Below are 258,623 nucleotides of genomic sequence, written 5' to 3'. Positions count from 1 at the left end.
AACACTCGTGGAAACGATTAACGAATATATACGTTGGAAAAACTTGAAAATGTGCGCATGATATACAAAATATTTAGCGCAAGTATACGTTTCGATACGCGTCGACATTTAACACAACTAACTTTAACGCTTGGTACATGTTTGACATTCTTGCTGCGCGCTACTTTTTTACCAAACGTTTTGAAATCTCAAAATATCTCACGTAACAGCTACGATATACAAAACTTTTCTGTGCCAAGCGTTCGAATACTTTCGTCGGCCACTGTACCACGGTTGCGCGACGAATTACATTCGAACATCCTTCGCATCTTATTTTTGAGTTTCTCAAACTTGTCGTTGCAGTTGTTAAACCTTCGCGTTTGCATGACGAGGATATCCGAACTTTTATTCCTAACACGTTCTCGTCCCCATCGAAATCTCAGTTTCTTTCGTCCCCAGTGGGACAAACACCTGAGACTGTCGATACTCGAGTCTCGAATACTTTAGCCCGCCACCCCCTTAAATCGCTGTCCGCAAACGCATCTGCGACTCAGGGGTCCTAGCTTTGGCCTAACATCGTTAACGGGTGCAATGTCGTTTTCCACGTTGGAGAGGGTGCGGGAGATTCGTTTTCCTGGACATCTGGTGAATTCGATTTTGATGTGTTTCTGCCCTCCGGGGGTTGTACGGCTCCTCGGGGCTGCAACTCCGCCGTTCCCGTATCCCTGACAGTCCCATTGGGGACAGAAACGTTGCCGTGCTACGTCTCGTCCGTGTGTTTCGAGCGTTACAAGCGTGTGTACACACGTGCTATCGACCCCCGCGCGACCGCTCCTACAAGTGTGTCTCCCTTAAGTACTTACGTAGTGTCTGTGGTCCGCTGTCACAGTTTACCATCGTGTCCCCAGGTAGCTATGTATTTTTCAGTGGCGCGAAAACGTGGCGCCGCAAACGCGACCGAGCACCTCTTTAATATTGCAGCGAACGTTTGTCTTCCTGACGAGTTTCTGGGACATGCTCGTTGACTGCTAACTATTTCTTCTTTTTCTTCTTACATTCTGCCAGCGCGTTTATGTCTTCTTTCATATCTCCTCTTCCTCTACACGTTATTCCTATTCGTTATATACGTGATTCGTCTTATAGACGTTACGGATGGATTTTCGGTAAACTTTGAAGCACTCGGAACGATTCTTGAATGTTTCGCGAGAAAGGAAAAGACGATCATCGAGGTTCAGTTGCACGGATTTCCAGTAACATAACAGCGAGATTTTAGTTAATTACAAATTATTAATACCGATAGATTGCCTTACGCGAACGATAATCAACGACCGTGGTAATAAAATTGGAGCATCGTTGTCGATTAATTAGCAATAAATTGTATAAAAATAACGATATTATCGAATAGCGACGTTCGAATAAATCGTAGAAATGACAAATAACCGTATCGATTCGATTCAAAATTAAATACGAAAGACGAATTCACAAGCTACGACTCGTCGTTCGTCGATTCATCAACGTTGTTAACAAATTGATACACTCGGGTGCGAGAGTTAGCGTAGCGGCCAGTTGCTTTAAAGTTAACGACAGCAACGATCCGAGGGTGAGATCGTTTTTCTGCAAAGCGTCCTCTAAATCTTTTCATCCCTTGTCGAGCTACGTAGCCGCGTCCTCGCGGGAGTTTATCATGGAATTTAACCGGATAGAGTACCGACCAACGTACAGCGTGTGTACATTGTAACAGCGATTCGCAGGGCGAAGGGCGTCAGCGTAGCGTGTAATACGTGTCCTGACGGATCTCTTGCAGAAGATCCATCGGGAGATTCGACAGATGCGTGCCCGCCTCCGCGCCCCAGGAACTACCACGGGGGTCTCGCGGGAGTCTTGCAGAGACAAACCGTCCCAGCGGGTCGGTATACACCCTACCGTATCATTTTCGTTACCCTCTCGTTCGCGTAAGGAGCATTTCGGCCACGGAGGAATTCTCGCGCAACGATTCCCCGAATTAAATCTCCATCTCGTTCTAATATGTTTGATACAAACGTCTCTAACAAGCAAACTATCCGCGTGACAATATTTTTTCCATCTACCGTAGCAACAGATGCGGAGGATTTTCTATCTTTAAAGAAGCAGAACGTTTCAATTTGCATCAAACGTGCGAAGAAGCAATGCACGTTGTCTCAAGAATTTGTATATCTGATCGTTCCGACATACTTGTCAGAACGACGGTCCATTGGAGCACCGTATTCGCTCGCCTAAACCGTGGCCTTGTACGTTGAACGAATGTCGAACTTGTAGTTAACACTTACGTAGGCGACCAGAAGTTAGCCGACAAATGCGTAAGAAGCTTTAGCGTTTAAAACTTTTGCGTAAATTACGATGCAAAAGTTTGCGAGAGGTTGCGAGTGTTTTCATTAGAAAATGAAAGATCGTTGAAGGAGATATAGAAACGATTACCAGGGTTGGCCAGGCTGGAATTAAAGGAGAACGCGAGATGCGTTTGGAAGACCAAGATGCGGAGAAGGGGATCGTGTCACAGTCGAAAGCGTTCCGAACGCTCACGTGCCGGAGCACGTGTCGGACAACAAGCCCCTGTCGTGCAAACCCTCGCGTCCTTCTTCTATCATTACGCAAGGAGGCCTTACAAATCATGGCGGGCTTACCGCGCACGTTCCAACCCCAGCGCTCGTCACCGGCACGAATTAACGTGGCAAAGCTACCAATTAACCCTTGCTGTTGCCGTTTGATCGGCGCGATTTCCTCGGCAAACCAGCATCGATTATACCGTACGTTGCTTCGTAACGTTTTCCAGTCATCGGCCGTCCGGCTCGTATCGTCCCGTAAGAAACGACAATACGTCGATACGAGTCAATTACGTGTCATTGAGCGTCGTATAATTTCGGATTATTTGTCTGCCTTTGAGAAACCTTTTGAATCCCGTCTATTGTCGTATACGCTTCTGATTCGATTCTTCCGCGAACCAACTGTTCTTGGAAGCGTATAATATTCGTGGAGGAATATCGGGACGACGAGCGGATGTACAATGGAAACGTCTAGCGGCCGTTGTCACCGATCGGAGACGAGACGCGGATGAAACGTGTCTTTTTCGTGGCGCGTAGACCGACTTATTTTCGTCTCGCTTCAACCGGACAGACGGTAGAAGTGTCCAGAACGACCTCCTGGTGTTCAGGCTGGGCTTAGGCTAATCCGAAATCCGGATTACTCGTGCCTCAGCTGGTCCAGTCTTACGGACACGTCGTGTAACAGCGATAGCTGTTCTCTTCTTTTTCTTTTCTTTTTTCTCAAGTATTAAAGGTCTCGATCTTGGCCGTATACGAATTTCGTTTCGGTAGGAAAAAACTGGCCGTTCCATCCGTTTCCGAACTCCACGTTTCTCGTCAAGAAGAAACGATCTGCATAAATATACTTATGCTAATTGCTCCGGATTGTCCGCCCGTTGATCCGTAGATCTGCTGAATCACGTGCACACACGCACGCGGTAAGAGTGGCCCTGTACGGGTGGCTGGCCCCGGAACGGAAGTTCTTATGGCATTCCTATTACCGAGACACCCGGCGACGTATGTAAATAACGTCGCTATGTGAATCGCTTTATTTTCGCCTGTAAAGTACCTCCCTGGTTTATTCGTCGTATACGCGTCTCGGGTTCGATGGTACGGCGCGTGTACGCGAATTTTAAACACGCGAGGAATTTTCAAACTTCGTCCAGTGTAAATAGGCGTCGAAATCTTCCGTTACGCGCGTATCGTATTAATACCATAAATTATAAATACGATCGCTGGCTTCTTTCTTTTTCTCCGTGCATTTTAATTTGACACGAAGAACGGCGAGAAACGTCACGTCACGCGTCTTTCCTCTTACATTTCTCGGTCGTAGTCGCGTGCTCGTATCTACCCTCTCGGCCCGCTTATCGGTACTTCCACCCTGCCTCGGTAGCGAGATAAGTATTTGCTATTTAAAATACCAGTCCTCGTGGCGTGGGCCCCAAGATAAACTGTTCGTACATCTAGGAGAGGGTAAACGGCGTGAAAGAGAACGAGAGCGAGAGAAAAAGAGGGGTTGATTATAAACCGAAGGCAGCAGGCGGGGAGAAGGATGACGGTGAAGGGCGGTGGAGTGTGCAGCAACAGCAACAGCAACAGCAGCCACGGCGGTCCAGCGCGAGGGTGGTTTATGGGGGGTTGTACCGGGTATTGTTGTATAAATAGGTTTGGCGAGTTAGGGGTTGCTACCCCCGAGGGAACTGCACATGTCCGCATCGATTATACCACCCCTTCCTGACCCCCCTCTGTTCTTCCATCTCGCTTCTACGGTTCGTTTCTCTCTCTCCTTACGGGCCTCTTCTCGATTCTCTGCCACCGGTGGGTGGTTTCAAACCCCCTCTGTCGTACAACGTGTCTCCATCCCTCTCTCGATTTTCCCTGTCTTTTTCCCTCGGCCACCCTCGTACGTCCATCGAAAGCTTTCTCCCCGCGGAGCCCACGGGGCACACCGCTCGGTTATTTTCAAGCCATTTGCTTTGTAAACGCACGCAATCTCGACCAGCCACCCTCTCCCTAGACTTCTTCTCCGCCAAAATCTCACCCTCCTCGCACCGTATTACCTCTTGCGAAAAAAAACTTTGAATACTTTTTCAGCGACCGTTGATCGCCGATTCCGGAATAAAAAAAGGGAAAAAGATAGATGTAACGCGAACAGGTGGCAAAACTTTCTGAAAATCGCTCCCTTTTCTATCTACGTGTCCATTGTTCTTCGTGCGACAACCCGATGATAGAACGTCAAGTAGTTTAGGACCGAGTTCCGAGGTCAGCCCCGACTATTATCGAAACTTCCAAGTAGTTTCTGTTCTGGTTGGCCGACGATCGACCTTCGCCAACTCCGTTGTCGGGAATTATTTATTCCAGGCACTGTTCGTACGCGGCTGTGTTTACATATCGTTCCCTTTAATAATGTACTCGCGCGTTCTTACTAAACCGTGGAGCAGAGACGCGTGTAGGGTTGTTCCGGGTTCTTATCGTACGGACACATTCATAAAATATCTCCGTTCATATTTCTTCTTAAGTCCTCGCAGCGCCAGGCTCCGTTTCGATTCGGGGCGCCCGTACGGGCCACCAGTCGATCGCCTACACGGGGGTCGAATTCACAGACGAAAGGGTCGAAACGTGTAAACGGGGTGAGGCTGCTGCGAAGCGAGCTCTAACGCCGCTTGGGGTGAACAGACCTCGAAAATAACCGGCTTGTACACCTCCGATACCTAGCTACAAGTGGTGGTGGCCCTGACGAAAGCCCCACTTGACTTCTCGCGAACCACCGTGAACCTCGGTAACACCCGTTAGAAGTTCCTAGCGTTGCAATCAGCACCGCCCTCGCCTCTTCCACCCCATGGACACGAGGATCCTCCGGCACCTGGCGCATGACAGAGTACACTCCAGTGAAATCACACTTCGCTCGGAAACCCGATTCCCCCCTCCTCGTTCCTTCCCTAGCTGATGATGTTACGGCACGTTTGACCTCGTGTTTTTATTAACAACAGGTACTATTACGGTCCATCGGCGATGACGACGCGATTCCTCGAGCGACGAGACGCCCTTAGGGCTGTCGATAGGTAGACGAAAATCACCGACGATCTAGTCCTCGGAATAACGATTTCGTCTGGACAATGTAAATAATTTTCTCTCGAACGAACCAACTGACGAATTTATCGTTCTGTTCGCCGCTTTATTTTTTCCCATTTGCTTCTTTCTGCAGTGTGTGTGTGTGTGTGTGTGTGTAAGTGTTTTTTTTTGTCCCTTTTTCCAGCCTCTTTTTTTTTTTAATTTGTTTGCTCTCGTTTAATATTCCTTTTCGTTTTTAATTTCGCGCGCACAATGGATATTTCAAACCGTTCGTTTAACTTTGATGTCAAATAATTTGATTTCGCGTCGAGCAATTTCAATGTCGAGCGCCCATTTATTTGCACGTTTCTAGGTAAATATTATACGCGCGTTGATGTTTGAGTTTGCCGGTGGAATCATTGCTTGCCGGGCTACACGCAGATATTTCGATCAACCTTCCGTGTGCCAGCCTGCAATTAACGAACTTTTCATACGACCGGGCGATATTGTCTTAGATTGCCGACTGAAATGCATTTTCCTTTCGCTCTGGCTCGTTCTCCTGTTTTCTCTTTCGCCTCGTGTTCCGTCGATTCGTAATTCCAGGATGCCGCGCCACGGGCTGATTCTCCGACCAGGATAATTACGTTTCCCGTTGTCCTAATTGTGTTAGCAGGTCTTATAGGGGGATTAACATAGTTTGCCAGAGTTTGGTATACAGTTTTACGGTTGCTACTGGAAAAATATTCCATCAGCGGGGGACCAGCGGATGTTGGAATTTGCCAGGAAATGAAAGTCCCATTCGAATATCATCTTCCTTGTTGAGACTATTGTCGAACTTTTCATCTGATTCAGCGCCATGGGCATGTGCATTTTCTGTCAAATCGACGCGTTACAGGTCGCTATTCGTTATCAATCTTTTCGAACGTTGGATCCAAAAATTGATCCCGTTCTAAATTATCCAATGTCTATATCGATCGAACATCATCGTTCTTTGTACGTTTGTCTTAATCGTTTCGTTCGAACGATCATACATGCCAATAATACTGGGGTATCCGCCGTGTTCTTTTATCACTCGTCCTCCGAAACGTTTACCGAGCCGTAGAACTCGCTTTAGATCTTCGTCGTTCCCATCCCACTGTCGTTATTTGAGATTTTCGAATGTCACGCCGATCATCTCCATCGATCGAAATGCAGAGAAAAATAACAATTCCGAATATCATTTTCTAAAATGTACCTTGGAATCTGCGATTACTTATGCCGTCGCTTAATGGCAAGTGCATTCACGAAAAACAGTCCTTTGTTTTTTTAAACACGAAGAACCCTAATTACGTACCATGAAACGAGAATTTTATAAAGAGTGGATAGTGTCGATCGGTTTAACTTTCGAGATGCTTCGTCTGTTTTCAATGATCTTACTGCCGTGAATGAATAAATAACGAAAAAATGGTTAAAAAATTCTCCGAGTATCGAAGAAGCAAATATGTACTGTATCCTGTACAAAGCAATTTTTACGACCGCAACTCGTCGCGTTGCGATAATGGCCAATACATTACGAACCCATCGCACGAACGTAACACACCGATTCCGCGACAATTACCCCGCGCGACACGATCACCCGTTATTGCTATAATTTTTCTCTTTAGCAGCTCCCCTACGAATGGCTGGTATTCACGGGGCACAAAACGAATCGGGGCAAGCAAGGAAGACACCGCGGTCATACAGGCACTTACGGTGCGTGCACGGGGGTGGAAAAGCGTCGCACAGATATGCAGAGGCGTCGGTAGAGATACGCCCCCCATCTGTCCGCCCTTCTTGATCCCGTTGCTACATCCCTTCACCGAATACGACACTTCCCTCCCATTCGATAGGCGATGGCACGCGTTCAAACAGGGTGAACGGGTCACCGTCAGGGGGTGTGATCGCCGAGGGTGATTTCTTTGAACATTCTAACCCGTTTAACGCGTAATATGCAGCAGCTCCGTGCATTCGGTACGCGTCGTTTCGCGATGAAAGAAATACGATGGAACAGGTGTCCGCGGAGGTTTCGGCAAAGGACGAAGGTCGCATCGTCGCTTCACGCCGTGTTATGGTAGCGTTACGTCGCCACAAGGGGTGGATCGTGGCGTACGCGTGAGATTCGTCACGGCGCCGAGGCGTAATCTCATTTCTGCGTGGTAATTAATGGAAGGAGGCCGACTGACGACGGCGGAACGAAACCGACGCAGATTCTGCCGTGGTTGGAAACCGTCGCTGGAGAACGTTAAACCTCCGGTACGTACCTAGCGAACCAATTTACGTTTCGATGCCTCTTGCCGTCGTATCGCGTGCAAAGATCGAACGATAAGAAGCCTCCATGTTATCGGCGGTTGCTCGTTGTCTCTCCTTCGAAAGTTGTTCGACACGGTAAAATGGTTATTGATACGTTTCTTTCAAACGGGATTTCAACGCGAGAGACTTTCTTAACGTGCCTCGCGCGTCTACTAACCGTTGCGGGATAAAATTTCGCATCTACGCGAGCGAAAGAAGGAGCGTAGGACGAAGAAGAGCGAGTATCGAAAGGGGTACGCGAAGGGAAGGAAAACAAAAGGACGAAACGAAGAAAGGGACGGAGTCTCTGAAGGGAGTATGTTATGCGATATCCCGCGTTGCAGTCGGAAAGGTGGGGTCGCGAAAGGTGTACGGAGTAAGATGAAGAAAAAGTTGGCAAGTAAGGGTGCGGGGGGTGGGGCTGGGAAACGGGGGTCCCGGATGACCCCATGGCCCGGCACGTATGAGGCCCCCAGACTGCTGGGCCCGACTCCTGACTCCCAGCTTCTACCAGAAGGCTAACCCTGAAGAAGCGAAGTCTCGGGGTCCCTCTTTCTTCTCGTTTCTCCTTCGTCCACCTCAACCCACTTGCCTTCTCACAGCCTATACTTATCCTCCTACTAATACCACCACCACCATCACCACCACCACCACCACCACCGCCAGGTTTACCTCCCCTCCGCTCCCCTTTCTTCGTCTTCAGGTTACCTTATACTTATTGCCTGTGGTGGGCTCCGGGGCCTGCCCCTACAGGGTGTGTTATTATTATCTGACATTATCTATAATTCCGAAGCGGGCAGGAAGCCCACTTAGGGATTGTGATAGCCCCCGTGATTAAACCACCCTCCCCCGATCTTTACCCCCACCTCTTTCTATCCGAGTGTACACCTACACGGCTAACCGACGGTGGACGCGGTTAGAAGCCGGTACAGGGCCTTTCAATGCGATCGCCGATCATTTTTCGCCACGTGAGAAACATTGTCGTCTCGTGCGTTGCCGAGGCGCTGCTCGAGAATAGAAGCGGCAGTAGACAACAACGTCGACGAAGAAGATAGGAAAATAGACGTTTGGTGAAATTCAGTGGCAGTGAGATTCGGGAAAATGCTCGAAGTTGTATCAACGATCGCGATTGATTCAATCTTTGATGATTCAAAGATGCCTGTGGAAAAGCGTAGCCAGCTTTGAGTAAAAAAGATACGAGGCAAGCGCGGAGATATCTGTGCTCTGGCAGATCGATGCACTCTCGAAGAATAATAGCGAATTTCAGGACACACCTCCGTAATATTTCTCCTTGATCGAGCTCGATTTGTCAGGGATAACCTGTCGGAAGTGTCACCGTTTCAGAATAAAGATAAAAAATCAGGTGGGTGTCCAGGCAAGGCTGGTATCTGATCATCGCTGAAGAGGCCTGTATAGGAAAGCTACGCCTCTAATCGTACACCCCCGTCGGGCCCGAGTCGGAGGGGAAAGGAGGGACAAGTCCAACAGTAGGCACCCAGGGACCGGCCCCAGGACGCTACTTCGGTAATCGCTGGCCGATTATAAACCGAAAAAGCCGGAAACCACTTACGTCCGAAACCGTGTGGCGTTTATATGGCAGTTATGTCGGTGAAACCACACCTTGCCAACATCGGACGGATTGTCTTGTTCATGGAACGCCAACGAAGAAAGAATATAAATGTCAATACCTTTTCTCCGAGTCGAATAAAATACGTTCAAGCGTTACCAACTGAATAATTCTACGCGTGTGTTTCAGAAATGTTAAGTATGGCGCTAATCTTTCTATATCGTCTCGTTTCCTTGAAAATTTTAGTTCCATTTAATTTAAACGCGAGATAAAACGAGTAAAGCGTGTTCGCTCTTTTTCAACGTTCGACGCGATAGCATTTCCCATACGAATCTTCTGGACGTACTTCCTGGATAGAGAGCGTATCCTCTATCTTTTCGCCGTCTGTCCTTGACTCGTAAGAGGTGCTAATTTAGCAGACGATGTCTGATCCGTAAAGATCATCATCGGAGGGGTCTATATAGAGGAAAGAGCAACGGGTAATAATCGAACATCCCCTCGGGCCGAAAGGCTCAACAGTAGGCGGCCAGGTCCAGCCCCAGAACGCTACCTCGGGTAATCGTCCGCCGATTATAAATCGAAAAAAGCCGGAAACCACTTAGGTGGAGCGGCGTGGCGGCCGTTTATACGGGCAGGTTACGTCCCTGGAACCACACCTTGTCGCCACCACGGAGGACAAGTTCTTGCGCCCGCTAGAAATTCGACTTGGTGTCGAAGGAGTGGGTGTCGATGCATATCTCGTGCCCTGGACCCCCGCAGCGTAGAGGGCCCCTGAATGTCTCGTCGAGGGCCACTTATGGTGATCCTCCGGGGCCCGAGGTGGTGCTACCGTGCACGTGTATATCGGCCAGGAATCTACGCCGGGATATAATCGATCGTCCCGATACATAAACAGGTCTCGGCGCGTCTATGGATTGACACAGTTCTCGCGACGCGATGGATCAATGTTTTGCGAGGGATCGCTTTTTCGATATATTCGCTCTGTGTACTCTCCTTCCGAGAAGACATATGTTTTCCGGCGATGCTCTGCCATCGTGCCGCGTTTGACAAATTACGTGAAATTTATCTTTAACGTTTGCTACGTTGATAGCGTATGAAACGAAGAGGGTACGCGAGCACCGGTCTTACGAACGCAACGCACGTCTGACCAAAGTACTTTTCAAAGAACGAGCGGACAAGAGGCCAACGACGAGAAGAAGAAAGGGTGGCACGAGCACGAAATCGAAATCATCGAGGTAACGTCGAAAACACGCGAGCCTCGCGGGTATCCATGTGGAAACATCATCGGCAGCTGGGATCGCGGGGTGGCCCTTTCAGGGTGTATTTTTGGCGAAGTTAGAAGGGGGATGGAAGGGAGTAACGGCAGTCAGTCGTTCCAGGCGACCGTGTAGGCGCCCCTAAGCCGCCCCAAAGCGCGACCACCAAAACCCTGCGGAGCTTATTTCACGAACGACCGGCCACCCTACTCGACTCTGTGTCTCTGCACACACTTTCTCCGGCTCTTCCCTGCCCTCCCTCCCTCCCGCCCTCCTGCAACCACCCCCAGAAACCCCTCTTAAGCATGCGAGAAAAAGAGACGGAGAAAGTGGCTTATCTGGAAGCCGCCAGGACCGGAGACTCGGTACAGAAGCGAAACTCGATCATCCTATACTGGGTGTGCTATATCCTGTCGAAGCTAACGATACCGCGGCCATTGCCCGAGATCGAATCGAGCGAGATCTTTTTCTCCCATACGTTCGCCAACGATACGATTCGACGATATTCTATATCGTATTCGCGCTGTTCTAAGCTCGTGACGAGTTACTATCGGCGCACGACAGTTTTCACAGCGACTACCTTCTCTGAAAACGAAGCGCGTACAATAGCGTTTACCACGACAATAACCTTCCGTCCCTTCCAAGTCATTGTTTCGACGTTCTTCTCTGACGGCTTTTCATATTTCCTACGCGACTAAAAAATCGCTCATCGAAATCCATCGCTGTTTTCCTCTCTATTTCTTCGTATTTTTCCTTTTACTTCTTCCATTACGTTTTTTTTTTTGCTTTTTATTTCGACGTAGCACGAAAGCACACAGTCAATTCGACGACTTCGACACCCAGTATAGGACAGGGGTGTAGCACGGAACGGGGGAACGTTATCTGTCGGGACCCAGGCTGACGGGGTTCGCCCTTCGGGAATAACGCGGAGATAAGCACCCCCGTAGCCCACTCGCCCACCCCCGTCGTCCGCCTAGCAGAGATGCAAAGAGATCTTGATATGGGCTACATCGAGGCCCTCTTGCTCTTCGTCTCTCTTTTCCTCTCTTGCCATGGCACCCCCGTAGATACGGCCGCCCCTGGCCTACGGGAACTCCCCGGTAACTTATGAGTCAGATTTATCTTACCGACTGGTGACTGATCGTCCCCACGAATTTCCAAACTTGGAGCTTCGACTGGCCCCGTCGCCGACCGTGGCACGATCAGGCTGAAAGAGAATTTTGTGCCAGACGCCTACCATCGCGCGGATGTCCTCGTTCCACGCTGGTTGCTTCTTCTCGAAACAAACGCTGCTGCGTTTCCGCGAACGCGATTACTCTTTCTGCTACGAGCGTACCACTGCACTGGCTGGAACTAATGGCACAGAACGAAGAAATGGGTTCAGCGGTGCGTCGAGCCACTGCCTGCTTACTTGGTCACGTTGAATCACGTGTCGACGACGTTTCCATCGTTTGGAGGCTTTTTTACGGTTAAAGATACGACCGGTAAATGGAAGTTGCTGGAGAATGTGGAACACGTCATTTCGGAGAGGTGCATAGAGATATCGTTAATCTTCTGCGATATCGATGGTACAAATAAGAAATTAAGTTAGAGGAGACGCGCGTTCGTGGTCGACGTCAGAGTCGAGGTAATTTCTCGTTGAGATGCGATGCCGGTCTCGAAGTTAGCGATGCAGCGACGCTGCGTAGAACAGATACTAAGAATCTCTATCGATTCCCTGATACTTTCATAGTGACGTTCATACGATACGAGTGCAGAAATCGGTGCTACGTAGTCGCCAGATACGACGCAATAGAAAATAAGTACAGAATACGCTGCGATTATACTTTGCAATCGGACTATATATACAAATATAACGAGACTTAGGAAGACGTAACACCTTCAAAATTCCCAACATTCCCTTTATACTTGGAGAACGGAAAGTAGCGTCTAAACGCGGCGCAATTGAATCTATACGCTTTATAGTCGAGGATAATCGAACGTACGCGATACAGAAATCTTACGAATTTTATTGCTTCAGGGAACAGAAATCGCACGAAAGGGAACCGCAACCTTTGTTGCTCGATAGGTTGCGACCAAGCGAACGTACCATGTATTTCGACTGTATCTTACGGTGAAACGATAGGATTCGCGTGGCGCAAAAATCTTCAGAATTCCATCATCCCTATTCGGGCTCGTAACAAACCACAGAAGCTAAATAAAAGAAAAAGTTAAAAAGAGCAGGTAAACGAAAGCAAATGGGACGAATTTTTGAAGAGGCTCTCGTTTGGATTTCAACGAGTGGCGGATCGTGTTCGGTGTGGATCCCTTTTGTTTTCGTAACACCCGGTGCGTATCGGTGGTCGGTCACCGGCAAACGAGCGTAAAACTCGTGCGGGACAATAGAGCATGGTGTGTGCCGTATTTTGGCGGCACCGCCTCGTCCCGTAGCCGCGTGTAAGTGTACATCATTTGTGCGCAACAGTGGTTTCGATCGTGCATTATAGGGCGTAGAAGGCACGCCGGGCTACGTCAGCCCCGTTGCACGCATGAATCAGGTTAATCAAGTGGAACTGTCTGCCGGTTATTGCAAAGGGCGCGGAAGACAGACTGGCTGCGTGAGCGACGGACGGCACCTACGCGATAGCGTGCAGGTGCCACGATTTCTTCTGTGTTCCGTTATTTCGTCGGAAACTGGCGATAAGACCGCCCACCATTATACACGTATATCGTATTGATTGTTTAGCCTATGGTTCTTCGGTAGATCGTTGAACATTTTGCCAACAATTTTATCTTTGAGCGTATTCTACGTTTTCACCCTCTCTCGTGTAAGATAAGCGTACGGTCTTCCAACAAATCAGGTCGAAGATCTTGCAAAGTTGGATAATGCCGTCGTTGAGTTAAACGTCCTTCTCGATCGATTAAGTTCTGACTTAGGGTAAGATTCGTTTTATGGTCAAGAAGAGGAATCCGTCGTAAAGTAGTCAGCAAGGAGGATCGACGAGTTCCCAGGACCTCCCTTTTCATCCATCCGACTCTCTCTCTCTCGACAAGTATAGTTTCAATCTTCAATGGGAGAGAACGTCATCTGCTACGTGATTCGCCTCGACGATCCGCAGCATCTCTCTCTTATACCCGTCACGGAGTGTTTTACATCCCAGGAACCAGGGAAATTAGCGCAGGCTGTCGATACTCGCGAATGAAGACAGATGGTGGAACGGCAGGGTGTGTCTCTAAGGGATGTACGGCGTGTGCCGGCACGGACAGAAAGAAACACCACCGAGACGGTTCTTAAAGGTAGAAGAAAGAAGAAGGGGAACGCCGGTCACCAGATGACAGAGCCATGACCTAGGAAATCCCACGAAACGAAGGGGAAAGGGAGAGGTTGAGAGCCGTACGTCGGACGAGGCACTGAAAAATTGATGTTCCCGCGTTGGTCCCACCCCCGAGAGGATCGAGAGGGTGGTGGGTAGAGGCGGATGGAGGAAGAAGAGAGGAACGAAGGTGATGGTGAAACACGATGACTGGCGATCCGTTTTTTCGAGATCAGGGCGGCGAAACTTCAAGGACCTTCACGAAGGCCAGAAACACTCGCTTGGCCCCCTAATTATCACTACGGGGGTTCCCCTTTCGGGCGCAAGGCCTCTTCTGGTACAAAACTGCGCAGCAGGGGTCCCGCGTGGAGCCCCCTTTAACCTCCTCGTGCACCTCCTCGTCCCTTCTTACACTCGTCGATCGACCCACAAAATATCTTCTCCTCTCTGTCTCTCATCATCCTGCCCCGATCTTTGCCCGTTTACTAATATTTTCGTTGCCGAGGAGCGGCAAGTGCAGCTTCGATGGGAACAGGCTGTTGCGATAATTGAGAGCCAACGTTGCTCGCTGATACCAAGGGAATCAAACGGACGAGTCAATTGATCGTTCGGCCGGCTGTGGAACTCGAAGTTCGAAAGGGTGCGCACTCGTTGGTGCAAACTACTTCATTAAGAATCGAGATTCGACGGCGCGGAAACGAATGACCGTATCGGTCCAAGGTTCTCTGCCTTCGAAATAATTCTAATTTCGAAGACACGACGTTTACGACACCATCGGCGATACAACGATGTTACTTTAATGAGATTCGAATCTAGGAAGAAGCTACTTAATCCCGTTCCGACCAAAGACTTTCCTCGTTTCCTTTCCACGTGACCCTAACACCGACCAACATCCTGAAAACGTACTCCGCGTCACGATTACGAAGGGTAGAAGTTAGCGAAGGGTCATCGACAAACACCGTAAGACCATTCCTGCGGCCTCGGAGCAACCCCATACACAGGCCAGGAATGCGTCCTGTCCCGTGCACGCATTCAGCCGCCGATCCACCCCCGATCCGACACTTGGCCAGCTCGCGGCAGTTACACGCTTCTCCTCGTCCTTCGTGCCGAGGGGTGGCCCATGTTCGCTTAGGGTGGTTAGCTTGATCGTTGATGTTTTGCCCCCGTATACTCGTGGAAGGAGGAGACCGCGAGAAACAGAGGAAGAGAATCGTGTGCGGCACGATAGTCGACGAACGAGAAGCAACGTATACCGTATACTACGGAAATACGACGGGGGGGAAAAGGAGAGTCGTAGTGCATGGGGGGTGCGTCGGGTGTTTCGACGAAGAGGAAGAGACCGCAGGGAGAAGAAGGGAAAGGGGACGTGCACATTTCGTGTTTCCCACGTGCTGCTCGGTGCAAACGTCGTGCATCGCGTGCTCACCTATACGTGCAACCGTCACTCTCAAAAGGGAATGGGATTAGTCAGGGGGTTGGCTACAATAGGGAGGAAGAGAAGAGGGCGATAGTGACGGCGGTGGTGGATCCGTGGATGATTGCAGGGACGACCGCGTGACGGTAACTACTGGGGCTTGCCATGACGGACAGCCCCCGACGGCACACGGCCTGCACACACCATGGTCACGCGCCTGTCTCTTTGGAAAACTCTCCTTCCCGCTCCGTCTTCCTCTGTCCAACCGGGATAACCACCTACTGTCGTGCGATCGTTTTGTGACGTGACACCTTACACGCTCGATGCTATTTGTTTGCATGTCGTTAGGGCGGATCTGCTCGCAGCCAGTTTAGATTTATAGCCGACCAAGATTAGCGCGTTTATTCATAACCAGTCACGGTAACGCAAAACGGTATCCGCAGACTTGTTGGCGGCCGCGTAGTTCGTCGCGATTCTCAAAATTTATAGCATCACGGCTGACGTTCCATCGAGCACCGTCTTTAAGTTAGGAACTCGAGGAAGCCTCGTTGGCGATCGTGCTTTCTCAAAGTGACGTACGGCCAGGTGGAAGCCGCGAATAGAGCGGCCGCGCGATCGCCCGGTACGCACGTACCGTCAGGATCAATGAATAAACTGTCAATTATTATCAATTATCGCGTCTGCAACGACGTTGTGCCTTGGGCTGACCGATACTATCGTTTCATTTTACGGAACAGATATTTCACGGAACAATAATGATAGCCGTGGCACGTGATGCATGATTCTCGCGCGATTTTGAACCAACGATAGATAATAGATTTACCCCCTGCGAAGAATTCATCATCACGATCATCATCGTCATCATCATCATCATCGGTCCACTGATCGCGCACTTCTAACACTTTCCTGGGCTACCGGCTCACAATGCGATAAATTGAATTTCCCGCAACACGATAATGTTATCACTGACCGCGCATAAGGATGACGAATGACACGATTAATCACGTTAATTGAAAACTGTTCTTTTCGGGACCCACTAACATAATTTCATTCGGATATTAACATAAGCGTGTTGATCTCTTTCGTTCTTTTCTTTTCTTTTTTTTTTCTTTTCTTTTCTTTTTTTCTTTCAGGTATACTCACGCTTCTAGCCATTCCTTGTATGATTTATAGGGGATAACGAGAAGAGCAGTTGGCAGAATCTTTATCTCGTCGCCCGTTTCTCGAGGTGAGCATAAACACGATCGACGTACCACCGTCTATATCGTACCTTCTGCTTTCTTTCTCTTTTTTCTCAATTTTTCCCATTCGCCAGACCGTAATATCGCATAATATCGGAAATTAACGTCGACACAGTTTCTAACCCATTCGCGGTCATCGATCGATGAATTCGGGAGTAATGTACGCGAATTACGGGCGACCTTGACTGCATCGGAAAGGCAATTCCAACGGAATTAGCCGCGATGAAGTGGCAAATGCTTTCTTCTTGTTTCACGCAGCATTCGACACAGGAGGAAGGCCGATATTTACTCCTAGCCGTATTATACCGTAATATGCTGTACACCGTTGTAAATTATTTCTTGGCCATATTTTCATCGTGACTCTCCTCTTTTTTTTTCTTTTTTTTTTTTTTTGTTTTATAAAATTAACGTTCTTCCGATAGACGGTCTCCGACATGGACTTAATCGATCCAACTTGAAAGATAACCGTAAAAATTGATTTCAACTAGGAAGGATTAATATTTCGATGAAAAAATTATAACAAGACTCGTACAAACTTTTGAAAAAAAAAAAAGAAAAAAAAGACGAAGGATCAGAAATTTTACGCGGTTATATGTCAATATGATGCATGAGCTCAACACCGATCCTGTTTTTCAACGGCGGTCGAACGAGTCGATGTTAATTTACTCGAATTATGTCCGACCTTGGATGGTTCGAAGGATCAATTCGGGTGTAATCGGTTTTGAAGAAGCACCTAGACCTTCCTCACGCATGTATATGTACAACCAGTGCGTATACATAAGGAGACGAAGTCTAAGTTCCGTCGATCCCAGTGGAATTTTAATGGGGAAGCAACGAACGAACCTGCAGGCAGCAACGTACAAGAACGCTCATCCTTAACCACCTTTAACAAATTACATCGGACAATCGTTGACCGACAACAGGATGTGTCTAAAGTTTTGTACGGTTTTTGCCCGGCCCGTCGTATTTGCGAACATCGCAGTAGTCGCGATGCGGTATCGGCTATTTGTCATATTTGTAGCGCGTAAACAATCCACCGGTGGATAAATAAATTTTACGTTCGCTCGTGTACGTAAAACGAATTTCGTTGTCGCTTTAATAACGTTCGTCGTTTTATTAGTCGATACTATCGCCGTTTTACTAGTGTGAATTATTAGAAGCTTATGGAACGATACAGAAATATAAGAGGAACATCGATCCTCGAGATCGATCGGAGGGGCTGCTGCTCAGGTAAACAGGAACTTTCTACTGCTTTGATTAAACAACAGAACAAGAAAATCAATTCCAGATCGGTAAAAATCAAGTCAATCGTTGAAACACGCTATAAATTCACAATTATCCGATGTTCGTAGTAATAAACGTTTACGTTCTTTAATACGAAACCTACAACTTTTCTTTCTCTTCCAACAAATATAATTTAAATATCGGAACAGCCTCCGCGATACCCTAACCGCTTCTCGATCGACGGGCCAAAAGTCGCGATATACAGAGATCGTAATACGGTGGAGATTTTGAGAACTTTGATCTAGTCGCGTATTTGCATAATAACAAACGTAGAACAGACTGTTTTACGAGAAATAGCGGTTGGCTAAATAACGCCACTGGGATCATCGGCTTTTCGATTCTCAAGCGAATTTAGGCGCCATTTCGATTCGCACCTTGTGAATCAGGTATAACCAATGGCCTTCTAAAAAATTTACCAATGATGCGCACGTGTGAGCGTCTGTGCACACGCGTGGAAAACACACGTGCTGGGCGTGATGCACGCACGCACATTTCCAGTAAGTAATCAGACGTGCCGTAGGGGTGCGTTAACCTTTCGATCGCAGATTGCCGGATTGCAAACACGCAGAAATAAATCTGGCTGAACAATTTTTACGTCATCGCGTAGCAGGGATCACGTTGTTCACGCGAACCGAAGGAAATGTATCGGAATAGAAAAATAAAAAAGTTGTCTTGTAATCCTTAGGATGAACAACGAAATTAGATATTCGCTGTGGACGTTGGCGGAGATCGTAATTGCGCCGACGATTTACCACGTAGCGCGGAACATCTTTTCCGATGCCGGCGTGTCGAACAGGGCATCGAACGTCGCTCCGTGCGATTCTCAAACCATCGAAACCATGTACGTAGGAAGAAAGAAGCGTGAACGAAAATTCGGACTGTACAACGGAGAAAGTTTCGATACAGTCGCAATGTGCATAAAAAATATTGGCATACTATTTTATCTACTACGTCACGTTACTACTACTTACGCAAATGATATAGTAGATATGTATAGCGTATAATATACTAATTACCTAGACCTACTAATTAACTAGATTCCAGTATACGAAATTTTGTATAGCAAATTCGTTGTAAAATCGTACGGTAAATCGTACTGTAAAAATTCGACGTTGCAAAAACGACACGTTAAATCCGATGAAAAAAAAAAGAGATTCGTTAGAGACGATCCATTTTTCGTTGTCATCGTATACGGAGTTGTAAAAGAGAAATCATCCCCTGAAAAATTGCATCTATTCGATGCGATGTGCATGCGTGGTTGAAAAAGTTTGAAAATTTAGAGTAACTGGGAAAAGAGAAGTTCTCGTAGTAATTGCATCGACGATTTAGCACGTACGGTGGAACATCTCGTCCGGTGTCGGCGTGATAAGTAGGATGCCGCACTTCGGTGGTTGCAGTCGGTGGATGCAGACAGAGCTGCGCCCAGTACGCAAAGAGAAGCGTGTGTTGTGGGTTTCCATAGGGTCGTCCGGTGGCGAGTTGGAGGCTGGCCGTCACGAGGGAACGAGAGGGGTTTCCGAGGAGGGGGTTAGTCGGCCAGAAGAGGGGGTGAGAGGGGTGGACCGTGGGGCTTTAATGAACCAATTTAAATGCATGCGATGATCAGTTGGCCTCTGAGCCCTCTTCTTCTTCTTCTGCGGGCTCTTTCGACGACGACCGGCTACCTTTACACACGATAGGCCACGCCACACGACACACGCTGCCTTCTAGGACTCCCACCCTCCCATTCGTTTCTCTATTGCTCTCCGGCCCACCTTTTTCTCTTTCTTTCTTTCTTTCTTTCTTTCTTTGTTTCCGTCCGTTTCTCCACCTGGAAGCTGCTTGCTGCCGCCGTTGCTGCTGTTGCTCCATCTCCATTTTTTAATGAAATCGGAATTGCGGATCTCTCGAAAACGCCGCACCGAGAGAGCATTGCGCGTCTCTCTTTTCTCCCCTTGACACTGTGCACGCGGCGTTTGCACGGAGACGGAGGGAAAAGAGAGACGAGCGTTTGAAACCGTGGCCCGCAGCGACAACCTGAAATCGTATTAACCGGTAAGTGAGATCGTACGACGAGAAATTTCTGGGAATCGGGTCTTCGGATTTTCTCAGTGGGCTTTCTCGCGACCAAGCGGCTTCCTTTACACTTCGATGATCAACAGACATCCGCGTTTCGACACTACGGCCCGAACGTTCGCCGCAGCAACGCGAATATGCCCGATCGTCCTTTTGCTTCGTTTCTCTGTTCAATTAAATACGCTCGCGTTTGTCCCGGATATAAATACGAGACTGGTCGCTACCTTAAAATACTTGATAAAGGAGCACGAATGTCACCGTGGTGCGTGTACGCGCGATATTTAAGAATGAAAGAGAACGAGAGAAACAAAACGAAGGAACGAAACGAGCGTAGGCTGTGGGGGAGCCGGAGCACCTGCCCGTGAGTCCCATGCGAGGGAATGATCGCAACGACAAGACGTCTTGACACCCCATAAAAAGAACGATACGCGTCACTGTATGGCGACCCCCTACGACGCATCGGCACCCACGTTCGCGTTTGTCATCGTCACTGCTTTAGGATTGACGAGTTTTATTGGTGATTAATGTCGAGCCGACCGTGTAATAATAATTTTATGAGAGACGTCCCCGTGCTTTCTCGTATCGACGGTAGAGGAACTAACAACGGCCATTCTAACTTCCTGCATCGAATCTTCCACAAATTATTCCACAGTCCATTCGCATTTTTTATCTCGCATTTTTTATCTCGCATTTTTATAAGAGACATTTATTTCTTCCGTTGATTTATAGGAACGAATGTAAGTGGATTTTTCGACGAGTAGGTCATAAATGTAATCAAGGAGGAAGAAGAAGGAGGAGAGCTACCTTCGATGACCTATTTATCCAACGCGAGAACGTCTAGCGGATTTTCTTCGCGTAATATTTCACCGGGAATGAAAATAGCGATTCACGGAGACACGACTTCATTTATCGCGAAGCCGCGCCACGCATCGGCACCCACGTAAAATACGTAAACACACGTACAGGGCCGCTCGTCATCGTCAGGGGGCTGTCGAACCAACGTGTTTTGTCGATAATCAACGTCTATCGAACGCGTAATCGAGTGCAAGCGCGCCCACATTCCTCCTCCACCTCCTCCTCCTCCTCCTCCTCCTCTTCCTCATCCTCCTCCTCTCCACTTGCTCCGGCTTCCTCGCCACTTTCATTTCGACCAAGCGAAAACGCTTCCATGAAAATTCGTTCCTTCGACATCGCCGAGTCGTCGTTTCCGTGCTTGCGACGCTGTCCTTTCACTCTCCGCCGTTGATTACTTCGCTCCTTTTCCCCTCTGACAATTTCCTCTCTTTTTTTTTTTTTCTTTTAGCCCTTCTCCTACTTACTCCGCCCCCCGATCATCGGAACCGTGACGAGAAAATGCCGGGAAGAAATGTCGCCGACACGTCGACGAGACGATATTTTTATCCTCGGTATTTCCAACTTCCGCGTGTACCAAACATGTTTTACGTAAGATATCTCCATCCTTGGGAACTGCGTTCGGTAGCAACACCGGAGATGAGTGGAAACGATTCAAGATACACTCGCGCATACGTAGGTTTTGTTACACGCGCCACAACTTTGATCGTTCGAATCAACCAGAAGACACGCTGCTCGAATAATTGGAGTTTAACTTTGTTTCGTACGAGAGAAGATTATCGAGGTATTTCGAACAACGAATATCGAGATTAAACTCTTAAAATCTTTCGAATAAGTTGAATAAAAGCTTTTATATTTTAAATACGAATCCCTTTCGGTTTCTGTTCTTGTCCCCCGGCCTTCTTTCTAAAGAACGATCACGAACAGAAGTCTCTGTTAATCAACGGATTTCGGATAGCCGAGTTTAAACGATACTCGTATAATCGTTCTTTAAAGATGTATCTTCAAACGATGCTCCATGCGATAAGATCGTTCGCGTTAAAGCAACGAGAATCGAATGGAAGATGCGCAATTAATTTGCCATCGCATCGGATCGATACGACTCAGGTCGAACGTGCAGGGTTTAAACGGGAGAAAAAATCATTAGCAAGTTACTAATTAACCTGGATACGGTTAGAGTAGCTCGCGACAAGTAGAAAAAAACTCGCTTTCTAATAACCTGCACGCCCGCGAGAAGCTTTCAAGAAGTTGAATGGATATCCGTGGATGTGAGAGTTCGAATGCGCGCAGGTTACAGGAACTTCCAGTTCTCGCGGATCCGCGACGATAAGGAAAAGGCTGGCGCAAAACTACAAAAATCTTATAAACTGGCAATGATTTATGTCATCGGGTTGCCTTTCATTTACCAGGCCGTGGACCGTAAAGTATGTAATTGGTCAAAAAATGTGCAAGTCTGGTATAGATGGTTTCTTTGGTGGCCGCGGACGGCCGGCCGGCCGGCCGAGCTAGTGAGCGCCACGAGGCCGCCACGGGGGTGGGAGGGGGATTTTTCGCCCGGTGGCTCACGGCCTGCAGCCGAGCATCGCCTCCTGCAAAGTCACGGCAGTGAAATTTAGTGCCCCGCCACTAAATTTCTCAGGTATTCCAATATATTCCGCGGTGCGTATCTACCTGTTCCGCGCCTCCTCTCTCTCCCTCGCTCGCTCCCTTCCTCCCTCTTTCTCCTCCGTTTTCTTCGTCTTTTCTTTTACCTTACGTCTCTCGCGGAGTCCCTTCGTTCCGTTCGTTCGTTCGTTCGTTCGTTCGTTCGATCCCACTCTATCTTTCGCTTGCACGCACTCAGACACACACCCCTCTGTATGCTCCCAGTTTCCCTTTCTCTTTCTGTCTCTTTTTTCCCACCGTTTCTCCGTTTCTGTCTGGTTAACGTACCAGTAAGCGCGAGAGCGAGCGCGTTCACGTGAGACGAGCGTTTGTTGCACACGCTCGACTTTAAAAGAAAAGGCACGAGATGAGGATGGGCGTTCCCACCGGAGTTATTAATGGCTTTGACTTCGTTGCTATGGATATCCATAAGTCTTTGGCCTGCAAGAAAAAGAGAGAGAGACAACGAGCGAAAGGGAGGGTGCGAGCGAGAGAGACCAGCGGAGAAAGAGGAGACCGCCGCGCCGCCACGGTCTTCTTCTCTTGGACCTCGGACCGCTGCCGGACTCGAAGGACGTGAAACACGAGAAAAAGGCAGAAAGACGAGAAAGGGCAGACCGGGGGAGGTGGTACCATGGATTTGTCAATCTTTTCTTCAAAGCCGTGTACGATACTTCCGATCGATATCGAAATTACGATAGTAATGTTGTAGCGGCGCCGGCCGACCTTCGTATCGATCGCTAATCGACCGACCACGATCGATAATTTACCACGATTAGATGCGTTGCCACTGTCGCTTCACCGCGATACGATAACCACGTAATGAGAATATTCCGACATTAATCCATTTCAGCTACTAATTACGTGCGATCGGTACCGATAATAAAACCGGTGCCCAATAGGGAATCCATTTTCCCAGTTACGCAAATAGAAAAGCGGTGCCGGGACGCTGGCAGCTTGAAATCGAAGAAATCGATAAGAGGCGTCCGCGGTGCGTAGTGTTAAATATATGGGAAGAGAAAGATCTTTACGAACCGAGGAGAATCGAGAACCCGTTTTCGAAGACGATCGAGAGAGACGAGTTTCCTGGTCAAGCGGCGAAGCGCGGTGTGTATTCGAGAAAACGGGATTGCTCGTAACGCCTTCTTCGCGGTGTAAGCACGTGAACAGAGACCTGAACGCCGACGAACAAGTGTGTGTAAACATAATAGCAGAAATAACGTCCGCGAGAGCCGATACCTCTCCGAGGAACTCGCGTTCCTTTTTTTTATTGGCTTCGCAGAAGGCAAGGAGTAGTATCGGTGGACGATTGTGCGAGCGATTTCACGTGTGAGTAGTTGCGTTGATCGCGTGAAAAAAGAAAGCGAAACGTGAGCAAACGTAATAGCAGAAACACGTCGGCTGCGAAGCCCAACAGCCGAACGTTCGCTCGCCTTCGACATCGCCTTCGAGATAAACGCGATCGAGAGCTATGTAATAAGTATAAACAGTACGTAATTTATCGCGAACCAGTGCGATTTTTAAGCAACGAACAGAGAATACTTGGTCGCTCGAGACATCGGAAACGTTCTCCTTAACCGTACGCGAACGCGAAATATCGTCCAACGTCGATCAAATTCCCAGATATTCCAGATAAAAGTAGCTTCGATTTAAACAGTTTATTATCCGCCACGCGCATCGTCCGAAGATTTATCGTCGGCGTTGCCTTCGCAACTTCTCAAGGACAAAGAGACTCGGACCAACCATCGTGAGCGACGTGGAAAAGTTTCCGTCGTATCGATGCTTTTCTCGCATTGTTCAAGAGGAAAGTGACGTTTTTCGTCTTGGAATTCCGCGAGATTTCCATTCTCCTTATCCTGGGGGAGGGCGGGGAGAGAAAAAAAGAAGAGAAAGAAAAGAGAGTTCCGGCGACAAGAGGACGCTGCCGGGGTGTTATCGGCGAGACGAGACGCCATTAGGGAATCCTTTGAAAAGGTGGCGATAATAAAAAGAGCCGTTCCTTCCGTCGTACCGCAATAATGAGGACGAAGTTCGGCCGTGCCGTTTCACGCGGAAGAAAAGAAATTCAAGAAGAGGAGCAGGAACTAGAGACGGAGGTGGGCGAACAGAAGAAGTAGAAGAAACTGCAGGAAAACGTTTTCCCGTGTCCGGATTAAGGACATTATGGTCCACGGACTTTTTAAAGGCAGGAGAAATTTCATAGCTTATCGGACCGTTACGATCTCGTTCCATGCGTCGCTACGATTCTTTCTCATTCGCGGAACAAGAACAACAGATTGTCGCGATTTTCTTTGACGCGGCAATTTCAACAAGCGACCGGAGCACGCTCCGGTATTTCGTCAACCAACTTCCATCCATTTTATTTCCATTCGAAAGACGGTATTCTCGCGGCCGGAACTTCTGCCGCGGGAAACTCGAGAAACTAGCGATCAGAAGCGTTCGATTCGCAAGGAAACTCAATTATCGACCGTGGAATCTGGAACACCTAGGGGAGTGGCAACAACGAAAGCTCCTGTTAGAGGAATCTATTTTTTAGTAGCTCGAATGGAGCCATTGCGTTATTGTTACTCGGCAACGATCGTACGGTGTATCCGAGTGACGGGCCGTAGGATTTTCATTTGGGAAAAATTCAGCGAAAATCGAAAGACAACGGGGGCGAGGAACATAGAGAGAAGAAACGCAATAAGACGATGAACGTCAAGCAGAAAGAGACGAGGAGCCACGGATCGACGGTGGTGAAAGAAAGACGAAGGTAGGGAAAGAAAGAGAGATTCCCGCGGTCGAGAGTTTGGCGTAATGAAAGAAAAAGAGGGAGAAAAAAAGGAGCAGCAAATTGACCGCTGCCAGCGGGAAGCCCAACGCGACGGGGAGTCCTCTTTGCCCAAAAAATCTTCCGTCCTTCTCCGTTCCGATTCTTCGCTTCGAGCACCTTCTATCTTCATCCCTTTCGCACCTACCACGAAGCACACCTTTTCTCTCGTTCTTCTCGTCGTTCATCTCGAAGCGAGACAAATGAGCGGCATCCGTCTGCGTCACCTGTCCGTCAGTCCGTTCGTAACTTTTGACTCGAGGCAAATCGACGAGAGGGAGAAAGGAACGAAAACCGACTTTTTATCGTGGCTACGTCGTCGGTGACCCGCGAACGTAACAACGTACCGTGCGCCTACCATTATGGCCGTTCGTTCATTTTGCTTCTTTTCCTTCGCAACGTTACCCTTTCGCGATCCGCGTCTACGTTTTCGAGTTTTGATAACGTAATAAGCGTACCAGCCGAGTAATACAATATCATCAAGGGGTTTCGATGGTATGTGCCTGTTCCACCAACGATACTGGCAAGTATCGAATTGCCCGGCCAGCTACTCGCAACGTACTAGGAATTTCTTCCCGTAGGAGCGATCATAAAGTGAAATGGTTCCGGCGTATCGCGGATAAAATTGGCAATTAACAGGGATAAGAACTAAAATTTAAGTTCATGGAGAAAGCCAATGAGCTGTTTTAGTCTTTCTCCATCTACGATTTTGTATTAGATACGTAAGAAATTTAAGACGGCGGTGGAGTACGTTCTTTTGCCCGGCTGTAAGGATATACCATCGATGGTACAGATTTTGTAGCAATTAATTTCTATCGATACGTGTAACCAAACAAATGAACCGCGGAACGTAAACAAATAATCACAAAATGCACATGAACCACGAAAAAGTAAACGAACGAATGAGAATATAAACAAGTGTAATTATTATTTATTAAAATGATAGGAATATACGAATAGGCTAGAGTAATGAACGATCGAGTTCTTTGATATATCGAATACAGGGCGACTCTCTAACAATTTTCTTATATAATTCGAAGATAAAAGCAGTAATATTCATTTTTCATAGCCGTTAGCGAGAGAAGCTTTATTAGGCAATTCTGCTGTCGGATTAGATCGGTAAGCGTTCTATAAATACGATCTGCGTTATCAGATAGACTCTCGATTCCCGCAGCAACATGTTGCGTAGATAGACGTATGAAAGCAACGCGAGAGCAAGCGGCGTCGGCAAACGCGACGGAGTTGCATACGCGCGGGAATTCGTCCAAGCCCGCCACTTCTCCGTAAGTCGATTTGGTCTCGCGGGATCGCGATCTAGCGAATTTTTGCGCAACAGTTCGCGGCGAAAAAGCTAGCGCGGAACTGTTCGCTCTTTATCTACCGGTGTATCTTTCGATATACGCGTGAACGGTGTTGTAATATATTTTACAAGTGTTACTTCCTCTTAACCGTCGATAAGCAACCGAGTAGTGTTGCGCGTACCTCGCGGTTATCTTTACGGAGGCAACTAAAAACGTAATGAGAAATTATTTACAGCGGTGGCGACTTCGATAATCCTTTTCAAACAGTCGCGTTTAGCGTAAAAAAGAAATCGTCCACGGACCAAAAGCACGTTCTTATCTGGCCGGTTGTCGTTCCTTAATGTCGAATTAATTAAATCGAGTCGACCGATGGCGCCAATAAAGAAACGTAATCTTATCGGCGATGTCACGCTCGCGAGCTCCGAGTTCCTAAGACCGCTTCTCGATGCTACCGTGGCCGTGTCGTGCTACTCGTGGTCTCGTTCACATGGATTCATTAAGATAACAAAATCCGTATTTTCGTTCGTTTTAACGGAGAGGGAACGGGTACCCGTGGCGCGTATCCACGATATCGCCAGGACGATGCTCGTGTATCCGGTGAATGGAATGCAAAGTGACGATTCGTCGTCCGAAAATTATACTGGGTGGCCGGGAGGACAAGCTGGCTGTTTGAAAGGATATAATTTCGTAGCCATTACCGGTAGAAAAAAGAAATCACGCCGACTAAAATGAACGGCAGGCTGGCGATTGGTTCAGGAAACGCGAGCCACTGTTCGAGGATCGAAGTAAACTTACGGACCGACCGTTTCCTATTCTAATAATCGGCGTTAATTGCCGCGACGAAAATCACCAAACTCGTACTTTCCAATCTCCTACTTTCGTGCGTATCGGCGATATACGGCAGCGAAAGTTACGACGTGTCCTTAATTGTTCCGAAAGAGGTATTTACTAGCTTAACGACACATCGTAATTTACGAACGATCCCTGCGACGAAACCGATCGGCATTTCCATGCAACGTGTCCACGGGAGAAACTTACGCCTAAGGTAACACGCATAAATCCTGCCCACGTGATCACCAAACCAGGATACTACGTTTAAAGCACCCGAATAAGACGAGCGGCTCGGATGGTCTCGAGATTAGGATCAAAACGACTGTTAGGTGTGTCGCCCTACTCGTTCTGAAACGCATCCGGAATTCCTGGTAGCTCTTGTCCACGTGTGTCGAACTAAGAAGTCGTCGTACGACGTCGTCCGACATCTTTATGCCGTTGCTTAAAAAAAAAAAAAAAAAATAGCCACATAGACTATAGCGGTAAACGATATCTATATCGATCATTCGCGTCAATCGTTTCTTCAATGCTGTACAGATTTTCAGCGTTTATCATTTTTATAATCACCGACGAGTAGAATATACGATAAAAGCGTGATTGTACGAATTTATTTGTTTGCGGATACGTTAAATATTCAGCTTCTTCGATCGTAATCTAATTGTCAATTACGACCATGGTTCTATTTTGCGATGCAAGCTGAAATAAATTATTCTAACATTTACAACTTTCCTCGTCGTATTCCGCGCAGAATTTACGTCCTTGTTCGATAAAATATCCTTTTTTTATTCTCTTGCCACTCACGTCGTTTACCATCGCAACTCCTCAATTCCTGTGGAAATACTTATTAAAGGATAGAAAGGAGAACTCGAAAAGTCACATTAAAGGAGACTTATGATCGTAGTTCAGTCAGCCATGGGAATTGCATCGGAAATCGGAATACGTGTCAAACGCACTTATCGCAATACCATAAACAGATCATAAATAACCAAGAACGTATTTCAGCGCGAGGCTCGTTTCAAACGGCCTCGCAACGATCACGGCATAGAAACTGAGAGTGATGAACAAACGAGGGCGCTCGAAAGGCTCGAAGAAATGTCGAGATTTATTTTCCAATGCCTGGTGTTATCCATAAGGAGCGCGATTACACACGTGCAAGGTAGAGAACGTTCGCGTCGAACGTTCGCAGAAATTCATAATTCTAATCGTTACGGAAAACTTGGTGGATGGAAAATGACACGGTGGAACGTGTTGGTCGAAAGTTACCAACACGAGGAGTATTTACGGTCGCGTTTTCGACGTGAAAACCTTCTGACCGCGTGACAAGCGCCAAACGTGTATCGGTGTTGGTACACGAGAGGCAATGACATGGGGAGGGGGAGAGGTTACGAAGTAAAAAGAGACGGTGTACGAGAAAATACTGAAATTACAGTGAAAACTGTGCCACAAAGTCAACTATACGGTTGTGGATCAAAAGCGGATTAGAAAACGAATCGCCGATAACATCCGTAAATTACACGTGTTTACGCAAATTCATATCTTGACGAAAGTTGACTGTAAAAAGGTAGAACTCGAACAGAAATTCGTTAAAACATATTGCAAGGAGTATCCGACTTTCGATACTTTGTACGCTTTTACATATTCTATCGTGACGACTCTAAATTTTACTTTCTTTCGTTATTTTATACTACAAACCACGCACGATAACGGAGCAACGAAATAACAGATTAATATTGAAATAATCAGAAGATAAAAGCAGATAAAAGCGTTCGATTTGCACCGAATATCGGCGGTTCTGTTGATACTTACAATCGGGCAGCGCGTTTAGAACGTTCAAATTTTCTACAAATACGAAATCAGCGCACATACTTTTCTGTAAATTTTCATAAACACGTGATTGAGTCGTTTTACGCGACGAATACAAAGACGGTAGATTTATTCGTAACAGTTTCTAGTAGCAAAGAAGGAAACGAACGTCGATCGAAGTATCGCGCGCCATTTCGAAAGCTTTGAACTTTAAATAATCGAATTTTTCAAACGATATTAGCTCGATGTGTCGACAATTCATAATGACGTCGTTTAATGATTAACAATACGTTGGCAAAGCGAAATGTGTTTGCATTTGTGCGAAGTGGAACTCGTACACACGGAGGACACACGCTCGCGTAGAACAATGCGGCGCAACGGGAGGAACAAAAATTCCGTCCGGGGCCGGCAGAGTCGCCGCGGGAAAGCGTTTCATGCAGAAAACAAATTGGTCACGATCATTAACGCCCTCCTCGTTTCGAGAGTCGAGCCTTTGGCAGTTACAGAGCGATATTTTATGTGGCCGTGCCATACGCGCCCCGTTTTGAGATAGATTAAATAACGTTTAATGCACTTGTTGCGATGTCGTTGAAATAATTAAAGCTGGCCTGCCGGTTAGGCACGTTTCCCGGGGAAAATAAATCGCCGACTCGTCGAAACGAATCGAGGATCTAACGTGGCTCGACGTCTCGAAAATCTGTCGGTCTGGCGATCATCGGCCGAAAATCTACGCGTACCAGCTCTCGTTTAATCCATTACGACGCGCACGTCTAACGAAAGCTTATTGCAGGAAAATTCAAATTGCCTCGTACGCCGTTTTCGTCCAAGCCATTGTATCTCTCTTGAATTGAATGTTTACCGGCCGCGTTGCCTGTTTGCGCTAAGCTAAACAGTTTACCCCGCCGATATACAGCGTCTGCGTTCGAGTTTCACCACCCTCGTCCTCCCCGAAACTATTGAAAATTGTAGGCACGAACGTTTCCGAAGCAGCATAAATCGTTCAGGATTATTAATAACCTGCTACACCCTCCCTTCCTTCTCTTTGCTACCGTCCTTCTGTACCTGGCCACCGTTGTTACTCGATATTTGGAAGCGGAGCTTTTGGTAGCTATAAAGCAACATTTTATGCGGTCACACACTCGTGTTCCGAAAATATTAAATAACGTAATATCGTTGAAATAATTAAAACGATATGCCAAAGAACGACATGGTGTCAGGAAAAATATAATAAACCGGTGTCCGGCTTGTTAAAACCGATCCAACCGAGTTTGAACGTTACGTTGCGACGCGGCGCGACGTTTCTGTTTCAAGGAAGAACGTACACGCGCGCATGGTACAATGTAGCCGATCGTAATTATCGAATGAATTAACTATACCGATCGAAAAGCCCGTAGCTTGGTGATCGACTTTGATACCCGTTGCGAGCACGATTCTTTAACGAGAAACAAAAGTTGACACCATTGATCATCGACGTTGACAAGTAAGTACCGCGGTCATACGCGTTTTGATACGTACACAAATATTCACGCACATATATACGCAGGTATATACTGACACGCGCCTCTCTGTCTACACGTATATTATCTTCCTTTTGATTGATCGATTAAATTTTCGACGATGTAGCTTGCGCGTATATAAATATTCCATTTATAGGTGGTAATGAATGTTTCTCGCAGAAGCTCGCAATTAACGCCGCGAAGCTACTGATATTTCAATTAAAAATAACCCTTCCGCGAGTACAAAGTTGCGAGGCGGCAGGGAAAATCGAAAGCTGCGTTAGCGACCTACGTATATTCGCAATGCCTTTGGCGGCTGGTAACTCATGAAAAATCATGCGCCCGTCGCACTTTTTACGACAACGTGATTATCATAATTACGGCAACGTTGTATCTAGAGGCGTACCACGGGCAAAACAAATTGGCCACGATCATTATCGCCCTTCACGATCACCGAGAAAGCCAACCTTGTCAGGCATAGCACGTGTACTTTACGTATACGCGATTCATCGACCGAGTGTGAACTACGCTTAAGTTCCGCCATAGGTACGCACACGTCGACAAACGATCAAGTTTTACGCGCCAACGAAATTACGCGGCGTAACGTTCGAGGCGTGAAGTATTCCGTCTTGCCGGAACCGTGTTTCATTGTTTCGTCAAAAGTCTGCTCGAACGTGATAGAAGACCGCGAGTATCGATATCGGTCCGATCGATCGCTGTGTCTACGTGGAATTACCGACGTCGTTATGTCTAACGTTTTTCGTGTATTGAACTTGTCAGGAATTCAGTTACGCATGGTAGATAGATCGTTACTTTGCGATACGCTAAAACTATCGCCGATTATAGCGTAAAATTTCTGCTAAGAGAATTGAAACGGAAAGTAATAGAAACATGTTGCTACAATGTAAGATTCAATGGGGTATATTTCACAGATAACCGTGAAATCTGTCAAATTTCTCGTTATGCTCGATAGCAAATACGATATAACGAAAATTGTAGGAAAATGTACGTATATGAAAAAGAAATTTTCACTCGTATACATATTTTACAGTGAATCGTTAAAATCCATAAAATCGTTATTTCAACCATTAATCGTTCGATTACTTCTTATTTATCGGTGATCTGTGTCGCGTCACACCGATGATTAAATTCTTTAGTATCGAGTCGCTGATTCATAAGAGTATTTATCAATTAATTGCATGAGAAAAAGACGTATTAAAAAGCAGAAGATACCGATTAGCGATAGCATCTGTATATTGCATAACCGGTGGCTGAGTTAAAACGTATATGGGAAGAAACAGCGAACGCTTGAGATGACGGAGATTGTTGTCGTTACATCGTCCGTCGAGATTTTCTCATGCTTCGCAAGCGAAACGTCCAAACCATCGGATCCTTGCCCCCCCCCCCCCCCATTTTCATTTTCCTGCATTTCGAAGCCGGCGTTTAATTTTCTCCGACGCATACCGCGCGTAATCTCGTCGAGCGAAAATATTTTCCAGCGTTATTAAAAAATCAGCGCGACTGCCGTCGCTGCTTTCGCCGAACAGTAGAAACGGAAACGATTTTCAACGTGCCCCTGAAAAATCAACATTTCTCTAACGAAAGAATTAATCGCGGCACGACTCTTACTATAATTTCGCCAAACGTTAAATTAAACTGCTCGCGTTTCAATCAAAGGGAAAGCCCGTAAATATTCACTAAGCTTTTTGTTGCCAAAGCCAGGAACGGAACACGGCGAGTGTATTGCACATCGACTCGGTGCTCTGACCCAAGGATAATATTTAACATTATTATCGTGCCGCGCCCTTTTGGCTTCGAACAATCGTCTCGGGTTTATGCAATGCCGGAAATCGGCCGTCCACGAGGAGGAAGCGGAGATTACTTTTGCATAAATATCGAGCGTCGTCCATCTTTTTATTCCTCACGGGTGAATCGATTCTTTGAATGAAAGACGACCGGATCGAGTAGGCATTTTAAAACATCCCTTTAAAACTACAAGAATTTCCAGTTAATCGATTTGTAGGTACGAGCAACTGTGTAAACATTTGCGTAGTTGGCATATGGCCGGGACGATCGTTAAGGAAGAAGGAATAATCAGCGTCGCTTGCCGAGTTCTTAATTCTAATGAAATCAGCCGCGGAATCTGACGTCGTATCCCGATATCGGCAGCGTTTGTGACATTTGCGAAATACCGAATACGTAAAGGTGAGCGCAGGCAGAATTGGAGATTCCATTCGATCGTCGGCGAGTCGCAAGGGGCCCGCGATATCTCGTGGCATCCTTGCAACCGCGTCGCTTTTACCTTTCGAACTCGGTGGTCCGACCTGCGGCTAAAGATTATCATTATCGCCTCGCCGCCTTTAACTTTGCGAACGACCGTCTTACGCAATACTTGAAATTGGCGCTGAACGAACACGGCGAGTAAAAGAAAAAATGATTGGGGGTGAGGTTCGAGGGAACAGCAGGAAGACGACGAAGAACCTGAAGAATGTTTTACGACAGTCGACTTTACGATTTTCCTGTGCAAACCTTTGGTATTCTCGCGAACGCTATTCAGAAAACAGCGATTTCTTTATTACTTTTAAATGCGCTAACAAAATTTTCAACTATTCCTTGAAATTTAAAACTTCTGTACGCACACACATACACACGCGCGCACACACGCACATACACAGCCGAGTGCCTTGACGACCAGTTGAGTTGTAAAACATCGAAGGTGATCGATTCGAGAAAGCGTAAACGCGTATTAGCGAGTCGTTGCGTGGCAAAAAAAAAAAAAAAAAAAAAGAAAAACGACGGCACTTCTTCTTCGATCATCGCAAATAGTTTCTGGTTCGCGGACGATGAAATTTTCAGATAAATCATCGGGCAAACGAGATGCACGTTTGCACAGAGTTCGATAAGAGCCGGCGTTATTTGCTTTCTTCGATGGCAACAGCTTCGTCATCGTTGGCAGCCGACGATCTCCGCTGCTCAAAGTACCAAAGGATCGGGACCAGACGTTCGGTCGAAGGATCGAGGGCGTTTTGATCGTTTCGAACACCGTTCTCCTCGGGGCTCGTTTTTATTTCCCCTTCCCAACCCCGTAGATCGCTCCCTTCCTCGCGTTCCTGCGTGTCGTACGTGCGTGCGAATTCGATTTCACGCGATTCCTTTCGATCGGCTGCCACGTATAAACTATTCCAAAGCGATCCACCTTCTCGTTTCTTGTTTCTTGTTTCTCCTGCCGCGGTACGTGTTACGTCGGAAAAAAGAAGACGATTAATCGCGCGGAGAGGCATGCGAGTTCGAAACTCGACGTACGTTGGACCGTTTCAAAACAGCCGTCGCCACCCTTGTCTCTCCTTTTCTTCTCTTTCTTTTCTTTTTTCCTTACAACTGCGGAACGAGTCTGCCGACGAATAGGCACGCGTTTTCGATGGGCGAAAAGCCGATACCTTCGAAGAGGATCGTGCCCCGCGAGAAGATCGATCCCCTAACGTTAACAGGCTGCTTGTATCTAATTCGAAACTTAAATTGTACTGTCCGAACGAGCGAAGACAGAGTCGTTCGCGGAACGGCGAAGATTCGAGGCGTCTCGACGCGGGAACAACGGCAAGAAACTTTGTTCGTGCCTGCGATACGTACAATTAAGGGAAATAAAGGAGGATCCCGAGTGCAGAGAAACGGAGAAAGAGAAGGAAGACGAAAGGAGACGAAAGAAAAGTTTGGAAAAAACTAGCGAATGTTAACGAGGATGGAAAATGGGGATTGTTGGCACGCGTCGTTGAACGGTGCAATTGTTCGGTAAACGAGGACAAAAAAGGGCGGGCGTGAAAAAGGCGCGGAAGATCGCGATCTTAAATTGAAAAAGGATATTAAAGGACAGCGCGGTGTGGCAAAGAGGAAAAAGAAAGCACGCAGAAAACGGATCACCGGGTCTCCAGTGGAAGCGGAACGTCTGACAAAGGGCAAAACTCGGGTGACAGGTGCAAGTAGTATGCGACCGCGGCGGACGGCCAAAAAAGGAGGTCGTAATAAAGTTTGCGCGTTGGATCGTGTACCTGGCGTTGTCCTCGATATCGCAAACGGGCGAGATTAGAGCATCGATAAAAGCGACGGTTGGCACGAGATAGGCATACGAATGAGGAGCTGGGAAAAGAAAGAGGGTGGAAGAAGGGAACGTGGAAAGAAAAATACGCGAATGAAAATCGTTTTGACTCGAAATCTCTCTCGGGGAAACGAGCATCGTTATTTTCGCGGGGAAGACAGGATTTTTTCCCCGGCGTTATTTCCAGCTGAAATCTCCGCGAACAAAGAGCTTGGCGCGGAACGAGATTTCAAAGGGTGCGGTGCGAAGATGCAGCGGAAAAACGCTTCGCTGAAAACGAAGAGAGAGAAAGAGGTAAAATGAAGGGGAAAAGCATAGCGGAGAGGAGAATAGCGGCTAGACGAATTCAATCTTGAAAAAATGGATATATCCCGGTGCTAGGTGGGATGCGAAAGCTTTGAAGCCAGAAACGTGGCAGAGTAAAAAGGAGGGGAAGAAACGAGAGAATAAAAGAGAAACGCGCGAAAGAGATGCGGCGAGGAACGGCGTAGAAACGAACCGGATCGTGGAAGAATCTTCTCGCGGGGAAAATTCAATTTTCGGCGACGGATATTCGAATACCAGTTTCGGAATTTAAAAGTTTCCACTGATGAGGCGGAGGAAAAGAAACGAAAGGCTTACCTATTGGAAAAGAGGAAGAGGGAAAGGAAAGAACATCCGACAAGCGCGAGATAGAGATGCAAAGTGGGGTTGGTCTTTGTCGATGAAACTGGAAGAAAACAGAAGAAGAAGCAGCCCGCGAGAAGCGGTAAAGAGGGAGGACGTAGAAGATGCGAAGCAAAGAAGGAAGAAGCGCGTCAGGAAGGAAGGAAGGAAGGAAGGGATCCTGGAAGGCGGATTCACCGCAGGATCGCAGGTAGTAGCAGGGTACGGTAGGACGATTTCTACGTGGCCCATCCCTCCGTTCGTTTTCTTCTCTTTCTTCCACCACGTACACCTCATCCTCTCCACCCTTCCGAGTTTCGTGCCGAACGAAAGCCGAGGTAAAGCCGGAGCCGAACGAAACGAAACACGGTTCTCTCTTATTCGCTCCACCTCCTACCTCTCTTGCATATACGCACACTCGGCTGCCGCTCTTTCTCGCGGCCTCTCTTCCTCGCGAGAGAAAGAGAAAGAGAAAGAGAGAGAGGAGAGAGAGAGAGAGAGTCTCCTCTTACTCCGACGTTCCTTTCGCGACCTCTTATCTCTCTCGTTCTCCTCTCCGCGATATTCTCGCACTCTTTCGCCGCTTCTCTCACCGCTTCTCTCGCTTCAACCCTCGAACAGCGGCGAGGTAAAGGTTCCTCCGTCTTCCTCTAATTCTATCTCGTTGCTCGTCTGTCCCTCTCTTACTCTCAGCCTCGTTCGTTCGCGCTCTATCTTCCTCTCTGTCTGATCCGTGGCAACCGCGGTCACTGCTCTCTGTCCCACCCTCGCTGTTCACCCTCTCCGTCGCTCCATCTCTCGTTCTTGCTCTCTCGCTCGAACAACCTATCAACTCGGTGGGTAGACGCGAGCTCCGGACGACGATTCTCTCTCTCTCATCCCATCGACCGACCGTTCTTACACCGATATAGTCCGCGGCCTGGCTCGGCTGTGTTCGTGGACGGGAACACGGGTCGTTCTATACCGGGTGTCCGTGCAAGAACCGCGTCACAGCTCACGCACTTTCCTCCGGCCTCTCGAAAACATCCGTACGTTCGATAATCATAGACCGTCCAGTTCTTTTTTTCTTGCCCGGGTTCGATTCGAGTCGACAATAGGGACGATGTTTAAGAGCGAAGCGGGTCCGAGCGTATCGAAAATAGAAGATCGCCGGTTAATTGGTTTCGTCGCCGGTAGCATACCCGGACAGGCGATTATTTGCGCGACCCAAGGAGATTTATAATGCACGCGGTGAATTTTTATTTACAGGATTGAAACGGACAATGGGAGTTTCGTGCGGCAACTTCTGCATCCTGTGTGTTTGCATGGTTTCGGAGGGCCGCAGGTTTTTGGCTCGGTTCCCCGGGAATTTGTTCGCTTCATTGTTGCAAAACCACGGAACGATAATGCTTCGATGGACGAAGAACGAACGCAGCCAGCTTTCGGCCAGGCGTTTTTGCCCCGGGTAGCTCGTTTCGCCTTTCGACGCCGTTGCAATTTAAATTACACGCGGACAGTCGCCGTATGTCCAATACGGATTTAAAGTGCCGCAAGATCCGCCTCTGGTCGCGAATACTATGTTTGATAACAGAAACCCGTGTAATGTCGAATAGTGCGGAACCACCGATAACAGGTGTTTAGCTGGTAGCCGTCACCGGAAACACCAACCGCGTTCCGCGAAATATTAAACTCCACACGCATCGTGCATTACGATAATTAACCGATGTTACCGTGAATTTTAATGTCTCTTACAACCTGTAATTCTTTTTCCAGTTATTTCTCTAACTGGCTAACTCGTTTACTCGGATTGCTAATCTCTCGAACTTGATAATATTTTTATTTAAAAATCCTCTATTCCTTTTCTATTTCTGTTAGAAGCAGACTGCGCGATAGAATCTTGATCGATAGAACGATCGTCGAAACGTGGATTAATAGAAATTTAAGGATGATCCCTCGTATGGCAGATTGAAAAACAGAATAGAAATTTGTTCCTGTTTAATATCGACGTGCTTAAAACAGTTCGAAAGATTCGAATAACGCGTGTGTCACGATTAGACCGCCGGATGCTTGCGCATTTATGGAAAATCTACAAATTTGCAGAACGCGCGTGACTAGAAAAACTATATTAAATGTCACAGCGAAGCGTGTTTCTCTATTTACGTTGTATTTTTTATATCATTTTGACGAAAATATGACTTGGCACGAACATTCGCAGTCCGGTCGTGATTAATTCGGAGAATAAAAGTTCCGCCGTATCGCATTTACGGTCACTAAGACTGAAATTAACCTAACCGGATATTGATCCGTCCCTGTTCATTTTTAATTCTGCGATTATAGAAGCTTCCATTCGAGGAACGATCCGATTAAAAGATCGAGCTAATCTTTGTCCCTTCTCAGGGTAATTGCCGACACGAAATAAAATCGAGAAGAAAAACACAGAACGATCAGGGATCGAATTTATATTGATTTCGCAGATGAGCAACCATAATCGCTAAGAAGGAACAATTATCCGCTCGTTCGATAACTTTTGTAAGTCTGTACGAGTCTGAAATCACGTTGCAAGAACGGGAAGATCGAAGCGTTCGCGGATGAAGCGTCGTGGTTCGCTTCTTTCCTTTGACGGGGCAAGTTTATTATTCGTCGTTAATTGTTTCGGATTCTCGAACGTCAAACGCTGAAGTCAGCGGCGTTGGAATAGCCGGGAATGCGAAATCGAGGTGCACGTGTGAGCACGTGCATAGCGAGTAACGAGTTCCTGCTAATCACCGCGAACCGCGTCCGTTTCTAGTACGAGAGAAAAAAGGACTCTCTAAGCAAAGTTCTGACGATGCTAAGAATCCAAATCGAAGGAACACGAACTATCGTTATACCGCGATACGCGCGCGTCTTGCTCGTAACAAAGAAAAAGAAAAATGTTGCAACGAGTATGCGCAGCTTTAGTAATTAGCAGATAATTAAAAAATCTAATTATTTCGTGCCAACGAATCAGCTACACGTCGGATAATCGCAATTATCGTTTGGACGTTTTACCTTCGTTTAACATTTCGAAAATTTCAACATTTAAACGTAACATTCGTTATAATTTGAATTAAAATTATAACTCTATGAAAACATTTTATTCGCTTCGGTAATTTTACATGTACGCGCGAGTAATGTCCAGTGGATTCAATGACAAGTATTCTACCGTAACGTACAACAGCAGATCGGAGACCAGTAGAGAAGTTAATCAATTCGAATCGCCAGGGCGATTCGGAAGATCGGCCGACCAGATTACATCTTACAGCTTCGACACAACGCTTTCATTCGTCGCACGAGAAAACCCCTCGGTGCGCTCGCGTGTGCGTGTAGAATGGCGACAATGCCGATTGCGAGAGAAATTTTCCGGGGCTTCGTATCGAATGTACGACTTCGCAAATATCAACGCCTACGAGGTACTCGTGCGACTCTCAATAGACATTCAAACTGTTCGCCAAACTTGAAACACACGATATTACACGTACGTATGTACTTGGATGCACGTGTGTACGATTCGGTTGATATTTCGTAATGATTTCACGTAATCGTGGAATAATTTCCGTTCACCCAGTACATGACTTTTTTAAAATGCACTTTCTGCTCCATTTTCCTCGAGTTATCGCGTCATCGTTATCACGCGATGCACCTTTCGGTCTGCTCCTGAATTATCGCCTATTGTACGGCGGGAAAATATGAAATTTCGTGCAACCGTAGCAATTTTTCTCCCCTTCCCCTGCCCCTTTCGCCATCCTCCTCTACTCGTCCCGCCACCCAGGACCACCGTTTCATTCCGATTTGCGAACAAAATACACTCAACAGCCGGCGGCGCGATTGAAAAAGCGCGCCGGTCGAATACAGTTAAAGCAACGATAATAGGTGGCGATATAGAAAATTTTTCATCTCTGACTGCGATGCACACCGAGACTGAACTTTACAACATTTCCTGCGCCCCTCCTTCTCTTTCTCTCTCTCTCTCTCCTTTTTTCTCTCTTTCCCTTTGCCATCGTTGTCTTTCTTTTTTATCCTATGCCTTCGAAAACGTTTCACGCCGACCGATAAACCATCAATTCGAACGGCTTTACGAATCGGCGCAGAAAATATTTCCCGGCTACATATTAAAACATTCGAACGAACAAATTCGAAACGGGTGTATATTATTATTACGAGGAATTAATTTGTACAAGTTGCGGGAAACTCGATTGAAATGATGCGTCGATCTGATAAAATACAGATATTCGAAAAAGAACGTTTTCCATTGTTTTATCCGACTTTTCGCTCGAAGTTTTCGAGAAAATCGTACTCGCGACGAGGCGCGCGCGAAAAATTTGCTCAAGGATATTCGTATCACGTTTCATTCTCGCTAAATTAATTTCCTACGTTGGTTCTCGTCCGACATCGATCGGTCACCGTTTATTTTCTCAATCCATAGATCCGGAAATCAATCGTGCGTCGACGATCGTATCGAACGCTACGAAGAATGAGCGACGATAAAAAGTGCGGTTTTAAAGCCCACCCGGTACGTGTGGTGGCACATACAGCCCCGCGGTAGACGAAGCTTTGGGTCGCCGCTAGCTGCGGGCGTCCGGACCTCGCGTCTACCCTCTCATTTACCATTTGGTACCTATAGATAGGTACCTATATATACGTGCAGGTACCTAATGTACGTGCACGCAGACAGAGGCGCGAGCCGGGCGACGAAGACGAGCGTACGGGCCACTAACATGAAACACGTAGGTACACGCGAACACACGGATGAACCACGGCAGAGGACACACCGAGAGAGAGGTGGTGAACGGGCCGAGAGTGCAGGACTCTGGTCTCTCGTTCTTCTCTCCTTCTTCCATCGGTGCCGCGTCCCTTTTTCTCCGTATCTCCGTCTGTTCTTCACGCTGGGTGCCTAGGTGGCTGCATGTACTTATTTTTCTACATAACAGGCTCGCGAGAGCGAGAGAAGAAAACCACGTTACGCCTATATATATATACGTGTGCAATGCTGCATCCGTATTCGCGTATATTATGCCGCCACGTTCCCTCTGTCCCTGTTAATCCCTCTATATATATATATATATATATATATATATCTTCCTCTCTCTCTCTCTCTCTCTCTCTTCGTTTCTATCTATCGTTCTCTCGCTGTATATGCATGCACGCGGACCGATATTGCGCTGCCAGGTAGAGGACGAAGTAGAAGAGTAGCGCGTGGTTTTGCACACTGGCACACGGAGCACCTAGGCCGCGCGCTCACTTCGCTTGTCTTTAACAGAAAGAGCAAGATCGTAGAGAGAAAAGGTGGAGGTGGTGGCATTGACGTGGGGATCGGGACCGAAGCGGAGGCGGGAATGCGGCGAGTATCTCGGAACGGCGGAAGCTACGAGAGTTCTGCCCGAAGGGGCATTTTTTTGGCGACTCGAAAAGGAGGGACGAAGGAGGAGGGGGTGCACGAAGGCAACGAAAACGGGAGCGAGGGGAAAGAGATCGGAACGAGAAAAAGGGGGATAGGATAGAGGCGATGATGAAAAGGGTGAACGTTGGATAGAGAAGTTTCGGAGGGCGCGTATATATTTTATATATATATATATATGTATATCTTTCTCTCCTCTTTCTAGGCGAAATTGATCAACGTCCTCGGGAAACCGATTAACCGAGCCAGACGTCTGCCATGAATTTTATAAATATATTTTCTTTGAGCTCTGCGCGCGATCACCATCGGCCCCACCTATTGCACCAGAGCTTTCCGACGATTTTAGTTGATAAGATTGCGCGTACCGAGCGTTTCTGCACGTACTAGCTCTGATTGCGTACGAGGTATCTCCTCTGGTACGTAGCTCCGTGTTAAGTTTACGCGTGCCGATGGAGATATTCCCCCTTCGATGTTTTTATATCGAACGAGAAATCGACTTGGAACAAGCTTCATTCCCGTGCAACGAATTGTATTGATTTGACGTAATGAATGTTAAATATAACATTATTAACCCTCTCACTACGAAGGTTGTTGTAAGTCTTCAAGTAGCAAGAAATCCTTTCGTTAAAAAGTACGTAAACGTTGTTTGCGTTGTAGAGAAATTCTTGTTTCCAATTACATATGTTATATCGTAATTAATTCTTCTCGTAATTAACGCTTCAACGTTCGCGCACATACGTTTCTCCTATTGACGAGGAGGCTAGCTCGATCTCTCCATCAAAAATACCAGTTTCGATGAGAATTAGCGAAATATCGCAGACGTTCGCAGCAACGAGACAAATTTTCCATGAACGATACCTCGTTGTAAGCATCGAACAAGCCTCTAAAACTACGCGTCTTTTGTCGTTTGTATGGTCGTATAGAAAATGACGCAACCAGCAGGCAAGTTTTAATCGAACGTCCCTTTCATCCTATCGGATAATTCGGTTAGCGCGGACGACAAGCCTTTATTTGAAAATTGAAAAGAGTCTCGAAATCGCGGGTCACCGTCCTTCATCCTTAATTATAGCTTTCTGTTAAGGAAGATGTTACAAGCGAGGTATCGTTAGATGCGACAATGAATCACTATCGATGCATCGATTAATCATAATCTCTGCAATTAATGTCCCTTATACTCGCAAGGTGTAATTACGATCTCGGCGTGTACGCGGGAAAAATTGAACTTTTGTTTCTGGCCATTAGCGGTGTCTTCTATAAAACAAAAACGGGAAAGCTGTGTCGTCGCGTGGGAGCGCGACCATCGAGAAACTTGAAACGTCGTTAACATCGTCCTCGGACTCGTTGGTTGGAAAATAATCGCGATCCGAGGCTACAAACGCCGCCGATATTTCGAATAATAACGAGCAGAAGAAAGAGGGAAAAAATCGTTTCGTTCGAATTGGAAAAAGACCATCGACCAAATCCGTCCAACCGCGAACTATTTCGCGAAAATCACGTTGCGTGCATTTCCATTCCGTTCCGTCCTCAAAGACACGCTTTAATTACTATGGCACGGACACCGTGAGAAAACCATTTCGCGGCTAATAAATAAAAAGAATCGCTTTCTTCCTCCGTTGCTTTTTTTTCCTGTAGCAATGTCAAAGCATTGGCATCAAAGTGGATTAAAAGGCCGAAATGCTAACTTCTCTGAATCGTTTAAAAGCAACGAAAGAACGTTTGATATCGGAAAATGGTCGGCCGGAAGAACAAAGAACGATCACTTTTACGTTTCACGTTTTACATCGAAATTCGATCGTTGCGAGTTGGCACTCGCCGGCGAATACGTTGTATCAAAATTTCAAGCAAATTTTCGAGAATTTTCTCCGTGTAAACTGCGTGATTCTCGTTCAGGTAGGTTTTAGTTCCAGTTTCGCGGTCAAAAGGGATACGATCAACGTTCAAGGCCGGCGCGAAACTTTACGATAACGAAGGGAATAGATTTTCCGCGGAACTCGACGCGCGTACAAAGTTTCTCCAGGAAGATTTATCATCCAGCGTCGGTCTTGGCAACGGTTCGCCAACTTCCTAACGAAATTGCTTCGTTGTTACGATATCGTAGAAAAAATGTACCTGCGCGTCGCGGATCAAGGAAACTGCGTCGCTGCTGTACGCCACCATCCAGGGTGATACATTGTGCGAATAACGAGAACGAGTAACGCGCGAACGCGTTCAAAGGCACAGCCCGTGTTCGGTTGTCGTTTTCTATCGAATTCGTCGGATTCATTTATCGTATTCAATTATCGGATCGGTAACGCGATTAAAATCGCGCCGAATACTAGGAGCCGCGTAAACACCCATTATAATATATTATTTTATTTAACGGTTATTTAATACCAGGCCAAATAATCGCGATTTATTGTTCGCATTTCGGCCAAGTTTCATAGAGCGTATAATGAACTTTCCGGGCAGAAACATCGAATGGACAAAAATTTACATAATACCAACGGTGTTCACTTCGTTTCGTCGCGAATAATCAAATCAATTTTCCCCCATCGTGCGTACCACCCGCCGGGGAATGAGGGACAACGATCAAAGTGAAAGAGGTAAAGAGAGGAGAAAAGAAAAAATTAACGCATCATCGACTTGCATGCTTGAACAACTTTGTACATACTAACGTTTCGTTACACTCTTCCGCGAGTTCTTCGACTGGCTTGAATAACCCAGGACGCGTGCAAATTGAGTTTAAAGTGGCCAAAATTGCGACCAAAATTTTACTCGGACGCACCGGACGATTATGCCACAATTTACTCTTAATCTCTTCTCTTCTTCCCCCTTCTCCTCTGTCTTTTTTTCTCTCTGTCCGCGAATCGATACTTAATTGCACGCGAACGGTGTTCCCATTCGGTCGGCGTTTCTCGGAAGCATTAAAGTTAGCGGAACTTCTAAAAAGGACAAGGAAACGAGAGAAATTACGATCAGCCGATCGTACGATCGTAAAGGAACGAACGTCGCGGAAGAGACACCAAGGGTGCGAAACGCACACAAACTACAAGTGTTAGAAGTCGAACCGGCTCGCTCTCGCAAGGCTAATCTGTCGACGACAGAAAATTTTCCCCGATGATTAAGCGCTTGTCAGACATATGCTGTCTTCATTGCTTCCCTTTATGGGGAGCCACGTGGTCCGTGTATGCGTTTCCGTGAAACCCAGCAACCCCTCACACTCCGTTATTGGTCGACTAATTTGTCGCTAGCGTAACTTTAGCTGGCCCTTTAAAGCGTGTCTTTTTTTCTCCTTCCATCTACTTGGCACCACTCTTTTTCTGTCCTTCTTCTTATTCTCTTCTTTCTTTTCTTGTCTTTTTTTTTTCTTTATCGTGTATAAGCGACAACCCGTGACGAGCGTAATTTCCGTGTAACCGTGATACCCAATAACCTTATCGCGATTTGAACTAATCGGTCTTAGGACAGGATCTTATCGATGCCCCGTTTTTTCAGCGACCAACGACCTAATGAAATTCATAGGACAATTGAAACTTACCGAGATTATTAGTGTTGCGACGAGCGATCTTTACTAAAATTAACGTCAAAATTGAAGTTTAACGATTTGAAACTAATTGTAAGAAGAAAGATGAAAGTGGTGTCTCAAAGGGAACTATTTCGAGCGCCGTGGCTTTTATTTGGAAGAAGCAAAGAATTGGAAAGCACCGTCGAACAAGCCTACGACGCATTAAAATTGCTTTTGCCCCCGAACGAATTTATTTCTTCTTTTCTTTTACCAAACTTTTGAATTATGAAATTACAAGACAAGAAACGCCATCTTTCCCGTAACCCTCGCAATTTTTTCAGCCTTTCGAAATATCAAAAAACGCAGTCGTTCGGACAGTCGACCGGATTGTTACGACATTCTGGCATCAAGAAGACAAGTGACGGACGAAGACAAAAAACAATAGTGGAAGGAGAACGAGAAAGAAGAAGCAGACGGAGAAAGAAGTGGTGGACGAAAAGATGGTGGAGGTTGAGGAGAAGAGGGGAAGACGAAGAAGAAGGAGAAGAAGAAGAAGAAGAAGAAGAAGAAGCAGAAGACGGGCGTGTGGCGTGCGTTCGTCGTACGGGACGTGTTATTAGCCGGCACCCTCTTTCACGTTGCCCCATCTCCTCGAGCATCGCTCGTCTCATCTCCTTTTTTCTCTGATTTCCTATGCGGGGGCTAGAAACGCGTTTAATTAACATAGCTGGCGTGGCTGCATCCCTCTTCTCTTGGGTGCCGAGCAGACAGTCAGCTTTCACGGGCCATTGCACGCACGATACCACGTATTACGAACTATATTTCTTTCTCTCTCTCTCTCTCTCTCTCTCTCTTGTTCGCCCGCTCTCTCTCTCTCTCTCTCCCGCTTCCTCTATGTCTTTTGCTTTGAGTTTACCATGGTCCCGGATGTACAGTGTGGGTGTGATTTAAATGTTAACACGAAAATTCGAGATCGATGGCCCGCTGAAAAATACAACGCGGATGCATCTTGTACGGTCGTTAAGGATACATGGCTACATGATAAGTAGTTTGTTAGACTTGGACCATTTTGCCCGCGGATCGAACAATGATTTATCCTTTTGAGAGTTACATTATTTTTCGTATTGGTATAAGCGAGTTTTTTTTTTTTTTTAGTGTAATTCAGTAGGATAATATTATGCAGGGTGGAGACAGCAAATATTTGCATATACCTACCCCTATTTTCCAATAGGGCGCTTTTTTATCAGATTCTATATTTTAGTTTCATGGTATCACATTTTTGTTGTTACATGAAAGTATTGCTAAATGATACGAAACTTAATACACTTGGACTTAATTAATCAATACGTAAATGTCATAATGGATATAATGATGTGCGAATCACTTTCTGTAGCTACTCTAATTGAATTCTTTGATCTACACAGTTTACATTTAATTATATTCCGAATACCTAACGCCATTAATTGTTTTATTGTAACTGAAAATGGAAAAAAGACCATCGATGCCCTTATGATACCGTTCTTATATGCGTAAACAGGCGATTTAAAGAAACCTTATTACAAGAAAGAGTACGTTAACCTATTAAATAGAAACTTGCATAATCACAAACTTCAAAGTTATTGAATCAATAAATTATAGTCATTAGATCGACTATAGGTCTTGCAAATGTACTAAATGTGGAGTAATTTATTTAGAAAAATGGATATGAACGATATGTAGAAAAATGGAAGCACATCGAATTTGAGACTAGAGTTATAACAGGTTAAGTTCTTTAACTACTCGTGACTTGTAGTTTGTTATTTCTAATACTTCTAAAGGGAGACTTCCCATCAAATATTTTTCCAAATGAATAAATATAAATATTTCTATGAAATGTCCATTTAAATGATTTAAATTACAAATTTTTCCTCAGTTTCGGAATAATTTAAAAAAGTAGAACCGACGTTAACGTAATAACGCTTAAACAACACTGTATATGCAAACACATTTGCCGTGGAATACTCGGAAGGTGAATGCGCAGGCGTGTCTGCGCGCAAAGTGCCATGTGGCGCTCGGTCCGCGGAGGATATAATGCACGCCTACCACAGAAATGCTCTTTTTGACGGATCGGCCGACTAATTTGGTCGTTGTCACGGGGTATGCCTGACGATTAATGGCGACCACCTAGCTTATGCTACCGCGAATTCCTTGGAAATTCTTTCGTGCCTTCGTTCAGACGAAAAAAATGTTGCCCCTTAATTAACAGATCCGAATGGAAACAATAATAAAGTACTAAGGCCGCTATCCTCGATTTGTTGTCACAACTCGTAACTAAGCACATGTGGTAATGAAAAAAACAGATTCTATTGGAATTCGCGGTACTGTAAACGTTTGTTGATATACATATACGCATATATGTATAGTATTCGCGACGCACGTGCGATACTTTCTCACTTTTCGAAAGCATATTTCCTATTACGAACGATAGCATGATTTGTATATTTTTCAGGTTATACGTCGTTTATCATTAAGGGAATAGAAATTCACGTATTATATGTTTGATATAGTTATATGATAATATGTACTCATCTGGAACATGTAGCACTAAATGTATTATACAATCAAACTTTTTTGTGACGACAAATTGTCATAATAGTAACAAAATCTAGCATATGATACATTTTTTATTACATGTTACAGGCAGAAAATTATGTAATTCTTTATAAAATATGTATAAGCAAAGTTTGTACTTAACTAACTGAAGACTGAAGAATCGCCGAAAGCATGTGAAGTATACAAGGATGAGTGCCTCTGCGTGGACAAACACGTTCTCATTGTGGTTTTGATGATTGATGCACTAATTATCACTTAAACACGTCTTGACAGTATCAATAATTACAAATAAACGCGACTCTATAACGGCGAACACGAGTGCTGCGCGCTATTTTCGTGAGTCGACTGCCAACCTCGCCATGCCATCTTGCGTACCAAACAGAAAATGATTTCAAATTTTATCGGCGTGCAATCTTTCGCGGCGAATTTGAAATTCGCCACATTACATCGTATTAGTGGTGAAGCGACTTTTACAGAAAGAGGCTAGTCGACAAAAGAGACAAATTGATCAGTCCTAAATTTTCAGTATTATAAGGTAATAAAAATAACTTGATAAGGCATAAAAATAAAAATATATATAATATTCTTTTTTCATTGTCATTAGCATAATTTTACTATTTTTTAATATGTAGTATACCTACTTACTTATAAGTACATATTTTAATGTTACATAATTATCACATACAAAATTCGATACAGTAATTAGTATTAGATTGAAATAAGCGAAATAGTTACCAGTTAACTAGGAACTTTGGACATTACTTTCAACTTTTATCATAACAAAAAAGAACACTTTAGAACGAAGAAACAAGATGTAATAAAATAAATATATGTTAATATGTTCGTCGCACTAAATGCTCACAAATGCGATGCCTTTTGTAATGATATTTGAAAATGATTAGCAGACATGACTAATTGGTTTCTTGGGAACCAATTGGCTAGTCGACTAGTTGGCCAAAACCCTAGTCGATACATTTCTACTTTATACATATACATATAGATAGTAAAATTTAGATTTTTCAAATTATAAACATAGAAAAAATGCGCCGTTACTTCCAAGTTCATTTTATTTCCAAGACAATAATGCAATGTACAGTAATGTCATTAGTAAAATATCGTCATAAACATTTGTGAATAATAAATTGGAATTGACGGTAAAGGGTAGTAGATAATAACAATATTGTAATACTGCCAACATAAAAGCGATTAGAGATAATAGAAATGATAAAATTGAAATAAAAATCCAGTAATTAAATATGTAACTGTTACAAGTAATAGTTCTATACCGTCCAATTTTACAATCATTTAAAATATTGAAAAATATACAAAATGATTAGGCATAATTTCAATATATGTAATACTTTTTTTAACGAAACAGGAATTTAATAAGAATATAATCAGTCTTCAATAACGTTTAACAGTTACAAACTGTTAAACATATCTCTTTCCTTTTTATCTTATTTTTTTGTATTTTTATTTTTTTACCTATAGTTTACTATAATTGAATAAGTTCTCTAAATTTTCTTCAAGTATATCCAACAGTATCCGTCACCGTGGGCAGAAAATCATGAACTACGAGTAAATGTAAAATATGATTTATGGTCTAATTTAAGGAACTGGAGACCGATTTCATTTTAGCCGCGTTAACAGCTGCAGCTAGTTTAGGCGCCTCTTGTAAAGCAGAATCGTTCGTTACGATCTGGTACGATTGTGCGATTTTTTCTTTCTCATGAATTGCTAGGCGCTGCCATTCTTTTTCCAATTTGTCCATCAAATTTTCCCTTCGCACCAGAGCCTCCTTGATCACGGATTGTTCATCTTCGTGCACCCATTTCTTCCACATGGCTTTTGCATCTTCACTAAAATAATATATACAAAAACAAAGATTATTAAAGATTACTAGAAAATTACAATAAAATAATTCTAGTACGTTTCATCATCCTTATGATCCAGGATTACTTATAACTCGACTTCCCAATTCTTTTTTATTATGTTTTCACTCATCTATCCTTGTACCATTCGCGTCTTTATCGTTAGAGACTCCATCGTAGACCACCTATTTGCGATCTATCGAGGACCGAACGTAAGGCGTACAGGATGACGAACGCCTTGGCACGTATTTACGAAACACTCGATGCGTGTAAGCGGTTAGTGCACATCAAGAGATAAAGAGTGAGGGAGAGAGACATGAATGAGTCACGGCTTTCGGTTGCAACATCGACGAATCTCGACTAATTCGAGAGGTGCTATTCGTCGTCCTAGACCCTTAACATCGTTCACGGTCACATACCGATATTGTAACAAATCTGGTCATCAGATGAACATTAAAGGAACTTACAATACATTTGCACATAAGTATTTTCAAGTTCTATTCGTACATATATAATTTTATGTATATTATAGTCGAATAATCTCGTTCGTCATCAACGGTCATGAAATAACATTTCCAACAATCAAATGAATCTATTATTGTAATTTGTTAAAATTTACCTGTACATTGTTGAATCCGTACAGACTTTTTCTCGTTGAAGAAGTTCCGCTTCCCTCTTATCGATGTTGTCGAATCCCCATTTTCTCGATTCTTCGTCCAAATCGAGGTTTTCCGTATGATACATCCTCTTTTCGCGAATTAGTTCCAGCCTATTCTTCATATCCCTCAGCCGCAAAGCCTCGTCCCAACACTGCTTGTTGCACGCGTGCGTCTCTCTCTTCTTGATGTCCTCGATCTTGGATTTCAGCTCCTTGTGAGTCAAGTAAAGGAACATCTGCCTCGAGAGATTCTTGTCCTCGGGAATCATTCGCAACCAGGGCATGGTTTTCTCAACTTCGAACTGTCGAGTATCCCTCTTTTCTGTGTTTTGATCTCTGTCGTTATTATATTTGTTTATCGAGCTTTCTACCTCACATGTATCCACACTATCTTGATCGATTTTTTGATTGGAAATATCATCCCGTTCAGCGAGATTCTTGGATTGTTCGTCTTTCGGGCTGACTGGACTACTTCCGCTTATTGTGTCGTTTTTAGAATCGTTGTGTTTGTTATCTAGTTCTGTGGTGGACTCTTTATCATCTACACGAGGAGGAATTTCTCTATTTGGCGAAGCAGAAGCCGGAGACGGACTACTTGGGTGGTCGTCAGGTTCGTTAGTTCTCATGTTAGTGTTTTCTAAACTTCTATGAGCATAACGGGCCGAGTATTTGGAAACAGGTCTGCCAGGTTCATGGTACGAATATCCTGGATACGGAGGATAGCGCAAAGGTTCTGGTTCTGTTTGTACAATTTCTTGCTCGTGTGAGGTCTTATTGCTATCTTCGGTCATTTTCGAGCCTCTACGACGAAAATTTTGATCGATTGGACGGATAACGTTTATCGAATCTCTGTAAGCACGAGAATATTGAAGATTGGTACCTCTGAGAGTGTCCCACCCAGTATTGGTCGATTCTTTGGGACAGACGAAGTAAGATTGATATCTTCGACAAGTTCTAGGTAGATACAGACTCTGTTCTGCGCGTTTCTCTCGTAATTTTTGCCTCAAAGCCTCTAACGACGTTTCCTCCTCGCGGCTTTTTACTCTTTTTCGTTCCTCCAATTCTCTTCTGTACGTCTCATCCTCCTCCTTCAACAAATTTCTCAATTTGTTCCTTCTGACATGTAACCTTTCCGCTTTTTTAGCCTTCTCGAGCTCACCTTTGGGGTCTAAATTCCTATAATTCCAAGAATCGTAGTGCTTGGCGATTCGGCACTCTCGTTCGAAGTATCTCGCGATTTGCTGGTAATAATCGTGCTTGAGCAACGCCTGGTTGTGTTTCTGCGCAGCTAGCTGGTATTGCCTCTCTCGATATCGTCCCACCCTTTAAACACGAGACAAGCTTCTGTTGATGATCTCTTGACAATATTTCGAATCTGATTGGAAAAAAACAAGATTTGATCAATCGTCGAATAGAGCGATGGCAACGATGGTTTATTGATAAAATTGGTGCAGTAATTACGTTTTATCGATGATACAATATTTTATAAAAAATAATTACATATCGTCTTTATTATCCGATTATTATATCATCGACGCGCAAAGTGCCAAAGCGTTAGTAGGTCGAACAGATTCATCGAACGATGTTCATCTCGTGAACGTCCGCGATGATCGATCCGACCTTCGTGTCGATCGGCACACGGTTGCATCGTAAACAGACGTGGGATACGTCGTAGGATCAAGCGAAGAGGCGTTTCAACCGAGAGAGTCACCGAAAACATCCTAGAAGAAGAGGACCGTCTTCTATTTCGAGCTTGCGTCTTTCTGTGACGTCACGTCGACGAAAATATCACGCGGTTAGGGAGGTGCAGTCGTGGCCCTGATGTGTGGTCCAGGTCTCAATCTTTCCCAGACTCCCAAAAATTCTCAACCACTTCGCTCTTCGGTAATTCCTCTTGTCGACGTTGGCGAGGATCAATCGTTCGTAGATCTAAAAGGGATCCTAATTCGGTCGCGAGATCTCTTCGCTTAGGTCCAACGGGACCAGTGAACCGCGAGGACAATCCGGAAGATTTCCCGAGTGTAAAACGTCTCGAGGAAAGTGGGTCGTGGCTCTCCCACGTAAAACCGATCCCCACCTTTTCATTTCGTCGTCCAGGAGTCCGTCAGTGGCGCATCGTACACGTCCTCGAGAGGATCCTCGTCATTACGCACGCCCAGAGCCGATACACAGATCCCCGTGCCTCTTTGTCTAATTCCATCGACAGGTGGAAGTCGATAGGAAAGTCGAAGCTAAGACGAGAAGAGAACCCTGTGACAGAATAAAGAAGAATGCCTGGTGCCGGTGGTCAACCACCACCGCAGAGGACCACCTTCAGGCCACCTTGGGTCAAAGATGGTCCGTCACCTTTACCTATGCCTACTGCACCCTGGACCCTCAATTCCAGAAGAGATTCGAAATCAAAAGTCGAGGAACCACCTCCGTTTACCCAAGTTACGTTAAAAGTGAGTCTTTCTTTTCTCAATTTACTTTGTCATCTTTGTCAACTTTTAACACGCGATAAAATGGATTATACGAACGATACGAAAGAATTATCCGCAAAAGCCAATTTCAATTTACGTCAAACAAATTACACGTCCACCGGTTGAATTTGCTTTTTTTGTCTGGTTTCGGGATCGTCAGGGCGCTAGCTCATTGTCTGATCAAATACGGACTTATGCTACTAGAAACGACGAAGAATCAGGCCCGCCTTGTGCAGTCTTTTTCCATTCAGATATTAGGTTTCAAAGTCACCAGGCTTGACTATTAATAACTTGCGTGGGTGTCGAGTAACAAGTTCTCGCGTATAATCGTTTCGACAAGTAGAAATTTACAAGGGCGTTGCATCTGAATTATACAACGTAGTGCGATTATTATTAGAAATATGAAATTACGCTTGGAAAAACAGCGAGCAGCTAATTTGTGGAAATATTTACGATTCGTTGTATGCGCTTCTGTACGTGTGTAAATCAACTACGCCGCCTATGCCGATCATCCGAGTTATCGTACTTTTGTTTATTTGCATTTTTCGTCGTGCGACGATTCGAAAACGCGTACTTTTGATATTTTGGCAATGGGCCACGCGAAACGACCACGAACACGAATGGATCCTCGATCGTGCGAAAACGCGAGAAACGTGATGTTCGAAGTTCCAAAGACACGTGGAAACGTCATGATCATTCGCGTCACGCTATTGTTTACAACTGTCGCGAGTAGTTAGATCATCGACAAGTTCGATTGCAATTTACGAAATCCGCCATCACTTTCGCTACATCTCGATATTTCAGCGCATAAAGCGCATACGAAATTTTCTATCGAACAGTTAAGTTGAAAATTTTCCAACAAATACGAAATTCAGAAATTCCAAAAATATCGCTCTATTCATTCTCCTATGAATAATCCAATTAACATAATACAAAAATAAACTGTTTTCTATAAATATTCTGTTTGCGCTAGAATTTCTTTAATCGCAAACGTTTCATCGCAAACGATAAGGAAGTTTTTAATCCCATGATTGGTAATACGATCGAGCTTCTCGGATGATAGAAACCTATCGATTCGTTTTAAAGTTTGAATTATGCAAATGGATTATCGGATTTTAATATAATTAAACGGAGATTTATTAGAATCGTGAAGCTGTTCGTACACCTGCCTACATGAGACATCAAAGGGATTGAATTAATTTGATTTTCTCGATACAAGCACGATCAGACAGAGAAGGCTAGCCTTACGGGTCCTCGCATATAAGCCTCTGGGTCACGATTATTTAAAGAACACGCGTTTCTATTTCAACTGTCTTGCCAGCTGCGTCTTCCGCCAGTTTCTTAACGAGTTTATATTACGGTTTTGCGTAAATATACCGATAAGTTGTGCTGGATTTGCAAATTCTACTGTAAAGATCTGGACGTTTCTGTGTTCCGATAATCATCCCAATTTTCGCACCCACGTTTCAATTTTCTTTCATAAAGCGATAGGATCAACAAAGAAGTAGTACGTTCTTTTCAAAAAGAAGAAACAGTACAATATCAGGAAAAATAATGATCGAAGTTTCTAGATTGAAAAGGAGCGCGGAGCAAGTGCGAATTAGATTATTTAAAGACGACCGAACGAACATCGATACTTGCCAAGAGAATTCTCGAGACTTTCTTTCTTTAGGAACGAAGGATGCTAGGTGGGGGAGTACGGTCTTTTTCTTTTTATCTATTTTCCAATACGACAATCTTTCGCGGCACGCACGACGTACTATCATTTTCTTCCTTTTACCACGCGTCATAATCAACGAGTCCTGCGAGTAATCGCCAACAGGCTGATCTGAGATACAAAGCTGCTGCGAACATAAATATTCGTCGATCGTGAACAGTAAAGTGATTGTAACCGAAAAACTGAGTACGCGACGACTGGCGATTGGCATGTAAATATTACTAGTACGATAAACGTAATATTTAGGCTCCTGGCGAAAAACGTCTCAAGTAGATGAAAATAGAATAAACGCGAAAGAAGTGGAAAGCATATTTTTAAAACGTATAAAGACACTACGAAGTACTGTTCGTTAGGGATAAGAAAATACTTTAATAAAATACTTTATAGAAGAGGGAAAAATTCCTAGTGAAAATCTTGATAAAAGGTGATATATCGATAAAATGGTAAGAAATTCAAAGGAGAGAAATAAAACTGTTTATTGGTTTATAGAGTGTATCGAAACCAGAAGCGAAGCCCTCGGCGGAAACACAGCCACGTAAGCAGAGCAAGATCACAATAATCCCGTCACAGCCTAAAAGCGAGAAGAATACGAGCAGTCAACCGGCACCGACGAAGCTTCGCGAGAATGGACGACAAGAGCCAAATTCGAGGCCACAGCTCGAACGACAGGTTCGAATCGAGAGGTCCCGATCTCGAGGTGATACGATACCTCTCTCCAAGAGTGAGAGCACTACAGGTAACGGCATGAACCTCTCCGTAAAAACAAAGCTTAACCATAAACCATAAACATTCGTAATATTATCATAAACGTTACAAAATTATCAGATCTATTCTAATCGATACCTCTTATGTTGCGCCAACGCGACAGTTATATATCATGTTAAACGCAACAAACGTTTTCAACTAATTTAACTTTCTTCGCGGTAATGATCATGTATGAAACGTAAAAGGCACAAAAATTTGCGATACCATTCGGTCAGGATAAAAATAAAATTTTCGTATAAATAGGAGCGCCGACATTATCAAAAAGCTCGTCGAGGGCAGCGATCCCGCCACCACCACCTCCAAGACCTCCGCCACCACCTCCGAGTAGAACGATCTTGAAAGATCTTCCCCCACTAAACGACACGCAACAACAACAACTGGAAATGTTGAAACAGAGACCACGGAAACGTCCTGATTGGGCAAGCATGATGAAAGAAGTGGAAAGCGGAAAACCTTTGAGACACGTGAAGTGCAATGACAGAAGTGCGCCCTTGATCGAAAGGGTGAACAAGGTTACAGCTGATCCAGCAGGTGATCGTCGATCGAACTTCGATTCTACTCAGATTTCCCTTGGGTGATACTTTTCGGAACGAACAACCGATTTCACCGTGTTTGTCGATTAGTCGCTAGTAGAAAACCCTTTTGTTTTGTTACGTACCCCTCGAACCCTCTTTTTATCCTTGTGAATGTCGATCTAAAAGGGGCTCGTACGAGTATAATTAATTAAATTGTTAATAAGCTTTCATTCGATCAGCTTTTGTTTCTGAACTGTGATATGACCTGTTTGTAGTACACACAGTAGCTATTGTTCTGATCCCGTTCTCCTAGAAGAGAACCCCTCTCGTCTGTAGTTTAATAATATTATTATCGTTGAATTAACTGTTGTCTTCGTGTTTAGTGGGTTTTTATCGACATACCCTCTTTTTCCTATTTCCTTTATCCCCTAAATGAACTCTAAGGTTGGAATCATGGAGATTGTCTCTGAATTGTATTTATTATAAACGGTGGATGTGTGTCAGTTGTACTGATAGAGTGTTTCTAACTAGGGAAGGCACACTTTGTGTTCGAATCTGAAAAATCGAACATGCATAACCAATTGCTGAAGCAGATTCAGGAAGGTGTAAAATTAAAGAGAGTACAGACCAACGATCGATCGAGACCAATGCTACAGGGCTTGAGGAAATTCCGAAGGCAGCTGACGATAGAGGAGCAAATGCAAAAGTCTGAAGAACCCACGGATGACACTATTTCGGATGACATGGACGACATTGATGCCGTAAGGGATGACTTACAAAGTACTAAACAAATGCTTGCGCTTGAACTTAGAAATAAGGAGGCATTAGAAAAGGAGAACAAAAAATTACAAGTACGTTTCTTAAAGTATTGTTAAGCCAGAGTATCGTCGGAAAAAACGGCGACAATCTGTTGATTTTCCTTGATGTTTCCTACAGGCAAGGATTTTAAATCTTGAAGCCGAAGTCGACCATGCAAAATCTCAGAAAAGCGTGCAAGAACAAAGGAAGTACGACGAGCAAATTACAGAATCATTGAAAAAGGACGCTCAGCAAGCAAGAGAAGATGCTGAGAAATTTGAGAAAGAATATGCGATTGTCTCGGGCGAAAGAGACAAACTAAAAAATGAATTGGAGGAAATAAGAAGGATGTATGCTGCTTTAGAAAGACGAATGAAAGCTGGTACAAGCCAATGAATATTTACAGCTACTTAACTTACTTAACTTAGACTGGGCTACTTAACTTTCATTTCTACTTAAGATCATTCGCACATATTATATACGTAATACTAAAAAATCATGATCTTAGAAATATTTTAACAACATGCATAACAAAAACTTTTAATGAAAAACTAAATATCTGATCTGACTCGTTATTAGTTTTTCATTAATAGTACTAAACCTGCTTACGCTTATACTAATTTTGCTTCTTTATTAAACGCTTTGCAAATTAGAGCAAGAGTTTGAGCCTGTACCGATAATTGAGCTAGCAGATGATGGCCACGAAGCAGCTTGGTACAATGTTTCAGGAATGGCACTGGCTGGTTGTCCAAGTGCAAAAGATGTAGCAAAAATAGCTTCTCAAAAAAGTATAGATAAAAGAGAACCGAGTGAAAGTGAAGAAGAGGAAGAAGAAAGTTCAGAGGAAGAAGATGACAAAGATCCAAGGGCAGCAGAGAAACGGTTACAAAGAGAGATCAAACTTTTGATAACCAAGATTAAAAATTTCAAGTGAGTAATAATATATTAAAGTTTAATATATAATAAAGAAACTAATGTCAATTTTATCAAATAGGGACAAAGCTGTTAATGCCAGAAAAGAAAGACACGCGTTAAAAGATCAAATTAAACAGCAACAACAATTGTTGAAAGAAGAAAGGAGAAAGTATAAACATCTTCAGGAAGAAGTTGATAAAATGGCAAAGTTAATGTCAGAAAGTGATGACGATAAGGATGAAGATGAAGAAGAAGAGGAAGAAGAAGAAACAGAATCAGAAGAATCAGAATCTGAAGAATCTGAAGACGAAGAAACTGAAACAGAAGATGAAGATCAATCTCTGGAAGGTCAACGAAATACATTACAGGTAATACAAACTGTTATACGATAACATGTTACATAAGAATCTTTTAATTGTATATATATTTTAACAGAAACAAGCCAAGAAACACGAAGGACGTTTAGCTGCATTAAGAAAAGGTAATTATCTGCTCAAAGCACAAGTCGACAGGCTGAAAGATGATTTAGTAAAACAACGGGAAGATAGTTTCACTCTCCAAGAAGATCTTGACTCCGTGTTAGCAGAGTTAGGTTAAGTTAATGTAAAAAAACATTTCTATGAATGATTATGAACAATTGTATACATACACATATAAATATTACATCTGAAAATATAGAAAATATTATGTCTGAAAAACCAGACGCAACTAATACACGCACACTCACCTAGCGCCTAGCGTCTTTTGTAGAAAATTACACAAATAGATTTTTGTTCAATCGACTGCAGAGCATAGAGCTACTATTTTGTGGTACCGGTTATTAAACGCATTAATTTGTTTTCTTTAGTATTTGTGGTAAATATCTTATGTACGCGTAACGATACTTACGCTGTACTTAACGACGTAACGGTCTAGAGATAAAACATTAAACCGTATTTATTGATCGAAACAAAAGACGCAACGTCAAGGATATCATGTAATGTAAGTTTTCTATACAACACATCTATACACATCTATCGTAAAATTTCTCGCGAACGCCGAAAATGTTTATATGAGATTACAAATATTGCTTTTTTTGCTATTTTGTTGTTAAATATTTTTTAATAAAGACGATTATTATTCGATCATCAAGTTTCTATACAGGTTATTTACAAATTGAAAAGTCAATACAACACTTACATGCTTGCACTTGAAATCAATCAACGAGCAGGTTATTTCCAGAATGTACAAGCTATATTTTTTCAACGATGATACTTTATTTAGAGTACACAATAACATAAATCACTACGTTTATTACAGCTTCAACGAAACTGCAACTACGCATTAACGTAGTTTGAAAAGAACGTTTACCTACATCTAACATGACGTATGATAAAATCCCTAGTGATGTTTCTTACACTGGCGTCGCAAACATTTCACTTGCATATAGTTTACATTACGAGCGTATAGTCATCGTCGTTAACAAATGTATAAAATTTTTATTGAACGGTATTTTCTCTTTTATATTTTTCTGTTACATCGACATTTCAGCTGATATAATTAGGAAAGGAATGCGAAATGCAAAAAATAAATGCCGGGTATATGAGCGGAGATGATAGCGGCATTTTTAAAATTCAAAATTATATTTGAAATATCAGAATATCACTATTGTTTTCCAATGGGTTACATATTCCATATAAATATATATATATATATTTACAGTAGTGTTATAGTTTTAGAACATTATTTGTATCTTAAATGGTCTTAAAACCTGTTCCATTTATAAAAATTTTACTTGTCATAAACAATCTGACAATACTGAGTATAGTGAAACTGAATATACCGAAGCTAAATTGAAAAAAATACGCTGAATTTTAATCACGGGTAGATCATGTTCTTTAGGAGAGTTTTTCACAGAGATGATACAAACAATGTGAGATACTTTAATTATACAGCGAGAGTTAATTTGAAAGTATTAAATTATTACAGGTAATTAAATTCTTATTGCTCGGTACTATTATCACTCTTAAATTACGTACATAATATGCACGCTAACAAAATAAAACGGGAAAGTAAATTTATTAAAAAAAAAAAAAAAAAAAAGAAAAAAGAAATCACGTATGTACATTCGTTTACATACAAACATTCGGCATTACGTTTGACTTAACTTAGGTCAAAAATTAATATATTTTATAATTAGGGCATGAGTTTACATGGTCCACAAACTGCTTTACTTTTGCAACTTTTTAATGAATTAGTAATCTTCACGTTGAATACCCATCCAAACACAATAGAAATAAATATACCTCTTCTTTTGTAACAATATATCGACGAATGATGGCGTCCGTGTACTAATCTGCTGAGTCTTTCATAAGACTATAAATGTTAATATTTGTTTTTTTATCCACATCTGTATTTTTTAATCCATATTTTATTTCCATCCATATTACATATTATACATATATTTACATATAGACTTGCAAAATAAATACTAAACGTTCGCATTTTCAGCAATGCGACAATAAAATCTTTCATATCAATGCAAATGTTGCATTTCGACTTCATAGAATACTGAATATTAAGCGAGTAATAATTTTCTTGGTTGGCAAGATCAGTAGAACCTAATATTTCGTTTTTATACAATTTTAGTATTAGGAATGTTAACCACTGATATATTTCGACGTATTTTAGATTCAAGTAGTGTAAGTTTCTATTAGTCACCTATGTTTTTTTTAGAATCTGCATTACTTATTTAATATCCTGTATTCGTGAACATTTTTTCCAAGGCACTAATATAACATTCAGTAATCTCATTAGTAAAATATCGTTATTTACATCTGTGAAAAAATAGTTGGAATTGACTGTAAAGTGTAATAGGTAAAAACAATAACGTGATATCGCCAACACAGTGACTACAATGCTAAAACGGAAATAAAAACCCATTAATTACATTTGTAACTTTTACAGGTAAGTAATGGTTCTATAGCGTCTAATTTTGCAAACAATCATTTAATATATTAAAAAATGCACGAAATTATTAGGAACATTTTCACTATATGTAATACTTTCAACAGTTATAAACTGTTAAACATATCTCTTTCCTTTTTGTCTTATTTTTTTGTATTTTTATTTTTTTATCTATAGTTTATTATAATTAAAATATTCTCTAAATTTTCTTCAAATACATCCAACAGTATCTGACACTGTGGGCAGAAAATCATGAACTACGAGTAAAAACTATTTATGGTCTAACTCAACAAACTGGGAACCGTTTCATTCTAGCCGTTAACGGTTGCAGCTAGTTTAGGCAGCTCTAGCAGAATAGAATCATTCATTACAATGTGGTACGAATGTGCGATCTTTTCTTTCTCATGAATTGCTAGGCGCTGCCATTTTTCTTCCAATCTGTTCATCAAATCTTCCCTTCGCATTAAAGCGTCCTTGATCGTAGATTGTTCATCTTCGTCCACCCATTTCTTCCACATGGCTTTTGCATCGTCACTAAAATAATATATACAAAAACAAAGATTATTAAAGATTAATAGAAAATTACAATAAATATTTTTCATCATTTTTATGATCCAGGATTACTTATAACTCGACTTCCCAATTCTTTTTTATTATGTTTTCATTCATCTACCCTTATACCATTCGCGTCTTTATCGTTAGAGACTCCATCGTAGACCACCTATTTGCGATCTATTGAGGGTCGAATGTACGGCGTATGAGATGACGAACGCCTTGGTACGTATTTACGAAACACTCGACGAATGTAAGCGGTTAGTGTACATCGAGAGATAAAGAGAGAGTGAGAGAAAGAGACGCGAATGAGACACGGCTTTCGGTTGCAACTTTGACGAATTTCGACGAATTCGAGAGATGCTATTTGTCGTCTTAGACCCTTAACATCGTTCACGGTCACATACCGATATTGTACCAGATCTGATCATCGGATGAACATTAAAAGAACTTACATTACATTTGCAGGTAAGTATTTTCGAGTTCTATTCGTACATATATAATTTTATGTATATTATAGTCGAATCATCTCGTTCGTCACCAACGGTCATGAAATAACATTTCCAACAATTAAATGAAACTACTATTGTAATTTGATAAAATTTACCTGTACATTGTTGAATCCGTACAGACTTTTTCTCGTTGAAGAAGTTCCGCTTCCCTCTTATCGATGTTGACGAATCCACACCTTCTCGATTCTTCGTCCAAATCGATGTTCTCCGTATGATACATCCTCTTTTCGCGAATTAGTTCCAGCCTGTTCTTTATGTCCCTCAACCGTAGAGCTTCGTCCCAACAGTGCTTGTTGCACGCCTGCGTCTCTTTCTTCTGGATGTCCTCGATCTTAGATTTCAGTTCCGTGTGGGTCAAGTAAAGGAACATCTGCCTCGAGAGATTCTTGTCCTCGGGAATCATTCGCAACCAGGGCATGGTTTTCTCAACTTCGAACTCCTGAGTATCCTTCTTTTCTGTGTTTTGATCTCTGTCGTTATTATATTTGTTTATCGAGCTTTCTATCTCATATGTATCCACACTATCTTGATCAATGTTTTGATTGGAAATATCATCCTGTTCAGCGAGATTCTTGGGTTGTTCGTCTTTCGGGCTGACTGGACTACTTTCGCTTAATGTGTCGTCTTTAAAATCGTTTTCCATGATATCTAGTTCTGTTGCGGTCTCTTTATCATCTACACGAGGAGGAGCTTCTTTATTTGGCGAAGCAGAATCAGCAGACGAACTATTTGATGGATTGTCGTCAGATTCGTTAGTTCTCATGTTAGTATTTTCTAAACTTTGATGAGCATAACGAGCCGAATACTTCGAAACAGGCCTTCCAGGTTCGTGGTACGAATATCCTGGATACGGAGGATAGCGCAGAGGTTTCGGTTCCTTTTGCGCAATTTCTTCTTCCTGAGGGATCTTATCGCTATTTTCGCTCATTTTTAAGCCTCTACGATGAAAATTTTAGTCACTTGAACGAACATTTATCGAATCTCCGTAAGCACGAAAGTACTGAGGATTAGTACCTCTAAGAGTGTCCCAGCTTGTACTGATTGACTCTCTCGATATCGTCCCAACCTTTAAACACGAGACAAGCTTCTTTTGATGATCTCTTGACAATATTTCGAATCTGATTAGAAAAAAACAAAATTTAATCAATCATCGGATACGAAATATCAAATTAAACAGCAACAAAAATTGTTGAAAGAAGAAAAGAAGAAGTATAAACATCCTCAGAAAGAAGTTGATGAAATAGCAATGTTAATATCAGAAAGTGAAGATGACGATAAGAATGAAGAGGAAGAGGAGGAAGAAAAAGAAACGGAATCAGAAGAATCAGAATCTAAGGAATCTGAAAATGAAGATGAATTTCTAGAAAGTCAACGAAATACTTTACAGGTGATACAAATTGCTATACGACGTGTCAAATAAGAATCTCTTAATTGTACATATATTTTGACACAAACAAGCCCCCCACCCCCACCCCCCACCCCAAAAAACGCGGAGAACGTTTAGCTGCAATTGTGCCCCTTAAAGCACAAGTCGACAGATTGAAAGATGATTTAGTAAGACAACGGGGAAATAGTCTCACTCTCCGGGAAGATCTTGACTACGTGTTAGCAGAGTTAAGTTAATGTAAAAAAAGCATGTCTAAGAATGATTATGAATAATTGTATACATACACATATAATTATTACATCTAGAAATATAGAAAATATTATGTTTGAAAAACCAAAAGCAACTATTATACGCATACTCACTCATCGCCTAACGTTTTTTGTAGAAAATTATACAAATACAATTTTTGTTCAATCAACTGCAAAGTACAGAGCTATTATGTTGTTGTACTGATTATTAAACGCACCGATTATTATAAAACGCGATAATTTATTTTCTTTAGTATCTATGACAAATGTCTTATGTACGCGTGACGATACTTACGCTGTCCTTACTCGTAATGGTGTAACGGACCGGAGATAAAATATCAAACCGTATCTATTGATCGAAACAAAGGACGCAATGCCTGTGGCGCATGTCATGTAATGTGTGTTCTATATAACACATCTATACACATCTATCGTAATGTTTCCCATGAACGCCGGAAATGTTTATATGAGATTACGAATATTGCTCTTTTGCTATTTTGTTGTTAAATATTTTTTAATAAAGACGATTATTACACGATCATCAAGTTTCTATACAGTTTCTAAAAAATGAATACAATACTTACATGCTTGCACTTGAAATCAATCAACGAGCAGGTTATTTCCAGAATGTACAAGCTATATTTTTTCAACGATGATATTTTATTTAGAGTACACAATAACATAAATCACTACGTTTATTACAGCTTCAACGAAACTGCAACTACGCATTAACGTAGTTTGAAAAGAACGTTTACCTACATCTAACATGACGTATGATAAAATCCCTAGTGATGTTTCTTACACTGGCGTCGCAAACATTTCACTTGCATATAGTTTACATTACAGGCGTATAGTCATCGTCGTTAACAAATATATCAAATTTTTGTTTCATAATTATATGTTTATTGAACAATATCTTTTTTTCCTATTTTTCTGTTTCATCGACATTTCTGCTAATACAATTAGAAAAGGAATGTAAAATGCCGAAAATAAATGAGCAGAGATGATAGCGGTATTTTTAAAATTCAAAATTATATTTGAAAAATCAGAATATCACTATTGTTTTCCAATGGGTTACATATTCTATGTATATATACAGTAGTGTTATAGTTTTAGAACATTATTTGTATCTTAAATGGTCCTAAAACCTGTTCCATTTATAAAAATTTTACTCGTCATAAACAATCTGACAATAACGAGTATAGTGAAACTAATTACACCGAAGCTAAATTGAAAAAAATACGCTGAATTTTAATCACGGGTAGATCGTGTTCTTTAGGAGAGCTTTTCACAGAGATGATACAAACAATGTGAGATACTTTAATTATACAGCTAGAGTTAGTTTGAAGGTGCAGGTAATTAAATTCTTATTGCTCGGTATTATTATCACTCTTAAGTTACGTACATAATATGCACGTTAACAAAATAAAACGAGAAAGTAAATTTATTAAAAAAAAAAAAAAAAAAGAAAGAAATCACGTATGTACATTCGTTTACATAAAAACATTCGACATTACATTTAACATAACTTGGGTCGAAAATTAAAACATTTGTGTAATATACATGTTTCTCAGCATAACGTTAATTATATATCTAATATGAAATAGTATAATCAAATACGTTTCATTGCGCGATTTCGGTTTTATAATTAGGGTATGAGTTTATATGGTCAACAAACTGCCTTACTTTTCCGACTTTTGAATGAATTAGTAATCTTCATGTTGGACACCTATCCCAAACACAGCAGAAATAAATATACCTCTTCTTTTGTAGCAATATATCAGAGAATGATAGCGTTGGTGTATTAATCTGCTGAGTTTTTCATAAGACTATGAATGTTAATATGTTTTTTACCCGCATTTGTATTTTTACATCCACATAGAATTACAAAATAAATACTGAACGTTCGCATTTTCAGCAATACGACAGTAAAAATTTCCATATCGATGTAAGTATTATATTTCGATTTTATAGAATACTGAATATTAAGCGAGTAATGATTTTCTTGATTGGCAAGGTTAGTAGAACCTAACATTTCGCTTTTATACAATTTTAATATTAGGAATGCTAACCATTGCTATATTTTGACTATTGTAGATTCAACTAGTGTAGGTTTGTATTAGTCACTTATAAATATTTTTTTTAGAATCTGCATTACTTATTTAATATCCTGTATTCGTGAAAATATTTCTGAAGAATGCACAGAGCTATCCAGGCATAAAGGAAGACAGCATCTACCATAATAAAAAGCAGAACATAAAAAATATTTTGGTCATTTTAAATCATATATAAGCAGTAGTTTCCCTTTTTCTTCTTCGCCCAGATTGCACGGTGACATCGATAAAACTGAACATTATCAAATAGAAATCCTATACTAGTCAGGTCCATTCTCTTATATTATGAAGATGCGATACAGTGTTAATGGGTTTTTGTGATAATAAATAATTATTAATTGAAATCCAGTACTAAGTTCATTGCCATTTCTTATGGTTTTACACGGTAACCAAATTGCACTTGCCGAAAGTCTTTGTAACAGTTTAAAAAAAGGAAAAAAAAATACATGTTTTCATGTAACTTTAACTTCTGCTTTAAATTTCTTTTCTTCTACTAATTTAACATCAGTTACATGCAAATTATGAATACTTTTTGCAGCAAACTTAATTACAGATTGAGTTGAGACTTGAGTAGTGTGTCTAAGATCTAAACGTTTAAGCACTTTACATCTCGCCAAATGATCTAATGTTGCTTCCGTAAGTAATCTACAGTTTGCCAAATTCAATGATGCCAGGTTCGTCACTGCTTGCGCTGGTGGAGTTGCTAATTGAGCTACACCAGCATCAGTAACTCTACCACAAGAAGAAAGATCTAATGTCTCCAGATAGGGTAAATGTTGAACTATATATCTCAAAGCTACATCAGTTATATCACATCCAGCCAAAGATAAATTTTTAAGATGTTTTAGTCTTGAAGTTTTATCGATTAGACCAGGCCTCGAATCTGTAGGTGGACTGAGCACTTCTCTCAAACTCGAATCATTTAGTCCAGATACATGACTTAGATCTAAGGTAACAAGTGGTGGACAAGTGCATGTTCTTAAAGCACAGACTCCAGTCCACGTACAACCTTGTAAAGATAATGTTCTGAGCTGTGGTAATCTACTTAATAGCCAAGCTAATTGTCTTTTAGTAACATTCGTCCAGTCAAGGGACAGATTTTCCGGTTGGCGGCGTATTATACCAGTTAAGTGTAAAGCTGTTAGATGGGAATGAGACATATCCAATTTTCTCCACAAACTAGGATCTATACTATATCTGGCCCATGTACGGCAAACCAAGGCACAATTCGCCAGGTCCTTTATATTTAAAAATCTAAAAATAGCAAGTAATGCTGTCTTGTCATATGCTAAAGATTGTCCATTAAAATCGGGCCCTGGTCTTTGAACAGGCGGAAGTGGAACAGGCCTAACCACCACGTTGGGCCTCTTCAATGACTTACTACTTGAACCAGTTAATTGTACAGCTAATTGTGTACGCAAAGCTGTTCGCTGTTCACCCTCAGCCGGTTCTCTGTCATTCCATGCCTGGAATTTTTTGTATAGAAACCATGAATAATTTCGTATTCTTAGACCGTTTCAGATTCCATTTGGGGACTTACATCGCTGGGATCGGGTCTTGAACGTTTACTTGGTGTGGTAGCCCTTTCAGAATCTGTTGTGGGTGCTGATGAAGCTGCACTAGATACGGAAAGTTTTCGAGCACGAGCCTTAGGTTGTCGTGGTCTACAATCTAGATTTCGACCGCTTTCACAACACTCGGGACATTCCCAACTGTTCGGTAAATCGTCGCTGACGGTTATGGTTTGTGGATCCAATCCTATACATTCAGGATGTACAATGTCGAAGCATATCGAGCATTCTACTAAACTTGACGGAGCTGTAGGTGTTGGCTTTCCTGTATCGAAGATTAAAAATGAAGTATCTCTACTTATTATCTTAACAATAAATTGATAACTCATTGAAAGAAATAAAGAAATAAATAAGTACCCATTAACGGTGCAGGCGGTTGACCCCAACCATCTAATCGACAAACTTTACAAGCTGCAGTAACTGGTAGCATAGGCCTCAAACATTGCCTCATTAAACACGTTTGCTTGGCACGACCACTTCCACCAAATTTTACCATATCTTGACAGTACATGCATTCTCCACAATCAGTTCTTGTACATGCTTCGCACTTCTTACATCTAGTACGTCTACGTCGCGGAAAAGCTCTTTCAGACTTTTCTTGCGAGTGATGTCTCTGAATCTTTGTAAAACTTTTCTTAGTTATCCTCAAGCGTTCCTATTATATCAGTAATGCCATAAGATATGTGTAAATATGATGTAAGAAATAAACATTATTAATAAAATTTAACATTTTATACATACTCTTTCAGCAATTGTCAAAGGAGGTGGAGGTGGTAAAACAGGATTCCCTGTTACAGCTGCTTCTGGATTATCATGTCTATGTTGTTCTACTAGACATCGAACATCATGAATTAAGGCAACCGGATCACGAATTAGCTCAGGCACATTCTTCTTCGTGGAAGGTAATGAATGTAGATACATAACTATTGCTTTTAAACCATGCAATTCAAATGGTGTTAAATGTACATGTTGGTGGTGTTGTGGTACTGAATGTTGACGTTGTGATTCAGAAATATCCAAGTGACTTCTGCCTAGAAGAACATGAACATATCTCTCCAAAACATACCTGTAATAAATAACAAAAAATCGCTGTATAGATAATATAATAGATTTTTTTTGAATCTCTTAAATAGTTCATCATACCATAACATTTCGGTGAAAAATGGATATCTGAATTTTTGTGGCACTTTTGTATGTTCTTCTACTTGTGCAACTTTTAATTGTTTTTCAATACCAAAACTGTGTAAAAAGTTTCCACCAAATACTAAAGAATCTTGAGGGGTATACACAGCATGAATCCAACCAGTTGGAATAAACAAAGTCATGCCAGCTGTTAAAGTTATCCTACCACATCTCTCTACCATGTCTCCAAAGAATACATCAGATTGTTTACCACTTAATACCCATTCTTGGTAAAGAGTCAAATTCTTTTCAGTAGGAGGAATAAGCCAAAATATTTTACCACCTCTTAAAATGTGATACCAAACACTGGTTCCACCAAAATCAACATGAAAGTCTGTATAACAACCCTTTACAGACATGAGACAATACTTTTGCACTTTTGGATACATCATATCTTCCAACAGATTTGTTGATTCCACTTGTGCTTCTTTTAGGTGTCTTGGCCATACAACATCTACCCAATCAACTTGTCGCACTATTTCAGGTGATTGTACATAATTTTCTAACTTGGTATGACTGAACTCTAATGAAATTACATTTAACAGTCGCTCTTTGTTGGGATCTTCATAATACTTCTGCCATTCTTTCATTGTCATATCTTCATTCTTCTGTGTATTAACATCCATTACATCCAATATCCTTTTTGAACCTGACAAACATTAACAATGAATATTTTTTAATAATCTGGATATTAAATAAAATATGTTTAATTAAATTAAACATACCAACACAAGTCCTGACATCATTCACAGTAAAGTTTGTACTGGGGACTCTTAATCCCAATCCAGATTTATCCCTAAAGAGCAATGGTATGCTCAGACCATGCTTTTGCAGGTATGCTAAATTGAATTCAGAACCTGCCATTTCACGGAATAACCCGGTAAAATTGTTAAGGTTATATCTTTCACACTCGATTTTTTCATCGAGTTGGAAAGTCCTACGACCCTCAATTTCCTCATCGCCTATGGTCCAGTCGTCTGTATATAACTTTCGAGTTCTTTCTCGCTACAATAAAATTCATGACAAATATGATTTTTTTACAATTGTAATTAATGTTAAATTAAAAAGTTATGCTAGGTTTGTTTACCAATTGACGCCTTTTTGGCAGAGAAGTAGAGTCATCGGCCATTGCAGACATGCTGTCAGAAACGTATCACCGAAATCTCATCGAATATTCAATGTATATTGTCCTTTGAAGGTCAAACTAGTTCCTTTAATATTATACAAACACTATCTCGTTTATTATTTACATGTCACGCACAATAGTCTAATGTTAACATCGAACTTTTCTTTGATTTTACTTTCCCAGTAAAATGAGGTCTCCATTTTGTTGCCGGCCAATGCTACCAATAAGAGCCATAAAGAATCTCACATCATTTCATATAATGTTATGTTACATCTAGTTATATATAAATTTAAAAAATACTTCCTTATTTTTACATAGTATTATAAGGCATAAAGGTATATATTTTTTAAAGATATTATAATTGTACAATTTTTAATTACATTTTATATAAGAGATATCAGCAATGATCTAGAGATTTTGCATCATTTCAGAGAACTATTGATGTGTTCCATATTACAGTGTTAAGTCCTAGTAGTATTACATTGTATGGGTATTTTTTGACAATTTAGAGTTAAGAATCGAATATTGACATATTTATTTATATTATGGTGTTTTAAATCTTTTATTTTTTTATATAATCACAAAATATTAATCAAAAAGAGTTGTAAAGAAATCTTTTCATCTATAAAACTTAAAATATTTATTAAAGTGAGGAAAGTATTAAAAAATAAAGACCTCAATAAACGAGTTAACCATGATGAGTCTTCGTGATAGGCAAATAAATGCCTTAAAACTGATGTTAAATCTGAATCAACCGGAAAAAAAATTAGAAGAAGCAATACCTGTATGGAAAGTTTTAATTTATGATAGACTTGGACAGGATATTATTTCACCATTAATATCTGTAAAAGAGCTCAGAGAACTTGGTATTACACTCCATATGCAATTACATTCTGACAGAGATTCTATTCCTGAAGTACCAGCTATTTACTTTTGTGCACCTACAGATGAAAATCTTGGTAGAATTGGTCAAGATTTGCAAAATGGATTATATGATATTTATCATTTGAATTTTATATCACCAATAACCAGGCAGAAGATGGAAGATTTAGCAGCTGCTGCATTGCTTGGAGGTGTAGTGTCAAATATTCACAAAGTATTCGATCAATATTTGAATTTTATATCATTGGAGGATGATTTATTTATCCTGAGACATCAAAATAGCGATGTCATATCGTATCATGCAATTAATCGGGGTGAAGTAAAAGACACTGAAATGGAATCTGTAATGGAAATTATAGTTGATTGTCTTTTCTCTGTGTTTGTTACATTGGGTACTGTACCGGTTATAAGATGTCCGAGAGGAAATGCTGCAGAAATGGTTGCTAAAATGATTGATAAAAAACTAAGAGAAAATGTTTGGGATACAAGAAATAATTTATTTGAAAGTGAGACAACTGGTCATTATAGTTTTCAAAGACCACTTTTAATTATATTGGATCGTAACATAGATATGGCAACACCATTACATCATACATGGACCTATCAAGCATTGGCGCATGATGTATTAGAAATGACATTGAATAGACTTGTTGTCGAAGAAAATGTGGGAAGATCTCCCGCAGGAGGAACACGTTCAAAGACTAGGGCTTATGAACTAGATAACAGAGATAGATTTTGGTGTCAACATAAAGGTAGTCCATTCCCTAGAGTAGCTGAAGCTATACAAGAAGAGTTGGAACAATATCGTACTTTTGAAGATGATGTTAAAAAGCTCAAATCATCTATGGGTATTGATAATGATAGTGAAGTAGCATTATCAATGGTTTCCAATAATACAGCACGTTTGACAAATGCTGTTAATAATCTACCGCAACTCTTGGAAATGAAACGATTGATCGATATGCATACATCAATTGCAACAGGTATTCTGAATTTTATAAAGTCCAGGAGACTCGACACATTTTTTGAATTAGAAGAGAAAATAATGAGCAGGCAAACATTAGATAGAAGTGTATTAGAAACAATAAGTGATCCAGACTGTGGTACTCCGGAAGATAAATTACGTCTTGCTATTATATATTATATTTGTACAAATATGTCAGACAGTGAATATAGTAAACTCGAGACAGCATTATTTGCTGCTGGGTGTGACTTAAATCCTCTAATATACATAAAACGATTAAGAAGTTACACCCGAATAGCAGAAATCCAAAATAATTACGAAGGTGGTGGTACTAAAACAGTTAGTATGTTTTCAAAATTAATGAATCAAGGATCATCATTTGTAATGGAGGGAGTAAAAAATTTGGTTGTTAAGAAGCATAATTTACCAGTCACAAAAATAGTTGATGAATTAATGGAATCGAGGCAATCATCTCAAGCAGATGATTATTGTTATTTAGATCCAAAGCTCTTAAAACCTACAGAACAAATGCCAAAGAACAGACCAACATTCCAAGATGTAATTGTTTTTATTGTTGGTGGTGGAAATTACATAGAATATCAAAACCTAGTGGACTATGTAAAACAAAAAAGTGGGGCTGGGGTCAATAAACGAATCACGTATGGTTCTACAACATTTATTAATGCAAAACAGTTACTTAAACAACTTTCACTCTTAGGACAAGAAGTTCACTCGTAAAATTTGCATATTATACAATAAATATCTGAAAATACTTATTTTCCATTCCCTTATAGCGTACAGTGATTTTCCACATTACTGTAATTGACTCTTTGTAAAAATGTAAAATAAATAAAATACGTTTAATTATTTTAAATACAATTTTTCTAATTGTATTTACCTGTCATTGAACTTGTTATATCTAATATATGTCCATGGTCCAGATGTATGTTCAATTAAAATATGCTACATAGAAAATCTAGGGATTTTTGGTTAGTAAAGAAACAAACCTGTATTTCAAATTGTTTGATCAATGGATTATACATACAATTAACATCTTCTCGTGGAATATTAAAAATTTAGTGAACATCGTATTAAAACATTCATTTTTATTCACATCACTTTGTACTAAATTAAAATGGCTACCATACAAGAAGAAGTAAAAAATTTTATTCGACGAGCTGTTATTACAGCAGACCCGCAAAAAGCTGTTACGGAATACTTCCTCTCGAAGCAAAAAGATCGTGATGTTAAGTAATGTAACAAAGAAACTATTTCATATGATCAATTTGCGATACATTACAAGTATATTCTTTGCATTCTTTTATTTTCAGTTCGATAACAATTAGGAAACTGATGTAAAATTTTATGAAAAAGGTTGTCAAAGTATCTTATTTTTATGCTTTTTCTTTATATAATTAAAAAAAAAAAGCTAACATCTCCTAAGATATGTGAGTTTTGTCTTTTATGTATTAGAAAGTATCCTGAATGGGATAAGCCAAGAGTTTACCCGGCATTAGAAGTAGTTAGAGCGCGTTGTGAGTTAGCAAAAACCGAAGAGAGATTACATGCAAAATGGGTCGAACAAGAGAAAAAGCGGAAATTCATGGACGAGCAATGGGACGAGATGAGACGTCAGGAATTGTTCCTCCGAGAATCATTTATAAAATTCAACAGATTCGTGAGAGAAAATCAAGAAAAACGTGATCGCGCGGATAGCAAAATTAAAGAAGAACGTGATCGTCAAGCAAGTAGGATGGAAGAAGTAACATATCACAATAAAATTAATAAAAGAAAATTATTTACGTAGTAGTGGAAATATAATATTTTTTATTTAGTAGAGAACATATGTTTCAGATAAAAGAACTCGAAGAAAAATTAAGTTACATGAATGATGTTCGAGATAGGATGAAGAAATATGTACAAGAATATAAAAAATATCATGATTATTTAGACAGGGTCATTGTCGAAACAGGCGAATTTCATTCAATTTCTGAGATTTTTAATCGTTACGAAACTTTAATCGAAGCACGAACGATTTTGTCCGAGCATCAGGATAAAAATCTCGAGATATTAGAAGAAAGGGGAACAGAGATGGTAATTTTCTTAAGATATATTTTATTAGTTTTCCATTTATAATTGTACAATGGAAAGGATGCGTATCTCTTTTTTTATAGCATCATATGACGGAGTCAAAGTCACAAAAAATTATGGGGTTGAATAGTAAATTAGCGCAACTACAAGCAAGACGCGATTGGGCAGAAGTACAAGCTCGTAAATGGGAAACAATCGTGGCTGAAATAAAAGTAACTGCAGCGGAGAAAAATTTGGAGCACATGCAAGTAAAAACGTGTTGCTGGAATCTATATCAACAGATCTGCAAGAGAAAGGATATTCCCGTGACTGTAAGCAAAGATGACGTCGAGCAACAGTTAGATCATATTAAACGAACCATTCTTGAATTAAAACGAATCATAAGAGTTGCAAAAAAACGCGCAGCGAAATAAGAGAATCGTTTTACTTGAAATTACTTGTCCAGCTACTGTAAATAAATATTCTAAAGAAATTAAATATATATAATACTGATAAGTATCTTACTATTGTTACTAAAAATTGGATTGAAAATTTGTGGCAGAACAGTTTTACGAGTTTCACAATTACGTCGATGATTCAGCCAATTACCTTGTACTTCGTAAATGTTAATGATTGTGTATCCAATTTACAGGCTTTCTGTTACCATTTTATTGATATCGTTTCTGTATGATTTTCCTAGCTGCCGGTAAATGACAACCAGATATATTATGCAGGAGTTCCGAGTAATCTTCTTCGAGTCTTTGTTTTAACTTTTTAGTAGCTTCATCGCGCGTTAATGGATGTTCTAAACCTTCGGATACGATCTGTAACTCTTCTTTTTCGATACATCTATACAATTTAATTTTCTCAATAAATATTCGTTATAAACATTACATGCAAAGAAGCTAAACGAAAACAAACAGATAAGAAAAATTCAAAAATATTGGAAATAGGGAAGGATAAGAAAGAAAGGAGGAATAGATGGAGGTAGATGGGATCGAAGGACTTACAAGGCACAGGGTTGGGTAGGAGCAATATATTCAATAGGAGGCACTTTCAATCTGGGTCTTCTCTCTTCGTCAAGTCGTAATTGTTGCGTTTTGGTAGCTTTATCTAGCCAATATACTTTGTGGAACATCTGAGTAATACGTTTTTCAATGATTTCTAAGTATAGCATGACATTGCACGTTGTTATCTGTTCATTATCACCTAACAGTTGCAAGATCGGAGAATTGTCACAACGAATTGCTTTAAAGAGAGAATCTATTCCTTTTAACAATTTCTCTATTACGTCGTCACACTGAAACAAATAATAAAGTTACTCATTTGAACAGAAATATTTAATTTTTAAGGAAATTCGACGTCGTGGTTTGATTTCGTAGATTTTGATTCTCTGATATTCGATGGAATTAGTAAGATGTCACCTGTATCAGATTTTCTTCAGCCGCATCAGCGAGAGCGGTTTGTTCTTCAAGTTCTCGTTTGAGTTTCTCCAATGTTTCGGCCTGTTCTTGATCGGTAACTTCGTTCGTAATTCGAGCGTCTTGTATAGCTATTGTCAACTGAGCCATCCTCGACTGGAGACCTTCCAGTTCATCGTTTAATTCGTTCACATAACTGAATAAAGCAAAGTTTTCTTCTTCTTGCTTGATAAAATACGCTATCAGCTTATTGACGTCGTGCATGCCTACAAAAACGATTATTCGTTACAAAAATTTACTACTTTTGAATTTTAATATTATTTTAATGTTATTATAATATTAATACTAATATGTATTTTAATATTATGTTTCGTGTTGTTTCGCGATATATGTGGAAGATAAAGAAAACAGAAATACCGGTGAATTCTTTAATCAATTGTAAGATATTTTTATAATTCTCGATCTTATCTTGTTTCTCTTCTATTTTCGCTTTCCTTTCAGCTGCACGTTTTGCATTCAAATCACCCATTTCGCGATATTGTCCTTTTACACCAAGAAATTCTTGCAATTTCATTTCATTGTCCATTGTCCTTTGTAATTCGCACATTTCTGACACGTGGGCCTTTAGATCTCTTAGCCCCCTTTAAAGAAAATAATATTTCAATGTTCATTTCTGTTCGAAAGATTGTACACCGTCACCGGAAGCAACAGAAGTGTAAGTCAATTAATGATCCGACAAATAAAATATTGGATAACCGATGTAGAAGCGAGATCACCGGATGTTATCACGCGTCATTGATTTCCGATCGTTACTCTTGGTTCCGAGTTTCTAATTCAACGATGGATAATTCGTTCTACGTGAAATACGAATAACTTTCAGGTCATTAATGTAATCCTTAGAGTTATGGGGACAACGATCCAATCTTTTCAACTTTCGCAGCTATTCGTTGGTAAAGAGTGTCGTGAAACTTGTGGCAACAATACTAAGTACGTTTCTGTGTAGTTTCATTTTATACTAATATTCAAGATAAAAGATTCTTTAAAAGCGTACCTCTCACGAAGAGCTTGAATCTTGTTCAATTCTTCGTCCCTTTGATTGAACGCGATGGTAGCTTGCTCTATTAAATCATTGATTATTTGTTTTCCGGCGTTTAATTGATTAATTAACTTATTCCAAAGTATTGTGAACTGCGATCTTTCCTTCAACATATTTTCGATTTCTTCTCGAAGCTTTTGGTTTTGAGCAACTACAATATTGAATCTTTTCGTTGCCACTTCAAGTCGATTTTCCAATATATAAACCATTTTATTTTGTTGCAAAGATATTTCTTTTAGTTGCGTGTCTGTCTTAATTTTTGTTTTGAAAATTTCAACCTCTTTTGACAACTGAAAATAAAGCATTTTAATAGTATCGTTTCATCTTGAAACATTCGTGCTTGAAATCAATATCGACGATTGATAAACCTTGTGAATTTCATTATCGAGCTCTGCTATTTCCTCTTTCTCCGTCTTTATCATCTCGTCATATTTTGCTTGCGTTGTTAACATACACTTTAATTTTTCTTCCATTTCCTCATCTTTACGAACAAACGTTTTCGAAGTTGCAGTTTTAATACGAAGAACGAGTTCCGCTTTTTCGTACTCCAACCGATTAATCATGTTCATTTGATTGTGCAGTTGTAATTTTGCATCCTCTGTACAAGCACCTCGATCATTTTCCATTATCCTATACTGCCTTTTCAATCTTGAAAGTTCAGCTATAGCTATCGTCTCAAGTTCTATCTCGTCCGGTATATGTTGCAGTTTATGCGCCATTATGGAGCTTTATTTTTCAATAATTACAACCTTTCAAAACATAGTACGATTTTGTTATATTTTTATCACTATCATTTTTCTTTAAATGTTAATTTCTTATTTCTTTCGACATACAATAAACATACACGTTACAGTTAGTCTACAATTTCTCAAACTTTATTTATTGTGCAAACTTTATTACAAACTATACACTACTTGTTGTTTAAGATTCTTTTCATCGATTGACGTCTAAGTATAAAGGTTAGTGCGAAACTCACTATTTATTAATCATTTATAGAAAGTTACGCTCAATGGATCCGAGATTTTTCCGGAAGTTGGCAACGTTCACATCCGTGTCTTCCTCGCCGTCCACGTAGATGATCTTTAGGATCCACGGAGAGGAAAACACTTTCCCAATGTAACTGTCGATGAGGTTCAGCGGCGACATTTGAGAAACACATCTGCCACCCTATATAGTTCTACTAGCTGTACGTGCGGCACCGTTATTCTTTCTTGTTGATGTTTCCGGTTGCCAAGCACCCTCTCAGGGGTGTATAGTGACGGGACCCTCGTTTTGTGAGTTAGCGAGAAATGTTCAAGTGATCTTTCATCGTTATACGAGAAAGACCGGTTTGCAAAGAATTTAAAAAAGCATATAACGAAGAAATATATCGTTTCTAAAAAAAAAAAGAAGAAAAAAACAGTATAAAAAGATTAAAATGATTCGTTGAATATCAAAGTGACACTTTACTTCTTCTGATAAAACCAGTTACTCGAAAAACCACTAGATGGTGCAAGTCGTTTAATGAAAACTAATGTTATTAAATAATTACATTACTAAGAACGACTGATTGCTAACGAATAGTGTCATGTGATCACCAGCTCTTCAAAAAAATGTAAATTTCATTACATACTTTTCCTTTAATCGATCTATTACTAGGCAGTTTGTAAAGTGCTGTATAATAAAGTAAGTTTCTTTCTTTCGCGAAGATGCATCTCTTTTTTTTTCATTCGTTCGTTCAATTTCACGTTGGAATTACAGTGAAAACTGCTCGAACCATTTTGTATGAAACATATTTTCTAACTCTCGAAAGAGTTTATTTATTTTGTGCTATATTAATTTATAGGTCGATATAAAAGAAAGTAATAGGAATTTCAACATTTATTTTAACATAATACATCGGTAACAGCGGTAAACGTAGGAGGATCGTATGTTAAACACGATCCATAGATTTCGTGAGATCGAGTCAGGTGGCGGTTCGACCAGGTGGGTCAAGCAGTGGGGGTAACGCTGGTGGTGGGTACAGCCAAGGGAGAGGTTAGTATGCTTATAGAGGGAAAGGTCGGCAGGTCGATTGTCTTATGTTTTCGTATAAAATCCTGTCACACTGTATTTTTTCTTATTATCCCGCGTTTTATTTTCTTTCTATAGTCATTACAATGCGAAGAACAAGTGAATACTGAATACTATGCATACACGATGCGAGATAAACGTAAATTACTCGGAAGATAATCTAATGCGATAACGTAGCGTCGGTGGTGATGCGAACGATCACAATCGAGATACATAATTACACAGAGGATCGAATTTAGCAGTGCGAGTGAACGTTTTCGTAGCGGAACGCGCCTGACCAGTCGAACGAATTACTTTCAGCCGAGGTCTCGGAGGTGGGAGGATCTCTACTTGGCTGAGAAGCACGGCGCACGATTCCGTAATATTTATTTTCTACTGGCGGCTAGTGAGTCACTACCTGGCCGACCACGGTGCGGCGAGCTGGTCGCCTCGTGTGTCCGTGTCCTTCTGCGCGTGCTTCTTGCAAACAGTGAGTTCACGGTGACGCTACGAGCCAGTCGAGATTGTCTTGTACAGAAGGATCTGCAAAGGATAACGAGAATAAAGGGGATTATTGGTGAAAAAGATCATTCTCCTTTCACGACGATCGTATCGATTCCACGGTGATCGTATCGTTTCCACATTGTCGAAATCCAAGACGGAACGGAATACAAAAGCGTCATCGTCTCATTGAAATCGGTATCGTTCAAGTGTTAGGCAGAATATTCTGAACCACTGACGTCATATTTATCGAAGGACAACTGAAAACAAGTACAGCACTTGTTATGTCGCGAAGGTTATATCGATATTCGTAAAAATGGGTCGCAGAATACGATCGACAACAGACGCTAGTGTTCCTTGATATATCAGTCTAATGTCCAACATCGAGTTTCAGGATACTACGTTGAATCGTTGTAATTTTATTAGTAGTCGAATACGATTTGTGCATCGATCACTTATTTATGTACGTGTCGTAGTGAGCAGTGCGGCAATTTTTGCGTGTGTATCGTACCTGGAAACGATCGTGAGCAAGACGGTAGAGGGGTTACGTCCGTATGTTATACCCATGTTGGTCGTTTCGAAGCGTGGTTACATTGTTGACTTTCTATCGTAAAGTCAGGAATCGTTGCTGCCTCTACGTTCGCGTGTAATAACGAGGAAACGGAGCAGAACAACGGAATTAGTCCCGTAACAATTCACCTGGTTTTTTCACTCGTCGGAGAATGTCGCATTGACAATCGATTGACAATCGATCGACAAGCGATCAGTCGAATGTCGATCGATGCTAACCTAGGATTTAATCGCGGCGTATCTCGCAAGGACTCTTTATTTTCAAATTATCTCGAAGTGAGTCGATCGTGCGAACGTGCGTGTGTAGTGTGACGAATTGTGTATTGGCTACGATTTATGGAAGTATTCGAGAGCAATATACTCGTCAAAAGATTACGTCCGTGAGTGTGATCACAGCTGATCGTTCCTGATAGTGAGAGACTTTACTGATCGACGAGAGAACCTGTTTGGATTCCAACGTGTCGTGCACGAGTCGAGGCGAGGAAAAAGTGAACTTCTACACGGTCTTTATTTTTGCACACGTCGTTTATTTTATTTACAATATTCGAAGGTGAGCGGTATGACTCACGTTATTCAACTATGTTTTCGAAATTTTGAATCAGCGTGATATTCGCACAACGCGCATTCGAATATTTTTAACTTGAAGATAAGCTCTTAGTTATCAAAGCTTTTAATCGTATAGGAAGAAGCAGTTAAAGATCCCACTTTATATTTTATATATTTTGTTGAGGAGTCGATACAACCGATTTCAATTATCCGCATACCATACGCCAACGATTTTCTTCGATAAAAAATGAAGATTGAGCAAGCTTCAATGACATCGCTTTTCCAGTGAGATTTTAGATATGTATATACTACGTATTAATGTCAATCATCCGCGACACAAGTACCGCGTGGTACGCGACATTCAAACTACGTTACTTCTATTGGATTGCCCGTGTTGATTAGTGTGTATACCCGCATTTTGTGCATTACAAATGACTGTGACGTTGAGACGATCGGCCACTTGGTTTCGCGAGTGTCATCATTACGAACGACAATAAAAGTCACGCGTTGGCCTGACACGTGACATTCGATCGACAATTGGCGAGCGTGTAACGACTCGCTATCACGATGCTACCGAAAAAAGACGGCCATCCGGAGCCGTACGCTCTGGAGGATATGATATCCGACCTTCAAGCGCGACGAAATTCCCTAGACCAGGAGGACCTCGAGGATCCGGTGGAACTTCTAAAAAAACGCGACAAAGACCTTGTATTAGCCGCAGAATTGGGAAAAGCGCTTTTAGAAAGGAACCAGGAATTAACCAGACAGAGTGAAGCACTCACCGAGGAGTACTCTTCAAAATTAGAGGTAAGCTTTTATTTGAAGTTAAACGGTTATGTTTTTGGGTTTCTAGCCCCTCATTCTAGTTACTTTATTACTGTATCATGAAGTTATTATATTATTATAACACTAGATATACGTTAGGAAACGATATTGATTTAAATCTCGTTAATTTACCAACTGTAAAACGAATTGTTATATTGAATACGATATTACCAATAAAAATAAAGAAATTGTTGCGAAAACTACCAGAGATTCCTTTCTTGTATGTATGATACATTTCCATTGCGTTTCATGGAAGGAATTTTGTGTAATAAACAGCATAAGTTTATTAACTACTATATCAATTTGTGTTGCGAGAGATAAAGAAAGTATGTTATAATTGGGTACGATCAAGGTAGTCTGTTTAATCAAGAAAAAAGAAAATATAAAACGATAAAATCGTCGTCTCGCGATAGGTTCGTTTATATCGAAATCAATGTTATAGCTGAAAGTGATATGGCATAACAGTTCGTCGGAAGATTAACGGCACCGATTCGCATTGCGTAAGGGAAGGTTTTATTAGATTAATCGTGGAGGAGTGGTTTGCCTCTAGAGTTCTCATACAGACCGGTTACACACCGTTTCATTACACTGAAAGCTCGCATTAAGGGAGTCGCCGTATCATCTCGTATTAATAGAATAAAAAAAGCCTCTAACTGATCTATGAATAGTGTAGGTAGAGCTATAGGATGACTGTATGCCAGCACGCGCGTGAATCGTTGAAAAAAAAACCTAATCAACTAGCTGTCCTTAGTCTAGGTCATTCTAAAATATGGTTATCTTTTTACAATTGTTCTTATCATAAAAGCTTTAACGCGTTTATTTTGTACGTCTCAGATCAGAAACTGCGCGTATTTTTACGATATGTTCATGATATCGTTAAAGCAAAAATCATGACGTTAAAAAAGAATACGTTAAAAAAGAACTTCCATAATAAATAACAAAGCATATATGTACGTAAAATTTTACAATATGGTGGTAGATCCTGCTTGTTAGCATACAGGATGTTTACGCTATTAATTACTCAGTACTTTTCCCGTAGTTGGTAGATTTATGAGAAACGTGGCGGAAAACAAATTTTCATTATTTTTTATGCGCAATATAATGACTTGGAGGCTGAAGTACATATTTTTAAGATTTTATAACACTGCATATATATATATAAATAATAGTATTTTCTAACTGTACACAATAAATATACACATACATATTTATATTTATTGTTTATAGCTTTAAAGTTTATATTGTTTATAGTTTTGGATCAAGTTTTGTCTTGTCATAAGAAATGGTAAAATTGTTTCTGTCATAAAAGGCGACCTCCAAGCATCATCTATAAAAGAAAACAAAATATTTGGGATTGTGATGATAAAAATTCGATCAGTAACGAACATTTTATATTCATTTGTTTTGAATGGCATTCGAATATTTGCCGAAACAGTCAAGTGGATCGGTTAGGGTTGTTGGAGTAGTAGTTTATGGAGTAGTGGTAGTTTATTAGCGAGCCGATTCGCATTGCGTGTGCGCATTCTCCTGCTGCAAGTTTTCATGACTTCTGCCGACTTTTCACAAGAATGAATCGAAACAAGGAAAGAAAAGAAAGGAGAAAAACGAAAAATGAAAGTCGAGGTGCAGGCTCGCGAGCGGATAAAACGTTTCTCCGCGGATTTCGCCGGAATCGGGCCACGGGGCACGACTCTGAATTTCAAATGCACTTTTAACGAGTGCCGTGCCGCGATGGAGATTCGAGATCGTGGCAGACGATAAATTTATCTGCGAAAACTAATGGCAACGCTGACATTGAGCGCAGCGTCATTCGTTGATAAACTTCTCTCCGTCACGTGTGCCGATTTCATTTTTCACCTTGTCGCGTCGCTTTCGCGTTCGGTGCGACGCATTTGTACCGCGATCAACGTGTTACTTTTCTCTTTCGACTGCCTGATATTGCTGCCACTGACAGCTATATAGGAATAAATAAAAAAAAAATGATTTTACACAGTTTTACATCGCATCTGATAACTATAAAATCATGCAAAAACTTCCAATTTCTATTTAAAGTCTACGAAAGTTCGTTAACTGTACATTTGGTTATTTTAGCTTTTGTATATCTCTACTATTTTGTAGTGAAATATTCCATTTTCACAAAATTTGACATTAAAATGCAAAAATCGAGAATAACGTAGTTGTTAGCGTTTTCTTTCTCGTGTCCTTCGCGTTGTATTACACATTTTTATGTTTTATTTGTATATTATATCTAATCTTATTGAAAAATAATTTGTCATTTTCTTCCTCAAAAATTATATATATTTTTTATAAATATTTTATAAGTTTATAAGTTTAACTGTTGAGTTTTACATGTTACTAATAAGATTAATATCGTGTTCTATTTTACACTTGGTGCTTACAGAATAAGAATCCAAAATTTAAAAACCGTTATATTCGACTAACAGTATATTATACATGAAATCGTCGGGAATACCAGAATAAAATTTCCAGATTTTTCGCCGTTTTCATCGTTAATTTTGCTCGTTGCCGAGTCACTCTTACGTGTCACGTAACTTGCAACTTGTGAAAATATTATTAACAGCCCTCTGTTAAACGATGCTCGAGCAATCGGAATTTAAGGGAAAATCACGGAATCACTTGTTTGAAGCAGCGGAAAACACGCTAATCGCAATAATCACGAACCTTCCTGTACAGTATTTGTAATTCTACCTAACTGTTAGAGCATTCAACGCGATTTTAGATATACATATACGATGGCTTTCCATGTATGTTTTTGTATGGAAGTCTCACGCGAGATCATTACTACAAGTGGAATTTATATGCATTCGTAATATCGTCCTACAGCTTGGAAAGCGTAAAATTGAGATGTTCGAACCACGTAACTATATAAATCTTTTTCATTACAATTATGTATTCCGCGAAAGATTATTGGGAGACTGCGAATATACAATGCATGCATAGAAAAAGAAACTGTTTATAGTTATATAAAATATGCACATATATGCATATATATAGGAAATAAAATGTAGCGGTTATTGTATTAACTTTTTCATGTGTGGTGATAACAACGTGTTGTCAAGTGCAGGCCGAATGTTAGCGTCCGATGAGACACTACCACATTAGTGTCACATTGGTGCAAGTCGATCGATTACATAAAATTTACAAATTTGAACCTTTTTACCAAAAGACACCGGCTACTGGTTAAAGTCGTTAGTAAATTTGTACGGACGTCAAAATGTTGGTATAATGAACACAAATAACGAATAAATTTACATTCAGATTAACTTATTGTGTAATTATTACTGGCAATAAAATTCTGACATTTGGTCTGTCTCAAAGTACAAGAAACGTACCTTTAAATTTCATATTATAGGAAAAAAGAGAAATAAAACTTTGCACAATATAATTATTGGATTTACGAACAAGCATTCGCGTACTTATACGACCGCCACTGCATTTGCTATGATATTTGGAATCAATCTCTACTTAACTTCGATCTCTATTTATTTAATTATGATCGTAAAAACACGAATTTGTATACTATTGTATTAACGTTCAATTGTAGATGTTGGTTTTATTGTAAAAGACACAGAGTAGCTTGTCCGCATGTTGCGATGGCATGTAACTTGCCGACTTGGAGTAGACAGTCGTACGGTGGTGGACAGAAAGCCACGAAAGCGTGGAAACAAGTCACTTAGGTCTTAGGCAACGTAACGTCAAAGACAATGCCCGGCACCACGGTCTGCCTGCCCGCGTACCCGCTTCTTCGTCTATCTTTCCGCGTTTTGCCTGTCACCGTATTTTTGACCTCCGGAGAACACGCTATGAGCACGCTCCTGTGTTTCTCTTTTGTCTTTGGTTACAATGCTAGTTACACACGGTGCCTGGTTCACGCTTATAAACTGGGATTCAGTTCACTGGGTTACTTCAAACTTCGTCTGTTCGAGACTTGAAATTTTCGACCATTTGTTGAATACGAAAAGATTTTTTGGAAGGTTGTGGAATTAATGTACAGAGCGATTCGACACGAGGGAAATTGGTTTCGCCGAAATTCGTATTTCTTGGAGAATTTCTATCGAATGTTATATTTCTTTCTGCTCTGGGTTTCATTCAATTTCGCTGGAAGGAAAAATTCTGCCGAGCGAAAGACAAAACACGCGAACATTACGATTACTTGGGCGTTCGCGATTCTTTTTATATTGCAACGTGATGCATTCCAGAAATGATTGTGCTTTCTTTCGAACGAATCTACGTGTCTTCCGCCTTGCTACCGGATATAATTATGGCTTGCGTCATAGCGTTCGGCGAAGATGCATGGAATCGCGAAAGAAGCGACACATTCGAGAAAACGATATTTCGTCGGTGTTGCATCGTCACTTTGTTCGATAATTATACAAAGCTAGAACAGTATCGCGTCAAAGAGATATGGTCATCGATTGTATCGCGTCGTTAATACCCGCGTTATTGCCCGTCTATTCTCACTTCATTATGTTCACGCGCGATTCACGCGAATGGATTATTTCTGAAATGAACGATACTGGAGTACATTCTTATCCGGTATCGTTAAGAAAATATCCATGAACGCGTAGGTTCTCTCCTTTTTTCTCCGGTTTTTGTTCGATTTACTCCGCGCTGCTTTCAACAATTTCACTTTCACGATGGACTTCTCGTTCATAAACGACGCACGACTATGCGTGAACTTGTCCAGATACACGTTGGTATAAGATGCGTGTGTGAATTGCAAGGAGTACTCGCACGAAGTACTCACGACGAAGTCTTTGATCGAATGGTTACAATGTTTCGTTTCCGGTTACTTTAATTAAATCCGTTCGTGTTACTTTTACAAGTTCGCGTATCCGGCGTTATCGCACATGTGGTGTATGCTTAAAAAGTTACGTAAAGCCTCTAGAAAGCATTTTAACAACGACCGATCGACGGTTTCCCCGACCAATCCACCTCCAACTCGTCCGCCAGCTGTTTCTTTCATTCCATTGTATCGTGGTTTGTTATACCCTCGCATGAATTATGCAGAATCGAGTGGCAACTAAACGGTTGTTCGATTGTGTGTTATCCTTTTGGGACGATCGGTCGATGGCATCGACGCGTTGCGAAATATCCGATTATTTAATAATAATGCTTTCGGAACGTTCAATGGTAACCCTTCCGCGGTCGAACAACGAAAAATAGTATGGTAATCGAGGGAAAAGTATTTTAATAGAGAAAACGGACAATGGATTTACGCGTACAGGCGTTGAAACGGAGCTACTCACAATTAGACATGGAAGAGTTTTGAAATTATGAAATTCAAATGTCGTTAATTTATCGACGATTAGACTTTAAAAAACGTCGATTAGGAATTAATGTTTCTATCATTAGGAATTTGACCTGTGTTTTTACAGGAGTTAACGAGACAAAGGACCGTGAGTTCCGTTTAAAGATTCTAATTAATATTCGCGTGGCATAATCTTGTAATGCACGCTTGCTTCATTTACAACTACGAATGATGTGTAATGATGTAGTGTTAATGTTCAATGTTACGGAAATAATTATTCTTTATATGCAATAACGAGACGCTATTTCGGTTTTGTGTTTTACACAATTTTTTAATTTAATTCTATAGTTCCATATCTATGCTGGAGTAACTGTGAAAATGAGTTAAATTAGAGTTCAGTTCGTTGAATGGTATAATTTTATTAATGCAAATCTTTTGAAAGATATTCAAATTAAATATTGATTAGTTCTAGGCTTTTTGTAACATGAAATTATCAGAAAATTATAAAGAAGTACTATGTTTTAAAAATAAGTAAGATAAAATCGAGCGAAGAATACAATACCGCAGTATAGTATTTCAGAGTTTTAAAACACTTTAAAAACTGTACTTATATTATTAATATTATACTTCGTTAGAGACTAATGAGAGTATGAATTGAACGCAATTGGATGATTATCGGAAGAAGTAGAACCGTTCGTAGGAATACTTTACACACGTAAAGCTATCAAAAATGTTATACAATAACAGAAAGCTATTCGTAGTTTCAAATTTCGAAACATTCGACAAAACTGGAAAGTGTATTTTAAAAAGAAACTACAGACCTAAGAGTTTTAAAAAATTTCGTTGAATTATCTTATTAAATATATTACAAGAAAGCTGCAATACTGCGAAACATTCGTCACATGTCTAATAACAGAGAGCTATTTCAAATTGTCTATTTAAAGAAAATTCAGAGTAGCTGAAACGCTTATTTAAAAAAGAGGGCGATGAACCCAAGAGGTTCCAAGGACTTCGGTATCACTGATCCAAATTTACCGAGCTTTTGATGCACTGTTAACAGATGCCGAAAGAAGAAGTGGGTTAAAGTAGCAATGAGATCGAGCCGCTACGTTTGCCTCTCGTTATTGTATAATTGGTAGTCTGAAAGCGGCGGTAGAATAATCGCGGCACCGTGTCGGCAATAAAAAGCGGCACTTACACGGTTGGCACAGCCGAGATCTAGAAAGCCGAGATTCCACGGGCTCCTCGCAGCCGGTGACCTGGGAATTTCGAGCGCGTGAATTACGCGATCTGCCCATTTGCTCGTGGCGCGATTCTGTCTATTAAAAATTCATTAACCTCGCGATAATTAGCCGCGGGATACGCACCATCGTTCTGCTAACCATTGGCGTATCCCCATTATCGTTCGTGTCAGAAATTTGTTATCCCAGTGTTCTTCTTTTCACGTTAATGATACGTAGAGAACAAACAGTTGGATAAAGTGTTGGTATAGCATTGGCAGATGTCGTGAGAACGAAACGTGTATTTCGTAACAATGTTGTTCAACTGTTACTCAATTTGTCTAGGTTCTCGATCGTTGGCAGAAATTATTAACTTGGGAGCAACGTAATCCTGCACTGGTAAACGTTACAAATAATTCAATCGTGCATCGTAACGCAATTAGCTTTATTGTCTTACGATTCGATGAGAGATTTCGATGGTTCATTATACAATTTCTTAGGAATCCTTGTGAGAAAGTGCGAATGCAATTGAGGTTGGCCCGCGCCTATGATGCGAAATTTCTGTCGGACCACTATTATGCCGCTAATATTTGTATGAAAGTGCATCGTGAGATCGCGGTTAGGCGATTATAAGGGGATCCAGCGTTGCTACGCCTTTCCCTCTAAATATTTATCGTATTTACTTCCAGAGCTTGACGTGCTTTCCTTTGTCGAGCGGGTCAGATACGAAACAATATTCGCCGCTTTTTAGAATCGCTTTCTCAGCTACGTTAATACGGTTACCTGTGTTATCTCAATACGGTATTTGGATCCCCGCTGCGGTTCTTAGTCAAAATGACCCGTGGAAAATTCTTTTTTCCACAAAGGGATACCTTTTCTGAGTTCTACGAATTTGGTGAGCAGATCGTGGTCTACCTGCTTTTTCGTTTCCAGACATTCGACGCAGCAGAGATAACTAAAGAAATCATTGAGAATATTAGCAACAGAATTCCAAGATTCAGCCGAGCATACAATCGACGCAAAAGTGTGATTTCAAAAGGCGGATACAGTTTTCACGAAGAAGAAGAAGAATATCTGTGCGTGTTACAATGACGTGTTCCCAGCACAGGCAGGACTAATTGCCATAGAACGAGCAGTCGCTTTTGCGACGGTGTGATTCGAAGACTAGGAGAATGCGAAGCAGACCGGAAGTCCGCTAAAAAGCAAACCGTTATTTCAAAGGAACGTTCTACCCTCTTTCCTCGGCTTGTTTACCTACCAACGCATTAAAGGGAACACGAACCATACGACAACCTAGCAAACGAACCTAGCAAATTTCGCGAATTCGTTGCAAGCATCGAAAAATGCATACTCCTGGTCCCACGCGCGGAATTCGCGTTTTGCAACGAAGCAAACGTTCTTTAGCTCGAGTTTCCGGCCGTAGGTAAGAGCGTAACTGTATAGGGAAAGTTTTTAACAACACCACACGGAAACTCGAGTCAGAAGGGTACTCGTGTTTTCAACTGCTCGTTCTGAACGAGCGCCGGCGTGTGCCACAGGGCCGTCCCGAGGAAACGAGCAACTAGTCGAAACGATCAACTAGTAAAACAACAAGTATTTTCTCTTAAGAAACGATCACGAGCACCGTTCCAATCGGGTTAATCGTTACGACATTAAATCTTTGTTACGAACTCCAAGAGATTTCGTCGAAATACCATTAAAATGGATGTCACGCGATCGCTAGATAAACGTTAGATGCCGTAAGCCTCGTACTAAGTCGTAGATTCTTCCACTTTTTTGGTTCCTTTATTGTACAGAGTTGGTACTCTATCGCGAACGGATACGACTTATACCAGATGGATCATAAAGCCACGATATTATACTTCGTTGAGTACGAACGAGGATACAAATTGAACGGAATTGGTGTGCAAGAAAGGAAACGGTTCGTTGAGACACCCTACGGGTAGGTGGAATTAAAAGAGCGGAAAGAAGAGACGTTGGAAGAAGTTCAGCGCGGTTTGTCACGAAACAGGCTAGTTAAGAGCTTCTGTACCGTTAGTCGGAAACTCCGATTGTTTGTTTTCAATTTTATTACACCTCGTTCGTTATCTTTCCCCATTGTTCTGCCAGTTTCTCGGCGGCTGGTGCTCGTAGAGGCCGGAGAACGAGCATCCTCGTACGAGCGAACATGCGTGGCTGCGAGTCTGTTCCACGAACGATTTACTTGCAAACGAGTCGAGATGCAGTGAAATTGATTTGACGGTGAACCTGTACCGAGCCACTTCCAAATGTACCGTGACGCTTTAACAAGGTAACTGCACGGTTCTGGAGATAGCTCGCGAAGATGACTATACCTGCTCGATGGGTCGATGCTTTCTTCCCTGGGATTCAGGCGACTGGATTTTATGGATTTCCTGTTATTTCAGGTCTTGAGTTTTATCGATGTTCAGGATCATAGTCGTGGTTAACTAGGTCGACGCGTAGGCTTCAGGTATATGAAACTGAAGTTTAGGGAAAGTAAATTCCACCTCGTGCCAATTTGAGAAATTCCAGTGTTTCATTTCAGTTGTTCTAGTTCTATGTATGTCTAGTTCTATGTCTTCACGGGAATTAGCCATTGATGCGGTACAACACAGTCGTAGTTTGTTACAATAACGGGGTTGTTACAGTCTTGACAATTAATCACGGCGATTAGGCACTCGCGAAGCTAGTGACAATGGCCTCAGGTTCGATAACGAATCCGCGGTCAACGGGATGATAGATGTACGTTCTCACAAAATCTAAGTCTGACTCTTTGTTAGCAAAACGTGAAATAATCACTGATCGTAAAGACGTTACTCTTTTAGTCGATGAGGTTGCAAGAGAGAATGACTTCCCGTCACGATGATGTTCCAGAGGAAAACTACGATGGGGTGTGTCTAAGGACACGAGATCATCGGATTCGTCGGGGATAGCCTTCGTTCAGAAAGTGAGGGAAATTGACGTTGCTGTTAATTGGTCAATTTCCACGTTGTTGATTAGAAAAGGATGCTAGCCGTCCTTGAGGGAAAGTTGCTAGCGGAAGCGTTGTTCGCGAGAAAAATAGATTTCTCCGATCTTCCCATAGTTGGGACAACGACTGCTTGTCCGTTTGAAGAACAATTAATTAACAAAATCCTAAGGTTTATAGCGGATCCTCAGGCTAGCTGAACTTGTGCTGTGTAGGTGTCTTTCTCTTTCTTGCTCTTTTCCCTTCCTGACCATTCCCCCACTCTCTCTCTCTCTCTCTCTCTCTTTCCTTTATGCACTCCTTTACTAATTCATTTTTTGATTCTAGGGCTTTCTCTTCGTACCTCGCTGCTCTTTTTAATGCTTTTTCTTTCATTTCTATTAATTTGCATTCCTCTATCAGTATATAGTTTGGGTTGTCGCATTTATATATGCAAAAATTAAAAGCTACCTAACCGAGATTCGTGTTTTTACTAACTTCTAACTTCGTAATTGCAAGAGTCTCTGATTAAGGCACGATCCGGTTAACACAATCGCAAAACTCGATGGATGCACTGCATTATTTTTAAACTTCAAAAGGCGAAGATAGAAATTCTTTTAAATGGGACTGCGAAGTGGCACTTAATTATCGCACCGTGTCTCTGGCGAATCACCTTTTTTCCTTCCGTGATTATTCTACGCCAATTCAATTGTGCACGGTCTACGCGAATTTTACGCGACAGGGAAAATTTCGTGGCTACGTGCTTGGATCGTCGGTTTTTCCTTCGTTCTCATAATACTCGTACGGCCACCGTGCGTGCGTGAAGTGCGTGCATGAAGTGCGTGCACTCTCACCTGTCGGTGTCGGATAACGATTTGAAACGGGAGATCGGATACGCTCGTTTCTCGAGACGCGGTTTACCGCTTAAGGGACCATTGTAAAATAAAATATTCATTTTTCTTGGTGGCAATATCGATCCGGCTCGTGACTGTTTCCTTATTTCCCACGATTTCAGTCGATGGCGTCGATAGATGAACAGATCGCGTGCGAAAGAATTTTAGATCATTCACAGTTTCCACAGAGGAACACATTTTTTTCTCTCTTTGCTATTATTATCACATTGATTATTTCGTTTTATTTCAGCGGCTGATCGATTTACTTATGATCAAGTACTAATGCTACGTTAGAATCTAAGAAGCATAAGATGTCGTCTAGCATCTTCTTCTAGACGATATTTCACGCCATCGTCATCGTTCAATATCTCAAATTCAACGCGATCGTGGATCCCACTCACTTTAATAAGCCGCATTATTTAATTAAACTAGCGTTTAATCGTTATCGCTATCGAAGTTGCCGTAAGATTTTAAGCTTCGATTGGTCGAGACACACGTCATGCGACGAATCGACCGAGTCGATAAGATAAAACGTTTGGCAAACACTCGAACTTAGTCGCATCGTGGCAGCCTTGATACATTTCGAAAGGTGCACGAACCGCAAACTTCTTGTTACTCAACATCGCTTTAATTGCTGGTGAGTCACATAAGTTTTGTAAACAATAATAGTAGCCATGAAACGACGGTAACTGTCGCTGACACGATTGCGACACCGGCCTCCTTTTGGTTTGTCGTAATCGGCCGCTAATCTCATTAATCGTGTACTTGGCTAGCTACTTTCGCAGATTCTACAGATAATCGGCAGCCTTGTTTTCTACTTAGTTACGCGATTTCCCCCTACAGAACGTGTGATTCCGCGTTCTCAAACGAGTTTCGATCATCGATCTGAATTACGCTAACGGAGCAGACATACGCGTCCTTTACCAGCGTTTCGCGCAACTTCCACGGGAACGTTCATTTAGTACAATAATTACTTAATATCAGCCTCGATTTGCAGCGCAGATTGTTGCTATGAATTCACTACCGTTCAAGATAACCATTAATAACGCATTGTGTTCGCGTTCCCGCACTGATCTCCTGATCTACTTTCTTTCGGTACAAAACGCAGTTTTCCTTAAAACCGAACCGATACAGAGATAGTCTTATCGCCTATAATTTCAACCAGTTTCTAGATATACCAGTTTCTAGTTTCTAGGTACGTTCTTAGCTTTCAGATACCTGCTCGCTGATAGTTAGAGCGAGATATATCGATACGAGACGAACGTAATCTCCCGAAACCATTCTGGTGATACAGTTTTCTAGCTGGTTCCAACTTCCAGTGAAATCGCGAAATGTCTCGTTAGGACACGTAGCAGATTTTATTACGGTTCGTCACAGTAGATTGAATATTCGATCGTGTAAACGGCTCCGAATCGTTCCACCTTGGAGCTGGCAACGACAACCAATCGCGGAATCGAGCTAAAGCTGTCGCTTACGTAAAACGATAACGCGATGTCGAAGTTGGTGAACCCGTTATTCGGTACATTGTGCGCGAAATTAAATAACACAACGGATCGAGCGTGTTAGATTATCGAATGTCGATGGAGTAATCGTGACGCTCGACGCATCGCACCTGGTTAGGTGTTCACGTGGCTCTAATTACACAACGCGTTTACGTTCGAGAATATATCGGTTCGTTTCTTACCGCTGCGAAAAATATCATATAGTGTTATCAAATAATGTTCCTTGTCCGCTCGAATTCTGCTAGAAGCTTAAGCAAGAACCTGATGGAAGAGCATCGAGCAAGAACTTTGGAAATCAGAGGCAAATGCAATCGAACAAGAGTCACGCTTCGATCCAATTAGTTCTTTTCATGATGAAGCGATATTCTGACCGTAATAGGCCCGGAGAAATTACACAACGCTTTTACACCGATCGCCACGGGTTTCCTTTGCTCTCGTCCACGTTAATGCTTATGGACGTATCCGGCTTTGCTGTTACCTGATCGCCATTGGTACGTGAAAACCGCAAGGATCTCAAAGTCAAACTTTTTCATTGATTAAAGTTCCTTGTTAGAGGCGAAAATTATTCGTTATAGTATTCAATGAATAGAGTCCAAAAATAACAACTTTGAAATTAGAAAACTTTCCAAATTCAACTAAGCTCGCTTGATTAAAAGCTGAACAGTCAGTGATGTAACATCTTGCGAATGTAAAGTTGTGTGCAGAGTTCAGTGTAACTCTTGAACGCTTTTGAATTCGAAGTTTTTTAAATTCAAAATTGACATTCATTGGCTATACTAGAAAACATTTCTAGCAGCGTAAAACGAACTTTAGCCTTTTACGCTAAGGCTCATATGCATCTGTAAGAAACATATATCTAATTGGTTATTCGATTGACAAACTCTGTAAAAATTTCCGTAGAATAAACTGGTTACACCAGTACGCAAATTACATATATAAAATTGCATATAAATTGACAAATCATACGTCGAATATATAAGTAATTTTAATATACATATACATATATTTAATATATATATTTACATTCTGCACATTCCGTTTCGACATAACAGGTCAAAACAGGTGATCATAGAGGTGAAAGGAATACAATAAATTCTTAAAACAATATATATGTACACACCATGATCTAATACTCTTTTTATATTGCATATTTATAATTTTTAAAACGAATAAATAGTACATTTAGTATCATTATATACGTGGTATATTTAAAACTTATTTAAAACTTTCAAAATGGTACATTTACCTACCTATACCATAATCTAGTTCTTTTTGTTACATTAATCCACCGTCTGGAGCAGGTCGCGCAATACGCGGATGGACTTTGGTTGTTGCAATAGTATACGATCATTGCCTGGCTCGTCACGGGCCATTGCCTCTCTATTACGAGCCTCCCTACTTCTCCTCCTTTTCCTTCTCTGAGAAGGTTCACCTCGCATAATCGTTTTCTTCTGAGGGAAAGTGAACGAGGAACGGTGCGGCGCAACGCCAAAAGCCGAGCCGAGGCGAGCGCAATGCGTCACCGCGAAGTGCAATGCCAATTAAAACGGCCATTATCGCGATCTTTTCGTTTCTTTTTTATTCCCGAACATTCGCTACACCCGCCAATCATGAAACACGTGCACCATTTCTTTTGATAAACTGTGACTTATACCTGTGGCATGCGCCAGGAAACCCGTTAGATAATACTTATTCGATTAGCTGCGCACGAGTCAAGACTTGTTTATCGGCAATCGTTTATTTATAAAAGCGGTTTATGGAAAAGTGTAATAAATGTATCGAGTGAAAAAGTGGTGCAAGTGACAAGATATTTTTTGTAGAAAAATTGTGGGTCAAGTCGAACTCTGCTAGAGAAATATGTATGCTTTGGAATATTTAAATATATTAATACGTGTCGCGACCTCCTTTTATAATAGCTAAGCAACCAATGATCCTGCCTCTTCCTTATGTAACAGAAAAAAAATTGTAACAAGGTAAAGAGAAGATCCGAAAAATAAGTATTTCTTCGGAACATGATTGTATCTTAATATTTAATTACGGCGTTAAAAATGTTCAATTTGAGATTCCTTCGGGATCGCTATTTGACTGAATCCAGGCTATAGATACGCATAAATAGACTGCGGATTTTTATGCATTTATGTAAAATAGATACGAAAATGCACAGGATGCATGTAATGTTAAAAAAGAATATATGTAAAGTAGAATAGAGTTAATCCTCGAACAATGCTATGGACACAGACACTCAGAGTAGACGAAAATCCGCGTATAATTTTTGAGTCTCAAAAAAACAACTCTGTATGTACGTACATGTACAATATAATAATCTGTTGTTGACTGAAAGCTTTATTCTGCATATTACATACATGCGTTATTACTGTATTCTTATAAGATAAGTTAGAGAGAAGAAAATGTTATTAAAAAAATTACGTAAATATAAGAGAGAGAAAATACGTACACATATTATTTATTATATTAGTTATAGATATATCGTATTTATACTGCGATGATGCGACTATTGGCATACGACTGATCTCACGACCGCGGCAATAATATGGGAACAGTCTGTTCGATCCTCTGTTAACAACAGCGATTCGCTTTTTTCTTCAACACCTCTTCGTTAGCCGTCTAATTCGTTACAAAGTCACGTTTTACTACGCGGATTACATACATAGTATGTGTGTCATCCCGGAAACTTTTACAATATTGATCGAGAAAACAATCCGCGTATAAGCAAACTTTTCGCGTTGCTCGAGGACCAACTGTACTCTGCTTATATTAGATGAAACAATTTTTTATTGGATCTCTACTTTTTTAGATGCCTTCGTAACTTTGCATGAAAATCTGCAGTCTACTATTAAAGATTTCAAAATTCGCGAGATAATCGTCCCCCGTATTTATCTCGTTTTTGGAAAACACGTAGTTATGCCGCTCTTTCACCGAGCAAATTATAGTATTCTCGAATAATAGTCGTGAAAATAATCGTCTTGAAAAGTGAACGAAGAGTAGTTGGCAGTTGAAGCTATTAAGACGTTTCTTTCCTTCTGTAATTAAGACGCGATTATGACACTATGATTCGTTTCGTTTAACGATTGCGTCGTAATTATGTCGCACAGTCTCTGTGATTACATTAGGTAATTCTTGTCTTTTATTTAACGGTACAGCGGATCCATGAAAGGCGGAATGATCCTTCGTCGCAGGAAATAAATTTGCGCGAAGGTTCTTAGTCGTGTGATTAAATTAGACGCGGCACGAAGATCGACTCGGCAACGAGGAAGGAAATACGCGGATTGCCATATATTGTAAAACACTCGTCATTTCGTTTTCGCAATTGGCGGATCGTTAGAGCTCGTTAATGAGAACGAATAGGCGTATACTTCAACTTATAAAACTTTTTGCTGTAGAAATTAGTCGAAGTGGAAATTGTAAGAAAGTCGCAACGAAAAAAGTCGGATTTTATGGTATATGACTGTGTATACGAAGGAAAATGATGTTCGTTCCATATCAAAGAAACAGGTATGCAATGTTCGTAGTCAGAGCGGTATCACGCGGTTGGACAGAGAAATGATAAATCGAAGATCCGCGTCCATACGTACCAGTCACTGTTCACTCCGCTTCCTTGTTTCGGTTACTTCCCTTTCTATCGGGCGGATGTCTGTTTCTTCGAGCAGAAAGTGACAGGAGCTCAGCCATTAAATTAGAAGTCCGATAAAGTGTGCCGGAAGATGTATTGCTGGTCACGGCTGTATAATTAGAATAATCTGCTTGTCGTGGATGGTTTTCCCTTTAACGGGAGGAAACGTTATTATGCATGTTCCGAGAAACAGAATTCATCGAGCGAGCTATATCGGTTGATGTAGTCATGAGAAATTGAAATTCAGATTTTTCGTTTGCCAAATCACATTGCTTTAATCGATCGAACTGTCTAGTAGGATGAAAGATTCTCTTTAAGCTTGTGATATACGAGTATAGTATACGTAGAAAAGTTTTACATCCGCTTTACGTTTCGATCAATAGCATTTCTCAGATATTGAAAATATTTCGTAACAGATCTAACGTCTGTAATAGACAGAAACTTTTTTCAAATCCGTTGCGAATTAATTCTGTGTCTTGATGAAAGTATTTCGCTACGTACATGTCATGATGTAGCAACGACCATTAACGACGACATTAGCTTCGATGTTGAAAGAGCACAGGAATAAACGAGAATGGAACATCGAACGTGATTCGTGACTCAATCGATATTTGGACCTTTTCACGTTTTTACAATCGAATACCGTCTGCAATTATGCACGCCGATTTGCTCATGAATACGTATGTGTAGTTTGTAACCGAACTGGGATCGGATATAATTGTAATCGAACTGGGATCGAATATAATTGTAATCGAATTGGGGTCGAACTTAATTATAATCGAGCTTGATTTTAACTAGAATTAACAAATGCTTCGATCCATAAGAAGGATCATTAACGTTTACTTATCGATGATTCATCCTATCCTAGATAGCGAAACAGGTTGAGTCCGGTATGAATAGCAATGTTATCGTTATCTACGTTGCGAAGGATTGCATACGAATAAATTTCTGTTGAAAAGTGTAATTTGAATCGAATAGTTACATTCAAACACAAATCTTCAAATTGAAATCTCGATTTTCAAATTTACCTCCTAAAATCCCCGACATGATCAAATTTCATTTTATATTAATTTTGTTTTATTATTATTGTCCCGTAATAATTTCTTTACTTAATTGATTTCAAAGACGTAGACAAGCAAGATGTATCGAAGCGAATGTTTACCCATCGTACCACGTGCTCTTTCTTTAGATTACATACAGATTTTCCTAATTCAGAAATTTACATTTAAATCCAATCAATGTATGCTGAACTTTGATATAGGACTAATTGTGAGTATTACAAAAACTCGAGAAGCTTAGATACAGTCCTGGGAGATCAAACGCGAGAAATCGCACATTCTATGTGGACGCAAAGGTCGATGAGGTGTCAGAAATGATGTTTTCTGAAATATACCGATGTGGGAGCTAGCTGGTAGCGTCATGGATAGCGAAACCACCGCAATCGGAGTAACAGTCGTGTTGGAGAACGGGTTGGAGATTCGTGACTCATGGATCTCCGCTAGTCGCCTTCGGCCATGTTATGTACCTTATGGAAAAAGCGTACACGCGCGTTTCTTGTCCTTCCTGTATGCATCACACGCGTGTTTGCCTTTCTGGTTTTTGTCCGTAGCCCCGCGTGTCTCGTCCCTTGTGCTGTATCCTCCACGTACACCTTCCTCGTTTTTTTCACCTGTCGTTTTTTCCCTCTCTTTGTGCACCCACCTTAAGGAGTTTAACCACCTTGAGGTGGATATAATCGGTAGGGCTTCAAATTAGCCGACGTTTAAGTTAAAATCGGCGAAGACAAAGGCTGTTTCGTAGCCTTTTTGATAAACGTATCGGCACAATAAAATGTCAGGCATTGTTAGTCTTTAATAGGCATTGTTGGAGAGGCATTGAAAGTGACGTGACTGCATTATGCTTTCTATAGAAATGTTTGAAATACTCGCGAAATTTCCAGATACCTCGGTCGTGTGAAATTGCGTTACTCGTTGAATTAATTTGTTGCTCAATTGCAAACAAATATCGAGGAAATGTTTCATAACCGTCGAAGCCACGTAACTTTAATTTTTCATTTTTCATTTTTCATAATATATCAGCGCTTCGTTTTTACAGATTCAACTCGCACACACGCGAGATATACGATTATTATTTCGCGTCTTTTATTGATGCATAATTCTTACCTTTTCGCGTACTTGGTCTTGCCACTTGTAGACTTATATGTATATACTATATAATATATCGAGTTAAGAAAATCGCAATTTTCTCGTTCTCCTCGTGCTCTGTCTTTGTCTTTCTTCATTCAACTTAAACGTCGTTACGTATTTCGTAACAGTCTGTACGATACAACTTTACCTGAAAGCTAAAAGATACACACATATAAAAAAAACAGTACAAAGATAACAATCACGTATCCATTGATAATTCTTCATCCAGTGATTAATTTAATTTCAAATTCTTTCTGCTTTTCCCCTCTTTCTCTCGCCTTTTACGAGACACGTAATTACGATCCTAATAAAGAAAATTAGCGTTAATTCGAGGATCGAATCGTTAGTGGTCGACGATTTTCGAGCGATCGAGCGACCACGAGCCTTTGGCTGCGTCGACGATCGGTCGATGAGTAACCACGGGAAACCAAGGCCGTACTTACCTTCTAGCTCGATAAACTCCACCAACATCGAACCGTGTGATCGTTGTGTGCGAGCCTGTATTACAGCTGCTTTTTCATTCGGTACCTCGCAAATACATCGCAATTCGTACCGCAAAACTCTGTATTAGCGTTGCGAATGCGAAACGCATTCAAATTAAAATTCTGGCATTTCCCCGTGAATCGAACGTTCCAGGCATTTGCCATTCGTTGGCTTTATTCTTGGACGAGCTTCACGATAACAGATGCGGGATCCAGCACGATCAATTATTTTCTAGCTTCGCGATTTCGTGATTTATAACTGCAGGGATCAGTCGTAATGTGCCGCGTCCAATTATACCTAATCGTTATCGAGTGGAATGTATTCATTCAAAAGCGATCGATAAATTAGACCACGCTTCATCATAATGAAAATACGTCGAATGATTTTGATTATAACGAGACTACGAAAATTAAGCGCTTAAGCATTGAATTAAAAGAGGTAGATATAATTAGCTCATTAACTGATTCGTAATTGTCGAAGAGAGAGTCCAAAGCGAAGCTCAGACGTTTATAATTTACAAGGGAATTTTTTACGGATATGTACACTGATTATAAATAAATTATGATGAAAATTATCGATATGTTAGAATTATTCGTGCCGAAGCGTTCGCGTGATGGTCGATTAGCGGAATGAATAAATTTTTCTGTCGTTTCCCGGAAACCGATTCAACGAATTAAAAAGAAAGAGCGTGTAATTAACTATAAACTAGATGATCTTGTCTGTAGTCTTCCTACACGCATTAATGAGAAACCATTGTCTCTCATTAATTCTTTAAGTACGTGTACATTTTCATAAATTGCCTCCTTCAAACGCAGAAAGGTAGCAAAGATAAATGCAATATCAGACGAAGTCGTTAATAAATGATATCCGTACTTCAAATTCGATTCCAATTTTTGATATCGCTTTTGGCAATATCGACGACGATCGTATCGAAAGGATTAATCGCGGATAATAATGAATTGAAGGAGCCAGCGTGCATGTTTTCAATTTCAACGGATGATGAAACTCGCGTAGGAGCTTTGGCGTTCTTACGAAACACCCAAACATTATCCTTTCACCGGATCTTGTTAGGTCTTGAGGATCAGCGTCATCATTGAACCTGAGAGAAGTAGGCGAGCGTCGCGTCGACTCCGGGTGAGTCACCGCGTGCCTTTTTAAAATTCGTCCAACGATGCCAAGTCGGTGAAACGAGGTGACAATTTCGAGAAAGGAGACTCGACGACAGAATCCTGTTTTTCGATATTCTAGTCAGGGACGTTTGCGGTAGCCTTCGTTCGTAGGTCGATCACGACGCTTCGAGGTCGAAGGTAACCAAGCGATTCAAGTTGCTGATTTTACAAACATCGTTGAGGTAGACCGCCGCTCTTTTCTCTGCAGTTCGTTCTTGACTCTTCTGTTTTTATTATTCAATAGCGCTGAGGCTTTCTTGCCATGATCGTTTGTTAGGCATATTTCTCACCGTTATTACATCGATCAGACTGCGTGAATAAACATCCACTTTCATGGATACCGAGAAAGTATAGTATTCTCCGTTCGGATATACTTTCGAAACTAAATATTCCGTTCGAGATCATACGATACGCATACCGAAGATTTGGTGAAACATCACGATAAAATCTCTGACCTATGAAAAGTATAGGATAAAGTCGAACTCGACTCGATACTGTATTTCATTTTATTCTTTCCGAGTTTATAGATTTAATATCCTATAAAATATATTCTTTTGCGTTGTAACTTAATTTAATAGAAATGTGGCAATGCATACACGAAATTAATTACAAAAATATAGTTAAAGAGTTAATATTTTTGAAAGTAATTTACCGAGTATGAATTACACTGCAAAAAGTTAGTCGAAAAACTTCTGATGTTTCCAAATATTGAAACATTAGATATCGTCACTACCTTATGTTGACTAAAGATTATCACTATCGTGGTGAAATATTTGTACAGTTTTTCTATTAGATAAGAACAGATCTTACGTACCATTTGCTATATTTATCTCATTTTCGGAAAAGGATGCCTTTTATTTACCTATTTTTTCTCTCTACAAATTCTTCACATATGTATATTTGAGATCATTTGGATATACAGACAAACACAGTCGAGTGTTTCGACACGTGCCGGGAAGAAAAGTTTCGACATCGAAACACGCGACAGCCTGTTAATTGGCTTTCATCGATCTCGTATAATAGTCTTAACGTTCCCGCTGTTTGTTGTCATAGAGTCTGGAACAAGAGAGGCACCTGCTTCGTCGACGGTTAGAGGAAGCCAGGAGCGAGAACGAAGCGAGAACCTTGGAGCTCCAGGCGGACGTGGAAACATTGAGGAGTCAGCTAGAAGAACAAAATGAACGAGCTAGAAGAGCGGAACGGGACCAGGCGACGCTTGTCGCGGAGCTCACCGCACAAAATACGAGGCTGGCCGATCAGCTGAGAGAAGCCGCGAAGCAGGAAGAGCAATTGCTCATCGAGGTCAAGGTGCTCAGGGAAAAGTGTGCCCTCAGAAGTACCACGCTCCAGGATCACGTCAGTAGCCTTGAGGTTCTCAGGGACGAGGTAAATTAGTAGTTTCCGAGAGCAGCGCATTGAGCCACGTTCAGGTTAGCCGAGTTACTTTCAATTTAATCGATGATCTGAAGCTTCGGTTCAAATAATTTGCTAGTGTGAATTTCTTGTTTACGTAACTTGAAATATTCTCGTCTAAACTTTGAGTCTTTATCGGCAAAGTTACTTTGACTTCAAATCGTTTGAAGTCATGGAAATATGTTATTCTTCATCTATTCAAGTTTCTATACACATTCTCATCAGTACAGTCATTCACCTTCGAATCATTTGTGTTCAGCGTAGTTTGAAATTCCTTGACTAACGCGATCCCGTTACTTGTTTCGAAATATCCTGTCAAGTTTCGAGTAAGATCGTCCAAGTTCCCTTAAATGTTTTTTAACTCGAAAGGAAGACAAGTTGCTAAACAACGTAATATGTTGTGCCGCTTTGAAACGCAACGTTAGGTACGCAACGTACGCAATTATTTTATTTGTTCATATTGCCTTCGACATTTATCTAAAATCAGAATCTAAATCTAAAGTCAAGCGATGCAACATGTATGAACGTGAAATTAAACTCAATCGATTCAGACGACGTGAATTCCACTAATTTGGCTAACGTGAACGAGGCTTCAGGGGGAGCCCGTTTCTCGAAACAGATCCGCGCTTCCGCAATCAAGTATTTTATTTCTCTTCTGTTTCACGCCATTATGGAATTGTCCTCGTAACTTCGGCAGATATTTGTGTCGAACGATTGTCTCGAGCGCAGTACCCGTTTGTTTTCGCTTACGATTGTTGGATAATCGTAGCTAGATCGTTCTGGGAATCCAGCTGGATGTTTACCGTTGCGACCGTGGTTAATGGATATTGTTCGGCGTTAGCAGCATTGAATATGTATGACCCCGGAGATATCAATGGGCTGTGTACGAGCGTCTAATAATTCGAGGCAGATCGCGGGAGGAAGTACACGTAGCCGTGAGAAGTTCGCGCGGTACGCCAGTTCGAAGCAAGCAGGTCGTGAGTCGTGACCCTCGACGATCGACTTAACTTGCCTCGTCCTTCGTACTGGCGCCCTTTGTTCTCTTCTTACGTGGAAGAAACTCAAATTTCAGGAAATACCCTTCACGCGCGAATTCCCTCCGAGTAATATACTCGTTACATTGTCTACACGTTACGCCCACGTTATTGATTATGTCATGCTATCGGTTTATCGGCGAGAGATTGGAAAATGACTTCGTGAAAAGAAACTCGAAGCAATTTACGTGGAAATGGGCGAGAACAAAGGTGACTTTGGAATAACTTAATCGTTTCAGGAATACTAGTACGTACTACTTTCGTCTAATTCCCTTTTTGTTCAAGTATAATTTCAGAAGATACGCTGAACATTTTTGTATATAAATATCTCTGAGTAGATGAAATTGTTTTACAGATAGTTCGATTTAATCCGTTCAATGGGCCTAATTCTTTAATTAGAATCTCTTTAAAAGCCGATAAGGACAAATCGATTCTAGCGAGGTTGATTTTACTTCTTTGCAAATATAGAGGTAGTAAAGAGAAGAGAATATGAGTAAGAGAAGTAAAATATGATCTGTAAATAAAGAAAAATTAGTATATAATAATAAGAAATTAGTAGTTCATACGGTAAGATAATTAACCTGATTAATAGATCTCTCACGGATAATTAAAAAGTAATTACTTTCCTCTTTATAAATTTCTTTCTAAAGATGTTAACCTGCCCTTGCTACAACTTTAAAAGCGTTCCTTGTATTAGGCAAACAGAACAACCGGTATTCCCTTTCACGTATCTATTACAAGGTCGAATAGAAAGAAAGGAGTAATGCGTAGTACCCAATATTATTGTTATTACGATACCAGCACCAAGCGTATCCAAAACCTATTTCGCTAATTAACATACTATTGAATCTCATTCTGGCAACGATTGTACGCACGTCTATATTCTACGTGCTAGTTTCTCCTTACGAAAGTACCGGAAGCACGCGCTCTCAGGCTGCATCACGTGTACGAAACATCAACGTGTACGGATACGCAAACGTAGGTAGTAGATCGTAGGGAGATCAGTAAGCTGATTGACACAGGCCGATATAGCGAAATCGAATAGAACATAAGCCAGTTATGTCGGACGTGTTCCAGGTACAGTTGGTGTCCGCACAAAGAACAGAATTAGAGAGGAGGTCCTTGGAGCTGAGGGAAGAGAGGGCGAGAGCGATGGCGGCTCTCGAAGAAGCCGAGGATAGAGCCGCGGCCTTGGAACGGCTCGGTCACGAGGCGGAACACCGAGCAAAACTAGCTGAACGTGAGAGGTGAGATACGACATTTTAACTGGGTCCTTAACCGAAAGACATTCAATAAAGATTAATAGAGATAAATTAAAGGATAATGGTCAGAAAGCGCCTCTGTACCCCTTCAGACGTCTAACGCTGTAATAAGACACTACACGTCGTCGTTAACTTATTATTCTCTTACAACCAACATCGTTTCGGTCCACAATGATAGTACAATATCTCCATATAATGGTCAGTTATCTGTCACCGTCTGTTAGAATCGCAGGAGATTGTTCTTCTTAATCGTCGCAGCCCACGTATGTACAACGGAGAGTTTTTTCATGGCGCACATTGAAAGAGCAGAAACTAATACTCGTTGTTCGTTTCAAATGCCTACGCGTGTTCGCTCCGCGAGGCGAGAACCGGAAAATAGAGGAAGGTTTTCCAGTCGCTTTAAGCGGTGATCGATTTTTCTCGAGCACGGTAATCGTGTTTGTTTATCTCTTTCGTTTGCCTGTAGAAACTTATCGAAACGCGAACGACGGTAACCACGTATCCGTAAACGTGGCAGCGAATGTCAGTTTGTTGGAACGAGTTGAGTTCGTTGGATCGAGTTTAGAGGAACGATTTATCGTACGATCGACGTTGATCGTTTGATCGTTTGATCGAATCCATAGGGACGAGCTGGCGGCGACATTGGCGGCCATCGAGGCGGAAAGGAGAGGCAGATCCGGCTCGATACAGAAACCACCGAGGTCCCTGCAGGCGGAGATGGAGTGCGAGGAGAGCGGAAGCTCGCTGGGTGATCAGGAGGATTTGCGTGCAGAGGTGGCGAGGGCGGTGAAGCGATTGAAGGAGCTGTGCGTCCATTTGAGACGAGGGGAGGACGACTCCGGTTTGCAGAGTGACTGCGACGAGTCTATGCTCGTGATCGTGAACAACACCACGGAAGCGGAGGAGGCGGACACGAATGGACAGGAGACTCTTGCTAGTTCGGTAAGGGGTTCGCGTAACTCGCTGCTTTTGTTCCACCATTTCCGGTTTCCGGCTACGCAATATAGGGAACCCGTGTCGGGCGCCCACGAAAACTCGATGAACGTGCTCAGTTCACCGATTGGAACACTTGGTTCGATCGTAGATAACGAATCGGTTGTGACTGGTACTTTTAAGAGAGCTACGGCTGTAAGTACGCTATAGTTATAACGCTTCGACGTGGCTCGTGTTTGCAGAGTTTGTTTGCACGGTTGCTTTCATCTAGCCTGCACCGATAAGATTCTTCGTAATTTGCCGCGCGATAGAGATATCTTTCCACGATCGATCCGAGTCTCAATGGCATTGTACTCGCAAGTAGTTCGCCATATGTTCTCTATACAAGCGTTCCCTCCGGTTTTTTACAGGCCAATTGTCCCGGTGCTTTGTTGGACTTGGTGGAGGAGGTATACAACTTGGCTCTTTCCGGAAGAGGGGCACCGGGAGAGCTCGGTTTAGCCGTGGAACTTCACAGGGTGCGCGAAGAGCTGGAGAACGTGAAGGACCAACACAAGCAGACGCAAGAGGAATTAAAGAGGCGCGGAGAGGCTTTGCTTGATACGACGAGCAAACTGAGTGTGAGCGAGGCCGAACTGCGCGGGGTTAAAGAGGAACGTGATAGAGCTCGAGACGATATGGAACATTCGCAGTTAACGAAGGATGAGATTTTGGCTCAAGCTTACAAAGTTCGAGACCAAGCTGTGGCTAGGAAAAACAGGGCGGAAGTGGAACTGGCCAAAACGAGGATAGACGTTCTTCAGGCTAACAGCCAGCTGATGGAGGCTATTCAACAGAAGATCGAACTTAGTCAACAGCTAGAACAATGGCAAATGGATGTGCAGTTACTTCTGGATGAACATGTTCGAAGCAAACTGATGCCTGTCACGAACTCTATCACCGCCGCGAACTCTGAGAATTCAGAAATCGTGGCTCCGGCTAGGAAAAAGCGAAGCACCTCGTCGAGAAAGGTGTTCGGTCTGTTTTGACGAAAATGACTGTTCGCGTAGACTTCGCGTTGCGCGAAATGAAAGCCAAGAGACACCGGTGCACGGTGAGAGAAAAAGACTGCGCTCGAAAAAAGGTTTTTTACTTTTCATTGTGCCGCCAGCGTATCAGGGACCACTCGCTCGCTCATCTCTCCATCACGTTTGGAGATAGACCGCTGACTCGAACTTTGAGCAGCAAACACGCCATAGAAGGCGCTTCGCGTACGTCGTTTTTTACGACAATTTGTATAGTTGTTAAGTTTACAGGGCAGCTCGTTTTTTACTAGCAAGATCGCGAAATCAAGTCTCGATCATGGGACGTTTACCTTGCTTGGAGTAGATTTTCTGGCGTGGCTAGGTTTTTCCTAAACGTACTTGACAATAGATTCGTTACTGCTATTATTATTATTTTCTTCTTTTTTAATGTCGAACAGTATATCACAGTTACGTGTTCGAATGCAAGACAACGAAAGAAAGTTTCTTCTTTTCAGATGTGCGTGCGATTTATCGAGAAAAGAAGGAAAGCGTCAATCGGCAGACTTAAGCGATTACTTGGTATACAGTGGAGCGCGAACGTTTCTTTTCCCTCCGGGCGAATATCTCGTCATTCCCATAGTCGTGGAACAACTCGTTACCACAGTAAGAACGATCTCTAGCGGCGTCTACTCGTAAAGATCTCCGGACTCGCGGTACAAACTTATCATTATTCTGGGCGATGCGTTTAAGCGAAACTATAACCAGCTCCCTCGTTCTCCTTTCTTTTTATTGGACGAAATGCGACGAGGCGACCTAAAGAGGATCGATCTTTTTCAACCCGCGGCTGTAAATATATTATATGAAACGTTTGTGATAACGTAAGACAAATGAGTTTTACGTTGACTTTTACGAGAGCGAAATTTCTTTTGGACGTTGATTGCGATGATACGGATTTATGTAATATACATTATCGTTATTACGATAAATTTTAACTGAATTTATGGCGCTATCGTTGTTACATTAGTGACAAGAGTACCGTATAGGAACGAAAATTAAATCAAATAGGGGAGGAGAAACAAAAAATTAAATTCAAAAGTTAGGAGAGGATTTTAATGGCTTATATTTATGCGATTTTTTAAATGTCCATTAACCGTTTGAGTCTCAGGCGTTATTGAAAAAAAGAAAACTCTCTAACAGTGCGATAGCACTTGTGTTAATCGATTGCGAAGAGAACCAAACGGCGCGATAGCTCTCGTCATATTTGTTACTTTATGAATTATCTCTATATTATTATATATGCGTATTATTAGTTTATAAATACTCCAAGTTTTGTTCCATGAAAATTATCAAGATGACAATGAAATACAAAATATCGTCAATTGTCCGTAGCGTCCAAATGTACTGGGACTTTTCGACATAAAATCTAAACAGTGTGATCGCGCTGCTTGAGACTCAAACGGTTAATAACGTCCGTCCGTCCATCTGTCCAAATGGATCAGGAAATTAAGTAGTACGAATCGAAAATTGTATACAAAGAAAACAAAGACATTGTTAGGGCTAGTGGCGAATGTCGATCGACCCTGCGAACCTTTTACACAACGGCAGTGCAATATCATGCTAGAGAAATTTTTTCACATGCGTTTGCGTCGGTCAACCGCGACGATGTTCCTCGACATTCTTTCTCTCCATTTCAGTCTGAATGCTTAGCTTTAATTAAACGATCGGTGTTAAGTAACAACGAAGCGGTTGCACGCGGTTCGCTTAACGCGCCCGCGTAGCGTTTGTGCTGACGTTCGCGCGCGCAGTAACCTTCTTTGTAAATTAGTAATCGATGAAGTCGAAACGTACTCGTCGAGATTGTACGATAGTTATATGATTCCACCTGATCTAAACAATTGTGACAACGTATTTATTTAATAAAAATCTGTTTTACGGACCTGTCGTATCTTCAAATAATAATCGCGTTAGGCTCGTTAAAACACATAGGCTAAATCCTAAGGTTTTCGACGAAAATTGACTTTTATTTTTGTAAGTAACAGTTGCGGTAAATTGCTATAAGTTCGATCGATATACATTGAAACTATCATGAGAATAACAACGAGATTGAAAAGAAACAAATAGGCATTTATTCACAAGAGGCAGGTGTAGTTACAGTAGTTTCATTCTGTCGCTTTTATATATATATATATTTATATATATAATATGTATATATATGTATATATATAATAGTATTCTCACGTCCGTTTATAATTATCGATCGGTCCATCTACGCAATATAAATGGGCATGAACAATGGGGGAGGGGGGCGGGTGCATACAAAGTGTCTTGTCCTTTCGTACGCTGTAAAAACGACACGTGGACTCGTCGAATATTACGAAACGCGTCGCTCGGTGTTCTCATTTTTATTTTTTCCTCTCCTCGTTGCTTTTAGAACTTGTTCTCGTCTCAAGATACACGCGCGCAGCAAGATTCTATTCCAGGGATAAACGAAAGAACGGAAATTGGTTTGTCTAAATGTTCCAAATAGAATCTCGTTGGCTTCCACTCGGATAACGACGATCGCGTCGCATCGCGTGGGATTTTTCGTAATGTTGACGAAAGAAGTCGATCGTTCTTCATCGTCTACGTTACACGTTTAGTCGATCGCTCGACGTTTCAAAGCCGATCGTCACGCGGGAATATACATACATATTTTTATACGTACATATAAAAATTCCTTCCCGTTCTTCTCTTATCCATGTGTTTTCCTCTGCATGATTTTTACTAGTCGGTGGTAACGATATTTCCTCTTCTTCCGTTTTAGAATACTTCCCACTAACTACGACGACATGACGATGACGGTGAATTCCCTATACTTGTACTCCATATTAACGCGACGATAGTGACCGTGACTACAATTAGAATTAACAATGATCGTTCGATGATGCGTATCTTCGCGTGATTCGTTTCAATGATGAGCTCGAATCGAGTAAACGATGACGAGAGTCGTCCGTAATGAGGACGAACGCGAAGAAAAGCGTTCGCCCTCTATTTGCCGAAACGAATTGTCGATCGAAAATATCGTGTTGGATACATTAAATTGCCATAAGGTATAGAGAGGTACGTACTTTTTGAAGATAGAGAAAGAGAGAGAGAGAGAGAGACACTATAATTATCAATGAAGCATCGTGTTTGTGCAGAACAACTCTCCTATCAAGTAGATCGCATTTTTTTTTTTTCATTAAGGATATTACATGTCACAGTAAATATAGTTAGGTTTGCACTATTCTATGTCAGTTACAAGTGGCTTCCCTTCTCCTTTACCCTCCTCCACCTCTTTCTTTTTTTTTCCGCCTCTTTCAACCCGTGGTTGGTATCTTCGGTATTCGCTCTTTTCACGATATCCTCCTACCTTTCTCGACAGCGTGTCAACACCTATATTAAGGAGACAGTTAAGCTACGCGTACTTTGTGAACGTGTGTAATGTGTGTTCTCTCTTTCGTGTGTAATGTGTGTGCCTGTGTGTTGCATGTCCGTGTATGCATGTATGTATCGTTAAGTGTACGCCTGAATAATATGTCGGTTTCAATTTTTCATTTCACTTGACGTAAGTGATCTCTCGGACGATAGATGCAACGATGGTGTCCTTAACTTCTGAACTTCTCCTCGACCTTTCCTCTTCTCCTCTTTAGTCTCTTACATTTCTACACAAATGTATAATAATTATATTTACATCCATACCACATTATCTGCGCACTCGTCGCGCTCACGAGGCTATCTCGTGCCACTCTTGATCGTCCGCCCGATCTAACATTATGATAATGTAAATTCAACAACCATATATATGTATATATATTTGTATATATATATATTTATATATATATTCGTATATCAAAGCAAGAAATCGTATCAACGATATATCAATAGCAGAAGAAACATCGCTGGTTCTTTCCTATAAAACGTGGATGATCGAGTTTCCGGAGCGTGGGTCGCACGGGAGGCCTCGTCGCGCGGCTTTCTTTTAGTTATTGTTCGTGACACGGTTCTCAAACCTACCCGCGTAGAGATTGAGAGTGACCAGATAACGGAAGGAACGCAAGATAGATACAGGCGAAAGAAAATTCGAAGCTGCGGATAGATCGAAAGGGAATTTCCAAAAAGGTCCGCGATGCAATGCTGGTAGACCTTCGAGGACCTTCTCTTCCGAGATACTGTATATAACATTCAGCCATGAGACGAGGCGTTTCGCACACGCGGCATTATTCATCTTTCTTTCATAATATCGCTACGTTCCTCATCATTTCTCTTCTTATTTCTCATCTTCTTTATAGTAAAAGGCAGGTGATCCTCGTCACATGTATTTTTATGTACAAAGGATGAAAACCATCTTCGCGATTCTGTTTCTAATCGTTACATCCTCATCTACGTATAATTGTCACATGAGAATCCCTCATCAAGCAGCCTACACCATGCACGCTTTCCTCTTTCTTACCATTTAACACATTCACGCTCGCTCCACTCAACTTTCTTTCCTATTCTGGCCAGCCACCCTTCTTATTTAAACGCTACATATGTAGAAATATCTCTCTTCGTTCTGGGTCCCGCACAACTTTGTATCTTTTGCAATGACGATGGCTACCACGACGTGTGACCGTCATCGAAGGACGACGAGGATGTGCTGCAAGCAAGAAAATAAACCGGCTTTCTTCCTTGAGAATCAGAGAGATTTTTAGTTCTCTCGCGAGGAAGCAGTTTTCCCTTCGGACGATTCGTTCCGGGACATTAACGTTGACCTACTGCTGGCCACGGTAGCTTTCTTGCTGACAGTACATGCGTTGTTACGTAAACGACCGGTGAATTTTGCCGCTCCTTGTCCCGTTTCATCTTGTTTCTCTGGTTCGTTCTTGTTTTTCTAGATCGTTGCATGACGCCGCTTTTCCGCCTGTCCGTCGCGAGATCTTTTATCACGCGGAGAACCAAACCAGAGTATTGCCGCGATTGCTAGGAACGTTTTTCTTTCGGTCAAACGTGAGAAGCGCGACTGAACGAGCGAAGAAAATTTAGTCGATAGACACATTGTTGTCAATCGGCATAGTCGTGTTCGATTACAGCCGGAACAACGTGGATGAGACGTCGGTTCGCGACATCGTCACGTGTCTAATCGCGAGGTTATCGTACGAAAATAATCAAGGATCGGGCGAAGTAGACCTTCTTCTTCGTTCTCTGTACAATTCGCTGCGATTTGCTGCAAAAATTCGGCGCGTATGGAAAAATGCCTAAAGCTATCGATAGAAAACGAGAACCGAAGAGAAAACGGCGCACGATGATACACGTACGGATTAATTATTCACGGTTTTTTTTTTCTAAACTACTGATTGACATTAGGCATCGCGAGCACTTCAAACGACGATCGTTTAGCTAGTAAGGAGTACAATTTGGTAAGCTCCGAGTTTACTTTCGAATCGCCGATGTCGTGCATTTGTGTGGTCACGTACGCGTAAACACGCGAGCTGCAATGATTCGCGGAATACGATGCGCGTTGATGCAACGTTCGTTAAAACGTGCCACGATTTCCGTTGACCGACACCGAACAGAACGAATGCTATCCTCGCTCTGTTGGTTGCAAGTGTACGGTGTCTTTGAACGTTCGTCGCGTGTGAAAGGGTGCAGTCGACGCTGTGCACGTGCGAATAATGAGTTTGCGGATAATATACGTGTACGCAATATAATTTATTCCTCTCTGTGATCGCGTGACACACACGTGCAAGAGTTAAAGCGTCGATGCTCGAGCTGTTCCGCAGAACGTCGTGGCGGTGAATAAGCTCCCTGGACAATTTCTTGGGTGTTAATGTTCTTTCGTTTCTCTTCTTCTGCTTCTATTCCTCCTTTATACGGAACTTCATTATCGTTAAAATTTTCGACGCCATTGCAACACATGGGCGCATGATGGTATTCAGCGATAATTAGTTTTGTTCAGCGAGGCGCGTTACGACGACGACGACAACGATAACAACGATTGACGATAACGATTCGTTACACCGTTTCAACAGAATAGAGTCGTTAATCGTTTTTGTGTAGGCGTTAGCGTTATTGCACAACGATTGTGCGTACGATAATATATTATTGCGAGTGTCAAGATCGGTACGTAGCTTGGTAAGTTCGACTCGGTCTCTTTCTTTGCCGTGGATTTAAAGGACGGGTCGCGCTATAGCATTTGTCGTATTACCTTCGTTTGAAAAAGGTGCAAAAAAATTATTTTCTATAATTCGCCATAAAAAATAAACTTCCTATTACCTGCACGTGTTAAGTGTCCGTGTATCTGTACGCGCGTCTGTGTTTTTGCGCATGCATATGTTATGCATATGTGTACTCGTGTATTCCATCGCGTGAGTATCTCTATGCGTGTCTCTTCTATATAATACGTGTATTACGTGTTTTATTTCGTGTGGTCTGGTCATCCTCGTCTCGTTTCTTCTGTACACCCGAGAATACACATGTATGTTATACATTTAAGCTCTCTATAGCTTGTTTGTCTTTTCGTTTAATCTTCGAATGCCTCGTGGATACGCTAGGACGCTACTTCAGTCATTCCGTCACTCACGCATCGTTCCCCTTTCACTCTTCCTCTGGACTTCCTTTAAATCCAGCGAATTTACTAAATTTAGCGCGATAAATTACCATCCCGTATATATACAGATATTTTCTCTATCCTGTCGCAAACCTTGCAGGATACCATCACTCCTTGAACGTGCTTTCGCATCACGATCGAAGGATCCTAAACGGTGATAACGCTGTTTCCGTTTCTTCGAAGGTCATTCCAAGTGAAACATGCAAGCGTTCACTCGATGGACATTTCGACCTTGAGAAGAATCCTACCTCGAGTTTCGTGGCGCCAATCCACGAGGTTCACGTCTTATTTCTCCGACGATATATTTTTTATCTTTTCTTATTTTTTTCTTTTTGTCAGACACTGCGTGTAACATACATAACATTATATCGACACACGTAAGCGTAGTCCACTATAGCTGTGGTAATTAGTATAGCACTTTGCAGAATTCACAATTCAGTCGTTAACGTAAGAATACGATCTTCTGCTTTATTCTTTCTTCCTTTCTTTCTTCTTTCGTTCTTCCTCGTCGAGAATCGTCTTAACCTGCAGCTACATTCCTCTTAAGGATTGCTCTCCCAACGGGCCAGTTGAATACGCCTGTTGTCCAGAGAGGGCGAAAGAAGCGACCTGAGGGATGCGCTCGGTGGCGATCCGCTAAAGTACTTCAAGGTCAGGGGTGACTGCAGATGTCTGTGTCTGATCACTTCTCGCTCAGCAGGCAGCGGCCACAGTTCCTGCGAAGGAACGAGCGAAGGTATCAACTACAACATAGTGTTCTATGATTGGCGATCGTATCGTTCATCGATCGCGAAAAAACATACTTGGTCGTTTTGTTTCTTCTCTCGTTTTAGATAATATTGTAGCAGCTACGAACGATCATTTACCTGCAGCGAGAGAGCCTCGTCTCAGGACTCACCCTGCTTGTTTCTACGCCCAGTCAAAGAACCGACCAGAGATTTCAAGGTAGCGCCAAGACCCTTTCCACTTGGAGTATTCAGGCTACTAGCGTTTCTAAAGCCTTGCGGATGTGCGTCTAAGCATTTCTGGTACCTCAGCTGTATAATTGAGCACAGAATGTAAATCGAATGAGTCTAGAAAAATACACGGGATCGTTTTAACAAATTAATCAATCACCTTGCAAGCAGCTTCGATAGTTTTGCATAGGGCTCCGCTGCTAGGCTCGCAATTGAAGACGTGTGCGATGAAAAGATCTTGCGCGGTGTGCATTATAAAGGCGCACTGTTTCACGTTGCGACCGATGCCGAGGAACGACAAATAACGTACTCTGCACTCGGTGATGAGTTTCTCTTCCTGAAATATGTACCACTATTTCTGTCTGCCCTCCTTAAAAGTATTATTACTCATCGATCCACTTACGTTCGGTGTAAGGATGGAAATCATACTGGGTGCAACTGCTACGTTCACGTTTCGCCACTGGTTGATCGGCGTGTTAGTTACAATGTGATCTATCGCGTCATTCAGAACCTCCATTCCAGTTGCCTGAGAAACCTGCATGGATCCGAGATATTGTGCTCGCAACACTTTCTTTGGCTCCTCCATCGGTGTTGGAAACGATTGTGCTGAAAACAGGTCAATGTTTCATCTAGTTCTCGCCTGAAACAAAATCCTCAAACTTTGGAAATTACTCACTGACTAGTGCTTGTCCGTTTCTATGGAAGCGTCTATGCTCTGTGGGTAGATTAGTCGGTCTTGTGGCCAAACTTGTTCGTCCATTGATGTCGACTGGTTTCGCGAGATTTTGGTGTTGCGACCGCTCGATCATGATCTTCTTGCAAATATCGCGCAACGTGTTCGCGATCGTGCGCGCCGGGATATCGCAACGGAACACATGGCACATGTGCTTCCGGGTCGATCTGTCTCTTGCCACGTAAGCAAAGTCTCTGAAAGATAAATGACGCGTCGACAGGTTAACAGATTGTGAAAGAATTTAAATGTCATCGTTTGGAATGCGTCTTACCTTTCACTGTGCGAGGATCAGTCAGATGGAACAGCCATGAAACGTGAATCATAAATGCATTATAAAGATGGTTAAAACTTCTTCGGGTATCCATCGAGATTTACTTACCGGCAGTGATCTCTGCCAACACCCCACACCCTAACCGTGTGAATTGGCTGTGTGTTGAGAACGGTAAGATTCTCTGGGTCTATCAGTTTCAGCGCTCCTTCGTCCAGATCCATAAAGAGATCTTTGCCCTGGTAACATTTAAAATCAAAATATTTTAGTAGCTACGTTATTTTCGTTGCAACATAAAAAATCGAATTCGCAATTGACACTAACATCACCCCATCGCCCAACCACATCGAGAAGATCGTTTCTACCCAGCGACAAGTCTACGATACACTTGTTGACAGCCTTGCTGCTTCTTTCAGGCGTCAGGTCCTCTTCGGCGATTTCTGTCCATCCAAGAGAGCGTACGGCGAATCTGATAGGTTTGTCCCTGCCCTCGGAATCCGCACGTGCGGGATAGCTCCTTCGTCTGAAAGGTGAACAGACAGAGAAAGAGAGTGAGAGAGAGTGTGTGTGTTTTTATGAAACGAATCGTTATATCGAAGAAAAACTGACAAACAAGTATCGATGATATCTTACTTGAGAGCTAGCTCCACTTTTCTCTTGTTTTCTAATTCCTGATCCAGGGCCGAGCTCGTGTTACTGCGGGTGACGGTGTTCACCATGCCGCTCAGAGTGTGAAAATTATTTATCTGTTATCGATAACATCAAATCATAAAAGTATTCTTTCCAAATTTCTATTTATTAAAAGTACTTTTTAAATCTCTACTCACGCTGTCGTTGTCTTTGATAAGACTTCTGCGCGACTCCCTCTTGGAATGTGGCGGCGCCTCTGGAGGCTCTCTCTGTATATTTCCACTTTTAACGTGCCAATAATACGGTCCATTCTCGTCTGGAAGAAAATTGAATCGTTCGTCGAATCGATCCGAATAGACGTTTCGCGTTTTTCGTTCGTCTCGATGTAGAGAAGTTTACAACAAGCCATCTATCGGTAATGTATTCATTCGCTACATATTCGTAGCTCAGATCCGATACTCACCCTCGTGTTTCTGCCATCCGGGTGGCAGATTCTCATCTTTATCCTCGGAATCGGTGGTATCCACCTCCGCCGGCTTCTCCTGGGTATTGTTCTGCACAGTGGTATTGTTCTTTTGATCCTTGGGTTGCCTTCGCTTCACAGGAACCGCGTACAGCTCGCTGTTCAATCCACCCTCCACGTGTGGAACGCCTCCCATTTCTGTCGTTTCGTTATCCGCCTTCTCGCAATAACTGTAATATCCCACGGCTCAAGATTATCACATTGTACGAGCACACCCTACGATATTCTCTGTGCGATTCTAACCACTCACTTTACCACGAGAATTTACTCTGATAGATATAGTAGACTTTACGAAAGCAAAAAGACCGCAGCCTCGAAGCAACGATGCTAATTTCAACGTTCTACTTTGACGTCGTTCTCGCCAAGGTTACATTATCGCGTACGCGTACATGTACTGATCGTTCGCAAGCAGACAACGATTTCTCAGATTTATAATTCGACGTTAAGAGGAGGAAGCTTCGCGCGCCACGTACGGATGGATGGTTCTCGTTAACATTTTACTTATCGTCGTTCGCATTACGATCAATCGCATTACGGATCACGTAATTGACCAATGGACAGTGGCTGGTAGAGTTTCATCGATCGCGCGATTAGCATTCGACAATGACGAATCGCGATCGCGTCGATGATTGCACGCGTCATCGGACCTACTTACTGGGAATAGCGCGCAACTTGTGATTAACGTACCAGGTGAGAATAGAAATTACCACGAGCACCGAGTGAAACGAGAAACCGGCGATGAACTAAATCGATCGATCTTCACGGACACTTCGTTCACGTTGGAATTTCTTTTCTTGGTGTTTCGCGACGATCCGCTACTTTCACAATGGTGATAAACGCACGATCTACGAGATGCATAAACGGTACGGATGGACGAAGAGAGTGCTACATTAAAAACATGGTAAAAGCGGTGCAGCGACAGTGAAACGTTCGTAGACGTGAATCTATATTGAATAGGAGTTAATTTTATTCCGCTGTGCGGAACACTGCCGCTCAGTGGAATAAAATCCATTCTTCAGGTCGTAGGTACTGATGCGGCATTCAGACGCCCACTTTCTAGTGGATAAAGGCGCGGTCGAAAGATCGACGCGTACCCGGGGAAAACTTGGTTTTACTTTCTAATGCGAGCACCGTGAAGAGTCTGGTATGTCTGGCGGGCAGAATTTTTACTGTATTCCACGTTTTCAACGGAACTGACGCGTTTTTTCCTTGGGGAAAAGTGCGATCTTCCATCGAGCGCGTTTCCTTGCGTGTTTGACTAATCGGAAAGAATATCTCCTTCTTTCCTTCCTGTTCTTTTTTTCTTGTCGTTCACCACAAGCCAAACTTTGATCACAATTTCTCATGTATCTTACGTCTAAATGCTTACATCCTTTTTGTCAAACTTAATGTTTGAAAAAATGGGTGGCGTAGTCGACCGAGAGATACGAAGAGGAGTTACCTCGAATACTCGATTGATCACGCGTCCCACGTTTCGAACCTGCGCGGTGTACCTAGCATGCAATGCTGAACGCGTCCACAGCCAACAAACTTCACAATACTGCAAAGTATACAGGGTGTTGGATGGAGGGGAAGGTTGGTACAAGGATAAGCAACAACAACTCGGGCTCGAGTTTCCTACGGAGCAGCGAGGAGCATTGCCGCCTACAAAAGCTCGCGATTACAGGTGAAAATCGCATCGGGTCAGCCATTGAATTATATATATATATACATACATACATACATATATATATATATATATAATATAAATATACTGGAACAAGTATCCAGACACGACGCTAGCGGTTATTTGTTTAAGAATATAATAATAAACGAAATTGTGTGTAGCAGCGGGGCAGCCAGCAAATAGTATAGTAACAACAACAACAATAACAACAATAATATAATATGTATACGTATATGAACATCCAACAAACAGAAGACTGTGAAGCAACAACTTTGTTCGATTAAGAAATAGTGCAGCGATTTAATAAGGTTTCTGGGTACGACGAGTGGCTCTATCGTACGTACTTTCTCGAATCCGATAGATTCGCAGCGTCGACCGTGTCCGCGGATGCTGACTGAACGGGAGGCAGAATCGAGGTAGACGACGACGAAGATCGAGGATTTCCGTTGAGGGTGTCGTCGACCAGAGCAGACTCCGCAACACCCTCGCTGCGGTACCTGAATCAGCACGTCGTCGTGCGCATTACTTAAGGGATCGATCGTCGTTGGACCATGTTTCGTTTTCTCTATCATTTTCGCTACCATTTTCTCTGTCGTTCTATTTTTTATCGACGATAGAATCGCGTTGAAATAGGTCGAGTGTACGGAGTAAATACGGTTCTATCGCGTTTCATGATAAACAAGAGTAGGTTTCTTGCAGGGAAGTTTTTTGATGCCATTCGGCGACCGAAATTGTATGAAATCGGGCGTATTTGGTTTCTGGTTGATGCATACATTGTACGCGATGGTCGCATTATCATATCGATGCGATTATTACAAAGTCATGAACCTGGGTTCGTTATGACGAGAATGGATAACTGTCCACTGACAGTACTTTGCATAATTAAACTTCGATTTAGTAGCATTTGCCGGCCGTGTGGTATTTATACAAGCGAATTTTCCCGCCGATATTTTTGACCAGTCGAATCGAGCGTTGATACGCGTTGCAAATAGATTTTGTTCAGAACCTACTTCTCGTTTTATAAATACGCGTTACAGATGTTTTTTTATTTTCCCGTGGTGAAAATATCACGAATGACGTCAGTTTCAGCGAACGTAGTTTACCACGTTGGTAATACAAAAATTCAATTTTCATTGGAATTTCAAAAGGGAATAATAGAATTTTCGTTACGAGAATTTATTGGAAATTGACGTCGTTCCCTGAAAACTGTACTACAATCTCGTCTACCCTTATTTTCTCCTACAAAAACTCCATTCGAATTCTTTCCTGCATTTCAAAATTTCGCAATTTTTCAAGAAATCGTGCCATAAAGTTCAAACATATTTTTCACTACTTTTTTCCTTCTTTCACAAAATCACATTCGCCCACGCGACATTTCAAACGAAACGATCGCCACCTACTCAATCGAATAATTAAATACGCCTACAGGCGTCGTTACAATTCAGAGGTAACTGTTCCGTCTATTTATTCTGGGAGCTTCAAAGTCAAAAACTCGACTACGAGCCGAGCTACCGGCGAAAATAGTATCAACGGTTATAAATTTTCCAATGAGCGAGTACAACGGCTTAAAGACGAGCTCGATTAACCGTCGCGTCGTGATTTGTGCGCGCCGTACTGGCTGGAAATTACCGCGGCTGCAAGGAAGTGCCATTTTAATTAACGATTGGGGAACGGAGCCAGGCACCGACGTGGTTAGTACAGGGTCGCTAACCATGTCGAAGTAATTAGGGGATTAGCCGAGCGGTTTGCTGACTAACGTCGTTCGTCTCTCCGGAGCGTCGTTTGGCCTAGTCTTCGTCGTCTCCTTCGATCTCGAACCGGTCAACTTTTAATTTCCGACCGCCACTGGGATTTCAATTTTCTCGCAAATATAAAGCATAAGGAGTAGGTTTTTGATACACCGTGTACGTGCCTGTCTAAGTGTCCTAAATATCGTCGACGTTAACGTTCGAGATACAACAAGCAGCTGTCCCAATATTTCGTAATCATTTCTAGTCTTTTCACGATTCGTTAATGTTCGCGTTCTCAATGATTTTTGCAATATCCATTTTTTACTTTTAGTTAACCGAATCTACGAACAGACTTTGACGGCATCTATTCTGGAAATCATTTATTATTTCCATTATAAGATATTCGTGGAACGTTACAACGACACCTTATCGTCGAATAATTACTAATATCTATTTTCCACAGGACACATCTCGAAATAGATTCCTTTACGAGAGAAATACGTTTCGTTAAGCCACGAATAGACTTTGACGTCTACCTTTCGAATGATTTATCGCGTTCGTAAGCTCACAAGTACAGCTAGCTGGAACTTTCTTTTTAAACGATTTCTTTCCCATCATCCCACCGATGCATTTTCTTCTTGCAGCTATGACACCCTCCGAAGGTTCTGTAATATCTTGCTGCAGTAGCAAGCGCGATCTTCAATACCGTGTTCCTGCCTTCTCATATAGATCACGGTTATCCATCACTATGGTAAGAAAAGCGGAGTCTCCGGATCTTTGTGAAATGTCTCGACGTTGATGCACATTTTCTTGCTAAGGTGACCAAAACCGAGGGCCAATCTACCGATCTTTCACATTCATAATCCATTACTTGGACAAGTTTCACTGTAACGAATCGTCCGATGGAAAAATATTTGTCTTCCGAAGTAAAGCTCTCGGACGATATCTCGCTGATGATAGGATTCTTCGACAGCAATAACAGTTCTTATCAGAAGCCAATAGGTTATTAATTCATCGTGTATCAAGATGCGAAGGCAAAAGGACGGATAGATTATTCGAGGGAATCCCGATCCCTTTTGACAGTCAGAAACTCGATCCTTTATCCGGACCGGATGACCCGACCATGAATGACACTTATCCCTCTGCTCCCTCGACTTGGACCATATTTTAAGTTGACGGGGACTTGTCAGGGTCTTCGTCGGTCCGATATTAAATTTTCTCAATTGTACACCTTCGCGTCATATATTCCTGTGACTGGCTATCGAGCTTTAATAAACGCGACAGAGATTTCGGTAGACGCAACTGGTAACCGTTAATTACAGTTTCCAACGAACATGTAATTTTTTGTATATGTCGTTAATTAGCTCTCTAAACACACCCCTTTGACCGGCTCGAAATATCGAAACAAAACCAGAGAACGCGGCGCGTTTCGTGCTGCCGTAGTTGATATTTGCACAATGTACGTACATTATTTATAGAGGGTATCTCGACGCGTTCCAGGAATGTAATTAAAATTGAAAGCCACAGGGAAAAGATACGACGAGTCGGGTGTTTCGTATTTTTTGACGCCACAGAAAAAATTACAATTGGCAAGTAAAAAGAGGTATTTTAGTACGAAATTGTCGAAAAAGAGAATAATATCACAAAAGAGAATTCTAATATCAGTTTAATCTGATTAATACCAGGCTGCATATAATTAACGTTCTTACTACTTTTCGAATGCTCCAGAGAGTGACAAAGACACGTATCCAATTACAAAATCAAATGAGAAGCTAGTCTTCGTACGAGAGCAACATTAAATTCCATCTGTCAGTCAATTAATCAAATACGAATTACCAAAATCGTCTGTTTATTAAATCTGATCGTAGGGTTCTCATGAAACTTTCAAATAAAAATCATTACATATACAATATTTGGTACGTCGTTCGTTTTTTCGCAAAATTTCATGGATTTTTTATCCGTTGTAAACGCAACCAGACAGGTTGTCCTTCTTTTAAACTATATCGTATTTAACGCACACTCCTTTAACGACTAAATAACATTCAAATCATAAAATCAGTAAAAATTATACTCGTTACGTTTCCTGCCTGTAGTTTCCACTTATGATTCCCCTTGAAAAGTAATGTCTCTGTTCTCGTACAAAAACGCATTAACACACTGCGATCGTTAGTTTCCCTTTGAATCATGCGCCATGCGAAACAAACCCCTTTCCTTGTTCAAGTGCGATCGCAATCACGTGTTTTCGTTTAGAACTTTCGCATAGAAAGACGTCTTTTATGTAGACTTTACAGTGCATATAGCTTCGAACGCTTAAAGTAGAAGGAGACAAGAAACAGAGAGATGGAAAGTAGAGAACGAAGAGAGTGCATTGTTGGGAAAACAGAGAGGACCAAGAACTATCTGTACTTGGAATGGAGAAGGAAGGCGCGAGGTTTCGCGCGAACGACTGTCCGCAGCTTAATAACACCGTTTTAAGCAAGTATGTGGGTTAGCAAAGGTACGGCCAGAAGCTTGGAAATTCGCCAGAAGTTACGGGGAGGAAGGCAATGTACATAAATGCGGTCGGAGCGCGGATGGCGATCGATTAAGCCGAATACCTTTGCGGGAATTCTCTATCGATCGTCGTCGATGCGACAACTTTCGCGGCGGCCAATTGTCCGTTTGTGTACCGATCGCAGCTGGCTAACGCGAAACCAGCGATTCTCGCGCCATTTGCTAACGAACCTACGCTCCTTCGCTTTGACTTTACGACCGAATGTTTTAGACTACGTTTCGACAGCCGATCCATTTTCCAACGAACTAACGTTTTCACGATTCACGCGTTCCACGCAAGCAGGTACATTACGTGTACATAGAAATTGATGTGTGCTTAAGCATATTTTATACATTTATGGATACGCGCGAGTGAAGCACACACGACAATGAGCATTATTTGGTCGCTGCTAATTGACGTGGGCGTACGATTAGGAATATTTGTACATTTACGTATATGCACGAGCGAAACACACACGACGATGAGCATTATTTCGTCGCTATGTGCCGTTTCCACGAGTCGAATCCGCGTTTAATACTATGACGACCAGTTAGAGACATTCCTCTAAATGTATAAGGGAACTGTACAAAATTTAGCTATGGCCATTATACGCTAATAGTTGACACTCGCACGAGGCCAATAGCGTCAGTGGTCATTAACGTGACGATTCCGTAGCGCCACTGGTCAGCACAGTGTTAATACGCGCACGATGTGAAATTCAGGCGATAGCGATAATTGGTATTTATCTTTCGGAAGAGATAAATATTCGCAAACGTATTCTCCGTTCAATTAAATTATACCTGGTGTTTGATAATAATTTGACAAACGTATGCCGCGTCAGATAAAAATATAGAGAACATTCTTTTTTATATGTAAATAAATCAGAAAGCGAAGCGTAAAAATAGATTTTGAGAGAACGTTGATTATCCATGCACCCAAAATTTTATTCTTTTTCCTTATTTTCACTGATACGTTCTTCGGACCAATGTTAGATCGACGATAATGTAATCTTGACGTGCCACCGATCATTCGTGAAATTAATAGAATCGTTCGAGTAAAACCACTAGGAGCGATATGAAGTGAAAAACAATATTTTACAGCGTAATTACTGTGCGATAAAATAATTAACTGAAAATCGCTAGTGTGGAATAGCTTCGATACTGCCTTCATGCTACAAGAAAAAGAGAGAACCGCTCATTTGCATCTCTTACTACGTAGAACAATGTTGCGCCGCAAGTCGTTCGCGACTTCCGAGCAAGCAGTGTTTCGCGCGTTTAGATTCCGTTTCCCGGGTCTCTTATTACGTTCTCTCGAGACGTGCCTGGCGGAATGTAAGTCACAGAGGCTCGTAGCTTACGGTCCAAGGGCCACCGAGAATATTGTACAACGTACCAGCGTCAATATTTAGTTTCTTTTCTTCGTACAAGGGAATTCTCGTAGTATTTTCACTGTAATTTCGCTGGGCTGTTTCGCAAGTACCAAAGTCGAAACAGCCAAAGTTGATATTACGAATGATGAATTTAATACTTCTTTAATCGAAACGGCGTCTACTAGCGTGTGTAGCGACGAAAGTTACTTCGTGCCTTTTTTCGTAAGAATAAATACGTCGATAAGCGCTATTCTCATACAACAGTGAAGGCAGAGTACATAAAATTTCGTTATTAGTTTACAAATTAGATCTCTTGCTAGAAGAGTGACACGATTGAAAAAAGTAAAAAATAAGAAAAAAGATTTGACACAGAAATTTTGAAACGCATAATTATTAATTGCTCACTTTCCCCCTTTTACAATTTAGTTAATATTACTTTGATTTTCAGGATCTCTAATAAAATGTTATATATTCATATTCTTTACGATTACAAAAAGGGGCAAATTGTGACATCTCTTGATAAATACCCTAACGTAATTGAATAATTATGACATTCCTATTCAAGTAAAATCTTAAAATCGAAGATTTCTTAGATATACCGTCCTCATATCAAAATAACGATATTGAAAGCAAACGACCTCGAGCAAATCCCCATCTCTTCTAAATCTACTCTAATAACCCTAATTATATATCTTTTGAATTACGTCTACTCTACGTAAAATAATATCACCACAGAGAAGTGCGGGTATTATCGAGTATTAATCCAATTACATTACTAAATTCCTGGTCGACCTGTATCGCGAGATTTCCATCTCATTCAAGTTACCTTTGGCGCCATAGTCGAGACTCGATTCCCTAATGGTACCCTTCCAATCAAAGCGTGAATCGAATCACGTTTGGCAACCGGTTTCATGATCGATTAGCCGTTCTGTTTGCTCTGCTCGTGATTACCTTCAGACACATGAACGATCAGAGAAACCAGCGAACAGACTGCTAACCTAACGTAGAATCGTGTCGTTATCCAAGAGATCTAAACTCGAGCGAAGATAGAAATAGGAGAGAGCGTAGGAAATCTTAATATAAACCGTGGCTGGTGGTTAGCTTCACGACCTTAGGAGCAAGAACCAGAGCCTGCACAGACGGCAACGACGAGAAATCATAGACGACTACGTAATATGGCCGATCACGGTAACTGAAATCAGCTGTCGGCGGCTCGTAATTGTAAACCCACCCTATATATGGACACACGGTGTTGCCGTAACTTTCAGTGAGTTGTAATTAAACCCAATTAGGTCGTAAGGTGAGCAACTTCTGACGCACCTGGCTGAACCGTAAATTACACCGGCAAGTTCTCTATCCGCCGCGACCATGATTACGGTATACGCAACTTTGCAATTTCTGGCCGGAACACCGATGTCCGGATATCGGTGGAGATTAGACAGTCCGTTTGGCGCGAGGCTCTCGACTGAAAAGCCGATCGACGGAATCGGATTCTAGTTCTTTCGCGTAATCGTGACTCGACTGGTAATCGCTGGATTTTCTGTTCCCTGCGGACCGTTTGAATCGCAGTTAACAGACACTCGGCGTAATGGACTTGGCGAGACCAGGTATTTGTCTATTATTTAAATAGCAAGATCGTAAAGAATTTGCGGTCTCTGGTGGAAAAACCATTGGTTTAGAACGATCGTGACCGAGGTTGCGATCAGTTACAGGTCGACCTTGTAATTTTATTCGCTGAAGGGTGGAAAGATTTCGAATTACGATTAACACGTCCAATGTTGCGTTGCTTTCGTGCAATTTTTATCTCAAGTGTTAGATTATCACGCGTGTCACTGCCGGTATATTTACAATTAATGGGAGGGATGTAGCGACAAGTCACGTACGAAGGGATGAATGCGACTGATTTAACTGCATCTGGTAGTATACGCGTTCTACTTGCACGCACTTCGCTTTAGAAATGAATTTCTATCGTTGTTAGCAGTTTAGCGATCTCGTAAAATTGAAATTTCCAGAACGTAAGTTGCGAATGAATTATAACTAGACTGCGAAACTTTGTGCAAATTCATATTTTTCTAGACACGTATAAATATCTCTTTCACCCTGTGAATATTCTAACGAGCGCTTCTCATATTTCGTCTATTTTTGTATATTACGCGTATATTGGACATACAAATTAAGTTTTCTACAACTAAACGACCATCCGCAGTCTAATTACGATTCTTTTCTCTTACGAAGAAACATATATCGTAGGCTAAAAGCATCGGATCAGTTTCCCAACTATACTATCGAATCTCTTCTGCGAACTCCGTTACCAATTCGAGATTAATATCACGATAGATTTTCGACTAAAAACTATTCCCAAGTAGAAGACTTCCTATATTTCCCCATTTGTTAAAAATACGTACTTAATTTCCATAAAAAACGAAACGATTTCAAACTGCCAGCCTGTTTAGAAATACCAGTATCGAACAAAGATTTCATCACCGATGATCCACGCAACCGCGAAACAATGGTACTCCGACGACGCGAGTGACGAATTTCGAACTTCCAAAAGAACTGTTCTAGCGCTTCATCAATTTCGCGATTCCCCGCCACGAGCAACGAGCGGTTTAATTACCATTCTCAATCAATCACAAGCCGATTCAAAATTCACGGATCCGGGCAATCTGAGTCGTTGCACGAGCGAGGGGAACAGGCCATCAATTTTCTCGAGCAAGAGACGCCAAATAGAATTACTTACACGGCGGACCATTAATCGGATGCGAGGCCGCGTAATCTGTTAGGCGTTCGGCGTGACACTCGCAGGTAGGAAAGAAGCACTGGGTACAGGGGGTTGCGTGTGTGCGTGTGTGTGTGTGTGTGTGTGTGTGTGTGTGTGTGTGTGTGTGTGAGAAGGGTGACGAACGACGGCTGCCAGGGTGAAATGAAAACGAACGATATAAGAAGAAAGAATCGTACACGAGCGAAACACCGCGTACGTGGGCGTTCGTACGAAGTACAGCGGAGTCGGGGGTGCTCCTCTAGCTCGATCAATACACACTACCAGCAACCCCTCTGCGTCCCACGCCGTCCCTCGTCCATTTCGTTCACCCCTGACACCCTATCCTCCCTATTCCATTTCGAACGACCCCTACTATCGTCGGTTTAGATGCTCGAGACCGCTGTCGTTTAGCTCTACAAGTCTTATCGCGCGAGCGCCTTCTCGCTTTTTTCGCGCCACTCGCGAGAGGAAAAACCGATTAGCGTGCACGCGTTTTTTTTCCTGGCTTTTCACGGCACAGATCGTTCAACCGGGCTTTGTTATCGCGTTCGCGGGTTGCCGTACTTCATCGGGGTTAGACGAGCTGTTTTGATTTCGTTTTAGAATCACGAGGGTGGAATTCCGATCGGGATCGCTCGACTGGGAACGCGGCGGAATGTTTGGTCTCGATTTCAGTTTAGGCAGATTGTTGAAAATGTTTGATAGAGTTGGGAGAGTCTTTCGACACTGGATGAGGGTAAATGAGAGTTAGGTATCGATTATATCGACGGAGAGTAAAACACTGTGATCGTGACGCGTAATTGATGTTGAGCCGTTCCACGTTAAGTGTTGCGGCATCTGGCCGCCTTGTATCCGTTGGAAAGCTCCAACAAATTTTGCTTTATTCGATGTAGTTTACGTTAGAAAGCGTACGATTGATCGCAGAGTATTCGAACGCTCGTAGAAACCTTTTATAAATATATCGCGTATCTTTGCGTGGAACATTAAAAAATTTCATCGATATTACGTCGAGGTTCGATCATCGCGATCATATCGCCAAATAAGACAAGTTCTTCTAACACAAAAGTTTTCTATGGTAAATATTCAAATACCTTCGTACGTGTGTAATAAATAAAAAATAAATAACAGATTCGTAATAATATAACCAGAAAATAAACGCAGAAAAGTCTTTACTTGGATCTGAAACTAAATTTAGTTCCATCGTCTTAAAGAATATTTTAAGAAATAGTTGACGAGTGGTATACGAAAAAGGGCACGATACTCTTCCAAATATTATCACTGGAATCGACTGGCTTGCGCAAGAGGGGTAGCCATTTAAGTCTGGTCGACCCGACAACGTATTCCCTGCGGATTCCGCGCCCTTCCAAAGGGTTCCAGGGCTGTACACAGTGAACTGAGGTAATTAAGTTTAGAGCGGAGGAAGGAACGTTACGGAGTTCGGTAACGCGTTCTTGCTCTCTTCCAAGATACCGTCTTTCACGTTCAGATTAAATTCTATAAATATCGTATGGTGCCGGAAGTCATGGCTTGAATTTAGATTCGCAAGACTTCTCATTCTCGTGTACAGTGGCAGGTCTGAGAACCGTAATTACTTTCAAACAATATCTCAATATTTATATATAATGGAAAAACAATGCCCTACATCGATATTTTTCGCACGGTTTCTTCAAATATTAAGTCGCCCGAAAACTTTCTTTCGTTTTATAAGGAATCGATGGATGCACAACATTTCCCGTTTCGTATTATTTTATCGAATTACGTATGGTCCATTTTGTTCAATCAAAATAAAGATCGCAACGTTCGACAGATTAGGTTTCATGTTTGTATAAAGATGCATCGTTGTAAAAGACGTGTCTGTAAAAGAAAGTCACTTTTCGGACAACCTAAAGCAATAAAACATCCACAGATTAACGAGTTAATTAATAAATCGTGGAAAAATAGCTTGACGCGTTCTTTTCATTCGGGAAGAGTTTGATATTCGGTTATAAAATATATAAACAAATTACGTATCGTGGAAATATAATAGATTGCTTATCTTGCTGGTTGTACAGCACAAGTTTTTAAGCACTTTAGTTTAATAAGACCGTAAATATAAGAAGCGATAATAGCTACGATTGATATTGAAATACGTCTGCTACGTTGGGAAATATAAGTATGCTGTCAAATAGCAACACTCTGCGTTTAAGAGTTAACAAGTTAGAAGTACTTACGTACACGTATATAAAATAGACGAGGAATTGACACGAGTTATTTGCTACGAAATATTAATAAGCAAACTTCTCTAAGGTTCACGCAAGTAAGAAACGAGGTCATTTTGGATTGAAACGATCACGAAACTATGACAGTTTCGTAATCAGAAAGTTTCGATAAACGATCCGCACGACTTGATAAGTTCTTGGTTCCAGAGCTGACTCATATCCGTGAGAAACACGAAGCGTCGCCGGACATAGTTCGCGTTCACGATCCGTGTATAACTTTGGGTCCCTCGGTTTATCCTTGCCCATCGTTAATTGACTATACCGTGTCTCTCGAGTGACTTGATTTATAAAAATATTCTGGAAACTGTTTTGGTCTTTCACATCACGTAGAACCGGTAAAATCATCACCTTGACGAGTTTCAGATCTCTTGGTTTTCTAATTATAAAAACATGTAGGTGCTTTCGATAAAACTTTTGTTGCTCTCTATATGGAAGAATAACTATATACGTATACGGGTATTTATTTATAGTTATCTACGTATTTACTACGTATATAATGGAGAGCATAAGTAAATCGACAACCACTGCTTTCGTATAAATTTTTTATCGCCGTCAACATTGAACTGGGCAAAAAGATACACACAATCGTTTCGCGCAAATAAAGCTAATGCAAGCAATTTTTTTAAATCCGTGAATATTTCTTATTCAGTTTCGCACGATGTTTCCGCTGGTCAAATTGTTCGGCTTTAGAAATCTGTCGTTACCGATTCGTTTACCCTCTTCACAGAATAAAGAAAAGAAAATGAATAACGTGTTCTAGGAAAACCTTTGTGAATTTCAAATATACCTATAGCAGGGCATTTAAAAAAGCATTACTGGCGGAACTTTTTAATATTTATACTTTACGTCCTTGAAAATAATAATAATGGAAACAAGCTCTTGCGTGTCGAATAAATTACACAAACAACAAACGAAGACCGCGAAGTCGCGATTAAAGCGCGAAACTTTTTCGCCGTCGACCGTAAAGCTTTATGATTGACGTCACTATAAATCGAGCATTCTCTTTCGGCACGGAATTCGCGCGTACAATGCGGTTAATAAACTGTCGGTTCTGAAAAGGATCGCTAGCCGGCTTGCTGGTTTATGAGCTCCCTTTTCTTTTTTTCTTTTTTTACGATACTCCATGTTTTACCCTCTGTCTTTCGGATCACAACACGTTCCCCTCCTCCTTCGTTCGTCTTTTTGAAAAGTAGATTTTAATCTAACGGTACGACGTCGGAAGCATCGACCAAAAAGGTATCGATCAACTACGCGTGCAAGAAATGATTTCATCGACTTTACTTGGCATTTTATGTTTTATATACGTCTGGAGAACATATTCGTTTATACGAGGATGAGGAAATTTCAGGGTTCTTTCCATCGAAAAATATTTAGGGCTTTTACACGTCGGTCCATTTATCGTATACGTTTTTTTATCGGGCCAAGGGAGAAGTCAAACACGAGGAAAGATAAAATAGGGGCAGGAATATTGACAGCAGTCAACGTGTCCCTTATATGGAATCGCATATTTTAGTTGAGCCAAAAGACTACGTGTTCTTGAAGAGTCAATGTTCAATCTACGTTGGAGGCTCGATATAAGCTCTGGCCATTTTTTTCTTTTTTTTTTTTTTTATAGCTTAAATATCAAATTAAGATTCATCGAGTCTTACATCACATACATCGGTATTTCTATCTCTTCCAACATTACCTTCATAATAATTTCAACGCTAAATCAAGACTCATACAGCCTCCTGTTAATGGAAACAAAGACTACTTCTGCCGTATTACCATAACAAAAGGATATTCTGAAATCCACCACTTCTGTATTCTACGAGTATACCGCCCAACATAACCTTTCAACAATTAAACTGTTCGTTCCATAATAATCTTGCAAATCTCGTACGCGAGACGATGTTCAATACAGAGCCCATCAACATCCGCTATATTAAATGAAAGCAGATTCGCTTCATGTAACAATGAGAAACTCTACTAATCTCGCAACGACGTAAGCAAGCGAACAAGCGAGTACGCATGTACCGTTTCCATAAATTCTTAAAATGGTAACCCCTGTAGCACGATGGCTTTCTGCTTTTCCTTTGCTTCAGACCGTTTTTTCTTTCTTCGCACTTTTTCTTGCGGTAATACCTGTGCGACGTAATCGGCGATCCAGGGAAGTTGGTGCGCCTGATAAGTCTTGCCGCGTGGTGCTTTGTAAAAGCTCGGCCGATTCAGGGACAGAGAGGAGGACAAAGGCGTCTCGGAGGCTATCACGGATAGGAGAAAGAGTAATACTGGAAAAAGTCCTTCCGGGGTTTCAGCCGAGGCGAGATTATCGGGCTAAACTGAAATCCAGAACGGGGACGCCCGCGAACCAGCTGTCCCGCACTGGCTGGCCCCATTCCCGCTTCCGTTTTATGACGTTTTCTTCTTTTTCTCGTTGCCTGCGGTTCTTGTTTGTCGGACAGGCTTACCTCACGGACGAATTTTACCAAGGAACTTGCCTATCTGTGTTTCCAGCACGTTTCCTGGAGTGGCTAGTACAGTTTGCGTCATGTATCTGCTGGTTGTTTTAAAAGACTGACAAGAAAAAGTCTACCGTGGGAATAAGAAGCTTTTTCTTGTCGCTACAATTGAGGACGGGTATTAGCTTTTCGTGACTTTCACAGTAGAACAGTGATGAATCGGTTAGAAAAAATAAATGGCGTAAAAATTAAATGGATATTCGCTAAATAATGTTGGCAGAAATTGGTGTTTTTAATAGAATGTTTTTAGAAATTTAATAGAATGTGGTTTTAGCAGAATTAAATTAGCCGAGTAGAACGATACTTGATGGCCAGACAGGATAAATAATATCGTCTCACGAATAATGAATTCATATTTTTCACTCGTATTCTTGAATATTATTTACATCTAAATTTCACCGTAAACATATAAATATTCATAGTTTGGTAACGACTGATTGTATTTCTCGTTTAGTTTTCAATGAATTTTCCATCAAGAATTTGATTTGTCGAAAGCTACAATTTTTATCTTGCGGTAGACATCATGCTCATCGATAGTCGTTTTTCACCGACTAGCTCTAGGGGAGTACGAAGTTATTCTCGCAAATAATTCTTCCGCGTTTTGAGGAATAGCTCGTGGCTGCCATTATCGTTGCACCTGCGAGTGTTCCACGTTGCTTAAATCGCCGATATCGAAGATTGGTTGTTCCACGGGTAATATACGGAACCGTGCATTTTTAACGACCGAAATATATCTCCGCATCCAACGGTACAACGAGCGAATGCGTAATCTGCGCAACAGCCTGCTAGCTTCGTAGAACGTTCGTTCGTGCTACGGATCGTCGGATCTTTCCTTTTCCCTGTGTTACAAATATTTCTCTCGGCGATAAACGATTGCTCCTGCTCGTAGATCGATTTACAATCTGCGTCGAAAATACCGAACAACCCATGAAACGCGACGTTGAGAGTTGTTGCAGATCATGCGGTTGTTTCTTGCCTCGAGATACGTATCAAATATTATCGATGATACGGTTAGGAGATCGTAATTTTACGAGCAAAACTTCAATCCAGGTATTGTGTTTCTACAGGATAGTCATGTGCCAGCAATATTGCTAGTTTGCTAGAAGAGCAATATAAGTTAAGAGATCGATTTGAAACAGAATCTGCGAAGTAGAAAATAATACGACCATTTGAAGATAAAATCTTTTCTCTTCGCGATTTACGTAATTTCCGATCTTTCATAAAATATTGCTTACGTGTATCGCTTACCATTGAAAAAAGGATTAACAATAATAAAATTAATGACTTTGTTAAGCGCAATCTTAGGAACTAGTGTTTTAAATAATTTATAAATATAAGTAGATAGATTCGTAGGTAGTTTGTAAATTTTTTAATTTTTGCAAATATCTTACAATCGATTAACTGAAAAACGTATCGTTCTTTCAGCACGTCGACGATATGCCATGGTATTTAACGTAGCGCCATATTTTAACGATCGATCGCGATTAATTTCAACATGTTGTACCTAATAGAATATTTACACACCTGTGAAATGGTGTTTTTGTTTAGCTATAAAACACGTCGGAGCATTATGCAGCCATGAAATTTTGCTCGTTCTGAATGCCTTGAAGGCCTCCAGCGAACCATTAAAACTCGTCTACGGCGGACAGACGAAAATACTTGGTGCACCGGAGTCAAGAGGCCCTCCATCGCAAGTCTTAAAAGGATATATTTTTAGCAAGCCGGCCGAAACGTTTCGATGGAGTAACGAGCTAGCTTTCCCCGGAGCGTGCTGAAAGAAACGAGCTCGCGCTGCTGGCAAGACCTTTAGAATTCACTGAACGTCTGTCCTCGACTGTCACATTCTACTTACGAACGACGTGCAAGACAATACGCTTGAAAATTGATCTCCTACATTTATCTGTATCAAAATCGTCACGCATCTACGCTAATTTGACACTCTAGACTGATCTGTATAAAATGCCAATAGACGTGTTAACCGTTTTCTGATCGATACTTGAAGTTTGTCGACTATCGTTTAAATTTAATTTAATTTAAGAGATAAATGTGTGATTCAGAGTGATAGCGATGAAAATGATAAAATCTATGATTTAGAAAAGCTGCGAATAAAATTGTAAATGAGAGCTGCGAGTAAAACACTTACTACGTGTAACCGTAATGGTCCGAAATTAGACTGCGGATGTTCGTGGATTTTTAGGAAATTTAAGGCACGAAAATGAACAGAACGCACGTAATACGCTAATAAACTATGTGAAATATTCAAAGTACAATAGTGGTTATAATATTTACTGGGTTACACGAATTTTTCCTCGTGTTCTATCGATTCGCGATCCGAACAATGATCTGTTCTTAATAAAATCCTCTGGATTTCACACGAATGTCGACAAGTATCGTTTTTGGAAATGAAAATACGTTTCTTCTGAATTATCAGCAATAAGCATTTCCTTGTCCGTAAATATCATTTTATCATAATGCTGAGTGGTATTAGCCGTTTCCATCATCGAGGCTTTTTAATCGCGAACAGTTATAAAATTCTCGTCCACAGAGAGGGCGATTCTGCGAATGTTCCGCAAGGTGGTTCTTTAACCGAGGACAGGTACATCGTTGCACACCTTGTGTTATCTAGAGTGGAACGAGCGCCGCTATTACCATTAGAACGGGCAGTGTCGGTGGATGATAATGGGAAATGGACGCGTTAGAAACAGTGCAAGTGGCTGGAGGAAAACTGTCGCGAGAAACGTTACGCAGATCGTAAAGTCAAACATTTCGAATCATCTAACTCTTGCTAGCACACGATATATCGATCGATGAACACAATGTCCGTTATCGATTGCAGCGATTATTCGTAAAGAACCCTTAGAACAAATAAAGATAAAAAATTGTTAACGAGCACCGGACGCGTTTGCGAAACAATTCATCGAAACAGCGATGCGTACAATAACGCGTTTATAATTGGTTTTAGGGATTAACGGGTCGACATTTTGGCCGACTGTCCAATTAGCGAAATACACTTCATGGGATTGTCTCCATTTAACGAGATTTCCCGACTGCATCATCCAAATTGAATTCGAATCGTGCGTTTATCGAGGCCTCTCTTCTTCCGTTGGGCGGCGATCGCGGAGGCGAGAGATTCCTAGCGATTCGCTGGAATTCCGCTCGTTTCCGGCTACGCGTGCATGGAATTGCAATGTTGCTCCTTCGAGCTATTTTCCGGATGATATCAAAACGCGAACGCGGCCGTTGCAAATGGGAATTGGACTGGCGTAACGGTAAGAATGGCGGGGGTGGAACAGATGGGCCGGAATTAGACGAGCAAAGTGAATTCCCGCAGTGGCGGCAAATAAAATTATTCGGTAATTGCTCGGTTTCTTTGTCTCGAAGCGATTAAGCCGGATCTCCGGGAGGTACGCCGGAGGAAGATCGTTCAATTAGAGAGAATCTGTCGTTGTCACGTTAATGGAATACACGAGTAAAGCATGCCCTGGAGGAGCGACGCTGTATCGTGGATTTTCCAAGTGCCGCGAAGGCACAGGCCCGCGAGTAATAAGCTTGGCAAGTTTTTCAACAAGGGAATAAGTGCCGGATAGTAAAACAGAAGAGTGGTTGTAAAACTCTACAACTTTGAAAATTGTTTCCCGAAGCTCTTCACGGGAATATAACTCTGAGAAGGGAGCAGCGTTACGTCCAAAATTGATCTGTGAAAATCAAGAGGCGCCGCGCGGTGAACACGATGAACACCGAAGGCAAACATCCAAAGGAAAAATTCGTAATAGGCCGAGAAAGAAAGAGAGAGAGAGAGAGAGAAAACAATTTTTATGAGATCGGCCGATTCTTTGAAATCCTCACGAACACAACGAAACCGTGTTTGCTCGCGCATGAATTTTGTACAGCTACTAGATTCTGCAACGGCAGAACGGGAGAGATGGGAAAGATGTAGGCGCGGAGCCGAAAGAGAAAGAGGAGGTACGATCAAAGAGGAGCGAGGGAGTGATTAGGCGGCAGGGAGAGAGCACGGCGGAAAGCCGGCCGAAAGGGAAGAAGGACGGGTAGGATCAGACGGGCGAAGTGGATTCTAATTTTAGAGAGACACCGTGTGTATCGAGCCCGTGTGTCTCGATGATCACAGAACCAGCCCGGTTGATGATACGAAAACGCGTTCAAGTGCAGCCTTGCAACGAAATACGATTACGACGTGCTCGCCACTTTCACGAGTACTTTGCAAACAACAACGACGAAATCCTCCTTGAGTCGCGTCGAAACCGTCGACTGTTCTACGTTTCTCCCCTAAATTCGACAGCACACGTGCGATACATTCATCGATCGAAAATACAAGGCAAGTAAAACACCGATGTTCCCTTTTGAAATATAATTTATTCGATTCTGAAGGAATCGCATCTCGCAGAATTAGCAAACACCATTTAGCTCTGCCACTTTTGCACCGAATTTCTTTCGATACTTATAACCAGTGCCCTATCAATCGTCAAATCTATAGCTACTCCTCCTTTTCAAATTTTTCTTCGTTAAACGAAGCTCACATTTGCTCCAACGTTCCAATCACAGGAGTTTAATTTCGATCTAGTCGATTCTGTACGATCAAGCAAGAATCGTTCCCACTACAATTAATCAATCGATCTACGAGTCGATAAACAAACCAAGTGTTCTATTTTCATTTTAGACGTCGTAACTGGAATCTCAATACTTTTTATCACCATGTTGCAACCTAACAGAGGTCGACACCACGTACGTAGTATTAAAATTAATTAAGTAGGTACGGTAACAACCTTCGAGTTTAGTTCATTTATTTGGACGAAAACGAAGCGGCGTATAGGGTGTCGGCGACTAATCAATCCGAGATCAAAGTCGCTCGCAGAGAAACGATCCGACGGATCCGGCAAGCATCACGTGCTTGTCGATGGCTGAGAACGTCGCGTTCTTTATTTGTACGTGTTTCGCGGCGGAATGCCACGCGGCTCTATTTATAAACCCCCTTGAAAGCGATTATACTCGAATCGTGGTCTCTCCCCGCTATAAAATCCATTTCACTGGCGGCGAGCCGCGATTAACGAGGCATTGAACGTTCTCCGGCTACGAAAGGGGAGAAAGGGCCGACAGATCGGCGCCAGCTGATCCCAAGTGCAAGTGCGAGTGCTCTGGAGGACATTTGGGTTTAATTAACGATTGTCGCCAGGGTTAGAATGGCGAAGTGGCCCAGCTGAGCGTGCCAGCCTCGATAGATCGGCTTCCATCTGAAAAAATCCCTGTGTCCCTCCTATTTCCCTCTTTCGTATCTTTTTTTTTTTTTTTAGCTGCCATCCATCGTTCTTCCCCTCGATCTATCTCTGAAAACGAATTAATAAAACGTTTGGGTGACACTTGAGCGATAGATTCTGACTTGACGACAACATATTACGACGAATCGATATTTTCAGGTAGCGAGAAGAACGTTGATGGATAATTTTGCGCGATATCCTCGTTGCAATATGGATTAGCTAATCTATACGGTTAAGATAACTTTAACATACTTGCACTAACTTTATTACGTTCTCGTGTTTATAAACGAAACTCGGTTTAAACAGCCGTCACGTTAACGGGCTAAACCAGCCGGTCGGATATATCCTCTGCACCGAGTTATTCGCAAAGTGGGTTAGATAAATTCTCAGCTATTTGCATTTCGAGCACGGATCACGTCTGTCTATCGTAGGAGGTTCGTATTACCAGAAAATCGAAGAAGAGCCTTGATAAAAGAAATAATACCACCGTTTGTATTTGTATGTACTGTTTTAGGATTTTCCGGTTAATCTTTCTCAGGATATTCTATGGATACAGAGAAGAGAAGGATGTTACATAACGTTTTTAGAAAATCATAATAAAAATAGGAAATGCGACGAAAGCAATATTTCCAATTTCATACTACCAAACTCTTATTGCGAGAGTAAGAAAGAAAGAATCGAAGAAAAAGGTTTATCAAGTGAAATAAAAAATTGACTGATTAATCGATACGAAAGAGTATAAAAATGAACTCTGTAAGAATAATAAGCAGTTTTTTTTTATCACTGTCTTTTTTTTTTGACCAGATCGGTGAACGTTTTGAAATGGAATATTAACAGCACGCGATTACATTGACTAGAAAAATATTCTTATAGTACCAGTGACGGCAACCCTGTGTTCTCTTCGTATTTCGTATTTTTGTTATAATTTCTTAACGAAAGATTTCCAATGAAAACGATTAAATCTTTATACGATAAAACTAAGATATAATATCGTAGCTTGGATCCGTGAAGATCAATGGATAAAGCAACTACTAGATCTACGTTTCTGTACATAGAATATATCATCAACCAGAAAATTTTCGAACACTTGGACATCTTAAGAAATCCTGTTGATTATCCACCATCGACTTAAACAATTTCAAAATGTTTTTAAAACGCTTTCGACGATCTTGGGTGGATTTCCTCGGCGAGGTACGAAGCGCGCGCGTCGAAGACTGCGCCAAAAGAATAGCAGGAACGGGGATCGCGGTTCTCGCTAACCGTCCGATCGATATTCGCATAACAACGACGCAGCGCCATCGCCGCGATGCGGAGGCCAGATTACGCCGGCTTAATCGTTCGATCGCCGTTATCGAACGGAGGGCCGACTGGCGAGCTGGCGACTCGAAACGAAGCGAAGCGCGTGCACGCGAGAAGCAAAGTGCAGTCATCGAGCGCGCAATCCCTCGCTTTATACGTAATAACGCAGCCACGCGAGGGTAGCTTTTATCGACCACCCCTTCGCGTCTAGTACTCCTAGCCTGCCCCCTATACATTCTATCCGCCCCTAGAATCCTCCAGCAGACTACTTTTTCAAACGGACAGGCTTCCGGGCGAACGGTAAACTCGCAACGCGCAACTTTGACGACCTCCCCTAACACGTTCGAGCGGAGGAACAGCGCGAATCCCTGTTTAACTCGCGCGAAAGATCGCTCGACCGGCTGCCCCTTCAAATTTTACTTTATTTACACCTACCCTCCGTTGGTATAACGATAATGTATCGTGAAGATCGCTCTGTGCATTACGATCAACTTTCGTTCGAATTTTAATTTATTTATGCCCACTCTCGATTATTACAACAATATCGTATTACATATTATATTTTAAAGCTTGCTCGATACATTGAAATTTTATTTTATTTACATCTATTCTACGTTAGCGCAGCAATGCGTGCGTATCGTATTTGCGAAGGTAGTTTCATCAAGTGCCTCTTACTAATTTCATTTCTTTTACGACTATAATGCGTTCATGTAAAAATACTGTACTATGTTCTATATTTTCTTCGTAGGCTTGAGAAGTATCAAATTAAAAAAAACGAATGGAAGGATTGAAAAAATGTGAGATTCGAGCTTTCGAAAAGAAAAGAACGGAAAGAGCGAAAAATTTAAATGTGCAATGTATGGAAGGAGGCGTTAGATAAGTGAAATAGCGCAGACAATTCTTTGGTTCTCATCCTGCTGAAAGTGTCGCCGTGCAAGACCAGAGTGATTCATTCGTAGCTTAGGAATACTCTAGAGACGAAGGCCGTCCCCTCTAAGGATTTATACCTTTCGCGTATACGAGGATCGGTACTTTCAATTTGGTAGGGTGTTCGACAATTTCATAGCTCGAATGTCTAACCATATGTTCGCGAAAACAGTGACATGGAATTATCGAAGTTCGTTCATGCGAGAGGGAACGTTTCGCCGGACGACAACGTGGAAATAAAATAAATGGATAAATAAATAAGCAAATAAATAAAAATGGAGAGACAGGTTCAGCGTGAAAACGGTGGCAGGTCAGCGCGGGTTCGATAACTTTTTTCCGCCATCCGATCCATTTCACGCAATGCTGAACAAAATGCGGACGAGAATTTGCGCCGCGCAGCGGAGAGACACGCACTTCAGCAAGCGAAGCGTGTGCGCCCGAGGACGCAGTGTCGTCGACGATTGCACCAGCTTGTCACGACGCGACGCTCTGATCGATCGCGTCCGGCGAACGATACGCGTCGATCGATCTATGTGTGAATCACGATCGAGGCTTTTCGACGATTCAATCGTTCGTACGTTCGGTCGCGAGTGGGCGCGATCATCGACAGAATTTCAAGTGCAACTTCTCACCGGTTGTCTTTTTTTTGAAACGTATGAGTGAATTCAACAGAAGTACACACAGAGGCGACAAAAATCGAGGAATGAATACGTACGTAATGACCGCGAAAGAAAGAAGAACCGAGAGAGACGTTCCCAGAATTATAATGCGGTCCCAAAATTGCTGAACGAACGCGTCGGTGCGACTTCCCCTAGCCTGGGATCCAGCGGAGCGTCGTGGTTCGCACGGCAGTGGAGCGAATCAATATTTTCTTCCAGCGACTTTAAACTTCGATTACCGGCCTCCACTCGTTTCCAGACGCTTCGACGTCGCCAACTTACACCCGTTCGTGAATAAAGAGGCAGGGTAGTCTAGCGGAGAGGGTGGCGAGCGGGTAGGAAGGACGAGCAGCAGCGAGGAGGAGGGAGGAGGTGGCTGAGGGAGACGAGAGCGAGGTAAGGAGTTCGTCACTACGAATACAGGGGGCAACGAACTTTAAAACGGGAATCGGAACCACTTACAGTCAGCTGCCACGAAGATCAGCGTGCAACGGGAGTCGCGGCACGAGCTCGACCTCCACCGCGCCGGGATTGTTATTCATTTAGAAGCGTGCTAATCAATACTCTCCTCCTTCTAATTCGGCCAGGTGGATCGTCGTTGCACCGCAGTCAAAACCGGTTTCGAATTTTCAACGCGAAATCTCTTTCGACCGTACCGATGGTCTTACCCAATTTACACGGGGAGAACGTTCGTTTCACCGGCACGAGATCACCGGAGCAGCCATTCGGCGAACAACCACCGTTCGATTTTCACGCGAACGATTCATCGAGGCGGGGGATGATATGTATAGAGAACGCGGAGAGAAAAAGAGAGAGAGAGAGACAGAAAGAGAGAGATAGAGAGAGGGAGTGAGAGAAACGAGAAAGAGTTACTCGAAAAGGTATATGAGAAACACGACGACACAAACGTCACAACCTCGCAACGGTCGACGACAGACTGAGCGCCGTTCGAGATTGAGGCGGTACATTTCGCGCAACTTCGTGTCGCCTCGGTGATATTCGTCGCGGGCCATGACGTCATTCTGCCGTACCATCGCGTGCCCATACTACTGGCGCCTTGCGGTCGCCCGCAGGTGGATCACGATGTATTTTCCAGTTACGAATGTTCCGCCACTTTTTCTTACCGCTTTTCTTCGAATTTCCGCAAGCCAGCGGAATGCGAAGCACCGTATAAGCCGCTATTTGAATTAGACGCTTCCGTCGTTGTTGGAATATCTTGCGAATGCCTGCAATCAGGGCTCGTTTGTCTGACTGGCTATACGGTTGATCTCTGCTACTTTCTTTTCAAACACACGCGGGGAATTACGGTAGTTAGAGGCCGTATACGTTAAGTTAAGATCATGGTGATTTGAAAATATTCAAATAAACCCCGAAAATCACGCTATTAGATTGCAGCCAGGTCACGCGATACTATGTAAGTAGAAACAGAGAGTAAGCGTAGTTCAAGCGTAAAGCATGATCTTCCTTTACTTGTTCTAGTACGTGGCTTTTGTCTCTGTGGCGAAAGTAATTGGCACGTGCAACGGGTTGGTGACATTAGTCAGGATCACGCGAATTTGAAATCAGTTCGATCGCGATAACGTAATCTACGGCCAGGGAATATGGAACGACGAAAACGCGTAATCCTTAATGCATGGTTGTTTAACGCGACAAACTCGGTTCTTTTAATCGCGATTCTTCGTTATGACGGATACGAATTTTTAATCCTCTCAGTGCGAGTACAATTTCATAAATTCTCCTCTTCGAACGCGACAAAAAGACAAGTTTAAATATGATATAATTAACAAATACAATGCATGTCGTTTCTCGTTGATGCCAGCCAAGATTAAAAGTGGCAAACGTGAAAGTTTAAGAATAATATAAAGCAACAATGTAAAATCGCAAACAACAGATAAAAAAGTAATGAATAAATAAGCAGAAAATATATGTAATCGAGTTAGAAAATTTGCAAAACGCACAGCAAACACGGCATTAGTAGATTGGAAACACCGATCTCGCGGCTTTCATTTCCCCTATTTTCCTGGAACTTTTCACCCCGCTCTTAATAAACGCGAGCTACCTACGGAGAGGGCAGAGAAGTCCGCAAAGTAAGTTCGAAAGTTTGGCCTGGCACGCACGTACACAGACACGCGCGACGAACCGGCCCCAGGAACAAGCCGAACACAGCGCGGAAACGCGAACAAGCGCGGCTCTGTTTGCCGACGAAGAAGTAGTTTGTCTAATTGACTAGATAAGGTGGAAGTTGCCAACAGCAGAAACGACTTGTTTACGCAAGAAACGAGTCTACTCGCTATATAACCAGGCTGTGATCGGCGTCGCTGCAGGAGTGTAAGGGAGAAAGAAGTGGAGTCGTTTTCTTCCCGGTGCAACGTTCGGGAAATCTTCCAACAAGATGACTCATCGATTGGAATGGAGGTTTTTAAAAGGTTCTTGCTGTACGAGACTATTTATGCGATTTAGAGTCCATTGAATTTGCGGAGTACGATTCTTTCGAACGTACACGTGCTACCTTTCATCGTGCAGGACAAACGCAGCCAGATAAATATTTTCCGCATACACGAGAGAGAGAGAGAGAGAGAGAGAGAGAGAAAATGGAATAAAAATATCCGTGAGCAGGTTATTTATTCATCGCGTCTCGCCATCGAATCTATTACCAAAGAGGGGATTAAATATTTTCCACGACGAGACAATAAAAACAGCGTGCAAACAGCGTACACGGGAAACGGCGCTCGATTTTGCGTGGAAAAACCAGTGGAATAACAGTGTCTGCATTCTCATTCTATTACTTTTTTGCTCGCGTACGAACGAATGTAACCGTAACAAAGATAAAAGGCAAAGAAGGAATAAAATAATTCTTGTCTCGTTTCGACGTCGCCACTGTTTGAATATCGGTTTTGCGAGACGATCGGAGGAGAGCGCACGGACGATCGAATTATGGCAGGAGGATCCTTCGTTCTTCTTCTATGCCCTGTGTCCCGTTGATTTATTTAATTAACAGATTCCTTTGAATAGAGGAAACGCACGCGTGCGTGCAACGCGGCCGGAGATTACGAGACAGAATTCGACACAGAATGCCGCAGCCCAATCAATAGAGTACACTGGCCCCGGCCTTATCGAGTGCATTCTCTCGATACCAGATATATTGCCGCTCCTCCTAAACGAGCTGCATTCTCGTCCACGTGACCAAAGTGCCGCCGCTTCGTCGTCGTCCTCGATGCTTTCCTCTCCGGAACCAAACGCGAGGGGTTGTTCCACCCTCATCTAGCCGGTAGAATGGCTGGAAAGAAGGAAATGGCGGTGGAAATAGAGAAGTGGGAGGGTTACCGCCGGTCGTTGGCAACGATTGAGACAAAGATGACGAACTGATAATAACGCCGGGGCCAACCATTCTCTCTGTATCCCGTGGGAGAGACGGCGCGCGGTCAGATTCTCTCTCGCTCCGCCAAATAGAAGAATCGTTCCTTCGATTCTGTACCTGATATCTATTATCTCCTTTCTAAGGGAGAGAATTGTTATTGTTTGTCCGTTGTAAAATTACCACCGATAAAGCAGCGACCGTTCGTCGACGAGCAATCTCGCGTATCGGCTTCGCTACCCCTGCCAGCGCGATAACAAAATTGTTGCCGAAACAATGTGTCCGCAGAAGAAATATCGACAGCCGCTCGCCTGCGGTTTTCTCTTTCTTTTTGGAGGCCAACGAGAGGAGGCGAATCTCGTTCTCCCTGTTGGGCCACCCAGTTTAGTTCGTTTGCTCCATGTAGCTGCAATTGTTGCTCGATCGAGTCGCTTCGTTATTGAGTCGATTACAGGGGCAGAATGAAATTGAACGGCGATACCGGGAAAAACGTTATTGCATGCGAAATGGTCGTACTCGAGTAGCGCGGGAATATATACGAGTCGTGCAACGAGACGGCGGTTTTTATTGGCGACATTTCTCTCCGGCTCTTCCCCGTGCATAAACCGCGAGGAAAAGGAAGCTAACCACGAGGTAAGGGCTCGCCAAACCGGTGCTGAACGTCCGAAGTAAAATAGCTCGAGCGTTTCGTAAGCATAATTGCAGATAGTATCGGAGCCCATCGAGGTAGAACGCCAGAGGGTGGAGTTTTATGGATTCATTCGTCACCACCCTACCGTCCATTATGTATAGCGGTGCTTCATCGCGATATTCACCTCGGTTTCCACCATTTCCGTAATTGATAGTCGTTTTCTTTAATTTCTCTGTTTATTTAGCGGCTCCTTGTTGTTAGAAAACAGAACCGAACATCGATTATCGCTGCTTTAAACGTACTTTTACACATCATATCGATCGTCATTTTGCAACAATTTCGCGCCAACGTTGGATTTCGATTCGAAACGATATGTGGGGATGGCTCGTTGATAGGCGCGTCGAGTATCAGGAATACATGATGGACGGCTTGCAAACTGTGTATCACATCCGACACTGATGACGAGATATCGCGTGTACCAACCAGCCTGTGCTTCTCATGATTCCCCACTGCGCAAGTTAATTACCAGACGAGGCGGGAGAACTCGCGTAAACTCGATAAGGATGTCCAATACCCCCGAGTCTTCGACCTCGGGTCTCGCGACAGAATTTCTAATCACCTGCCAGGATTATCGACGCCTTTGAAACAAGTTCGTCCCCTAGTCGCAAGTTTCGTGGTTCGTGCGCCGCCAGGAGCTCGTCGCGTCGCCGTCTTCGAAACGACCCGCCGAAATTTCCTCCTCCCTTGTGGTCACCGCGTCAAATCACTTCGTCGAACATTATACAACCCTACGCGACCTGGACAACTACGTTTTACGAGCAACTTTACGAGGGCGTTAAGGTAGGTTCAAGGTCGATTTAATGACGCTCTGCACCCTTCTATATATACGTCGTAATTTTATGCTTACGTCAGAATAACACTTTTATATTTCGATAATTTGCAAATCGTTATCTGATTATAAGAGTAATATTTAAAGAATGCAGCTATCGATCGAGTTAGTAAGTGGACAGTAATCAACCCTTAAAAGGATAGTGCATACCATTTAAAGATTACAGGAAGGAAACACGATACATACTTAGAGTTTTGTTGGTTCTTCGATTTTAACGTCATTCTATCGTTAAGAATAGCTAAAAGAGTAGATAAAATCTATTACGGCCAAAGATAAACAAAGTGCCTTAGTAACTTTGCTATATCTATACCTAACGAGCTAAGTAATTTATTATATTTTCACTACAATTAGCTTACGCGAAGCTTGTACAATTTAGACATTAGATCGACGAATGATTTTGAGCGTAATTTGGTCATCTTAGAATTATATTCGTATCACAAAATTAAGTACGTTACATTATTATTTTATTACATCTGAAAAAATCACGGATTTAAGGGTTGAACAGTTCGATACGATTGCAAGAATCATATTTCACGAACAGAAGGGGAAAAGACAAGCTGGAACGTCCCGTTTTTAATATTGGACAGAGTGCATACATCAGGTCGGCGAATTATTTCGGGTGAGGCGACGAATGTGGCGCACGTCCATAACGATGGATAGAGAAATTACGGGAAGGGTGAACGGAACACGATCCCCGAGTGCTGCTCCAACGAAGACGATAAATTAAATCCAGGAGTTAAGCGCAGACTCGCGTGAGCAATGAAATTGCTGAACCGGAAGTTATCACGGCTCAAAGCGGCGCGGCTCGCTGGATCTCCTGAAATTTCGTTATCACGCTGGCCAACGGAGAGAACGCGACGCGATGAGAAACGACGAGAAAGGCGAAGAGAGAGAAGACGAGCCGAGAGATAGGCGGCAGGAACAACGGACGACACGTAAATCGTTTAACATCGTTTATCGCGTGTCAAGGAGCGGAATGTTTTCAAATCGTTTGGTTCTCGTGCTGGCGGAAGTTCGTTAGCCGTTCGATGAGTAAAAATACGAGACGATGCCAGTCGCCGACCTATTTCCAACGGGCTGCGTCGATCGTTCGATTAATATTTCTTGAGCGTGAAATTTTCAGCTAGCGACCGATCGAACTCGAGCCCATGTGTTACGATTAAACGACACCTCAGCCAGTTGACTCGTCCATTTAATTCGAACGATCGAATCGCAAGAGAGAAAAACGAATAGAAACGTGGAATTTACAGCTTATATATTCTCCGTGTTGAGAGTTATAAATCGAAGAGTCTGCCGAAAAAAGAGCTTATAGGTCGGTGGTACATTTATTGACGGCCAGTGTATTTTCTAGTCATCTGGATAAATTATGAGATTTTTATTTAGTTTGCACATATGAAAAGAATAAAGCGTAATTACCAAAATAAAAACCTACGCAAAAGTTTGTTTTACCTACGAAATGTTATTACGAGTACTATCCTGTTGCCTAGGTAGTATCTTTGCATACTATGTGCATTCTGTTTATTTTTGCACCATCGAATTTCCCATAAATGTGTAAAAATCCACGGTCTAATAATTACAACTTGAACTTCAGTAATATTAAAAACTAGAACTAAAACTACCAATGCAATTTACTCGGTTCGTCATTTTGTACGATGAGTTCTTTTTGCCCAGAAAACTCTTCTAGTTCATCCTTTATGAAACCTAGCCTGATTCGAATCCCTGTGCAATTTTTGCGATTGTTCAGCGTAAATCATACAAATCTCGACATTGGGAAATTCCTAGAAACATAACCTTTGTATCGTCTCATTCTCGCCCTCATAAATACATCTTCGCGAAAACGTCGACATTCTCATTACTCAAAAGACTTTCAATAAAAAGAAAAATAAAACACATCGTTGCATTTTTAACGACCAATAGGAACACAACGCTCAAGATATTCGTGACAGTTTTTCTCGACAAAATAACAATACGATTTTGGAAGTCGTCAGAGGACTTCGTGTCGTTAGTAATTCTCTTTCGTGCGTCTCGTTTCGCGTTGCGATTCTTGTCTCTCTAGTCAGGTATTACGAAAACGAACTAAAGGGACGAAAATAGAGGGTGACTGGTGTAAGACAGACTTACGATTCTCGCGGGATGAGAGGGACAACTTCGTAAGCAGGAAAAAGAAACGGGCTTGGTGCGGTGTCGAGGGTCCACTCGAACACGATTCCGTCTTTCTATCCTCTCTTCCTCTCTTTCTCTCTCGAAGGAAACCAGGGAAACAGTAGACGAGGCTTGAATATTTATTCATAGTTTTTTCAGCCACGGTCTGCGTCCACTCGATTCCTCCACTCAGACTACCGCGAATTGTCCGTCCGCGGAGAGAGCACTTCATTTCGAATAACGGAGCTGGTAAACCATCGGTTCAACATTCTGTACAACGTTAGTCCCAATAATTTGCGCGTATATACGCGGTTAAGTGCGACGTTACCCTCGTGTGCACGGTCTGTCACAATTTTATTCGAAACCAGATCCAGAGACATGATTTATTAACCCCGAGACCGATGTCGACACCTTCTGAAGGAGGGAATGAAAACGAAGGTTCAATGAATATTTTCCAATGTCTTGTTTCGTCGTAATACAAGAATCGTAACATCGTTCTGCTGTTCAGAATAAATTGTTCGCGGAAAGAAAACTGAGAAGTACGTATGTATCTATAAGGCTATGGTTACGTATTCGTATCACGGTTGCGTGTTCGAAGAGATCAAATATGTACATAGATCCTTACGAATACGCGAATTGCGATCTTCAGATGTTGCGACGTTGCGGAACGTCAGTTTGTTCAAATATGTATCCGTCGTAATCGTGTCTTAAAAAGACCGACAGAAATAAAGGATACAATAGGAGGCTGCTCCGGTTCGAAGTCAAAGGTTCCAAGAAATCTTGGTTACTCTTAAAAGCGAATTTATATGACGCGACTCAATTTAAACGTGAAAGGATGAAAAGCGGTTCGCGTGGCTGTCGCAGCTGCTCGATCCATCTTTCTCTCTCGTCGATCGATCGTACGGTGCACTTGGTTACAAGCATCGTAGTGCACCTTGCTACAAAGACCTTCGCACACTCATAGCGGCGACTTGCATTGCAAAGCACTTCCGGTCGAGAGGATCCTTCTGTTGGTGACTCCCCTAAGGGGGGGAGGTAGGGACTTGTACGAAAGGGTCAAAGGGTAAGAAGGGTTCGTTGGCCCTCTATCAACTCCCCTACCCCCCGTATAGGTCATCTAGTATCAACCTGTGTTATCCGTATGCATTTACTTGCGGTTGAAACTCATCCCTTCTACACGCCCGCTTTCAGTCGCCACTTTATTTTCCACTCCCCTTTCCTGCCAGACGATCAACGATTACGCTTCAACCGGAAGTCACGACCTTCTACTTCGATCCTTTCGTCCTTGACGATCCACGTCGTTTGATTTTAATTTCATCTAACTTTTTACGACATAATGATATGGGAATGTTATTAATAGACCGTGGATATTTACGTAAATTCATATTTTTATGCGAGCACAATTATTATTTATTCAAGATTAATATATTATTTATACGTTTCTTTCATGTACTAAATATTATAACGAGTATTTCACTCTGGATAAATAAATTTCCTGTACGCTTTCTCGTCGAATTAACGTTATCATTTTAGAGAAATTCGCCAAAGAAAGAGACTTTCGTGTTCACTCTGTATTTGCATATTTCAATATTCACGAATTTTCCTCTCTGACTTTGCTACATCCAATGTACACAATGCACTCGCGGATTTTGAAAAAACAAGTCCTTGTCGAAAATGTTTACACTCGCAATTTCGAAGCCGTGGCGAACGAACCGGGCGCGCGCGTCGGAATTGCGAAATTTTCTCGTATACCTTCTAGTGCCTATCCAGTGCACACCGACAGTTTATCCCAGTTACGGATCTTTGACGTTGCATTTTTGCTTCTCCTACGTTTCCGCTCTGTCTTTACAAATGCAGTTCATTCGTGTTCTTAAACGAGAGTAATTTTTTATCCCGATGCGTTTCCGTGTACCGTTTCGAGGAACGATTTCGCGTTCACGTGGAACGTTGCAAAATAGATAGAGCAGTTAATTTTGCATAGGGAAACCGAAACGCCCCTCCGTTCGAGTGGACAACGGTCGGATCGTGGAACTTTACGACGCTGCTCACGCACCAACGATTTTTGTCTCCGGAAACTGACACGTTTTTCAAGCTCTGTCGATTCCTCTTTTAGCTGTGCTTGCTGTACACGTGGAACGTTCCAATGGAAAATTCTATGCATTTTTACAAAATTCCCATTCTTATTATTTAAAATGACTACTAAAACCATTGCCATTATATAGAGATTATTATAATCGTAATTTTAAATTACTCATTAGAATTTCACGTGTTTTGAGAATGCAAAATTTTTGTAAAACCTGGTCGATTTCAGCGCTCATCCACTCGTAGCTGAGGCATCTAGGGAGACGTAACCCCTAGAGCGATTCGTTCTCATAACACGCGTCGACACATTTCTCGCGCCCCGAGGAAAACTTTCTTTTTCCGCCACCTATCGTCCTCGAGTGCTTCGCGAAGATGAGAGCAGAACGATTCTGTAGAGAGAAAACACGGAGAAGAAAAGTTTACGACGTGACACGTGTCCCACGTGATAAACCGTTTTCATTCGTTTCGCGTTTCTTATCTCGTTTTAGTGCGTTTGCATTTTATTATACAATCAGATAACACGCAATTACGTTCCACAATGAACGAAAAAGAAAAATGTGTCGCAGAGAAAACGTGAAAATACCTATATCCATGTTAATGCCTCCTGTGCTTTTAATAGCAGGAATGTTTAATGGCACATTTGACTCATTTGTACGATTACCATTCGTTAGAGAGCCCTCCATGGCGAATAATTAAGGAAAACAAACATGATAAACTAAATAGGTCGGAATAGTTTGGTGACTTTGATGAAGCGAGCATCAAACGGGTGAACAAAGTCGCGTAATCATTTTAATTAACGCAACGACTCGTTTTCACGCGCGGATCTCTCCTTCGCGTTGACGACTGTTTCAAGCGCGTCACGCGTTCCTCCGCCACGTCGCGGTAAACAAAGGCCACGAAGAACAGAAATTTAACTCTCAATTAACGGCCGGTCCGCTAACGAGCCGTGCCCGGCCAACGTTCGTTATACGAGGGTGTCGTCCCTCCTCCGCGACGACGCCCCTTCTAAGGACGACGGCTGCGTCAGGACGAATTATCGCGCTTAAGGGAGCGTCAGAGAGAAACGGAGAGAACGTTAGAGAGAGTGAGAAAGTGCAACGCAATGCGCGCGTCTCAACGCTATAACGACGTACTCCCGCGGCTGCTCCCGTGGTCGTTTAATTATCGCCAAGCGTTAATTACGCTGCGATTAAACCGGCCAACGGACCGACCACAATCGCGCGAGCTCCGCGAGAAAATTCAAATTTCCCGCGCTTGGCCTGCTATCGGAAATCCTCATGCTTAGTTGGTGGGTATTTGCAGTAAATTTGAGGAAATTCGGGTCAATCTGGTAATTAAGAAGTTAAATAACTCGGAATGAGGTTAAGAATAACCGCGTTAATATTAACACGTTGTTCGATATATCAGCCTAGTCTATTCGTCACTGGTATTGCCATGATATCATAAAATATTCTTTCCATAGTTTCGAAACATCTCGGTACTCGTTTCTTTTCGTTCAAGCTAAAGTATTTAGTCTTTATAGCCTGTGTGATGTAATTCCGCATAAAATCTAAACAGGCACGGGGAGTTTCAAATATTTCGACATATCTGAAGAAACGAAAAAATACTGGATATGATAATTTGACTAAGAAAAGAAACACAGGCGGCTGGTACTAGAATCAGTTAAAGTACTCCAAACTAACGAAACGATCATAGTTTCAATTTCCAATTTTAGTATCGTTGAAACGATATAAAGTGCTGAATATACCACAATACCTCTAACTTTATTCTTCTAATAAGATATTATATTATATCTGGATATAATAATGCATCATGCTGAAAAGCGCAAAATCATTTCGCTGTTGTGAACAAAACGTGCTAAATTGATTGACGAAACGTACAACTGAATGAAATCGACTGGCAATCGATGCGTTAAAGAACCAAATTACCCGTGAAATTATTATTATTAAATGGTGGATATTCATGGATTTATAGGGCATTTAAAGAGGATGCACGTGGTATGCAGATAAAAAATATTCAAAGCAAAGCCCCGATTGTAGTATTTATTAGACGAAACAACTCTGTATTTAGATATCAATTGTTCAGTTAAGCCCATAAAAATATGAGTCTGCATAAAGATCATCCTAAAATTAAATAAATAGTAGATAACAGGTAATATAAAAGTTGACATAAAATTTTGAATTATCTCCGGTTATTACGTTGTTGTATATACATACGGGACTTCCGTATTTGAGGGTGTGCGTGTTAATTTATTTAATGAAATTTAACGTTGATCATTAACGTTGATCAAAATTGTTCGTGCTGTTCTCTGTTCGTGACGGACAAGGGAGCGAGGGTGGATCAATTATTGCTAGGAACTTGTCCCTGACGTCGGCGGGGTTGCGTAAGTGGTCCCCTGGAAGCGGCGTCGAGATGAGGCCGACACGTTTCGTCGGGATCTCAAGGTGAAAACAGGGACCGCCGCGTGGCTTTGAGTTAGCATATAAATGAAATTCGCCGTGGTCCGGTGAATGCCAATGGACGAGAAGAGGGTTTCGACCGTGTTGCACGTGTGTGCAACACGCGGACCGTTTTCCTCCGAGACGCACGCGGCTTTCGAATGATTATATCTTGCGAGAGGCTCTTTGTTTGCGGAAACAATTCTCTGGCTAAAGCTGTATCGATTTCAACCCTTCATACTTTATTACGAGGAGCATTAAGCAATTCATACGAGATACGATTCTTTCCTTTGCAAGCCTGTGTTTTTTTAAATGTCGCCGTTTAAGTTAAAAAAGATAGTCTGTTAGAAATCTGTTTATCAATCGAGGAGAATCTTTTGAATCTAACTTCCCGCACAGTTTAATAATTACGAACGTCAGTTTTATTAAGGCATAATGATTTAAAAAAAATCAATTTAGTCACCTCATAATATTCTATTATATACACACCAGTAACGATTGTAAAATAGAGAATTACTACAGTTTCATTCGTCCAATAATAAAATACATTCTGTCGGAAACGAGCGAACATGCAAATACTCCTGAACGATAATATATCTCCACACATAAACCTTTATCAAAAATTTCAACTTTCACGAACAAAAATTTATTTAAACATAAAATGATACGATACAGTGTGAATTTATTTCATTTTAACTACGGAGAATAAAAAAAAAAAGAATTCACATAGGTTTTATCGAGTAGTATGTCCGTATGTTATCCCGATATGGGATCGGTGGCGCCGCTAATCCGGAAAACACGGATCCGCGTGAAATGGAAGTGTTCGCGCGATTTCATCGCGGCCGTGCGTCATTAGCTGCAACTTTCCCGGTCAATTTATTTCGCCGGCCAGGGAGGAAGGGGGTAGACGTTCGTCGGGCATGCGGCAATTCCGCTGCCGTAATTTCCGTTTCGTGTAATATATCGGTATGAATCATTTATGGCGTCGTTAATTGAGTCGGTACAATGCGATGGCCGATACGGGAGTGGCGGCGAGAGGAAGTAGCGCGGGCAATGGTACAATCCGGCACCGTTGGCAGAATGTCAATGAGCTCAACGGTTTTATCGACGAAATAACGTGTCCCGGGGAAATGCGCTCGTGTTCGAAGGATCGGCCCCGCTTCGCCGTGCATTGTACGCGAAAAACGATGCCAACGTGTGACCAAAGCCGATTTCCAGCTCTCCCCCTTCCTCCTTCTTTCTATGGTGGTATACACACGAAATTGCCGATGAACTCGCGCGCTCGAAACCTGCGTTCGGTATCGAAGCCGCCAATGAAGTGACTGGCATTGAATGGCGGCTTATCGATCGATACAAAAAGCGTCTGTGTTTATCCGCCAACGTTTAACGCTTTTTTCCACCGTTGAAGAATAAACAAGATAGGGGGCGGGGGCGGGTAAGCGATAAAACAAAATGAAAGAATAAAACGGTAAAACAAAGGTGGAGGGTTTTAACGTTGCAGCAAGGAAATTAACGTGATCTGTAGGGATTAAACGATGAACTGTTCGGTAATTAAAAGTTTACAACGGAAGTTCGTAGCAAGCTTAGAGACACAGAAAGCTAAGCGAAACTTCTGCTACCTGCCGGACGTTAAACGGCGCCTCCGGAAAATAATTATTCGGATCGGCCGTTATCTAACGGACGTTTACACGGTGTGCCAGAGACGACGATAAGATGCGCCGGCCGCACATTCACTTGCCGCAACTTCGCCGGGCGTCGGCGTGCCCATTATCGGCATTAACGGGCAAATTCGACGATAGCCACGGAGCCGAGTGTAACTACAATTAAGGCCGCCGGAGGAGAGAACCGATTCGTGCCAAGTGCATCCTCCGTCGCGTTTTCACCCCCTTTTTCCACCTATAGTGATCCTTCTCTACCCCTTATCGAGCTAGATGCGAACAGAGAATAGGAGGAAACGAGTGTTCACGCGAGATTCGTGTTTAGCTCTGCCAACGAAATAATAGCCGTTGGTAATTTATTTGCAAGGTGGAAGGAGAAAAAGAAGAGAGACGAGAAATAATGGAGAAAGGCAATTCAAGTTCGAAAGAGGATCGACGAGAGTACTTTCGGTTTGTTCGCCTTCTTGGTCGCGGCAATGAAAACTCTTCCGATTCTTCGTAGCCGTGGAGCGTTGTTCGATTTACGACGGTTCGTGGAACATTCGCGATGCGCCTGTTATCCGCCGCATAAATTTGACGAGAGCTCTCCACCGGAGCAGCGAGTGCAATCGCAATTAAGGTGCATCGATGGAAACCGATTCGTGCCAAACGCTACGCTACCGTCGCTTCAGCTACGTACGACTAAGAACGTAGCTCTTCTACTGTGGCTCAACCGAAACGCTGTGATTGAACGAGCAAATCCGTAATTATCCTCTTACTGTGCAGAGAACCATCATAGACCGGACTACTGTTGTTCTCCTGTTGGTCCTATTATGTTCAACGTTAAACAGCGATACGGTCGAAGTTTTAATTTTGTTTTAATGTTGCAATTACTATTTTAGATCACTATACATATACATGTTGCCGACTTAATTCAAATAACCGATCAAACGCCTTAACGCTTGAATTATCAAAGATTAAAGTATAGAATGCATCACGTATCAAAAAAATTAAAATGATAGATATGTGAGAAGATATAAAACACGCTTTTAACCACGTGTTTTATAAAAAGTTGAATCTTCAGAAATATACCGATATAAACGTACAAAATTTCAATGAAAAATTACTAAATAATTGCTCATTTTATCCGGTCTCGTAATTCTGATGTTGAATACAGAATATTTGGCGAACAAATCCAGGTTTATCTTTCGAGATTTGCCTCCAAAAACAGCCTATTAAGATAACCTTCGCCTTCTCTTTATTAGATACACGAACGTGATACACAGCCATTCAGGAATCCCACTTTACGACATGCCTCTACGGCAATCTAATTTCTCGGCAAACTAGTTATTTCGTGTGCCAAATTAGCAGCGTGACGCGCTACAGTATTCGTATATTACACAACCTAGCCCGAAAAATGGAAGTACATACTTCGACCGGCTGGCAGCGATTGAATTATTCAGAAACGGGCCACGGGTTCTTTTAAGCCGTATAGTCCACGTACCTGTGTACACGGTCGATTTCCTGTTATCACCTTGTTATCTTGTTATCATGAGTTTAGAGGAGCGTTTGCCATGGCCATCCGTAATTTTCCTTTACGGTTCACATTTATTGACGCGTCGACAGGACGTTGTTAAAATTTAATAAGCACACCTTGAAACGTGCCGCTTTGTAAATATCGCTTTCGAGGATAATGGCAGCACGACGCGCGTTTCATCGCGGAAAAACCGTCGCTAACGGGAGCTTAACGCGTGGCCGAATAAACCCGGACACTCGCTGACTGTGGCCCGTTCCCAGGATAATGCGATTTATCGACGTTTTGCGCACTGCGGCGAAAATTGCCGATGAATACGAAAGAAGCTGCCAAGGGGTTGAGAGGAAAGAGTATTATCGGGCCGGATGCTACTCGTTTCGTTTTTTCCCGCTTCGTTTCGCCGGACTGTTGAGCCAATTACGCCGATGCTTTATATACGATTTCATCGGGATTCTCGAAGGATGGATAGAAATCGGATATTATCATTATAATTATGCAGTAGAATTCCATTTATACGAATTCTGCTTGTTTGAACGAAGCCTTAGTTATGAAATTTTCCATTAGGTTTGAATGAATTTTTGTTTGTTAAATTCGTTTATTCGAACACGAACGAAGAGTAATAGTTAGCGGGAACAACGAACGGACTCCCATGATATGAATTTCAATTACGTAAACTATTTGTCCTCCGACAAGTTCACATAAACGGAGTTTTGCTGCACGTTGTTAATGGAGATCGTGATATACGTGGCGTTTCGGAAAGGTAATGCCAAACTTCGGGACCATGTAATTCTCGTTAAAACGCGAAAAGAAAGGGTTAATAAGCATGGTTCGAAATATCATTAGTTTTGTGGTCGTAAGAAGTTTTCAATTAGTCTGGAATAAAGATCGTGAGATTTTGTTGCTGAATATTGCGCGAAGATGACTTTCCGAACTGTGAACATCCAATCGATAATGTAATTCACACGAGAGAAGAAAAAAGGTAAAAGTACATAAGAATTTCCACGAAAAGCAGTCGAAGTGATTAGCAGAAGAAATTGCGACGTTAACAAATCGAATCGAGACTATCATCTGATACTTTTAATCCGATAAGTTTAACAAAGAATATAATATTTCCTCTAATATTCTTAGATGACATATAAATGCTAATCTTATTTAACAGGAGATAATCTATATGATCCTTAATGCTTCTAAATTGAAAAGACAGATCAAATATTTTCTTACGACCCACAAGTATCGGTATATTCAGCTCTATAGTTGGCTCTATACTTCGTGGAATGCAATATTAATACATATAATGTTTGCACCAACTACATACTAAGAAGGTGTTCTATATTCTATCTATATCGGAGAACAAAATTTTTTCGCCACGCTATGCGGAAAGACCTATCATCCTATTTTAAATATTTAACGCGGAGATCCGACTCAGGTCGTAGACCACCACGGACATCCTACGATATTTTTGTTGTACAATTTACAGCGCGATTATAAATGTATGGAATGTAAATGGAGAAACGTTTGCTGTGACCTGTTTAAAATTCCTGCATTCCCTCCTTACTCTAGCTCGTTCTTCTTTTATTTCACTTTTTCCTCTTCCTCTCGATCCCCCTTCCTTTTCCTACGGGTTTCGCCATTCACCGTAAAAAAAAAAAAAAAAAGAAGAAAAGAAAAATGCTTCTTTTCGGCGGAAGTACGCTGTACCATAAGCGCTTTAATAACAGGCGTTGGAAGCGCGTTTATGTGGGACTGAAGGGAGGTAGTCAGTTTCGCGCCTGTAACCAGTAATTTGCATAAAACAGGTCAGTATTTATTGCAGCCTCAAAATGACGAAACTTTGCCGACCAAAGTAATTCCTTTTTCATATCGTTCGTTCTCCTCTTCTTGTTACCGGACCGAAATTATAAGATAGAAATCAGCCTCGATACACATCTACATGTATGGTGGTTCATGAAAATAGTAGAAAGGATACTTATCGTAGAAAACTTTCATTATTAATACTATAATGAGATCACGGCTGTCGTGATTATATCGGTAAAACTAGGAATCAATTTGAATATGTTTATGGAAGTTACAAGACGGTGTATCCGGTAAAAAATTAGTATAAAGTGTGAACGATCATTTTTAACATATAATAAATGTTAAACTGAATATTGAGGTTTATCAATGTAATGGATTAATCGTGGAAATGTTTTTCTGATCTCTATGAAATACAGACTTGCGCTAAATAACACGACGTAGCTTCTTATAAAATTTTACTAATATGATACTCGCTCCTGTAATTCCTATTAGAAGATGGCAACTTTTTTTATATGGCTCAATACCGGACTAACTTAGGTATGTCCGATCGTATTAATAGACTTCGTTCAACTGTGAACGATGCTAGCGAAATCGTCGACTTCTTTCACGGAACCGTAACCTGCTTTAAAGCAGCCATAGCATCTCCGATGAAATTGTAAAACTCACTGCTCGTACTTAATGCTTGTTCTTTCTATATCAGTTCCTATACTCGTGTATCCTATACCCTTTAATATGACTACTATACGCCTGTTAAATAAATAAATAAATGATGATAATGGTCAAATTTCGTTATAGCTTACTTATGGAATCTGAAAATATCTTCTATCGTACCTCCATACGATATATTCATAGAAAGTTTCTGGAAGTATCTACATGTACGATTGTGAGCCGTTGTAGGTTCACATCCTGCGATTTCATCCCCTAACGTCGGGCTCGCCGGAATTATCGAGCGCAAAACATAACGAGCAGAAGGAAATCCCTCGATTCGAATCGTTCCCCTTTATCGAAGGCCGAAAAAAAGTGGTAGCTGGTTTTCATAAGCTCGAGGAATGGTAGGGGTAAAGGGGCGGAAAAAGAGTAACATTCGGAGACAGAAATTTTCGTGAATGGCCGAGCGTTTCCTGCGGTGGTGCTCGAAAAATCCGCAATATCCGGTGTATTTCGACGACCCACCGGCCAGTGTAAGCATTTTAATAACAAGCAAGCGACGCGCGCGCGCGCGAGTCTACGTCTGTCGAGATACGCAGATGTGTTTGTGCACCTCTTCCAACGATGCCCGCCGATTTGCATGAAATTGAAAGCCTCTTGGCGGTGCGCCGCGATCGACGTCCGCCGCCTCTCGTTAGAATGGAAATCGCGGATTGAAATTTTCAGCGGCCGGCCGCGCCTCCTCGTGCGTGAATGCGCCCGGTCGGATACGTTTTTCCGGGCGCCCAGGGATCGATAGGATGCGACGCGTATTCTTCGGCCGAAGAATAGCGGATTTAGACGCCTCGCTGAATCCCGTGCTATTCGAACGATTTCTCTCGCTGTAATTTACGTTTTCGTTTTCCTCGAGAAAATTCTCCCCATTTAACGTTAATTCTAGAAATCCAATTTCTAAGTTAATTTTTTAACTTAACGGCCGATTGGTATTTTCAGTTCCCTCGTATCGAATTTTCATTTAGCGTCGTTGTTTGGTTTGGATATAAAGCGAAATTTGGACTGCAACGATTTGCTGATTTTGCAGCATAAATTTTTGGGCTAATTTTTTCATAGCAATTCGTTACTTTATTTCCCTGCTTTCTACCCCGTGTTTAATTTTCACACTTTAGAAGTAACAGATTTACCAAGTTTAGAACCTAAATAGGTTTATTTTCTGTCTATAAATCGTACTTTTACATTTCTGGTTCTTAATTTTTACTTAATCGTGTGTTCCATATCTTTAAAATAAATGGAACGTGTATGTGGACGTCGATGACTCATTTTAGAACTCGATTTTTGGGTCAACATTCGGGCTATGATCTATTTGTTCCGCATCTATTTCTATGCTTCCATTTCTCACGTCATTTGATCGTTAATATTCTGAGAATAACATCAATTTGGATATCGATAATCTCGTTATTCTACTAAATGTGAGACGAGAAAAGTGCATTTCTACCAAAAACGAACTAAATACAGGGAATGATACGTAACAGCTACATTTATTTAAAGCGTCGTGTGATGAATTTCAGAATCCTTACAGATACATATAATAATACGCTTTAACGTTTAAGAGTATCCAAATTTCTCTATTACAGATCAATTTTGTCCAGAATTATCTTACACGAAATATTTACTTTCTTATATCTAACACTTTCCTCAAACCTCATCAATTACGTAAACCATGTTCAGTTCTTCCTCGTAAAAAGAAAAAGGGTGATCTCATTTAATCCGTACTAAGTAATGGAAAAACCATCCCGGGTTGTTGCTTTAAATAATTATCGCGGCGGAGTATCGATCTTCCCTTAGAAATTTCGAGACCGACAGACATAATATAGGTTCTTCCTCGTAGCTGGGAATCGAAACTTTTCATAGTGATACAGCCTCGTTTTCATCAGTCGCAGGGGAACATCGAGATCCCGTTACACGATACGCTTTCATTTTCTTTTCCCTTTTTTCCCTCTTTCTTTCTGTTCTCGATGCCGTGAGTCGTTGAACGCGCGACGTCGAGATTAAATCTGATTGGAAAAACATCTCGCGATCGAAACGCGTTGGCGTCTCACGCGGCTGCTTTGAAGATCAGTATTGATATCAAAAACGACGTCGTGTATTCTGTACGCCGTGTGACGTATTTATCTCCGTGGGCATGGAATCGATATACATTTATAGTTGGGCGTCGCGCTATTGTAAGATGGCCAGGTATGACGTATAAAGCAAGTTGCAAAAGCCGTTGAAGAGGATCTATCGTAACACGACACATTTACGCCAGGGAACTGCATCAAACGCGCCGCAATACGGTGTTCCGCAATGCAGCGTAGCTAGACGAGAAAGAGAGCAATTTCTCTGGCGTATTATAATATGAATCGAGCGTACCGAACGTTTCTAGAAACCGTTGCCCTATCTGACCTCGATTTCGAGTAACTGCTATTTCCATGTTTCCGGAAATCCACCTTCTCTGTTCTCGTAATAAAATCCTCGGTGGAACGGCAAACGTCGGAACGTCCGACTATTAAACGCGTCGATCCACTTACAGATTTTCACCGATATCTGTTTTTGACGTAGGAAAACAAAGACTGAATCCTTTTAGTCTACTTTTAATATTATGGACAATCCATTCAATTTATCGTTGAAAACGTATTCCACAAACTCAGTACAGACAAATCGGAGAGGGATGCCTATGAAACGCGGATAAACGCAGAACGGCCCCATCGCTCGATTTGATTTAAGAGCATCAAAATGATCCGGATTCGGTTTCCTCGGGGCGCGAGAAGATAAAAAAAAATATGTCGTTGACCGAGTTCAATTTCATCGTAGTTAAACGAATCGGGTCGAAAGGGACTAAGGGGAGGGGGGAGAGAGGTATCAATGTCCTGAACAGAGAAATAATCCAATTACGTCTATGGCAGATAATCGATAAGCCGCAATAAAACTTCGATCCGGGGATAGTCGTGAAAGTTTTATCGGCGAGGAAAACGCGGTCGACGAGAAACCGCGTCGCTCGAATGTAGCCGCGTATGCGCGGTCTGTGGATGCATTCGTTGCATTATTTAAGCGTTTGGAATTATAGTTGACCAAGCTCGGCCCACTAGCGAGCGTCCACGAGTATATTACTCGTTCCTGACAACGTGGTCCACTGTATACTCGATATTACCACTGCACTGGTACGAGAACAATGTGTCGTTTACCTTTTGCCGGCGCCTCCCTATTATACCTTGTAGCTGTTTCTTCGTTAGACGTTGTTGAAACGTTTGTGTTTCACGGTAGTTGTACGGTACCCGCGATGCCTATTCTCATTAACGAGGTTCCTCAAGTTCTGTGGCCGACTATGTACTGACCGGCTCTACTTGCGCTACTGGGAGTTCATTAGCAAACACTCGCAAGTTAAACTTGGGCGCCTTGGAACTGCCAGATTCCATCGAACTGTCGTGCTTTGATTCCTATATGTTGTACGTGTTGTCGGAAAAGCCGTATTGCTCGATGTTGCCATTATATTTATCTTCGAGGTGGACGATTTCGATTCTTTCCGTATCCGTTCGAAGGGTAGCTAGGGTCAAAGCGAACATACGAAATCTAAGATCGGATCAAAGAACGATAGAATAATACGCGTGACCTCGGTTCGGAGGAAAATCAGAGGATACACGGAGGTATATAGAAGCGGGATTATGCGTTGATATCAATTGGAAATCTTGAACGAGGGACGCCCTGGTTTATGTCAACCCTCTGTTTCATCGTGTTCTTTATTCGACGCGTGATCGACGATAATGTCGCGGCTCGAAATTCCCCGTGAACGATCGGTAGAAATAAGGAAAGCAAGACTGTGTTGCAGGTAACGGCGTTAAGGGATTACAGGGACGCGAGGACGCCTGCCAGCCTATCATAAATTTCCACATCGTATATGGGGAGCGTGAGACGTGACGGGCTTGAAGATACAGTGACGACTGCGCGGAATGCATACGATATCACTCGTCTGCCACCGATTCGATTTCGTTTCAAGGTCAAGCAATGTTCAGCACCCAGGTGAAAATATTCGAAGCCAAGAGAAGAGAAAAGCAGGGAGGAATTTTCGTAGTCTGCTTCAAGAGACAGAGAATGCTCGGGCCTGGGGATGTATCGCGTGAAAAATGCGCGGGTTAGTCCTTAACGAGTTTCAAATTATAAAAATCCTTAACCATAGTCGTTGTGTCATAATTTTTAGACTCTATCTAATTATATTCCTATTTTGGTATCGAAATCCTCTTTTTCCCATTGCTCCAAATATGCTGTAATAAAACTGTCTACCAAATAAATGTTTCATCTGGATCAAAAGTATCAGTTTTCAATGTAAATTACAACGTCTCGAGAAAACGTTCGTTTTCTGTCAGTCCTCCTGCATCGAGTTCGAGCAGAACGATCCTGGCGAAAGACACGGAGCGTCAGAGAGTGTGGACCCTCTGTTCGGTGATCCTGACGGAGGTTGCGGTTGCGAGGGTGGCAACGAAGGAAACTAAAGGCGAACGCTTCGAGGGAATGAGTCGCGGCTAGGCGGGGTGCCGGCTCTAAAGAAAAGCTGCCCTAACAAAGGCGCCTTATTTCACGCCCAATGTATCCCGCCTCAGACACGATCGTTAAGATACCTATCCTAGCGAGGTGCGAGTTCCGCCACTTTTAGCCTCTTCCGCGATACCTTCGTTCCCTCCTCTCTCCTTCGTCTTCCGACCCTCTCTTCTTTCTCTCCTTTTTTTTTCACAGAACCCTTGGAAATGGTTCGTTCTTTCTCACGGGTGTGTGCGTTTCGGCTTCGAGTGCTCCGGAGGGTGTTGTCGAGGTGACTTACAACGCTCCCTGAACGCTGGCGCGTGAATTACCCGAAAACTTTCTTACCCATCTTTCCTACTTTCTCCTCTTTTTATTAAGTACAGTAGACGTTACGCTGTTTCGAAGTTGATGTAAAATAGAACTAATAATATCGTATCTGCCGGGGGCTTTTAATCTGCCATGGATGTATCCTCAGAGTAATATCAGGGGCTAAGAGAAATATAGGTACATGTACGATACGGTTCTATGAAAATATTAGGACTAGACCTTCGTTATTTAATTATATACAAAAAATACGAAAGAATTGAAATATACTGAACAGAAATCGAAGAGACGATAGAGGATGATTTTTATTACGAGCTCTTAAACTCGCTGATAAAGTAAATCTTTGATGTTGTGTCACGCGTTGAGTTACGCGATATTTCTTTATAGTTTTCGTAGTATGAATGATATCAACGAAACCGATAGAGGAAACTTACAGCTAAGAGTATTTTCTGTCCCTCTCTCTTCCGTCTGTGTCAGTATTATAGAGGATGACCCGCAATTCACAGGGTAGTTCGAATAGCGACCGTCGTCGTTTCTTACGGGTTTACGCTTCCTGAATGGGCCAGATCTGGGAGGGAATTTTATCAGGATACAGGGATATGCCCATTACGAGACACCGCTTTGTACGCCAGGTCGCGATTATGCGCGCATATTCAACCCTGACGCGTGTGTCTGTCGTTGAGAAGCTCGCGTTGCCCGCACGTATCGCGACACATGCTCGCCGCTGCACAATAACCAGGCGATAATAAAAATGAAGAGGCGCTGCTTCCTGGCGTACGTTAACTCGATAGCCTTGCTGTGGTTCGAAACCGGCGAAAAGTACGAAAGACACGAATGCATCGTGGTATAGGTGATTTTTTCTCATTATTACGAGGATTATTCGAATTACATAGAAAAAGTGGAGGTTCTTCTATACTCACAGCTACAGGAATATGAAGCAAAGACATAATTGTCGAAATTCCAGTACCACTGGAAAATACTAGAATAGTTGTTGTATGTGGTGAAGCATGAAAAAATATGTGATAAAGGAAAATAATACAAAAATATTTGGTACTTCGTATATAAGAAACACATGAAAATTTACTAAAAACTGCATGTAATTGAAAGTCCTGAATCTAAACAATTACTTGTTGTACCAATTGTTTCGAGCGGCGTATATGAAATATTGGAGTTTTGCTAAGAATGAAAGACGTTTGAAGATATTTGAGCGAAAGTCTTTTATCATCCCTATATTTCCTGCGTATCAATCCTACGTAATCCCTGACCTACCCTTTAAAAGCAGAAGCCTAGGCAGTCTACTGACAAATCCACTAACAGGCCCCTAATGGAACGCTCTTTTCCTTCTTTTTTTGTCCTTTTTTTCCCACAGCACCACAAAGAACATCGATAACGAGATATTCGCGTAATAGCTCGACGAATAATGCCCCGAAGAAGGGAACAACGATAAAAATTCAATTATCACTAGGGAACTGTTGGGCCACGGATGTTTTACATCGCGCGGCTACTCGACGGTAATCGGTCCATTTGCCTGAACACTCGGTCTACCGGTATGGCGATGAGATGATTGGCCAAAAAAGCGAGAGCAAAATGATGCATAATAACGGCGAACAGGCGTAAGTGAATACGAACGGCGATGCTGATGGCTTCCTGGAGGGAAGACGGCCCTTCAACCCCGATGGAGATTGATGCGGATTGCATTAATCTACCTCTGTCTGGCCTGTCCTTACTACTACTACCGCCAGGGACTTGCATCAGTTACTAGCTCTATGACCAAGCCAGTTTTCACTAGACGAAGAATAATGCGGATATATTAAGCGCGCCGGATGGCCGGCGTTCTCGTCCTTCTCTAGCCTCTGCTATGCTTTTGGAAAATATATAATCCAGACTGTGAATCGTGCACGTCCAGCTTGGTACCTCTGCTCCGACCGCGCTCTATCGGCCCTTCCTTCCGTTCGGTAGCAAATTTCCGCTCTCTGGCGGCACGTCAACGTTGAAACGCGATTTGTTCGCTTTCGAGCGCGTCGAATTTCACGGATTTCTCTCTATCTCTTCCTCCTCTACTTTCTTTTATTCCTCCCTAGATTTTGTCTTCCTTTAAAGAGAAAATAGGAGCTCGTTGAAGAGGATCTTTTCAAGAAGAAATTCGCAAGACGAATGGCAAAGACAAACGCCGTTAATTGATAACGTTGGTGTCTCTTAAGTCATTCCTTTGATTTCTACTTTTGATCGTTTTAGCTCGTTTCATCGTGAAACATGTTACTTTCAGTTTTCCTGGTAGACACTCGGATTTTCTCAACTTTCGTTTCCCTCGTCTTTATCTCGTCCTCTTTTGAATCGAATCCTTTGAATACCTGCCTTTCCCTTCTGGTTTACCTTCTTTTGGTTTCAAAGAACCAGGAGACATCCTTCTGGCGGAGGAGAACAGAAGCAGTTCGTTGCCTGTCACCTAACTTTCTCTCATCCCTCCCAGCGGCACCGTCAGAGTGGAACAAGGTTAAGGGTTGTAGGCGGAGATTCGACAGAAGTATGAGAGATAGCGGCAAGTACGAGCAAAGTTTGTCGCAAGTTTAGATGAAGTTCAATCTCTGAGCCAGGCGGTCGTTGCAGCTCTCTACTCATCCGTCCAACGACCCCTTTTTTCGCAGGCTTATCGTCTAATATCCCACCTCGAGGGCCGGAGGTTGGAACGAAATATCAGGACATTTCGCGTCTAGTCCCATCACCGTCCAGTTTCGCTTTCTCTGTTCTGCCGAGAGTTCGTCCAGTTCTCGCTCGTTCTTCTCTCGCCTTTGACAAAGCGACCGACCCTCGAAATTGCACCGACTCTTCTCCAAGCCATTTTTGCCAGCCGAATGTTACCAGATACCGTCTGGACACCGGATACGGTGACGAACTTTTCATCGTAGAACTTCTGCAATCGCGATGGCCATTGGGTTTTCCTCTTTCGCCATGGCCATTAGGTTTTCCTCTTAAAGTTTGGCGTAAGCGAAGATCGATGCAATATTTTGGCGATCTTACAGTGATGACGATGCAAGACTGGGCAGGATTGCATTTTTAACTTTATGCAGCTGAATGTGCGCCTCAGTGGCGGCATTCGAAATTTCATTTCAAACTGTAAACGTTTGATGCTTCGACTAATTGGTAGTACCATCGAAGAAAATACGGCAATCGCAAAGAATTAATGACACAATGTACATGAGTGTAATGTTATGCATGCGTTCTCCGACGAACAGAAAATGTTGCGAAGATAGTAGCTGCATCGCGTGTATTTCGTTTTTTAGTGAATCAGTCAATTCAGCTCTCCGCTCTTATGTTTCATTTCGCAGAAAGATAGTTCGTCAGATGAACGACTAAAGTGGAATCGTCAGTTTCGAGAAGTTTCGAACAGCCGATTCTGAAAGGCTCTAGACAATCGAATCTACATTTCGAACATTCGATTCCGGAAGATTCCAAATATCCAATTCTGGAAAGCTCCAATTGGCCACGATGACTTCTAGAATAGCTTCTTCGCTAACACTTCAAACTTTCCCTATCCATTATAGAAGATGAACTAGGTAAAATCGAGACCCCATGATATTAGGCAGATCGCTTAAATTTGGGGGAAAAGTAGCCCGGCAACTTATCGTGTAACTTTGATCGTCTACCGTGTAATAGTACTGTATCCAACCAATGAACTTACCACACTCGTACAACGTTCCCTTCGTTTCGACTTTAGTATCTGTCCACCATAATTTCTCGTAAAGAAAGACGTAAATCGTTTATCTGAAGCCTAACTATCGGAGCAGAGTTACTATACGCAGAACGCGTAAATGAATTGGAGCGATCCCAAGTTTGAACGATGTTCGATGCGACGTAAACGAAGTTATCCGGGAAGGTTGCGGGAAAAGATTTCGCGATCGGCAATTACCGCGGACGGTTGTCGAATAATCAAGCACGTTATTAGGTTACCGATTTTCCGGCGACGCGATGGTGACGTAGCCACCTCGGATGCATGAAATTATACGAGCACGTCAAGCGCCTAACAACGTAACACTGCGTACGTTTCAGGCGCATCAACGCAAACGAAGTTAACGTTACACCCACGATGAAAGCGGGTCGGCCTGCAGGCAGGGAAATTCGCTTTTCCACTCTGCTTCGACCGTAAAATTCGATCAGTTGCGACGGATTGTCATTCGCCGATAGCTTCATTACCTTACTATGCGTCGGACCTGGCGACAGGCGTCGATTCCAACCGATGAAACGTCCGAAGTGTTTGTTTATGTAGTTTGCGAGCATTCAGATGCATCAGTGCGAGCCTTTTAACCATTTACCTCGTAGCAGCATCGACAGTCACGATTCCATTCATCGACAGTTGTGATTATCAAGATTTCTTTCTCGTTTTAGCTTGGAGATTTCATTCGCTGATATTTTTCCTTCTTCGATGCGACAGTATATTTCAAATCGTTATCCTAAAATATCGATGGCGAGTGAAGAACGGTTTTCTTTTTTTCCAGTCGTATTCAGAATTCACGATTAATAGGAGAAGAGTGATCGTCTTCGTGGAAGGAACACGGCATCAAAATACCAGGGACGATTAAGGATCTCCTTTGGTCGATCGCCTATTGAATCCCTTCACCGTAGAACTTTTTAATTGCTTGAACTGGATGCTTCAAAGTTCGATGTCACGGTGGCGTTCCCTCTAGTCTGTTTCCTGGGTTTGCGGCCATTTAACCAAGCCAACGGAACGGTGGACTGAATTTAGGCAGCTCGAAGGGAAGACAAAGGAGAAAGAAGAGGTAATGAAGGGTGGTACAGGAGGAAGTCGTCGGGACGAGCAAGAAGAAGCCACCTTTCACGACGGAACAAGAAGTATGCGGCCTCTGCCAGACGCCAGGCGTTTCCTTAATTGCATTTTTATGTTTGTCCGGATTTCCGAGCAGCGAAAAGAAGACGAGGGTCAAAGGTATAGAAAAAGAAAAAGAGCAGACCGAACAAAATGAAATGGCGAAAAAGCAGTAGTAGTTCATTAAAATACGTGTTGATTGAACGCGTCGAAACCTGGTGCAGCTAGAGTGTGTGCGTTCACAGCAGCTACGATTCTTTTTCTGCCTCATTAAACTTCGTTATAGATAATTATTCTTCGTGAATAAACGAGTTGTTGGATGACCAAATCACTGACTCATCGACTGGTAAACTCTAAGTTCGTCCTTTTCTCTAATATTTCAATGTACAATTGGTTTTCGCGTTTTTAGCTCGGATCCTAGACGAATTCGTAAGATGTTGAAAGACGAGGTAATAGTAAGATAGTAAGGCAGTTCAAAATGCTTAAGCCATGTGATAATATATTTATCAACTCCAAAGACTATCCTTTTAACGTCTGTTTCTTTTTTAATATTAATACGATGTGCAAGTTTCTCGACGGCCTTCCAACGAAATATCTTTCTCACTATAAAACACAATTTTCGATCGTTTATTGTGGATGAATCGTGGCGACAAACTCGTCGACGATCGTGAAAAGCGATGACGAAACCGGAGGAACGTCTCCAATCTAATTCTGAAATCGACGAAAAGGAGCCGCGATCGAGTTCACGGAGACCTCGTTTGCGAGATTAACGAGTCAGGACGAGACTTGGGGTAATTCCAAACATCGCCGACAAAAGGTCCTCGAGACGAAAGGACTTAACAGCTGGGCGAGAACCGGAGTGTCGAACGAAGGAGACGCGGAGAGTTCCAGGCCGTTGAACAATCGCGAATACGGGAGGGCCGGTGTAACAGTCGCGTTCGAATAACTTGGAACGGTTTGACGAAGTTGCTCGTTCGATTCATCGGTGCTGGGTTCGTTTCTCTACAGTGCGGAAAAAGTCTTAATTCGCCATGATTTCAAAAGAATTCCGATCAAATTGGAAAAATAGACATCGAATTGATGAGAATCTCTTGTTTCATGGTTTTCATCGAAGGGAGAGAGGAAAAAAAAAGAAAGAACAAAGAGGGAGAAACGACGGTTCCCTTTAAGGTGGTTCTCAACGTTTATCAGGGCTCGATAACAGCCGTGGAAGACAAAGGAGTTTCGATGAGAGTGTCGGAGCTGAACGAAGAGAAGTTTCAGTGATCGAACAAATACCTAGACCCTCCCTCTCGTGTAACAGTCGGGAATAAGTTCAAACTGGCTTGTACCATCGACTATACGTTCCTTCTGTCCGAGTCCTTTTCACGGATCCGGATTTATTGAAATTTTATGCGGTAGTCCGATGAGGTCCGACTCGGGACTTTTATCAACGATTCTGCCTGGCCGGATCTTATATTACCTAGGTACGACCACGAGGAACATTCCCAGCGAGTCGATTTCTCGATTTCGCTTCGAGAAGCCGATTTCTCGCTTATACGAAGCTTTCGACAGCCGCTCGAGAATATTACGAATAAGGGAAACTCGGAGAACCGTTGCGAGCTCGCCACCCGTTTAAAAGCAGAAACGTAATGATATTCTGATGAAAATGGTGGATTCCTGTGACGACTAATATAAATCGCGGATTATATTATGGACGTTCTGGAAATCAGATTATCTGTTTCGTCAAATCGAGTATATTAGACATTACGTTATCGATTTTAGATATACATACGGTAGAAGTTTAATTATACAAACTGATCGTAACACAAGCTGTTAGAACGATCAGATTTTTCGACGATACAATAACTTTATCTTCATATGATCGTTAAATATCAGAATTAAACAAAAATAAATATTTTTATATAAAAATGTAATATTACCTTCAGATTTATATTCTAAATTTTCTGAATCGAAATTACGATAATACATTGTCTCTTTAACCGGTATTCGGATAGTCGGGATTTCCGATTTAAGACTATGAGAATGACACATGATAAATTATATTTCTCTTATTTTAAAATTCTAGTCGTACATGCCATTAAACTACCCTACATTTCCAAATGTCTTTTTGCATTTATTTCTGGAATTACACATGTCTTTTTGAAAATATATTGGAATTAAATATGTCTTCTACGTCACCTACTTTTAATCTATCAGTATCTCTGTATCTATCTGATTATTTTCTTCTTTTCAACTTTTATCAAAAGTGGATTTATCATGTTTAGCCCGTGTGGTCTGCTCATTTATGTCTATAATATTTTCGCATGTATCCAAGAATTTAATCACGACCACGTTCTCCGTTTCATATATTATTCGCGAACGTGAATTCGTATTTAATGTCAACGAAACGAAATTAGCGAATCTCTACTCACCCTAGGTTATGGTTGTCGGTATTGTCCGGTGCGTCCTCGGTCACAGAATCCTGTGTGAGTGGACCTTGAGTGACGTCAACCCCCATGCTGCCTAGATCCAATGTGGCATACGTTCTGCGGGCTTGCACCCTCGTACCACCGCCTCCGCCGCCACCGCCGCCGCCGCCAGTCACTTCGCCGCTTCTGCCACCGTTTCCGACCAATTCCTGATACAATTCATCGTACAGAGAGCTGCCGTTCTCATTGCTGTTCAAAGCATCGTCCAGGCGAGCTGGGTCCAAGTGATAGTTGGGATTCTCAAAGGAGAGGAGACCGTTTTCTGAAACACAATGAGAAAAATTTCTGTGAATTAAAATTAATTTAGCAACATCGGTAGAGAATTTGCTTAAAGGCATACGCAGGGAAACGTTCATCGGAGTATTTGATCACTTCACAGTGGAAATTACGTATAGGAGACATCATAGCAGGTGGACGCGACATAGCGAGTTGTAAAATTCGTCGATGACTAACACTTACAATTTTCGATGGCTACAGTCACAACAAGTAATTTGAGAGAGATTTGAGAGTAAACTGAGAGATATGCGAGAGAAGTACTAGAAGTCATAATTTACATTCTGGTAGTTTCGAATTTGTAATTCATCGTTCAATTGCTAAGGACGATAGACATTTATTTGAAAGGACTAAGGCAGAATGTAAGGAAAGAACTTCCATTCACTATACGTAAAGAAGTTATTAATTAAATAATGGACCAAATGATAATTATACTTATTTTCGGTCAAATTAGTGTTAAATTACAGCGCATTAGGTTTTATAAAAACAGAAAGAAAACTTTCCCAAAGTGCGAAAAGATTTGATCTCGATGTTAGAGGATTAAAATCATTGAGCAATAGTTCTAAATTATATCTTTCGAAGGTCGCCCGACTGTTTCGTGAGACTGTTTTTGTAAAACATGCGTCAAACCGACACGCGCGTGCTGTTAGTCGTGAGGCAAGAGACTATCGGTAGATTAAAAACGGAGGTCAAAGTTTAGTTTTGCAAGAGCCTAAGATAGACGTAACCATTGAATGAGAAGTATGTAAAATACTACTGCGCATATATAGAAACTAAAGCGTTTTAGTCGCCTGATGAGTTTGCGTTTGACGAAGATGTGATAAAAGCCCGGGTACGAATAACCAGATAGTTCTAGTTCTAATTTTGGTGCCACTCGTAGAAAAGTGTGGTTGACGTTACGTTAACGAAAGCGTCACGATTTGCTCGTGATATAAAACGCGAACGAAAATAAATCAACGGAAGAAAAATTGAGAGATCGTTCGAGCGGTAAATAGGAAACGAAACGAAGGGTATAGCGGATCAATCGCGAAGAGACGACCTCGCGAGTTGAAATACGCTCGAGAATCCTCGAGAGGGAAGACCAAAAGTCTTCTTCTTGACGGTGTAAGAGGATTAAAAACATTGACCGACTGATCAGGTCTCGTATAGGCTGAAGGTTGGAAAGCGTAAAAAAGGAGTGAGTTTCAAGCTCGCAGTAACACAGAGAGAAAGAGAGAGAGAGAGAGAGAGAAAGAGGCGGAAACAGAGACAGAGATATACCGATGATCATGATGACTACTATTTTAAACATGATATTTTATATTTAGCACGGTACGTTTACACTACTCACTGATGCTCCTTAGCAAGACGACAGTAGTTAGAAGGACGTTGTACAGAAACCGGCATAAAGCATCCATGCCGACGCGACGCCCGTCATATCGTTAAAAAAATCTGGCCGGTTAATCGTAAAACGTTGCGAAGAACCTCCATGTACTTATTGACAAACTATCGGGTATATACACGGTGTACAGACACGCTGGCTTGTACACAGAGAACAGGCCCGAAGAATGTGTGTGTCTGGCTACGTGTACGTGTATGTATCTGGGTGTCTAAGACGAATCTCCTTGGCCTCCTTTGTCCCTTCCTTTCTTCCTTCCTTCCTTTCTTCTATCCTTGACACTCCTATCTCTTCTGCCGTCTACCTATCTCCCTCCTGTTCTCGGTATTGATTCAACCGCGGGCTTTAAGCTCTGTACTTCGAGAGCTCGAGCTTCTTTCGGTCAAATCGACGCGGAATTCGTGTTCGACCAGAGTCGCTTGTCAAAAAACGCGCCACCTTTCGTTAGTTGCATCACTTTCCATGGATTAAATCAAGAATCGTGTTATTATATTTGAAATAGCAACTGTAAACACGATAGAGGAAAACACTGACGAGATAAAAATATGAATGAAATTAATCGAGCGGACATATGCACGATTACAAAGTGTTCGATCAAAGACAAACTATTTTTAGTTCGCGAATTTCTGTCCCATACGCTTTTTCCACGGATCTGAGGAAACAATGGGGCCATCGACAGGAGAGATAATTAACCGATCGAATTACGCGAACGAAAGTTGCTTCTGCAACCCTTTGATGCTACCTCTTTCGGCTAATTCGACGTTTGTTACGACCCTCGCCGGTTTTCATCGACTGCAGCTATATTTCTGCCCGGAACAAGAGGGTAATCAGTTTTCTCGCGTTTCATCTATCTCTGACACACGAACGACCATGAATCATCCTTGTTCGCCGATTTTACGATCCGCCACGTTGAAAATTTCCCGATCGACAGAGTAAAAAACGAGTTCGTTAATTTCCAGGTGCTCGACTTCATGATTATCCTGAATGTCCGATAAAAGTTGAACGACTCGAGGGGGAAGTTCAGATGAATCAGCGAATGGGCGGCATGGTTAGGGGCGACAAATTGGCCATGTGGTCGCGTGCTCGTTACACGTGCCACGAAGTAGATACTCTAGTGTTTTGTTAACATCGATACATCTCGTTATTTCGAAAACAGCTCGAAGGAACGAAGAAGGAAGTACAAAGAATGAGAGAGAGAGAGAGAGAGAGGAGGGGAGAGAAAGGGAGCATGAAAGTTTTAGGGGAAAAGGAACGGTTGGAAAGCGTTGGAAACCCGAAGGTTGATTTTACGGCACTGCCGTTAGCAAGAAAAGGCGAACATGGCTATAGCAAAAAGAGCGAATTCGTGGTAATTGTCCGCGATAGAAGAACGCTCGTTTAGATTCCATTAACTTCTTTTCGTGAATATTTTAGCTGTGCAATCGGCTTACGATCTTTGGATGGTTAATTATTTAAAGATCGAATGGCGGAAGGAAGCAAAAGGAGAGCGTGTAATTCGTAGGGTAAGTCCGATGGAAATGTGCGAAAGATTTCGTTAATTCAGGAGGGACGTCGGATGACTCAGCAGGAGGGTGGATCGTTCGTGTACGATAAATTGGCTGGCGTCGCGATCATATTGCCGCATGTTCGTTATAGATACGACCGAAGAAATGCAGTTGCAGTTGCGAGTTGCAGCTGCAGCGGTCTTTTCCAACGGACTTCGTTATTTCATAGAGAAAAGTTTCCTCGAAGTGGTCGAAGAGCGAAAACTTTACACTTATGCCGTGCGTCTGTCGCTCTACTTTCACCGGGTAAAGAAAGAATGCAAGAAAAACAAGGAAGAAAGAGGACGATATCGTTCGAACGTGGCCAAATTCGTGGCATCGATTCGATGTTTGCAACGATCCGAGGTTGGTTAGGAGACCGCACTGCGGAGGAAAACGACACGCGGCGAACAAGAAAATAGCAAGCTTGTTCTATTTTCTCCTTCTCTCCCTCTCTCTCTCTCTCTCTCTCTCTCTCTCCCTTTCTGTTTGCAACTTTTTAAGTCGCCATCGAAGTCAGCAAATTCCGCGGACGAGCGAATACCGAAACGAAGCCCCCGAATAGTGCATTTCGTTATTTCGACCCCGCAAGGGAGGAGAAGAACGAGGAACAGTCTACGGGAAGAAGTAACCGGAACGTAGGTCGTACGCGAGAGTTTGAAAGTTTGGACACGCTTTCGGCGTTAGAACCGGAAGCAAGGTGATGGAAAGAGTACGAGAAGGGCGTGGGAAGGCTGAACAAGGAGGACAAGGAATAAGGGAGGGAGAGAACTCCGTCACCGCCCCTCGATGAGTCACCCTATCGATTCCTCGGTCGAGTCTAGGTAAAGTCTAGGGGGCGAAGGGGCTCTTTACCACCAACGAGTACCTCTCCTCCGTTTTTTTCCCTTTCTTTTTATCCCTTCTTTTCTTTGGCCCCTTCACCTCTGCTCTCCTCGCGTTCACCCTGTCTCTCTTTCTTTCTTCCTTCGTCCACGTCCTTACGTAAGTCCTTTCCACGGAATATTAAGTTTCATGGGCGCGGAGCAACCTCCGCCCCACGAATTGCGGGGATCACGTATCTCATAAGTACCGGAGGCGATTGACTATGTCCGTCGAGCATTCCTGGGACCGAGGATGGCCATTTTTTAACAGGACGACGCAATGCAAACCAATTTTCCTGGAGGTCGATCGACGATAATTTGAATATCCAATGTCTCGATTGAAAGTCGACTTCCTTCTACAATTTTCTCAGACGGATTAATTCGCCGGTTAGAGACGAAGGAAAAGAAAAGGAAAATGCATGCCGTGTTTGTTTCGTTTGTAACGGAGTAACAGAATAGCTCTTGCGCTGTATAATACGAAATAGCAGCAGAAAAATCCTTCGCGATCTACGTTCCATTCTTCTCGTTCACGGCTCACCGCGATAACATTCTTCACGGGCCGAGAAATAAAGTGATTCTCGACCCCACGTTAACCCTTTCACGGAATTCAACGTTTATTCGAGCCCGGCCTTGCGATTACGGTCTGGGCCGGCTGTCGATGCTGCCCGCTTCTTTCACAGACCCTTCTGGTTTTTTCCCTTACCCCCATAACAATAGAGTTACGGTCTTAAATGTTTCTCGCACGAGAGACTATAGAGAATGGGGTGCAAAGAACCAAGCACCGTGTCTCGTTACGGCGAAAAAAGGCCGAGGCAATTTCAAAACCCATCGTTAACTTTTACAGCGCGCCGAAAATGTTGGCGGACCTTCGAAAAGGTTAAGATTTTTTCAGGTAATGGCGTCTAACACTGTCTTCTCCCCTTCCGTTGAATTTCTATTCGTCGCCTGTCCGAGATCCTCATAGCCGATCATCGTGTTCTCCAAATATCCGAAAGCGGACGAAGTCGACGTCTCTTAAGCGATCGTTAAAAGACACATTCGAAAGACAAATTTATTCGAGATCCCGATGCTTCTCTGTATACGTACGGACGTATATGGTCGTGTAACGAGACGATGGAGCGAAGTATCAAGATATTCGAGAGGAAAGATTGAATGCAAACGATGAAACAACTCAGAGAACTATTCACCGTATTTTTGCTACATTTCCATTGCTCGAAACGAAAGTCGATGAGAAGGAACGACAAGGATAATGTTAAAAAAAAAAAGAAAAAAAACGAGGACAAGAGCGGGAAAGAAAAAAAGCGACGAAAAGAATCAAAGAACAAGAGCATCCACCCCTCCCTCTGCGCAACCACTCTTCTCGGTTCCCCCGTTCATTTTCGTCGAACAAGCTACGAACAATCTCGTTCGAGGGCAATTGGCCTTTCAGCCCTTTTTTCGCTCGACTCTCGCAATACCGTTTCCCGAGGATGTACGTAACTCTGCATGATTACGTAGATTGGCTTCACAGAAGGATGCTTATGCGTATTTTTTGTCCCCTCCCAGCAACGAATCGTCGACTATATCTCGACGATCGAACCACGTATACTGTATACTTTGGAAACGGTCGGCCCGTTGGCGCTTAGACGTCCTGGCGCCATTCACCTACGGCGCCGCACGCAACCCTTAAACACTATTAGCCGCGCCATACCGCCTCCAACTAGTCTCTAACCCCGCCTGTTCTCGCCAACAACGTCGACCTCTCCCGTACGATCTTATCTGGCTTCTCGATACCGTTCAACGGTCACTCGGAGTGGACCAATAAAGTCTTCCGTTAGACTACAAAGTCATCGACGTGTTCTCGTTACTTTATCGAATATCTTCTTTCGATACTATAACCGTGGTTCAGGATGTTTCACTGATGCACGTATGACCGCTAAAGAAAATTGATGCATTGCATGATATTATTACCGGATAATTGCGATCGATAGACGACGATAGTTCGACGTGCTTCGTACCGTGGCTCGTCAATGATTTACGTCGTGTGGGCCGTGGACTGGACAACGATATATCATTCTCGTACTACGTCCACGCGGCGCCTCGAATATCCTGGTAACTGTTTTTTAATAAAAGCAACACGATCGGTAAACCATCAAGCACATTCGACCTTTTGCAGTTTCACTAGTGAAAATTTCGATCGTATCTCGTGTGACATGATGGGTAGTTCCAGTGATTAATAGTAATACGTATAAAATGGTGTATTTACTAGATATAACTTTATGACTGTCATTGGGGAAATAGACGCAGAATCAAAGGTCTGCGTCTGATCACGTACTGACCGCTTTCACTCAGAAATATTAGCGTCACTAACAATTCGTAACTCGTGTGAATTTCGGATGAAAGGCGTGTTCCGATCGTTTTCGCTTAAACGTACTAGCGGCAGTAGTGGTGAACAGTAAATCCTTTGTTTAATACGTTCAAACGTTTAGTAACGATACGAATAAGATAGTATCTCCGCGCGAAACACTTGAATTTTTATCAACGAGAATAGGGAAGCAAAGTAGATGGAAGACGCGTTCGTGTCTGACCAGACACCGGTCGTTTTCACTTAACCATGCTAGCGCCAGTAAAAAGGGTCATGGGTCGGTAGTTAAAACCTTCCTGCTGGTTTATGGTTCGTGTAAAGTAGGGACGTTCAATGAATATGAATAAGTGACAGTCTAATTCGCAAAGTATACCTACACGCCGATGCCAGGCGTCTTTTTCAATTCGTCCTTTTGGCATCCGGTTTCAAACAGTCTACTACTTAATGCCTCAGACGGCTACTTTTCCCGATTGCTATTTGCCGATGCGTTAGCGCGCGATTTAATGAAGAGTAAATGCTCTCGACCCAAGGACGCTTTCATAGAATTTCTTTCAACTCACGGCTTTACTCTCCTCTCATCATTGGAAATGTATCATTTGCAATATTGGCGTTTGAAAAGCAGAAAATTATCAAATTTAATATCTCCTACGCGATAGTTTGAACGAGTCAACGACGCGGCGTTATATTTCTGGCCATCGAACGTTTCGTATGTCTCGTGAGTGACATGGCTTTCAAAAGGGTTATCGAATTTTGGCGATGGAAATTCAACGCAAAGAGCTCTGACGAAACGGATTTCTTCGTGACGATGACAGCTGCTTCGTCACACGTTCGACTCAGGGATGATCTGTAAAAATAGCCGTTCCCACGCTTAGTCGCTCGAAGAACGACGTAGCAAGGGGAAAAAGGCCACGGGTTGATACGTATACGTAGGTACGTGGTATGCGACCACGTCTGTACAGGCAGCGCTAAAAACGGCAACAAAACAGAAGTGACTGAGTCTGGCACCAAGCCATACGTCGCGGTAACGCTGACTCGAGCTATCGATCTAATCGTAAGTGGTTCTCCTGTCTCGCGTGTGTGTTACTGCAGAATTCCGCGTGCGAGTAATTGCGATCGACCGGTAGTTTCGACGTAGAATTGAGATTACTCGATTGGAATGCCCGGTGACAGGCAATAATTTTGTGTCAGGTCAAGGAAGAGCATGTGCAGCGAAGATTTTGGGTGTTTCTGACGTGTTTTCATAGGGTGAAAATAACCGTCTCATGGACTAACGCATCGTAGAAAATATTAGGTCGGTGTATGTAAAGTGTTGCTTTTGAAAATATAAAATTACGCCGATACGTAGCTTGTTTAAGGCATAAAATATTTGATTAAAGTAATCTTCGCGTAACTCAACGCGCTTTCTCAATGTACTTAGACCATGGCAAATAAATTTATGTTTCTAATTATTCATGGCTTCGCTTTTTCCAAATTTAAGGCCATAAGAGAACTATCCTCAGATTTTTCTTACGAATCTTCGTAGCATTCGACGTATATGATTTGCAACAGATATCTTCATCTTCGGTATGGTTGATCGACGACGGGATAATATTTCATAGATGGTATTACGTATTTCGTACAATGTAAACTGCGGAAAAACATTTTGCACGTGGCAATTTAATAAACAGCTCGCATCGTTTCTATCAGACGATCATTGATATCTTCGTACATCGTTTTATGAAAATTTCCGGAAGCAATCCTTAACTTTATACAGCTGCAGGGAATATTTTATCTTCTGCCGAGATGAATCCTTAGAGAGAAGGGTACTGCTTCTTAAGGATTCCGGCTGATCGCTATTAAGACGAATTATGCAAATCTATGCGAACGTCAGAGCAAAGTGTGGCTGCGTTTCAACGTAAGTCAGAAATCCAAGTTTGCCTGTCCTCGTGTTCTCCGTGCACGAAGGGAGAAAAGAGCGAGAGGAGAGACATTCTAGAAACTAAGACAGAGAGATAATCTAATTTGACTGCGTCTTCTGGTCTGCTTCGTTCGTCAACCGCCATCTTGAAACCGTTCGATGTACCCGTCGGATGCGAATCGATATTTCAAGGACGAGCTGTCGTACGCAAAGTACTGAACGACGATCTACCGTAGTTGGCGGACAGAGAGAAAGATCGAATTCGTATTAAGGAATCGAGGGAGGAAGAGAAGAAGATCGGCAGGATACGGTGGAATAAAGAATATCGAGTAGACGTTTTGTAGGTCCTATTTACCTTTCCCGTTGAATAATTTAACTCGTGTCTTCCTTGATACCAGCAATGCTCTGGAGGACAACAATTTCCAGTTACACGCAGTGATAAAGTATGAATTACGGCGCAAGGAAGAAAACTATTCGTCACTTTGTATTCTTTTTATTTATGGATCTTCGGTGGAGGATCGGTTGACACGAAAACGGCGATACGCGGCGCGAAAGTTAAGCAAATTCGTCTAATTACAAGATAGTCTGGAAAGTTCGAAAGGTCGTGCTAGTTATCAGAAACCGTTATACATGTCGTCGGCGAGACAGAAGCTGTCTGAGAAGCGCGAGTCGCGAATCTGTGTACTCTGAAACACACAGAGACGCGGTACGTACAGACGAGAGGAATACAATTGCACTGCGACGACTTTGAGTGTGCGCCATCACACGAACGAGGTTGGGGTTCGTCCTCGTTAGATTCGCATTTAGATTAAACTCGGTGCCGCGGTAATAACCTAAGTTTGGTCATCATTTTTTCCTCCTCCGGCGGCACGATCGCACTCGAGCAACTCCTCTTGGTAATTCCAGGCGGCCCGATTTCGGGCAACGAGCGTTGCCAACTTCTGGATATTCGGTTAGAAAGTATGTCGAAGATTTCCCTCAGGGAATCGTATGGCGACGATCAACGTGTTTCCAACGCGATTTCTCGTATAAACGTCCACATCTTTCGAACGAGAATCTTCGTTCGGTCGGTGAAATGAAAATTCAACGAATTAGAAGAGGATTACGGATGATGGAGACCGATAAATCCCGAGCATGATGCAATTTTAACGCGTTCCAAGAGGGAGGTTGCGTGCTCGCACCACGATCTAGGAGCTTTATCGCGCTTTGCGGACGCGCTCTCCATTTCGGATCGTGCTCGGTTCACGGGGAATCGTGTTGGCATATGTACTTAAGCGGCATGAGACCGAGCCATTTCGTACGAGCGGCAAAGCCACCAGCTAGATATTTCTGCCCGTACTTTCGATCGGCCATTTTTCACCTAAGATCCCAACGCGCCATAAATCAACTCCCCTTTAACCTTTTATGTACGAAAATCCTGCAGTACTTTCCCTTGTCGTCTATTAAGCTCTGCGCTTGTACGACTATCTGCATTTTTAACGTAACGACTTTTAGTTTCGTTATTTGAGTAAGTAACGCGCTTCGCTAAGCTGAATGGAATTTTCACGACACTTTTTTGCTGAAACGTGATTTAGCGCGAGATTACAGCTTGACGACTTACCGCTGCTAATAAATACCATTGCATAACGGTGAAAAGCCTGTTAATGAAACGAACAAAATTTTACAAATAAATTCTACGAACTGCACAAGTTATCCGATTATCGTATTCGAGGAAAAATTGTAATATCGTAAAAGAGAAGTTTATAATCTGTAACTCGTAATTTGCTGGCATTATTTGCCGGTGAATCATCGCGCGAGTGGACCCTCGTCCTATCTACTATTCACGACAGAAATGTTTATCAAAAAATTTAACGTTCGTATTTCATACGAAAAGTGACCAATGTCACGAAAAGACGGGGGTTTTGACTTCAGCGATACACAAGTTGACCTTGTCTGGTTTCTCACGTGCCTTAACCCCTTAATGTCCATCGAGCAGCACGTACACGTCATACAAGCGGCTTAGATACATCTTTAAAGCGCGCCCGTAAAACCGATATTGCGCCGGTATCTGGTGAAATTTTTACCAAGGAAGGAACCGTCGTACTGGCATCCGTTTACCGTTTCCGCGCAATGGCATCTCGACTAATCCTTTTAACTACACAGGCAACCGACTTTCTCCGTGGCGTTACGTTTAGTTTACGACATGCCGGTTTTATTGACTCCGCTCACCCTTCTTCTTAGATACCGGTTTATCGTACGTTTGATCTCCCGAGAATTTTCCGCTACGATCAATATTGCGAAATAATTTCTGTCGTTCCAAAAGTGCGGCTCCCTCGAACGGCCGGTAAACCGCCCAACGACGCATTTGGTACACGTATCAGCCGTTTGTTTATGGCGCCTTTCCTTACGACGACGACAGCGGCGATCCTATAGATTATGTAAAGAGAACGTAATAGACTCTAGAACCAGTGGATTACAGGATTATAGGGGAAACGCGGCTGGTACACCTCTTCGACGAAGAAACTATCCCGGATTACAGCTGGACGAGACGGGGCTTTGATTATCTCGTACACGCTACCTTAACACTGTTGCATTACGTATTAAACGAGAAGCGTTGCAATGTTCGGACAGTCCTGTTGCGCGTACAGACGATACAATCGTAATTCGATTGTTCAACTGAGTAAGTAGCGATAACACTGGCGGAACCACGATGCTCTCTTCCTATGCCGAAACTACGTTAAAGGAATTGCTGCTGCCTCCTTCTAACGACGTTTAACTTCCGTACTAACATAAAATGTACGTTTTGCAGCCACCTTTTAAGCGTTTAGCGAGCCTGATACGCGTTAGCGATAAACTATGCGATTTATCGCATGCGGTTAGAATTTTCCCAGAAGAAGAAAGTTTACCTGGAGTCTGGGAGAAAGAAACTTCTCGATTAGCGAGAGCGGAGACACGCCACTAATTACGAAAATTGAAAAATACGGTTTTACTCTTTTTTCAGTTCTGTTAAAAAATTTATACGTATTGGATTTTAACGCGAGACGAATTCCGTATAGAAATTCTGCGAATCGGGATAATGGTAGCTTCCGTGAATTTCATATTGTTCCTGTAACGTAGCGTTTAAAAGCCAGACGCTACCGCGTCGTATATAATTTTAGTCGCGAAACAATAATAATTTCGCGAAAAAATATTCTCCCTCCGGATCTTCGCCGTGAATTTTCCGGCCGGGCTTCGGTAACAAGAGTCGACGTGAATTACGTGGGAAGCGGATGAAACCCGGCTGGTATCGTTCGCAAACCTTCCGCCCGCACGAAACCAGTTGCAAGAAGCTTTCCCGAGGCGAATTTTGCTGTTGCAAATTTTCCCTGTTACATCAGCGGCAACAATATCTGCCGCGATATTAGTTATTGAACGAAAAAAAGGTGCATCGATCGGAAGACGCGTGCGATCACAATTACGTTCGAGTACAGATTACAAAAATACGATGCCAAAGGATATGAGAAAATTGTTATCAAGATGTATATATGATCCTCGAAATGTCATATCTAAAAAGAAAAACCGGAATTTAAAATTGCCTGAACGAATTTTAATTCGTATTTGCATTTAAATTTGAATTTTAATGCTAGTTCGAATTTGAACTTAGAGCCATGAATTTCAATTCGAAGATTCATCACTGAATTTGTATTTGAACATCTAAATTTGAATCTGAATACAAATACAATCTTCATGGGATGAAGATCATTTTTCAAGGTTTTATCCCTAGCATTAGAAAGAAAGAAAGAAAGATAGGGCGAGGGAGAGAGAGAGAGAGGGGGGGAGAGAGGGAGAAAGAGTTGTCAAACAATATTGTATCGGGGCAGAATCGTTCAAATATTTGCGCAAACATTCGTGAGAGCGTAACTTCTCCACTTTTTCCCATCTATATTGCGTTTAATCTGGAGAGAATTGTCTGTTCTCGTTGGGAGATCGGGAAGCAGGCATTAGAGGTGAAACGAGGTGCAATATGGACGTTGGTATCGCTCGCAATCCTTTCGCGGTGGAAGGGGTTATAAGGAGATTTCCCTCTGGCGGTGCTCCGAGTTTTCACGAAATATCAGCAGCAATAACAGTATTTCTCGCGATATTAGCTGCTAGTCGTTTAGTTCTTCCAGCTCGTAACCCTTCCACGATGTTTCTTCGGCTGGCCATTTCTCTTCCGCGTTTCCGTAAATTCTCCTCTCGCGTCTTTTAATTGATCCAGTCCATTCTGTTCGTTGGCTTTCACCCTTCGAGGCTTTTCATCGGGCTCGAACAATCGTCGAAATCGTCGGGACGTATCGCTGGCGAATCGCCAGTCAATGGAAAAGTAGGCGAGGCTTTAAGAGGTTTTCAATAGTAGCCAGCTTGGGCGTTCCGTTATTTCGCTCAATGTTATTCAGAAGTCGAAATCAATGAAGCCAAGATCGAACGATTTGATGCGTGTTACCGATCGTTTTATATATTTCGTTATTATAACCTTATTTATGGTTCTAAAAAGTCTTAGAAATATACGACTGTGCGTTATATCCAGGACTCTAATATATCTTCAAAATCCTTCAAGATAGGTGTTGATAAATTATACATATTTTAACCAATTTCGAAAAGTATTTTCATTTATACGATGCTATTAAATCATAAGAACAAGAGACTATTCGTTACATTCAAGATCCTAATAAATATCTAACAACCTCTGGAACAAATACGAATAAATATTGGACGTTCTTTGAACTACCTTAAATACTCAATTATCGCGTCTCATTCATAATTTAACTCACAATCAGAGATTCCAAGGATTCGTACGACGATAGAACGAAACTAGTCGCCTCTTTGCAGCTCCGTCTCCTGGAATTTCATAAAGCCGTCTTTGTATCGACGCTCAAGAGAGAGAGACGCGCCGAAAGGACAAAGCTTTCTGGCAAACCCCCCGAGGAAGCTTCTGTAACTGCGTCACGAAGCCATGGCTTCTTTTATATCGTCCATTCCCGTTATTGCTAGCCATCCAACCCGCGACTGTCCTCGTTTTCTCACCTTATAATTGACTTACGGACTATGTGTCTTTGGTCCGGGTTGGGAAAAGAGATTGCAGAGAAGATTTGCTGGCTGTTCGCCAGCCGCCAATAAGAAGCAACGAAAAGCGACGAGTTTCCCGCGGCCAGTCACGAAACGGTTTTACGTTCCTCGATCGATCGATAGTTATGCGGTGCCGAAGCTCCTTGCATGCCTGCAGGCGACGATAGACGATGCTCCTTGCAACGTTTCGCAACAGAACGCCATCAGAAACACTTTTCGTGAGCCTCGGGAGTGATTCTGTGTATAACGTTTCTAATTGAATTTAATCGTCTCAACACGGATTGTGAGATGTTTGACGACGCTTGTTTATTACACGTTTATTAGTTATTAGGACAAACTTTTTATCTTCGGTACAAAAGATATTTGAAATTATTTGAAAATGAAAGTGCGAAGATGGTAATGTTATCAATTCATCGTCTAAAAATAACAAGCTATATTTCTATACGTAGGAAACTAATATTTTCCCACGATACGATGAATAATAGATCCATGAGAGAAAAGGTTCGATTTGTTAAACGTGAAATACAAAAGCAGCTTGGAACTTTTGTACGAAAAAAGCTCATTCAACGATTTCAATATACTTTTCCATGTAGATTGAAACCCTTTCGTGCCTGACAAAGGTATTTAAAAACCTACATTATATATTGTGTATTGTATAAAACATTTTGAAATGTATCATTGTAAAAAGATACAACAGAAAGAAAGAAAGAAAGAAAGAGGGTAAGAGTGAAAGAGAACATGAAATACGAATGTTCGAAAACATTTAAGCGTTCGGACGAACAGCTTTGCCACGGAAGTCGCGATGAGAATGTTGGCGGAATAAAGGCGGAAGATGTTCTTCCTCTGTTACGAAATCCGAAACAGTATCCTCTCGCAAATTATCCGGGTCGTCTCGCGCGCTTGGCGCGGCAGTTTCACGCGCGAACCTTCATAAATCGCTGCGCGATAATAATCATACCGGAATACATGAATAGCCGACGGTAATGAGCCTGCACGCGTATTCTCACTATATGTTCCGGGTACCGTGTAAGTCTCTCTTAATGCCGTTCACATCCCTGTTCCGTTCGAGAAAAACGAACTTTCCGCATTATGGAGAATTATGCGTGCTCCTGGAATTGCGACGTATCGCGGAGACGATGTCGGGTGTGGCATGGAGCTCGCTAGCGCGCGCGCGCGCGCGCGCTCCTACGATCATAAATAAAATATGAGCGATATGCAAATGTGATGCAGCGTGCTTGTTAATTAATAGACTGGCTTGAAATTGGCGACGGAACCAAGCGCCTCGTGAAACTTCTTCCTCCGCCCCTAGGGCTCACCACTTGTAACGCAGAACGAGCGCCATTAATCGGTCGCGTCGCGCCAACGACCGTCGTAAGATCGTACTTCGCGATTAAACGGCAACGTGAGCGTTTACTCGACGATTTTGTATCTTGCCGCGGATAATAAGCGGGGAGAAAAGTGCTGAACGAAATAGCGCACTGAGCGAACGAGAGCAGATTCGACGGACGAGAGGAGGATGCGGCTGAAAAAAATGCTGGCGCGATCATTTGCAAGGTGGCGGTAAAGCTCGTTGACGAGCGACGAACCGGTGAAAAATTGGTTTCAGTCGGGAAACAACGCGTATTAATGGCACGAAAAGGGAGGGGGGTGGGAAAGATAAAGGAAAAAATCGGCGCGTTTAACGTCGTACAGAGAGGGTAAAGGAAAGCGAAAAAGCCGGTCGGTAACAACCGCGGCATACGCGTACGACGAAAAGAGGGTGAAAGAGTACTGCGGTGGGGGGTGGTACGTGGCGTTAACGTAACTACGAGGGTGGAATTACAAGGGGGTTAATCAACGTGCACACATACCCGCTTTGGCTTTCGAGTCCAAGGGTTGTAAATGCGCTCTGCTGGCCCACCGTGGACTTTATGCTCGTCGAAAATAGAGAGAACTGCGAAGTAGCAGTAAGAGGAATGGCAAGGGTGAAAAAGGGAACAGCCGAAGAAGAAGGGAGAAAGAGAGGCATGGATTTTACGAGGTGGACGCGCCACTTGTCTACGAAGCTCGCGGCGTTCCTCGTAAATTTATCCGAAGATCTCTCTTTCTCCTCCCCTCACCTTTGCCATCTTTCTTCTTTTTCTTTTTTATAATTTACTGCTATAGCCGGTCGTAGCAACGGGAATACTTACGCCTCGTATTTCCTTATAACGCGACGGTAACGTGGTTCCCTACGACATCGCGAAACGACCACGCGTAATTAAAAATGAAATCGTAATTGAAACACGGCGTGACGAATTTACAGCCCTCGGAGGATTGTTGCGTCGTTTTAATCGATTTGGTGTTTCGACAACCATCGTTGAGTCGTTTCTAGCGATTAAAAGGAAATTTTTCGAATTCCACTGTTCCGTGTTTGTAACGCGGACGAGAACGTGGTGTTCGGTTGACGAAATTGTGGTGGATCACCGACGCAGATATTACGTCGGGTGCAAAACAATCGGTCATATTAATTTTCGCGTAATTATTTGTTGAAAATTTTCTACGATGGCGTAGGGCGCGGTAAACTGTTACTTCGCGACTTGGTATCGTCTGCGAAGCAATTAATTATTTCCGATAAGTACAGTCGGCGCGCGGTAAGAGCGAACTACGCCGTTAACAACCGGTAATTAATTAGCTCAAATTAATATAGTTCAACGTTCCCACGATCCCCCGGTGGTGATATTTCAATATTTTAACTGCGGCACCGTGAATCCTTTTTTCTTCGCGAAAACCTGGGGCTTACCATCCTATCATCGGAGGCGAACACGAAAGAGAAAGTAGATGAGTAATTGAAGGGTGAAGTAAGTACTTGAAAAACGGCAGAGAAGATAGATCAAGAAGGAAACGTTCAAGTAGAGATCTTGAGAGGGAAATGGAATCAATAAGGTAAACAACGAATAGAGATACGATACGTAATTGATATGGCTAAAGACAGAAGAAGGTTCGGAAGGTTGAAATGTTATCGGGGTGGATTTCTGGTTAATTCGAAATAACCCTTTTGTTCAGAGTACAAGGCAACGATATCGAGATTGGTACAACACGATGGAAACTGCTTATTTTTTAAATAATAGATAGTTGCCTATTAGGGAAGTTAAAATGATAAACGAAATGTAAATGTTAGGAAATCAAAAGACGATATTTCTTAACGGGAACCTGTGTAAAGTTCACGTGAAATGCGGTAAATAAAAGTACTACGATAATTTATTTCGAAGCAAAGCTTAAATAATTTAAGGCGAAGTAAATAAATATTAATTTATATATAAATAGCATATATTTTAGTATTTACTTTGTCTCCGAATTTGTAAAGGTGGTAAATAGCGAAAAGCCATAGCGACTGAATGATAAATGGTGTGCCTAAATGTTCGAAACTTTTGGCACTTAAATCGTTCACGTAAAATAAAATTCTGCTGTAATCTTTGCGCGAAATCCAAAGGAGTAATTTCAGCCAAAGATATACAATGAAATATGAAAACTTCGTAAACCTAAGTGCCAAGCTGGGCGCACGGCGCCACGATGCCACGGCGCTAGTTATTTACGTTACATGTTGAGAAGTTCTGATGCGTGAAACGTGTCCCCTGAAATATGACGGAAGTCTCGCGTCTACCGCCTCGGCCCGTTCCATTTTTTCGCGTTCCCTTGCTCTGCAATTTAATATTTGCGAGCTGTCACGTGGCAGTCGTGGCTGCTGCTTTGTTCCAAGGCGTCGCCAGACGCGGATAACTTGGCGAATTTTCGCGAATCGCGAGATACGAGTGCGAACACAAACGTGCCGTCTGTTTCCCTCGTTCTCGTTTCCATGAGACGTAGTCGTTAGCGTTGCTTCTCAATACATATAACGTCGAGCTCCTCGCGCTTCCACCTTCCTTTTTTCGCTTTTAACTTTTCTCTTTCAATCCTGGTTTCGCTCTCAGGGTACACCGTTATGATATCGCGTAATCCTTTCTGATGTAGCCAGTCGTCACAGACATCGCGATATCGCATTGTTCCCCCGTGAAATTCCGTTAGCAGGCGAGGAAACGGGAAACGACGTACGATAGTGAAAAATAAAAAGAGCCGAGTAAGATCGAATGGCGAGATACGATCGTCTACATAGCATAAAAGGCATATAAATAACCGGTGATAATGAGAGCAGGTTATTGTTGCTCTTCCACGAAATATTACCACGGAGCCGGGCGAATAAAAGGGAGCAGAAAAAAAGCTCGTCGAGGGTGAAAACGATAAGGGAAGGCGGAACAATCACTTCCGATATCGAGGCGACGCATAACGCGTCGTTCCACGCGTAAATCCATTTACGAAAATAGTTAAAAGACACTTGATAGGCGTATGGTTAGTAGTCCCCTTAGGTGGAATAGCCGTCATGAGCCGGCGGATCTCGTAAGTTTCAGTTACAAGCAGGCTTTAACGACGTCGCGAAATATCGTAGTCCGTATCATGGAGAGAGCAACGTCCGTCGCGCCTCTGAGATAAAAGTATAAAGGCATAAAGAGATACCCGTGATGATAGAGACATTTACACGGGCAAAATGCATCGTAGGCTCGTGAAATACCGTCCAGATGGGATTTAAGGGAACCGTCTGCCGACGTCGTTTCCACGGTTAAAGGCCGTGAATGCGTCGCACGAGGGAAACGACGAAACGAACTTCTGCGTCGCCGCCTTCTTCCGACGGAAAATTCAAGGGTCAAGAAGCGAGAAAGATGAGAACGAAATTCGTGGGTTCACGTTTTCTTATCAGTAGCGGTAGATTCACGAAGGAGAAAGTTAGTTTCAGTCGGTTTAAGTTCAAAGAAAGGACGACGGCCGAGTTATTCGAGTTCAGGTCGGATTATCATACCTTTAATTCGTAGCAATTTGGTCCCCGGCCTATTAGACGAAAAGAAAAGAAACGATTGTCGGGGCATCCTAGTCGGCGACGCGCGAACGTAGCGATGGACACAGACTGGAGAAGATTAAAAAAGACGAAAAGGAAGGAGGCAAGAGAAGGGAAAGGAATGGGAGAGGAAGAAGGGAGAGCACGAGTGGCTCTCGAGAAATTCGTGACTAATTAGGACAATGGTGGGAGCACTCGGTGAGTAAGCAGGATTTTAATGGACGAGCCTTCCAATCATTACGGAAAAGCACTCTTTTATTTTACCCAGCCCTTCTTCCTGTACTCTTTTGTTTCGGCCGTCTTCGATCGTCTAATCTCCCTGCGATTCGACCATGGTCCGATGCTATCTGAATATGCTCGACGTCTCGAAAGATTCGACCGAGATAACCTTCTAGCATCCATCAAACCTTCCCTCGTCGGTGTCGCGCGTATCGATCGTACAACTTGTTATTTGAGGGAATCAAGCTATGGGGTCGGTAGGCAGATACGGGAATTTCCAGATCGATGAAAATCGGCGCCAAACTATTTAATTTCTGTGGTAGCGATTACGGAAATGGATTCGAAAGTACTTTCTAACGCGACTCGTGAGAGGGGCAAATGGCCGTGCTAATGGAATTCACGCGGTCAGATAAATTTGTTAAAGACACCGACGCATTAAATATCACGTTGGAACAGGGCGAGGGGAGGCGAGATACTTCGGCCTCGGCCGCTATCGCTTCGCCTCCATGAATAATTCAATAAAACGATAACTGCGTTGCGTGTTAATTCACCGAGTCGAGTTTCTGCGCTAATAATTCACATAGTTTGTGATATATCACTGACGTTTCGCGCCCGGCGATTATGCAGCGCGCTATGCTCGACTGTAATTTGCTCGTGAATATTTCGTGAGATTCGCCCCCCGCCCCCGCCCAGCAGGAAATCTGCCGGGACGATTTTCTTCCGTCTGGCAACGATCAGTTCGATCCGGTCCAAACGATCCCGTCGATTTTCGTGCGACGTAGCGCGAGCACACACACACACACACACACACACACACACATCTAACAGGAGAAACAAACCAATTACAATCCAACGCGTATCCAGCGTGCGTTACGGTTTACCAACGCCGGAATAACAGGATAATCCGGACCGTATGGTTGGTCAGACGATATGAAGCTACAAGGGGTGGATCGCAAAAGGTCGACAGACAGAAATAACGAAACGACCGGCGGCCTCCGTGGATCGAATTTATGAAACGATAGTCGGCTAGTCTGTGATAATTGCGCGTTCTGCAGAGAACATTATAGGATCGTATCGTAGTTGGTTTTATCGTCAATATTTGTCACCAGCGCGGATACAGGCACCCTTGTCTCGTTACTTTACTCCGTGCTGCCTTTACGGCCGCCTAAGCCAGTATCGTAATTATGGCGGGTTATAGGAGTATAAAGGGAGAAGTAGAGACGAAGTAACACTCTCGATCTCACCTATAAATGGCCTAAGGCCGATACGCCTTTCGTATTTACACGGCCTGCCAATATGTGTGGACAAGCTTGCCTCTTTGTGCGCGTATGTCTATATCTGTGTGTGTCGAAGGTCGAGCACACCGTACGGTACGGTATGCATGCATCGTCCCACATGCTCGAGCGTAACGCACTGTTAACTGTGGCAACAACGATGCTACGGGCCATGTTTACTGAAATATGGTAAACGCCGTTTGACGGCTTGTCTCGTATTCTATAATCCGTGCAATTGAAATCCGAGGAAATTAGCTACTCCGTTGTTAATTAATTCCGTTCCCGATTGTTGCATTTCCTCTGTTCAAAATGAAACACGCGCCGCTCAAATTCGATTCGTCGTTTACCTTCCGATCGACCAATGTTTTATTGGTTGCCTGTCCCAACTGTTTGTCGGGTTCGGTCGACTAAACGAGAAAAAGGAAAAGGGCAAACCAGTGGGCGGCCCCAAAGGATTCCACGAACCGTTATAATTGCCTTTTCTATTACTTTTTGCAACTTGTTCGATATTTTGCAAACTAAGCACATAGGATCGCGCGGAAATGCAAAACCATCAAACAGCTTTCCAGTAAAACGTTGTTCTCAGGTTCATTAGCTACCGTACACTTGACGGATTTCTCGCGAAAAGGACGTTTCTCCGCAACCGACGACTTTCAACGCGAGCAGAAACGCGGTTACAGCGCAGCTTATTCAATTTTCCAAGCTCGCCTCGTGTTACGTGCTCACGCTGTAAACGTTTGACGAATAGAACGAACGCTGCACACAGCCGATGGTTGCGTCTTAAACGGTATACACCGTGCTTACTTCAATAAAATTGTAATCCCCCGCGAACGCGAAAAGCAGCGTAGGAAGCGTTTCTTGATCGTCGAAAGGAATATTTTCCACGGTGGATTTTTACACACATTTCTATCTTTAATTTCTTCGAGTTATTTTGAAGAGCCAAAGAGGCGTCTTATTCACGCTCGAAGCACGTTAAAGGAAACTCGAAGAAATACTTGGCGAAATATTTCCGCTGATCCGCCTTGTTTATAATAGGTGGCCATGAAAAAGAAACAGGTAGAAACTTTCTTTCGGCGTCGATTTTCATTCTCTCGTCGAGTAGCTGAGCGTGCGAAACGGAAGGCGTACGAAATGCTAGATTGTTTCACGGGATGGAATAACGGGAATATTAAAGAAACAAGGCCAGGAAAAGTGTCCCAACGATGGCGCCTCGAATGTCCTTTGATAACAAGGAGCGGAGCGAGTGTTTCGCATAAAAGAAGCTCGCCTACCATCTTGAGCTTGGCCGTCAAAAATTATTCTTTGGTGAGAAGCAGCCCGCTCGGAGAGGTTGTCTTGAACGCGCTGCTTAATACAGAGGTCGCAAAAGGGGGAATACCCTGTTTTCGCGATGAAAAGAGTCGTTACGGGTTAAGGTACATGCAAATTCCTTGATAGAGACGAGGAAGAAAGTCGATTGGAAGTTTCAGTCGCGAGCACTTCGGGGTCAGCTAGAGACCCTTTTCTGATATGAACTTCCCCAGTCGGGGGGAGAAAGTTTGTATTCTCGTTCGGGATGGAAGCTCCTCTGGCCGAAACGAGTGTTTCGTGGCACCGTATCGACTGAAAGTTTCCCAGAGAGCTGTTTCCCAACGACGTAGGATCGTTCTCCGAAATGTCTGACGGGCGATCGCGATATCGAGCACAAAGAGAGGGGAAACGATAACGAAAAATCCGGCAAATGAGATGGAACGGACGAGGAAGAAAATTAGTTCGGGAAACGTACTACCAACGGATTAACTTATTCGAAGAGGAAAATGTAAAAGAGAGGATAGAAAATGTTCATCGTACGGTCTATGATCGAGCTTCGTTAATCCATTCGACGATCTAAAGACGAATCAGACCGGAGGATAAATTATGTAGCAGGCCGGATAATGCGGTCTGGGAATGTTCCTACCCTTAAGCTCGATGAACGTCGAAAAAAGCAGCAATTCATCTTGAGAGCGGAAGAATCGCGGAAACTAAAAAACTTCGCCGATAAGCTTCAACTTTGGCGTCATAACTCTCTTCGAGTTCATTGAATCCACTTTTCGTCCTTCATCGTCAAATAATTTCTACACCCTTCGGAATTACTATTTTACGGCATCCAAGTTGGCGTTCATTCGACGTTGCTGTATCGGACCTCTTTATCGTGCCAGTTTATCGATTTTATCTTCCTAAGTATCTACTTACCCACAATGATTTTAAGAACTCCGTAGCGGTGGTCGCAGAAAAAAAGAGCCACAAGCCACGAGATAAATTCCCCGAGATCGATTCTACGAGGCAGGACGAGGTAGCTCGGTTTACCGCTTCTTCCGATACTTCCACGGATTTTCCCGATGTGTTTTTTAGACGGTAACGAGATCAGCGTTCGTTTCTACGGCAGACACCTATACGGATAGGGCTTCAACTAGAGCACGCGGGTTCCACCCTCCCGGCAACATTCATCCTCGTGCCGGTCTACTATATTCGACCCTGCCCCTCTCCTCCGCCTCTTCATCCCCGTTCGTGCTTCTTCTTCAGGATAATCTTGTTACTGGCGATAGCTACCCTTTTAATCCGCAGGAGCTTGTCTACGAACGAACACCTAATCGTTCGCCGAACCAACCTGGCTGTCTCTATCTCTATTCCGGGGTTGAAATCTTTCAAACCTGCTATAAGTTTAAATACCTATTACTCTCCGAATATAAGCGAGGTTGCTTCGTAAGACTAGCTCCGTAAGAAGCAAGTAGAAGGCAACTCGAATTCCTTTGGAGTTGTACGGATTTCTAACGAACAGTCCGAATCTGCTTACTTTAATCCGTTCCGCGTGAATCGAGCGACGCAAGGGATAAAAGGGGCGTCTTGCATTACAGAAGGGTAGGGTTCAATCGTCACGAGAGACGTGCTTCTCTCTCATATCTGATTCCAGCGTTACGATGAAACTAAACACCGAAAAAGGAAAAGAAAGAGCAGTGTGCATCGTGGGCGATGAGCGTTCGATCGATCGTGAAGACGAGTACGCGACGCGTTTAATTTATTCACAAAACAGGTGAACGGATATTTCGAGGATGAGAAAGTTGATTTCTGGGTTATCGGAGAGTCTATTGACGTGGTCGCCCATCTGCTCGTTAACCCTGTGCACCGAAACGATTATCGATAAGAAGGTTATTAAAGTTTCACGCGAATGGCGTTTCGTGTTGCACGAAGAAAAGAGACGTCGCGCCGTTGTGCTTCATCGGCCTCGATTAGGTCGGACAAATAGCAGCAACCTGTTCAACGCTCCCACGAGGAAACAACGGCAATACGCGTTCCTATGTATATTATGTAGTGGCTTAATCGCGAACTAGGGATCCTGTCCATTAAGGGATCAGCTTGACCGTGCTCTACGTATATATGTATACAGTCGACGAAAAAACGAGTCTTCGACTTTGAACACCAGGTTGACGTTTATTGTTAATAAATCGGTGACCTCGTTGCCATTCGTTTAACCATTTCTTTTCCATTTCTTTGAGACACGATGAAAGGAACGTCACAAAGTAATACGCGTTCGTATAGTTTCTGCAAGAATGCATGCGATCTTTAGATATAAAGAGCGAATATTTCTGTCGCGTAATGGCTATTTGTTCGAACGAGTACGTTTTTCTAGCTCGTGCAATTTCACGTCGTGACGCAATCGTGTACAAAATCGGGCGATCTGCTTCCATTCGAAGCGATCTTCGCGTTTTGATCTGCTGACAAGGTCCACTGGACTATCCCGCTTTAATAGAGACTACGACCCTTGAGGCAACTCGCGCCATTCTGAACGGACCGGACGTTAACCAGCATACCAGGATCGCCGTCTCCATTCTCGTTTCTTCCCCGACCTACGATAGGGCAAACAATGGCCCTGAATTCGGCTGTCTTGGAATTAATGTTAAAATGCTCGGCGATACTTCGGCAAAACCCTGGGGAGCCCGTGGGCCAACCGCGTTAACTAGAATGGCTCGTGAGTTAGCCCTTTCGACAATGGAATGGTAATTACGAAATGACAATGGAGCCAACTGGTCGTCGAATTTTTCAAGGAAAATCACCGAGATAAATGGTTTGTATAGAATTTCTCCGACAATTGAATCGACTTCTTGGTATCTTTTGAAGTTAACCAAACTTCCTGTATAAAACGAAGAAGTCAACCCTCGATAAACCGCCAGCCATCTTCGGAGCGTCAAAAATGAAGAGGATCTCGAGCTCGAAACGACCGTGAGAAAGCTAGCCAAACAGTTCACCAAGATCGAGGATGGAAGTCGACTGAGATAGTCTCCATGGTCTTATCTCGAGGCCAACTAATTTCCAAGGATTTTGTAGACGTGCGTTGCGCCAGGTCGCCTTCATCAAGGGTTAATCAGATCACGGTGAGGGGAGGTAGGTGGACCAGCACTGGAAACTGTAGCAAGGCGCGACCGAGAGACGGAATACGGTGACGTGAACTCGGTGAGATTGGCGCGTTGCACGAAGAGGGAAGGTAGAGCGAACCGTTGATAGAGAGATAGTAGAGAGATCGTGGCAAATCGTTCGTGCACGTATTACAGGCACGTTCACGCGTGGTTGTTTGCACGTGACAGGCGAAGAGCAAATACGTGTTTTCATTTGATGTGTTAAGCTTTTAGCTCTTTGTGTGAGTTTGTCGGCCGCGCTCCAGCCAACTATCTCTGCGAATTTCTCCTGCGTTACTCGTCACCGTCTGCGTGTATCGCATTTGCACGCGTATACACCTGTTTGTGTACGTAGCTATGTGCGTGTGTGTGTCTGTCTCATTGGTGCTCGAGGTCGCGCGTGCGCGCGTTCTACTACGTGCATGACGAACTCTGTTATACTCCCGGAACGAAAGAGACGACAGGGTGACGACCAACCAGGCCGATGATCTCCGTGCACCGTTGGAAAAGTGGGGCGGTAATTTCATTTGCATGGGGTTGTGCCAACTGCGCGACGGCGAGACCGTCGAACGGGGGCAACAGAGACAATAGAAGGGAAAAGGGATGGCCGACGGGAACAGCGGGTACGCGTCGACTCAGCCACGGACCGAGAAAGAGGCCGAGGGAACAACGGAATGAACGAGGAGTCGTGACACGACGAAAAAAGAAAAGCGGGACGGAAACGAAACGAAAAAGAAGAGGAAACGAGTCCGTTGCCTCGACGAGGAATGCTATCGAGATGTTATACCCGCCACAAGGGCGTTTTCCGTTCTACCACCTTTGCATACTTTATTGCATATTCAGGCTTCTCGTTTCTTTCCGAGCATCACACGTCCGTGATAGACCAGGAACACGGAGATAGGGAATAATAAATATCGAAGAAGTCGAGTAACGCGAATATTCTAAGCGTGTGTGCTTTGGTTCCTCTGAAAATGAAAACTCCTACTACGGATAACGAAGTGTTCTACGATACGCCGATTCTTCTTATCGTACTCTTCAAACGACAAGACTTCAAACGACAAGAAATTTTGAATTTCCTTGCAAACTTGATTCTCCTTTCGCGTCTCGTCCTCTATCTTTCTTTCTTCCCGAAACGCGTATCTGATACGGAGGATTCCGGGTCCGTTTGCCAGATCGTTGCTCCGCTGTTCTTTCTACCGGTCACGAGCCGCATCGCACAGACGAGCATAAATTTCGAGGCGATACGATTGTTGCGAATTCTCAACTAAATAGCGATCGATCAAGTTCAACCGATCGGTTGATATCGGGAACCTTGTATGAGATTAACGCTCAAGGTGGAGGTAAATTAAATATATCGAGTATTACTATGGTTTGGTCATTTATTCGTGTATACGCGAAGAGTTTGACGTTCTGATCACGTCGGTTGTACGATCTTGTTGAGATTGAATACGAATAGTACGATGCTCTGATGAGGACTGTCGTAAGATGTTGTTGCTACTCCCACCAGAAGCTTCGTCTCGTGCTTACATCCTGATTTCCGGTCCCCGGGTTTTCCCTGGTTTAATTGTACTCTCGTGGGTGCATATCCTCTGGTATTGCCAGCTGTTTACCTTTAAATATAATATAAATGCTTCTAATACTTTCTTCAATTCTTCCCGTTCCATTTTCAATTTTCTTATGTGTCCTTCTTGATTCCTCGAAACTCCAAATCCTCGACAACGATGTCCATAAGTAGAAAAAGTCTGCACTACTTGCGAGTGTCGGTGAGACGCGGATGAGGCCAGAGGAACGTATTAATATTCTGCGGTCGGTATAACCCTCGAAAGGTACATTTCTAGTCTCGACACATTTGCGTAGGGCTTCCATTTCCTCTCTCTAATCCACGAAATTCTCGAGGTAATACACGTATACATGTGTACGTAACGTATATACGTGAACATATATAATATATATATATATATACCTATAGAGATACGTTTGTAGATGTACGTCGGCCTGTATACCTCGAAACACACCGACAAGGATGTCTTTCTACAGCCGGATCACCCTCTCGTCCATGACCCAACCGCATAATCGTTCTTCAGCTTGCGTTCTCCGCATAATCCAGCCGTCGACAGCATCAACAGAGAGAAGGCATCGCGAGGGTGCGGTCCATGTACTTTTGTTGCACGGTTTACATAATGTTGCTATTGCTCGCCGCGTTTCCCAAAAACACGCATTCTATTCACTATACGCCAAGCGGCTAATGGACAAGCCCATCCCTTCGCAGTTTCACCGTTTCTCCTATCCATTCTTCATTCTCATCGCAAGTTACAAGCTCGTGCCCTGTGTGCTTTCTTATCCTCTTAAGTGTCATAAATCAAGCTTTAATGTCGGTTTGGTCGGCCGGATAAATCGTGGCTCGCGTCGTTGCGCCAATTTTGCGTAATATTGCAAATGGTATTGGTCTGAGGATCGGGTCATATACATAGTAGGCCGTATACATCAAGTACAATAGGAATAGAGGTGGTATGTAGCGAAAGAAAAAACGGGAAACGGTTTCCTTTTCTTCCTTTTATTCCTTCTTTTTCTATCCTTTGCGCTCAACACGCTTTGTCCCACAGTTTAATCCCTACGTCACTTTCTGCTCCAATTTCTTCGAGAATCTTTGTCATTCGAGAACTTCCGAGCGTTTCAATTTTCTCCGTTCGGCGTGCCGGTCGCACAGCTTTACATTCCGCAGACTCTCGAGGAATCCGGCTTTTTGTCTTAACAATTGGAGCGGCGGCGACGCTCTCGCCGCGACGGCGGTCGCACAATGCTCCCCTGGAACAGCCGGGGTTCGCCTCCTCGTTCCACGACGACAATGAAGTTTGCCTCGTTCCAGAAATAATGGGCCAGGCGCGCTATAAACTCCGCGCATCCGCGTTTAAACGCGTTTCAACGTAATTAAAAAATGGCGTTCGAAGACGCATTGCCGTGTTTTCACGCAGTTGCCCGGCTCGTTTCAGAAAACCGGGCCCTCTTTCCATCTCTCTCTCTCTCTCTCTCACACTCACTCTCTCTCTCTCTCTCTGTCTCGTCAGAGCGCTCGCTGGTCCACTTCGAAATGCGTGCCGGAATTTTAAACATATACGCGACATTAATTCCCCGAACGTTACGCGAATTATAATTATTTGCCTCGCGGCCGTGCCGCTTAACAACTCGCTCGTTGTTCTGCATTATAACGAGAGAAAAATGGGAAAAAACAACGCCTGTTCACTGCGCGAGCGTGTTTTTCCTCTTTCCCCTCTTGTTTCTCTTCTTCGCAGTTGTTTCTCGTTTCAACTGCTCCTCCTGCTCTCGTTTCAACTTCAAGATACGGTGCTAGAGAAGAGGGAGAGAGTGAGAGAGAGGGAGGAGAGAAAGGGAGAAAAAAGAAAGGAATTCAAGCCGGATGCTGGCTCTCTTTCGTTTCTTCGTCCAGCCTACCTCTCTGTCCACTAAAGTTAATAGGTAGGAAACTCGACGTAAGCCTCGTAATAAAGTGGCGAAACGTACGGTCCTTTCTGCTCCGACAAGACGTAGTCCTCGTTAGTCCTAGAAGTACTTTTGTCCTCGCGCAACCCGAGCTTTCCTTCATTTCTTCTCGGCATTTTCCTTTACGACGCTTTCTTTGCTTTCTAGCTCGTCTAGCGTTAACTTTACGACCATCATAATTTTGCAAGCCGGTAAATAGGATTACGGCCTCCAGTTTCGTAATTGTTCGCGTCTCCAACGATGTCGAGCTCAACTGGCGAGCTTCGAAATTTAATAGATAGAAAATACCAGGTGTAAGCCGACTAATAAAGGGAGAGACCTCCTCCTCTCCTGCTGTCGTCCAAATCTCCCAGCGTGCAGGAAAAAGGAGACACCGGTTCGGTGTCATCGCAAAATCTGCTGCACGACCACGCCTGTTTCTAGCGGGCCGATATACCGGGTATATTTCGTGCACCAGGTGCTACCACGCCGACGGTTAAAACAATTTGCCATAAATTTTCTCCAGCTAGAAGGCAAACTGTCGGAAGAGGGAGGCCAGAGAATGGAAACGGACCAAGGATTCTGCCAGCATCCACCTCGTGGTCCACTGTCATCGTTTCGTTCCTTCTCTTCTTCTCTGTTTCCTATTTCAGCTTCGATCGTTCCTCTTACGCAAATATCCACTTTTCTTCTGTAGACCAATGATAAACCTTCTCGGTAAAAGTATTTTGTATGCACGATGCTCCCTAGCCGACTTGCTTCGTGTTTCTGGTTGCCAGGGTAACGAGATGACCGAGCCACGACAAATAATTTTTAGAGTGGAATTTCGGGTTAGTGGATCTCGAGAAGCAGTGCTTCCAGAAAAGGAAACAACAACGATGACGACAACGACGAAGACGACGACGACGACGACGACGACGACGACGAATCTCGTCCCTAGCCTGGGGCGATGAAAAACTGCGGCAACGTTTGGAAGTAGTCGAGATAGCCGGTCTGAAGGGACAAGAAGGATTCATAAAACAAGGGAAGCAGCGAGGGCGACATATTGCCGCGCGTGGCATGTATTATGCATGAACAGGCCAGGCCCGCGGTTCTTTGCTACTTCAGCTCCTTCGGCGACTGCTTTCGTTCCTCTCTTTAGCCCAGTCTATTAATTCGAAAAATTGTAGCCCCTTCGTCGACTCCTGACTCAGTCAGCCACCTGCCGCCATCCACGCCGATAGACTTTGGTACAAACGAGTTAACGGTGGATCTCCTTTCACTCGGAACGCCGTGCAATTTCTTTGCCTTCGGCCTTGGAATTCCTGCGGAACGGTGAAATAAAGCGCGACGAATTGTACCGTCACTCGTTACCCCGGGGGAGGCACATTCATTTAGCCAATTTGTCTCGTTAATTGAAGGACTTGGCTCCGGAAATCAACTACCGGCAGCCGTAAACGCTGTTTTTACCCAGGCGATCCGTTCATTTGCAAGATTGTTCGTTCCCCATCGACCGCATATCCTCGTCACATTCTAAAAAACCGAGTCGAGTAAGTCGTCGAGATACTCGACTCGTCTGCGAGCGAGCTCGTGCAGCCCTCCTTCTCCTTCCTCTTCCTCTATTTCCTCTCGTTTTTTCCCCTCGTCTCTTCTCGTCCTCGCGCTCGTCCTCAGTCCGAATTTCTGCCGCGACGTCGAGAGTTTCACCGACTGCCTCTGCTCTTCGCTGGCAACGACCGAATTATGCCTCTTTTTACGTCTCAAATATTATACGGTGACACGCTCGCGTCTTGTCCGGAAATTTTTCTACAGCCAGGTCGGATTTACGGCCACCAGCCACGGATGTGCCTGTCGCACACTGTGTTCCCAACGTTCGTTAGAGAAAAACGACGAAAAAGGAGCAGAAGGGTCCTCCCGACGAGAATAACTTAAGCTATCCGTTTACGCGGCTAAGGTGACTATAAAAGACGAAAGCGACATTCTTACGGAGCGGGAATCTTCTGCACGTTGGACCTAATAATACTAGAAAATAATTGAAAGATGGTCGGCTTTATCCGCGCTAACTCAACGAAGGTCGGAAAGAAGCGCGTAACCCTCACCTTGCTCGCCCACGCAGAATCGCCAGGAGACGAAGATAAGCTGACGTATCGGAGAAAGACATCCCTTTCATCCGCTTTCATCCGAGCATCCAACTATGTATGTGCATGCCCTTCCCGCCTTACCGCGGAGTCAGCTATGGCAATTCTCCGAGAAGATACACGTGTTCACCCCCTTCGTGATCTGTGTGTTTTATCGCGCCATGAAAAGCGGAATACGATCCGTGAGTGCAAACAGTAGTGCCTCAGGTAGACAGGACACGATATTGAATAAGTAGCCCCTCGTGTTTCGAGGGCTCGACCCGTGTGTGTATCAAGGGCAGAAAGTAAATCGTAAAAGTGTAACGCGCGCAAACGACGCGACCCTTCCCTCCGAGCGAGAACTCCGCTTAAATATAACCGTTTCCGCGTTTTTTACGCCGCGTAAACGTCACCCTGAGACGATGTTTGCCCCCTCTTCGAGGCAAAATCTCGTTTCGACGGAGAGATCGGCTAACGATATTTTGTCGCTGACTCTCGTCGTTCCACAGCGTCGAAAACGCTACGGAAAGGCTGCTTTATCGCGACACACGGGTCTTCAAATCTACACTGATACGAGTGTAAGTACGAAACGAGTGAATGGTAAGGGAGCGTGACACATGCAGCCGAAGTAAACTACGGTTGATGCGAAACCGATAATGTCGTCGTGTTGGTTCGTACGGCTGCGTGTTCGACTGGCAGATCGGGAGGCAGCCACCGTGGCCTCTGCCCCTTCAATGATACCGCCCCTCCCACACACGACCTTCTGTTCCTCCACACTTCGTGTCCGTAGCCAGTTATGCGGACCACAGCCGCGACTACGGACAAATATGTATTAGATTTTTGTTTGCCTCGACGGATATTGCGAATGGAAAATATCGTTGTAGCAAAGCCGTTCCGCGGTATCCTTTCGCGTATATCACGATACGAGAGAGTCGTTTTGTCGGATACCAATACCATCCTTGTGCCTGTCGGTCGTCTTTGCGCCCTTCGCGCCATCGTCAAACGCCCATTTGGAATAATGCTTCGTGTTTATGAGATTCGAGTACGATCATTTTATACGTAGTTCGAGGGTGGAAAGAAAGATGAAGTACCTGGGGAAACCTAATTTGCCACTATTCCCGCCACGCATAAATTCTTTTTTCGTTTTACTAATGGAGATCATTAAATTATTGTTATTACAAAAGATGGATGTATGATATTTTATATATATATATGTAAAATATCGTAAATAGAATTTAAGAAACAAAATACTCGGCCAATATGTAAAGCATAGGAATCTTATGAAAGTTAGAAAATAAAATGAGATTCTCACTTCGTAGTACAGTTTCAAACATTTATTAGCACGAAATGAATGACAGAAGAGGAAAGACTACGACTATTAATATCGTGAATACGCCTTCGGAATCTCCCCTCGAGCTGACATCCATCTGCGGGTACACAATATGCCGTGGAATCGTTCAATCATGCATGACGACTGCTCGCATTTGTGCCACGTAATCCCCGTATTTTAGTCGAATTTAATATGAATTAATCCATCCAGCATATTTGAATCGACATAAACATCGTTGACTCCCTTAGACAACTCTACTCAACCTGACATGACGCGAAACTAATAACACGAATGTCAACCTAATTACAATCAAGAATCGAAGAAAGAAAGAAAAGAAAATAACAAAATAATTGACTATCACATTGGAATACGTAATGAACGTATTCTTTTATTCTAATTTTTATGCTAATACTTTAATATAATATATATAATAATTGGAAAAGAGAACGATCTTGTTAAGTTCAAGGATATAAAAAGAAAATTGTAAACATACATGATATGTATACACATCAACCAAGTATTATACATACAAAATCAATGGCATAATTAATGTCATGACTACTAAAGCTCCTGAATTATTCAAAAGGGTGAGAAAAATACATATGTATGCCAAGCCAAATACAAATGTAATATAATACGAGATTATTATAATATACTGAATTTAAAAATTGCCTCCTTGTGAAACCAAAGGATAAGATACATCGTGTCTTTGCTCTGTCGTTTTCAATTATGACAGGGTTGTTAATATTTCGAAGGGCGCAAACACGCGATCGATCGATTCTCATCGAGCAAGACAAACAAGCGAAATCGCTGCAGCTCATCGCGAATGCACCCCAAGGATTCCGTTCGGCTGCCATTACGCGGAATGCGAGTTGCATGCGGTCGTGCGACGCGACGCGCAGAACAAATCTACGAGGCGTTACAACGTGTCTGATGCATGCACGCGCATCCACGCCAGTGTACGATGCTCGTATTTCAACGAAGGCATCGCAGTTGCGACGCCGGCACGATGCCTCCAGTTACGTCGGACAATTTACAGATGGGTAGACGTGGAAATTTAGGGTCGTAGCCCCGAAGGTCGTATCCGGCGAGACGTTCCCGACCCGAAGGAAACAGGGACCGCGTAGACCCGACAACCCGTGCCCGCCACTTTCGTATATCGTGCAACGAGATGGAGAAATTTCGAGGCCGACGTTGTTTGAGGTAGCATCGAGGTTCTTGAACGTCACGACAAGACCGCAACCTTCTGGCTTTGAACGCGATGGTTAGCTGTAAGATTTAGATGCTTCGCGTGCACGTTCCAAATCTATACGATTAGCGGTATTTGTGCGAGCAATGAAATTCGTGAAAGCAAAACAGTGCATTACATATCGAGAGGGTCAGCAAGTTTAATGGTAAAGTTGGATGCGGATGAGCAATTTTGTTTCGTGCATTTTCGCAGCATCAGCGCATGGGTAGTAGTGTTTTTGTAACGATAAAATAAAGCGATCATCGCCAGATCTGTGACAGTTGTACATACAGTGGCATACGAGAGTATTCCAACATTCTACACAGCTTGTTACGTCCGGTGACTCTCTACATAAACCGGAATTCATCCCCCGGTCAAGACGGTCACTAGCCGTGTAAATATAATTAGTGGGACTGCAATAATCCTCAGGAACTGTCATAAAACTAAGCCTTTTTATTTTACTGTCAAAGCCCTTAATTGCTACAAAACATCCTTTTACTCAAAGCGACCGCAAAGCAATACCCATCGATAGTTTTCCTCCGCAACAACATCGTCACCGAACTTGACTGGTAATTGTGACTGTAACTAATTACAACTACTATCTTTAACACTTGTTATATGCTTAAGACACCTGTTCGCGCCGTATATCAGTCTTTTACTGAATATATGTTTGCAATAAATATCTTGCGACTTGTGCGTACATATTCAAACTGTTTTCGAAGACCAACGTAACTGTGATAGTCGTGACTCGACACAATGCTAATGACGTTTAAAATGTTTTATATAACCCATACGCTATATAAACGCTCGTTCGACAAAATTGGCTTATGCGCATCGAAGCCAAAATGTTCCTCGGAAGGAATCAGATAGCGGATAAACATGAAATCTTCTAACAAAGAGGTTTTCATAGTTCTTCCACGTAACTGGAGGCTAATTACTCGGTACTCGTCGTTGTCGTAAATTTCCTCGACGATATATTTTCCAGATGTCCAAACTCTCGCAGATACTATTAATATCTAAACCTTTCGGCGGTAGAGCGCGACATCAAAGTAGCTGCGAAGCGAACGCTGTCTCAGGCGATAGGCGTAGTTGATGGTGGAGTATGTCAGCCACCTTTCGTCCTCATTATTATAGCCCTGTGCCGCGACTGAAAAGCCCTAACTATCGTTGGTACGACGATGTCATGGCTGATGCAGAGAATGGAAGAGGATAAGACAGGCTGAAACAGGGTACTGGTTCTAACTTTCGAGTAATTAAGTGCGTTGAAACTTGGTTAAGACTCGTAATTGTGTTTTATAAGGAGCTACCGAGGATAGCTTCGCGAGACGGTGGCTGGTTCGATATCGCTCGTTCGCTGGAGCTTTTTAACAAAGGGAGAACCATTGAAAATTCGTGACTCGACGGTTAGATGGAATTTACTACGAGAATACTACCATCTCGTCCAACTTTAAACGATCGTTCTTTTAAAACCATTCAACTTCTTGTCGTTTAGCGTACTCAGCAACGAAAACGTCCTAAGATTTATAACGATGTTTCGATACCGATCGTTCCGTACGGCCAAGATGGGTGACCCTGTTTGCAATATGTAGATTGCGAAACTCTTTATCCTATAGAATGCATTATTTCGTAACCCATACTGTTACTTGGGAACCGAGATAATCCACGAATCACGTTACACGGCTGTGTTTTAGATAAAACTTGAAATTTGTTATGCATGTAAGAGCGAACGAAGTTTTTCTCGTGCCAGAATAAAACTTCTTCCTTATTACTCGAAACACCGTGTTTCATCTTTGTTTCTTCGTCTTTGTGTTTCTGTTTCTATCTCCGTTCCCCGCCTTTTTTTTTACGACTCTTCCACGAACACGAGACGCGTTATTACCCACCTAATTGCGTCCACGATATTTTCCGCGGTGGAAATAGCTTTCTGAGTACCTGGCCTCCGATATAGAAGCGTCGGTTAGTCGATATCTACTACGAAGGCAAATTTACTTACGCTAATTTCCGGTCAGAGAACAGCTCGCTGAGAATTGCACGGCGAACGGAAATGATAAACGAATTGGATACGTCGACGATAATTAGCCAATAGGCGTGAGTCCAGCGATCCATATACAACATCGAAATGCAATTTTCCAGACGAATCAATTTTTTCGTTGCTCGTCGAAAAACTGCGAAAGGAACGCGATCGTATTTTCGCTCGATTACCGACGAGTTTCTCCTGTTTCAATAACGATACGCGCCCCGTTATTGGTTTCCAAAACGAATGATAACTGGAACCTCTGACAATCTGGCGATCGTACAAAGCTGTAACCAGTTAACGACGATATAGATGTTCGTTATCTCGAATTATTCCGACAAAAAATTACACTCGCGGCAAAAGCTGTACGATACGTATAAAAAAAGAGACTCAAAATCCACGAAGACTAGTGACAAAAATGAACCAAGAAGATCGATCTTGATACCGATGTAACAATTAGCTAATGTAGTATCGTGGCATGGCGTGCGCGAGTTTTACGAGCTGTCGGAAATTCGTCGAGGAAATTCGTTTTCCCAGATGTCCTGGCGAGCCAACTCCGTCGATAATTGTGGCCCATCACGTTTAACGCTCGCCATCGTCTTTCTTCTCCCTGTTGCCAACGAAAAGCTTCGTAATAAAATTTACATATCCTTGATACGCGACTGTTTTTCCGATCCCTTCTAACGTTCTCGTATGTGACCACGTCGTGTGGAACGGCGTCGGTGCAACGCGAGATCGATAGCCATGAAAAAGAATCGAACGAGTGGTAGGATCGCGTGTCGGACAGGTTCAACAACGGCTCGTAAATTCTTAGTAAAAGTCAGTCGTTAATCGATCGGAGGAAGCCTCTCGAGTATTTTTAACGCTGACTGCCTTTGAAACCTATCGAGCCGGGAACAAAAGGAGGAATTTCCACGATCGTCGCCATCAACGTGCTCTAACGCGTGTATATTTTCCTCGCTCGGTACAAAGATGTTCGCGTGGACGCGTCGAGAGGTCATCTTCGTGCCTATGCATCTTTAACGAGGTTTCCGGTGGGGCTGTGTAAACTGGTAAGAGTATAGCGGTCGCGATACGGATCAAACAGGTCGTGATTTCAGCGTCTTCGCCATTCGTCAGAGCGTATCTGACCGGGTCGTCGGTTCCGTCACGTCTGTTCCGATCTCGCGTGATCGAACGGTTACAATGAGTAATGAGGCGTGCCCTGAGACCGCTTCCTCGGTCACGCGACCAAACGTTTCCGTTTTTCGTATACCGTTACCGCCACTGTGTGTGCGATTGGTCAGGGTCGACACGAAATAACCAAAGTGCCAAAGACCTCGGTGATTGACACTTGGGAAAGCTTTCGACGAAACGACTCTCGAGGAAGAGCAACGCGTGACTACGTAGAAACGAAACCGACTAGATCGATGGCATGGCAGTGATTGAACGTAATTATTTTTAGGGACGATGAATCTAGGAAAATAATAGCGTGCTAGGATGCAATTTGTTAAGAACCGTTATATACACGGGTTCGCTTTATCAGGATGCTTATCAGGAAATGCGTTCGACGCTGGGGTACATTTAAACGAAACACAAACACATCGAGGGATGAATTGTCTTCTTAAACGAGCACTAGCTAGTCAGGTTTCTATTTGTTGCTAATCGTACATGTATATACGTTTGGACAACAGACGGAGGGAAGGAAGGAACTAGAAGCATATTCGACGACTTTTCGATCACCTGATCGTTGCACGGTAAATCGTTTCGAAGATGTTTGAATATGTACATGCGACAACGTCGATTAGGTGGTTGTAAAAATTCAGGGAATACGCTCGAAAGGAGGATGATAAGGGACACATAACTTACGATTCACTCCGTGGATGACCATCGTGGTCGTGTTTTACGCAACTATAAAAATGTCCTCGATAGCTCCACTGGTTCCCGAAGCGAAACTCGTGCACGAAGGACTCGGTGCTTTCCACCCTCTCACGAGGTTAGCTCATTTTTCTCGCGAAGTAAAGGGTTCTCCGCGAATGAACGGGGAATATTCGGATATTTAGATATTTAGAGGCACGTAGCAAAATAAAAAGATAAAACAGACGTGAAAAGTTTCTAACACATTTTCGCGTGTATCGTGGAACCGATGGGGACGCGATAACACGGTACGGAAAGAGAAACAAACGCGGTTTCGAGTTCTCTCGCGGCACTGATACGCAAATTTGCGCGGTTACTTCGATTCCATTCGATCGGTTTCATTCGCGCCCGTAAAATCGTTCGCAACGCCGTGAAATCGTACGTGGATTTACTTGGTTCCGTATCGACTCGAAATCGGTAAAGTAGGTGTCGACGAAAATTACGACGATTTTTAAGGTCAGCAGCGGACAAATGGCACCCCGAGACGTTGGGGCGTCGCGGTCGTCGCAGTGACTGGCGAGACTCACGGCTACCCCCTCCAATTCTAACCCCTTCCAACAATTCTCTTTTACCCTCTTGCATCCCTACGCTTCTCCCCACCAACGCGCCACCAACCGCTATCTATACATCTATATCTTTCTCTCGCTCTTTTTCTTGCGCGGAACATCATCCCTCCACGTCCTTTCTCATCCCCCTCTTTTTCTTTCCAACTTCGTTCCTTTTCTTCTTCCTCTTTTGCCCTCTTCTTTTCTCCCCGCGGTTCGATCCCTCCTTTTCCGATGCACGTTCGCGAGAACCATCCTCGTCACTCTTCTTCCCTTCCTTTTTTTTCCTACCTGCTCTCCGAACTCCCTTCCCCGCTCTTTCTCTTTCTCATCCTTCGTCGGTCTCGCTCGCGCTTCCACCCTCTCCCTTAGTCACTCTACAACCCCCCAGACACTGGCCAAGCGAGTGGTCACGTGACCGTTAGGTCGGCCAATCATGTGCCGGGTGACGTCATCCGCAGGGGTTCTCACAGTTTGAGAACGAACAACGAGCATAAAGGTGTATTTGCGGACTTTGGGAAACGTTCGTGGAAGGGATAGGTGGTCATGCGGTCTGTTCGATCTTGGAACGATGTGTGACGCAATGGCAGGACTGTCGATCCTTGGGATCCTCGGGGAAGGATTAAAGTACCGGCGGACCACGTTCACGAACAAAAGAGCCTTTCACGCTTTGATGTTTCTCTAATGCTCTCTTCTTCTACATACCTTCGATATTGGAGCGTTTAAAAGCCATTATGCCCCCCACGGAAGAAACAATTTATAAAAATAAAAAGAGGGAAGGAAGGAAAGGTACGGATCGTTGGTAGAATTACAAGTAGCCAGTGGGCGACTTTGAGCGTACGTTTGGCGACATTCTACGTAACGTCTATATCAGCCGGCTAAACCGTTCGATTCAACTCGTTAAAAGAGATCACGGGACGTGACACAGTGGCGGCGCCCCTATAAATTGCGATACGATGCAACTCATGCCAAGCACCATTTTTCCTGGAACCGGGAAATAGGTTAGCGCCGAAAACTTGCCTGTTTGTATTCCACGCTCGAACAAGGTTTTTCCAACGTAACGCTACGAGGTCGCCGTCGTTCTAGCTGAAATGAAATTCCACGGTGCAGAAAGAACGGCGGAAGGGGGCATTGGATGGAAAGAAAGAGAAAGCAAGGAAAGAGGAAGGCTGCAGAGAGAAAGAAAGTGGAAGAGGCGCGAAAGCCGGTGGTAAATCAACGCTGTAGATGTTTTCTTCCGAAAAATTTCCACGGAAAAATCGCCTTACCGGCGGCGCGGCTCACGATTCAGCCGTCACTGCGATCGGTACTGCTGCCAGATGTGGATTTACTGGGAAACTTTTACGCGTCCAAAAAACTTCCCCGTAAATCTTGTACGTCGTAAAAATTTTCCATTCCCGCCCCTTTTATTTGCGTTTCTCCGTCGACTTTTCCCCGAGAAACGTGCACCGTAACTCATCTCGCCCGGTGGAAAATAATGCGAGTTAATCCATGCCGTAAACAGTTCATGAATAAACGAGGTACCAGGACCACGAAACAGTCGACAGATCGGCCGTTTTTTGTTGGGAAAATTGTTTGCTTATTCGCCATGAAAATTATCGATTATGAAATTCAGTTCGTCGTTTGATCGGCTTGTATCGTACTAGTTTGAATTCCGAAGCGATGCGGGAGCGAGTAATCCTTTCGGAAGGTATCGTCGGACCAAAGGGATGGAAAAAGGAAAGCTGCGATCGGTTATCTCCGCGTCTACCCTCTCCTTCTCTCTATCGGTTCTCCCTCTTGGAATATGTCATCCAACGATCGATGACTCTATTAACAAGGGATATCGCGTGAATAGAGATCATCGGGATTATTTTAGGGGCAATGGGCGTGATAGCATCGGAAAAACTGTATAATCTGACAATATATTGACATTCGCTGCATATACTTCGATTTATGAGACGAGATAGAAACGTTTTGGGAATATAACGGGGGCGTTGGGTCGCCAAAACTCGGAGGACAGTCGAGTCTTCGATTCACAAAACGTGTTGCATTTTGCAAACGCGTTGTTGCTACCTGGCACTCAGTACGCGTGTTCGACGCGGCGATCAATTTGACGTTTATAAGCAGTACGTAATTATTAGTTATTACCGACCTGGATGCGCTATGCGCTTCGTAATTTTCTCATTAATGAAATTAATTCATCGAATCCATAAACCAAATTAAATTCCGCGTAATCATCGGTTTACGGGGAATCGGAGTGTAAATCTCGCGAAACGTAAAAACGTTAACGCAAAACGAAATAATTCTCTTCGTTCCCCTTCCTTCTTCCCGTCTTCCAGGTTTCGTTTACGACTACATTCGGTCAGTGGCTAACTTTCTTCAATGAGAAAAAAAAAAGAGAAAGAACCTAGCAACCGGGGCAGTAGCATGCAGCCCAGAGCTAGCCCGAGTCTTTTGACTCTCGGATATGCTAAAAGCGTGCAACTCGGAAAGACGCGTAATTAAAAGCGCGTTCCAGCACTTAATAATCGTGCGCCGCAATTTAATTTCAAATCCATTTTACCATCGCTGTTCACGCCGCTCTTTCAGCATACGTTCCACCGATGGAAACGTATTGGTTTTTCATCTGGTCGAATCTACTCTCTATAATATTGTAATATAAACGAGGAAGGGATAAAATGTCAGGATTAAAAAGGCAGAGGAACAGAGACATATGGATTACGTAATTAGTCGGTAATTATATAGAATATAGCACACTCTATGGATTTCAATTATTTTGAAATATAATATACCGTTAAAGTCAATGTTCTGAGTAGCTTTATCGATACATATAACCATCGCTCAACTTCGCGTTCAGAGATGGACGCAAAAGTATTTTCGATATTACACGTCGTATTTCTAAGGTTTGCGACAGGTTTGCGATTACCGATTAATCTCTTTCTTTCGAGGACACCCTTCGTTTTTCACTCAATTCTCGCGAGCAACGTTATCTCGACTTTTCCACGTACGAACGTATCCACGAGATCTGTTTCTCGAATCAGCTCGAGTTCCGCGAACACGTGTGTTCGACGATCGATATACCTTCTGTTTCGTCGCATTAAGGATCACCGATACGTAATGCCTTTTCACGGGCCATAGTTTCCACTCTTTGCACGCCACTCTAATCTTTTTTTCTCCTCTTTTCTTTACCTTGGTTTATATCGATGTCGTTACCGCCACGTGATACGAATTCCACGTGAATATCTGCGATTTTTCAACGGGCATTGCATACGCCCGACCGGCGCAAGTTACAAATTTACGATCCCCCTGGTATAGTCAACGGTACCGCGATAAAAAGCGTAATCGTACTTCGTCGACGCTAAACTCGACGTTTGCCGACAAAAGTGAACTGTAACTCGTGCATCGAAACTTTCTCCTTTTGGAGGATTTAAAATGAAAATAGCAGGAATTTATGCTACGCCGTTAGTTTGATTTGCTAGAAAATCATCGATCTTCGTGATTCTGGCTTTTTATCGACAAACTCTGAGAAACGGAAATGTGAAAAAAATGGTAAAGTTGGTGGAAAACTGGCTGAAAACAGATGAATTATTCCGCGAGATCAAACACCAGTAACAGCTGAACTCGTGTCAACGGTAACAGGCGTGAAAGCGTTCGACGTGTAAACTGCGAGTAAATCAGAGTTTGCCGCACGCATCTCGCTTCGTCTGCCGCGTTGTTTGTCTGGTATCTACCAAAACAGCTGCTCGATGACCTACACAAATCATCTCTAGGAACGGTATCCCGTTGGCGTTGAATAGAGGCTCTTGTGCAGGTGACAGGACTGCGAAAAACTTGGTTGGCGCACCTGTCACTGGTGTTATAACAGGAAACTCCGTTCGTAGGACGACCAAGGAACGAATTGTATCGGTTGACGAACGAGTGCGAAACTTGGGGACGTGTATACGTTGTTTGAAATTCGAGACGTTTGTCGACTCGAGTGGCTAGAACAAATACTGGAGGGAAGTATAAGTAGAAGCGACGAGGAAAGCGTAAACGTCAACCACGTTAATTCAAGGTATAAAAGGAACGATATTTCCCTTTTTATTTCGATCTCGAAGGAATCGCCTCTCCATAGACTTATTCCGGTATTAAACGATCAGGCTGGCGCGTCGGAGGGCAGCTTGTCTCGGATTTTCCTCCAAGCGAAGGATGTGAAAGAAAAAAAGAGACGAAGAAATCACAGCGTGGCGACCATCATATTTTTACGACACGCGCGGTACGTCGTCGTTGGCGTGGGTGAGTCTTGCATACACCTATACAGAAGTTTTTATCGTCGTCCTTTTCATCGTTCGCGCGCAACCCCCTCCCCCTGTTCACATGTAGGTTACGCGGATTAATACTCTCGAGAGAAAGTGCAGCGACGATGGGGTCGTGCGACGCGTCGATGGCGAGGAAAAGACGAAAAAAGGAGCCGAGGGGATAAAAGGCACGCGAATCGGAGAGAAAAATGTTATAGAGACGAAAACTCAAAGGAAAAAAGGATGGTGGTCGATTCGGTTGGATTTATTTCCGCCGCAAGGACTCCGAGGAATGGTGGCACAGGGAAATCGCGAATGACAAAAGAGAAAAATAATAGAGAGAAAAGCGAGAGACGAAGAGGGAGAACAGGAAGATGAAAAGGAGAGAAGGGAAGAGTGGCGAAAAGAAATAGGGAGAAACGAGAAATGCGAGGGAGAGGCAGAGGTAGAGGGAGGAGAAAAAAGAAGAGTGCCTGGAGGGTTTGCATATTTTTTTTCATCCATTTAACGATCACCCACCGGTCGTACTCCCTGCAGGCAGCGAGCAGCGGGCGAGGGGGGCAAGGGGCAGGTGTGGATTACGAGGATGTGGCACTTTTTAGCGATGAAAAAAAGTATGTCGCATTAATTAAAAGCGACGCCGACGCTGAACGCAATTACGGGGCTGCGCGACGCGCTGGGTTCATTTGGGGCCTCGCGTTTTCACCGAGCAACCTGTTTTTCGCTTATTTTTGTTCCCTTTTTCTGTTTCCTTACCCCCATCGCAACGTGCTCTTTCCTATTTCTCGGTTCGCATGTCGCAACTTCGGGAAAATCGTGGCACGCTTCTTTGGGAATTATTCCGGCCGAGGGCGGCGCCGTAATTAATGCCTCGATTTAAAACGGAACGCGAAGAATCCTTCGCGCGAGTAAAACCGAAACGAATATAAAATCCTGCGCGTGATTCGTTAGTCTCTCCTTCGCGTGAAAACGGAGCAGGAACATCGACTTAAAGCAGGGCTCGATTCGTTTTTAACGATCAATCGACCGGTCAGTCGAAGCTATCCGACGATCATAAACCGATCGACGTTGTTCCACGTTCGTGACGTTCCTCTACGTTCTTACAGGTTCGCGGACATTCCGTTAAGACGAAGAAAATGAGAGTGGACGCAAGGGTGAAGAACGAGAGAGCAGGGTAGTCACCCCGTAACTGCGAGGGACGTGTTGCCATGCCCTCTGGCAATTTCCGTCCTCGAATTGAAATGTTATTACGTTAGCGACACGTTCCGGTTACCCGCCTACTTCCCTCTTTCTCCTCGCACCCCTTTCTGTCGTTCTTCTCCGTCTTATGTTTCCTGTTGTTCTGTCGCAAATGCGATTTGAAGTCAGTGTTCAACGAAATGGACGAATCCAGGGATGCCAAGAGAAATCAAGGGAGAGTAACGAAGGAACGACGACGAAGGTCTTCCGTGGATTCCGTTCATTCGTCGGGAAAGGAGAACCGAGGAAAATCAACGAAACATCGAATCGTTGATACTGTCTGGTGTCGTCGAATCGCATTTTATCCCCAACCGTCGTTTCGTCGCCGGCTACGACACCGCACTTTTCTAAAATCGAATTAAATCCGTTCGATCGGTCGACCAGCAGAGTCGAAAAGTCTTCCTTGTGCCTTGTACGAGGGAGCATGTCCATTACGCGATCACATATCCGACTGAAAGAGCTCCTCGGGACTCCATTTCGTGTTCTCGCAAAGCAACGGCCCGATACCGAGGAATGCAGCCTGGATATTTCCGCCTGCATTGGTATTTCCGGCTTTCGGCCCGATAAAACGCCAGAGGGGAGATTTGTGCAGACGTCGAACGGGGTAACCAGAATGCAACCTCGCTTCTCGGAAATCGCTGATTCGAATGTCTTCGACATATACCTCCGGCTTCTACGTGAACGGCGGTTTTAACGGCGTACCGCCCCGTAGGAAACTCGACAACCGCCACGCGAACAACGTACCGCCGTCAAGTAGAATAAGACGCACTACGGTCAGACCATGTAGTAACTCAAGCAGCGTCGAGTTATCGGGAATTACGTTATAAATACAGCTGTTGTCGATAGAAGACGAAACAAAATTTTCGCGAGATACGTTTTAATCGAATCTGAGATGCGGAAATCGGTTATCGACGACTCTATTTGGCTATTGTATCGAACAAAACGTCGTTTAGACGTTGGTCGGGACGTATTATTGAAACTAGCACACTCTCGCTATCGAAATACAATGTATCTAAAACCGTTTCAAGATTATCGTGCTTGATACAATTTTCTCGAGTCTGGCATGTTCTTCGTTTTCACAGATAATACTCGCGATGAACGAATTATTGGTATTACGATAATATTTTATATTTAACCACAGAATAACTTTTAGATGCACGGAAGAAAATGACTCGAATTTCGTGCATGTTCGCTGCATCGAAAAGAGAATTTTGACAAGCTTTCGAATCTATTTCAAACAAAAGGAGCCAGAGAAAGGCCATAAATAGACATTCAATTTTGTATAGATGATATTGCAGGCGAATGACATAATTCTCGGTACGGTTTGGATGAAGAATATAAGTGGCAAAACGTTCATAATTAACAAGATCGATCTAAAGTTAGTTAAAATGTTAAAATTGCCATTATCAATGACGAGATAAACGAACTCTTTCACGAGAAGTTCAGATTCGCGTTATCCATCGAAACGACGTTACAGTTAAAGTTAGACGTTTCTTATTCGACCAATACATTGTCAGGAAAATTCTCACAATCGTTACCACACCGACTTCAACGTTTTTCAAATCGCTCCGATGCGAAACTGTTCTCATATAACGCGATCGTAAATTACGATACATTCGTTCCATCCCTCTTGCATTTCGTTAATCGTCCCTCTTGTTTTGTGCTTTGTCTTTTGTCGCGGCATAAATGCTTCGCCTTCGCGGCTGTACGAAACCAATCTGCACGTAAGTACGTATTGTATTACGCCACGAGCCTTTTTTATCCGATGCGTCAAGGAAAAAGTGCCGAAGAGAGATACTAGGGGAGAGAGGCGAACGAAAGGAAAGAGATTCTCCGAACGAAGGCAGAGTGTCTCGAAAACAGGAACATTCCGGTGGTTTAATGCCGATGGAGCCGTCCATTCGTAACGAAAAGGGGCTGAGGGTTGTATTTTTCACTCTCGTTTCTTTCTTTCTTCATTTTCTCTCTTCTAAATCGGAGTGGATCGGGGGAGAACAAAGAGACCGAGAAATAAAGAAGAGAAGCATTTTGAACGCGGAAACTTCTGCGAGAGAGAGGCAGAGAGAGAGAGAGAGAGAGAAGGAGAGAAGGACGGGGAGAGGCGAGACAAGGATACCGGATGACGGAGTCTTCTTAGACAAAAATGAAAAAGAAGATTAAAGGGAAGGGACGACGAGAACGTAAAGATAAGGTGAGCGAGGAAAGAAGGAAGGATGACCAAACCTCGTGACTTTTATTGCAGCCGACCGTGTTAATCCGGACCAGCCATAAATTCATCCGGCGAGAATTGCTTCTTAACCGACGTCATCCCCTTGAGATCCGACAACCTGTCGAAGTCTTAACTAACGTACGTGATCTCCGCTTTTTCTACGCGAGAACTCCACTCGATGAAAGAAGAACTATTAGATATCCCTGGTTTTATCCGATAAGTTCGTGACCGCGCGAACCTGCCCGAGTAAATCCGCCAGAAGCTACGTAAAATTACCCTTACGTCGAAAACGTAAATGCCCATCGGCTACGCGAACGACAAATATTTAATTACAGGGAGAGATAGTTGATTCGTGGCGTGGCGTAAATGACGAGCTGCCGAGGAAAAAGGCCGGAACGGCTGGAAAAAAGATAAAGGGAAATGGAGGCTTTCAATCTTCCATTCTTCCCATTATCCGTGGCCAACCACTTCGATTCTTCGTGGCTTCTCTCCTATCCCGAGACTAACAGCTAGTACACCGGCCGAATTACACCGGAGGTAATTTCTTTCGAAGGCATTAATTAGCTTGTGTTTTCCGGGGCTATCAATTTGCAACTCCCGCTGCAATTCAAGTACTACGCAAGCTCTGTATCTCGACGAGACCCGTGGTTCTCTTCGCGATCGATATCCGATGAAATTTCAACATATCGCGTGCGATTGTTCGGCGTAATACGACGACATTTTATTCGAAAACTTTGTTCCTCTTAAATATCGATATTTATAAAATAATTTAATAGAAACATCAACGAATCAGATTATCCGAACAGCGCGTGCCATGATTATTTCGGATAATCGAGTTTCTGCGCTGGCAGTGTGGAGTGCAATTGGAATGCACTAGTACTGAACGCCTTTAAGAAGATGAATAATCTCCAGACATCAGATGAAACGTAAATTAAGTTACACTGTGGAGAAAAGGAAGATCGATAGAAAAATAAAATTAGAACGGAGACGCGACAGAATGAGAGCAAGATGAACCTGGAGGACTGACGATGACAACGAAAGCTAGAAGCAGGATGGGTCGGTGAATGGCACTGTGGCTCTCTTAACACTTTGAAAATCTGGCTTGGAAGGGTCCGCGAGCTTGGCTCTTTCCGGATCTCTCGTCAGGGTCGTTTGATATTCACGTACCGTGAGTTTTGAGGGAAACCTTATACACCACTTCGATCCCCCGACAGGACTTTTACGCCGCGTTTCCAAAGCCCCGCGGCAAAACTGGCACGGAACGAGTCTCTTCATCGTGTATATACCCCTATATACCACATATACCTGTAATCCACGAGGTGCAATTTGCATGCTCGTCCTCGTTTTAAAGCCTACCGGTGATTTCCGGCGTCATAGTTTCCATACAGGCTACGAAAACTCGACCCGAATCCCAAACCTCAACACTTCAGCTATGCTCCTTCGACCGTCTCGTGCCAATGGGAATGATTCTCGCGGAATTAATAAAATATCGACGCTGGACGTATCGTTGGAATATTTTAAGTGGCGGTACGGCACGCTCTATTTTTCACGAATAAGCGACCCATTCTCGTGTTTTATAAAAAGGAACGTCGCGCGTAAACGTGCGACGCATCGCGACGATGGAAATTTCGATAGAAAATGTTCGTCTCGATCTCAAAGGTGTTGATAACAGATGGAAAACGTAAGAGACGGAGAAAAATCACGAGAGTCTATCGGAGTATTTGTGAACGAGCTGAGAGATTGTTTGCGACGGGGTTTTCCTAGAGATATTGAAATATCGATGTCAACAGCGGAAACGAGAAAAACGACGGTCTACTTTGACGGAACGAAGGAAAAGGCCGAGAATTAGCCGCGAAACGAGCAATGCCGAAAGCACGTGTAGACGGAGTGCTCCGAAGGAAACGAGGTCTTTCCTTTGAATACGCTTAATTGCGAGAACAGTTTCGTTTCCAAGGGAGAGGGCAGACGGTCTGACGAGGAGCACGGAAATGATTAACGACAAAAGGACGTCTCCGTCGGATTTTCCGTGATCGGGATGGAGACGGTCGAACGAAAGAAGAAATAAATCTCGAACGTGAACAAAATGAACAGGACCGTGCAATTACCCTGTGGCTTCGAAACTATCGACGGATTTCCAGTTACCAACGAATAGAAACATTTTAATTATTGATCTAGCATTAATTCGTGCCCATTGTGCTTTCTACGAAGCGAAGCTTTCTATGGGCGAATTTTACCACGGGAATTAAAGATAAGAAGACACGAAGATCGATTGATTCGCGTGGATATTACTAATTTCGAGGTACAGGTGCTTTGACAAACTTTATCGATAAACTCGAGCAGTAAATACTATCCGTCTCCATCCCCCACGGGTTAAACGATCAGGATACGAGGGAGATTTATTTAATGTCCGTTTATTTGAGAAACATCGCGTTCATTATCTACGATCTTCGCCCACGAGCCTTTCAGCCCACGGACCTTATAAAAATTGCAATGTTCGAGCGTTCAAAGGGATAATAAGATCCACGACTATTTCCTGTAAAACGGCGTTGTTACGAAGTACGCGTACAGATTCAACAGTTGTTAGCAATTCGTTGGAAAGATTAAAATTCTTTGAGACAATCTACCTTGGCGAAATATTTCTATCCGACGTCGCTTTGGTAGCGAAGGAGGAAATGCAATTGAAAAGTTCTACCTCTGTAGAAAGAGAGGAAGAATTAACGGGATAAATATTTCTTTTAATTAAACGAGCACGTTCGCGACACGATGGAGGAAATTCGATAACGAAGGACGCCCTTTTTGCCCCGATGAGACGAACCAGCCAAGGAAATTAAGCAGGGGGATGATTTATTCGGTCGATCGAACGAAACAGCGAAGCCAGGCGGAGATTATTCGTTTATTTGGCAAATATCGAGCCCGTAATCTTGGATTCTGGTCCGGAATGGTAGTGGCGTTGCAGCAACCCGGGAAAAAGGAGCGAACACGGTTAGAAAGACAGACGGAAAAAGGAAGAGAGAAAGATCGAAGGGGAAAAAGGGAGAAAAAGGGAGAAGAGTCGAGAGAAAGAAAGAATGGTAGAAACTGGGGGTGGACGAACACCGACGAACGGGGGAGATAGTGAGTGGTTGGTCTGACGCAGCAAACAGAAAATAATACCGCGGCCATTGTTCCCGTTTCGCTTTTCTGTATGTGTCTCACTTCATTCACTCGCCGCTAACATCGGGGGTCTGTTCTAGGAACCCTTCTCCATTGTCGAGTTTCGCTAGCTCCCTTTTACCTCTCTCATCATTTCCCTTCACCTCCTTCCTTTCTCTTCTCTTCATTATCTCGCGTCTGTCTCATGCATCGCCACGTTGCTTCTTCATCTTTTTTCAACCCACTCGTAACCATCGCGAGTCGTAGTCGTTGTCGAATGGCACACGTATTCCCATATTTTAGACGGTTTCGGAGTGAAGGAGAAGTATCCCCGACAGATTGAAGCATTTATTCGACACGGAGAAAGGGAGCTGTAATACTTCTTTGTGTCGCGATGCTTTCTCGCCGAATAAATCAATTTTTTTTTCGCCCACAGCACAATGCGCTTTCCATGCATCCATTCTTTTTAGTGCTAACGCATTTCCACGTCTTTACAAGCTCGTTCTACACGGTCGCTTATCGAATAGGATTTTTATATCTTCTTTCGCCCAGGGTTGTAACGACGCACAGAGTAACGTAACATAGCGCATTTACGCGTCTTTCATCTTGTATCACTGTATTATACAGAGCAAGCAAATCAATTTTATTAACTCCCATCATGGACAGATATCACGTCTTTCTATGCTTCTGCTACATCAACCGGTGTATTTCGTTTTCACTTTGATCGGTCTCCTGTAGTAAAACGTGTAACCCCATTTACGTGTTCACGTTCAATCCTCGTCAAAGACTGTGATTCCATCTCGTTTCTCAATTTTATCCCCTGCCGAGCGCGACCTCGAATCGCGCGATTGTTTAACCTCGTGAAGGATATATTTATAAATCGACTCTGTCGCGGCTCTTTTGTATGTTTTCTTTTTGTTCTATCTTCCGCCCCGCGTTTCATTTTTTATTTTTTTATTTACAAAGGTTTGCGTGCGCTCATATTCTATCGTCTCCCTTCGAAGTGGAACGTGGAAAACAAAACGAAACGGGGAGGATAGATTGAAACGTTTATTCAATCGATAGGAAGAGAACAATCTGTCGTTCGAATACATCAGCGAAATGGTATACTCGCTGCTCGGCCAAACGAATTAATTTGCCGAGTAATTTCCAATACGTACCGAAAGCATCGATTCGATTTTACTTTCGTTCTTTTTTCTCTCTTATTCCTACTCTGTTAGTTTCGTGTTTACCGTGTTTCCGTCGATTCCTCAGATAATCAAGAAACATGCTTGCGCCGCCCACGATTCCTCGTATTTTCATCAACCAAACGTTATGCCTGGTCGTGACCAACAGACCATTCCGTGTTCAGAAACTGTCACGGTTTAACTGGTCACTGATAAGAGTAACAAACCCCACGGTTCGATTCAATCTCTCGAAGAGTTTCTTTGGAATCTTGAGATCCGATCGGATTAATTGAAAAATCCAACGTGTACCGGCTATTTTTAACTCTAAATTCACATTTTTATGGGAACGATCGAAGGAATAGAACGTAAATAAAAATCTATTTCAACTCCTACACAGGGTGTGAGTACAAAAGTGAGCGCTGCTTACGGAATTCATTTTAGACATCAAGAGAATGAATTAGTTCATCTACAATTTCAAATGTTCAATCGCACCCTGTATAATGGAGGGAACACTTGATCTAATATTTCGTATACTTTTGCATATTACGTGCATTTTATGTTTCTTTGTGCGCTTAAAAATCCCATAAATGTACAAACATCTCTAATTATTATCAGTCGTTTACAAAGACGAATGTAAAAGATCTGGTAAACGCGATTCTGAAGCTTCTTAGCAGGTAGTTACCCGATTTTTGCTCGGAGTAGCAGAAAGTTAGCGGCAGTTGAATTATGCCACGTGTTCTCATATTCTTCCACAATAAACCGGAAAACCGTTTCTTTTGTGCCTCTGTTCCCGCTCGGTAAATTCGTTCCAGCGAATGTAATATCGCGAGAGGACTTCGAATGAGAATTATTTTTAGCCAGGCACGACTACGCGGGTTATTGCCTCTTTGTGCGCGGACCGGCTTAAGGGGAACCAGCAAGCGATGACCGATAAAAGTAGCTCGAAAGCTGGCAAGTTCGATTCAATTTCGACAACTTTCGGCCGCCGTGTGGCGGCGACGCAACGGAGTGTTGTCATCAAACTCGCATCCACTTTGCAGGCTAGAGAGGCCAAGTGGTTTTGGAGCGGACCACGAAAATCCACTTTCGATGCCCCGAGCTCTCAGTCTCCCAGCCGATGCATTATTCCGTCGAATAAGACGGATGGGGAATAGTATTCCAATTAGGGACGTCTAACGCAGAGCGGACCTTCGATCAGCCCCCATAATAGGCCACGAGTTTGTTACGTGAATTATGCCAAGCTTGCAACTCGTGTATTGTGGTACGTGAGCGAGATCAAAATTTCCTTCGACGATCACCGGAAGTTATCTAGGCGCTAGTATCCTCGAGGCGTTAATCGATCGTCTGATCGAGCGAGGACGCTTTCGTTCTGCTTGATGTTAATTTCTTGGTAATAGGTTTGAACGTGCTGAGAAAACGAGAACTTCAGGTGACTTTCTATTACGAGTGACAGAGTTTTAGGTGATAAAAGAATGCGTAAATGGATTAAATATATAAACGCTTCTATTTGAAGAATAACACCATATTCTTTATGGCCAATTTAATCGTACTAATCGTATTCCTAAGGTAAACAAGATTGGCCAATTGATCAACTTTGTTTTCATCCTATCAAAGTGGAATTTATTCTGCTTTTAATCTACTTGCAACTGTGCTCCATAAGTGTAAACTTCAAGGAAGTTTGAAGTAAGTGGAAGAAGCGGAAAGACAGAGAAAAAGAGAATACAAAGATATTAGAAGATATCGCGTTATGTTCCTCAACGACAGCTGTGTATTGTGATGTATTGTACTATAATAACTTGGGATTATCGTAGTATATTTAATTATACCTTTGCTTTCATACTGAAACTATATTATGTCTCTACCTTTTCATACTTCCAGGTATATCGTAATAAAAATTCTCACTTTACATGTAACCGGGAAAGGATGGTCTGCTCTTTTCCACTGAAATCGTTTTCTCTCCAACGAATCGCAAAAAAGAAATTACCGTAATCGTCGGCCGTCAGGCAGATAGCGCGACAATAGAGGTATATTATCCTCGGATTAAAAGCGTTCAGAGCAGTAGAAAGTAGAGTGTCGGATAATTTTTACTCGAAAGATCCCGAAGGATCTACGATGATAGTCCATTTTTCTCGGGAGCCACTATCGGAATAGGTTTGAGTCACGAAACGATTTATTAAGATTCCTGAAAGTTCGAAAAGCAGAAGGAAAACCAAAATGCGGGATGTTGCATGGTTCGGTCGATGTAGCCGAGGTAAGAAGGATGACCCGACTGGGAGAAAGCGGCTTGTCCAGGGGAAGCTTAATACTCCCGCAGAGTCCAGCTAAGGCGAAGTCTGCTTGCACACGTACGAACATAAATCTCATGGCTGGAGGATCGACAAAAATTTTGTTTACAGCTGGACTTGTTGCTTGGAAAATCCAGATTTATAGATCCTATTTCGCGTCGCACATCGGTGTTACTCCTTTCTAGCGTCGAAAGGAAGTTTTCCGGAATGGCGAAATTGCGAAGAATCTCGAAGAAGAATCGACGGAATTAAAAGTCGCGCGCCGACGACAGACGTAATGAACCGAAAGAGCTTGCCAAGAATCACGATCTGTCTGGCTAGAGGAAGCTCCCTGTTAATATAGGACACCCTTAAATTCTCGTCGAGAGACGGAAAGGGAACAACGATAGCGCGGTACATTCGCCCAACGACCCGTTGGGGTCTAAATCTTGATAAACAGCTGCAAAGATTGTTAACGTTCTTCCATTATTTAGAGGAGAGGCCGAGTTCTCGCGAATTCGGAGGACTGGAGGAAAGGAAAGAATCGGATAGAAAAGTAAAAAAAAAAAAAAAAAAAGAATGGAGAAGAAGAAAAGAAGTTGGATGCCGGCCAGGCTCCGTGGGTATTCAGGGCTGAATGGTCGATCGCCAAAAAGTCGGATCTTTTATAGGGCTGTGCCGTGAGCGTCGCGAACGTTTTGTCGCGAGAATGATTGAAATGCATGAGCCGACTGGAATGTCGCGAGTTAAAATAAACCTACGCCCTGTATCTGTGTTTTTCGTCGATTTAAATGGACGCGTGCATCGCGAGCCATTCTGCGTCATTTCGCGAAAAAGTTTCTTTCGTTCTAATCGAGATTTAATATACGAGTTTGCTGGTGAAATTTGTCAAACGTATTATATACATGTACGTACGTTCTTGGTGCATCAGTCTACAAATCGTGCCAAGAGACCGCGCGAAAAAACGAGAAATATTACAGAGAGTTCTCAGCCAACAGACATATTTACCCATAGTCGCAATCGCGATTCCTACGCCACACTCACTTCTGCCAACGCGCAACTACTTTCGCGATGTCGTCATGCCAGGGTATTGCCCATTAACGCGAAATACGACGCCTTCGTTACCAAGGAATGTTCACTTTCGAAATAGAGCCGTTATAATACCGTGATACTCGTACATCGGATGTTGTTTGTTCGACGTATGTAGAGCGGGCCGGTAAAACCGTGTTCGACCGATTGTTCGACAGAAACGGAATTCAATATACTATTCATATCGAAGCTGGCTCGAGGGATGTTCGTTAAAAGTACGCGCACAAAAGACAAAGAAATCCGGTGTTCCGTGAAAAATCGATTTGATTATAATGCCGAGTTAGAAGTATCCGCGTTTCGATACTCAAAGCGTCTTATTAAAATGCATGCATTTATCGAGAAACGTACCGGGCGTTTAATGGAAAAGATTCTCCTTGACCTAATACTGTTAATTACACACTGACGGATAACTTGTCCTCGTTAAATCGAGAAAACTTGGTCCGCGAGGAAATCGCGACGGTGTTGAAAATCACGAATGAAAAATACCTTCACGTTTGGATCATGCGTCATTTTCCTAGTAACAAACATAGGCGATTACTCACCGAGAAAGACGTTCTCATCGATGTCGTCGGCGTGCAGGTCGAGGTCAAGGTCGACCGCCCCGTTGGTGGGAGCCTGACGGCTCCTCTTCGCGAGGTCCATCAGTTCGCTTCGATGATCCAGGTGGCCCGTGGCCAGAAGTTCGGCCAACAAGGTCAGATAAGACGAGTTGAGAGAAGTGGGACTGGTAGCACGTAGACAACCCGGCAACCAGAATCCTAAGAGACCGTAGGGAATCACCGGTACCGCTCCGGTACTGACGAAGCCACCGTTCAGGAGTTCGCCGCACAACATAGGTGCAGCGATGACCTCAGCTCCTCCCTCGTGACCTTGGCAACGCCTCGATGCCGACTACCTGCATCAACAGATTCAACGGAGGTCGGATTAAACAAAAGTCGCGGGATTACGCAGTTTAGCCTAGATCGAATAAAAAGGAGAAGACAATCGTTTTAAATTGCCACAAGGATCGTTACCCTTCGTCGACTGAAATTTCGTCGCTGTTTCAACCCTTCCACAGAAACGATATCTTATTCGCTTCATCCTCTCGATCTTTACGATCTTACGAATCTTTATCACGAAACGAGGAAAAAGGCAACGAGAAACGTACACGAAGAATATAGCTATTAAAAGAGGAAAAACACCCGAAACGTGGACCGTGTTAAATTGCTCTCGGCATGCCACGTAACTTAAGGTCGTTACTCTTTCAGCTTCCGACCACGAAACCGAATAATATGCCGTAACGAAAGGCGCTATGCGCCGTTGAGAACAAAACTTGGTGAAACATCTGCATAACAAAAGATTTGGCGTAACACGCTGGACACACCGCGGCTGTAACAATACGATTCTGCACAATTATCGCGAAATGCGCGTAAATTAATGCCACACGCACATATATACGCTATCCAAGCACGTGTGCGAGGCACGAGTATACAATACACACAGACCGATGAGATATGGACCTACGTTATACGAGATAATATTCGGAGGTGGAGCCTGTGCGTTATGTAAAAACGTTCGATGCACTCGACGACTCGTAAAAATGCGCTCGCATCGATTTGTCCATCACGACACACGCCTTGGAATTTTATAGAAACGTGCGATCGAGGAGAGCGTTTGACAATTCTTTCGTCGACGTGTGGTTCGATCGTAAAGTTTTCAACGGCGAAACTGCCGGAAATTGAACCCACCGGCGCCATCCATTTACGTGCACAAGAATCTTCTATTTCTCGTTGATCTTGCGTGAAAATTTCGAAAGAGCGGAGACGAGGAATCACTTTCACGCGAAATTTACGGGTATTCTCGCGAGAACCAGTCGAGATGCACGATCGAGGGAGAGCCGGTAACGCGGCAGTGGACGGGCGTAAATGGACTGTGACGAAGAGAAAACCAGAAGCGATCCAATAGCAACGGAGACATTCTTCTGGGACCGGCCACTCGCGTTGCTGTTCTGTCGGACTGACGTCACTGGTGAATTGTGCGTGGGTGTGGACACTGGATGATCTCACGTTCGCGGTGCCGCACCAAGAATTTCCTGCAGAGCGCGGTGTTCATTCGTTTAATCGATTCGTATCGTCGATCGTGCGTTATCGCGCGCATAAATCACCCGTTCGAATCGGAGAAAAAGACAACCGAGAAATCGAATGGAGCTGCGACGTTTCTGAATCGAAACGCGTAAGGGAGTCTACCGTCGATACAAGCGAGGAATACAAAAGGGACACGCGATCGGTAAACTCATTGTGAAAAGAGATTGACTCGCTTACACAATAGTATCGAGAATAGTGTCGCTTGAAACGAAGTGTGTGACGTTGATACGGCCCTGCTTTACTGGCACGCATTTCTTTCAGCGGATCAACCGGAGTGAACCGTAACGGATCAGAAGCGAGAAATACCCAGGGAAATGATCTCCCGTTAATTCGATCGTCTATGTACGAACTATCTGCGACATACATATTTCATGGGAATTCGGATTACATCGCGAGAAATCGTAGTAGAGTTCGAGTTCCAGAAATTCCTGATCGGAATTTCGAACGTGTGCAGCGTGCATTGGCGTAACGCCACGCAGATACACCAAGATCGATTACCAATTTTCAACGAATCTATTTTCGGGAATAATGCGCAGATGTTGACTGAATATCCTCTACCTAGTTCCTCTCGTTTCGCGCGTTGTAAATTCAATGTTATTCGAACAAGCGCAGCCGTGTAACACTCCCACGGAAAACAGGAGGAGTCTATTTGCATCGTTCGTTGCTTTGAGAATTGCAAGAACTAGAAACGCATAATACGATTTGCGGCGCTGCTCGACCGAAAACAGACACAGTCGATATCGCAGGTAGAATACGCAAACATCGTTTCACGGTCATCTTTTCTTAACGCGACGACAGCTTAAAAGATGATTATTATTTGGTTCGAAATCGAGGAAAATGTTCGTGCCGCGTAACGACTGTAAGAGATAGAGAGGAAGGGAGAGAACTAGTATTACTAAAGTGATTTAATTTTCCAGAAACACGTGCGCATCGCTACGCTACTGCAAGACGGTGAATCCCAAGCAAGGAAGAACGTCCTTTTACGATGCACTATTTTCGCCAAAAAGCATACTGTGCATAGCGCACACGCGAACGGAATATTCTATAGGAGATAACGTTACAAAATCTTGAATAGTGACGTGACTTGGTGCGTGAATTTAGTCTGAAAATCGTCCGAAATATGCATATATATATATATATAACGTTCGGCTTCCTAATCGATACAGAATAACGTATCGTACGATAAATTCGTTTAATGATATCGTTATTAAAGATTAATGAACCGTATAGCTTATTTCCCGTATTTAAAATTGGGACGTCATTCCAATTTGTCATACGTTTGTAACACAGATATGCGGTATGTTCAATTTGATATATATAAATATACAGATATAATAAACGAGTTCGAAAATGTAGCTACGTATCCGAACGAAATTTTTGTTTCGGCTTTTTCATTTGCAATCCGTTCATTAATATTCACGGAACGGACGCGTGCGTATATAATGTTCCATTGGTAAATGCCACAACTTTCCATCATCTATATCAAATTTCGTTCCGACTCTGATCGAGTAACAAGTTTCAAATTGATCGGCGCCAACGCGCGATAGGTGCAAATATTAACAATACATTTTCCCTGTCAGCATAGGGCGATGTTTGCCGACGCGTCTCGCCAAGACATCACAATAACGAACAGATGTTTTCCCTGTCTTTCAAAAAGAATAATGATGCAATGAATAACGAAGCAAGTCGATTTTTCCCCACCTTTTTTTCTATTTTTTAATCGAAACGATAAAACCCATCGTTAGAACAATGCATAAAAGAGGCAGGTAGAACAATCGTGGCTCGGGATCGAGACATGCAAAATTGATAAACGCGCGGCGTTGGCGAGTTTGAATCAATAAAATTTACCCAGTCGAAACACCGTGTTCAACTCTGTTGGCTCCTCCAGTTCGTTTTTCCTTGATTGCACGCGATTCGGATAATGTTCATGATCGTCGAGTTACACTATTACCGGCATGAATGAATCATGACCGGCTAGGAATACCGCGATACCGATACTAAGAAGTTTGCAGATAACACCGGGAAACCAGGAGGGGTTGAAGGAAGCCATCGACCAGGAGCGGCAGACGAACGGGCGCCATGACCACCCCACTCCACTCTTGCCTTTATTCAACGGCTTATCCAAAACTGGAACAACCCCTTGCTAGAGCACGAAACGTATGAGCTCTGGGCACGAGATATTCGTTCCACCTCCGTGGCCATTCATAAAATAACCTTAAACGCAGCTTTTAACCGCTAAATACGCCGTGATTTATAACAGTATATTCGTGTTCAACGGATGATTTCACGGATCGTTAGGCTCAAGGTAAGAAGGAACAACGATGGGTGGACAACGAATTCAGCAGTCGGCCTCGGTTATTTTCGTCTCCCGAGTATATTCCCACGTCTAATTTCCATCACGTCGAATTATCATGATTCATCGTGCGGCGAATTATCAGAACGGTGGTAGCCACCGGTCCGGTCGACAAATTTCGCGCCCCAATTTCCTGTAGGCTACCCCAAGTTGCAGGGGAAATGATAGCAAATTTTCAAATTAGTCCCGCGTTGTTTGCAGCTACGAATTTCTCTTATCCCCTGTAGCTTCGATTCCCGAGGGCCGTTGAACTCTTGCCGCATTCACAAAGTAGTCGAAGTTCGCGCGGGTCGATAGATATATAAACGAGTGGTAAGTTTCTCTCGGTACAGAACTCGGTGAGTACTCTTGCGAGCACGTACACACCGAATCCTGGTGGATCGTTTTCACCCCTTCGTGTCTGGGTAAACATCGTCGACGCGGCGTTACCGACTCCAATCTCGACTGTGCCCGCGAAAATCCGGCGGGACTCGATATCACCTGCCGGAAAATCGTGACGTCGTCGAACCGTCGAGCTTATGTATGGTAAACTCGAGCTCGATATCGCAATGTCGCTCGTTCGAAGCATACAACCCTGCTAACCTCCACACATCGAGTTTACCCTACAGCTGTAGGACAGATTCTTCGTTTGATAACCTGCTACCAGCGAGGCTTGTAAAGGTATGTAAGCGTACGCCTACGGAAATATCAATCAAAACGGGACCAGAGATATCAAACGTACGATGATAAAATATTTATATGAATAACGCGCGCGTGACGAAAAAAGAACAACATACAGTTTTCCGAGCTCGTCGCTTCGATTTATGTGCGATACTGTGAACACACACTACGTCAAACGTCAAATAGAAGCGAACAAAAAAAAAAAAGAAAAAAGAAGAAAGGAGAAAAACTAGAAGAACGAGCGAAGATAGGAGTTCTATCGACGAGAAAGTTGAACGGATTTTTTATCTGACTGCATACAGCGTCTAAAAGTAGCTAGTCGACTCGATAAGAGAGATGTCATTTGCTCCCCCTTAGCTCCAAGGAAAAGACGAGATCTTCTAAATCGAAGACGAGTCCCGCGCCGACAAGAATCTCGTCATTAAGATTTTTGATTTGAATGCAAATAGGTTTCTAGTTCTTCGCGCCTTCGTTCTCTCTATCTCTCCAGATATTTTGCGCCGTAAAGGGAAATAGACTTTATTTTCTGAAGCAGGACGAAAACCTTCGGTCGATGCGAATCTTTTCAACGTAATTCCCATTGACTTTCTAGTGATCATCGTCTTTATAAAACATCGATAGACTCTTCTATTTCACATTTTATTTCTTTCGTTTCTTTGCAATTTTTCTATTATCTTTGTCAATCTCGCAGGAACAACATGTCGTTTCTTCGATCTTATCGCTGCAAGCTTTCCACTCGAATTAAGATTTCAGGGTTCAGAGAACCTTTCGGGCCAAGAGACACGCGGCCGGGGCCGAAATGGATTTCGCCGTGTGCAACAGCGGCCAGGTAAGCCAAGACGTAATTTACTGGTTTCTGCTTGTTACACCAGCCGTACGACGCCATGTCGCCATGGCGTACCTCGTAAAGACGACAGACTCGACGTAATTTTATCCTGTCTGGCCGCTCCTATATATACACATACACGCCTTTCGTTCTTCGACCAAATGAGATTTTACTTCGTGCCAGGTAAGACGGTACTTCCGCGCGCCCTTTTCTCGCGACACGCGCTAACTACGCTCGCCAATGAAAATAAAACGGTTCGCAACATCTAACCCGCATTTCACATCGCCTTTTTCCTTTCGTCTTCCATTCGTTCTCGCGTTACAACAGGAAGTTACCTTGGTCCTACTTGATCTAATTTTACATACTCGTGCGAGCTACGATTCCTGTTAAACGAGAAAGAAGAGACAAGAGTCTTATTCTTCACTCTGGCGAGCAAAACGGAGAACTTGCGATAGAATAAACGGCGTTTACGCAAAACGCGTGACGTTGGAAATAATTCAGGGACGTTGATCTTGCCCACCAAGGATGAATCACGCGACTCGATTCCATTTTACTGTAGCTGCGCAGTCAACGTTCGTTACCGAAAACAATATTCGAGGAATTAATATGAATACTAACGGAATGGACATGGGCAAGCAGTATCGCGTTTCGATCGGCGACTAACGACAGACCATTACATAGAAGTGGGTTTTGATATCGCGATTGCTTGGCAATGGGATTTGCCATTGAGTCGAGATTATCCTCACGGAAGGTGAATTTACACGACGATATACATAGTTAGCTAGGGGCGAGGATGCTACTTTGCAGTTCCCTAACGCAGATACCCGAATATATTGAATATATATGACGTTTTATTGAGTGGGAATTTCTTACGTGTCATCGTTAAAAGAGAATTAGGGTACAGACTATATCAAGATCTCGATGTTAGTAGAGATTAGAAAACGACATCGTGAAAGAATCGGTGTATTTACGTCGGTCGAGCACGATTTCTTGGTACGTATGTAAATTTGTAAGAAAGTTATCGTTGATCTAAATTCACAAATATATCCAGTATATTTCGCGTTTCGATGAACTGGAATTTCTTACGTGTCATCGTCGTAAGAAGAAAATTAGAGTAGAAATTACATCAGACAGTCGATGTCAGCAGAGGTTAGAGATCGACATCATCGAAGGAACAGTCGAGGAAGTGGAGAAACTTACGTCAATTTAAATACAGTATCTTAATGTAGTGAATTTGCGAACAAGTGATCGTTAATCTTTATTTAATAAGCGTTAAAGCTCCGTCTAAACGTTTTATTGTTCGAGAATCATTGGAAGAGTTTTTTAATTGAGAGGGCGTTCGTACATAACTACGTTCGTTAAATTCGCCGTACCCTTCGGACGAACAAACTGCTCGCTATTTTAATTAAAAGTTTCTGTTTAGTTCCGTTCTGCAGGCAGAAATTATGCAGCGCATTTAGAGCGCGAATTCAAACTAAAGTGATGAGGTAAACCAGCAGGTAAACCCGGCTAGTGGACAGGGCAGCGGGTTGATTGATCGCGTGTCAGGTTCCAGCCAACCTGGCGCCAGCACAGAGTTTCTCAACCTGGCGCCATGCTAGGTATATCTCGTACTAGCATGCAGCTTGTTCTACGATCTGTCCTCGCTTTCTTATCTACACGACATTCAGGCATAAATTTTCTGACTCGTAATTTTCTTGAATGATACACAAATGATAAATATATCCAAAGCAATTACGGAGAATGAAATAGACCTTGAAACGAACGAACGAATTTTCGCTTAATCACGATTCATCTTTTTTTTTCTTTTTTCTCTTTAGTCACGATGCGGTAAACAAGAAAAATGACTGGACAAGGAAACGATCGAGTTTTTAATGTTTGAAACTGCAGCTTCGCAGGGATCGTGATTCTACCTATCGTTTCTATCCCGGATTTTTTCTGTCAGTCACTTATTCATTTGATCTTTTTCTCTTCCCGTGGCTTCCCGCACAAGAGCGGACCTTTCATTTTGATCGACGAGTGACGTTATCATGGCTAATATTGGAGAGAGAAGCAACTCTGCTACTTCCGAGCGATCTGACTCGCTCCATCAAACATTCATGCTGTTGGCCGCGAGCTCGTGTTGCCGCTCCGTGAAAATACGCCCGATAAAATGCACTGACCTCACTCTGTTCCCTCCGCCCTAGTGGCGCTCTTTTGTGCACGATACGACATCGCCAGCCAACGCTAATATGTCTAGAGTTAGCTTCCACTCCCGTAGTGTAACTTTCCAAAATCCTTCCGCTCGTTTGAACTCGATGATCGTCGTTTATCTCACGTATATGGATATATTTCCAGACATTTCTAATTTCTGTTATTTATTATTAATTCGTTTCTCCGTTGATCATAAAATACGAGACGAGAGACCTACGGAATATCGAATTAATGCTTGATTGTTAGTTCGTAGGTGATTACGATAGATTAAATTCGATTTCATTTTCACTATGTTTCATTTTATTCCATTTTCCCTGTACTTTATACTGCACACCATGGTGTTTATTATGTAAAACACAGAACAGAAATTAAAGCCAGTTATTTTAAAATTAAGTATTTCATCCCAAAATCTTGTGGATTATCCACGATACAACGTTAACGATCGAGGATTAAACAGATCGATTTTAAAGTAGCGGAGAACTTGTTGCGAGTGCGACACGCTCGAAAGATGACCTCGGCGTAATATTAAAATCCGTGAACATTGGAGAAACGGAGAAACGACAAGGGAAGTAACGGCAAGAGAGGATGGACAGGAAGAGAGACTTCTGAATGCAAAGAGAGGAGAGTGAACTCTAGACCACTTCGTCACACTCGAGAGAAGACAGAGAGGGCACGGCAGCTTGTTCTAGTTTACGGTTCTCAGAACGAACGCAGAGAAAACTCAGGTACCGTAAGCCTTGCGTGGCTAAGAGGCTACCCCGAAATTGTCGTAGTACTCTGTCGGATTTGGTGTCGAAATAAATCGGCAAAGGTTGCTCGCCAAACCGTATCTTTATCCAGGATGCCACTGAATGAAACATAAGAAAATTATGCTACACGTGCCAGATGGAAGATACCTTCGTATCAGGATTTCGAAGAAGACACACATTTTCTGAGAAAAATAAATCTTTGCGATCGTCGATCGAATCACTGAGAAAATCGATTTTTTACAAATAGATTGCTGATACTTATGCATTTGTGAAAGATCGAAAGATGTACAAATACACGGATTAGCTTGCAAAAACAGTTCTTAACCTTCATGTAATAAATGTTGGATAAAAATTTATAGCAAGTCATTCCGATAATGATTAAATATTTCTGTTAATGTGTATGTATATGATTTGAACCATAACTGCGTAGAGATTCATCCAAGTCATTGCCACGTGTTACCAAGCAGCGTTTAATTGATAAGTGGAAAGATACGCTGTGTATGATGGTCGAGAAAAATACATTTATCAATAACATTCCTGTAAAATATTTATATTTATATAAAAATAGATGTATTAAACAGATATATATATATATCCGTAATAATAAATAATAATACAATATTAATGTTTATTTCATGAATATAAACTGTTTTTGTGTAATTATAAATATTTAGTCACAGTCATTTAGTGAATATAAATATTTTATAGTACAAATCATTATGGAATTACAAGAATGACGTCGCCAGGGTACTTGAAAATGCTGAGTTTGAGGATATTCGTCTGAGGAATGCAAATACGCACGATATTCATAGTAATATGTAGATTAATGCCCATTTGATCGAAAATTCTCTCAGAATTAACTTCTTTATACTTAAATGTATCCTTATAATAAATGTCTCTTATGTCAAAGAATTTTCTGCTTGTCGATTTAATTTCTGATTTCGATAAATTGAAATGAATAGCCATGAAAAAGATACTTATATTTATAGTTTCTTGATATGGAGAATTATATTCCACTGTTTACTAATGTATGTGTAACAAGATAAGATTACTTTACATAACATCGTATAATATTAGACGTTATATAACGTATTAGACATATAAGACACATACGTCTTATTCAAAATAAGATTGTTTCACATGTAATATTGTTCCAGAACGAAAACAGGAAAGTATCTCACGTTATTCTCTGTTAACATTTTATTAAACATTACAGAAAAAGATAGATGTTCCCTTCTCTCTCTGTTACTAAAAATTATCTGATTACATTATAAATTAAGTTATTAGCTTCAACACCGACATATCAGAGCTTTATTTTCTGTCGGACATTTCAGAGGTCGGTCGCCAGGCGCATTGAAAACCACCTGTCTACTTTATTACATTTTGTGGAAAGCGCGACGCATATCGCCGCCCGTGAATAATTACACTATTAATTTGAAAGCGCATAATTGTAACCAACTTCCATACGTCATAAATTTATTAAAGCAGCAATTGCTCCGCCAACGATGTTTCATAATGCAAAGAAAGATTCTAGTTAACATTTTTTTCCAATTAGACATCCATCGTTCGCTTTTCACAAATTCACAACGTCGGAACGTTGTATTTAGCGTCGGTTGATTTATCGCTTTAAGAATTCGTGACAAGATTCCTTAGTTCGGAAGGCCATTATTCACCGAAGGATCGGTGCATCTGTGGTGAACATCGTGTAATTCCTCAGGAACGAGGCAGATCCTCGAAGCGTCAGGTGGTTTCCAAACCACATCTGATCGATAGAAACGTGGTTTAAGGACAAGGGGTACCGTCGATGGAGCGCTCAATATCCGTCTTACATGAAGACAATCGTACGTGGTCGATGGTAATTGATACCGATTGTCATCAATTGCGGAACCATCTCGTTTTCCCTTCTCGACCTACAAAATAACCAACCAGTCACATCCTACATTCTTTTCACGTACGTGAAATATTCGCAACGTGTCGCGAAAGTTCACCGTGTCGCCAAAGTTTCTCGCGAAACTAGATTCGTTCGACGCTCCGAAGTTATGAGCTGTCTGCTATTCCTCCGGAATATAACAACTTGAAAGTTAACGCGAACTTAACAACGGAAGATATAATTGCAAACAAGTTTGAACGAATTTGTGGCCAAACGTGTCTTTCAAAAATATAGCGAGCAAATTTCTTTTATCTAAATAAACATAAAAATTCCGAAGTATTTAGTTACTTTATGTATGTAACGTATGTATATATGGAAAGATCTCATGCTTCGAATGAAAATCTGGAAAAACACGATCTTGAAGGAGAAGTAATTCCGCCTCGATAGTGTCAAAAAGTGCTGCTTATATCCAAGGAAATAGTTACCGCTAAAGTGACATATTTTATATATTCGTCGCACGTTTTCAAAGCATCCGGTGTCAAAGAGCTCGCAGAAACTCTTGCGGGAAAGCAGCACGAATCGTCGTCCACTCCTTAGAGAGAATTTTCCTGAATTCGTTTCAACTGGATTTCCCATCTTTCAGACGGGTATACTTCAACAGAGGTGGTCGTATACACGTACAAAGAGATGACAGAGCGCCACTTGGCCGACACAAACAAAATGTATCTTGATGGAACAATATTTTCGTTTTCCTCTTGTGTGTGATCTGTGCCTAGACTGTTTGACGGCATGTACTCGAAAAAGGGAAAACATACACCACGTATTACTACCGTCGAATCACGTTTCATTCGGCCAGATTCGACTCGAACTGGAAACTTGTTCTAGCAAATCCTTCGTCCGGATGTTTCTAGGGTTTCGGCACAGAGACTGACACGGGAGTTTTTGTCATTCGGCTACGAGACGAGTGTCTATCTTTTCCGTATTACGACAAACCGAGTTCGTTCGAATCAACTTTCGGAGTACTTTTTTTTTACCTGTTCGTTTAAATGTTCCGATCTAATGTTACGCGATTATCGAAGGCCCGACGAGACATCGAGGTTGATGGAAAGGAGGGCAGAATTAGCCCAGAGAAAAAGAGGGTTGGAACAGAATCGGTGGAAAGTCGAAGAAGAAAAAAAGAGGGAGAAGAGATAGAGGATGGTGGGGTTGAGATGGCGAGAATAAAGCAAGGGTGGTGATCGATTGCGTCGGTACATGCACAATAACAGGGGGATGAAGTCATGTGTCCGGGCTAAACAGCCCATTTGCCCAACACAATGGAAGCGACGTTGCTGTGGGCTCGACTTAATTACCAGAGGCTGCCTTTGGCAAAGACCAGCGAGGTAAAGAGAGGCGAGAGGACACCTTATCGGAAGCGATCTGAGTCTAAGCTCCATTTAGCAGACTTCCACGAGCGCAAAATTCACCGAGAGATCGATCTCCTTCGCTATTAAATTAAATTGTTCTTTCAACATTTGAGTTTCAAAAATAATTTCATTTATCGAGTGGATCGTCGCTTAACTCTAACTGTATTGTCTGAAGGAGACATAGGAAAAATGTCAAATATAGTAGTATCTTCTCATCTTAGGCGTCACCATACGTAATGTAATTATTAATATCCATATCGTACAAAGAGTAAAGAGTATGTCTCGTATTTGAAACAGGATAAATTACGAATGTGCGCATTACCTACCGTAATTTTCATAAACTTCGCAACTTCGAAAAGGCCACTGCATTAAACACGGTAGAACTGTAACAGAAAATATAGTTACACTCAATGCACAATTTAAATAGGAACTAACACGCATAGGATATGGCAATGACGTAAGAATTCAATTAAATAATGGCTGATCCATTACAGTAACAGACAGTGTCAAACCTTTAAGCTTGTATTTTTCAATGTCGAAGCACTTGAAACCTAATTTATTTTATTTATATAGATTGACCCATTTAAATTGTTATACATGATCATCTCCGAAATTGTCTAACATATCGATAAACTTCTTGTATAAAGATTGATTGATTTCAACAAGTTCATAATTTGATGTAATTAGTTCCTTCTTTTACTGCTTGGTGTAACTGTACATCATTCAAGAAAGTATATAATTTATCTTTATTCCGAAAGTGATCATATATTTTTGGATGTATTTAACTTCCATAAAAAAGGATCAAACTAATCAACCACAGATTGGTTAGAAAAACGTAGGAAATACCTTAATTTCAAATGAAAGTAATTTGCTTAATTTCACTCAATACAATTCTTAGATCTTTACGGAGTAATACAGACTAGTAAACTAACACATTTCGATACTGATAACGCTTTTGATAACGATAAAATTTCATTCCTATTCCAATTTCAACGTCAACGTTTCAATTACAATTTCCTATTCTTAATTTTATTCCATAAAATATATATATATATATTGAAATGATACAACTACTAATACCGTATCGCCTACATATTACATAATGCAGCATCAGCGATTTATATACGTACCGTTTTCTATTTTAGTGTGTTATTACAGCAGAATATAAAAGTAAATCACAAATAGATAAACGTATTATAGAACGCATTACCAGTCGATATATTTTGTTTTTAAAGCAAACGATAAGAAATGAGGACTGAATATAATATATACTACAGCAAACGGAGTAGGGGAAACGCACCAAGTATGAGGGTTTAAGGTGGATTGCTCTCTACTATGCTTATCATTGTACATTGTACAACCGCGAGTTCAAGAGTAATTGTGACTTGGAATAGTGTTTTAACAATATCATTTCCGCTGACAAAAGATGACTTATCCATTTTTTACGCTCCTCGTTGGAGCTTTCTTGCTATTGTGCTTTTATTTGTATTTGAGACACAACCATTGGAAGAGAAATGGAATTCCAACTGTCAAAGGATCTATTCCAATCCTGGGCCACCTGTTACCCCTAATGACGGGAAGAATGAATTTTGCCGAACTTATTCAAAAAGCATACAAAGAGTACAAAGATCATAGCATGGTCGGTATGTACAAAGGAATAACGCCAATGTTACTTGTTCGAGACCCTAATGTAGTGAAAACCGTGCTGCAAAGTAATTTCACGAGCTTCCACGAAAATGGGTCGAAAATCGAACCGGATGCAGATCCTCTTTTATCCAAAAATCCGTTTTTCTGTTACGGAGACGTATGGTTGAACGGAAGGAAACGACTAACCTACGCGTTTTCCAATGTTAGATTGAAGATCCTTTTCACAGCTGTCATCGGAGTGTGCAAGAAATTCGAAAATTTCCTGAACAAACAGCTAGGGAAGAACAACAAGTACGAAGTCGAACTGAAATCGTTATTCTTAAAATTCACTGGTGAAGTTGTGGCGAACGCTGGTTTTGGCATCGAAGGTCACTGCTTTGAAGATGCACGAAATGCAAATGCCTTCGATCAACTTTTTGGACATATGTTAGCGGAATCATTATTATCTATAATCAGATCCTACCTTCCATCTATCAATCGCTTCTTGAAGATCAAATTCCTGCCTAAACAAGTGGACCAATTCTTTAGGAACATCGTCACAGAAAATCTGAAAGTCAGAAGAAACGAACCAGTACATAGAAATGATTTCCTGCAATTAATGATCGACATGGAAAAGACAGGGGAGCATATCGATGAAGAGGTTGTAGCGGCTCATGCAGTTTCTTTTTTCTTTGATGGAGTCGAAACATCCAGCATTACCTTACGTTTCGTTGGATACGACTTGGCTGTTCATCCAGACATTCAAAATAAGTTGAGAAACGAAGTGATATCTGCGATTGCGAAACACGGAGGTTTAACGTACGAGGCATTGAAAGACATGACGTATATGAATCAAGTGATCAGCGAATCTCAAAGATGTCACGCAGCTGTATGCTTCATGCATAAAGTGTGCACAGAAGAGTTCGAGTTGCAAGGGTCAGATGGATTGACCTATCGCGCAAAACCTGGCACCGAGATATTCATATCCGTTCATGGATTTCACTCTGATCCTACATATTGGGTTGATCCAGAAGTTTTCGATCCGGAACGATTCAACGAAGAGAGAAAGCAAACAATAGAAAAAATGACATTCCTTCCTTTCGGTGAGGGGCCTCGAATTTGTGTTGGAATGAAAATGGCTATGCTACAGATGAAGGCTTGTTTGGCTAATTTGTTAAGAAATTACAAATTGGAATTATCACCAAAAACCCACATCCCGTTGAAAATGTCGGCAAACCTTATGTTATCCGAAGTAGATGATGGAATTTGGGTATATATCTCTAAGCTTTGAAGTTATTGTATGGCTTCACTGTTACGACTTTTAATGGCATTTGCCTATCCCTGCTATCTTTGTTTACTGATAATAAATTATATTCTCTAATTTTGCCTTATTTAATTCCTAGTTGTCCTCCCCCGAGTCAACACTCGTAGTCGCCACTTGCCCTTTCCAATAAATGCCTGTTGTCTCGAATTAGATCTCGTCTTCGATAGTTTATTTATTATCTTTTGTTCTTAGCAATCGTCCCAGTAATCATTTCCCACATTAGTGGGTGGTTTCTTCCAGCTAGATAGCTAGTTCTTACTTAGTCAACATACCATGTGAAAAATATAACAAACTCTAAATTGCAATGTTTGATCAACCACGGGGATTAGCAACATACTTTATCGCGGAACTGGTAAATATATATATACAGATTTTTTGTATATAGGTTCAGTGATTTCGGAGCGAATATAATTTAGAATAATTAGATTTTTCTTCTAGTGTGTGATTTGGTGTGCTTATAGCTAATCTGTGAAGGTTAAATCTATTTTTCTTCCAATTGGAATCATATATTTAACTTCCATAAACAAGTATTAAGCTATTTATATATAGATTACTTAAAGCTCATTTATTTAGGAAATATTTTAATATTAAATATTAGTGTAGTATCGTAATACTTAGACTGTAGATGTCGCTGCTGGGTACGGCTGCTTTTCTTCTCATTTTTTTATCGTGGAAGAAAAATCGGACTCCGGTCGCCGGATTCGAAATCGGGTTCCGAACGTTCGTAACTTAAGGCACTAACCACTGCGCTGCCATCGTCTGACACTAGTTAGTATCGAGTGGTGGTATTTGCTATCGAGGCAGCCACAGGCCTTTTTTCCACGATACTACATTAGTAAGTTTAGTTCACACTATGTAACTATTAATTACTTACATTAGCACGCGATATTGACAGAGGATAATACAATCGTTTAGGGTACGAGCATCATTCTGATACAACGTTTACAGCTCCGTTCCTATCAATGACACCTATGTGACATTGAAATGATACGCTTATAACTGTCGTGTTATCTACATACATGTACCATCATGTATATATATATATTTGTCTTTCTGTGTTTCCTCGCATGTTATCATTAAATAACATAAACATAACAGAGATATAGATAAAGACATGAAATATAATATTATTTTAGATTTTTAAGACAGACAATAACCAAGACAATAACAGGTTTGATCGTAAACACTCGCACGATAACAAGTAGAGTGGGAGGAAACGATTCAACCATGAGAGCCTGAGCTGGATTCCACTGCAATACGCCGATCATTCCACATTGTGCTCCCGAGACTGTTCGAGTAGTTGTAATTCGGAATAGTGCTCTGACAACATTGCGGTAGAAGATGGTGTCTGCATTTTTTACACTCCTTACAGGGCTGTTCCTACTATTGTGTTTGTATTTGTACTTGAGGCACAACCATTGGAAAAGAAATGGAATTCCTACTGCTAAAGGGTATGTTCCAATCCTCGGCCACATGTTACCCGTATTGATGAAAAAAATACACTTTGGTCAATTTATCCGAAAAGTATACGACGAGTATAAAGATTACAGCATGGTCGGAATATACAACGGAATAATGCCATTGCTAATTCTTCGAGAGCCTAATTTAGTAAAAACCGTGCTGCAAAGTAATTTCTCGAGTTTCCACGAAAATGCATTCAAAATCGACCCAAATGCGGATCCCCTTTCGGCTAAAAATCCGTTTTTTTGCACTGGAGACGCATGGCTGAACGGAAGAAAACGTCTAACCTACGCGTTTTCTAACGTTAGATTGAAGGTTCTTTTCGTAGCTGTCAAAGGGGTCTGTAAGAAATTCGAAAATTTCTTGAACAAACGACTAGAAACGAAGAACAAGTACGAAGTCGAATTGAAACCGTTATTCTTAAGATTCACTGGTGAAGTTGTAGCAAACGCTGGTTTAGGCATCGAAGGTCACTGTTTCGAAGATGAAACAACTGCCAGTGCCTTCAATCAGCTTACAGGAAACGCGTTAACCACATCACTATCAATTTTAATCTGGCAATACTTTCCCGTTATTGGTCGTTTGTTGAAGCTCAAATTACTTCCTAAACGATTAGACGAATTCTTTAGAAAAGTTGTTGCAGAAAACTTAGAAATCAGACGAATGGAGCCGATATACAGGAATGATTTCCTACAATTAATGATCGACATGGAAAAAATAGGGGAGAAAGTCGACGAAGATGTTATAGCGGCCCATGCACTTTCCTTCTTCCTTGATGGAACCGAGACGTCCAGTCTTACCTTAAATTACATTGGATATGACTTGGCCGTTCATCCAGACATTCAAGAAAAGCTGAGAAACGAAGTGATGTCTAAGATCGAAAAACACGGAGATTTTACGTACGAAGCATTGAAGGAGATGACATATATGAATCAAGTGATTAGCGAATCTCAGAGATGTCACACGGTTGCAGGTTTCATGCATAAAATTTGTACAGAGGAGTTTGTGCTACAAGGCTCAGATGGATTAACCTATCGTGCGAAACCTGGGACGAATATAATCATACCCGCTGAGGGACTGCAGTGTGATCCGAAGTATTGGACCGATCCAGAAGTTTTCGATCCGGAACGATTTAACGAAGAGAGAAAGCAAACAATAGAAAAAATGACATTCCTTCCTTTCGGTGAGGGACCACGAATTTGTGTTGGAATGAAAATGGCTATGCTACAGATGAAGGCTTGTTTGGCTAATTTGTTAAGAAATTACAAATTAGAATTATCACCAAGAACGCAAGTCCCATTGAAAATATTGCCGAATCATTTTCTGGCGGAAGTAAATGGTGGTATTTGGGTATATATCACCAAGCTTTGAAGTTATCGTTGCACTTTTCAATGCATGTATTAATATTTATACAAAATTGTACTACATAAAGTCAAATTATTATTTTTGCTGTGTTGACTATTTTTATGTAAAACATTTTTATGTGTTATATAAACAAGAACATATGTATTGTAATTTTCTACGTAATGTATTAGTCACTACAGTATTTCTTCTTTTAATGGGCAGATTACAAAATAAAATGATCGTAACGATGTTATTTTTGTACATTTTATAATAAATTGCGATTTACAATTATATGCATCTCACTAGCGGCGGGAATTTGATATTATCGAAATCATACAGAAGTAGAGCAAATTTTGAGCGTGATATTAGCATGGAAGATGTATGAACGTGAAAAATTAAAAAGTATACGATATATAGAATTTATGAGAGTGTGTCGAGAGCTGATATATATCCTGTGCTTCAGAACGAAGGGACTCGAACGAGTTTCCGGTGCGGTTTCCCCTGTCTTATATTGCTAGGTAAGTCAAATATATACAAATGTATCAAATATATACGGACGTATGTCCACATACACATTCTATATTTTCTATATATATCGTATTAGTTTTCTTGTAACTTATGTGCGATCTATTAGCCTGTTGACTGAGTCGTTTCTTAATCGGAATTGTTTTTAATCCTTTGCGTCGCCTGAAGGAGACTCAGGCAAATTACCAAATATAAGATATAGTAATTTCACATTCCGGAAAGTGACAACCTTTACAGATAAAGAAATAAGAGATTCTGAGTGTTTCGTTACTTTATTACACCGTCAATTGGTAAATTGCGGAATTACAGATTCATCAATTTCAATTGAGTTTTAAATCATTTTAAATAGGATATGCTGTGCTCATACATACATCGTGCTATGATAGTGGTGTGATACATAGTTAATCGCTACGACCTAGCTGATCTTGTGATTCGCATACAGTGTGATAAAACAACGGCATTGAAATAGAGTGTAGAATGATAAGCGATAGTAAACATCTATTAGAGTGTGCGCGCTGTTGGGAACCTAACCGTCCTGCCCCTTCTGGACCTATCGCGATCATTTAAATCATTTATGACCAAATAAAACGACATATAAATAATGGGAGGAAAGGGAGACTCAAACACAGAATGGGCAATTTGAGTAACTAGCTAACTCGTTTCTTCTGGTTAACAGATTAAATTTCTGTGAAAATAAACGCAATCAATGCTACATATTGCTTCGTATAGTTTCTCGTGATTAAATAGAAAAGTTGCTTTCTGAAAGTTGCCTATCAAATATGAAAATTCTTGTGGACGTATTGTTTCATTACTTATCTTTCGTATATTACGCGTGCTGTACCTCGAAACGGAATAGAGTTAAAGTTTCTCGGGAAACAAAACAGTTTTCCGATAGTTTCGTGCAGTTAGCGTGAAAACTTAACAGGATTCGGAGAGCCTAGCCATTAGCCTAGAACAGAAGGACGCTCCTTCTCTCTCTCATTCACTATTTCAGGATGTATCACTGTGGAAGAAGAATAAATTACAAATCTGAGCGTTACTTAGCGGAGCTTTCATAAAGTTCATTACTCGAAAAAGGCCACTGCGTTAAACATAATAAAGCACAATTCAGAGAAAAACAACATAGTGCGTACAAGGGATATCAGTGGCGGAAGCAGCCACTTAGGTAATGTTTGTATCATTACAATCACATGTAGAGTCACAATTGTAGGCTCGCATGTTTCAAGGCCATATCACTAGAGGTTTTATTCTCGAAATGTTGTGTTACAAAACTGTTAGGCGTATTCATAGATTTTTTTAAATAAAGCATCAGTGATTTTGGAAAATATATAATTCGATGTAATTAGTTGTATTCTTTACTTTCGTGTCTTCCACAAAACAATTCGAGTTTCACAAAAAGGCATAAAACTATTTATCTGCAGATTAAAAAAGTTATTCAATTGAGAAACATTTTCATATTAAATAGCAGTAATTTTTATTCCACTTTATATAACTATCAGGTTTTTCAATAACCTCGCGGTATTTGGAGAAGACAATGTAGATTTGCAATACTATTTCGTTCCACGTGCTTGCGCTTACGTGATATTGTTATCAGTACCATATGGCCTATATGTACGAAAAATCAACTACATATACATGTATCGTTGTAATGTATTATTCCATTTCTCGATAAACTATAAAACAAATAATTCAGTAATAGATAAACATTAATCGACATTAATCGACAAATCTGATCGCATACATGTATATAATATGCATCGTAACAAGCAAAGTGGGAGTTCGATCAGCTTACTGGGAACACGTTAGGGGTATCGCTAACAACTTTAGTCTGGCAATACTTTCCCGCTATTGGTCGTCCCTTGAAGCTCAAATTAGTTCCAAAAAAATTAGACCAGTTTTTTAGAAAAGTTGTTGCAGAAAATTTAGAAATCAGACGAAGGGAGCCGATATACAGGAATGACTTCCTTCAGTTAATGATCGACATGGGAAAAACAGGGGAGAAAGTCGACGAAGAGGTTATAACGGCTCATGCATTTTCCCTCTATCTTAATGGAACCGAGACGTCCAGTCTTACCCTGAGTTACGTTGGATATGATTTGGCTGCTCGTCCAGAGATTCAAGGAAAGGTAAGGAACGAAGTGATATCTACGATCGAGAAGCACGGCGGTTTGACGTACGAGGCGTTGAAGGAGATGACGTACATGAACCAAGTAACCAAGTAAACGGTAAATGGCGAAATTACAAATTCATCAATTTCATTTGAGTTAAAATGAAATATGTAAAAAAGAGGTAGGTTGACAAACAAGAATCTGAAAAATCAGGTAATTCGTCTTGTCTGATCTATTGCATTTCGAAACGGAATAGAGTAAGAGTTTCTCGTAAAACAAAACAGTTTTCAGATAGTTTCTCTAGCGTGAAAACGAACAGGCATTCGGAGATTCTAATGGGTTCATTAGACTCTTTAGCTTTCATAAAGATCATTGCTTCGACATGACGACTGCATTATGAGTAGTAGAGCTATAACATAAAACAGATGTACTCAATGCTTAGTTAACCAGATAAGAAATAGCACGGCAGAGAGATAACCGTGACGTAGGCGTGACATGTGACAACCGACTACTAGACAATGGGTGTATCTTTAAAATGTCGTATAGTTTCTAGGAATGAGGTTCGCATATCTCAAGGTCGCGTCATTCGAAATTTTATTTGCTACATATTTTTTGCACAACTGTTTAGCATATTGATAGATGTTTTGAAGGGAGATTAAGACTTTTTAACAGGAATATATCTAATTTAACGTGATTAATTTTTCTTGTTACGTACTACAATTAGGTATTCCCAATGGGGTCCGTGAAGTCTAGAGAATCTACAACGAGCCCTAATCTGTTTTTTTGAATAAAATCATATATAAAAAAATACTGATCTTTCTTAACTATAAATTACGTAAAAGGGCTATTAATCTAGAAAATATATTGATATCAAACAATAGTAATTAGTAAACATTAGTAACTAGCTATATATATAAATAATATGTATATGTACTGTATTGTTTTCCTCCAAGTGTTATCACCATAAAACAAAACAATTGTGAAATAGATAAACGTATGTAATATGTCCGCTTTCTACATTTTTCAGATAAACGACTATGGCCAAAAAGTTTGATTTCATAATATAATACGTATTAAGGCAACTAGAGTGGGAGAATCATTTTGGGCATTAAAGCTTAGATAGAATTGCACTGCAATACGACGATCATTCTACATTGTGCTTTTGAAACTGTTGGAGTAGTTGTAATTGGGAATAGTAATTTAACGATATTATCTCTGTGAGTAACGTATGGCTTCTGCATTTGTCACGCTCCTTATAGGAGCGTTCTTACTATTCTGTTTTTATTTGTATCTGGTATACAATCATTGGAAGAGAAATGGAATTCCAACTGCCAAAGGATGTATTCCAATCGTGGGCCACTTGTTACCCGTAGTAATAAGAAGAATGAATCTTGCCGGACTTATTCGTCAAATATACGAAGATTACAAAGATTACAGTATGGTTGGAGTGTACAAAGGGATAGTGCCGGCACTAGTTGTTCGGGACCCTGAATTAGTGAAAACCGTACTGCAAAATAATTTCTCCAGCTTCCACGAAAATGGATTTCATGTCGATCCAAACGCGGATCCTCTTTTATATACAAATCCGTTCTTCTGTTCCGGAGATATATGGTTAACTGGAAGAAAACGTATAACCTATGCGTTTTCTAACGTGAGATTGAAGATCCTGTTTACAGCTGTTAACGGAGTGTGTAAGAAATTCGAAAATTTCTTGAACAGACGACTAGAAAGAAACAACAAGTACGAAATCGAATTAAAAGCATTATTTTTAAAATTCACTGGTGAAATTGTGGCGAACGCTGGCCTAGGTATCGAGGGTTACTGTTTCGAAGATGAACCACGTCCTAATGCATTCGATAAACTTTCTGGAGAAGCATTCGCCGAATCCTTATTATCTATAATCAGATTCCACTTTCCTACTGTCAATCGTTTTTTGAAGATCAAATTCCTGCCTAAACACGTGGATCAATTTTTCAGAAAGGTCGTCGCAGAAAATTTGCAAGTTAGAAGAAGCGAATCGATACCTAGGAAAGATTTCCTTCAATTAATGATCGACATGGAGAAAGCAGGAGAGCACATCGCCGAAGAGATTGTAGTAGCCCACGCAGTTTCCTTCTACCTTGATGGTATCGAAACATCCAGTGTCACCATGAATTACGTTGGATATGACTTGGCTGCTCGTCCAGAGATTCAAGAAAAGGTGAGGAACGAAGTGATATCTACGATCGAGAAGCACGGCGGTTTGACGTACGAGGCGTTGAAGGAGATGACGTACATGAATCAAGTAATTAGTGAATCTCAAAGATGTCACGCAGCACTAGGTTTCATGCATAAAGTATGCACGGAAGAGTTCGAGCTTCAAGGATCCGATGGATTGACCTATCGCGCGAAGCCTGGTACTGACATATTCCTATCCGTTCACGGTCTGCACAACGATCCCAATTATTGGGTCGATCCAGAAGTTTTCGATCCGGAACGATTCAGCGATGAGAGAAAGCAAACTATAGAAAAAATGGTATATCTTCCTTTCGGTGAGGGACCAAGAATTTGCGTTGGAATGAGAATGGGTTTGCTACAGGTGAAGGCTTGTTTCGCTACTTTGCTGAGAAACTACAAATTGGAATTGTCACCAAAAATGCAACTTCCATTGAAAATGTCGCCGCATTATTTCCTAACGCACCCACATGGCGGTGCTTGGGTATATATCTCTAAGCTTTAAAGTTATTGAAAAGTTTTTATAAATTTTCATATATTTATGTTCAGATGTATAATACTGCGAAGATCAACGTTTATTTCTGTTACGTTGGCTAAGAATTGTTAAGTAAAGAGGTTTGTTAGAATAAAGAAGAGATAATTATAGGTGTAATATATTTATCACTACGCTGCTGCTCCTTTTAATCGGCAAAAATAAAGTTATCATGACAGCGACCTTTGTTACTTGATAATAAATTCTGATTTGGCATTCTATATATATATACGCCTTATTAACAGAGGGGAATTTAACATTACGGAATTGATACGGAAGTTATGTAAGCTTTGAGCATGATGCAAGCGTGAAAGACGAATGAATAAAATAAAATAAAAAGTTAGACGTATAGCATTTATGGGAGTGTGTATACGAGTCTATATTCCGTGTCTCAAAACGAAGGGACTCGAGCGAGTTTTCTGAGTGGTTTCCCGTGTTCACCGTGGCTATGTATACATAACTGCGTCAAATATACGTATGTGTGTTGGCGTACATATTCTATATTTTATATGTACACAGTACATATATCGTATCATCTGCTACGTAATATATGTATATAGAAAGACGCGACAAATTGGCGTGCACTTTCGAAAATAAATAATCCTTTGTTATAACGTATCATATAGGCCGATCCACGGTGATACGACTAAAAAAGAGTGATTCTTCTTAACAAAATAGGAACAAAATAAAATATAGTAAAGAAAATATAGTAACGCTATTGACGTAATTCTTTAAGATTGGGTTTTTCGTTTTTAGCAAACGACGTAAAAAGAAAGAGTAGAACTGTGGATATTGAACTGATAATTGTAGAGATGATGAAAATTCTGAGAAAAAAGAAAAACATAACCTCATATCTTGGGATGGTACAAATGTTATCTACAGATTACAAATATTTGTGCAATAATTCAGATCACTTTTGATAAAAGTAAATTACAGGCGAAATAGAGATTAATTTCTAATCTAATCTTTTAGCTTCCAACTTTGAAGTTTTTCATCCTGTAAATATCATAATTCTTGTTTATAAATTTACAAGGAAATCGAATAATGATCGATTTTTGAGTTTTCTCAATGATAGATTGTATCTTTGAGCAACACCTTTTGACGCTTTCAAGGCGAAGCACAATACACTCGCATTCCCGGTTAGTACCTCCGTTCTTTTTACCTTTCCTTTCTGCCAGTTCCTTTTCCTTTTTCTATCTTATCCCTGTTCACGACCGATCGATTTGTACGTTCGCCTGCCGGAAAACAAGAAAGTGGAAAGAACACGTGCGCACACGGAAAGCGAAAATGTGTGGCGTCATTCTATGAATAGAAGAAGAAGAGAACGAGGCAGGGCATAGAACGATGAAGAAGAAAGAGTGGTTCGAGGGATGAGAAAAGAGTCCTTCACGTCGTAGTGCATCTTTCTCTGATTTCCCGTGGGAGAAGTCGTCTCGGTAGCTTTCTGCTACGTATCGAAGGTAGAACAGTATGAAGGATAGAGAAAGGTAGATAGATACAGAGTCGCAACGCGTGTTCTCGCATGGCATGATTTATTTTATTGCTTTTCGAGAAGCTAGCATAATTCCACCCCCGTTCCCTACTAGCAGTTACTTACCCCCTTCTATCTACGTACAGAAGACGAACAGAATCGGAGGATCGAGGACCCCAGGAAGGGATCAACAGGTACAGGACACTATCCCTCGACTAGAAATCGCAGCCGCTATCCTTTAATGTACAGAGATATCGCAAGAGATATTGGGAATACGAATTTATATGAATTCGTTTGTCATTGTATTTATCGAAGGGAAACACGAGGACAGTATTGAAAATTTTGGTTTGTTAAGCTGATGATACAGATCACGCAGAGACGGGGACAACTCGAAATAGGAGAGACCAGGTAGAAGTTGGGTTTAATTTAATTAAAACGGATAGTAGTAACGGCGATGCGGTAAATTGAAAATTACGGAGCGAACTAATCCTCTTAAATGGAATATTACTAGCGGCATGGTACAGAGAACTCGACAAATTCGATTGTTTTTGACTAAAGCTATGGCAATAAATCAATCCCCTTCAGTGGACGTTCAATACTTGGTAGCATTGATGTCTAAATCCTACTATTCACCTTCTCTTATGCAATCTCACAACGTCCATTCTCTTGCTTTAATTTATCGTCGTTCCATGTATACTAACTATTCACTCACAAATTTGACAGGTTAATTACTTACAATCTCTGATAAAAGTATTCCGGCAACGAAAAGTTGGTGAAAAATATAAAGGACGATTGATATTTTCTCAAGAAATGTTTTCATAAGGACTGAAATATAGCGTACGCTTACCAATTGCAGCCCAAGTATGAAAGATAAATTTTTTAAACGACCATGAAACGATTTCCCTCGACTGCTTTCGTTCTTGTTCTCAGCGTTGTGTTTCTTTCTTTACTCTTGTTCAGCGATATTAGCATCCCGGTTGGAAGGATACCGGAAGAACGTCAACCCAGAACGTAATATACTTGCTCGCCGCCTTTTCCGAATGCACATCGCCGAGGGTAAAGGGGGGAGGGGGTAACGAAATGGAGAAAGGGGATAGAGACAGGGTCGTACCAGGAAATTTCACGGAGTGGCGCAATAACGTTTCTTATGCCACGTTTCCGGAGTGGCGTGCTGTTGGGGGTTGGGGTAGCTTGCAAATACTCACCGCGCGAGAGAGGAAGAATGAGAGTGCAATAGAGAGGGTGAAAATAGTAGGGAAAAGGGTGGAGATGCAGTCACTCTCTGGCATGCAATTAGGAGCTAGGCATCGCCCTGGAAAGGGTCCCTCTTGTTCAGTGTTCCTGCTGGAATTCTTCTCTTTTCCTCCCTCCCTTCGTCCTGTATCTCTTTGTCCTTCTTTATCCTTCCTCCTTCTGCCATTCGTTCGATTATATATACGTACACAGATTTTCTCCCTCGCACGCTTTCTTATAATCCACGTCAGCGCCTCTCGACACACAAACACGCACCACCACAGCGCGCGAATAACTACTATAGAAAATATCAGGGATCCATAGCTCGAAAATTGGCCCACCCTTTTCGTGGAAATCGGAAAACTGTGATTCCGAATAGAAACAGAGAGCGGAGGTCATTAAATACGTATTATGCTGACTCGTTAAAGGATTTATCAGAGGGACGAAAGCTTTCTGCCGCGAAAACTACCAAAGCTTTCACCTGTAATGCGACCATCGGCATTGCGTGTAATGCGAACTGTGCAGCAACGAAAAATTTCATTTTCATCTCTAACGCCATTTATAACCGGGGGATTTTTTTGAGATTGCGTCACCGCGAGTGAAGCAGGAACGTATCAAACGGTAGTGGGCAACGTAGCAGAGTGGGCCAACAAAAACTAAAGAGAGGAAGAGAGTTTGAAACATTGCCGCTGCGAATCAGCGAACAGGGTGAAGTTAGATAGTGTCATTCAGTGCTACCAACACAACGGTTGATTCCCGCGGGAACGGACGGTAAACACTAACGCCAATCCTGTTCCTCCCTTCTATTCCCGCTCTGTCTATCCATTTTTCGATTTTTGTTCGCTTCTCTGGTTCTGGCAGCCTCCCACCTCGCGACGACGCGTAATAACGATAATAAATCGTGTCTGAGTGATTTAGGGGTTCATTTAGCCGGTGAAACTTTCGCGAGTGCTCAGGGATCTCTGGCAGATTATAGAGAATAAGTCATTTTGGTTCTTGTCAATTCAGGAATTAGTGTCTTCAACATCCGCAGTGTGATAACGCGACGGTTCCCTGGAAATTGTTCCGCCGTTCGTATCTGGCTACAACGTTAAAAAATGCGCAATCTACCTACATGGGCGCGCCATTGGAAAACAGTATGCACGCGTGTAGTCTGTTCTTCCGTTTCACGAGCAAGTAGCTTTCAATGGAGAAGTGGATCGTTTTATTCGATTTACACGGTTTACACGCGGGCCCACGATGAAACTCGTAATAACTAGAAAGTCTATGTAGCAAATGTTATCAGTTTGAAGAGTATCGATCACTTGACCGACCGCTGAAGCAAAAATAAAACGGACCTTCCGAACAATAACAAGATGAAACGGGGAACTGTTTGAACATCGATAAAATCCTATCACCACCGAGAGGGCCACTAACAAGAGGAGCTTGTTGATATAAGAGGCGAAGATCTATTACCGGAAATTAGCAAAGCACGTATAGGTATAGTCGGTACATGGCAAGAAATGAACAGAGAAGCTGCTTCGAAACGAGTTCGTATTTCTCGTCCTCCCTTAGGTCATTCGATTCGAGTAAGCGCGAAAACAATAGCTTTAATCTCTAGCCAGTCACGATGCGCTGGTATTCCCTAACCGATAAAGCACCGTCGTCCACACCAGCTTTTGGAGAAAGAGAAAGAGAGAGGCGCCACAGAACTGAATTCAACGTTTCACGATTTAAGTAACTTTAATCAATCAGATTATCTAAATATTTTTTAATTCCATTCGAGACTAGATTCTGTATTATCCGAAACTTAACATACACCGTTTATTTTCCTCCTCTTTTTTATCGTGTTTCCGGTCTGGCTACTAAATGAATCGATCGATCTTCCTCCTAAGTTGCGAAGAGAGACAGGTCGATAGGGCAATTTTGTTGCGCCTGATTTTGTGTTCCGCACGTTTCCTGCGTGTACGAATGGATGGAAACGTGCGTTAGCTCCGGGTGGAGAAAGAAGAAGGAAAGGGCGAAGGCACGTCTGTTGGTATCTTTACGACCTCCCAAGGACATAAAATGGTGTTATCCCTCTGTAGCTGGTTCTCTAGTAAAGACGGTGCGCGCACACCCTTGCACGTGACACCACGATCACCTATGAGGCAAACACATGTAACCACGCCACATTGAAGCAACACGACCCTTTCTGCCAGTTAGTCTCACCGAGATACTAGGATAGCGATAGGACATCAGCCTGTAAGCATCACCCTTGAACCGTTGGACAGTACAAACCTCAATATTGTCGGAAGAAAGGAGGATAAGCCAGTTCTGCCACAACGGAGCCTTTCCTGAATAAAAGTGTCGAAATTGTCGAAGGCGCGGAAACACCCTTTATTTTGGAAATTATTTACGACGGCGTAAAAGCGAGTTCGTGCGTCCATTTTCTTTTCGCGTTGTGTGTGACGATCTAAATACTTGCTCGAGGGTAACGTGCAAGGAATTGTTTGTAATTCCACACCGTTGCTCAGTGTGAATATGCATATGCAAATCTACATACGGCCGGGCCTGTCCATTCAACAGCGTAACAGGTGTATTCCTTCTCCTCTGTGAGAAATACGATCTTCCTTTCCGGTCAATCTAACTTAGATATTAACATGGAGATACGGTGCTCAAATATTATCATATAATCTGCTATAGAAGCACAAAAGCCGAATTATGTCGCGTTATGCACGGGCAGTCATCAAGAAGACTATTTTTTAGTTTAAAACTTTTATATGTCCGTGGCATCGAATGCAACAGTCGAATGCATTTTATACGTCTGACAGCTGTCGGTGGCAACAATTCTATCATCCAGTTTGTATTACGCTCGACTATAAAGTTAAGGCAGAAATCGATTTCCACTTTGCCATTACTTGGAAACAAGTCGTAAAATACAATCCGTAAGAAGCAATGTTTCTGAATTTTTCCAAATAACTCGAGGCTCTCGCTGTGCAAAATGTCCCTGTGAACGCCAACTATTCTGTTCGTTTTGTCATTCTTCTTATCGCCCACGTACACTTTCTATCTATCCTTTCTCTCGCTTTATTTCCAGACTGTTTTCCTATTTTCTCGCGACCTCTCTCATTCTTGACATGCGAAGAGAAAAGATGCAAAAATCGCCCGTTATAGGCATTCCACGTCTCCCGGGTGAGATAAGATCCGTGAAAAAAGGAGGCGGCGAGAAGGAAAGAAAGGAAAAAAGAAGTCGCGAGACATTACTGCGAGTCTCGCGATGAAAATTGAATTTCCAGGTCGAAAGTTCTCGGGAGACTCCCTCAGTTACGTCGCTACGTTGTAACACAACGTGAAGAGCTTCCTGTAAACCATAGCAAGGAGACAAAGTCTGGACGAGTTGATGGGGCAAGTTGCGAGACAAGTCGCGAAATTAGTATCTCTAATCTAGATGAAAATCAATTCGTGCTCGCAATACGAATAACTTTATTACGTTTCCCATGCAGATAATAGGACGAAGGTTAATTCTTCTTTCACGCAATTTTTTAGCCACCGTAATATACTTTTAGATTTTTGTATTATTCCAGCGAATTTCTCGGACCCGCAGCTTCGTACTGTTACTTTAAATCATCTTTCCACTATAGTTTTACTTATGCGAATCGCTCGTAACGCACAGCTCGTAAACTCTTGTCGTGACGTAAGTGCATTCAACAGCTAAATTACATGCTACTATAGCGGAATATGTAATTACAACAGCGTTAAAATAAATATTTCACCCGTGTCTCGTTTTACACCCCCGCGTGTTAAGGTGTGACGCGCGAAATTTATTCGTTGACACCCGACTTTAATGGTAAATAAACGAATTCATTTCCCTCTCCATTCTAATCCTGCTAGAAGCTTTTAAACCGTCTCGCGATCGACTTTACAACTCGGATCGTTGTATCTCGTGAGCTGCAGCTTTCGTAAATCATCATCTTGGTGCCATTATTAAATTTAACAGGAACGTGATAAGTTCATAAATCCAGTATCACGAAGCAGTTACCACCTAAACGGTTCTCAGAATAGTCAACGTATCAGAATTAAGTGTAAACTTATAGATTCGAGGATGCCTTTCGGAATCCTTATAGAATCATTATCGAAGGAAACGACACGAAGCGATGCTCAGACCGAGTGGCATTTCGGTCAATAACAGTTAGTACTGCACGTGAAAGCAACACGCAAATATTGATTACAGATAGTCCTTGGCTAAAGCGTCGTGAATATGCTCGAATATGCATTACTGACATTAACGCAAAACTTGTAATATCGACGTTGTAACCTGTGTTATGAATATGTAACAAAACATAATACAAGAATGTATTGTGCAAGATAAACGATACAGAAGAAACACAGTTCTATGGTAAGGGGATTGAAAATATGCTAAATGTCATCCTGACGTTACTGCGAAATGTTCAACTTTGGAATATATTACAGAGCAAGCATTTCTTATGTAAGCATAAAATTTTTCTCTCCTCCTAACTGCTCTTCTCGAACATCCAGACACGCCCTTCATCGACCGTTCCTTCCGCGAATTAAGCTCGGGATAAGGTGGTATCTGAAGGCAGTCTGGGTGAGGAAGTCAAGGGCAAGGGCGTGCAGATAAAATGAAATACAAGAAAAAGAGATCGTATAACGGGGGGTGGAATTCAAATATTTACATTCTGTTATGCGTTGAAAGAAGAAAAAATCAAAATATCTCATTTAATACAATTTTTGCATCAGAATCAATTTACGTCTCTTCGAATCCTTAACAGCTTCTTTAAACAATTCCAGGAAATCTTCAAAATTATCTCCTGAAAATAATTTCTCGTTTCCCATATCTTCCCGGATTTAATCTGACATTAAATTTCGGATAAAGCGATGTCTGAGAATTATTGACAATGTTTAACTGCGCACAAAAGGGCGCAGTGTAAAATTGATCAGACAGTGTTAGCGTTTTACCGGCTATTTTATCCATTTTTACCTCTTCTAACGATTCGCTAAAGAAATAAACCTTCAAATTTTACGAATTCCAAGAAGTTGAGTTTTGTAAAGGTCATCGTAAAATCCTTGGCCATACCGTGTCTGCGTTATATAATCGGTTTTATAACCATAGTTAGCTATCAGCGAAGAAAACAACGTGTAAGATATTCACGTGAGTTTGTTATTGATTAATATGATAACATTGCTAAAATTATTTTCTCAAGGATGTTTCATCCTACAGTCGATAATAAAAAGTTTTTATTTTTAGAATTAACATTTAAGTCCTGAGTGTAACTCGATTTTTCCGAATATTAAATGCCTGAGGTTATAAGTAATATCTACGTAAAATGTACAACAATATGATCAACAAATATAATATTTTACGTAATGAAGCATATCCGATAAGTAGTTATTTTATCGCAATGAATATCTGGAAAAATGTGTTATACAAATATCCTTGATATAGACGCTGTCTATAAAATGAAACTGTGTCGAGTTTGTCTTAATTCATGAATAAGTCATAATGTTGGAAATGTAACCGATATATTCAATAACCTACAACAAAATAAGACTACATAGTTAAATAAGACAAGCGAAAATAAATGTTTGATGATACTTTAAAATAGTTAAACTCGATAAAGAACGAAAAACAAAGTTTCGGGAAAATGTAATAAAGATAAAGATAAGCATGAAACGGGTGAACTTTACAGTTCCCTTTTAATTAGAACACAGTACACACACATACAGTACAAGGAGTTTTCTTTCCGTGACTCGCATGCTACGCTTGAAAATTTCCCGATGGGTTTAGTAGTCACGAAAGTGACATCACGCGTGATCGAAGAACAAAGAGATAAAGAAACGGAAAAGAAAACGAATCGATCGGTATAATTTAACGAACCTCAAGATTTTTGCTTTCCTTAATAACATTTCCAAAAATCGAATATTAGCGGACGAATGTATTCTGCTTGTTTTTCCCTGTCGGTTCATATCCTAATTGAATTATAGAAGACCCATTTATCGGCTGATCCGTAGTTTTGTGACAAAAAAACAAAAAGGAAAAAAAAGGAAGAAAAAGGATAAGAGCAAAAGAAGCGGATGAAAAGAAAAATTCCATCTGTCGAACTTATAAACGATCGTTCGTCGTACCGATTTCATTTCACGAGCCGTCGCACACCTAGACGGTTCTTTCCTCCCCTGCTCATAATTGTCATAACTTCCTGCATTTTCTCGCCCTTTTATGTCATACTGCTCGTTAGTCTTTCTTTTTTTCTCCTTTGCGCTTCGTTGTCCTTCCTCCGACCACCACAGAGAAAGACGTTAGAGATAAATTACCGAGCAGCGTCAAAAATTGATAAAATATTCCCGAAGCGGCAATATTAGCAAGGACGAGCGCGGTAATAACTCTCGGTCGAGAGTGATCTAAAATTTAAGCGTCATTCCCAATGAATTACCACACACGATAAATGGCACACGTTCTTATATTTCATGTTCCTTATCATGGACGTAACTGTTCAAAAATTCACCCTTCGCTAATTTCCTATTGCTCGATCCGTAAAAGGTAATCGGATAAGATTTTCAAAGAATATGAAAGTTAAACGGAGAGGAATTTCGTAAACCGGCCACCGGTCACTGGTGCGCCGAGGGATGAAGTAACGAATTTTAGGAAACATTAGGGTCTAGCTCCCTTCAGACCATAGCAAAGGGTCTCCTCTAAAGAACAAGGGGATGATGCCGGGTTAAGGTCAGACCAAGCAGCCGATTCAGGATCGTCTTGTTGTAACCGATCGTAAAGGGGATCGCAAAGATGTCGCCGAAGAAGAAACCAAGGGAAACAGCAGTAGAAGGAGAAAGAGGAGAGAGTGGAGTATTGACGTTGTGCCGCTTTTAAATATTGCATCCAAGTCACGTTCAGGACCGTATCCTCTCCTCCTTCAACCCTCAACTCCGATGCCCCCTCCCGCCTACACAACCTCGAGTCACCCCCTTCCCCTTTTTCCAACCCCACCAGCCGAGCGGCTGGGCTGAACGTCGCATAACTACCGCAAGGTTTCCAGGGAGACAAAGGAAAAGCCTAGAGGAAAGAAGATGGAATGCAGAGAGGCGAAGGACGAGAGTGAGAACGGGGAAGAATCGGTGGAGAAGAGCAAGGGAAGAAACAACATCCGTGACCAGTCTTTCCGTCCCCGGTGCCACGATAAAGTAGAGAGAAAAACGAGAAAAAACAAGAACGAAGGGAGAAAGAGCAAAAAAATAATACACGGAGAGAGCTAGCGTGGTTCTGCCGTTTGTACAAGAGACACGTTCGACGCTTCGAGAGAATGGAAACGAGAGAATAAAAAGAAGAGGTCTTCTGATGGGAGACGAAACTATGGTTATATTCCCTTTGTCGCTTCTCCCTTTTTCGACACCCCGATCTTGTCATTAGAATTATACGTTTGATAAATATATTTTCTAAACGATTCAGATTAGATTCTGGTGTTCTGGGATAGATGGTTAGATGTTTCGTAGGAAATGCCGGAAGATTATAAATAATATACAGTGAACGCATGTACTCCAGAAATAATGCAAATAAAGTATTGCCAATATTGTTCACGAACCGTAAAATCTATATTATATCGTAGAAGAATCTCTACACGAAGAGCGTATGAGGAAATTTAACAGTCAAGTTGGTCGACCTTTAGCTATGTCTTTAAATATTATTCAAGAGGATCGATCGTAGCTCGATCGTCATTACGTACAATCTTCGTAAAAAGTAGGATTTGACCGTAGAAAAAAAATCACGAACACCTGATTGTATTGATCAATCAGAATAAAAATACATAAAAATTGATATTGAATTTCTTGGTGGAGACATTTAATTCGGTATTATTACGTTAAGTGTGTTCTAAAAACTGTAGACAGTTGATGTTATCGACTGTCCAAGCAAATTAACCGTGTCAAGGGCATACACAGAAAATTACACTATTGCCCTCTATAGAAAAATATATTGCTCTTCTAAAGTGCAACTGGCTTCTTACCTTCGCCGCGTATATGTAGTAATATAAAAATAACAAATTGCCTGCGGGCATGTTAAACTTGTGCCCTGTTTATCCCATACCCCGAATATCCCAACGCTTCGCAATTCGTAAATATTACAAGCGAAATGTTGCAAAACGGCAGGTGAGATGATATTGTCAGTCGCGTCGTTCGAGTAGAATTTGAACGCCGATTTACGCGACATTAAACATCAATGTCCTTATTGACCTTACAACGTAATAACGAACAAAACGTCGTTTCGCGATACATGTCGACCACGTAACGCAATTATTAATACGTAATTTATAACATCGCTGCGACTCATAATTTTTCGCTTCGAAAATTTCGCGCGAAATACGCAGCATGCGAATGGACCTATAGAACGAGTTGATTCAAAGAGATGCACGTTCAAATATTTGTGAGCGCGAACGAGTGACAGCGATTGAAAATGATCGTGAAAGACGCGACTGACCTCGAAAAGGCTCGTACTAAAGGAAAGAAAGAACGCTTACCGTATAAATCTGTTGCATTTTCGTAAGACGAAAATCCGCGTCAGCGGACTCTCCTTTTTCTTGCTCACAAATCGAACGATTCACCTCGAACTGACGGTCACAAACTAACAACGTATGTAAGAAAGTAGAGCAAAAAAGATAACGCACGACACTACGTTATACGTATGAACAAAGGGAGCAACACACCAGCGCAAAGACAAGGTTAGAAACGCCAAAAAGTCCGAGTAGTGGCGAGCACAGAGTATCACGTCTAGTTCACCTCGAGGGCGTCGCGGCGCTGCCGAGCGACGATGCGACCGCGTTCCTACGATCCCCCTACGAATATGTCCCCCGTTTCGTACCTTTCTCCCGCGCAAACGCTATTGGCCACCCCTCCAATCCCCACCAACAGCCACCATCCAGGAATATTGGTTTTCATCCGTATTGTTCGCTAATTTCTACGATTACCCTCGTAACAACTATCGAAACGATTTTCCGAAATTTCCACCACCGTTTTCCATATATGTAACATACAGGTTCCTCGTGGAAATAAGCACTAATTATATATTCACTGAAGTCGACTCCCAATTGGATGCAAGTTCAAACGACATAGTTCGCAAATCATATGCAGTATTGCTAATTACTTTGATTTTAATAAGCGTCACTTTCATAGGGAATATTTTACTTGTTAAAATACATAATTTAATTAAGATATGATTATATTGATCGCATTTGTGTTTTATTGGTAATGTTTGAGAAATTTGGAATATTGTATGTATTTAGTAGTTCAAATACTAAAGTGTCAGTGATCGTAATATGGCGGTTACGCGGTATACGATAGATCGATACGTCATGCATTTTTATTTTATTGGTTGCATAAACGGTGGTAAATGTGTAAATAGATTTTTGTACCGACTAAATTGTTGACGTAGCAGATTTTTGGACGATAACAACGGTTGATGCACATACATATATGATCCGAACTTCGAACAAGATATCGGAATGTTTAATACGGTTTTATAACGCGAGATTCAACTGGGATCGAAATATTCATTTAGAACACCAAGCAAGTCGCAATTCTTCTTAAGAACTGGGTTCGTTTTGCTTCCCGGGAAAAAACAACCGAAGATACGAATGAGTGAGTAATTTCGTACGTTTCCTATCGGTTGCTCCGATTTGATCGTGTTTTGGGTGTTCATATGGAGTTATGTTAAGAATTCCTATGATGTTCAGTTGTGCCATTATATATATATAGATATATATCATTATGTTAGAAGTAACATTTTATGATCTTAATATGTCTTTCGAATAACCTCAAATTTCTTATTAATAGAAACATATTGTTAACATATTAATAGAAACATATTATTAACAATAATAATTATTAAGGAGAAGAATTTAACAGAGTCCCAATAATATATCGGTTTGGAAATTACAATGCTATAAGCCGATATTTTAAAAATTTGAATTCCTGTATTTTTATAATTAATTAACTTAAAACATTATTCTCTGCCGCAATGCAGTTTCATGAGTTGAAAAAATACGAATTTTTTGTAACAATAAACATAGAATAGTAATTTATGAAAAGTAGCAGTGGACTTATCTGCACCACTATAATTCTCATACAGTACATATATGGCTTTAAGGGTAAATACCACGAGCATTGTAGAAATTTTTAGATCGATCCGATAATTACAACAAAATCAGATATAGCCATTGTTAAATGATAATCTGTAGCAAGCATTTGGCGTAGAACGAGCCTTTGACGAGGGAGCGAATAGTCGATAAAATCTCTAACAATCAGAAAATGGAAAAGCTTACGTGTGCAGCGGCGAGGCGTTCTGCCGGATAATCGAAATCCCGTTAATGATTATAATAGACAATGGATTCAGGAAGCGTGGCACGAACGGTATGTGTAATTGTGTATTTGCCAGAAGGGAGGGCCACAAAAGTGAGTTGCAGGGTCGTGGCACACGCTTCCTAGGACAGGCGTGCAAAAATCAATACGAACGGTTCGTGTACTCGTAATTTACGCGTATCTTGCATCGCTTTTTTAAATAAAAACAGTCATGTAATATTTCGTAAAAGCACGACTCGCAGGAAACGAGTCCGAGATATCGCGTATCGCGCCATTACCCTTTAAGCAGAGCCGACTGCGATCCTTCAGAGGGTGTGGTTAAACGGTGTTAAATTCAAACACCATAAAAATAACGAGGCTAGAGCTCGTTCGCATCAGACGCCAGGTTAAATTAGAAATTTTCGTTAGATCACCAAGAGAACACGTTATGGAGTAATTATACTGGTACCATATATATCGGTTTAATTTAAATGATCCCATCTTTTTCACCCTTTTTTCGTAATTACTCGCAACAGTTTTGTAAAACGTTGAACTCGCGATGTACTTGACGCTCAGTACATCATGATTAAAGTCTGTCGCCTACTTAACAGCACGACATCAGACACTAAAAAGAAATATATTTGGTATTGAAGAAATAGCTAGAGGTTTTTGAGGATTTTGTTATTATTTGATGAGAATGATTATGATAAAATGGGAAAAAGATTTTTATTGGATATATAGGAATTTATAATTAAGAGAAATAAGGACGAATGTAACACAATGCATATACCATAAATACAAATTTTATAAAAATCGTATAACCATTAGTATATTAATTAATGGAATGACATAAAGGGAGAGAGAAGAAAAAGGGAAGAGCGAGAGCGAACAAAGGAAATGAGAGAATGAAAGAGGTAAAGGAAGGGTGCAATAATAAATTTTGAAAAAAATGAATTCAGTTACTCTGGTTTTTAAATACAGAGTCTGAATATATTTAAGTATATTATGAATCTAATATGTACACATGTTACGCTCTTAGGTGATATCCGTAAGCCATTCATTTGGGTGGATCGTTAAAAACTACTTTCCATCATTCAACGTTAAAGCAAAAACATTTCATAAAACATACGTTAAATTTTGAAATAGTCTCATATGGTTTTCTACTTTGTGCTTTATGTATGACTGGCTCTGCCTGTGACATTTACAAATATTCGAGGATCCCAGACGTGTTAATTATCCCGAGCGGTAGGTCGGCCAGGAACGATTACCCGTCGACTCGTGAAAAAAAGTACTATTTCCCAAGTAATTTTGTGTGCTACTACTTCGGCGGCCGTTTATTTATTAAAACACTCAGTGGCATGAACCTCTTTAAATCACGCGCATCCCTCGAGTATCTCTGTTCCTCTAATATTTATTAATCTCATTCGTGCTGACAACTCTTGACTCATATTCCGCATCAGGCATCCGTTCGTCCGAACACAATATTAAGCACGGTAATCCTGATCAATGATAATTTTCGTTCATTCGTTAACAAAAATACGCAATCTAATGTGGTCAGATTTAAATTATACTCCCGTTAATTTTCCAACCGATACTTCACAATTTCTAATACGTGTTATATATATTATTCGTCGACAAGAAATTGTAGCGCATCAGTGAGCGGTTGTTTAAAATACCTAAGAACTTCGTAAACGTTAAATACGACCAATTATTCTACACAAACTGACAAACAGAATACATTAAAGTTGCATATACGTAATTAATTAATGTGCCGTTGTATCTGACAGGGAATTAACAACCATTGTATCATCCGGTGTATCAATTTACCAGGTTCACCTGGCCGACTCGAAAGCATGCACGAACATTAAACGATTATATTTTCGAGCTCGCTCGTATAATCGAGCAGTCTGATCGGGGTCGCGTCCTAGCTACTAGTTTACACGTCAAAGTTTACCAAAGGTTCTTCAGGGCCGATGCACCGGACCTTCGCATCATATGGTGCACACTTTCCTGCAGACACTGTGTTCATTATCTCGCGTACCGGTATAAAGAGCTATACCCGGAATGCCAAACAACGTGACCGTGTAACTCGTATATACACAAACGCTTTACTATGTGTGTGTAATAATAGCATGTGCTTATAGAAATAGTCGTAACATGCGGATGTACGTGCATGCTCACACCATTGTACCTGAACAGAATGGAGTGAGTCAAGGCAAACGCATTAGGGGTGGGTGATTGTAATTTCACACATGACATAACGCATCCCCCTACCACGTTTTCTGCCGTCACCACTCCTCTACGTCACTTTGCCTCCGTTGTATTTTGCTTTCGTACGTTCAGCATACATGTATCTGCACCAACTATAGAAAACTCGCTGGTCCTTATTTCTCATCCTCCTTCTCGCTACTTCTCTCTTTTTCTTACTTCGTCTCTTTCTTCCTCGGTATGATACTCCTTGTCTCTACCGTTATCAGTTTAGCAGGCAACTTCTCGTGGCTCTACCTCTAGTTGTACCTCAATTTCCTATCAGCATCATCGTGAAATCGCAATCGTTTCTGTAGTGACAACCACCAATTGATAGTTTAGTACTGATTAGAATTTTCAGTTGAAAGGCGCTAAAAAGAATTAGGCACACGCGCGAGATTCATTGTCATTCATCCGAAACGAACGATATTAGAAATGTTGGTTATCGTCGAATACGTCTGAGGTATCGATGCCCGTTTGCTTTATTGCTTTAGAAGCAGCTATATCCAAGGGGATGAAGAAACGCTTTAAAGATCAATGAATTTGTCTCGTTCGGTTTATCATGCTCAGTTTAGCCAACTGAACTACGAGCCAGGGTTAAACTATTAATTTCTAAAAATATCGTACAAACCTTCAAACTTGTACTTCCTCGGAGCACACTTCAAGAAGTTTGTTCATTAAAAGCTCTAGTCGCCCCAAGGATTATTGATTATTCCTTTAATTAAATGCTCTTTATCTTGGCATAGCTTTGGCAATTAATTCCCTACGTAAACTTTGCATAACTTCGCGGCACATTCGTGCCTTACGAACCCATTTATCCGTCCGTGGATGCACATTTCTTTTTGCATAACTACGAGGCTCGACGTTCCTTACTCGCCAGTCACTCCTCGAGCATTCAGGAAGCTTCTACGTTTCTGCGTTTCCACTCTGCCAATGGTATCTTCTTTACTTCGACCCTTGTGTGTTTCGGTGATATTTAATATCTCTAAACCGGCATTATCCCTGCTAGGCGAGAAAGAAATCGAAGAGTAGAAGATGAGATAGTCGAGAAAGAGATAGAGAAAAAGCAGAAGGGATGGAAGGGTGGCTTCAGTAATGGAGCGTCTTATCAAAAATTAAAATTTCATTCGGCCAGGTTAAGCTTCTCTATCTCGATCCTCGAGGCGGTTTAGAGGTAGCGGAAACGAAAGTAGTGATACCGGGAAGGGGGTGAAAGTCTAATCGTGAGAAACTAACTTTCCCTTCGAGAAAGTTCCGACGAACCTTCGTTTGGTTCTCCCGCCCTGCGCACTTCAGGTTCGCCACTTTGTTTGAATTTATTTCCACTGCCTCTAGGGCTAGGTTTGAACAGCGTGCATTTGAATTTACGGCCATTTCTCCAATCGACGTCTTGTTATTTCTTGAATTCGAGTCTCGGTCTCGCAAACTTTTATAGTTGAGAATAACATCGACGTTTCAACATATTTTCTAGTTGAATCTTTCATCGGCTACGTATATTGCGGTGTGAGTAGCCGATAGAAACCGAAATCTGGATTTATCGTACCGAGCGATCTTATTTTAAATCTTTCTATGGCGCGTCGGTCGCGATGAAAACGCTGGAAAATGTAATTTAGAAACGAGCTGTCTGCGACTCGCTCTTTCTATGAAATCTTAATAACTCCTCCAATATGTATTTTACATTTCGCTTTAGTTTATTCTTTCGGACGTAACGGATTAAGAATTCATTAAAAAATTAATTATTCCTCTACCGTTGTACGGTATCTTATTTCAAATGGAAATACAAGTTAATCATTCACGTAGGATAGATGCAATTTCTCCTCTCTTTCTCCGACGA

At 42.2% G+C, this 258,623-nt stretch overlaps 12 protein-coding genes and 1 long non-coding RNA gene across 25 annotated transcripts; 7 read left to right on the top strand and 6 right to left on the bottom strand.

The window, feature by feature from the left end:
* Positions 1–48,402: 48,402 nt before the first annotated feature.
* LOC117236971 lies at positions 48,403–63,042 on the bottom strand. Of its 4 annotated transcripts, XM_033500456.1 has the most exons (4): positions 57,828–57,947; positions 51,554–51,726; positions 49,438–50,799; positions 48,403–48,806 (listed from the first exon to the last, which is right to left on the bottom strand). In XM_033500456.1, the coding sequence occupies exons 2-4, from the start codon at positions 51,559–51,561 to the stop codon at positions 48,551–48,553; spliced, it is 1,626 nt and encodes a 541-aa protein (XP_033356347.1). In that variant the 5' UTR covers positions 51,562–51,726; positions 57,828–57,947; the 3' UTR covers positions 48,403–48,550. The 4 variants fall into 4 exon arrangements, with proteins under 4 accessions (XP_033356347.1, XP_033356349.1, XP_033356348.1 ...); XM_033500458.1 differs by lacking the exons at positions 51,554–51,726; positions 57,828–57,947 and adding an exon at positions 62,878–63,042; XM_033500457.1 differs by lacking the exon at positions 51,554–51,726 and having other exon boundaries at positions 57,828–57,961.
* LOC117236968 (glutamic acid-rich protein-like) lies at positions 51,565–57,494 on the top strand. 2 transcript variants are annotated; one of them, XM_033500451.1, is made up of 8 exons: positions 51,565–51,920; positions 54,145–54,391; positions 54,664–54,951; positions 55,467–55,786; positions 55,872–56,115; positions 56,462–56,663; positions 56,728–57,016; positions 57,084–57,494. In XM_033500451.1, the coding sequence occupies exons 1-8, from the start codon at positions 51,747–51,749 to the stop codon at positions 57,243–57,245; spliced, it is 1,926 nt and encodes a 641-aa protein (XP_033356342.1). In that variant the 5' UTR covers positions 51,565–51,746; the 3' UTR covers positions 57,246–57,494. The 2 variants fall into 2 exon arrangements, with proteins under 2 accessions (XP_033356342.1, XP_033356341.1); XM_033500450.1 differs by having other exon boundaries at positions 56,387–56,663.
* Positions 57,178–57,815, bottom strand: LOC117236978. The gene is made up of 2 exons (XR_004493925.1): positions 57,376–57,815; positions 57,178–57,314 (listed from the first exon to the last, which is right to left on the bottom strand). It is a non-coding gene; the product is annotated as an uncharacterized LOC117236978 (long non-coding RNA).
* LOC117236975 lies at positions 59,049–62,701 on the bottom strand. The gene is made up of 4 exons (XM_033500464.1): positions 62,589–62,701; positions 61,673–61,776; positions 60,754–61,594; positions 59,049–60,128 (listed from the first exon to the last, which is right to left on the bottom strand). The coding sequence occupies exons 1-4, from the start codon at positions 62,684–62,686 to the stop codon at positions 59,906–59,908; spliced, it is 1,266 nt and encodes a 421-aa protein (XP_033356355.1). The 5' UTR covers positions 62,687–62,701; the 3' UTR covers positions 59,049–59,905.
* Positions 63,043–63,306: 264 nt separating the features above from the next.
* Positions 63,307–68,526, bottom strand: LOC117236965 (jmjC domain-containing histone demethylation protein 1-like). The gene is made up of 7 exons (XM_033500439.1): positions 68,248–68,526; positions 67,886–68,165; positions 67,122–67,809; positions 66,720–67,044; positions 66,336–66,633; positions 65,948–66,243; positions 63,307–65,873 (listed from the first exon to the last, which is right to left on the bottom strand). The coding sequence occupies exons 1-7, from the start codon at positions 68,296–68,298 to the stop codon at positions 64,860–64,862; spliced, it is 2,952 nt and encodes a 983-aa protein (XP_033356330.1). The 5' UTR covers positions 68,299–68,526; the 3' UTR covers positions 63,307–64,859.
* Positions 68,527–68,624: 98 nt separating this feature from the next.
* On the top strand, positions 68,625–71,011 carry LOC117236969 (protein sly1 homolog). Its single transcript, XM_033500452.1, has one exon. The coding sequence runs from the start codon at positions 68,981–68,983 to the stop codon at positions 70,868–70,870; it is 1,890 nt and encodes a 629-aa protein (XP_033356343.1). The 5' UTR covers positions 68,625–68,980; the 3' UTR covers positions 70,871–71,011.
* A 126-nt stretch (positions 71,012–71,137) lies between these two features.
* Positions 71,138–72,664, top strand: LOC117236977 (cilia- and flagella-associated protein 73). Its single transcript, XM_033500466.1, has 4 exons — positions 71,138–71,378; positions 71,586–71,894; positions 71,987–72,226; positions 72,307–72,664. The coding sequence occupies exons 1-4, from the start codon at positions 71,268–71,270 to the stop codon at positions 72,634–72,636; spliced, it is 990 nt and encodes a 329-aa protein (XP_033356357.1). The 5' UTR covers positions 71,138–71,267; the 3' UTR covers positions 72,637–72,664.
* A 165-nt stretch (positions 72,665–72,829) lies between these two features.
* LOC117236976 (coiled-coil domain-containing protein 63-like) lies at positions 72,830–75,871 on the bottom strand. Its single transcript, XM_033500465.1, has 7 exons — positions 75,696–75,871; positions 75,088–75,468; positions 74,675–75,009; positions 74,041–74,264; positions 73,627–73,889; positions 73,213–73,502; positions 72,830–73,051 (listed from the first exon to the last, which is right to left on the bottom strand). The coding sequence occupies exons 2-7, from the start codon at positions 75,436–75,438 to the stop codon at positions 72,871–72,873; spliced, it is 1,644 nt and encodes a 547-aa protein (XP_033356356.1). The 5' UTR covers positions 75,439–75,468; positions 75,696–75,871; the 3' UTR covers positions 72,830–72,870.
* A 931-nt stretch (positions 75,872–76,802) lies between these two features.
* LOC117236970 (bicaudal D-related protein homolog) lies at positions 76,803–106,077 on the top strand. Its single transcript, XM_033500453.1, has 5 exons — positions 76,803–79,174; positions 99,549–99,881; positions 102,020–102,189; positions 102,828–103,146; positions 103,548–106,077. Exons 1-5 carry the CDS (start codon positions 78,935–78,937, stop codon positions 104,163–104,165), a joined length of 1,680 nt encoding a protein of 559 aa, XP_033356344.1. The 5' UTR covers positions 76,803–78,934; the 3' UTR covers positions 104,166–106,077.
* A 469-nt stretch (positions 106,078–106,546) lies between these two features.
* On the bottom strand, positions 106,547–252,744 carry LOC117236967 (protein Fe65 homolog). Of its 9 annotated transcripts, none has more exons than XM_033500445.1 (16): positions 252,727–252,744; positions 230,729–230,785; positions 218,765–219,117; positions 166,090–166,408; positions 115,869–116,021; positions 113,799–114,028; positions 113,533–113,651; positions 113,339–113,451; positions 113,030–113,228; positions 112,817–112,944; positions 112,709–112,714; positions 112,381–112,631; positions 112,108–112,310; positions 111,865–112,041; positions 111,615–111,785; positions 106,547–111,506 (listed from the first exon to the last, which is right to left on the bottom strand). In XM_033500445.1, the coding sequence occupies exons 3-15, from the start codon at positions 219,054–219,056 to the stop codon at positions 111,636–111,638; spliced, it is 2,340 nt and encodes a 779-aa protein (XP_033356336.1). In that variant the 5' UTR covers positions 219,057–219,117; positions 230,729–230,785; positions 252,727–252,744; the 3' UTR covers positions 106,547–111,506; positions 111,615–111,635. The 9 variants fall into 9 exon arrangements, with proteins under 9 accessions (XP_033356336.1, XP_033356334.1, XP_033356333.1 ...); XM_033500443.1 differs by having other exon boundaries at positions 106,547–111,491; XM_033500442.1 differs by having other exon boundaries at positions 106,547–111,464.
* On the top strand, positions 231,754–233,363 carry LOC117236974 (cytochrome P450 9e2-like). Its single transcript, XM_033500462.1, has one exon. It carries the CDS (start codon positions 231,829–231,831, stop codon positions 233,317–233,319), a length of 1,491 nt encoding a protein of 496 aa, XP_033356353.1. The 5' UTR covers positions 231,754–231,828; the 3' UTR covers positions 233,320–233,363.
* Positions 234,573–236,459, top strand: LOC117236973 (cytochrome P450 9e2-like). Its single transcript, XM_033500461.1, has one exon. The coding sequence runs from the start codon at positions 234,694–234,696 to the stop codon at positions 236,182–236,184; it is 1,491 nt and encodes a 496-aa protein (XP_033356352.1). The 5' UTR covers positions 234,573–234,693; the 3' UTR covers positions 236,185–236,459.
* LOC117236972 (probable cytochrome P450 28d1) lies at positions 240,019–242,223 on the top strand. Its single transcript, XM_033500460.1, has one exon. It carries the CDS (start codon positions 240,019–240,021, stop codon positions 241,507–241,509), a length of 1,491 nt encoding a protein of 496 aa, XP_033356351.1. The 3' UTR covers positions 241,510–242,223.
* Positions 252,745–258,623: the final 5,879 nt, after the last annotated feature.

The sequence above is a fragment of the Bombus vosnesenskii genome, unplaced genomic scaffold (assembly GCF_011952255.1).
Source record: "Bombus vosnesenskii isolate JDL3184/JDL3185 unplaced genomic scaffold, Bvos_JDL3184-5_v1.1 scf7180000013352, whole genome shotgun sequence".
NCBI lineage: Eukaryota > Metazoa > Arthropoda > Insecta > Hymenoptera > Apidae > Bombus > Bombus vosnesenskii.
The sequence above is the reverse complement of the archived record's forward strand: the minus strand, read 5'-3'. Positions and strand labels throughout refer to the sequence as shown.

What these genes read in the sequence shown, in the direction of transcription:
- LOC117236975 (XM_033500464.1), bottom strand. Translation starts at nt 62,686, where the DNA reads ATGACATGCGCCACAGGCATTGCGTCCTTTGTTTCGATCAATAGATAC. An exon ending in CCATTACGAGTAAGGACAGC is followed by an intron (nt 61,777 to 62,588) that starts GTAAGTATCGTC and finishes TTTTCTAATCAG; the next exon opens with ATTCGAAATATTGTCAAGAG. An exon ending in ACGGATTCAACAATGTACAG is followed by an intron (nt 60,129 to 60,753) that starts GTAAATTTTATC and finishes ATATTATTTTAG; the next exon opens with TGACGATGCAAAAGCCATGT.
- LOC117236970 (XM_033500453.1), top strand. Translation starts at nt 78,935, where the DNA reads ATGCTACCGAAAAAAGACGGCCATCCGGAGCCGTACGCTCTGGAGGAT. An exon ending in AGTACTCTTCAAAATTAGAG is followed by an intron (nt 79,175 to 99,548) that starts GTAAGCTTTTAT and finishes TTGTTGTCATAG; the next exon opens with AGTCTGGAACAAGAGAGGCA. An exon ending in TTGAGGTTCTCAGGGACGAG is followed by an intron (nt 99,882 to 102,019) that starts GTAAATTAGTAG and finishes GACGTGTTCCAG; the next exon opens with GTACAGTTGGTGTCCGCACA.
- LOC117236977 (XM_033500466.1), top strand. Translation starts at nt 71,268, where the DNA reads ATGGCTACCATACAAGAAGAAGTAAAAAATTTTATTCGACGAGCTGTT. An exon ending in CGAAGCAAAAAGATCGTGAT is followed by an intron (nt 71,379 to 71,585) that starts GTTAAGTAATGT and finishes AAGATATGTGAG; the next exon opens with TTTTGTCTTTTATGTATTAG. An exon ending in AAGAAAGGGGAACAGAGATG is followed by an intron (nt 72,227 to 72,306) that starts GTAATTTTCTTA and finishes CTTTTTTTATAG; the next exon opens with CATCATATGACGGAGTCAAA.
- LOC117236969 (XM_033500452.1), top strand. Translation starts at nt 68,981, where the DNA reads ATGATGAGTCTTCGTGATAGGCAAATAAATGCCTTAAAACTGATGTTA.
- LOC117236965 (XM_033500439.1), bottom strand. Translation starts at nt 68,298, where the DNA reads ATGTCTGCAATGGCCGATGACTCTACTTCTCTGCCAAAAAGGCGTCAA. An exon ending in TGCCAAAAAGGCGTCAATTG is followed by an intron (nt 68,166 to 68,247) that starts GTAAACAAACCT and finishes ATTTTATTGTAG; the next exon opens with CGAGAAAGAACTCGAAAGTT. An exon ending in TGATGTCAGGACTTGTGTTG is followed by an intron (nt 67,810 to 67,885) that starts GTATGTTTAATT and finishes AATGTTTGTCAG; the next exon opens with GTTCAAAAAGGATATTGGAT.
- LOC117236976 (XM_033500465.1), bottom strand. Translation starts at nt 75,438, where the DNA reads ATGGCGCATAAACTGCAACATATACCGGACGAGATAGAACTTGAGACG. An exon ending in CTGAAGAAAATCTGATACAG is followed by an intron (nt 73,503 to 73,626) that starts GTGACATCTTAC and finishes TATTTGTTTCAG; the next exon opens with TGTGACGACGTAATAGAGAA. An exon ending in CCTACCCAACCCTGTGCCTT is followed by an intron (nt 73,052 to 73,212) that starts GTAAGTCCTTCG and finishes TAAATTGTATAG; the next exon opens with ATGTATCGAAAAAGAAGAGT.
- LOC117236971 (XM_033500456.1), bottom strand. An exon ending in ACGGATTCAACAATGTACAG is followed by an intron (nt 48,807 to 49,437) that starts GTAAATTTTAAC and finishes ATATTATTTTAG; the next exon opens with TGAAGATGCAAAAGCCATGT.
- LOC117236968 (XM_033500450.1), top strand. Translation starts at nt 51,747, where the DNA reads ATGCCTGGTGCCGGTGGTCAACCACCACCGCAGAGGACCACCTTCAGG. An exon ending in ACCAAGATTAAAAATTTCAA is followed by an intron (nt 56,664 to 56,727) that starts GTGAGTAATAAT and finishes TTTATCAAATAG; the next exon opens with GGACAAAGCTGTTAATGCCA. An exon ending in GTCAACGAAATACATTACAG is followed by an intron (nt 57,017 to 57,083) that starts GTAATACAAACT and finishes ATATTTTAACAG; the next exon opens with AAACAAGCCAAGAAACACGA.
- LOC117236972 (XM_033500460.1), top strand. Translation starts at nt 240,019, where the DNA reads ATGGCTTCTGCATTTGTCACGCTCCTTATAGGAGCGTTCTTACTATTC.
- LOC117236973 (XM_033500461.1), top strand. Translation starts at nt 234,694, where the DNA reads ATGGTGTCTGCATTTTTTACACTCCTTACAGGGCTGTTCCTACTATTG.
- LOC117236974 (XM_033500462.1), top strand. Translation starts at nt 231,829, where the DNA reads ATGACTTATCCATTTTTTACGCTCCTCGTTGGAGCTTTCTTGCTATTG.
- LOC117236967 (XM_033500440.1), bottom strand. Translation starts at nt 219,056, where the DNA reads ATGTTGTGCGGCGAACTCCTGAACGGTGGCTTCGTCAGTACCGGAGCG. An exon ending in CGGATGGCAGAAACACGAGG is followed by an intron (nt 113,652 to 113,798) that starts GTGAGTATCGGA and finishes ATTTTCTTCCAG; the next exon opens with ACGAGAATGGACCGTATTAT. An exon ending in TGGGCGTAGAAACAAGCAGG is followed by an intron (nt 111,465 to 111,646) that starts GTGAGTCCTGAG and finishes GTTCCTTCGCAG; the next exon opens with GAACTGTGGCCGCTGCCTGC.